The sequence below is a fragment of the Melospiza georgiana genome, chromosome Z (assembly GCF_028018845.1).
Source record: "Melospiza georgiana isolate bMelGeo1 chromosome Z, bMelGeo1.pri, whole genome shotgun sequence".
Classification (NCBI taxonomy): Eukaryota; Metazoa; Chordata; class Aves; order Passeriformes; family Passerellidae; genus Melospiza; species Melospiza georgiana.
In genome coordinates, this window is record NC_080465.1 from 67795406 (window position 1) to 68054810 (window position 259405).

The 259405-nt window shown below is 37.0% G+C and overlaps 1 protein-coding gene across 8 annotated transcripts; it reads left to right on the plus strand.

Moving 5' to 3' along the window:
* Positions 1–102038: 102038 nt before the first annotated feature.
* On the plus strand, positions 102039–223077 carry MEF2C (myocyte enhancer factor 2C). 8 transcript variants are annotated; one of them, XM_058044598.1, is made up of 13 exons: positions 102039–102587; positions 113934–114146; positions 145906–146103; positions 158406–158609; positions 186329–186388; positions 186534–186671; positions 192864–193050; positions 194206–194253; positions 208042–208214; positions 209417–209440; positions 210357–210486; positions 211412–211547; positions 218361–223077. In XM_058044598.1, the coding sequence occupies exons 3-13, from the start codon at positions 146050–146052 to the stop codon at positions 218680–218682; spliced, it is 1476 nt and encodes a 491-aa protein (XP_057900581.1). In that variant the 5' UTR covers positions 102039–102587; positions 113934–114146; positions 145906–146049; the 3' UTR covers positions 218683–223077. The 8 variants fall into 8 exon arrangements, with proteins under 8 accessions (XP_057900581.1, XP_057900579.1, XP_057900583.1 ...); XM_058044596.1 differs by lacking the exon at positions 186329–186388 and having other exon boundaries at positions 102041–102587; XM_058044600.1 differs by lacking the exon at positions 186329–186388 and having other exon boundaries at positions 102042–102587; positions 218457–223077.
* Positions 223078–259405: the final 36328 nt, after the last annotated feature.

Consider the following 259405-nt stretch of genomic DNA (forward strand, 5'->3'; position numbering starts at 1 on the left):
TGATGGTGTTAGCTTGACTGCCAAAGGAAATGAAGTTTTTTTAATGACCCGCTATTCCATACAGGTGCAATGGAAAAAAAGTGCATTTTCAAAACTCACACCTAATTGGATGAGTAAGTAGTCCAGAAATTACTTTGAGGAATGTGTGTCTACTGTGAATATGCTGAGACAGCTATGGGTTGGTTCTCAGTCAAGACCAGCCCTGCAGCAAAGCTGGTACTTCTTGTTGAATACATGGGCCTATATTTTATGGAGAAAGAATATGACGTAGTACAGCCAATCATTCCACACCTGCCCTTCCAGGCATGCCAGGACATCCTACTGCCTACAGCCACCTACAGACTATCCACATGAACTCCCTGCATCTTAATTCTCCATCCATAAAATGCAAGAACAGCATGGTACCGTTCTTGGGAGGCTTGTGAGATTAGTGACTTTGAATCTTATAAGCACCCTTATAATGTGTTTAACAGAACTGCATTACTAAGATAGATTTGAGGCTTCTTCATGAAGGTTCTGAAGAAGAGAGCACAGCATCCCAGTCTGTCTTAATGCACTAGGGGAATGGAAAGGGTCTTGTCCTAATGTTTGTTCCCAGTTAAAAATCTGTTCTTGTGGTATATATCAGCACAGTATGTGCCATTGACAAATAGTTTTTCTTGGCAGTGGACCAAAATGTTCAAGGCAGTTTTCAGGTCTCTCCAAATGATACAAGTATTTCAACAGGTCAGAGAGACATGCTGTTAGGAGGGCGTGCATGACAGGACATCTTCATAATTCATCTGCAAATTATTTTCTTTCATCTGATCCCTGTTCTGCTTAAGGGGGGAGAAAAGAATTTTATTAGACGGAACATTGCTCGAGACTGAGCAAAGGATTGTATTAGATAAAAATTCTCTCATGCCCATTCTTTTTGGTCCTTACTCACTTTTTCCAAAGCATATTAGCAACTACACTGATATATTATGTTCTTGTGACTCTTTTTGTACTTAACAGTGTGCTAAACTAAATCAAAGGCTATCAGATTTCTACTTTTTCACAATAACAAGTTACACTTGTCTTCTTATCTCATGCTTTCTGAAATCTAGATCAATTGACCTAATCTTTTTCTAAGCATAGAAGCCATTCTGTTCTCCTTTTCAGTTTGATTTTATTGAGCTATTATTATTGTTTGTTTGTATTACAGTAGCCATCAAGACCTTCTCAAAATCAAGGCCCACCATAATATGTACTGAACAGAGCAGACTGTCAAACACACCTTTTCCCTAAACATTTATATAATTGTAACCAGCAGAAATGTTATAACATAATCCTTACTTTAGAAATAGAATAGTAAAGTTTAGGTCTTTAGTGATATTTAAGTATTTAATTCTCTTTGCACAAGGAAGCCATATTAATGCTGGAGTCCTCTGGCTTTCCTTTGTTTGCTACAGGCTGTGAATAAGTGGCACAAAGACAACCCAAAGCAGTTTCTGAGTATCACTTGGAAGTATTTCAGATGTAATGATTAATTTATATAATGTAGCCTGGTAATTTCTGCTTTAATGCAATCCTATGCTCTGTTTTGAACAATACTCAGTGAAAAGATTTTTTTTTTGTCTGTTCTATCTGAAAAAAGCTGAATTTCAGCAGTTTTAAAATACCTTCAAGAAGCTGGGCTGCAATGTTACAGTATTTTACAGAAAGTCTTCAACTACACTAGATGTGAACCTAGATCATCACTCCTAGTGACAGGATTTTTCTGATATATTTCCTCTTTTTGTAAACAGTACGTAATTCTTTGTAAAATATCAAATCTTGTCTATCATGGATGACAAAAACTTTCCACTCAAGCCTTCAGTGTCTCCCTTCATCTTAGAGGTATGTTATTTTACTGTTGTTTTTTCTTCAGAATCCCAGCTGCTGTTGGGCATTTGTGCCTTTCAGCTGTTGTGGAGGTGGAAGGCAAACAAGTCTTCAAGAGCCAAGGTTTAGGGGCATGGGGTGCAAGAGCAGGAGCACAAGGTTGTGAAATAACAATGTCAGACATGTGGGAGTCATAAAGCACACAAACTACCTTTCCTCTTGGGAAAGCTATAGTGACATGGGAATAGATATCAGTGGTAAGTGGTGTGCTGAACTGGGTGGTCAGCTGCTATTGCTAAAGAGCAAGTGTTGTATGAGGAGTTAAAGTAGCTTAAAGCTACTTTAAGTTTGCACATAAGAATTCTTTATTTCCTATGGTACTGTTGTTGATTGATTACTGTTCCCACAGAATGTGATTTGGATGGACAGCAACACGTTTCTCAAATCTCAAAAATCAAGATCACATGATAAATTTTCCTGCAACTCTGTCTGACAGGAACTTCACATTCAGTGAGACCTCTCTGAGATTTCATTGACAGCTACTTCAACTCACAAGGCAAGGGGAAAGTGATGAAAGCAAGCTAATGTGGAAACTTGATAGAGACATTGTAGAACTGTAGTGTTCACTTGCCATCCCTAACATTTCCCACTCTGGAGATGAAAGAAGCTTATGTGAATGTCTGTCAGACAGAAGAAGCTGATATGGTGTACACCATAACTCTGCCTTGCAAAGCATAGCCATGCAGAAGGTATGTGACAAAACAGATGTAAATTTTTGAAGAGAAGTAAGCAGATGAGAGTAAGATGTATCCAGGGTCTGTTCCTTCTAGCTAGACCTTGGAAACCTGAGTTAGGGAACAACTCAGTTCCCTAACCAACTCAGTTGGTGGGTGCCTTTACATCACCCACCAACCTGTTGTGCCTCAGTGCAAGAGTTGAAGAGTAGCATAGAACATCCTATTTACCATATAGCTCCTTGACCCCATCTGAAATCAAGTCAGGATGATTGCTAGGGCATCCATGTGTGCAGGCTTTGCTGGATGTTCCTGCATGTTTTAGAACAATCCATGAGCAGGGCACTCAACCCTCAGGCTTACTTAAAATGAATGATTACTTATTTTCTGTTTCGTTTTGTGGCAAAACCCACATTATTTAGTTCACTAAACAAATATACATCAAATTTTTACGCTGTCAAAATAAAGTACATTAGTATAAGCAAGCTGGCCCTTTATTGTGGAACTACTGGAAGTGATTCCTTTACCATCATCAGGTTGCCCTTTACCATCATCAGGAACATTTGCATAAAAAACTTGGTTTATAGGATAGGACAAGACAAAGAGATAAATCAAACAGATACATCCAAAATTAAGATTAATTACCAATGCCCTCTAGTTCAGATGTGAGCTTATGGTCTTGGAGGTTGGTCTTCAGTTCCTTCAAACTCCCTAGAGGCCCCAACACAGTCACAATTGTTTATATAATTTTACACATTTAAGTAAATAACAATAGCACCCTCCCTCCTCGTTTCTCTTCTTTGTTATTTCAACTGTGAACTCTTTGTACCCAAGCCTCTCATTTCATGCTAGTACAGCAGAACTCTCGTGTTCACTGATGTCTCTTTGAACTAAATTCTGGCTTTACCAGATTTAATATGAACCTCAGCTCACACATAAACTCCTGTGATTTTTTCTGTGCTTCCCAAACATATTGAACACCACTTCTAACCTTTTTGAAAACAGTGAGTTTTGTACTATTACTCAGTTTTCTGAGGGCCATAAAAGAACCAAATCTAGTATGAAATGCCAGCAGATCTAAGTAAATGAGATCATTTAACTTCCAGGTTATTTTTTTTTTCATCACTTTAGCTTATATCTAAGAAAGAAATAATAAGAGATGGACTACAGCAAGTTAAGTGCTGAAATATAGTGATAAAAAGCCTACTGACAATAAAATTGAAAAAAGACTGTTTCTAAGACAGGATGTCTAGTTGTAAATAATTTCAGATATTCAAACTCTACTTTTCCCAATCCCTGACCCATTTTCTAAAAGTTTAAAAGAAGTTGCCAAAGGAAACTTTTCATGGAATTTGACATTTTGTGTCCATTTGTGTCCAAAGGAAAAATGTTTGTTATCTACTTGAACTTTTTCCTGCTGCATCAGTCTGATGAGAAAAACTTGAAGACAAAAAGAATAGGGGGTTAAAAACAACACAAGAGATTGATTAACACTCTGGTGTTCTACCAAGTGTCAATAACAAAATGCTACTGAGCTCCTGCATTGTTTCCTTCTAAATTTCCAGTCTCACACCTGTCACTTCTCAAGATAACTATCCATCACAGAGTCAAAGTAGCAAAAAAGTATGTGGTCCCGTGATAAGAAATAGTGACACAATTTGTCTTCTTCTCCTCCCACCGACTGCAACTAATGGGCTAGCAGCAGGTTACAATAGCACAAGATGGATTTAAATGACTATCAGTATCACTATCCAGAAAGTGAGCACAGCTGCAGAAAAGCCTAAAGAAACATTTCAGTTCAAATCAAAGTCTGAAGAAATGTGCAGAATGAAAACCTAATCACTCTGCTTTGAAAGGATTTAATGGTAGTCTCAAAAGTTGGTTATTGCACATATTGGAGGTTTATTTATTATGCACTTTAACCTATTAACGGTAAATTATTTCAGAAGCCAGGGCACAGCTCCTGCACAGCAACTAATATTACAGTGGAAGAAAGCCCAGAGGGTAGAGAGTATTAAAGACTACAAGATCCTGTCTGGAAGCACAAGGCACTCCCCAAATGACTCCATGGCACATATAGAAATGTGGAGTTTATAACATGAAAATATGAAATCAAATGTACAAATAATGAAGCAAGGGACCTGGAACAAATTCAGCTCTGGTTCAAATAAATTAATTGGGGATCATTTTATGGAAGATTAGAGCATGTATTTTCACAACAATAAGTTATTGAAATTTGTTCAAGCCCTCCTATTTGTCAAACACTCTCCGCTAAAAATCTGTGCAGATAGACCTATGCTCATAATGTGGTGTTTCAGTTAGAGAGGCCAAGGAAATTATATTAAAATTGATTGAAACATAAAACACATATAGTGATTCAAAAGGAAGAGGAGTGTTGTGATAGTTACCCTCAAGCCAGAAATTATAGATGTAGTAAATTCAGTCTTGTGGTTATTCCAAAAAGAAATCCTAGCAGTATAACATAAATACAGTTCTAATTTAGTCAAATGACCTTAATTTGCCATCATAGTGAGACCATGAGAAGAATCTTAAAACTCAACCTATCTTCAAGCATGTTTTTTTAAATTCACTCCAGAACCTTAAGAAGGAGCAAGAAGAATTTTTCTGGTCTTCAGGTTCTGCGGTGAAACAAGTTGCCTCAGCTACTTTAGGACCAAAGCATCCATGACTTCATCCAGGCAAGGACATCCCCCTCTGCACATGTGTAAGGAAGGTGGAATGCGGTTAATTTTGAGGAAATAAACATGACCCCTGCTAATATGTGAACTTGATGCTGCTGCTGGATGATCTCCTGAGACTGTTTTTAGTTGCCAGAGTTCTGTTCCACTCTCTTTTCAGCCTGACTTCCATTTGGGACAAGGGCTATATTGAACAGAAGCCAGCAATGTTTGGATTTCATGATACTGACATCCATGTAGGAAAGTAGGAGGCTTAAAAAAAAAAATCCTCAGCATGGCTTCACACCTGAAAATTATTGTCCTTCATTTGCTAGTCACTCCCTCACTCTAATATCTTTGGTTCTCAAACTAGCAAAAACTGCAAATGAAAAGGGTGTCCTTAGAGAAAACAATGTAGTGCATTTCCCAGAATTATTCTGCTCATGGAGCATGGTCCAAAGCAGAATATTACCAGGCTGCAGAGGTATTAGACAAGCAGATGAGGTTCAGCTTGTAACCTGTGGTGAGAAAAACACATAGGTCAGTCTGCCTGTTTTAACAGTAAGTAGTGCAGTACACCAGCAATTTTGTGATGCATTATTCAGTGAAGAAAATGGGATGAGCTTGAAGAGTGAAGATAAAGGACTGAATTTAACAGCCCAAAGTGCAACAGCATGAACTTGGAGGCTAAAAGAGGAATTTCTGCTGTCAGCTGGAATTTTTCTGTTGGAAGTAATGGAAAGGAGAAAGACTGCTTAAAAAACAAAACAAAACAAAAACAAAAACAAAACAAAAAAACTGGTAAGTGAGTTATTCCTGTAAAAAATCAAAACTATGTTCTCCAGCATTGAAGCACCCATGAAAGTACATTTGAAATAGCCTTCATGCTGTGACCAGCCAGACCAGCCAGCTGCAATGTTCACCAGGGCTGGCACAGGGACAGAGGCAGCCTGCTAGGGCCGACTGAAACCAGGGGCCTGGCTCCTGACAGGGATTGAAAAGGCTCTGGCTTCTTTTAGTTTGCAAAACTTGAGTAGGGGTGTAACTGCACTCTATAAATACTTAAGCAGTAATGAACAACTGCTAGAGAAGGACATTGTTGGCACAAGAGCAAATGTATATAAACTGCAATGAGTAAGTATGCGCTTGTAATCAGAGGAGTATTCTCAACCATTGGGAGATTCTGCAAACCCTTTCAGTAGGAGTGGAGGAGTCTGAAAATTCAACTATTTTCCAGACAGACATTCTTACCCATCTCCTAAGGTGGCTGCATGACCTAACCATATATATTGGTCCAGGGAGTACTTTTCCAGCAATCAATCCAGTAACTCAGTGAACTGGGGATTGAGCCCTCAGCCCTCCCATCGTCACAAACCTGAGGTTCAGGAGGCATAGGCCAAAGCATATACTGGGACAAAATATATACACAGACACGAATCAGGTTGCATCCAGTTATGTTCTCTGAGCAGACAAGGCTGAAACTGTCCCCTAGGAACCATACAAGTTCCAAGAAATTTATGAGAAGATTACAAGTTTACAAGATCTGCTAAGGGAAGTAAAGGCAACATATTGGTTTTCTTCCTCAAGCAAACTCCTTCCCATTTTCCAGTTTTATTTGCCTCTTTTAAGTGTATTAAATTTCCGGATAGTTTGGAATTGCAGTCAAAGTCTAAACTCAATTCAACTTTAATTGAGTTAAAAACCAACAGGGAAATGATAACTTCTTTTTATTTTCTGAGTCCCACTTAATACAGTACTCCCTTCAATTACTTAAGGGTGCTTTATTTAAAATTTCCTTGATGATTGCATGCCAAAGTGATCCTATTATTCAAACCTTTGTCCTCTTTTCTACACCTACTCAAGGTAGGACAAAAACGTGACCCTGAAAAAATACGGGAGGAAAAATGTGCCTAGTTTAATTAATTTATTAAAAGTCTCTAGCATTGAAATAAAATCAGCTATCACTGTGGGACCTTTGAAAACTATAAAATTCTGCCTCATCTGGGTAAAGTAATAATATGAGCAGATCGTGTAAAAGCAACTGACTATTGCTGGGACAAACAACAGAAACAAAAGCTATGCTCTAGCTCTCAAATCAGTATTAATGCTTTGAGTAAGACATGCAGATATCTTTCTGATAAATGGTAGAACCATATGAAACATGCATCACATAGTTTTTTTGATGTTATCATACCAATTTGACTACCTAATTTTATTTAAGTTATTTCTACTACTCCTGATCACAGAGCAAATCAGGCAGACAGCATTTTTTTGATGACATGAAGTCATAAACACTTTCTTCCTCTTTTTAAATATCTGTTTTAATTCCCCAGAGCAAGCAATAATTATTAATTAATACTGAAATAATCCCATTTTAAAGCTTGCTTACTTAACTTTGCATAGCTAAAAAAAAGGTATTTTACATGAGCGGCGAAGGGAAACATGGTGTGTTGATATATTTCTATCTTGACTTACACCTTTTGAGAGATCTAGGGTACAAGACCTCAAAACTATATTTTCAGCTCTGTTTGAGCTATTTCATTGGAGTTTGTTACGAGAGTAAAGACATCAAGTTGGTTTCCAAGGCATAAATCTCTGTCAGAGATGAGTATTCCTGTTTTCTACTATGTCCTGGTATCTCAGCTGAGACAGAAGAAAAGACATAAAATATATGAGGCCCAAGCAGAATACATAGTATGAATATTTAAGGATAACCTACATAAATCAATTATATCTTTGCTACTTGTAACTAATAAGGCTATCTGTCAAACATTCGTTCTGAAATGCCTTCATACTGTACCCACTACCACTTTCTTTCCCTTCCTTTCAGCCATTTACCCCTGTAGGGATAGCCAGGCATACAGTACAGCATGACCACTACAGACACGAGCTACATTTTGAACTTAATTTGATCAACTATGTGTTTCATAGACAGGATTATAAAATTTATTAGAAAATTTAAATTGCAGTCTAAGGATCCCTTTTGTGTTCCACTTTTCTGTAAAGATGTTAAAAAAAAAAAAGTTAGAGGGATTTTTAAAGTATTTTTACCAGTAAACCACTGCAGCGTTAACATTGCCAGTGTTATAGCAATGGTAACCCCAGTAAAGCATCCTCTCTATCTCCTTTCTCTCTTTAAATTTTATTTAAAGCCTTGCAAAATACTTGCATCCACATGACCCACCCTTGCCGACTGAACAGAAGATTAATGATGTCATACTGTTCTTGAGAACAGAAATATGTCTACCATCCTGGTGAATAATCTCTCCTTTTGCACATTAGAAGTAAGATGGGAACTGCACTGGAGAGAAAGGACAGCATGCCATACAGAACAGGCACGCAAGCAGCAGTTCCCCCGCTGCTAATTATGACGGGCCTGTTCCACAATGTTAATCAGAGCTTCCACTCTTATGCCTCTCTGGTCCCCCTTATCAGCTTGGAGGATGCTAAACAAATACCTTATATAATGCAAGAAGGGATAGACCGTCATGAAACAGCACCAAAAGGACAAGGATTTAAAAAAAACATTTGGTGCATGCAGGATTATCATGGAGCAAAATCTTAGATTTGGTCTCAGTGTGATTTATTTTTACTCTGGAAGTCATTTTTTCTGATCTCTTCATAAAAATTCCCTGCAATAACCTACCTGAAAAGTGTGGTTTGAATTTATTTCCTTTGTTTTCAATCCCTTGTAGCCTTTGTTACTGCATGGGTATGTGTGGGCCTTAGGCTTTACTTGTCAGGAAAGAAGAATATCCTTGTATATTTCCCATGTTGTTGTCCATTTTCCTTGTTACTAGTCTCTGCTTTTTGCTTGTGGATGGTTTCATTACAAAACAACAACAACAACAACAACCACCCAAAAAACCCAAACCACCACCACAACAACTTCTTTTCTGTCCTTTTTTTGTTTTGAGCCTGGTTCCATTCTTTTCCTCTCTCTTTCTCTTTCTCACATACTTCCTTTGACCTTTTCCTCTCATTCTCTCTCTTTTCTTTGTCTACATTGGCAAGAGGCCTTAGCTTATACTCTTTTATGAACCTTCTGCTTCTTCTCATTTAAACTCTCTGGACCTGCTTTGCAGCTGTGGTATTCTTCCTACACCCGTTCACACATGTGCAACACAGGTGTAAAATACTACCATTTTAATTTATATTGCTTGTAAATGTCAGCAAAGGAGAAAGCAGAACGTGTCCTTCACAGAGGGAATTAGCGTCTACTAAAGTCTTTTCAGGAGTGTCAGATACATATGAGCAAAGTCTGTGTTAGTCACCAATTACCCCTATTCCATGTCTGAATTCTCACAAACCCTTATGCTATTGCTTAACCTTCCAGCTCTTCGTTGTTCTCAACAGCTCCTTGAATCCAGATTTTCTTTAAAAGAAAGGATGTTTCACTTTGATTTTAGGGATTTTTTTTTTTTTTGAGCTGCCAAACTCTTGGACAACTGAGTGAAAGATACCCACATAGACTCAGGTATCTGCATGTCAATTTTACCCTCTCAAACCACAAGTAGCAAAGAGTGACTGCAAATAGAAAGAGAAACCTTACACATATATAGTCCTTTAATGAACAAAGTTACATTGCATTTTGCTTATTATAGAGCTTTTCTGAATTTATCAAAACACCGGATGACCTTACAGGGTCAGGGGTTTTGGTGACATTCTGACTTGGGTCAGATGTACTCTAAAATACCTCCCTCCTTTTTAACTTCCAAAACCATTTTAAAAATAAATAACTATAGCAGGAAGAAAAAGCTGAAAAGTTAAGTGACAGCATCACATTGTTTTGAGTGCTAGTACCAGCCTCGCTCTTCCATTTCCACTCCAGCTCAAGGTGTGTTTCAAGAACAGTGGGAAGGCAAGCTCTTTAGGTGGGTTCAAGTACGTGGCACCCCACTCTCTGCTCTGGTTCTGTGTACAAAATATCTCAGAAAATAAACCCAAGACACATGAGAAACCTTTCCTAACATGTTTTTAGCCCTTTTTGCCACGATTTCATTGTCAGGCTCTATCATCCCTTTATATATTTAGCTGTTACACGTTACACCGCAGGCTGCTTGCAAAGCTGCTCATTTCCATGTGTGTCCCTGTGATAAATTTTATCAGTGCTCAGCTAGAGGGTTTTCAACCAGGCAGCTGCACTGTGGCTTTTTATCTGCTATGGCACGCTCCAACCAAGATGATTTTTTTTTTTTCAAATTAACTTTATTTAAATTATTGCATTTATGTCTCTAGATGTGGACTCAGCAGTCTGTGGTCCCAGAGGAAGCTTAGGTGGAAACAGGGAGCCTAGACATGAAATAAAAATCGTACTAGGATAGAAGAAACAACAACTCATAATTAAAAACTATTAGCAGCTCTCTGCTTCTAAACACCAAAAATGTAATATCTGCTTTCTCACTTGTCTCTCCAGTTGCATTCATATACACAGCCGTCTGAAGTGGCAATGGCATTGTTTTCTCTACATTTTAATTTACTCATTTTAAGTTAAAACTGTTGTCAGTAGCACCTTCATTTAATAGAACTGCCAACAAATACTGAGGAATTTCAAAACGGAAGACATTTTTTGGCTGTAACCAATGGTAGCTTAATACCTATCTATTTTTCTGTACTATATGTACCTTTTATATATATCTTTATTTGAATTTTATTTTAATACTCCTTCAGAAGTTTTCCCATCTATGGCATGTGTCAGAATATATATTTAGTATTTCTTCAATTTTCTTTAATCATTCTGTTTTACAGTTCAGAAATTAAAACATCTTCCTGAAATACTCACTGAGGTTTGTCTGCCAGTACAGGTATTTTAAACAGGATGGATAAATAATAACATATTATATTTTTATTTGTTTTCAATGTCCATAAGAAAATTGTAAAGATCACCTGAAGGATTAATTTCACTTTTTAAAATTACTTTAGTTTTTTCTACATGGAAATAATTCAGTCAATTTTTTTCAAGTTTCTTTTCTTAAAATTTATCATCCAAGAAAGTATATGGCAAGTAAGATTTTGCCAGGTATTCATGTGTCCTCTGGATTTTAAGGCAATGTTTCCATAATAAACTCATTACAAAGGAAGCAACTGCTTAAATAATACCAATTTATTTTTAAATTGGCATTATCCAAATGAATGAATTGATAATGTTGAGATTCCATCAAGTTTATGAGGGGGTGTTGGGATTTTTTTGGATTTTGGCTTTTATTGTTGTGGTTCTTTTGATTTGCTCAATTAGATTTTTAAATTGGATTAATCCACTGCCAAATTTTTCACCAAAGAGCTGCTATAGCTCTGAGGTAGTATTATATATGAATATATAATCTTCAGGTACCAATATGCATGTGTGTGTATGCATAAATATATTTAACGCCATAAATATTCTTTTAAAACACCTCAATATTTAACCGAACCTGGATATGTCTTAACCCAGTCTACCTTCCATGTTTACCTAAGTAATTTGAAATTTCTTTTGGGCAAACACTGTAGGTATTACACCCTTCCATGAAAGTTTTTGTAAGTTTAATTTTAGAAGAAAAAAAAAATTTTGGCTTCTTATGCTATTAATTTTTTTTTAATAAATAACATTATCCTCCTTGTCCTTCAAGGGAGACTGGATAAATAAATGAAAAAATATTCCCACTGTCCAGATAGTTTTGGGCCTGCATTCAGGAAGGGATTTCACCTTTTAAAAATAGGAATTACCCTGCACTCAGAGAAAGGCTTGTATTTAGGTTCCCTGCTAAAGCAGGAGATGCAGTAATCACTATTGGTAGTGGTCAGGAAATAACCTACAACCTATACTAATAACAGTGAAAGAAAATTAAATATTAGGAATCTCAATGTAAAATAAAAAAATATATAGATTTTAAAAATTTCAGTGCACTTGTTTAGGGATAGATTCTTAAGAAGCAGAGTCTTAACTGATTCAATTGATTTTTAATACATGGTGTCCTTGCATCATCTTCACTTTCCTATCCAGTGAAAGTAAGGCCATGCCCCATGGTAATGACCAAAACCTAAACAAAAACAAAGTATCTCTAAACTAGTACCAGACTGAACAAATAAAATGTGGAGACTTGTTGTTCAAAAAATGTTTCAGCAGGAATTGTGGGTAAATGTGAATTTATATAGTAATGAACTAATGGTACAAAAGCAGGACTTTCAACAATTCAGTCTCCAAACAATAGCAATTTTTGTGGGCTTAATCCTCAGAGCTGATGGGCACTTCAAACAATTTTCTTTCAACTTCTAGGGGAGAAGAAAATAGTCAGCACTTCACAGGACTGAGCCACAGGTTTAGGGCGAATACCAAAGAGACAGCCAGGAGATCTAGACAGAAATGATACCTGCACTTTGTTAGCCACAGCAAGACCTTGGATATTGGACCTTGAGTGCTAAACTTACTGTGAACTCAGAGAACTTTAAATATTCATGGCAGTCATCCTGGAAACCTTCCCTGAGTCCATTTTCAGTTGCCACCAAGGTAGACTATGCAAGTCCTTTAATATACTCTGAATAATGATTAGGAAACATGAACCAAATCTGAAACCTTTACTTATTCTCTTCATCAATAAAATGATCAACATGCCTCAATGAAAAAACAGGGCAATGCACATCTCACAACACCTTTCTTTGTTTTTACTCTTTGGCAATGTATTTTTTAATAAGCTTATCAACCTTTGTAAATTGTAGTAGGAAAGGAATAAATATTTGTAAATAAGAGAAAACAAAATTTCTATAGATATTATTTGTAAAGTCTTCAAAGTAGGTACTAAAGGCAGTACTTCTAAATTTTTTTTGTGTTCAGCATCTAAAAAAGTGTAGTATCTATGAGCTGGAAAGCAGCATTTCATCAATTTGGGTCCCTATCACCTAATTCAGCCCTCAGCTATATTGGCTTTCCTCTGGAAATCAATAAGCACTCCACAGCTGCCAAAATCAGAGCATAATATCCTAGTAATGTAAATATAATCTGGCATTGACTCAGTGATCATTATGGGTTCCTTCCAACTTGAGATGTTCTATGATTCCATGTCCTCTTTGGATAATGCAATGACGATACTGATAGGAATGCTGCTGCTGATGCTACTCCTTAATCTTGCTGTGGTTGATGAAAGGCAGCAAGATTTTGCCTCCTGGTCAACAATTAAATATGTAAAAGATGAAAACCACATACATTTCCGGGCAGAATTCTTCAGTTCTGGATAGGATAGGAGGATAATATGAATATAAGAAAGTTATGAATTGCAATAAGAAATGACAGGCACATATAAGTCCTAGTTTCAGAAATATTTTGAGATTTTGTCCACTGATATTAGTAAAGCATTTGTGTGATCCTTGAGTATCAGAGACAAAAGAATTCAAAATATTGGAGTTGAATGTCAGATATGACTGTAATGCAAAACAAAAAACCACAGAGGATTTGCTCTATATTTGTCCCTCAATGAGCTTTTATCTATTTTGGAATGTTTATATTATTCTTATTAATATACATGTGGGAGATTTCTCCTAGAGTGATTATTTGGAAACCATCTACAGCCTGTGATTTCTAATGCTGAAAAAAGCATCAGAGAACAAAATTTCAATACATTGAATTCATGGCTTTTGATAAAATTTTTCTAGCTATGCAGGACAAGGTCTTCAAGTACATACTGTATCTTAGTTGTACTCTCTTAAAAAAATAGCAGTATAATATAAACAAATGCAGCTGTGTTTGGAGCCCCTTCTGAGCTGCATACGAAGTCTATAAAGCAACCATCTTTCACTTCCTGAAAATTACAATGCTAATTAAAAACTACGTGGTTGATTCCTGGTTGCATTACTAAATAAGGAGGACTATTCCACTGAAATGGTTTTCTGAGAGATAGCATATATGATTTTTGCTCAACAAGATCTTGATAGAAGACTCTGAAGTTACTGTCTGTCTTTCCAATTCTTTGTTGTTACTTCCAAGGTTTTCTTTCCAGTTCAGGACCTTGCAACTTCTAAAACTTTTCAGCAATGTTTTAAAGATAAACAGATTGGTTCCAGATTGTCTGCCAGTCATGCTATATCCTGTGTTGAAAGTGATGATATATGGATGAGAAGATATGCAGGTAAAACCAAAAGCACATATGGTCAACATATATTGTATTCATAGGAAATAAGAATTCAAAAATCAGTAAAACACACTTGTCTTTTGAATCTATTGGCTTAAAATACACACTCTCCCTCACTGAAAAATCTAACATAATCCTTTATACCTGTATTTTTCTCACTGCAAATAATGAAAGATAGAAATAATTTTAAGAAATAACAGAACATGAGAACTGGTGCTGGGGGGTATGACTATGAAAAGTATTTATTAGGCGTCTCATCCCTCCATTCTAACCAGATAGATCCAGCCCTCAGAAAGTTACCTACACTCGTCAGCACTGACTAGATGCGATGTGAGATCTCACACTTTTGCCAAGCCACATGAACTTGTGATGAGAGATGGCTTAAGAGTACCATCATGTTTCCATTCCATCATACATACCCATTCAGTTCACAGTGTATCCAGCTCCATCATGTAAACCTTACAATTGGTTTTCATAAACTATTGTAAATTTTTATATAACTGCTGGTATACTTGTCAAAAGTCCTACCAATTTTTTTAATAGCATTTTATTCAAAGCAGCAATATTTGGAAGGATGATTTTCTAATACATCCTCTGATTTTGATCACTCTGACTAACACACTAAGTGACAACATTCCATTTATTCTTCTTTTACCAATACACGGAAATGAAGGAGCATGGAGATTAAGAAACCTAGCTTTTGCACAAAAAGTAAAGATGAAGCGTATATCTATCTTGATTAAACAACTAAGACACCTTCTGCCTGATAATTTGGACCACAATCACACTTTCTGAACTAAATATCATCTACTCTGACCATATGAGTTAATCTTTGAGAGGCTAAACCACAGAAGTGTAAACTATCATCAAGCTGATGCTTAAAGTAACAAATATTATGACTGTAATGTATGTAATAATTGGTATTTGTGAGAGATGAATAAAACTTTGTTTCTCAGCTAAGAATTCACAAGGTCCACCCTAAAAAATGTGCATAACATTAGACTGCTTCATCATGTGGAAAAGGTTCACTCACATTTTTAAAAACAAATTATGACATCATTCACCTACAGTAAGATAAAGCTGATCTGTATGACAAACAGCTGCTTTTTGTCTTAAATCATCTCTGGCCTTTTTAAATGCATTCCTCTTGTTTGATGGCTGGTCTCTCTTCAGATCCACAGCTGTAATATTTCAATTAATGAAATTAACTTCTTCAGTGCAGCAGAGGACGTTGAAATTAATTCTCCTTGCTTTAATGTCCATGAAAGGAGTTTGTGTCAAATACAAGATGTACACTACCATGTCCACAGCACTTGTCCAGACAATGGGGTGGGCACTCAGACTGCGCTGGGTCTTTCAAGTCCTCACAGATCATGTCTCAGTCCACAAAAATTTAAACAGTCCCAAAGCAGAAAGCCTCTTCAGCACCATAGCTACGTAGGTACGTATCTTCAAACAAGCCAATCATAAAATATAGGAGATACAGTTCAGCTACCAGAGACCAAATTGGATTCTCCAAAATAGTGGAGGAAGGGGATTTTCAGTGAATCTTGGGATCTGGTTGCAACTTACAAAAGAGCTCAATTTTCCCACTTTAGGATTGAAGGACTGGATGAGGAATTAAGCTCTGAAAAAGAAAGTGAATACTTACTGTGACAGTTGACAGAGAGCTAGTAGTTAAGTGGACTTTACAATGATAACATTTTTCCTGAATTTGTATTAAACACGCTAAGAAATCTAGTGATAATTTCCTTCTTTTAATTTTTGCACAAAGCTAATATACCTCTCTGTACAAAAATTCTTGACTGCAAGGCTTTCACCAGCAAAAGTTTTTAATGCCACAGTTCAAAACAGTCAATGTCTCTCTGTACAAAGAATGAAGGCAAACAGCAAAACCACATGGACAGCTTTTTGAGCTAAATCTTACCTTTTCACTGAACTTATATCTGTCTGTAGTAAAGGTAGTCAGACAGATAATCCATTTCCTAAAGATCGCTGGTTCAAAGAGATTCAAAATTCATTTGAGATTTTTAGGCCCCTGCTCTGATCACAGCTTTTAATTGCTACCAGTTAATCAATTGTATTTTGCCAGTCAGTCCCATTTCAACCTGAGGAACATTGTTTTGGGGTGGTTTTGTTTGATGTTTTGGTTTGGCTTTCCTCTTTGTGTTTCCGATGGAGCTAAAATTAACAAAGTCAAACTTTGTTTAACTGTTTCTGTTTGCAAAGAGAAGATATCTCAGTGCACCAAATACTCAGTATTTTTATATCAGAATCTGATATGACATATCATTGACACTGTGGGACTAGCATTAAAATATTGGATGGGCTTTTTTATATATAGACATGTTTTTATTTTTTTATTGGGTTTTTAACATATTTTTGTAAATATATTAGAATAACAATGAAATAGTTGTTGAAGATCTTTAGTATTTAGGCTATCAGAGACTTTTCATAGCATTAATAAAAGTAGACAAAGATTTAGGCCTTCACCCTATGAATTCCAGGATTCATACTACTAGATTACATTGTTTGTATGTCATTGGAATCTTCTTCTTCACTTTCCAAGGGTCAAAACCAAACACAGGTTTGGTTCTCAAATACCATCTATTTGAACTCTGAGCTGTGTAACCCAAGCAAAAATCTGAAATATAAGGCAATATCTATTTTTACTTCTCTCATAATTGTCAATCATTCATTTCACCAGAAATATTCAAATATAGAAATATTTTCTCTAGTACCCACCACTTTTTTTTCCAGCAAGACAAATTTGTCTCTCTGTGTAACATTAATGAGAAATGCAATCTTGGTGTGTTATGTCGAGTCCCTACCTCATTGTTATTCTCTTTTATGTTGCCATCCAGATACATTCTGGTATTCAACTAAGTCACTGACAGGGCAATTAAAACACTTTCAGATTGAGTGAAATATACCCTGCTTAGGTGAAAATCTGAAAACGTGCTCTTTGGTTCTGTACCTCTACCTGATGTTTGCTGTCTGCAAGCATACTTATGAAGCAGAGATGAATTTTCTACACTTACTAATCAGCTGGAGGGCTCCAGTTTTCAGGTGCCCAACTTGAGGCAAAGGTGAGCAATTCCTTGCCTAAGAGAACAAATATCTTGAGCTCAGCTCCCAAAATTATAAGATGTGTAATGTCATTTTAGTTTTTTGCGACTACTGAGCCCTTGGTTGAATCTGGTGTGGAATTTGGGAGCTTCTTCTACAGAAAGAAAAAGTGATAAAGAGAGAAACATTTCTCTCTTTTTAGGAAACAAATCCATTCCCTTTCATGTCACTGCTTTGCCTCCCTGTTTCTCTAACATGCTCAGGACATTCTTCCACAATCTTCATATCCCTCCTCTAATACAGGATGCCAAAAGACATTTCCTCTCCACTCAGGCTGTGAAGAGAGGTAAGGTTCTTCAACTGCAACTTTAACAGAACTCTTCTGCACCTTCCTGAACCCTTACCACCTGCTGTGGCTTTGAGTGTCTTCAATGCCCCACACAGAAGCAGCAGTGAAAGGAAGGCATACAGGACTGGGGGACGGGGAGGGGAAGGCGCGATTCTCTTGGGTTTTTCTGGTTGGTTGGTTTTTCTGGGTTTTGTTGGGTTTGGGGGTTTATTTAGGTATCTAAGTTTTTTAAAAAATTATTTTGAAAATTAGATGTTCATTCAAAACTAAAAGAAAATGTGATTTTTGGGCTGATCTATTTTAGTTCATTATTTAATTACATTTAAAATTGTTTTTTAACAATGACTACTATAGTGCCATTACTTTATAGAAAGAATAATGACAAATGTTTTGTGAAAGCATAAAAATTTCAAACAAGGCAAATATTGTATTAATCCAGCTACTCATTTCAAAAGGTATGAAATAATGTAAGAGTTTGGGGGATGGGAACCCTCAGGCTTTTTTTCTACAGGATGATTCCTACTGTCTGCAAGTCTAACCTCAGAGACTGGATATTTCCCCCACTCTTTTTCCTGACAAGGTTAAGCTCTAATGAAATGGTTCTAGTGTATCTCAACAGGGAAGATTCAGTTTGTCACAGAGCTGATTTGAAGCATAGGTACTGCAACATTCAAATCAGCCCAAACTCAATATCCACTTACTGCCAAAGTGGCTGCTTCTGTGCTCTAAACTCAGGAAGCATTTTTAACTTAGAAGTTTAACTTAGAAGTTTAACTTAGAAAACAAAGCATTTTTAATAAAGTTACATAAAAATTGACTCTATAAGAAGGAAGGAAATTAAGTAGAGAGTGATGGGTGTATCTCAGATGTGCCAGGCTGCTAACTCCAGTGGACCACTAGTATTCCAGACAAGGGACTTCATGTATCATGTATACTCATTTACACTCTCCACTAAAATGGATAATGTGATTTTCCTGAAATTTAAACTGTTTAACAAACAAAAGACCCAATGTTCCTTGAAAGTTACATCTTACTGGTTGTTCTTTGTCATTGGAAACAATTCTGAGTGATAGATGGCTTGATAATTTTTGGCTCCTGCTGTCACAGTTGATAGCTAATGGATTATGCTCATGGGAAGATCACTTTTTGCAAATGTTAAATGTTTTGACCATGATTTTTTCAGCTAGAAAAAAATCTCTTGCCTGCTCGGAACTTTAAATACTACTGGAAAATAAAATACAGAGTGAAGGCTTTGGACCAATTTTCCTTTGTTAACTGATATGAAATTTAGTACAAGAGAACATCAGAAAATATTTAAATACATATTTTAAAAATAACAAACATTCACATCTTGAATGTGAAAAATGGAGATGAGTCCCTTGGAAGCTATTCACTGAGTTCAAAACTTTATATTCTTTCTTGAAATGTGGTTACTGGACTTTGAGAAGTCACAAGGGGTCTTTCTGCAAATAAGATACCTTTCCATTAACAATTTATTGGATCAAGCCCTTTACACCACAAACAAGAATCTATTTGCTGTATCTGCTGGAATCCAAAAGAATAATGGAGGTGATGCCTTTGAAACTGAAATGCACTTATTAACGCCATCTCACAAAGTCCCTGAGAATTCTCAGTGAGAAATGACAGTGTATGGCTCAGCTGCACATACTTCACTGCTGTCAAATTGTTCAGTATAAATATATCAGGTTAAATGGGCACCCAGCTAAGTGAATTCTTTTATTTTATTGGACTTCCACTGTCTGTTATTTCTGAGGCTTTTTGCATCATGATCCAAAGCTTATTAAATTCAGCAGAAATGCACCCCTTTATTTTCACCCAGCCCCAGAAGCCAGTGAAAATGAAGGGGACCAAGCACTGTACGGGTTCTGATCCAAATATTAGTACAATAAATTATACCAACTGATGTTTTCAATAACCCACCTAATTTGTCAAGAAGATTGATTACTATTTGCTTTTAAGAGATAAATCTCCTCTGCAAATGGTCAGCAGTTTTTTGATTAATCCTTTTCTGAGAAGAAAAACAAAAATAGCTATCCATTTTCACAATTGCAATTAGTCAAGATTCTGGGGACCTGGAGATTTTCCTAGCTTGGAAAAGAATCACTGTGATTCTTGGCAAGCAGCTCACACTCTGGCTTCCTCCTGGATTAATAGAAGCGAAACAAGACACTTTCCTCAAAAGTAAAGACAGAATCTAAAAGTAAAGACAGAATTTCTCCACGATAAGATAGAATCTATCCCAAAAGCTCCCACTGCACCTGGAATAGTATAATACCACCATTAGCAGGCCATGTAATATCCTTTTGGTGATTTTTATTATTTCTGCAGTCTCTATGCTGAAAATCAAGGAAAGTAGACCATTTCCCCCACTAGTGTCAGAGAAATAATAAATAACATGATTTATCTGTCAAATTTGAAACTAACAAAAACAAACTAACTCTGGCAAATATCATTATAGTGGTTTCTAGAGTTTATTGAACCATTCTGGATCTGAGTATTTCAATCCTCATAATTATGTCATAGCAGAGTTAACATTCAGAACTTGACTATTTCCTTATGTCTCCTATTGTATGATATTATTACATTATTTGGTAACTAAGAAGAAAATGTTTAATGTGACGGAAAAATATTAATTCATCAATCTTTGACATGACAGTGAAAAGGAGAAAATAAAAAATCAGAAATTGAAAACAGAAATGCAGAGAGTCAGTAAGAACATCAAGCTGGAGAAAAGGAGGAGGATAACATTAGCATGACACCAGATCCTTCTCCCTGTTACACCTAAGCAGCATTGCAGGCTGAAACAGCATGGGTGTTACTGAGATCAAAGAATGCTTCCATCTACACTTGTTTATACCAACTCTCAAAGGTCTATTTCCACATCAGCTATAACCATCATCCTCTCCATATACAATTTCTGCTTTTTATTCTCTGTAACTGTAGAGAAGGAAGTTTGGAAAAGTAAGCAGTGTGGCATGATTTTTTAGGAGCATACAGCCAGTCCACCATCTTTTACTAGATCGATTTTGGCCTGATTCTCCTGTATGACGTCTTGCAACTTTCTCTCTGCCTCACAAGTTTCCCTGCCACTATCATCTATGCTTCCAGATAAAGGAAGAGATGCGAGGCACATGCTGAGCTGTGCACTGGCAGTCAGACCACTGCACGACTGGCAAAACATGGATGGCACTCTCCCTACTAAAGTGATACATGATGTTTCATTTGCCAGCTGGCTAATAGTAGCCAAATGTTTGTTGCAAAGAGTGAGTGAGAGAGAAAAATAGCCATATCCTTTGGCACACAGAATAATAATAATCCTCCTCCAGAACAGGCTGGCAGCGCTCGAGCCAGAGCCATTTTTCTGACTCTGAGACACTATTAGATTCTCCACCCTTCTCTTCTAAATTTTGCAGCAGATTGTTTGGGCTGGGGAGAGATGAAGACAAGAGGTCCCATCTGGTACCAGTTCCTTATTTCTTTGTAGCTCTACAATAGCTCCAGGTCTTTTCACAGTTCATTCAGGAGAAAAGGGTGAGTGTTGGGGGAGGGGAAGTGATGCTCCCAGGGATTCTATAGGCTAGCCTAGCCATATTTTTATTTTCCACTGTATTTCCTTTTTTTCCCTTCTCCTCCACATTGACCAGAGTTAACAGTTAATCTACTCTCCTAGATTTGCAGCTCTATAGTGCAGATCTGCCAATAGTTTCCACACTTGCTGAGATTATTTTATGGACAACACATTATACAGGGCTAGGCAGAGTTAGTGTGAAAAAATAACTCTTACATTGCTTTTTTTTCCCCTCACCCCCCCACCATGACTATGTGCCTTGGTTTTTTTTTCATAAGAGCTAGAACAAAACTTTTCATTCTTCTCTATTTCTAAGCATGCCTTTCCAAAAATTTGACTTCACAGAGGACCAACTGCATGTCTCCAGCACCTTAATTCCAGACACAGATTTGGCCAAATGACAGTCATGCTTTTTGGATGAGAGCAGTTTTTGTTCTGTAGGTCTGTGTTTCAATACCATGTTTTACCCGACTGGCAGAGATGATGAAGTAGACTTGTAAGATTCCCAAATAAATACTCATAGGCTTCATAGGCTTCTTCATCTCTCTGTCTGTCTGTTCTCTCTGAATGTCTGTTCAAGCACTGACATTCACTGGGTGAATCCAGAGCCTCAGATACACTGAATCCTGTCACTGCAATTTGACAAGAAATGTCAGTAGAGTTTCCTGAGGAATGCTCCAGTTCAAACAGTGAGATGTGGGCTTGCAGACTCTGCTGGGAAGTCAAAAGCCAAACACTACTATCTCAGATTCCTCTCAGCTTTCACAAACAAATTTGCAGACGCTACTAGATATAAATACATTTCTAGGCTCAATGATCTTTTTTCCATTCTTTTTCCCATTTCAGTGAGCTGGGAGTGTCTTGCTCCGAGAAAGATGCTAGTCACAAACAGGGAAATGGCAGAATGGAATGGCAGATTATTTCTTGGGCTAAAGATGTTGAATTTCACAGGTAGTCCCCTTCTCCAGACTGAAGAGCAAGAAGGAACAGCGCCTGGACTGCTCCTCAGGCTGTTTCTTGTTAAAAATGCTTTGTGTGGGGGAGGGAAATGGTCAGAACCTATTTAATGCAGCAGTGTTTAATTACAGTAAGGCATAGCTTCGGTCTGATTTCTTTGTCAGTTAATATTGTGCACTAATTATTCATGGAGGTCTCGAGATTAATCCTTAGATACATTTAATTAGATATATCTAATACTTAGATATATTTAAATTAAAAGATGAAAGGTTGACAGCATATTTTATGACAAGAAAATCTAAAAATTTAGACTTCTCTCATAACCATATTGTTGAAAACCAGAACTTTAATTGTTTATGAGCATTATAACAAATATTTTAGAAGATCAATCCATTGCTATAGGAAGGAAGGAAATAGAAACAAAATAAACACAATTATGTTACAATTCAAGGAACTAATCTGAAAGATTCTGAGAAAAACTACATGTCCTAAGGATTTATTGAATTAGACAGGACTTGAAGTTGTTTACCACACTAAAAGATCGGAGTCCAAAAACATACTAAACCAATTTTTTTTTTTTAACCTGAGTTAGCAAAAGCTTCCATTGGACCCACAGAAATTTCCCCTTAACCCCACGTTCAGCTGTATGAACTGCCTGAAAGAGGAAGAGCAATGGCAACTCAAAATTAAAATGTTCAAGTCCATGCTTTATAGCCAGCATTTTTTGCCATAAAAGGCCTGAAGAAAAATATAAAATTATCTTTATTATAGTGTTAGTTGGCAGCATGCAAGTCATTAAACCTTATCAAAACCTTGGAGGGCAGTGGGAGAAACAATAAATCCATTGATTAAATTTAGGATGCATATAACCTGATTCACAGATAGATTTTCCCTGTTGAGTCACTGGACATACGTGCTGATATTTAGTTCCGAACTTAAATGTCAATTAAACAATCACTGACCATCCAGTGTTCTATTTTGATTATTAAATTGAAATACATTGTGCATACTAAGAAACTAGGAACATAAATACCATGCAGATGGTAAGAGAAAGTGGAGGTAAGTGAATCAATCTGCATTTGTCTCCCAAGCCAGTTCCTCTCTGATTTGTAGGCACTTTTCCAATATCCCTAGTATTCCATAGAATAGATCCACAGAATATTCGATAGAATATTTCTGAAGTGAGAAGGCCAGTTATTGATTATTGAGTCTGCTGTAATGCTGTAATCCACTGAGACAACACTGTGCTGGGAAGTAATAAGAGCTGGAGGGCACCAGGCTTTTGCAGGGAACAGAGGAAAAAGACAACTTCTGCTGCTATCTGATTTAAACTGACCACTTAAAACAAGGTTTTGAATGTGGTTTTTTGGGAGGAAGTGTGAAAGAGCTCTGGAGAGAGCAAGGAAGGTGAAAAGAAGTATGCATAACTCTACTGCTCAAAGACACTGAATGTCTTGTACCTGTATGATAAATATAAATAGTTTTAAATAATTGCACAATATCTGAAGAATTCTTTTCTATAAATGTCTACCAGATCAGACAAAACTACACTTAGATATTTCACTGCAAATAAAACTTTATAGCAAGAAGCTTGTTGGAGAAAATACTTATTTTGATCTACCTGAAATCATACATCCCACCTTATTGTCCCCTAAAACTGAGGAGCAAAAATTATTCTTTCTTTTGCAAAAATATATTTTTTATTGAAAGAGGTAGGTTTGTAGAAATTGACATAAAATACTTATATCAAAACAAATAGTTCAAATTGAGTGCTTTGATGTAGCTGTTGGAAATTTTCAAAACCTTTTCAGATCAAAATAAACATTTGTTCTGCTACAGACATTTGTTACCACAGAGCTGATCTTTTAAATAATATTTCATATCTACAGCCTTTTTTTTGCCTTTTCCCACTGCTATCTCTCACTCTGGACCATACATGTTCAATGCCTTGAAACACCCAGAAATGTGCTAAAGTAGGCTAAACAGGAGGGGTGTGAGGCAGGAATACAATTGTCTAAACTGCTCCTAATTGTTCAGCAGATAGAGGAAGGATGTATTTCAGTGTACACAAACACATTTTAACTCTAGCACGTCTGGTCTCTTCTTGCCTTCAGCCTCTGTCAGGAATATTTGCTCACTGAATCCTATAGGAAAAGTCATATGAGTTTGATTTAACTTCCAGCTCTGACAACTGGGATTCCCTGCAGTCACAACTCCTGCTACTCAAGTCCAGCATTCTATCTGCCCTAAGGAAAAATTCACATCTTGCAGGAGTACGAAAAGTGCTGACGGATTAAATTCAAACCTTAAACGGTAGCCAGAGAGTCAGTTAGCAATTCAAAGTGGGTGATAATGTATTTTATAAAAGTCCAGTTCAGTAATCCTGTTATTTCACATGTATGACTGAAGGTAGAAATGAAAAACACATCTCCAGCAATGGAGGTCAAACACCTCCAAATCTGAATTATCTTTTATAGAAAATGTCTTATTTTGATCCTTGTTTAGAATGGCAATTAATACCATTGTGCTGATGAAACACCATGTAGACATATTGGACTAAGCTAGTACTTAGGTTGTCACTCTCTGTAGTGATGAATTGACAATTGAAAGTTAATGAAAATTTCGCATTGGCATTTTACTTTAGGTGGAATCTATTTCATCTCTGGGAACGATCCATGAAGAAGTTTACAGAGAGATAACATCAGCCTTTCCAATAATTTCTCTCTCTTTCTCTGAAATACTTGAGATTTTGCTCCGGTACAGTGGTCACCAGGAGCTCCCTAAGCAGCAGTTAGCTCATATGCTTAATATTTTCCCACCTTTTTTCTTCTTTCTTTTTGTACAGCATACCTTTGAATCCTTTTCAAACAATCAGGCAACCACAGGCATCTTTTCTAGACCCTACAAGGTGAGGGTGTTCTGTTGGGTTTTTTAAGTTGTAAGAGGAGCGTTCTCAGAATTTAGCTGGATCTCTAACCAGGCACATCTATTACTGTGTGTTTTAAACCCTGATTTGTATAATGCATAGGTTTTTAGATCTTTCCAGACTTCTGTGGTGTAACATCGGTCCTTGAGTGACTCTACAGTAGGTCTGGTGCAGCTGTTAGGATCACTAGGATTTCAAATATATTTCCAAATTTAGGCAAGAAAAAGATTTAAAGAGAAAAAACCCTCTTGGCCTAATTAAGAAGAGTGAACTAGATTTAACAATGAACAATTTATTGGCAGTTAATAGAGCTCATACATGATAGCCAGGAGCTAGATAATTTATCATTAAAAAGAATCTCCATTACATATAAAATCCCTTCTCTCTTGATACAGTTAGCAACTGCACTTCACAATTACCATTTTTATAAGCCTGACTCACTGGCAAATGAAGCTGTATTTCAGCTGTATTTGCTACCAAGTAGCAGGAAAACTTGTAGGTGCTGTGAATATTTGAGCATGCAGAATTCAAGTTCTTTGTCATGAAGTTTATATTCTCTTCAGTCAGTGACCCTTTGCAGTTGTGATCTTAATTTTCAAAGCTTCATAGTCCAGCCTCTAGTAACTGGAAAACTGCATAAAATTTTTCTGGTTAATGCAGTCAATAAAGTACATGGCAAAAAGTACTTTGTAAATAATACATCCCAAGAGCACTCTGCTCTTGCACAAGAGGCAAACTGCTGCTCTCATGAGCATAGTGGTCACCTCCACCAAGCCAGTGGGAATGGTGTTTGTGTCATCCAGGATGGGTTATGACAAGAATTAATTCATCTTCCTGTTTTGCCTTTGGGATTCAGAAGTGGAGGAATTTGTGCTCCACACATTGGTGGTAAAGACGTGCAGATGTATCGATCTTGCTGAGTGTGAGTCTGCCTGTGGGCAACCATGCAGAACCAGACTTTTGTTTTGGCAAACAGAAGATCTGAATTTTACAGTACATTTTACAGCATTTTTTCTTCAGGCACTGTTCCTCTGAAGGTAAGGGAGAAAATAATTCCACTCTGCAATAAGGTAACCTATGCACAGCAGTGCTGAAAACAGCAGTTTTGTCCTATTTGAACTTTTGGAGGCAATGAAGAGAATAGTACAGTAATCCATCAGCCTGATGAGTAGAGACATTCTTCTCCACTCACAGGGAACAGGAAAAGATGGAATACCTCGAAGAAAACTGCAATTCCTGATAAAGATATCAACTCCTTGTGGACATTGCAGCAGCACATGAAGAGATCAAAGTTCTCTTCAGTTGGAAAGCCCTGATGCTCAAGACACGCAAGACCTGGTCTTTGGCTGCTTCTCTGATTCTCTTTCTCTACGTCCAAGAAGATCTTTGAGGTCTGCAAATGCAAATGTGTAATGCCACTGCTCAACATTACTACTCAATGGTGAGAGGGATACGAAATCTAACAGTATGAAGTCTAGGCTCAGACCTAGCAGGGGGATAGATTGAGTAATTTTTGAAGAGAAGGGCTCAAAATTGCAGAAAGATTTTCATTTAAAAGCTCACCTGATAGTTGGCTTCTTGCTTGCTCAAAGACTGCAGTCTAGCAAATTCAGCAAGGATATTCTGACCCCGTTGTCGAACAATGAGAATATTTGCATCAGAAAGACGAACAGAAAGACCAACAGAAAGTGGGAGGAAAGTCCCCTGCATGCAGAAACTGCCAGATAAAGACAGTTTTTTCATACTGTCTAATGGAAAGAGTGAAACACACTTGCCAAGTACAGGTTTATGGTCTCAAACAGAAAGTCATTGATGCCATGAGGTCTGTCTTTGTGAAGATCTTCAGATTTGAGTAATCTGCCCTGACACCAGTTTTTTACACAGTGCAAGATGAAGACAAGACAGGCAGAAGCTCCTTTCACCACCTGAGAGCACTGGACACCTCATGAACTATCCCATTCTTCATAACTTGTATGAACTCACATAAGAATTTCTACAAAGAAACTGTTAAACTCATAGTCTTCTTCGTGGAGACATATCTTTGACCTACAATCATGTGACAGCTCTTTGAGTGTGGTGAGAGATACCTGTCATATCTGCAGTACAAAAAAACAGAGTTCTGGGAGAAGAGTTTCTGTAGTCAGGCTCCTAAGCATCTGAAATGTCACCTTTCTATCATCTGTTTGGCATTTATAAGGAGGTTTGCAAGACTAAATTGTGTTTTAAACGTATTTTCCATCATTATACTTAATTGATGGTAAAAAATGTTCTTCAGATTAAAAAAAAATTACAATTTTTCTTCATGTGAGTCTTATCTTTTAAAAATTAGTATCTGCCAAGAGGCTGCAAAGATTGTTTTCGAACAGTAAAAATTCTAACTATTTCTGTTAAACAGTACTGACTGAATACATATTTTAAAGTTCTAACATAATCAGAGATAATTAATGTAGTCAAGGCAATAATGAACAGCTGCATCAATCTGCACAGAGACGACTGGTGCAAAAATGAGGTGAACATGGGTCAGCCACTAAAACAGTCACTGGAAGCAACAGCCCATAAAAATTCAGATCTTGAGTGACTATCTGAATCTAGATTCTCAAACAGACTGCATCTTTCCCTTTCATCTAAATTTAAAGACCTCATTCTTTTAATATATAATTTTCTAATTTATAAAAATGTAGAGCAATATGGAATGCAATCTATCATTCATACTCCTGAATGGGAACCCAAAAATAGCAATGCTGTTCTGCAACTTTGTCAAGAACTGCTGTTGACATCATGATCGTCCTGCCTTAGTGGTGAACTTTTTGCCTCATCAGCAAATAAAATAAACTTTTACTTCACAAACGCTTTACATTTAATTGTGGTTTTCAGCCATTTGCAGGAAGGTAGGGAGAAAATATGATTTGTAAACTTATCACAAGCCTGTGATCATTCTTTCCTTTGATCCAGTTCAACATGGCCTTCATGACAAAAGAACAAGAAAAAAATCACAACATTTATGATGAAAGAAACAGAAAAAAAAAATTAGACGCCAAAAATTTCAGGATTCTCTGTCAAAAATGAGAGGCAGAGTTTAGAAAAAAAATATTTCAGCATCTTCTCGACCTAGAGTGAGGTACTGTTTTTGAGGAGCCCAACATGTTTGTTGGGTACTGTTATTGAGGAGCTGTTTTTGAGAAGCCCAACACGTTTTGTTCTATCATCCTTAAATTGGGATATATGTCACTGTGAATCCAAAAGGTCTAAGGAAAATTAATACATGTTAAAATATTTAACATTCAAGGAAATTGTTCATGAGGGTAGCCAACAAATAAAAATTTCACTTAAAAAAAAGAGAAAACCTCATTTTTGTTTCCACTTACTTCTTGAGTTTTTCCCTAGTTCTGTATCAGTCAGAAATTAATTATTTACCCAGTTCCATAGATAACCATTCAGCACAGATGCTTTATTCCTTATAAGTTTTGCAGCACAAGGAGAAAGATGCCAGAATGAAACCCTGCATTAATACAACTTACATGAAGGGTAGGGAAAGGTATGTCCCTATCATCTGTGAGACAAGAACGCGATCTGGCCAGCACCAAATATATAAAACAACCCAGGGCATTTCCTGATCTCAAATGTCCATGAGGGGTATAATGTATAGACATCTTGAACAAGGGTGGATTTGCAACAATATTCATGAGAACTTAGTTCAAGCAAGAGGTATCAGCCATACAGAGTGAATGCATGGACCAAGTCTCAAAATGAAACAGTATTTTTCAATCATTCTCTGCTTTAACATGTTCTGTGAGTCAAAGATAATAAAGATTTTCCACTGGGATGTTTGGAATCAGGCCCTGAATGTGAGCCGAGAAATTAAACTCCAATCAGTTCAAGAAAAAGCAGTCTGTGTGAATAGTACTGCCACTCCCATATTTAGAAGCACTTTAATCCTTTCACAGCTTGTTTGGACTCATGCCATTTCATTTCACTTAAGAAAATTTACCACTGGATAGGTGTTACTGAAATAGACAGTAGCTGGTTTTGTTTTCCTGCATATTACTATTGATCCTTTCCATTCACAATTTTCAAACACTTTTAGATGAGTAAATAACTTTTGACAGTTTAAATTTTCCTTGTATTTCCTCTACTCTACTGAAGTTTGGCAGATTATTTCTTCATAAGATCAGTGTATTGCCCTAACAGATTTCCAGCTCTTTATATTAAGTAAGTGAATGCCAAAACATAAGTGTTCACAGGACTGTTTTGTTTATGTTCTCTGTTCTGGAGGTAGATGGAATGAATATGTGATACAAAGTTGCAGTCAAACCCTATCAAAGTAAGCAAATGTATCTGCTTTACATTAATGGCTTGATGATGTAACTGCAAAGTATTTGTCCTTATTTTCAGACAATGATTATGGAAAAGACTACTTGTCTTCTTGGAAAAGGAGAAAATACAGGTGTTCTAATTAAAAGAAAAAAAAAATTAGCTAACTAGAGCTTTAAGTACCACGCCCACGTACGTAGAAGGAGTTAGCAGAAATTTTCCATTAAATGTATTGATTTCCTTACACAATTTTTCAGTTTTCAGAGCCTTCATCAGAAGCTAAGTTATCTAAACATATCTGAAATCAAGACAAGAGCAAAGAAATAAACAGTTGTATTATAGCAGGATCACTAGTAAATTAAAAAGAAAAAGAAAATATATTTTGCCAGATTTTTACATGAAGTTGTTTATCTACTACCATTTTCTGAAGGAAAAAAAATAACCCCCTGACCAACTGTAACTTCTGTAATATCTTCACAGTAAGGAGTCCTTATAAAATCGTGAATACATCTAATGATTTGGAGACAAGTGTGTATATTCTGTCTATTTTTAAAACTAACCTGAAAACTTTTTGACACCAAGCAAAACAACTGATTCTGGGGTCGTTATGAATTGTCAGCCACAGTTTATTCTCCAGCTCTATCATTAGGCCTGTGGCACATATATGACTTTCTGACCGTGGAGGAAAAATGTTTTCCATCCCTCTACAATGGCAGAGAAAACTACAGTGCAAGATTTGAAAAGCTATGAAGTGTGTAATGGTGCATGGGGTTTGACTATTTGCCCTGAGAAGACAGGGAAACACGGAGACACTGAAGCTGTCATATCTGACTGAGCATCTGGTCTGTTTCCTTCATTCTCTTTGTGAGAGTCTGGAAATCCAACATGCTGAGGCAATAAAACCATTCATTCTAGCTTCTAGCTTCCGTATAGGAAAGCTGAAACCTTTCAGCATGAATGAGAGTAATGAACAGATCAAAGGGTGATTTGTTAGGAACGGGATGAAAATACAAGACATATATCACACACATGAAGTCTCTGTGTAAACTTTCACTGTACTTCACTGTCATGGACTGATCTGCTGCACAACATGGATTCCCAGGAAAGCTTTTGAAGTGAATCATTTCTCTCAGGCTTGTACACAGTGGCCATCTGCCAAAAAAAAAAAAAAAAAAAAAAAGAAGAAAGGAATTATAGTCATTTATGCACATGCATGAAGAATATGCAAAGCTCAAACTTGGCAATCACCCACTGCTGATTTCGCCCAAATTTTAGACACTAAATGTGCAGAGAGTTGTGCATTCCCTGTACTGCAAATTATTGTTTACAGCTAATGCCTTTTGGACAGTGTCTTGCACAGTAAACAGCCAAGATGAAACAGATATCTGCCTGAGTAGTGTCACAATAAAGAGGCAAGTGAGAAGCTCTGGCTTTCAGACAGAAATTGGGGCATTTACTAAGAATGATGCATTCTGCCACTAAGTTTTATTCCCTAATTTTTCAGCAGCAACTCCTGGTCAGTGATATGAAAGACTGATTGTAAAAGAATTACTACATCTTACTACCCAGCTAAAAAGAGGTAAGTCAGCAAAGCAAGCCCAGTGCAGAAAATTAATGTGAATATTGCAAAGGACATGTGCCAAAACTTAGTCTGCTTTTGAAAGAAGAGCTCAAATAAGTGGCGCTTGAAATTTTCAAGAGATCATTTCTTGTGCAGGCCACCAGTAATCACTTTTCTTATGGAAGCTGTTTTATTCTGACATAGTATTTAAGTGTCAGAACCAGGCATTAAGCCACTGACAGTAAAGACGCCAGTGCGTCTCTATGGATAGAACTAGGAGATCATGACTCCTGACTCCATCAGTCACTCAGGGGATCCCTAAGCAACATTGGTTAATATTCTTGGTGAGAAACCTATTATTTTCACAAGCAGAAATGGCCCAAGTACCATGAACATGCAATTCCAGACTGTCCTTCTTTAAGTATTTGAAAAACCCAGGGAAAACAAAGTAATTGATTCTTTGTTTATTGGTATATTTTTTATAGCCTGCTTGTCACCCTATGCCTGAGCTGGCAAAACTGATGCATTTGGAATCTCTTTTCATTAGTGATGAGCTTTTGGGTTCATTTGATCCTTTTTGGGAGCATCACTGAGCTGCATTACAACTTCATTCAGGTCTCCCCTCCAGTCTGCTGCAGCAGCTGCAATAATCTAGTTTCTCATATTTTCCTTGGATGGAAAGCCTTGGATGGACACTTTCAGTTTCTTTTGTAGATCCTGGGGCTCTTTCACCTAATGTCCATTTAAATGGTTAATAACAATATCATATTTTGGTTTGGATGTTGTAGATGTTCAACATTTCAATATCCATGGCTGGATGAGGTCATATGAATTCTTCATATAGCTGGGTAAACCATCCAATGGAGATCAAAACACAGTTTTAACTCTTCAGTCCAGTCTGGTAATGTTGCAGCTTTATTCTTCTTTCCTGAGTTACTACACATTGTGTATTTGAAAAATGGAAAAAATATGCAGCTAATTCCTGAACTAGCCAATCTCTCCATTTTCTGCCTGATCCTCTAATGCCTTGCTCTTTTAGACTCTTTATTGATAGTCAATAAAAACATGTGAAATAATCTTAGCTCTGACACTACCATCCACATCTGCTTCCACTAGAACAAAAACTTCTCTAGGAATCAATCAGCACACACAGAGGGAGTAATTAAACCACTCTGTCATTTCCTTTGAAACTGTCACACTGCATTTCTTATCTTGAATTCATTCAACCCTAGTGATGGGGCAGTAATTTTAGCAGAGTTGGACTGAAGCAATAACACAGGGAGCATGAAGAGATCACCCTATACATTGATTGCTGGATTGAAAACTGAAGATCAGGGACACCAGTCAAGAAATTCTTGTGAGGGTATAAGAAATATTGGAGTGCCTGAAGGATATTATAAATTAGTCTTGTGTGTTATGGAAAGAAGTTGAAATCATAAAGAATAATGAAATCAAATAACATGGGGCTCATATGTTTTATATCAACATTAGAACTCCAGATTACAAGAGAGGCCACCCTGGCTCTGAGCAGAGGCATATCTATCTTTTACCTGCTCTCCAGTAGTGATAGAAAATCAGTGTCTGTAGACAGGTTACAGAAAGGAGCATGTGGCCAAGGCTTCCTCAAATATTCCTGCAGCTGCTGGTGATTCAAAGATAGCTTGCTTGTAATTAGTAGTCTGGATCCTAAAGCCCTTACAGTACATGAACATAATAGAAATGTTCTGAAATTATGGCTTGAGACTAAAAATCCACAAACTTCCTGCAACAATTCATATTTGATTTTATTATTTATCTAGAAAATGCACATAGAACCACATGCTACTTCTGCATTTGAGCTTTTGAGGGATATCTCCATTCTGACTGCGCTCTGTAAGTTCACCTCTACTGTAGTCTCACATCAGCATAAACAAAATGAGTTTTTTAAGAAATTAAATGTTACAGAGCCAGAAGCAGTCACTTCTATTTTATTTTTTTATTTATTCCCCTTTCAGGAGGATTCTTCATAACCATACTGTGCAATAAAAAACACTGAGAATATCTCTTTTACCGTCTTCCTCCTTGTGAGAGACTGGAATGTTAATATCCAATGACTCAAAACAGTAGGCATTTTCAAAAGCAGTGGGAATTTTGCTGACTATGTACAAAATAACCATGCAGGTGCAAAGGGAATTCACACCCACCCACCACAAGGCTACAAGCTAAGTTTGAGCCAGGTAAGGGGAGGGACCAATATGTAGATCCTAAGAGATGGGATAATGCTTTTCATCATGCCAGTCCTCCCTTCCACAGGCTCAGGTGGGAAAACTTCCTCTGGAGAACATATTGGGACATTCTAGGTAGGCTTGAGGGTGTTCATCCCTCCAGATGGAGAAAAATTGGCTCAACTATACTGACATGAGAGGCAGTTCTTGTTAGAATGGATTATGAACCATTAAAGACCCCAGAACGTGCCATTATCTACAGTGTTAAATCAGACATTGTAAAACTCCCTGTCCCAGGGAATGTACCTGGGCATTCCCACAAAGCCTGAGCATATATTAATCCATTAAAGTTTGTGTTTCATGTGTTCCTCTATCCCAGACAGATCATGACCGTGACCATCACTTCGACCAACATCTTGTCACTGCATCCACAGGTGGTAATATCTTTCTACTCTTACCTTTTCTATTTTTTCTTTCTTTTCTGCTTATACATTTTCTTAAGTGTTAATTTTGTGCTTTCTACCTGAATGTTCTAAAGTAAAAGTGCAAGTAAAATTTTGTTACTGAATCTCCTGAGAATTTAGTTGTTTCTTTCAAGTACTGCCCAGAGTGAAACAACCAACTTTCCCCTACACTCACTGAGAAGATATGGACATAACCAATTTCTGTAACATCAGAACAAATTTGTGGCTGCTTTTTTTCTGTTTCTTGTTAATTCAGATTCCTCTTTGGGGACAACCTGCTTCTATTAATTGCTGTGCTTAGATGATGTATTTTACAGTTTTAATCATGAGCCTTTTATAGGGATCTCGTATACAACACCAAAGAGTTTTCTTATAGCATCAGAAGGCTATGAATTGAAATACCGCCCAAAAACTGTTCTCACCTGCTTTGAATGCTCTGAGGACACCATAAAGAGTAATCAGTAAATTTATTTAACCACGTGCATAAACTGAAAATACCAGCTACCAAGGATTCAGAAATTTGTTTCTGTGAATTTTTCTGTGATAGCCAAAACCTATGAAATCACATTTAAAGATGCAACCTAAGATATAGAATTCCTATAGGATTAACAAACCTGAAAATTTCTATTTTTGAATGCTTAAACAAGTTCCTTTATAATTTTTACCTCAGTTCCCTGCTATACAAAATGAACTTGTATTTTTTTGTGTATACTGAAAGCACTAGACCAGAATTGTTTGAAGTTCTGAGTATCACTCCAGTAAAGTTGGTGACTGATTCCAGTGTGAACGTACTGCTGAGGATACTTGTGTATTCAGCTTTGGAAAATAGAAACTAGTTTTGAAATCCTTATAAGGAGAAAATAAATAATCTCTGCAATTGTGCAGCCATCTCACATTAGAGTTGGTTGCTACAGACATAGTACAGAATCCCACTGCAAAGAGCCATTTGCCAAGAAACTTACTGTACATTGGTAAATACATTAATACCATATCTAAGGTATTTTACATCCCTGTCCATGGATAACTATGGAGTCCAACTGGCTATCACCACTTTGCAACAGCCCAAATGTATCTGGCTAGATGTGACAAAGAGAGACTCAGTAATGTCTTTAAAACAAATAAGCTTACTACAATATAAGCTGATTAATAATTACAATTTAAAGTAAAGGGAAAATTGCCAAGGGTTCTGTTCTTTTAATGAGAATGTTGTGGAATATTGAAATACTTTTGGTGTGTTCTTCTAATTCTGGTAGAAAAAATACAGCTCCTTGGCTGAATTCTGAGATGGAGTAGAGATCCATTCTGAATTAGGTGAAGGGTCTAGGAGAGGTGAAAAGTCTGTGAGGCCAAAGCTGAAGGAAAAACTCGCATGCCGAGACAGCAAGGAGACAGAGAAAGAAAAACAGAAAAGACCACGAGGTCAATCTGCCCCCGACCTAGGAATTTCCTTTGATAAAGAAGAACTGGTGATAAATGTCACGCGGAATGAATATGTATGAACCTATTGTGAAACTGTATGCATATGCACTTGGAAGGGGGATAAAAGGAGACCTGAGGTCTTCAGGGGTACACATGCCTTTTGAGGAGGATTTCCTCTGCATGCGTCGTAATAAAAGCATACGGGGCTTTACAACTTTTATAAAGTTGTGAGGTTTCTTCTTTTCTCCACAAAACAATTCCAAATACATGTAAGTTAGAAAACTGTTGACATTATGTGTAACTAGATTTGATTTCAGCACAGGATAAAAAGAATTCAAGTACTTATTTTTAGTTTTGCCATATTAATAAAGTAACAACACTTTTCAACATGGACTGCAAATACCTGTGTTGTTGAGGACTCCTGTATCAGGATCTAAGCTGCATAAAGAGGACATCGTTTTATGAAATTACAGTTTTAGATGTATTTAATACAGTTTCAAAAGGCCAAACACTGACTGAGCTATTAGCTTTCTAAAGCAGAGTTCAATCTTCAGAAGAATGATAATTCCCAATATTCATTCTGTTAAAAATAAATTAAATAAATATGTATGGAAAGACAGTAATGGCTCCCAACGATTATGGTGATGACTTTGTTCTAGTTAAGAATTTAAGCACTACTGGCAGACATGGTAATGTTTACAAAGGAGGATCAAACCAAAGGCTACTTCAGAGGTACTACAAGGTGCAAAACAAAGGATGGGAAATTCTAAGTTTAAATCCAGCTGCTGGAGAAGCTTATTTTCCTTCTTTACATCCTCCTTCTGGTATCATAAGGCTGGACAGCTGGAAAGGGCTCCAGACTCTGAAACATCAAACTCCTGGGACAACTGAACAATATTACATGTTGTTTGCCCCTCGCTGAGGGCTGTGGTATGTGGGCAGGACTGTGGGGGAAGCAGGGTTAAAGTTAAGAAAGAATGAAAAATTTCCTTAACTCTCTAGGGCTCAATGTGGATGAGCCACAAGGCATAGTCAGTTCCTAGAGATGTTGCTGAAAGCCAAAAGTTCTCATCACCTCCCAGGAAAGCTTAACACCACAGATTCCATCTTTTCAAGCCAGTTGTAGGTTGTTTCACTCTGCATCGATTTAAAGTATAAATATTTATGAGCTCCTACTCCTAATTACATAAGTAAATAAATGTCCTGGGGAATACAAGGCTTCCTTATTTTTACTTTTTTTTTCTTTTTTCTTCTTTTTTTTTTTTGAACTTTTATATATCTATTATCTGACTTTAAATGCATATAGTCATAATAAGAGCAAAGGATGAAGTATTGACCCATTGCCACTCAAACAAAAGCTATATCTTCTTTCCCAGGATACAAACATTTACCTCACCTATTCTATAACACATCTCTCTGTTTTACCAAATCATTTAAAAATAATTCCTTTCGAACAAAATCAATTTCTAATCTCTGATGTTACCCACTATCTGGCTCCAGGTCTAAGAGGCCTTGGGATGCCAACATTGTAAGACTCTCCTCTGGTTTCAATTCAGACAGTAGCAGCTTTTTAAAAGTATCTTGCTCCTAAAAACTAATATATGTGTATGGCCCTGATCGATAGAGTACCTATTTTACTTCCAAGTTTCTGAAGCCACAGAGAGTCCTTCTATTGGTGATTTTGTTATTGGAGGGGGAAAAACACCTGAGCAAGTAAAACACCAACATGTACACATTTCTTTCAGTGGGAAAATGTGTGATTTTTCATTTATAAGAATTACATGGGAAGTGAAGACCCAAATACTGCAGTTTTATCTACCTCTGTCAGGTGCCATTCAGACATAAAGTCTGAGTACTACAGCTTCACATGCTTACGAGCAAAGAACTTATGGACACAATCTATTGTTTCCTTTGCTTCAGAAATACTTGAATAAGAGTACTTCTGGTTCTCAGATAGTTGGAAGGAACACTGCACACAAGTCCCCTGGGGATCTGACGCACATTTGTTTCACTGTTGATAACATGCTCCCCATAACTTTAGATGCTCCACACTAAAAGGAAGAACTTGGTCTGCATCTTCATGGAACACATAAATCCTGTGTCTCCACAAAATCTCATCAGTGGAGATGATTACCATACAGGGAGGAGGTAACAGCACGAGAAGCAAACACACCCTGGAGAAAGACTCCAGACGGTCCCCTTATAGAACTCATAGAACCCCACTCATAGAACTCCTGTGAGACACAGTTTATACATCTGCAAAGGCAGAAAGAAAAAATATCCAGTCTCAATATTTTTTGTCCACTAATAACACTGAAATTTTAATTCCAAAATTTTTGAGGTGTTTATCCACTGCAGAGGGAAAATAAAAACCAGAAAGGGAAAACCATCACAGCCTCCTCCTTGCTGCCAGCCATCCTTGGCTGGAGTCCTGGTGCTTTACTGGGAGCTGGTGCATGATGCTCTTTGCAGAGCACAGCAGCCACTGCTATGTACAGCAACAGCTGTGCTGTAACATCCACCTGTCATTGTAGTAACACTTCATTAAAAGAATACAGAAAATGCTCAAAATATTTCCATGCCTCACAGCCTATATCTGGTGAACTGATTATAAAATTAAATTATCTGTTTTCTCCAGGTTTTCTGGATTAAATCTATGTAATAAAGTGTGCACAAACTACTTAAGTGACATTCAAATTCTAAATTTGACTCCTGAAATGTAATTAAGTGTCATAGTTATGTACAGTGATAATCCTGCATGTTACAATCTGCATTTTAACAGATAGGAAATAAAAAGAAAAATGTGGTTTGTGTCTTCATTTTTTTTTACGATATATACAGCATCAGATTACACATCAGGCAGTGATGTGAGGGCATGAAATACTTATTGCAGCATCACTCCATGGTGGAAAGGATTTCTCCTAATACGGTGCTACTTGATTCACCACAAGTTGAAACTATATGATTAAACATCAATTCACTGATGTTTCATCCTGACTTAAGTCCTATCCTTGATTCATGGAACTTTCTGTGCACAGGGCCTCAATTTGACATTAAAAAACTGTTTCTAAGAGCTACTTAAAAAGTTATCTTTCAACAGCCTAAATGAACTCCTTCGCTTGAAAAATAGTTTAGAACAACTTTTGATAAACTTTGATTTGCTATTTCAGCTAAGTAACACACAAAACCAAAGAGCATCCTCAACTCGTTTTCAAGGGCTAAAGAAAATGATTGTGATAGGGACAGATATCCTAAAATAAATCAATCAGAAGTGACTGCAATGTGACATTCAGCTTGTCAAGCAAACTGAGGCTGATCTTTTTAATTCAAATCAGAAAATCTTTTTTTGTTATTGCTCAGATCTTTACATAAGAGATGTAGCGTTTTCTAAGGCAATAAAGATGTACATACCTAAAGGTTGAAAAAACTAAAGTCCCCTGTTTTTAGTGGCTGAGTTACAAAATTATCTTGTGAGACTCCCGTCACTCCATCACTGTCAGTTGTGATGGTTAATAGTAATGTAATCCCTGTGCAAATTCAGCCTGGTGGTCTGCATCCAGCAGTGCAAGGTAGATTGCTACTGAGTGCGGAGTCCTCTTCCTTATGCACTGGATCTGGAAAACCACAGCAATTTCATTCTGGAGAATCACTGCAATTTCTCTGTCTCCAAAGAAAATTGTTTAATTGTCCACATTTTAGTCAGTTATATAAAGCTGACTTACATAATTTGTGCCAGTTATACAGATTAAAACAGAAGGCCTAAGAACTTTATTCTTCTCCCCAAATGTGATACAAGATTTGAGGAGGAAAACAGCAAAAAAGAAATTTTGCAGCTGATTCCCTGGAACCCAATTTGCTCTAGCCACGCAGCTCATCTGCCCATCTAGTCTCAAGATAAATAGAAGAAACTGAATCTGATCACATCCCAGCACTGTGTGATAGAAACGAAGGGAAATGGGTGAAGATATCCCCACACAGTTATGGTGCTCCTCAGGGCAAAGGGACCTCCTAAACATGCATCTTGGCTTGGAGCAGTCTGGGTTTTTGGGGGTGGTGGGGGAGGGCCACAGAGGTAGCTTCTGTGAGAAGCTGCTACAAGCAATACAGCCAATCGCTGATGGCTCTGAAGATGGGCATGCTGCTTGCCCTATTAGAGAGGTTGGTAATGCCTCTGTGATGACATATTTAAAAAGAAAATCAAAGCAGCACATGGGCAGGGTTTTTTCCAAGGGATGGCAAGGCACTGCCTCTGGGGCCATCCCAGCACAGCCTGTGGCAGGCCTTGCCTGCCTGGCCACATCTAGGCAGCTGCACCATGGGCAGAAGGGCAGGGGCAGCAGCGGCTTCCCCTTCCCACCGCCCGGCATTGAGAGAGGTGTTACACAGAGTCAGCGCCGCAGCCGCCACCATGGCCCACATGGTGGTGGCAGGAGCTGCCTGGCTAGCAGCAAAAACATGGCAAACAACTCACAGAACTTGGACAAGATCAACCTCAAGACACTGTGGCGTCTTGAAATAATCTCTGAATTAGTGGAACTTGTTGTCAATCATACCTACAGGTTTTTCTTCTAGTTAAAGACAAGGGAGTGAGGACATGTGAGGGAGAACAACATGGTGACACCAAGGTCAGTGGAGGAGGGAGAGGAAGTGCTCCAAGCATCAGAGCCAAGATTTCTCTGCAGGCTGTAGTGAGGGTTGTAGTGAAACAAACTGTTCCCTTGTAACCCGTGAAGTCCAAAGGGGATGCAGAAATGCACTCACAGCACACAGGAAAACTGCTCAGGCTGGAGTGGGTAGATACCAAAGAAAGCTGTAATCCAGTGGGAGACCCAAATCAAGGGAGAGAGAGCGCCTGCTTCTAGAAATAGAGAAAAGGCCCTTACTTCCACACTAAAGCAGCCTATCCTTAAAAGACTGCACTCCGTGGATGAGCAAGCCATGCCACAACAGTTTTGGGAAGACTATTTGGCCACGGGAGGGGCCCCATGGCATAGCAGAGGAAAGACTCCTCTCCCTGAGTGAACAGAAAAAGATCCTGAGTGACAAACTTAACAAAACCCCCACACCCTGCCTCCCTGCACTGTCAGTGCAAAGGAGGGAGGAGCTGAGGGGGAAAAAGGTGTTTTAAAGGCTTACTGTACTTCTCATTATCCTCCTCTGACTCTGTTAATAATAAAGTTAACTTTTGCCTTTAAATTTGGACCTGTTTTGCACTTAGAGTGCTTTTCTCCCAGTCCTTATCTCAACTCATGAGCCCTTCATCAATTTTTTTCCCTCTCCTCTGCCCAGCTATAGCAGAAGAGGGTGAGCAAAAGACTTTTGGGGTTCAAAGACTTGACACCTGGCATTTGGCCAGTGTCAAACAACAATAACTTGGAACTGTATCCCTCCACAGGATGGCCTGTTTCTCCAACCCCATGAGGAGTGCAGGGTACATTACTGACATTTTTAATTTTAAAAAAAACTGTCACTATAGGAGATCTTTCCACAGTACTGAGAGTGCCTTAGTTTTAAGTACCATACGCCCTATGGCTGGGGCACACTGGGACTGATTCCAGTCTCCTACAAAGAAATCAAAAGCCATCAAGGTGTCACAAGGTTAAATGAGGGCAGGATGAATCCAATACCCTACATTTTATTTATGGTGTATCTGTGTTGCATACAAATTGGCACAAGTATGAGGAAATATGAGCATCTCAGCATCCTTCAGTGCCAAATGCAGACAAGATGCAACATAGTCATTTTCTCAATTCAACATAACATACAATATGCCACTCTCCATCAAGCTACAGCAACTGAAATGTGCTTCAGGCCAATGGAAAATATCCCTAAAAATAGCTAAGCTGCTTCTGGGCAAAAGGAGACGTATTCAAAATTTCCTTGAAAATGTTCCCACCTGGACTTGCTGGAAATGCAACATGATTGCTCAGTGACAGGAAGCTCACTGGTGAGTTGTCCCCTCAGTATTACCCTGCTTTTCCAAAAGCGCTACAAACATGTAGCAGTCCCTTAAAGTACTGTACATGAAAGCTACTCTCTAAACTGCTCCATCATGAAGCATTGTGAAGCATTTAAAGGCTCCATTGTGAAGCACTTAGTCACTTTCTGCCGCTCAAGTAACTTCAGATTGTAATGTATTATAGTAGTGCTATTCTCATAGATATAATTTTACAAATACAACACAAATGATTGTCACATGAGAATCTTCTAAATCATATCAAGGAAAATAAATGTGCACTGCAGAGGGACTTGCTTATTTTTCTAAGACATTTTACAGAATATTACTATTAAAATACTACTTCTGTCTTTCAGATTCGCCCACAGTAAGGTTTAAGAGCATTAGATGTGTTACAAATACAAATTATTTTGGTAGCATGATTATTTATCAATGCCTATTTGCAAATTTTCTCTGCCTCTATTCAGCCCTGACATACAGCCTGTATAAATTACAGAATTTTCATAATCGAAAGCAGAGGGAGAGGTGATTCTTCCCCTTTGCACACATGCCACTGGCACACAGGTCACAAGTTACTAATAACAAAGCATGTTCTGCCAGGTCTTGGCTTCCCAGAAGCTCATGGAGGTCCTGAAGCGGCTAATCCAGGAGCTGTCTAGTTTTCCTGATGCATCTGCATAGAAGCATAGCATTGCTCATGTCAAGCCTCCCTGGAAACCATGTTATCTGGTATGGGATAGTCTTATCCCACATCCTTCCTTCCTTTTTTTGCAAATATCCTTGCTGTCATTCTCCACAGGTCTGTTCTCCCCATTACATGGTCAACCACCTTCACCACAGAGTAAGAGATATGCTCAGGACTTCCCCCCGAAACCAACAGCAGGAGAAAAACTACAATCTAGATTGCCAATATTTTAAACAGTCACCTTTATCTATTGAGCCATTCTTGTCCTCATCCTCCTTGGTGACACTAACCCACCATCCTTTCCTTCAATACAGAGCCATCCTGTCAGGAAAGCTTCTGCAGGCTTTTCGGTAGGTCCCCGGGTGGGGCAAGGTCTCCTTGCAAAGATCATTTCATGAGCAGGACACATAGGCATAGCCAGGATGGATGAGAGGAACTACAAATTGCTGCAAAACTCCTCTATTTTCAGTCATAGTCTCTTTGAGGTTCAGGTAGCTTCACTGCAGATTGTAAAAAACTTACAGAAGATTAAGGATAAAAATTTCCATTTTTATAGTATTTTTAGCTTAGATTTCATTTTCCAGGCTGCAGTTGTCTTGAACTGGAGCCACAATGCTTGTGACGCTCCAAACACAAAAAGGAATTTTAAAAAGTGACAATTCTTAAAATGTGTTTCTTGTTGTATAACAAATTCCCAGTATTGTAGATTCAACTAGAGGGAACAGGAACCCTAATGTGGGGATTAGATAGAATTTCACTTTGCGCTGTGGCAAAAAGATAGTGCCTGCTGTGTCAGGCACTTACTATTCAGTAAGTAGAAAAGATATTTTTCAGGAGCATAACACATAGCTTAGCTAATTGGAAAATACAGTCATATGTGAATCAAAGATATTCCTGCACAATTAGTGAAAGCTAACAACAAGAAAGTGTGAGGTACTCACACCCCTCATTTGCTCTGCAGCATTTAAGGCAGAACTAATGCCACAAGTCCTTATAATTTTATCAGCACTTTTATATTTGGTGTTCCTCCAGATAACTCATCAAAAAGAACCTGCCTGAACACTTCAGACACACTCAATTCAGTATCTTCATCATTAGCATTTTTTTTCTTTTGTGCTAGTTCCTTAAAACTATACCTTGATCAAGTTCCTATGGCTGTCTTCTAGCCAAAATTCTGTTAACAAGAAATCAGATCAACAGCTGGAAATCACACTTTTTCTTATCATAAACCCAGTAATTTTCATTTAACAGACAGAAGCATAGGTAGGTAGAAAACCTGAAATCAAAGGGAAAGGAACCAGATATATTCAGTTGAGGCTTTTTGGATTTTTTACTGGAATTCACTTTTAATCACATCAAGAAATCAGGCAGTAGCTTAAAAACTAAAAGAGGTGTTGAAACCAAACCTTGCCATAAAGACCTTCAAGCTTTTCCATGTTTGTTTACACATGGATGAATTAATCTGCCCATGTGACTCTCAGCAGCTGCCCTTTAATTGCCTGTTTAAGTCCTCAGAGCCTAAATTATCTTTGGAGACTAAACTGATTGAATCAAACTTATGATAAAATTTTTATTAAATTGTCATGTACATTGTCTGTTGCCTCAGACTGCAAATGCCTTGGAGCTGTGTTTTTTTCTCATTAACCATTATTTTGAATCAAACAATCTCTACCTTGGATGTGCATTCAAAACAAGCATAATGTATGTCACTTATTGCCAAAAAGTACCTAAATCCTCTGTCTTATATCAGCAATACAACAAGAACCATAAACAGTCATTCAACTGCTGGAAGCAAGCCTAAAAAAGTGATGTTTTGAATACTTACACTGGCAGCTGTATGGGCAGGGAGTGAATCAGCAGAAGCCCACCTGAAGAAATTCACATAAAAAGACCAAACAGTTATGAACTTTTTTTTTCCCCCTTTAAGTGTAGGAAAAATCAGGCTGATATGAAATGAGGTGGAAGTCCAATTCCCATTTCCCCATGTTTATACAAACAACAAAAGTTTAATTTACCACTTTTTTTTTTGGTTTTTTAATGGATCTTTCATTAGGTGGCACATATGTGCATATTCTTTAGGACACTCACTTTTGCCTCCCTCTTTAAAGTAATCCCTGTGGAGGAAATTCTTTGGGCAGAAATGTATGCTTCTTGGTGAACGTCAGAGGACAGTATGAGGAACATTGGAGTAGGTCTGACCTGTGGTTAGGCTCTTGATGGACTGTCTGGGATGAAACTGGCCATCCATCTAGTTCTGGATCCAGGCAACTTACTGCCACTGCAAGTTTTAAAGTTTGTTTGATTTCCACTGACCTCCTATTGCAATAATCTCTGAAGTTAAAAGGTGGCCCCACTTCACATATGTAGTATCCAGGGATAGAAGACCAAAGGGAAAGGAATAGGGATAGGCAAAGGGAAAGGGAAAGTTTGAGTAAGGGAAGGGAAGTTCCAGGAAGAGAAGTTCCAGGAAGGCAAGGTAATGTGAGGGTTTTAACATTTGAAGTGTCAGCATAAATTGGCCTTCCAGAAAATAAAAGGACTTATGCAGAGAAGCCTCACTAGGGCAGAGAAAACACAAAGCCTCCAAGATAGGCAGTCACAGTGATACTGGTTTTCCAAGGAGCCGCATTTAAATGTTTGGTTTTTGCAAAGTCATTTAAGTATTTCTTCCACATGGAGAGTGGAGGTGTGTTTTCCTGCAGGTAGGATGGGTGGTTGCAGTTTTTCATAAAATAAAGATTCTTCAGTTGCTTTATTCAGTGGGACTGCTGAAAAGCTATATTCTTTAAGTGAAGCCTATAAATATATATAATAAGTAGAACCTATTTAATATATAATTTCAATAATAATAATAATAGTAATAGTAATAATATGAAGTAATTTATTACAGCACATAACATTGATAGTAGGTAAGACCTAGCTGTTATTTGATGGAAATATTTTGGCATATATTTTCAGGCTTGTTACTATTCCTTTTGGAAGTCCATCAATTGCCTAATTTTCTAAAAATAAAAATAGGAAAAAACCCAAAGACTAGATATTAAAGCTGTTGGGTTTTTTTAATAACATAGAACTTAACTGCAGATCTTAGAAATTACTGATTACCTCACATGTAGCTGAATATATTCAAAAGGTGGATGTGTAGGTTCAATATTTTTCAACAACAGTAAGAAGTCAGTCTGTGTTTGCTGTATTATATCATCCAGTTTTTCTTACCTCTAATGTCATTCTTTCTCCAGAAAACTGAGAAACTTTCTTTTTTTTCCAACAATGCCTGGATGCTGGGGTTTCTGGATGTCTGACAGTTACAACAGAGCTGAAGTGCCGAGGCACACAGTGATGTGGAGGGAATGCAGTCCTCCAGAAGCCGGTTTACTACACTTTCACAGAGACATGATGGAATTAAATTGGTGCTGCACATTCATAGGATGACACAGACTATGCTATCTCTACAGGAATATTCGAGTACTTTGATTTAGAAGTGACCTTTAAGAGTTTAATAGGAAAGTTTCCAAAATGTTCTTTCAAAATAAGTGTAAGGATGTACAAACTTTGAACAAGAGTAAGATTTTTGTACTTTATGTGCATTCAAAAGTACTGGAAAACATTTGTTTCATTGTATTTTATATTACTACATATTATTTTGCTTAAAGGAAAGCATTAACCTAGAACTTGCTGACACCATCTTATGATTTTGTCTTGGCTTACAAGACAGACGTCTGCTAAGGAAGGTAGGAACCTCTCTTGGAATGCAAACCTCCTCTCTCAGAATTATTTTAATTTTGAAATTAAGGGGCTCTCGGGCAAAGATACAGGCATAGCAATAACAGTTCTTTGCTAGTACGTATAACAAGGCAAACAAAACACCAACAGCTCCGGCACCAACACCGAACAGAGCCAGAGCCCAGCGGCTGCGCCTTCCCCCCTGGTGCAGTTCCGGTCACAGCCGGCAGGGGCGCTGGTGGCTGCTGGTGCGAGCTCAGCGAGCACGCTGTAATGGCGGCTTGGCCCGGGCAGGAAGGGATGGAAGAGAGGATTTGCTTCCCAAAACCCTGGGGCAGTCGTTCCTGGTGCCCCATCAAGGATTCTTGCAAGCAGCAAGCCGGAATGACAGGAATGAGCAGAAATCCCAGGGTGTGGACAAGATGTATCAGAAACTCTGCGGCAATAGCTGGAATCCTGGCAGGGCAGGGGGATGTAGGGCCTAGCAGCAGAAGAAAGGTTCCCTGCTGGCTTATGGTGGTGGCAGCAAGTTCCTTTTCCCCCAAGCCAGAAGTCTGACCATTCTCCTCCAAAGCCCAGCAGAGAGACCGCAACTCCCTAGCACTCAACTTTTTACCTGCCTCTATTCTCACACTATCTCTGTGTCATCCCCCCTGCTCCAGAGAAACTTGCAAAAAACCCAGAGGAGTTCTTTTCCATTGAACCCACTCCTTTTCATTTTCGCCACCCTCATCCTGAAGTCAGGTAACCAGAGAGGTTTGTCACAGCCATGCTTACCGCGACAGCACCACTTTGAGTAAATGGGTCTCACCGCCTTCTCAATTTGCTTTGATGTTGCATCTTCTATGTACCTATCAGACATTGTTTGGTTTTGTTCCACTGCAAAGTATGCTAAGAGCTTTAGGATGTGGAGAATAGCAGGGCTGACTGATTTTGACAGTTATTGAGCCTGGTTTTACCCCTAGTCTTGTGTAGTCTTGTTCTTGGTACCTCTAATGTATATACAGCCCATTGCTGGATCCTGAGTGAGTCCTGTTCTTTATTGATAAAACCCATTTTCAACAGTTTTCCAATTTTTGAAGATTGAGCACAGAAGTATCACCATTCCTAAAAAAAGTGTATTCAAAATAGGTACTGAAATATACTGAAATATTCAAAATAAGTACTGAAATATTTACCCCATTGAGAAAAAAAGACTCTTTAGAGTATCTTGTGGAAATTATAAGACACAGCTTTTGAAAAATCATTGCTCTTCACACAGTTATTTCTCACTAGCCATTTCCAGGCCTCAGCTGCTGCTCTGGGAAGTCCATGGTTTCTGTGTGGTACTTTCCCACCTCTCCTGCAGTATCTGGACATTTGTCAAAAAGGCATCTGTCCACAGTTACAGATCTTCCTCATGGCATGGGCCACGTCACCAGGAAAATGGGAAGGTTCAGGATGACAAACTGAGAATAGTCTTTCACTGTCAAATCCATGGGATCAAGGGAAAAACAAACCCTATCTGTTTTGGCAAATGGTGAAGGAAAGAGGAAAAGCGCAGGCTATTAGGTTAATGTAGGCAGACAGGACTGACCTCTGCTATCTAGATTAGTTTCTTTTGCTGCAGTATTTTGCACATTGAAATTACTTTTGTCAGGGAACCTCCAAGCACTTTGGAGACCATGTAATTAAGAGCTGTGAAACTTTGTGAGATAAAATTGTAGTTGTCCCACTGTAGGGTGACTCTCACAGAGTTACTGAGTTGCTTAGGTAAGTACCTAAAAAGTTACAGAGGTGTATTGACTCAGTACACCAGATGTAAGGGTAACAGTAGCATGGACAGCATAGGGACATGGTGGCGGCGCTGCTGGCACTCCATCCAAGTGCCATGAATGCATGGGTCAGAACTGAGAAGGATATTCACTATTGGTAAAGCAGTCTGGAGGATGTTGATCTCTATCCAGGAGTGGAAAGTGAGGAACTTCGGACACTAGTTTTCAAACAACTGACAGATTTTTGCAGTGCTGCGTTACTCTTAAAATATTGCACTGAAAAATTGGAACAATTAATACATGAGCTACAACTGCTTCAGCAAACCCATGCATGTGATCACTGTTGCCCAGCATTAATCAAGAGAAGTGAATTCAGCTTCCACAATACAAGCAGTTTCTGACCTCAGCTTTCAGGAATTCATAATTCCTCTCACTGTCATTTCTTTCCTCTTCCATGCTCTTTCACAAAAGGTGAACCTGCAAAGAAAGAAACCAGAGTCATTAACTGTTGGAAAGTTTAACTGCAATATTCTGTAGGTCTCTAGGCTTAATATAATGCAGAGCCAGCTTGCTGAAGCCTTAAGGCAACACAGAATTGCATGAACGAGATAAAAGAGGAGAAGCGCTCTTCCCCAGGTGGGAGCAAGTATCCTGTTCATTGGCTTGAGTCAGGATACACCTAGAGATGGAGACCACCCAAGCAGGAAAGAGGCCCAGCCAAGCCTGTGGTAGGGTTTTATGCCCCAGGTGATGGGGGCGGGGAAAGAGGACCGCAGCCAATGGGATAACATTGGGGCGGGGCGAGGGGAGGGAGCACCCCTGGGACAGACTACCAGGGATACAGAGACCAGGGGGGTGAGGGAGAAACCATGTGAGGGGGAATATACCATCCATGTGACCCAATGATACAGTAACATTTTTTTCCCAACACCCAGTGCAACCAACTAAATAACTATCTAGTGCAATATAATATTTAATGTCCTACAAAATCTGCATTGGAAGTGATAATGAAATTTCCGCTGCTGAAAGGAGACTTTGCTAACTAATGCGTGTAGTAAGAAGAGGGCCTGTATAACCCACAAAAATAAAAGCTGTGTTCATTTTTAATATATCTCATTCATAATTCCTCATGCTTAAATTGGCAAAACACCAAATTAAAATTTAAGATGTTCCTTTTAATTTTCATTAATTAGAGTAAATATGTGGTTAAACATTTCGACTAGACTCTATTAAATACAGTATATTTGACAAAATTTCTTTTAGAACCAAACTGAGTAACATTTCTAATGCTCTTTGGACATGAAATTAATTAATCCTAAAAATCCATGTTCTGATCTGCAAAAGAAGCTTGACATTGAATTACTTGGGTTTCCATGACTGAAACTGTTGTTACTTGTTGAGGTTTTTTGTTGTCCCTGTTGGGGGTTGGGTTTTCTTTCCTTTTCTTTCCTTGTAACTTGTGAATATTTTTTTCCCTCCATTGAATTGCTAAGAAGCACTGATGAATTACTAAGAAGCACTGATGGCTGGGTGTTTGATAGAGTGGGGAGGGGGAACTACTCTGGTTTTTAGGAGTTTCTCTCAGAGGGACAGTAATACTACGAGAATAGAAACAGATAAAAGGATGGGGGCTGGGGTAGTTGCGGATCTCTTGTTCTCTCTGGGCTTTGGAGGAGGACAGTCGTATCCATAGCCTGGGGAAAGGAATTCACTGCCACCACCATAACCCAGCTGGGAGCTGCCTTTCTTCTGCTGCTGGGCCCCGCATCCCCTGTCCTGCTGGGGCATCCTGCAGTTCCAACTACTGTCACGGAGTTTCTTATACATTTTGTCCACCACTCTGGGATTTCTGCTCATTGTTGCTGTCCTTGCTGCTTCCGAGAGTCTTGCTGGGGCACCGGGACCAACTGCCCCAGGGGGTTTGGGAAGCACAGCCTCTCTTCCATCCCTTCCCATCTCAGACAAAGCCGCCATTACCGTGTGCTCCCCAAGCCCGCGCAGGAGCGCCCCCTGCAGCCCCGTGGGGATCACCGCACCTGCCCTGCCCACCGGGAGCCACCAGCGCCCCTGCCGGCTGTGACCGGAACTGCACCAGAGGGGAAAGTGCCGGCAGCCAAGAAGGACGCCGTCACTGGGTTTCTGGTTCTGTTTGTTGTTAGTGACGTAGTCATTGTTGTTTTGTTTGCCTTCTTATACACACTAGAAAAGAACTGTTATTCCTATTCTCATATCTTTTTGCCCGAGAGCCCCTTAATTTCAAAATTATAATAATTCGTACGGAGGGGGCTCACATTCTCCCTTCCAAGGGAGGCTCCTGCCTTCCTTAGCAGACACCTATATTTCAAACCCAGACAGTCCCCTGAGTGATAAGTAATGATGAGCAGGAACATCTTAAGTGAGGAAGGCTGATAAGATAAGTGTCCTTGGCTCTCTGTTCCATGCTCACTCAACAATTGATCAGGCTGGGAATCACGAAGATCCAATATTCATGAAGTAGCCCCTGTTTAAAAGCAAGCAACACAAGTTCTTGCAGGTACAAACTCTTACATGCTTTTTTAAATCTTACAGGTCCTTTAATTGAAAACTATTTTCAGGTCATAAACAGAGCACCCAGCGTTGCTCCCATTCAATCAGAGATTAATAGATGAATTCAGAAGAAACCATAGTTAGCCCAGACAGACTCACTATACAAATATATAAGTATTTCCACAGAGGTCTTCAACATAACACTGAGAAGTTGTGTCCTAACTTACCTACTGTCAAAACACAGCAAATTCTCTGTTTTGGCCCAAAACTTCTTCTTCTGTGACAAAAACATTTAACTGAAAATATTTGCCTCATTTTACTGAAGAAATACCCTGAAAGATATTGTTGTTGCTTCCATTCTCATTTTAAAAATTAGGAAGTGTCTTCTAAACCAGTAGCAATTTGAGAAGGCAATTTTGATTTTGACACGAATTCCAAAATGTCTAATGAAATCAAATTTTGCTATTTTGTTATGGGAACACAAAAGTAAATCACAATCATTATAATAAGAGTGAAAAGTAAAAGAAGATAAAAGAGGGGGAAAATTAAAGAAAAGACATCTTCACTCAGAGGAGTACAACTTTCCAAAAAACATCATTAAAAGCAAGGAGTGACAGGTACAGGGGAGAAATGGAAATTAGGGAAGAGAGAGACAGAAAACATAGACAAAATGGCAGAGGTATTCCATAGAGTCTGGTTCTGGTGAAGAGACATTGTGGAAATGAGATAGCTAAAACATGCAGAAAAGAGGGCACTTATTAGTCAAGTTGATAAAGTAACTTGTAAAGGAAAAGAAACTGGCAACTGAGGAAAAAAGCTAATGGATAAACTTAAATAGTTTTGTGAAATCAAAGAAAATGAGGCACACACACAATACTACAAGGAGAAAGCCAAACCACAGACCTTTGCAAAGGATTCAAACCCTGGAAGATTTTACTCATCAAAAAATGTGAGGAGTCTTTTTATTTTTGTTTTTTTTTTTTTAATTCTGAGGGAAGATATAAACCATGCATGATATAAGGAAGAGAGGGAAATATATTACAACATCCAAATTCTCCAGGGGTAGAAAGGTGCTATAAAAAAAAATGTCATGTCTGAAAGGTTTTTTTTCCCAGTATATCCAGGGATGCTGGAAGTACTTGGTAAAACTAAAAATACAAAGCTTCTCTAGGAGGTTGATCAGCTGAAAAGGTGTGATCATAATGGGTCTGATTGAAATATGCTTATGAAGCCTGAACAGCTGTGACAGACTCAGAACCGCTTAAATCTACGAGGATATTCTCAATAAAGATTTTGAATCAGGAAATTGTAATATGATTCCAAAAAGAGCTGTAAGGTTGATAATACACATCTTGCTTTTTAACAGTCTTAAGTTAACTTTGCAAATGTCAACATTTTATAGACCCTCACAAACAAAGGTAAAGAATGGATATATCCTCTTGGGGATACACATGGTTGCTAGTTGCTTGTCAGGATCTAAGTGGGCAGTGTTTGCTGATGTTCTAGCTCTAACAAAATATTGGAGAAATTATTTATTTCTATTATTAAAATTGAAGAAACAAATGAACAGACTCAAAACAAACAAAACCAAACCAGAAAAAGCAACAGCAAAACAAAAGCTGTCCACCATGGTCTGTACCAGTGCTCAAGTACAAACACTTTATTTGATCCAAGCTCTGAGCACACACACGGGATGACAATTTCATCTGGCTGTGCAAAATTGAGGCCAAGTGGCAAATAGAGTCAAGATCTTCTTCCACATCCAGTCCTCTTGATAGTGAGGCCCTAGAAAATGTTAAAGATAGAACTCTGAAAATGTTAGGCTTTGTGTTTTCTCAGATCACTGCACCTGCGTAAGTATGATAAATGATATAATTGTTAGATGTGATGATTGTTTAGTAATTAAATATAATTATTATATAATCATAAGAAGAATCATGAGAAACTACGTTAGAAATTTAAGGGAGGCTATGTTTAGCTGAAAACTATGTATACAATAGAACAATATAAGTTTAATAATCAACATGAAAGTTATATAATGATAGAATATGAAAACATGATCGTCTTGGATGTATGGTCGGAATCAGATTTGGGTGGAAAAACTACCCTGATTCCCAGAGTTCTTAATAAAAAGCACCGCATATAATCGCTTATGTGATTATGTGTTTTTGAACGCTAACACTGTGAGATTTTATTTGGCAATGTTTTCCCTTGCCTGCACTTTCCTTCAAGTCCTCAAAGTACAAGAGGAAGTAGCAGCGATTGAACAAATAAATCTCACATAGTTCAAGCAAAATGCTGGCAGGGCATGGGAGCTGCTTGTTGCTTCTTGTCACAGCTTGGAGTTCTGCTCATGTTTTCAAGGCACTCTCATCCATTTCTGCTCTCATCATTCACTTTGTAAGTGCTGACTGATCTATGACTGGACACAAAACCTTTGAAACTGGCATGAAGCTTTTTTGCTCATGCCTTAAGTACCCAAATTTGTGAAGCCACTCAATCTATTTTGTGTCCTACTCTCTTGTCCTATATGACATGGATGAACTTTACCTTCACATCACAATATACAACACTGTCTCAGTGCACCAAGGTATTTTCTACATAGTGCTCTAATCCAGCTCCTCTTTTCCAGTTACCTATCAAACTATATCATTTTTGTGTTACCAGATCTTCAAAAAAGTGATGCCAAAGTATGTGGAAACACAGGTTAGGAAAGCATTTCCTTTAGGCAGAGTCTCCAAAAACAATAAAATCCAATCCAACAATTTTCAAATTCATTTTGAAAGCAAATTGCCACAAATAAATAGCAGCATTTTAATTAAATACTTCTCTATATATTTTAAAGAGATGGAAGGCCTAAGGAGATTGACCATGACAGAACCCCAACAGCTGAGAGGAGAGCATTCCTGGAAATGTGACACTTAACCTTTGTGTACTCTTCCTTGTATAGTGTAAGTGTTGGTCTTCTAATAAGGACAAGATCAAATGGAAGTAAGCCCTGAACAGGAACAATGTCACATCTTACACTGTTCTTGTAGCTATTGTACATTTGTTACTTCCTGTTAAAGCAAAGAAGGAAGCAGAATTTTACAAAATTAGAAAAGCAAAACCTTAACACACTGCTGGATTTCCCAAAGATTCAGACACAAATATCCACATGAAAATTTTGGCTACTTTAGTTTTATTATTATTCCTGTTCCAAAGATTTAAGTTAAATATGAACTATAATTGTATGGGCATTTGAACAAAGAGTGGCTCTGAAAATTGGCTTCATGTGTCAGAGCAGTACAGTATGGATATATACTCAGATGTAGAAGAGGGAAGCAGAGAATAGTCTTTCCCAGACGAGTGAAACCTGCTTCCAAGAGAAATTTAAATTTGTTCAAAGTGAAGCACTGCCAACATATGTTGGCATATCAGGAATCAAGGGCTGGGAACTGCCTCCCCTGCTGTAGCTTGGGGCAGGGGGAGAGGGCATAGGCTTATGAGGCATGCAGTTGTGCACACAGGGACAGATATCCAAGAGATGAAAGAGAGCTTGATCTTCTTCCATGCCCTAAGCAATGGTTAAAGATTTCCATTCATCCTAGGTCTAAGTCTCACCCTAAGGCTAACCTTGGCTATGTCAGTGGCTTTGTATACATGCCAGAACTCCTGAAATCTCTGTAATTTTAAGAGAGATGTTTAAGATTATTCATGCAAGTTGGGAATGGGTGACTTCCTTCATTTATCAGACCAGAACTTATTTCCGTTGAAGTAGTATTTCTCCCTTTTTAACCCAGATAGTAAATAAATTAACCACTAAATAATAAACTAAGTAGCTTTAGACTATATTAATACCAACTTTTTTCTTTTCTTCGCAATGGCAATTTGTAGGCTCAAAAAGGAAACAGTGAAGGATTACATTGCACAGCATGTGTTTCTATGGAATTCTTAAGGGAAAAAAGAGCCACATCACCTGTCAGGAGGTTTGCTGGGGGCCAGGAGACATATGCAGTACCCAAGTCACTCTAACTGGGTAAACTCAGGACTGCAAGAAGTTTGAATAATTTATATTAGCAGGCCATGTTTTTTCATGGACAAAACAATGGTGATCAGTAAAAAGGTTCATAGTAATTCTTACTGTTCTGTTGCAATAGATTTGCTATGGAAACTTCCCATAGCACTCAGGGAAATCTCTTCAGTTTTGCTGCTTCAGGTATCCAGGATCAGCAATATTTTAACCATAGGAAGGTCTGAAGGTTGTGTTTGTCCTGTCAAGCTCCTGCTATGTGCTATTGATCATTACCTCTTTCCAGTACAATGGAAATGAGAGTTAAATCTCTCTCCTTTTCTTTTAATACATGTGAAAAGGAAAATTATGGAAGTGTTTGTCTTTTCTAAATTACTTTACTGCTTCTCTGTACCTACCATGCAGCCACCAATCAGGCTCATACACCCCTGGCAGTGCTATAGACAGGAAGGAACCTCTGAGGTACAAAACCACACCAAACTTCTTAAATACTTACTCAGAGACAAATTGTCAACAATTGACACATCATGAAAGAGGAACACCATCACACGTGTTGACAAAACAATGAGGAAACATGCCTATCCTCTTTACAGCTTGTCCTCAGAACTGCTCAAAGACTACTTTCTCCCAGCATGATGAAATGTGGATGAAACACTAGTGTAAATAGACTGTACATCAGAGTTAAACTATTCACACCTTATGGGAAAGCTAAGTGGGGACATAAGGCTAATCATTGTGGTACAGTATAACTCAGATCATGGAGGAACCTAACAAAAGAAGTAGAAATACAGCATCTGAAGCTTCATCTGCAGCCCATGACAGGCATCAAGTTTGTCTTCTGGACATATGTGTTCAGGGAGGTTTTTTCTTGCATGCTGTGTTTAGTACTGTCACATCTCAACACCTTTATTTAGAAGCCATTTTGACCAGCCTTTTTCTGTGGAGAGACACATGCTTTTCAGCCACACTGCCTCACCACATAACACTTGCTGTCTCCTGCCTCTCCCAAAAGGGCATGGTGATCCTACATAACCACTTGTTGGTTGGTGCACTCTTTTGTGTGCCAAGCCCACAAAGACCAGCAAGAAGCAACAAATCACATGCTTTCCACTTCTCTTGGAGGTAAGATCTGGCTCACAACTGACTTCAGAGTAGACAACCCACCAAAAATCCTGCCTGCAACCAGTCCACAATGGTGTGAAGGGTCCTAAAATAATGTCATGGCTCTGGGCCACACCAACCAGCAGTGTTCCGCTTCAGAAGAGCTCTCCTAAACATAAATATGAAAAGCAATATTATAGGTGCTTCAGCCTCAGGTGAAACATGCTGCCCTCACTCAGTCCTGATCTGCCTGTACCTCTGCGTGGGGTCTCCAAAAGCTTTTTGTGATGAGTCATAACCCACTGTTGGCTCATTTTCACATCATGATGGAGTAGCATTCAGCTTTCTACTCTATAGTCTGGGAATATCAATATAACCAAGGCTGTGCACTCTTTTCACGTGTTTTAAAATTGTGGAATAAGTTGTTAAAGTGTCCCTTTTCTTTGGTGCTAATGCTTCTAACTAAGAAAATAGCTGGATTTTTTTTTCCTCCTTCTTGTATGGTTGCCACTCCCTCAGACTCAAATGACTCAAACATATTCTGCCTGCTGGACAACAGTGATTTTCAGATGAAAGTGCTAACATTGTCCTGCCCTGGGTAAGAATTTGCTGCCCAGAAAATACTAACCCCCTGTGTATAACTCTTGAAAAATGCACAGGGTACTTATTTGTATGTGCTGAATATGTGAAAAATATTGCTTAACCCTCTCTCTGATCACATGAGAGCCTCACTTGTGTCAGGGTCTAATAATAGAATTAGCAGCAAAGAATTGTTATTCTGAATGGTTCCAAATCTCGCTATTATTTCGTTTTTGTCATTTCCATGAATTTGCTTGACAGTAGTTACTGCAGTGTATCACAGTAAAGTTGTGAATGTTCATTCATTCCTTATCAATAAAACTTGAATGTTTTGAGATGTTCAGATGAGAAGGACAGCAAAAGGATGTCCTGAAATGTCGTATTTAATGGAATGGATTGGAACATATTAATGTTGTATAATTTAGACGTCATTCTGGTCTTGAATTGCTGGTATAACTGTTAGGCATCGTGAATTTTGGTTAATTATGACATTATCTCACCACATACAACTTATATCTTCAAGCACAGTAGAAAAATATTAGATACTAATAACCCTTTCCATTTAGGAGATTATATGAGACTAAGCTATCAGAAGGTTTAAAATTCAGGTAATCTCTGATCCAACCAAGGCAAAATACCTTTAAAATAAAATTTTGTATGACATCTGTAATTCCCCTTTAAGGTCTTTTGGTAGCTTCTATCTTTTACATAAGGCCATTTTAAATCTCATGAATAACTTTAAAGATATGCTTATCTCTCAGATTAACTCTCCACCCCTTGGTGGGGATAGAGCAACCTTCCTTTTCTAAATATTTTCCTTTTTTGCTTCCTTTTTGCCTCCCAAAAGCACCTTTCTGCTGCTCCTTGCTACCTCTCCTGTACTGCTTGTGCCCTGACCTCACATACATTCTTGTTTCTTTATGCCAGAACTACATAAATTTAAAAAAAGATACTATCTGTTTTGGCAAACAGTATAGTGTTTCAGTTGGTGACATTTAGGCTTGCAAACAATGTTTGGACAAGGGTGAGTGGGTTTGTGTTGTGTGATGCCTCAGAGCCAGCCCTTGTAGATTCCCAGCTATCCCACCAAGCCATGGCCCAGGCCCAGAGCAAACACATTGATATCATACATGGGATGATAGATCCATGGTTACTTTCCCTATGACCTTGATTAAAAAGACCTTGATTATTTTCCCAATGAAAGTAATTGCACTTTCTGGAACAACTGCCCTGGGATTTCAATGAACTAGCCCCACACAGCTAGGAAGCCACACCCTGCATGCTTCCCGGCTCAGTGGTGTTCCATCCCAGCAGAGTTTCTCATGGCTCCAGTTACCACATCTTGAACCTCAGTATTAACTAGAGTTCATCAAGCAGACCACATCTTGTTCTCCCTTCAAGCAAACTGCTGTTAAAAGTGAAACAAAACAATTTGGAGGGAGTGAGATAAGTGACAACCATTCTTTCCCCATTTTTGTCGACCTGGCATCAGAAGAGCTGACCACCACTCACATTGTGTCCAGGATATGGGATATGCACACAGGCTGAGACATCTTACTGAGCATTCCCCAGACAATCTCGAAGTAGACAGGCCTTTTCTGGCCATTCTTCTGGACTAAATGCACATGGTAGGGTGGAAGAACACATCCTAAAAGACACAATAGATGGTGAATCCATGTTTTAACTTTATATAACATTGATTTATTTTTATAATTTTTTTTCTTCTAGCACAACTGCACTGAGATGTAGCAATGCTCAGCACCAGAAATGCTGTTCAGTGACCTGTTTCCTGAAGGAAAAGTGCACATGAGAGTTCAGGTTATTTCATCTACCATTGGTGTTTCCTGTACTCTTAAATGACAGCTGCAGCTGATGACAAAGTGTGACACTTCTGTTGGTCCCCCTTCAGGACCATCAAGGTGGCCGGTGACTTGTGATAGAATTCTTAACCATATAATTAGGGCAACCTAACCCTGTTTAAAGATTGCAGTATATTAAATAAAAATGCTTGGGTGGATTTTGCTGGTGTTGGAGCAGTCAGCTGCAGGGTGAGGTGACATGAACCATGTAAAACAAAATTCTTCCTCAGGAAACCGCTGAACTGGGGCTATAGCTGGACTTGTGTTTAGAGTGGTTTTTTTATCATCATAAACTTTGGGCTTATTTTGGTGGGGGGAAATAAATTACATTCAGATTCAGCCCTCATCAGAGACTTGATGTAGGCTGGACACATATACTCAAAGAACAAGTGATAGGCAAAGATGCCTTCAATATCTTAATATCATCAATTACTTTGAACTTCTCACATTCTGCTTTGCAAATAGTCCTAGCTTAAATACTCACATAATTCAGAGTGAATAATTTCAGACACATTTTTACAAAAACTTTCAAGATATTAACATTTGCAAGACAAAAATATTTGCTCAGAGCACAGCAAAGTAGAAAATAGGTTAAAAAGACTGTACAAGGAATAAATATCTCTTTATTTATTAATCACATACTTTCTGGGGAGTTTTTGATCTTTGAGTTTGTTGTAATATTATCGGAATTGATTTCTAGTCTCTCTGATCCCAGAGGAAATGTTTTCAGTGAAGCTCTCAGAGGATTAAGTGTAATGAAAAATCAGCTTCAGGAGTTCTTACTATGGTGCTCTTAAGTATAGACCTTCTAAAAAATTAACAGATCAGAGAATTCCAATGCACTATATTCAAAAGCATTAATTTTCTAGCTTTTGACACAAAATATTTTTACAATTGAAAGTCTACATAGAAATTGTTTAATTTTTCTTCTACCATGGTGTATTCTAATTCTCTTATCTGGCTTTATTAGCTTTTAAATAAACACCAAATTTAGGGGAAAAATCTTACAATATTCTCAAAAAATAAAATTCAGAGTAAGAGTTAGTTTCTCTGGGATTTTTTTCGGCTTGATTTTGGTGGCTTTTGTTTGAGGAATTTTTCTGTCATTCTGAGAACCAAATCACTTAGGCTGTACTAGAAAATATTTCTTTGTAAACAGCTCTGCTTGAATATTTGCCTTTAGTTTACCCTCTAGAAAGACCTTTTAACTGCACTATTTTCTGACTCTTTTGGGAAAAGCCCAGGTCTCTTTTTGGATGCCAGCATCCTAAATTGTGTACTGTATCACACAGTAGAATGCAAGCAAACTTCTTCCTATTATTTTTGAGCATAAGCCATCTCTGGCCCATTTCTGCAGCCCACTAAAAGTCCTCTATAGTCACCACTGAAACCATTATGAGGAATGTGGGTTTGTTACAGGCACAACTGTTATTTCACATATGCACTTTAACACCACCAGAAGAAGAGTGGATGGAAAATAGATTAAAATAACACCAATACACACATTCACCTTCACAGAAATCCCTGTACTGTTGTTATGAATCAGTTTATAGTAACACTGTTGCTCAAATAATTCCTAAGGAAAAAAAAAGGGAAAAAATGTGGGGGGAAGGTAAAAGAGGTAAAAGAAAAAGAAAAGGGAAGGTAAAAAGGTAAAGTCACCTTTTCACCCTGCTTATAACAAATTGCCTGCCAGCTCACAATTAATTTCCTGCAAACCTGCGTGGTGGTGCCCTCCCCACTTCATGGCCGCAAGGGCTGCGTGATTTGTTACCATAATGGCTTTCTTGTACCACTTCTAAATGAGGTAAAGTGCTTGACAATGCCACTGTTTTAGTGCTGACCACCTGCACTTGTCTGTGACCACTTGAAACTCTACTCACAGCTCTGGCAATAAGATTTCACCCTAGTGATGTTTCATAAATGTACAGCTTCACAGGCAGCAAAAGGAAATTGACATTAATACAGGTACTCTTAATAATTAAACTGGAAAGGTAATTTGAAGGAGAAGAACTTACCATCCAAATGATACTCTCTGTGTCTTTCCATCTTTGCAATATATCTGACAATAATTTTACATTCAGCAAAAAGAGGAGATCTCAAATAAAGGGTTTGCACTTCTGCAAAGGTTTAGTATTTTCAAAGTTACTTGAAAGCAAAAATCAGCTGCATGGTTTTGTAGCATCCAAGTGGGGCAAGCACTAGCAAGACAGGAATGTACTATAAAAATCTCCTAAAAGGTATTTAATTGGTGTTTTGGATAATATTACTTTCCTCCTCTGCAGAGACATGGAAAACAGGCAATGGAACAGGTCCTATATAGAGGATTATCAATTGAATATATTACCACCATAAATATTTTAATCTTGTTTTGAGCTATTGATTATTTCATGCTGTTTTCCATCAATAACTTTTCAGTAAGAGAACTGTACTGCCATTTATAATTATGTAATTATACTCTTCATGAAAGAAAATTCACCTATTGTCCCTCCCACCTACCCTGAAAGAGAGGCAGTTTTTGGGGTGCAAACAGAACAGATGACAGAGGCCCTGCTTCAGTCATCTGCATGCTCCCAGTCTGAATAAAACTATTGTGTTACAGCAGTTTTTGCATGATCCAGAAGCACTGGCGCCGTCTATGTGATCACCCGGCTCTAGAGCCTATGCTATAAAGATCATATTGCATTTTCCAAGCTCACTTTTCCTCCTCTTTAGCCTAAAATATTTGACCTTTTGAAAAGACAGCTTTAACAAGATGTGGGGTTTTGTGTCCATTTTCCTGCTTTGCATGAAGAAAAGACATCAAGGACAGTTATTTGAATATGGAGAACATAGTGGGGTGAACAATGAGGTTTTAAGGTTAGCACTCATGTATATGTATGTGTATGTATATATATATACATATATATATATACACACACACACATATATATGTATGTATATATATGTATATATATGTATATACATATCTATATACATATATATATATGTATGTTGGCATGTATTGTACTATCACTTTTTATTATCCTATTTTAAAATGGATTTCTTTCTCTAAATACCTTTTCTGGTATCAATGAAGAAAGAAAAGAGGTTGGCTTTCTCCTTCCACCTTTTTGTCAAGTTTTAACCTGGTCTTGCATTAAAACTAATCAAATTTACGCAGAAATGATTGTAGTAAATATCATTAAGAGTATAAACATTTAAAAGGGTAGAACCCAAGAAGCTACAGCACAGGAGATGCAGAACCAAGAGCGCTTGATCAATCTACTGCTGATTAACTGAAGTTCTGAGTAAAGAGTGGTTATGTCATTTCACCCATATTTCTGTTATTTCACAAGTCTGTTGTAAAAATTTAGTTTTGTAGTCTTAAGAGAAAGAGAGGGTTATGAGTTTGCCCAGCAATTTAACATTTTTTGTAACTTTCCAGAAGACTGAATAAACCAAATCCTTAACAAATACTTTTCCTTCATTATTTTTCCATTGTTTAATTAGTGCAGGGAGTGCTGACATGCATACACCAGTGGCATTCTAAGCCAAAATTTTGAAATACTTCTTCTGAAAGGGGAGAAAGACAACAAACAATACATTGGTTAATACAAAAACACAAACCAATTTTTTTAGACCAAGTTTTGCCTTAATGAAATGTAGCTTTTGTTCCTGTAGACATAAATAAATCTGCACTTCATACATGTTGCTGGTCATCCTGCTAGCCATAGAAAATGGTCATTGAGAACAAGTGCTGTCTATATGAAGATTTTTTATTTATTGACAAAATAATGCTTCCTTCTGCCCTACAACAAGCCTGAAAGCTTTTTCTAGAAAGTGGAAGATGTTTTTCTCCTCCTAGTTTTGAAGATTTTTTAAAAGCCACTTTTGAAGCACATGTTTTCAGTGACTGAGCATAAGTCTTCTTTTCTTTTATTTTGTCCATCTCATTTTGTTCTTTTTATTTTCCTCAGAGTTTAAAGCAAGACCTGAGCTTACCCATGGACCACAGAGTATTCCATCAGGTCTTCCTCTGCCACAGGACTACAGTGGTCCAAGATTCCAAGCCTATCTTCCCTGATCAGCCTCGTGGGTTTTTGCAGGAAGACTTCAGATAATTTTTATGGGTTTTGATCAAGCATAACTGCATAAACACAGACATATACTCAGCCTCACAGTCTTGGCTCCTTCATCAGTAATGCGTATATGCATCATATTCAGGGAGAGAATAGACTCCTAAGTATGTAAGTTCATTGACTGCTTCCTCCTTGCTGAAATATTACAATTTTAGAACCTTGGTTTTAAACATGCACTATAAATCTGACAACAAGTGTTACTGAGGTTCCAACTCTAAATAAATAGTTTAAAATAAAAGTTGTATAAATACCCATCTGTGCCAACAGTACAGTTTGAAGGAACCATGGAAAGCACAAAGTAAATTAAATGGGACTCACTTTCATGAGGTGGATGGCTACCTGAACCAGTTATTATAGAGAAGATTTTGTTGTGTGGTCTGACAGCACGTACCCATGTGGGTAAGCAAGAGCTGGTTGAAAAAACAAACCCCACCCATACCTAGCAGCAGCCATGACAAAAGCACAGTTCCTGTGAGGCATAAATTTAATTTGCTGAAAATTAAGTACAGGCACTGTTGAGCACATTAGACAGCAACAGACAAGAGAAGAAAGTGGAATTTGGTGGAAGGTCCAAGTTCTACACATGCTGTGAATAAACCAGACTATTTTTTTAAATAAAGGAGTATTGTTTTGAATGTGCTGGGTAACTAAGTAAAGCCAGCAGAATTTTTTTGCCAAATATAGTCTCTGGCTCACTGCTAAAAATCCTAGATTTAAATTAGGAGTTGAAGTCATTGAAAAAAAGTTTACATTCTTGCAGCCTTCTGCAGCACAGCCAACCAAATGTTTGGCTTAATATTCATGTCTTTCATGAACCTTTCTTAAATATCTAAGACAGAAAATACCATTTCTGTTCTTTAGCAATTTGATGCTTAAAACTTTGGGTTCCTTCCCTTCTTTTCCCCCTTCTTTTTTTTTTTAACTTGTTCAGAAAAGACCCAGTAGGGTCACTGCTGTGGTATTAGGCTATGTGAAGCATATGGTAACTTAAAGAAGTCATGCTTTCAGTTCCTGGTACCAGCTCCAACTGTAGGTCACAATTACTAGCAGTATGTCTTTTCTTGTTTGGTTTTTTTTTTTTGTCATATGCCAAGCCAGTGTAAAGGAAGAAAAGGAGGTTTTGTTTATCACAGTAGCTTGAAACAGTATTGACAAAGGCCTAGAAAACTAGCAGATCATAGGAGACCTAACTGTTAAAAGCAGTCTAAACTGCTACATTTCTTTAGGGCGATGTTGTCCAAATGATACACAGTAAAATTATTAAAATGGATAGAACAACAGCTGAAAGTTTGAATTGTCTTCCATTCCTTGTATGTATTTGATAGTCATTGCTTTTAGCCATTCCAGCAGGCCAGCATGGGGTTTTTTGGATCCTGAATCTGGGTGTGAATGGACCAGCCCCTTCATGTCTTGGCAGCAGTGAAGGACCAAGATGGAGGGATGCCTCATGCCTTGTGCCTTCTGGAGACATAAAGGAGTGTTTGGCTCCATGAGGTTTGCTCAGACAAACCTGTAAGAGCTGGAGTACCACACTTCTTCCTTTTTCCCACTACAGGCTGAGGGTATTACCCAGGAAAACAAACTCTGAAGTTAGCTTTTGGGTATCTCTCTATCTAAACAAACAAAAATCAATTTATCTGTAAATTATTTAATCTACTTTTTCCACTCACTATTTCACATCTGTAATACCTGTTTTTCCACAAGCATTTCCTCCAGAAACAAGGAGAGATGGAACATTCAGGGACAACTCTACAAGGATCACCAGTGCAAAACCAAAACCATGCTGGTGTCCAACTGCTGAATTTAGCCCCCTCTTAACTGTCAGAAGCATGACTACCACATGGAGGAAGAGATTAGCTGAAAGCAAATAACTTTTCTCCTTTTGAGACATTTTGGATGCTGTGTTAAGTCAACATGAAAATAAACATGTTGGTCCTTGCTAATATAATTGAGTAAAAAGTGTACCTCAGCTGGTGTCTTGCGTTGCTTCCTTCATAACCATACTAGAACTGTTTGATGTTCAGGTGATGGGTAGCTCTCAGTATGTAGTGGCAGGCAAGAAAGGGAATAGAGAAGGTGGGTGTACATGAAAAATATTTATCATAAAAATATTTATGAAAAATCCCTGTTGACGTGATCCAGTTTGGTAGGGAACACAGGGATTGTCTCAGAGGATTCACATTGCAGCAGGCAGACTTGTTTTCTAAAACAGGCAGGCACAATCAGAGCAGAATCTTTTGTCAGCTTTTTCTAGTGTGGCCATACCTCTTAAGGATGAGCCGAGCCCATCTGATCCCCCGTCACCTTCTCTTGTTTGCTGCAACAGAAAATAACTCTTCTCATGCCTATCAACTAATTTCTCTGTGGTTGAGATGCCCAAGTATGATGAACACTTACAGTGAACATTATCATGTTAATAACACAAGAACAATTGCAAATTTTTCACTGACATATTTGGTAGGAGGTGCCTTATCCAGATTTGCATTGTAAGGAGGGAAATCTTGCCTACTTCCATAGGCAAACCTACTACCTGAAAAATGTAAAGTTGGGATATCAATTTATTTACATGAATTTCCAAAAAGTATACAATTGACTTAACTTTGTTTCTTCTCCCATTTACTTGCATTTTCAATATGCATGAAGTACAAAAACATGTCTGAAAATACTGTTTAAAAGCCCACTTTATAAGCTATGTCTTCTAAAATACCTTCTACCCCAGGCTTGGCATGCATATTGTTAATTCTCCCTTAACTCATGTAGTTGATTGCCAGATTTGAAGTCTTGAATTTCCATGGCATTGAAGATGTTCCTTATATGACAGTTTAGGTAGTTTTAATGAAATTACTTCAAGATATGAAGACAAGCATTAGCATAAAACATTTCAAAAATTACATTTTTTAGAGACACCACAAAAGACTTCCTACATCTGCTGAATGGTTTAATTTTATTCTGCTGTAGTGAATACCTCTTTTTCTGGACCCTTTATTTCATCTGTAGAAGGTAAGATCATTTGCACCCTCAATATCTTTCTCTCTTCAATGTTCAAATGATACAAGAGTAGCTAATTAAGATTTTGACTGAGAATCACAAGCAGAATAAAAAAAATTCCATTCAGTTATATGCAGTACTAATCAAAGAAAAAAAGAACTCAATGTAGTGAATTATTTTAACTAAGTTAATATGATAAATTTAACATAATCAGTGTTGACAGCACTTGTACTTTTATGACCATTCACTGGATATTAGGAAGATTACATAAAAGGAAACCTCAGAGAATTAGATCCAGCATCTTTAAGACTCAGCTCCATATAAATATTTTTTCCTATTTAAAAAATCATGACTACTGACAAGTGAAAAAAACAGAAGACAAATTACAAAAATAATGAATGCATGGAATGAAACACTGACATTTCTGGCTTTGTCTAACACATCATAATGTTTCTTCCACTATCTCTCTTTTTATTTTGGGCATTCCTTTTTCTTTATTCTGAAGCCAACTTCACATTTGAAGATCTACTCTGGTATTTCTGAAAAACTAGGGGTTGCAGTGCTTCTAATTTAATAACTTTTCACTGGTTTCCAGCTTCCTCTTATAATTTTGTTCAAATTTTTCCCCTATTATCCTTCTCTCCCCCTCTGAATGCCCAAGAGAAAAGCATCAATGTTAAATATGTTAAAAGCTCAAGTCTCCTCAAATTACAAGGTAAGACCTAATGCCGCCTGTGCCACCCACAGCCACTGTCATTCATGTCAAACTTTCACTAACAACAGCTGATCTCTGACAGGCAATGGAAAATTCAAAGAATTCAGAAAAAAAAACCCAAATCAGAAAAAAAACCCACCCCTAAAAACTAAAAAACCCAAATCTGCTGCTATAAAGTTGAAATTGATAGTGACATGGATGACTCACACTGATTTAATAAATTGCCCAAGTTTTTCAGTATGGACAACTTTACAGCCACTGCTATCCCATAACAACTATGATCCTGCTGCTCTGCACTTTAAGAAAAGCAGGACTTCAGAAAGAAGCATGGTGGAAATTTCCAGAATATAGATCATTTGTTTGGATAAAGATAGGCTTTTTATACTTAATTGCTAGGCCTGGGAAGCTTAGTCGTCCTGCCCGCTGTTTCTGCCTGAGTACACTCAAACGGATTAATGCAGGTGGGATTCCCCATGAATAGGAGTATTTCCTTTCCCTACCACCACTTACTTCTTTCTTCTTGCTGTACAACTATTGAAATTGAAAAAAGAAATTTCCATCCACTTTATTGCTAACACTTCTGGTCTTCTTTGTTCTGGGCGAGGAATGGTTTTCTTGTCTTTTGAAGAAGCCAGGACCAAGAATCAGCAAAATCAACATATTTCATATCAGTTTAGAAATTAGCTCTATTAAATATTATGGTGCTTTTCAAGTGTTGTCTGAAGAAAATAATTTCTGTGGCATAAGCAGGGCTTGTCTTAAAGGTTCTGCAGAGATAAAAGACTTTCATCCATCAGCAATTATGTATGACAGGAAACAAACTCCTGAAGTCCTTGGCATATATGCATGTAAAGGACTATTCCAAACTGTATTAAAATTAATCATGTATTTTCAAATATGTTTGAGGTATTTCATGAAGGCAGTAGGTAACAGAGCATCAAGGTTCCAACCTATAACAGCTCTGGATTATCTAAAAATAGACTGTCAGTTTCTATTTTTAGCAGCAGTGATATAAATGCAAAGAAACCTCAACAATTTCAGAGTAGCCGCCTTGTATTTACATTTGAATTAAAGTTGTCAAATCAGCCTCTCTTTTATTGCTGCACACCCCTAGATGAAAATCTCTGATTCTGTACAAATCTGTACTAATTCATTAATTCTTTGCATCAGCCATCTCAGTGAGAGTTAATATTTTCAGGTAAAAAAAGGCTGTGAGTGTTCTTCACTGCCAGTCTGTTATAATAGTGTCTTGTGGATTGAGACAGTTGAAACACCAATTGCTCAGAATGCTCCTTAAGCCACAATGTTTGGGTTACCTCAGAATATTTTTTTGTGAATTAGAAACTGACTTATTCCTTATGTAGTTTTCAATAAAGATTCCTTTGCAATGCCAAGGTGCAGTAAAATCCAATGTAATGTAAATCACTCTCTATTTTTTCCCTTTGCTTTTTGTACAGATCTGTAAGTGCAATGAAAAAAAAATTATTTCCAATGGCACCAGTGAATTGGTGTCAGAGATGGAGTTTTGGTGTCAAAGATGGAGTTTAAAAGTCATATCATCTTGCTAATAGCTAAAAAAGATACTTCCTAAACTGAATTTTGGCTACACTACTTTGAATGTTTGAACATTTATTATTTTATTAAGGAGAACATTTGAACTGCTGAAAGTGGGGATAATATAATATTATCCTCCTGGCACATTTAATAATATGTACTAATGCATTCTGTATTTCCAGTGCAACCCCTCTTCCTTGTCTAGCATATTGCTCCAAATTGATGTATTTTTCTGAGCAGCAAACCTAAGCACTAATGTGGTTAAGAGAAATCGGAGCAAATGACCACTTGCTCTGGAAAGCAGCACACTGTGAGATTGAAGTCCTTCTTGTTCAGATGGTGGCTTGGCTCTCAGCAACAGGTCATAGCACAGAAACAAGAGCTGCATGAAATGTCATGTAGGGCCAAATAACTCACCCAAACTTCAAATATGTTGATGTTTAAATAACATAAGATACCTGTATACACTTTCTCTCCAAATGGAAAGACAAAAACTCTCCACATTTTATCCAATTACATCATAGTTTGTGTAATAACACAAAAAGATGTTCTATTGAATTTTTTTTATTGAGGATGTTATTTATAACATCCATATAAAAGGATGTTATATTTATATTTTTTTATTTATATATTTGAATCAAAACTTGTCTTTTCTAGACTTCCCATGTATCTTTCTTTCCTTTTTAGAAAGCAAAAGTATGACAGTTAATTCAATACTCTTATAAAAAGAGTGATTTTCTTGCAATATGTGGACTCCCAAGACAGATTTCTGCACAGCTGGTTTACCTGTAAATGCAGCCAACCATCTTAAATATTCCAGCATCTGTTCCCCAAAATTCCTGTCAGAAACCTTGTCAATGGCTTCAAACCCAAGTCTTGGGTGATTTGGAAAGCATCCTTTCTAGTTCCATGGTCTGTGCTCGGCATGTCAGTAGGTCCATTTTACTTTACATAGGTACTTCTACCTTCTCCACTCTCACACAAATCTGACCTTTTATCGTTAGCAACCAATTGGCATTTTCAAAGGCACCCATCTCCACCCACTCACAAAGTAGTCCAGGATAGCAGGGTACCTATTACACAAGCCAAACCAGTCAATCTCTTCAAGGATGGGAAATTCTGAGCTGGCTTGGACTAGTAGCAAGAAATTACTCAGAAGTATCTTAATGTACACATTTTAAATACATTGAATTTCTCACTTCTTAGAGTTGCAAAGGTTACACACCCTGGGATGTAACTAAATAAGAATATTGATGTCCACAATTATAAATTACAATTTTAAATTTTTTTATTTAAAGGCATAAATGTGGTAACCTTAAAACAACCAACAATAGAGTGCATGGCTTGATTTCAAATTTCTATATTTACCCAAGCAGAAGGAACAAGGAATCTTCCCATTCTTTTTGAGCCAGGTGAAGAATTTCCAATCTTATTTCTACAATAAAATCAAAAAACCCATAAAATTACTTTTCATGCTGGGGATTGCACAAACAAACTAAATGGCAAGGGTCAGCGGGTCAGCTCTGAACGTGCTTCTTTTCCTCAGTAATATAATGAAAGAGAGCAGTACTCCTTATCTACTGGAATTACTTTTGCTGCCATGTGTGTTTGAAGAACTGGACGATTAGGTTTTAGTTCTTGGTTTTTCAAATTGTGCTTGATTCATTGAGGGAAAAAAAAGGCTGTAACTAAGTAAACTAAGTACTTTCAAATTGTTGATGCAACCCTAGTTTTCTATCAGAAAAAAAAATCTTAATATCATAAATGAAAATATATATCATTGCCACATAATAAATATAAGTTTTGCCATTGCTACAAAATCCATTTTACTTATAGAGCACAACCTATTACAGTTCAAGATACACTATCTAGGTTTAACAGAGCTAAATTTTATTCTCATTAACAAAATGTATTAGGCTACACATTAATAAAAAATACCTTACTGTGGACCAGAAAATCTTCCATTAAAATTAAAGGGTATTTGTGCTGGAGAGACATAAATTATGTATTTTATACAGGATTCTTTCAAACCTCAGCCTGGTGAAATGCATAGATGTACTTCCATTGGCTTTAGTGAGTTTTACATCAGGAGCTAAGGCACTGCAAACATTGCATTCTCCTAATAAGAATTACAGGGAAAGAAAAAAACAGGATTATTAAAAAGAAGATTTTCTGAAAGGGTTTTAACCTATATCAGAAATTAGTTAATAGAAATTAGTTCAGCATAATGTGTAATTCTTTGTCTTACTCTAATCAATTGCTAACCTGATTCTCCATAATTTTGTCAGTTGCCTGCAGATTTGAAATCTTAAGTGAGGACACAAGGTCTTGAATTGCCAACAAAGACAAATTTGTAGTATGCCATTTTTAACAAAGGAAAAAGTCATTATCAAACCTTTCAGACAATGGAAATAAAAGATCATTTCTATTTCAATTACTATTTCTGTTCTTTGTAAAGCATTTCTTTGATAACAGATAAGTTTCCCTACCAAAACTGGGTGCACTGGCACCCACTCCTCCATATCAAGCTCTACATAGAGACAATGATGATGGAACACAACAGCAGCATTCAGGAAAAGGCACATGTGCCCATGTGCAAAATTAATACAACAGTGTAAAAGAGCAAATAAAGCTTGGAGCCTTAGAAAATTTCAGTTCCAACTTGCCACACTTGGGGGAAAAGGAAAAAAGAGTAAAAAATATTTAATAATACCCCTTTCTGAGGTTTGAGGCAGATTATTAAAGTTTATGCTTCCACCTATAATCCTTCTAGTACTTATTCCCCACTCAACTACTAACACATAAAACAGCCTGTTTTGTTGCTGTTACTTCAGGGGTACGTAGGACACTTTGCTGCTACAGAACAATTTACATAGACCAAGGAAGTACATATGAGCAAAACAAGGGCTTTTTGTTATTGACCCTGTCAGTTTTGTTGCATGCAAAGGGGGCCCAGTATCAGATGTAGGAAAGAAATATTCAGCAGAGACCGAGACATTCAGTACTTCCTTTTCCTTAATCTTTCATCACCTGGAAGTCAGCTAAATTGCATCTCTGGTCCTAAAATGGTCTGAATTCTGCCTTCAATACAGTTCCTTGAAACCATGCACTGGAGCCAAGACAGTGTCTTTGAAACTACACCATCATTATTAGCACCATTCCTGGGCCTGAGATGTTTTTTCTAAAAAAAATACATCAATGCATAAATGATAGATTATCCAAAAAACGGGCCAAGGTGTTGGGGTGGTGGATGAGATTCTGAGGTGCACAGCACTCTTTTCACCACCACTAGGACCCTGGCGCAGATTATCATATATGCACATTTATTTCTCAAATTCATACCCACTCACCTGATGGACTTGGATATCCCGATATCCCAACCTGGAGTTGCCATGGCTTCACCTGCACGATGGGTCACAAATCCAATAGCAAGACATGCTCTGCAGCTCTGACCCAAACACCCTCTTCTAAACATTCCAGCAGGGCTGGAAGCACCCAATACTCCCCAAACAAATGTTATCGCACACAGTCCATAGTACAGTTATGTTTTCACCACTTCCCAGGACAAATTGTAGATTTAAGCAAAGCTTCAGCTCTAGTGCTCTCTCTGATCACAACTGGGGCATATCAGTTTTTCAGGGTACCATCAAGATTTTTAGAGGTCCTGGAACCAGCAAAGCATACCTGTTGTATTAGGCTGTATAACAGATCTGGAATGGCTTTATAAATCAGCATACAGAAATTAAAATACTTGGGGAATAAATCTTCCAGAGACATTGTTGTGAATAAGTTCTCATTTTAAGTATTTGAGGCAGTTGAATTAATTGTACAACTATCTAAAGAAAGACAGATAAAACAAAAAAACCACACAAACACAAACCTCTCATGTTTTTTCTGCAGAACTTGTATTTTATATTTTCACTTAGTCACACTACAGATCTTGAGGTGGAAGGCAGATTTATGGACTCAGACACTATTTTCCAAAGTACATGATTTTTCAGCCATGGATTACAACTGTGTTATCTCAAGATTTAAATGAAACAAGAAAGCCAAAGAAATTATTGAAACTTTGCATAAAACCAGATACTTCCAACCTTCTAAAAAATTTGTGAAATTTGTGAAAATGAAACTTATGTACATATAACTTCCTCTTAAAGCCACAAAGGAATTTTTTTAGCAGTGCCTTTGCTGGTTTTACTACCAGCACAGAACCACAAATTCCAAGTGTTCCGGAAAGAGCATTTTCTTATAGGCTACCAAAGAATCTACCCTTAAGACTGAAAACTTACTGCATTTTCCTGACCACATTGGGGAAGTCCAAGGATCTCAAAATCCATACAAGAGTAAACTAGCATCTGACATGTCTGTAAGGCCTTGATTAAGTGGTCACATAGTTAATTTATTTTTTCACACTTTATCTGAATCTGTTTTGTCAGTGTCTTGAATCTTCCCTGAATATGTGCAAAACTTTTTTCCATTGTGCAAATAAATCTTCATATTCTCCTTTTTTCCACACTGGCAAACCCAGTAAAAATCTGCTAAGTCTGAAAAGGTCCATCTTTCCCAACAATTTTTTAATAAATCATTATTAGGTCTATACTATTCAGAGATATCTTTTCTCCTGGCCCACAGAAGGTGCATATTCTGGCCTTGTTTTTCTTGGGTAAATACCACTCAGCAAAAAAAAATATTTTCTGGGAATAGGTTTACAAATTTATATTCAATAAACCATCATCTGATAAAAGTTCAGGAGTTAGTTGTTCTGGTTGTTCTATATGTGTTTTTGTTAAGATGCTCACGCTGCAGAAATTTGGGTTGTGTTCAACCCTGCATTATTTGTGCCTGTGCAGAGTTGAAGAAGGGGCACACAGCTAAGTTCCATTATTTAGTGTGTGTGAAGGAAATGCTAAAATGTAGCTCAAAATCCGTAATACATTTTTAATATTTATGATTAAGCATTGAAGTATGAGCAGCACTGATGAAAAAGGAACTTGAATGACGAGATTAGATTCCAAACTTTCCTGGCGAGAGGAATCCCATTAACTAGGCTCAAAAATGCCAGTAGTGGTTTAGTTCCTTTTCCACCATTCCTACGGTTTCAGCCAAAGACAATGAACTGTAGAGGTGGAACATCTAAGCAAGCCTTTTGAAGGATATCTAGTGACTTCCCTGACTTGGTATGTAATGCAGGGTTCATATAACATATGTTAAAAAAATTTGTCCCAAAGTTTGGGGAACTAGGTTTAGCCAATACACAGAAAGCAGAAAATCAAAGAGAAATTTCCCTTATCAGTTGTGGTAAGAAATTTTTTGAATGTTTTGCCTTTCACTTCAGGTATGGCCAGAAAATAAATATTTCCTTTTCTTCTTGGCACATGGTTTCTTCATTATCAAGTATTATCAATGTTATGTCTTCTAACCAGTCAGCCTTGAGTATTCAGAAAATTAGAGCTCATGATAATACTGAAAATGAAGAGAAAAATAAAAATGCAGACTGACTGTGGTTGAGCAGAGGTCTGGAGGGGATCTATGTCTGGGCAGGCCTGCTTACAGAATCAGGGCCTTATTTATCAACTTGTATGTTTGTATTTACAGTTGTTGTGTGTCAATCTTCAGCCCTCATCTTCCCAGTGGTATGTAGGCACAGTTTTTTGAGAGAGAACAAAACAAGGTTGTGAGCCAAACTTATTCCTTTTGCTGGAAAGGGAACAGTTATCTGTGATGGGTTCATGTCCTGTCCCTTGAAGCTGTTTTTTTTTTTCCTCTTTGTCTTGTTAGGAAAAGAAAGCAAAAAAAAATATTTGTCTAAAATTTCAGTTCTTTAAAATATGTAGTTGAGAATTGAAGGGAAACAAAATGTTTAAAGGTTATTTTAATTACATTTACTTAGACTTCCCACAAACAAAATTATGTTAAATTTTCAAATTATTCAGTGTTACTTTGGCTTTAGGTTTTTAGATGCCTGAAAAGAAAACTAAAAGATAAGAAAGGCAGTAATTTTGAAGTAAAAGTTTGACCCTTGAAGGCATTTATTTTTAGTATGCAATGTAAAAGATGCTAAAAGAAGGAGGGAAAACAATTAACCTAAATCAGAAATGAAAAAGTGTTGTTTTAGGAAAGCTAACAAGCTCTTTGGGTTAGGTTTATTGCTCATCTTTTACTTTTTTTGAGTTGCATTATTGCTTTTTTACATGAATCATTGTGTGATATCATTTGCAGTCTGAGCAACAAAAACAGCAATTGCTGCTAGAGTTAGTGAGCTTTCATAGTCACTTCACATCTTGCGAACACCCCAACTGTAACAATGAAAGCACACATGCATTAAAGACAAGAAGATAACATAAAATGAAATAATTACTTTACAATCCATTTTCACAGCCATCTGGCTTTCTACTCAAATTTGTCCCACCAGGCCAAAAATTACCTGGATATTCTTTTGGTAGTCACTTGAGAAATATTTGGAATGCAAGAGATGATTTTGGAGACAGAAGACATGCAAAGTCCTTAGTCCTTGGAAACTATGCGTCAGCCCCCATGTCTCCAATGGAAAAAAATGTCTGCAGAGAAATTTGACCAACACCAAGCAACTGTTCTGAAGAATGTGGCTTTAGCTTTTCAAAGTGCAGTCAGCCTGGTAATGACTGCAGCTGTAGTGAAGGGACACAAAAAGCAGAGAGCAGATGGGGTACAGGGAGAAGCTCTTCCATTTCATCAATTCTGCATGAAAGATTTCCTTTAGTAATAAGTCCAGATTGAAAATTCTTCACTCTAATTGACCTTACATAATAACTGCTGAGAGAGATTTACTAGTTGATAATTACAGCCCTTCATTTCTGAGATTTAGGTTTTCAACTACATAGCCTGAGAATGAAACATGAGTTAAACTGCTGCTGTCTGAGCTGAGAGTATTGGGTTACAAATATTTATCCAAAATAGTAGGAGAAAAGAAGCGTATTGTCAACCTACATTTCATAGGGTGTGTAAAAATTCATCTTCCTGCAATGTGGCATTTACTGCATCACATCCTTTTAACCTAACAATGCAAAATGCTAAACTAATATTGGTTTCTATTAAGAGGAAAGCCATTCTTGTTACAATTGGTGTTATTTTATTTGAAACATGATATTTGTAGGAGGCACAGGTGATGCTGCCCATGATTTACCATAACAAGTTTTTTTTATAACGATGTTTACATTATAGCATCAAGTCTCAAAATACAGGGAAATGTTAGAATTAAGATGAGGAGTGCCTCTTTAAATTATCTGCTTCCTTCCTCAATGGAGGACAATACCTCAAGGTACTTGACTTTAAATACCTCGTCATAGACTTTTGTTTTTATCAGAGTTCATCCTCATTCTATATAGAGAGTACACTAGTTTCTGGGCTTGAGTTGGGCTTATTTTTTGAAGAAGAATTTTGTCCAAGGCTTTTTTTTTTCAGAATTTTGTTGGAAAACAGTGTATGTGTCACTGGGTTGCAAGAAGTGGAAAGCTAGTTTTGTAATTAGACACTATCAAATGCTATCCAATGCTGCCCTTCAGTACCACACACTTTCACTGGACAAGCTTGTCAGGAAAAAAAAGTATTTATAGATAGCATCACAGCTTTTTCCCATATTACCTCCCTGAGCCATAGACTTATCCAAATAGTCCATGTTGTGCAGAGCATCACACTGAGTATCTGGGAAAACTTGAACTGGTTACCCTGAGTCAACCTGAAATTGATGCCTTTCTCTCCCTCAGGGTATTGTCAGAAATCCAGATTTTTTAAAGGGTTTTGAATAGATACAAAGTGGAATATGATTATATTTGGACTAAGAAAGTCTACATAAATTTATATGAGAAAATCACACTGGGTTTGTTATAAGATTATTTTGTTGAAGTTGACTTCTTCCCACTATTTCTACACCTAAGCACTGCAACAAATCTTCTACATCCCATGGCGTTGACATCTTACATAAAGAATTCAGGATCAATAGATGGAATATATGACCATGTTAAATCAGGCCCATTTCCCTTGACAAAAGTTAAAGAAATGAGTTTGTCATGCTTTTCATCTAGTTAAGAGTGAAAAAAAATGTGGAAAAGGTGACTGATATTCTAGATAGATAAATCAGCTGACAGAAATTAAGATACTGGCATTGATTTTCATGTATAAATAAGAAATATTCTTAGAATAGAATATAATATAGATTATTTAAATTCAACTTAAGGTGGACATAAGTTGCAGTGAATGTGACACTAGGGGAAAAATGGCATTTCACTACTGTAACAATTAACAGATGCATATCATGAACAGAAGTACATCATTCTTTTGATTGCTGTCTAGACAAATATCTTTTTACAAAAATACTTTAGTAATATCCTCAGAAGTGCATCATCTAAACCAAGGTACATGAATTTGAGTTACAAATACAAGCTGTTCTTATCTAGAACTTAAGGTCAGTAGCAGATGTTACACATTCCTATAGATGCATGCCCAAAGACAAGGATTTTTTTTTATTTTAATGGCAGAAATCTGCCAGCTATTCTTATTTGTCTGCAACAGCTGAGCAATCTTTCAGTGCCATGAGGAGATTGAAAACTTGGCTCATATCTAGCATGGACAAGCTTGCCTTAATCACATTGCTCTTTTAAATGTACACAAGGACATCAACATTGACAGTGCTACAGTAAAGCAGTCATTTGCTGAAAACAACTGTCAACATTGTCAAGTTTTTTGGAACCTTTTACAATATGATTTCTGTGACAAAGCTTATATAATTCTTACAATTGCAGCAACAATTATCAGCTGCAGCAACAAATTTATATCAAAGAGATACATAGAGAAACATACTGGAGCTGGATTTTCCACCTGGCATTCTAAAGCAAATGGATTAAAAGACAATAGAAGATAAATTACCTGCAACATCCAGAGATTTCCATTCCCATTTAAATAAATTTCAAAATTTTTCATAAAAAGTTGCAAAAACAAAGTAAAATATTTTGTCTTTGGTTCACAAGTCAGATTTATTCTAAATTCTTCACATCTTTTTATTTCTATACTAATCTTCCCATTGAACTTGCAAAGATATGCTTGAAAAAACTAAAACATTGATTACATTATTCCTGGTGCTAACTGATACCTGGAATTTTAAAAATCTCAACATTGTAAGACTCAGAATAGGCACAGAATAGGTAAATGCTATAGTAAAATGTTGCAGAGGATGGGGTGGTGCCAAATCTGTACCTATATTAGCTATTGGGAATTCTGGCTCTTCCAGCACCTCTCAAGACCAGACTCTCAGTATCTGCCACTCTATAAGTTACTGGACCGTTAACACAAGTCTGCAAAAGGGTCTTAGGATTCTTCACACTACAACATTTTCAGCTTATTGTATTCTGCTTTCATGCTTTTCTAGGAGCAAGCATTACTTAAATAAATAATAAATATAATGTTAACGGTATTAAATAACAATAGCAGTATTTTGTTAATTACAATAATATTTATATGAAAGTATATGAAGTTATTTCTAGCCAAATTTTGTCCCAAGTGATCTTTTTGATTACCCAAAGTGCTAATTCCTCCAGTCTGGCTTAGAGAAGTTTCAGTCATTCATTCTTCCTAGTGACCCCTACAATACCCTGTAAAGAAGAACAGGATCCTATTTCACATCTGAGATAGGCTATGAGGACAGTTCTGTGTTTGCTCCTGCAGTTCTATTCAGAATGAGCACTAATGTTGTGGAATCAATAAGCCCATGAACTATCCTGTTCATGTCAAACTGTCCCTCTTGAATGCTAATGAGGGCTCTGGACGATGCTGTCAACAGCAAAATTTCCCTGTGTCTTCTTAATCACAATTTCTAAAGTCTTTTACATGTATATTAGCTGCCGACACTCTTAGCTCTTCCAGTTCACTTTTCTAATAGATCCTTGCAATGCCTGGGAGATATCTCAGCCCAAATGTTACAAGTACTGGTGTTTATCTTGAATTAAAGAGAAAGAGGGGAGGAGAGGACAGATTGTGGACACAGTATGCATCAGACCCAGAGAGTTTCATAACTCCCAAGAGAACCTAGTGCACACTGTCAAAGTGAGAGGTGACTTGTAGCAGACTCCATAGAGCTTGGGAAAGCTCCATGGAGGATTGAGACTTAACAGTAGGAACTGCTGAGTCATGATGAGACAGCAAAATAAGCTCCTGTCTCCGACCCCCCGCCCCAAAGCTTATCTCTGTAACCCCATAAGTGGCTTTTCCCTGACCCTTACTATTTGACAAGCTTGGACCCCCTATATCCTCTAAAAAGGGGCTGTTTCAGCCCATTCGACAGAAGAAGAACTGTCACTGGGAACCTTCACAGTCTCCCCAATAAACCATTGCTGTGGAACCACCAGGACCTCCTTCTCCTCTCTCTCCATCTGCTTCTGCCTCAGCTAACAGCTGCACTAGTGAGCAAACAAGAGCTGAAATCCTAAGAGAGCTTGCAATCACTAAAGAGCTGACAATCACTGGACTCACTATGGGTAGGCCTGCGGTGGCCGCGAGCTGACTGGGTATTCGGGCACTCTGTCTCCCAGAGGGACTGGGCTCCCGGATCATCCTGCATCACTCGATAATAAGGCCAAGACTGAGGCTTTATTGGTGACTCACAGTTAATTTGGTTGATGGCCTGAGGCTGCAAATAATAGTCTTGCCCACACCCAGGTTATTCAGCTGTATAATAAGGATGAATGCCTTATTAAGGCTTCTGCAGGGACTCAAAATTATTGATATGGTTTTGTCATGAACAGGAACTGCTAAGTGATGCGGAATTGTATATGTACTGCTCTGAGCTTAGGATGTATTTCTAACTTTTCCTAAAGTTTAGGAACACTAGAGTAGTTAATCTTCATGTGATGACAAAAGGAAGCAGGAAAATAAAGTGACACCCTTGAATGGACTGTGAGGAAATAAAATACACAACATGTGATAATGCCATGACTCTGTTACCATGCATTTCTGGGCTGAAAAGATATGGTTTGATGGGTAATTTGTCATGCTGTGCAATAGAGAACTGTAAAGAGTCTTCAGACAGAAGGAAATTACACAAATAGTAGAGAGGAAAGGTATAATTGAAGATAGCAAAAATCTGAAAGAAAGACATTTAAAATTACTGTACTGACCTGCTAAATGCAGTTGGGCGTGGAATTCTGACCTCACAAGATGAGGCATTAAATGATGGCCAACTGTGACACTACAGCAGGATAATGTCAATCTTAAGGAGATCTTATAAGGTTAAAAAAAATTGTTAGATCAAATAAACTAAATCCTTGTTTTACACTTGCATGCACAGCCTGAACAAATAGTGAACCTAAAACAAGGAAAACATTCTCTACGGTCATGCTCGTAGCTGGTATCCACACCCATGGAACCAAGACCTCCCCATCTTCTCATGATCTGTACAAGGATTCATTCTAGATTTGGGTCTGTAGACAGCCCTAGTGATGTGAGTATTTGCTGCTACTTCAGATGATTTGTTCATTTGTCTCTGAAGACAGAAACTATACCCAGTGGTTTCAGGTCTCTGCAGAAGCTAGGTAAGGACCACCAGAAGTCTTTTTCCACTCAATGGGTCCACTGTTCCTCAAATTCTTGGTTCTTTAACAAAAGCTGTTGAGAATCTTCGAAAATCAGAGAATCAAACAATCAAATAATCAAAGAATGGACCTGTAAGGATCATTGAGGCAAAATCCTGGCCCTGCACAGGACACTGAAAGAACCACATCATGGGTCTGAGAGCATTATCCAAGCACTTCTTGAACTCAGGCTTGGTGCTGTCACTTCTCTGGGGACCCTGTTCCAAATCTGGTTGAAAAAAGTTTCTCTGATGTCCAGCCTAAACCTCCCCCAACTCAGCTTCATGTCATTTACTCAAATCCTTTCACTGGCCACAACAGTGAAGGTATCTGTACCTCCTCTCCTTCTTTCCCTCATGAGGAATTTACAGACTACTGTATCATTCCAAGGAGCAGGAAAAAGGTGTAAAGAGAGAAAGAACAACCTGTATTTTCCTCCTTTTGTACTACAAACTGTGACTAAACAGGTAGGGAGCAAACAGCAGCCAGGACATCAATCTATCAATCCATACACAATGCAAAATATACACACCTTAGTAATGCTCAGAGGTCTTTTCTTTTCCAGGTTGAACAGACCAAGTGACTTCAGCCACTCCTTATATGGCTTCCTCTCCAGACACTTCATTCGTCCTTGCGGGCCTCCTTTGTACACTCTCCAATGGCTTTAAATCTTTCTTGTATTTTGGCACCCAAAACTGCACGCAGAATTAGAGGTGAGACCACACCAGTGCAAAATAAAACAGGGCAAGCATGTCCTTTGACCAGCAGGCAATGCTGTGGCTGATGCACGCCATTAAGAAGTGTTTGAGTCTCTCCCTCGGACATGCAATCTTGTGCTATAGAGACAAAATCAGATACCTTCCCATATCAGATCCCTTCATCCTTCTTTCTCTTCTGCTCCTCATACAGTCCCAGCACATCAGTGAAAGACTCTAAAGGAAGTAGAAGGACAGTTTGCTTTTCCTTTTGATTTATTACATATTACCTACTCTTCTCAGAGACAAGTTCTGATTTAAACCCCTCAGAAACACTAGGCTACCAAAGATTGATATGATGTCTGTTACTGACTGCTATGTGTCTCCATGAATGTGAAATGTTCATAGTACTTGCCAGCTTCTTACCTTCACTGATGCCCCTTTGTGCTTCATGAAGAATACCACTAGCACACTAAAAGCTCTGTCTGCTCTTCAAGAGGTGTTTGAATTCTGTTTCATATCTGCATGCTCTTTTGTTCAAGACAAATCACAGAATATATCTCTTTCTCATCACAGGTCTACCTGAAACACCAGAGAATCATCCTGAAAATAAGATTCACAAGATTCCCTCATTGTGGGTACAGCAACAAGAAAACATCACAGGAAAAAAGTTGCTGAGTTAAGAGTTTCCCACCTTCCTGAAGCACCCTCTCTGCACTAAGCCTCAACTACAGAGAGCCAGAGCAAATGCAGAATGAGGCACTATCCCATTGCAGATATGATAAAAAAATTTACTACAATACAAACACTTTGAGCATAAAAATAATCTAAGTGGTGAAATTGCAGGTAGTCTGCTGTCAAGTTAAATAAAAATAAAGCAATCTAGATACTCCAATAGAAATTGTTGTTCCATGATCAAGCCTATTTGAAAGGCTATTTGCCAGTGCATTTAAGTACTAAATGAAGATAATTCTTCAGTGAAATAAATGTTTGTTTATCACACATCTTTTGATAATAGTCAGGGGCTTGTGTGACTCTGTGGCAATTGAATTTGCCAGAGAACCCAGCCACTGCTGCAGACTGCAGATTATAATTTTTAAAATTAAAATAGGGCTTGGTAGAAAATGAAAACTTCCGGATGTTAATTGAAAAAAAGTCTACACTTTATTCATGTCTGTTGGTGAGAAGGCTGTCAGCCAAGATGCATTGTATCCAGGTCATGAAAGACTTGGATCTCCTTGACAACAGGATTATGCCATGTTTGGGAAGATCACCTGCAGGTACCAAAGTCTCCTATGTAAAGAGTCATTTCTTTGATGCTTTGTCCTTGGATGTGGCACCCTCTTTCTGACATTGATGACATCAAAAACACACTCAGCGAGTTTTTCTTCCTTTTTGTCATTCAGCTGTCGCTTCTCTTAAGTTACAACCAAAAGAAACTTCCCCTGGAATCAACAGTTTTGCTTGGACTTATGTGCTGAGAGGCGCTGAAGTGGCTGATGCAGACAATAATTTTTGTGTGTCCCAGTTCTTCACTAAGCTAATATCCTCATTTTGTTGAAAAAAACTACTTGTAGTTCAATGGAACTGTGCAGCAGCTGTCTCACCAACACACATTGTATTTTCTCCCAAATTATCAGCCTTAATTGATCGGACCTAAGTTTTAAGTGCAATAGTCTCTCAATGGATTATTAGGCTTTGCTCTGGCTAGTTGTTTCCTGAATAAACAGACTCCTACTTTTTTACCAGTGCCATTTTGCACTGTTCTCTGACGGGGTTAATGAGCCATAGCATAGCTTCATCTCAGCCCTGTCCCTGGTCCACTTCTTCCTGGTCCTGACAGTGTCATCAGCATGATCCCTGCACCTTACTGATTACTTCACCCTGTGCTGACTCCTTGAACTACTTACAGTCTTCATCTGAACTGTATGATATTCCCTTAAAATCTAGCTCATCTACAACAGAGCAGCTCATCAGAAAGTTGGAAGCATTCATTAATAACCAAGCAACCTTTACCAAAAATAAAGTCACTGAATGACCAAGTAAAATGATCATAGCAAATGCTTGTTTCCATTTTATGCATCTTATCTAATGTATTTCAACTGCAGTTAATACTGCCATAATCACTCCAGCTTCTTGGCAGCTGATGAGATATACATGTTTGAGACAGTGATATCAATTAACTATGCTATCCATGTTATTTAATGCCATAACAGCAATTACTATGACTTCACAACTTATCATTAATGCATTTGATCAGGGTTTTTCCAAAGTAACATTTATTTAACACTTATTTAGATGCTAATCAAAATTCCTAAAACTGATTTTGGATATTGTTCAAATCAGTGCTCTTAAGAGACATCAGCTTTGTTTCAGTCTCAATGAATAGGGTACATTAATGACAAGAAACACTTGAGGATTAGAATTATATTTTTGTATATACAGGTGGCTATTGCAAAACTCAATTCTTCAGAATATCTGAATGCTACTAGACATTTTTCTGCCTACTGCTTATGGAGCACTGGACAATATTTGCTGTCATATTTAGAACTGAGAAGGTGGGACAAAGTCAAGGTGAGATTAGTTCTTTGTATCATTCCAAGGAGCAGGAAAAAGGTGTAAAGAGAGAAAGAACAACCTGTATTTTCCTCCTTTTGTACTACAAACTGTGACTAAACAGGTAGGGAGCAAACAGCAGCCAGGACATCAATCTATCAATCCATACACAATGCAAAATATACACACCTTAGTAATGCTCAGATTCTGTGATAATTTTGAGTGCTTAAAATACCTCAAATATCAGAATTAGCTGCCATGCAGCTCTAAGCAAGTTGGGTCGATGCATAGAGGCATGGCAACATCTTTTAATCCCTCTTTGGTGCCAGTTTTCTGACTGAAGTCTCAGACAAGCATACACAACCTGGTATTCTCTCAGCAAATTTCTTCTTGGTAGACATGCTATTTGAGTAGGCTGCAGGTATATCACCAAGACTATCCCTGAACTTCTTCCACTATTCCAAAAATCTGTAGGTGTTAGCAATCTCCAGTGAAAAAATTCTACATGTTCCCTTAACAGTTATAATCCAGAATACCCCTCCTTCTGCTCATTTCAAATTACTCCTAAATCATCGTAGAAAATCCAGCACAAGGCATATAGCCCAAAATGGGAACTTTAAATTTGAATGGTTGAAATTTGACAAGTCATAAACTAAGAAAATCTCAATGCAATTGTGTATGAACTACAACAAATGGTAGCTTTCAAATCAACTGTTCATATAGAATGAAAGCACTAAAAAAGGAGGCCCATTTACTCATTTATTAGTAAGCATCTTTTGTAGTCATTGGGACAAATGCAAAACAAATCTCTTTTCTATTTAACAGAATGTATTTATAAAATTTGAGCTCTTATGTGTTTGGGAGACAACAGCAAAATATGAAAAATGACTTGTGGGAAGAGGAGCTGAGTCATTTTTACATGAAACTGGGAATGCTTAGTGAAACCCCTTATTTCACTGATCCTTTCCAATATTTATTATAAATATTCCTTTTCAAATAATTAATTTGACAATACACCATATTGCTGATTTGCACTAAATTTTTTTCATTCTAAAAGCTCATAATATTTTGAGGGTTTCGGTTTGCCTTTAGATAGTATCTGTAAATGACTCCCTATCATATTTTCATTTCAATTCTCAGGCAACTATACTAGCAATTACTATGTAAAAAAATTATACAGCATAGCAGATGTTGTAACAAACTGCACTTTGGCAGAAAAGGTCATTTTTATTACTTTAAAGTAACTTATAACTAGTGTCGATTGTTCTGCAGTAAACATTCCTGGGGAAGTTCTCATGTCTTTTCTATGTTGACAGAATCCTGGAGCACATTTAAAATAATGGCCTATACATAACTGAGTTCTTCCAGATTGCAGCTGCTTTCACTCCAGTGGTATAGATGCATTCACTTCTATCTCAAAATTGGTTTTCATTTTTATTATTTTGACTGTGAGAGAATCTAATAAGACAGGTTGCTGTGAGTTAGGTATTTGTAGTTCCTAGCATGAGCCTTATTATCAGCCTGCCACCTAATAGGTGTGCACCTGTGTGTATCTTCTATGTGAACTTCATGTAACTGAGGCAGTGCTACAACCTTCACAGAGCTACTCAAAGGCTGCTCTGCATGAGATGCCAAACTTGGGCCCTGCAGTGTCATCTCCTCCTTCACTGCCCCTATGCCCTGCATATTGAATTACACAAACACACTGGCTACCCAGTATTCCTGCATGTGTCAGAAAGTACTTCTTCTGACTACACTAATAATTTCTCCCCATAGTCTTTTTGCATTTTTTAAACAACATCCACAAATAGGAGATGTGCAAGTATTTGATGTGCTTGTACAATTGTGTATACAGTTGTCTCAGTGTTTCAGCAGAATCAGTAACTCAGTGCAAGGTCAGATTCTTCTCTCATTCACTTGTTTATTCTTCCCCTAGAGAGTTTTTAATTTTCTTTTTTGAAGAGTTGTTTTCACTTTAGGGCATAAAACTGGAAAAGCAGAGAAGTACGTTCCAAAGTTTTCTTTTTCTCCCACCCTAACAGACATGGTTTTTCCAAGGCTGGGCCAAATGATGCTTAAGGTCCCTTCCAATTTGATATTCTGTGATTCTAGGATTATCTTTTTTTCCTGCCTTCAGCTACATTTATGTCAAATCTGACTGGTTCTGCTGCACATCATGCATCTGCCTCTGCCTACAAACAGCCACAAACAGAATTATTACTACTTAAACACTGTCTCTTCCCTCTGTCTCCTTCTGTACCTCACTGCATTTACTCCATTCTCTTTCATAAAGACCTACCTATTACACCTCCCAACACCTTGGGACCTACCTTATAGACCTACCTATTTCCAACATTTTACTGTGCAACTTCTTTCCTAAATAAAGTTCTTAATTTCTGTGAAATGGTGTTCACCACCATTGCTAACAACCACTTAAATTGTCAGATACCTCATTTTATCTATCTTAACCCTGCCCTACATCCTTTTCTCAAAATTGTTCAGAATGCTGCAGGTAAACTCACTCTTTTCCTCGACTTTCTATTTACCTTTCAATACTTTTTCTTTAGGGAAAAATCTCAGCTCCTACTCTGTAACAGGAAAACCTATGTAACATTGCTCTCTCTCTCTCACTTGCCAGAAGTATATTTACATCCTTTGTCCTTTCAGAGTTTGCACAGTGATAGAGGGGACACCATAAGCAAATTTGCCCATGTATACTTACCGCTGCATTGCACCTGTTTGGGTAAATTTGTGAACAGGGAATTTCACACTCCATCACCTTGCTACTGTAACGTGGTAATTCCCTCCTGGAAAATCTCTGTCCTACCAGTAGAAGTAGACTCCCACACCTTTTCTAGCCCAAATTTGAACCAATTTTCTTGTGCACAAGTTCCTCAAACTTTTTCAGTGAGTCAGATTTCTTTCTCAGTGCTTTCCATTTGGGTACGCTTCAGGCATGGAAGGATGAGAATTTATGGCCTGTTTTTGCTCTGATAGCTCAAAAATAAGACGAGGTTATTTTACTCCTTGGAGAATTCCTTGTCTGCGTTTTGTCCTGCTGATGGTCCATAAGAGTCTTCACATAACTCAACTCACTCTTCTTTATACAAAAATACAACCTGCTCCTTTGTCATATTCTTAACATTTTCCGTGGATTTTTCCCTATTTATTTGTATTTTATCTATAAATTCAAAAGCCATTCAATGAGTCTTTATTTTTCTGAAGTATGCCTAAGTTGATGGTGCTAGAAAAGTGATCTGTGGAAAACTAAAGTAGTAATAATAAGTTAGGCATATGATGATCTAGAGTTGTATAATATGCCCATTATCATACGATCTGTGCAGTTTTGTCATAGCTTTTTAGCACCTGAAAAACTGAATATAGGCCAAATGTTGAATCTCTATTTTGCGTGATGGAGAAGGGAGACAGATTTTATCTGCAATATGCTCAGGCTGACTTTCTAGCATTTTGGAAGTGATTCTTTAACAAATGCTAGGAGGAAAAAAAAAAAAAAGACATCTTGGATTAAAACCTAAAAATCATAAAGCTGAGAACATATTACTTAGATGAAGATTTATGTGCCCAAGAGATACCACTACCAATTTTCCTCATTCCTTTTTCTCCCCAAGGTCTGTGGTTAGGAAGAACTGGATTTTTACCAGTCTAGATTCAACAGGGCCAGTCTTGGTTTCATCATTTCAAAAGGCGCAAAGTCAAGACCAGCTTTCACTGTATTTTGCAATGCACCTGAGAAATCCTTCAAGAGTGTAGCTGAATTTTTTTTTCAGGATCATGAGCAAGGTCAGAGTTTCCTCATCAACCTCAGGCTGAACACATAGAGGGCTGAGTTGAGATTAGGTTCTCTTTCTACTTTCCCATTTAGTACCCCAGCAACCTTGACCTTGTAGCAAGGTCAGGGACACGATGAAAGGGAAATGGAAAAATTGAAATGTGCACTGCTTCCTTCTCTGGAGGCTGAAAGTTTCACCTCTCTGATATGCTTAGTTGGCTCACAGTAAAAGTTCCAGAGAGCAATCACAATCCTAGGTCTCATGTGGCAATCCGCAGAGCAAGCAGGCCAGCCCACAGGCGGAGTACTCACGGAGGCTTTCACTGGGGGTCAGGCAGCTCCAACTTGCCTACACTATGATCACACTTTTTAAATAAAATGATTACACATTTGTAAACAGATATCCATAAATAAAAGTATAAACCTGATAGGAGAATCTGGCATGGAAAAAGGTAACAGTTTTTATCACATATCAAAGTTTTACAGAATTTCTACACAGATACTGTTCCAGTCTAATCAGTGGAAAAATCATTTGTGCCATCTGCACTCATCAGGGATTGTGCTTTGGACACACTGTGGCAAATAAAAACAATAATAGTGGTAAATTAAAATAATATGCAGGGATATATACTTAGCAAACCAAGGCTCTAAAACAGTCGCATTTCGGGGAGAAGTACTGGATCTTTACAGACAGAAATGTGCTTTTGTCATAGCCATTGTGATTAACAAGGTATTTCATTATTTCAGCCTGGCTCAATTGAAGAAAATGGTTTTATAAACAAAATTAGGGCAGGATTTTTTAAAAAAATACATAGAAGATGTTAACTAATGGATAGCAGTAACTAATTTTCATATATTTTAAATCACAGTACATTAAAAATGTGCATCAGTTGTACCAATTAATAGGTAGAATTACAAGACAGTTTTGAATTTGAGCCAAGATAATATTGAAATAACTACATTTGATCTGTAAAGGATCTTCTTCAGAATGATAGCTTTGAAAATAAATGTAGCTCATGCCAATGTTTCTTTTTCTACATGGAAATATCAATAAAATCCCTAATTTCTGTTAGCTCTATGCTTTCATATTTTAACTAAGTAGTGTGGCAGACACATCTTGAAAGAAAAATTATTATTTTGCTTTGCAGTCATTTCTGGGTAAAAACCCAGAATAAGCTCCCTAATTTTCATCCTTTTTTTCAGTTTCAAGACAATTAAGCCCTCAACTTCTATGACCTACAACAGAGCCACATGAGTGGGTATGGTGGTTAAAAAGAGAAAATAGTCTGATTTCTTATAAGTTTCTTCCTATTCCTTTTTCCAGAAATATAGAAAACCAGACTAGACTAATGCAATAAGAACATTGATTAAGTCAGATGGTGATGTGAACTATGATCATTGTTTTTCAAACAGTAAAGTGTAACAAAAAGTTTCAGAATTTCAATTCATCAGGACTTCTGGAACATTAATTTTAATCTAAGAATAGAGTGGATAGGAGACTTGAAATGAAGCACTTAATTTTATCAAACATCATGAAAGTACAAGATCTTTATTATGACAGATATGAGCCCCAAGAACGAAGCTTCCACATAGAAAGTAATAAAAACACTTAATTATTTGGTACTCAGCTCTTGAACCCTGAATAACTGAAGTACATATTGAGAGAGCGGTACTTAAAATGTTTCCATGGATACAAGATGATCCAAATAAGGTCCATGTTCCTATCTGAAAGGGTGCCCTGCAGAGACATAAAGCTTGGTGAGTGGTTGTTTATACAAGTAAGTAAACAGGAACCTTGTTTATCTTATGAAGAGCTCCTGATCTGCAATTTTTTTGCCTCATTTGTTAGAAAGATTTTGCTCCTTCTAAATAGCATATTAGGGCAAAGTAGACAGTATTGAATTTTTTTTTAAAGCCACTTGAGTTTATGGCCTAGTTTTCAACTGGAAAATGGAGTAACTAGGTATGTTGCTACCAATCCTGGCACCTATGTTGGTGACTGTTTTTTTAACTCTGTGAGAAGACACACAGGTGTAAATTACACCTTTCTCTTTCAATTACCAGAAGCCATCTCCAGGAAGAAAAAAGAGAAAAAGAAAAGCAAAGGGCAGATATAAATACCCGTATTATAAATAAATCATAAATATCCAATAAGCCTAAGCATACCAAGTTTTGATAATTTCCCACAAAAGACCCTGCATTTACTTTAGGTCCCATTTTAAAAGGGTCTGGTTCCTTGACTATGACAGCATAAGTGCTACAAAACCTAGCAAATCACAAACATGTGGTTTTGAAATTCAGACTCTCAGTTCTGCATGCTTTTTAATTTTGGGAATGAGATTAATACCTTCTATGGGATATGTTTAAGTTTTCTAATACTTTTTTGTATAAAAATCACAATGACTTATGGAAGAGAAAGATAATAAACTTTAACAGCTAGCACAATTTAACAACCTGGATTTAAAGTTCTGTGTGCTGTGTTCCTATTTTAAAAAAGTTTTCTTCCAGCTACAATTAAGAGAACACAGCCTCATCTTGTTCATAGATTCTTCTTGGAATAATGTAATTTTAACATCTATTTAAAGGACAAAATTTGTTTGCCATACATGAGCCTCTTGGCCTTCCTTCCTCTTGAAGGAGCAATTCCTGGATACTGGATAAGACTACCGAGTAAATATTTTCCATTTGAACTTGCAGAGTACTTTTGAAGGGGGATGGCAATGCTCTGTTCATTTGCCAGCATTGACAAAGGTCTGCTTGTCAGTGATACCTTTTACAGCTAAATTTACTCAGGAGTGACAGAAGCAGGTGCACCTTAGCCTGCCAGACACTTGTGCACACACATCACACAGCCTACAGGTCAACATCCAAAAGAGAAAAAGCCTGGGTCTGCAGAGCAGAGGGTGAGTGAGACAAACACAACCCAAACTGGGGGGCTTCTCTTTAAAGCCAGCTGGTCTGGCTTTATTCTACGGGGATTTTTTTACCTGATTTTTTTGATCAACGAAGCCCTCAGCAGGTGCTGACGGGTACAACTTCCTGGAGAAGCAGAAGAAGGGCACTGGTGAGTTTTAATAGAAAAAAATATTAAAAAACTATTCTCATGTCTTTGGAATGTTCTGCTTACCACAGCATTGGGTGTTTCAGCCCCAAGCTCATGGTTACTCTCACAAAGCTTTCTTCAAGAGAAAACAGATAAGCTTTGTAGCGTGCTTTGCATTTAACTTGATACAGTGCTTGATTTTATCTTCTGTTGCCAAGAAAAGCTTCTTTAAACTGACTGGATAATTATAGTCACTTTCTTTCCACTGTTTCTATGATTCTGAATGGAAAGAAAATAAAGGATTACAGGCAGGAACAGCAGAAGCTACACACTGCTCGCTGAGGGTGTGTTCTGTGCTCTCCATCTGCATCCTTTAAAATAAATAAGTTATCCTGGTAATTTCCAAAGAAACCAAAAGGATTTGTTGTCTGTAGACTGCTCAGTATTTGGAACTTCAGCAGTCATTCTAAGTCTTAGAAATTCCTCCTGAATATCAACTAAGTTTCCTTTGTAATAAATGAGTGAAATTAACACTGTTTAAAGCATTTTACAGGACAATCAAAGGTTTCTCATGCAAACTGGTTGCCTTATACTAAACTGAAATGTAAATTGCAAGCTATAGGCTCCATGAGAGAAGTGCTTGACATAGTGCTTTTTAAAGATTTCATGAATTTACACATTCCCTTGTTTTAAAACCACAAATGATGCCTGTGTGTATATTCCTTAATTTGCATAACAACTGGAAAATTAGATGATGGGGGAATTTTCTTTTTTTTCCTAGAACAATAAGATTTAAATTAATGTAAAAATGCAGAAAAATATGACCACATATTAAAATAAATATTTTTGAGAGGAGAAAAGCATTTTTTATTATTATTTCTATTTCATGAACTCATTCTTTCTACAGTTTCACAGAAATCATTACAAATTGTTGTGTTAAATTGAAAACATTTATTTAAGTGAGTAAACAGACAGAAAACTTAACCATATGAATCGTTTTCAGTAAACAGATTCCATAGTTAGAAGTCACTGCACAGCACAGAAGACGCTAATGGGGGAGAAAAAGGAATCATACGTCAATATACTGCTAGACTATTTCTGTAGTAGAGCTTCCCCACATATCAAAATAAATGATATGTCAGCAATGAGTAGTCTAAGATTAGGCTGAACAATAATACCTGAATAACAATGCCCTTTTAAACATCCCTGATCATTGGTTTTGTTTTTGCTAGGTTGCTTGGTGTGGGACCTGTAGAGCTGACAGGGAGGTCCTACCTCAGCAGAGGTAGATCAGGCATATTTGTCATCCTTTTCTTTCATTTTCAGAGACAAGAAAATGGAGATGACATTATTTCTGGTTTTGGAATATGCTATATGAAAATAATCACATTTTTGTTTGCTCAAAAGATATCCTACTGTATGGGATCATATAAGGCCAATAGGATAAAACATTACTGAACAAAGCATAAAGCAAACTTCTAAATATTTAAGATATTTTCTGATCAAGTATGAAATGTAGAACAAACTAAAACCCCCAAAACTAGAGTTGCCTTTAAAATGAGCAATGCCTGTAAAACTCTGCTGTTTCATGGATAACGTGTAATGTATGGAAACCAAATCCCCTAAACAGTCATTAAAACCAAGCACCGTTAAATGCAAAGTCAGTAAATACTAATAGCAATTCCTGGAGCTAGCTAGACATCGTTCACGCCACACAAAACAAGAAAAAACATACAGCCTGCAGTTTAGAGCCTTTAGTTATGTACACTTTCAGTTCATCAGCATTTTGCTTTATTGATTTTAAAGGCTTGGAAACAGTAATCAGTGTGACAAACTCCTGGATAATTTCATGAAATTCCAGTGAAGTTACTTCTATATTTCACTGTACTGAGAGAAAAAGTATTTTGCGCAATGAAAGTTTAGTATAAGATGTTTTCCTTTTCTAGAAAAACATTGTTTAATGTTTCAAAATATAGAGATTACTCACCAGATAATGTAGACCATTAAATTTAAATGAGTAACCTTAATTAATCTTCCTGGTTTCTTATTTTTTCATCAACAGATTTCAGCACATTAAGTGAAATTCTGAAATATTTCTGTTATTAATTAAATATTGAGAGATTAAGAAAAAGGAAAACCTAACTCAATGCACTGAAACTTTATAACTATTTCAGTTAGCAAGAGAATCACCCCTAAAATGCCTGGTACATTCTTTTATTTTTGTACCAACTATTCCCTATTAAGTAAGAGCTCTGTGGTTAATTTTGTAAATTATGGCAATTTATTCTACAACTTTTTTTTCTTTTTTTTTTTTAACCTACAGTGTAGCTCAGTTTTCAACCTTATATTTGTCTTTTCCAGTAAATCCAAGTTTTAGTGAAAGGAGGATATCTATATTCGCTTTTCCATAATGTATGTAAATAAAAAATGGGATTTAACCACAAAGCTTTGGTAAAAATCTCAATTTAGGAGATTCACAATTTGGATTCTGTTATTCAAAAGTTAATTCAAATTTTTTCATATAGTGTTACATCATATTTTAGAAGCATCTCATAACTTTCTGCTTTCACTTACACTGGTAAAAACTGGACACTTTCCACTGAAGGTAGTGAAGTTGCATATAAAAGTTAGATAGGATGAGATGCATGATAAAAAAATCAGTGAGGGAATAGAATGAATAGCTGTAATTACAGCTTCATACAGGAGTACTTTAAACATGAAAAATTTCCATTTTATGCTTCTATTTTAAAGCGTATGTGCATTTTTATTTATACACATACACACACACACACACCTGTGCATATAAAGTCTGTGCATGTACAAATATATATATGAATGTGTATATATATACACTTTAAATATATCATTTTTTTCCTTTGGTACAGTAGGCAAAACCTTATTCTAAAAAAGGTATATAACTTTCTTCTTGGACTTTCTGAACAAAAACATTAATTCATGTTTTTGTTTAGAATTTAATTGGTAATTGTTCTGACACAGTCGCCATGGATATCAAAGGATCAGACTACCATTAGGAGTAGTGGAGAACTCTCCTCTTTGCCAGTCTGCTGGCAATGTAGAGAGCCACTTGGGGCCTTGCCGGAGGGCTCCATCCCGCTGAGCTGTCCTGGTGGCTGCAAATGGATGTCTGTGCAGCTGCTCCCCACCCCTGCACCCCACTGTGGCTGATTCCCAGGTGAAGAAGCACCCACTCTCAATGACTGCTTGGAGCTCCACCCTCCTAACCCATTTCAAAAATGCTGTTGCACTCTAGATTCACCATTAACTAGGTAACACGGGCAGGTCTCAAAGTACACCCCTTGTCACAGTGTACAGGTACACAAACTGCTTGTCAATGCGAGCTGTCCTTTTCAATTAAAGTGGTGACCATTTATTGCATAGTCAGATATGGGTTTGTTCCTTTGAAAGCAACTAAGCATTATGAGACAAGCTCTGAAAGCACCACTTAAGAAATCTTCCAGAAAGACAAAAGCACAGTGCTTTCTATGCATAACTTTAAAGGCACTGGATTCTAAATCAAGTTCAATAAATACAGCTTGCAAAGAATAAACATCTAAATTTAAGCTAACATACACAAGTTTACTGGAAGATGTAAAATAACTGCACAGGCAAAAAGAATAAAAATAAATTAATAAAATTACAGAATGAATGAAACATCAATTACAGCTTTGTTCATAAATATAGCTATATAGCATTACTAGTTCTACATACACACTTAAAAATTGTACTTATGGCAGATGAAGTGCAATCCAATGTTAATGTAGCTGATGCACTGTATCCTGAAACATCTGTCCGGGCAAAAAAGTTAAAACCTGAATAGTATTATACCCATGCGCTAAGACTTTATCCTGCAAATCAAACGTTTCTCTTTATGGGCTGCTACATTTTATCTTCTGGTTTGACTCTTTTCAAACAAAATACTCTCCCCCAGTAATTTTAATATCTCTCTACTTTCTATTGTTATTATAAAAATAACAATACAGAAGTACACAAAATGGATGCTTCCTATAGTTTTTGCTGTAGATACCTGCAGCATTCATTCCTTTCCTTTGCTTCCTAAAGTCCTATATGACTGTATGCAAATTGCCCTTTCTCTAGTATCAATCCATCTCCTCTATTTAAAATTATTGTAGAAAGAATGCTTGGTAATAACAACTTATTTTTGTGTGCAGTAATTCTAAAAGAGTATATTAACACACTTTAAAAAATAGAAGAGACTGTGAAACAATCTACTTGTATATCAAGAGATTGTTCCTACCCTTGCAAAAAAAAAAAAAATCTGCCCTTTTAATTATGTGTCCTTGCACTAACTCAATGCATTCGCCATTTAATACTACACCTCAGTCTCACTGAAATGAGATTTAGGCTTGCATTCTTCCACAGAAATACAAGAGAACTGGCTTGCACTCAGGGTAAAGAAGAACTTGGTTTCTTTGTTCCTGGGAAAAAGCACTCTTTCAATAGCATCCCAACTACTAGGTTTAATCTGCAAAAAGGATGTGGGAACTCCTCTCTGAATCTCAATTTAATCCAAAAAATCTTAACCCGTTTATCCCCACTGGCAACAGTCCTCTTGAGTTATTTCTGCCCATATTCCTATTGTCTTATCTTCCCCTACATGATTATGACTACAGAAAGATTCTTCAGTCTCACTCAGGAGCTAGAAAATTTTCTAAACCCCTTCCAAACATGTACCTATTCCCCGGCGCTTGTCCCTTTAGCTGATCAACAGCAAAAATACCAATTCAGTCACGTCCAGAAGTAAAGAGGTTTTATAGCACAGAACTTCCAAGTGCTGTAGATTTAAAATGTAAAGACAAATACAAGAGTCACCATAACATATTTATTTGTTTCTGAGAGCCTAAAACTAAAAAGGCTAACAATATATTAGGTCAATTCAAGAAGCTTCAAAATATATTTGAATGAAGTTAATTGAATTTTTTAACAAGAAAAGAAAACCCTGAAGTTGTCTCTATATGGTTTTTAGTTGCCTGACAAAAATAATTTCCCGTTGAAGGAACGTCAATTCAGTAATCAGATTTCTTCTCCTTTAGCTATGTTAGGGTAGCTACCTGTAAAATCATTGCTGAAATCAAAACTTGCTGCTCTGATTGGTGCAAATTTGCAACAACATAACAGACCAGAAATGGGAACTTAAATCTGTGCATCATACAGCAGTGTACAAAGAAGACCAAACTAGATCATATGGCAGTAACAACAATTTCAGATTAAATACATCCAAACCAAAGTACAAATCCAAACATGACCAGAGGCTTAGTTTCCTTTTAACATCAATATTATGTTTTTAAAGTACTTTCATGGGAAGAGTTAAAGCCCCACAGCAGGATGCTCATGGAAGGTTTAAATAGATTAACATAAGTGCCATAATCATGTCTAAACGCTGACCCAACTATTGTGCAATTACATTTATGATCACAGAAATTAAGAGTTCTTCACTTATCAAAAAGAGCTTTCAAACTTTCAAAAGGTCTCTCTAAATCATCTAATGAAATATTTGTATTAATTATTGTTTTTACAACAGAGATTTAGTATAACAGCAGCACTTAGAAGACATATTTTTAGATCAACACTTGTGTTTGGAGCTGTTCAAACACAAAACAAAACAATGAATTTAGAAGAGTTTGAAAACGCCTAAAACCAGTGCATTTTGTCAAAATGTCCAGAGAATAACCCATTGTTTCTTGGTATATGTATACAAGCATATCCGTATAAAAAAGTTTCAGACTAATGCCTTCATACCCTCATCCCAGATACTAATCTATCACTTTTGAATTCTATATTCAATTTATGGTGTGAATATCTCCCTTAGAACAAGCTGGATCATTAATCATTAACATTTGTGCATCATTTACTCCAATTTTAGTTCCAGAAAGTGGTATGAAAGCAGAAATAGAGGCAAATTGTCAGAAAACAGCAAAAAGCTAGTTGCTTATCTAAAAATATAGCTCCAAGTCTAATCTGGAAAACTCCTGAGAATTATTTTTTAGGGGAAAAACCCCAAATTTTGAACACTCTAAGAGACGCCTTTCATGTGTGACATTGGAATACACATGTAAAGCCAGAATGGGAAACCATATTGGCTTTCAGCAACAGGAGATGAAGTTGACCAACATTTTTTCCCCCCTTAGAACATATTTGAGTCTGAATTTTGCTTGAATTGTGGCTAGGCGTCCATCCAAAACAAACCTCCACTTTGCTTGGCCCTCAAAATTACCATGAATTTCATTGTCTACACAGATGCAGATGCTGATCTAATTTGTAGCAGCTGCAGAATACTTAATTAAGCCTTTTCTGCCATTTATGGCTGTCTGCTTCTGTATCACATCATCACTCAGTGCAAGACAGACAAAAGCTTGAGTGTCACATAATTAGCAAGGGGGTGCAATCATATTTTTTTGTTTTAGGTTGTGCATTTTTTGTCAAAATATCTGAAAATATCACAATACCTTAGGCAAATCCATTTCTGGAAATGAGAAGGAACGCACAGCCTAAAAAATATTTTCCTAGTTCCCTACCAGCTTTTCCCAAAATGAAAATGAATCACAGAGAGATTCTCCTTATTCAGGAAAGGCAATCACATGGACAAATAAATGTGGTAGAAGGAATAAAAAGGGTGCCCCTTACTTAAATGCAAATTCTGAAACAATTTATGGAAGCTTTTCCTCTTAGAGATAAGTAAAAGGAACTGCACTAGCAGGAACTTTAGAAATACTCAGCTAATGATACAGAGGTTTAAGACTTCTAAAGCTGCATAAATTAACAAGAAATACAAAGTTATCTTCCTCTGTATCAATTCTAGAAGCTGTGAGAGATAGTCCTTTTATATTAGCAATCGAGTTGAATAGTGAAGATACTGTATTTCTTGGATGAAGGCTGTTTAACAATCTAGATAGACTTTAATCATAGATGTATTAGACCACACAGTAAATTACACTTCCACCAAATGCTTTGCTTTTGAAAAAAAATTCTGATGTTTCTGCATATGAAGATGCAGAATTATAGACATGAACATCAGTTCATGAAAACAACAGCATTTCCAAAATTATTCTTCAAATACATTCCTGTACTTAAACCCTGTCAAGATGAGGAATTGATTTGAAATTTCCACTCTAAGCTCATATTTGATCTATTTTTGTATTTTTGCATAAGGGGGAAAAAAGCCCATTTAGCTTGAAATTTTACCTAATTAACTTTATGTCAGAAGAGACTGGGGAAGCAATGTAGAATTGAAACTAGTTACTGAGATTTAAGTTTGTCCGAGACTGAAGTTTTGCTTGCCAATTTCTTACTAGCACTGAAAATCTTCAAAACCCTAGATGCATTTCTTTCAGGCAAGTCTAGACACACATTTTTGGAGTCCTTAAACTTCAACAAGAGGTTAGTAGGTTAAATTCTTCCTATATTTACACTTAAGTAAGATCATGGACTACCAGCGTTATACCCCTAAAATGCATATGTGTATATATAAACTCTACACATTTGCTGGAACATTGGCGTACCATGCTAAGTACATTTGAATTACTTACAGAGGGATAGTGGCTGATACAGGAACTGGACTTAGAGCAAACCCAAAGATTAATTTTGAGACAGACATTGGATCTGGGTGACCAGTGACGTAGAACTGGGCTTCCATTTTAGTATCTCATCTCAGCCTGTCAGAGTACACCACTTCAACAGACTTCAAAGGACTTTGGACACACCATATAAGCCTCACAGCATCCATGTTCCACACTAAGCAGGAGATATGGGACTTCTATAGCTATTAACTTCCTTCAGATACCATTTCAGTCTAATTTTGAAGAATAATTTTTAAAAAATTTTAAAAAAATACAGACCTTAAGAATTACTTATTTCTAAAATGCATGTGTGGCAAGAGTAGACACAGATTTAACTCTAATATTAGCCTGTGTTGTCATTAACAAAGTGATAAATGCTATTTTTAAATACTATTTTTATACTCTTTAGGACAAATTTAGTAATGTCTAATCTTTGAAAGAAAATGTATTTGTCTATAAAAAAGTTATCTCCAATCTCTAGTCGGAAAACCATTTTTTAAAAATCACAATTCAAAAATGTCTTGGATAAAAAAATATCTTTGGGCAGCTGTTTATGAGGTATTTAAAGGACAATAGCAATTGGCAAACTACAGTTTCAGAAACTGCCTTTAGTAACAATGAAACATTGCAGATTACTAGAACAGGATCAATTTAGCAAAACAAACAAACCCCCTTTTCACTGTTGATTTAACGCATTTGGCAGCCTTTTTCCCCTCTAAAATCAATCTCGTCCCTGCAAAGGCCCTTAAAAATATTAGCAGGGGAGCATAAAAAAACCTCTTAAAAAAAATAAAAAGTCGGTGTCGGGAGGAGAGGGGGAGTGGTGAATTGAAACAACATCTTTCCAAAAGGCTGGGAAATAACATAAATGCCCTGTACTAGTCGAACTCCAAGCCTCATCTCACTCACCCCACGGCTTCAATAACCACCCAGCTGGACACAGATCCGCCTGCGTCCCAGGCCTGTCATGTGCCGCTGCAGCTTCCCGAGCCGGGCCCTACATGTTTGGCCACTCCAACCCCCTCCGAGGCCCCGGAACCCTGCCGCGACCAGCCACCCCGTGCCCTCCCGCGGCGGGCGGGCAGCGCCCCTGCTCCAGCCTGGCCCGGAGCTGACGGGACTGGCAACCCGGGTTCCGCTGGCCCTGCAGAGCCTGCCGCAGTGGCGACACCCACTTGTTCCAAAGGTCGGAGCCGTGGGCAAAGGCTCTGAACAGGCTCCGGAGGGGCCCGATGAGGGCAGTTCTGCCGGGGCACGCGGGGCAGGGCTCTTCTTCCAGCCTCCTCAGAGCCGGCCTTTGGTCAGGACTTCCCAACCCTCTGCTATTCCCGGCCCGTTCCACATAGCCATAGCTGCAGTAGAACAGCCGCGGCTCCCGCCGCCCGCCCTCGCCGGGACCACCCGCTCCGGCGTCAGGCCGCGTTCGGCCGGCCTTACACCGCCTCCGCACCTCCCCGGCGGCTTCCTGTCAGAACGGGGCCGAGGGAAGGGCGGCGGCCGCGGCACCGGCAGCGCCGGCGCGACTCGGGGGCCCCGGGCACTCGCTGCCCCGCCCGGCGCCGCCAGATGCGCGGAGCAGGAAGAGATGGGGCTAGAGACCAGTGTCCTACCTACTCCTGCTGTGTTTCCCGATCACGTCACCTGGAGAAACAGCCCAGCACGTAGAAATTATGAGTCAATAAATAAATGATGAGAAGCCCGGGTAATGATGTGTGCAGATGCGAGGGTTTGGGGCAGAGGCCAGAAAGGTTGCCCCTCAAAACCAAGTTGTTCCGGTTGGGACCCCCTCTCCACATGTGCAGAGAAAAATGAATATTTGGGGTAAAAAAAAAGTTCTGTGGGTGCTACCTGGTTGCCTTCCTCGAAGGAGACCCAAGGAGATGCATGTCAGGAGTCGGCACCATACATACCTGTGCAGATAGATACCTGGCCCTTTGTAGAAGGAAAAAAATTAATATGCCAAATTTTACCACTTTATAATTCACTCTGGCCTTTTAAACAGGCATTTATTAAACAATGAGATGGCTGTGTTTTCCAAAATGCATGTCAAAGTATAAATACCAACTGGAGGATAAGTACAGCCTGCGATCAATAGTTTTGTAATTTTACTGATAGTATAGCATCCCTAAGGTAGGATTTAGATGGAGTTTATAACAGCTTGTGAAAACATCAAGCTACTTACAAGTAAGATAGGCCTAAGTGCACATCAGTAAATATTCATATTCTTTTTATAGAAATTACTTCATTAATCTCCTAAAATATATTGAAGGTTTGAATTTTAATAATATGCTACTTTTGTGCTTTTAAACATCCAAGGTGCCGAACACGAATTGTAAACTGTGAAGTAACTACCATGGGAAAGATTAAGTAAAGCATTGGAGGCGGATGATTTTGACAATAAAGAGGGTGTATGTGGTGAGTGTTTAATATTTTTTATATTTAATACCACCAAGTACTATTTATTATTTTTAGATTTTTGTTCAAAGCAAAACCTGGAGAGCAAAGCTCTACTGTGTTATATACATACAGGTACACCTGTGACAAAGGCTTTCTGTAATCGTTGCATGATGTGTGTGGTGATAACACTATTTTTGTAATGGCATGCCATTTTATTTTAAGTAAATAAATAAAATTTATACCTTGCAGATATTTTTTTTCAATCAAAAAATTTTGCAAGGAATCATGTACATGTCATCTCATTGCAGAGGTTTAAAAAGCAATTAATTTGTGCTCCTGGAATACAACCCTGCTATCTTTGAAATTATCTGAATTTGTATATTTTTGTTCATTATAAAAGCATATGGTTTGAGGGAATATTCTGAATGAATGAAGAACAAATACAGTACAGTTGAATAATCTTGTGGGGTAGATTAATCTATAGCCTTGATTTCTCTCAGGGTGGGTTGCTGTGGCAACCGCCCCAGCTCACTTTAAAATAATTTCATAAAGCTCTCTTCAAGAGCTGCACCCAGCGTGGGCCAAGTTTAAAAGCAGCCAGACATGGGAAGAAGGGTTATACTGTGTTGCTCTTATAAATAAGGAGGTGGTGGAAGAAAGCAAGGTGTAGAGTGGAATGGGTTTTAGCAGGAATTTAAACAGAAAATAGAAACCAAGCTAGCCCGGAGTTAAGACACAAAGGAGTTGGGTAATTTCATAGTAACCTCACTGCTTTTCACTTTAAATACCATTAAAGAATGGCTATCTCATTTCTCCTACCAGAAAAATATGTTCTGGATCCACAAAAGAACAAAAATATACTTTGATAATCATCTTCAGAGGAAATGTTACCTTGAAGTAATCACACTTGTAAAGAGATACTTGGATGCACTCTAATAAACCTTTGGAGATCTGATTTTATATTTATTACATTATGACTGATGTCTCATGGTTTAAGACACTGCATGCCTCAGGTGGTAGATTGGGGGAAAAAATTGTCAGCAGATCTATATACGGACTGTGGACAGCAGAAAAGCTGTCCACAGAAATTTCTTGTGCCAGAAATTTGAAAAGGGTGCATTTGTGGAGATTCAGTACACGTACAGACATCAGCACAAAGGGTTTTTTACGGTTTGAAACTATTTCAGGTTTTTAAATTAAATCCAAAGAGAGGGAAACAAAAACACCCAAACACGTCAAATTATGCTGCATAAGTTCATGCCTTGTCTAAACCTGAAACAAGTGACAAATCCTGATCCCTCCCCTTATATCTGTTTGTCCATCTGGCATCTGAATCTTGTTTTAAAAATCAAGATGTCCTTTACAGGGATTTGATTAATTGTGCTTGTGACTAAAACTTGGCATGGCTTTAAGGTGCTCCAGTATGTGAAGGTCACCACTATAAAAGGATTAGACCACAAGTGCCCACATGGAGGTGTAGTTGAAGTTCTAAACTGCTATATCCTTTTATTTTCTGAAATATTTTCTTAATATTTCAGAAAATAAAACTGTAATAACTACTTTCAAAATATGACAGTGCTCACATTCTGTCTTGCCAGTTGAAGGGCTGTGTTACCAACTACCAGACACCAGAAAACTTACACATCCTGCATAAAATAAAGCAGATGCCAGTCATTTTCAGTTAGAGCACAAACATGTCAAGTCTTGACATAATTTTCTAATTTTTGCCACTAAGAATATACAAATATTACCGGATAGTTGGGTGCCACACTGGGAGACCAAAATTGTCTATGAAAGAGGCATAGCAAGGGTACAACCTGTGTAACCTGTTCTGTATTTCACTCCTGCTGTGCTTCACAGCAGACCTGAAGCTGAGAAAGTATTTATTTCCCAGTGTTTTCCAGGCTGTGCTGACACTGTGGTGCATATATGCCTCTTACCACCGTGTACAGTGTGCTTCACATGTATCTGCCTGGTAGCTCTGAGCACATCAGCATCACTGTCATTATTGGTGTGGGTACATTTGTAGCATGTCACTGCACGGAGCGTGGTGCACTCTCACCCAGACAGACCATGACATGGATGAGACCCTCAGTATTCTCCAAGGGTTTGCATTGTGAGCAATTGCAGAGTGCTTGTTAGAACTACTTGAGCTTTGTTTTGCTCTGACTTCGCTTTGAGCATCCATGTTTTAAAGAGTGCATTTGAACTGAAAAGGTATTTATTCACTGTCAAATACTTTGGAAGTAGGTCAGTGGCCCAATGAGATGTTTCTAGGGGAAAAGACTGTGAGACCAAGGACTTGTATTAAAATAACCCAAATATATATTTATCTCTGTGTTTGAATAAGTCATTTGGTTTTATCACGTGTGCTGTTCCAGCATCTATCATACAAATAATAACCCTTTACAAACTCCCCTGCTTCTCCCAAAGGACCATAAAAGTTGGCTATCGGCACAAAAATTTTAAAAGTATATGCAAGATCCAATTTTACTCAAATCACTGCATGTGCTTAATCTGGATTCAAACTAACAGTGCAGTCCTTTCAGTTCAGTTTTAGTAGCGACTGAACCTATTAAAATTAAAATACAGCCCTGTCCACACACAGCGTGCTCTCAAGGCTCTGGGGTGAGACTGGCCCGAGACCGTCTCCGGCAGTTTCCCGCGGCCGGGCCGTGCTGGAGGAGGCGAGCGGGCCGGGATGTGGCCGCTGTGATCGCGGGGAAAGCGCCGCTGAGCCGGCGCTGCGCCGGAGCCGCTCCCCGTGCCGCGGGACGCGGAGCCGGAGGACTTGGTGAAGTTGGGCTGCTCCGCAGGCGCCGCTCTCGGGAGGGGGAGCCCAGCCAAGGGGCCGGGCAGGAGGTCTCGGGGGCGGGGGCAAGTGCCGGAGCGCCGCAGCCCTACCGCGCTCCGGAGGCGGCGCCGGGGTAGGCGCCCTCTGGGTCGCGCTGCAGGCCGCGGGCCGGCTGCCCCCTCTCGGCGCCCTTCCCGACCGAGGTGAAGGCGCTCCGAAGGTACCGCCTCGGGGGTGACGGGGATGCGACACCGGGGGCGTTCCGAACCCTGGGCTCCGCAGGTCCCCGGGCGCGGTGAGCTTGGTTACTCCCCACAGCCGGGACCTGACCGGCCGCGCTGACCGGCCCCAGATGCGCTGCCGCGGGCGATGCGCGCCTCCCAGGTTCGCAGCCCTCCTGCCTTCCCTCCGCACGCTGTGCTACCCCGCCAGGAGGGGGGAAAACACTCAGCGGCTCGCCGCCTTGTCTTCGCTTTGTGTAATAAAGGATGTCATTAGGTTTGCGTGTGGCATATGCCATTACCCCCACCGTAAAACTAAAATTAGCAAAATGTCAGGAATGGAAAGATTGATTCACCCAAGATGCAATTATCATTTTAAAAGTGCTTGATTGAGGTGCTGATGCTCAGTGATTTATTCTGCATACCATATACATAATTAAAGTAGTGTAGTGGAGCAATTTATCAATCTAGTTTAGACTAGAGGGGCAAGGAACTGCTGCCGCTGCTGCTGCTGCTCTATGTTTGTTTTATTAAAACGCTTTCGAGATCTGATCCCGCCCCCTTTTTGTGAGACTGAAACTGATTATTTCTTGAGTTTGGGAGGAGAGAGTCATTCGTTTGGGATTGTGGGAGAGGTAGAGAAATAGAGACACGATAAAAAGAAGAAAAAGGAGGAAGAGAAGTAGAAAAGGACACCTCATCAGGAGTACGGTTTGAATCCCTTTCTCGCCTCCCCCTTCCCCTCCGCGATGTTACAGAGGCTGTGAGCTATTCGCCTTTTCCCATTCGCCTGCTGCCACTTCCTTCCTGGACGATCTCAGGACGAGTCCGGTTACTTTTAATCCGACCAGCAGCTCAGGCACTTTCTCCTCCTCCACGCAGCACACACGCGCACACACGCGCACCACACACACGCACACGCACACGCACACACCCCAGGCATCTTCTGGCTGCTTATTGGATTGACTTTGAAGGTTGTGTGTGTGATTCAAGGCGGCTGCATGTTGAACCAGGTGGTGAATATTTAAGACTGGAAGAAGTAAAGGGATTTTTTCTTTTTCCTGTGAAAGGAAAATATCTGAAGGACTAGTCTGATCAGCCAAACAGCTAACTGTTTACAATGTAAGTACATGTGAAATTCAGCGTCAGAATAAAATGTGGTGGGCATGGTACAAAAGCCCTAGGTACATTTCCTATCGCGTTTGAATAATGTATCAGTCATTTTATGTAAACTGGGATTGAGGTTGCTTGCAGACTTTTAGTGTGTGACTGTGCAGTTGCTTAAAAGTGGCTTGCTAAAAACGAGTTAAATCTCTAGTAAATTATGGCGAACTTGTCTCTATCAGTGTCATAAGTGTTTAAACTTCGATGAAGTTAGTTTACATAATTTTTGTTCTTGATATTATGAAGAATTGGAAGCTTATTTGATTTAGATGGCTCTTAGTTGATTTAAAAGCTATGACCTTGTAGTGCTTGCACTCTGATTTATCAGACTAGGGAAACAATCTAGTTTCAGTGAAATGCTCTTAAACTTAGTTGTATCACAGGCTCTTCAGTCTTGAGTTTAAGTAGTGCATGCTTGCAAGTGTTCAACTTTGTACATCTTTAATCTGAATTACTTATGTTTGAGATGGAAAGACCCCTTGCATTTATGTGGGAACTTAAGTGATGGTCTGCAAGCCGATTTTGGAACAGTATGCTTTGGTCTTTACACAGTACTTTGAGTAATCTTTAAATTTTTTACACAAAGGAGCTAATCAGAATTACAGAACTAGCTGACATAATTGCAGTACAATCACTTACAGGCTAAGATAAAGTTTAATGTAAATGAGAGACTTGTAAGATTATTGTTGCATTATATAATTAGAATACTTATTATTTCCCATAAAACTTAGCGTGACCTCTTGTCAGCCTGAAAAACAAAACAAGTTCAAAAAACAAGTTAATAATGCCATTTCCATACTACTACTACTAACAACAATAATAATAATAAGAAAGCAATGCAGCATGGCGCAAAACAAAATTCAATGAATCATTGTGGGTATCTAAGCATTGTCTTTTATAGAAAAGTTCTATTTTCTTTATTGTGTGTAATGATTATTATTACCAAATAACTACATACTTAAATAAATACTGTAATAGACAATTTAAGACTAAAGGTTTAAGAGAATTAAACAGAGAAAGGCACTTTACCAGTACTTTGCTGATGATCAGAAAATAATAGCTTTGACACAAAATTTTCCTTGCACATATCTGACAATCACCTTAATGGCATATGTCCTAGTTTCATATCTTTACTTTAAAATAACTATAAGATGAATGACAAACTATTTTAGGAGCAACTTCTCATTTGGAAGACTAGATATATTTTATTGTCACTTTCCTGCTATTGTGTTTGAAGAGTAAAGACGTTTATATGATATAGAGTATGATAACTAATCCCTAGATGCTTGGCAGGGCAAGGAAATAGTACCACCTGTGAACCACTACTCCAACACATACTAATTTTCAGTGCAAACAATAAGTCATATGGTTTCTCTGGGCATTTGTTATATTGTGAACTGTATATATTACAGGATTTCAAGTAACTTACTTTAAGTCCAAAACCCACAAAACTTTCTTACTTTATTAGTTTTCCTAAAATATCCATTATATTATTCCTTCTGTGTTAATGAGTACATAATTCATAATGAGTCTATGCTGAAATACCTGCCCATAAGTCTGTCCTTTTGGAAGTAATAGAAAAATTTCTTGAAAAACAACTTAAGACAGTGGCCCTTAATCCCAGGTGTCTATGTTCCTGGTTGCACATGTACTTTTAGTTTAAAAACTCACTGTTCATGTATGTTTATACTAATATGCTCTACATAGTATGAGAAGGTAGCTCTGTGACCTGAACGTGGGAAGGCTCTTTCATGCGAGGAGTTCTTACACAACTAGTCCCACTGTCCATGCTGAGACTACTTGTAAGAAAACGAGCAAGTCACAGGGATAACAATTTACAGGATCAGGACCCAAAGAGACTAAACCTCTTGCCTGTCCTAAAGCTTTCATAGGATAGAGATGTAAAGAATGTCACTTTCAATGTCTTATAAAAGAATGCAGGGATCAGATACTGTCTGCATCCTCTTAAGATTATTTGACCAAGAAAAAAGGAAATGTAAGTTTAGGAGCCTTATTAAAATTGGTACTAAATGGTGAATAGTGTGGGAGATTAAGTCTTTTACAGTTATGTTCCCGAATTTCTAGTTTTAGACCATAATAAGAAAATTAATTAAAATAATTTCTTACTGTGAATTTTCTTCCAATATGGGATCCACATTTTTTTCTTTTTTTAGACATTTCATCTACCTGCAACATGTATATTTAAAACCAGACATACCTTTCTTAAATGGTTCTTTTTTAAAAAATGCCTATAATGTTAAAGAAAAAAAGAAATGAAATTCCTGAACCTTTTCACAAAAGTTTGCTTAAGAAATATTTTGGTAACTCATTATTCAGTAGATAAAAGTAATCATATAGAAACTTAGGAACTGAGCAGGAGTTGTAAATAGAATATTTTGCCAACTTAATTTCTTTTGGTTTTACTTTTCTCTAGAACAGATTAATTTATTGTTCATCAGGATAGTTTAGTTCATTTTCAGAGACAGCTGAAGTTATTTCTACATTCCTTTAAGGAAGAAGTCATTAATTGTTACTAGGCTCTTGAAAGAAAAAAGACTTGGTGTTTGATACATTAAGGTCCATTTTTATCTGTTTGATATAATTATTCAAAATTGTGTGATAATTTTTCCAAAAATCAAGTAAAGTGTATTGGTATTTTTTCAAAAAAACTGATGATGGAGATGAATCTATATAAACTGTTATGTAATTTCCAAGAATTTATAGTCCTTGCTTCAGCATCCTGAATCATGGCCAAAACACTTACATTTTTTATGCATTTTATGTTTTTTAATTTTGCTATTTGATATCAGCAGAGAGATTTTGCTATATCCTCATTTATGCTCTGTAATGATTTCAGTACAAAATATTTTTAAAATAATACATTTAATTCTGAAAGCTAGAAAATTTTGAGCTTAACAAACAGAGTTAGAATTCTGATATTTGAAAAGGATGAAAATAGAATTTTGGATCCTGCTTTAGAAGCAAGATGGATTCAGAAGAACTTTGGTCAGCAAACACTGATGGTGCAAGTGAAAAATTGAAAAACTGAATTTTTAAACTATTTTTAGAAGTAATTACTTGAGTCCTCTGACCAGCTTTAAGGTCATTTTCTTAGAACTGATGATCAGTGATACATATGGACAGGTGATTAAAAGCTAGTGTCTTCAGCCCTCCACTTTATTGTCACTGTCTCATTGACTGCATGCAGGAGAGGTTGTCTGTTCACTGAGATCTGTCATCTTTAGGAAATCAGACCAGCTTATAGGGGCGATTCACAAAACCAACAGTGACAACAAAGTCTTATGTGCCTTACAAAAGAAGGATTAGGCAGTTCACATGTCATTTTGATTGGACACCAATAAAAGCTGATTGCTGTGGCATATCAAGACACACTTCACTTTTAAGTGATTATTGTATGAGACAACTAGAACTCTGTTGCTTAGTAATTTTTAAATGTAATTCAAATAATGGAAAACTCAATTTTGACCATTACTGGACATGTATGACTTTATAGTGAAAGTACAGCCACTTGTAGCATTGTTACACAAATTTTATAAAAACTTCCTAATACACCACTTTGGAGAAAAACAAATAAAATGTGGTAGATTCTTGGTTCTTGGATTTTTTAAAAAATATATTTGTCTAGATATTTTTCTGTAATCACAATTTAAAGTTACTAAAAGTGACTAGGCTCTAAAAAGTGTCTAGAACTATACTAAATTCACTGCACTTAACCATATTAAGAGCTTATGAGCAGAGGAGTGTGCCTAAAATGTGTCAGGGCTTCACAGATTTAGCAGAAGTTATAATATTGAACAACAACTAAAGAATCTTATTTTATTCTCTTATTATTTAAAATATAATGGGTTTAAAAACTGTTATTTGTGTTGCATGTGTGTAGTCTGATTTGAAAATAGCCAAGAAATTAAGTGCTGCCCCTGTATTATTAAATATGTCATTTATCAGTGAGAGTAGAGTTTTTTCCTATTTGCATAATTTAGTTAAAATGTACAGCCTTAACATTTAGAAGTATGGAAATGGAAAGCTGATAAATTCTATGATAATTTCATATAATATTTCAAAAGAACTCTTTTTTTACCCAACTGATGCCTCCTAGTGTTTCACATAATAAAACACTAATGAGTCAACCATAAATGTAAACATTATTCTTTCATTTTCTTCATCTTATGTGGTACATAAAATTAATATTTATGTTTTTAATTTTGTATGCATTATTTTAATCAGACAAGAAACTCATAAATTCAGATGTCTCATTTTAATGGATACTGAAGGTGCATTTCTATTTTCTTTCACTATAGCTTCGCCTAGCTGTGTTTTGAAAAGTTTAAGTTATATAGTTTAAGTAACATAGGGTACGTTTTCATTTTCGCCTTTTGTTTCCTATGTGCATTAAATGAATTTCTCAACAATGCATTATTAGGCTCAAAAATTCCTTAAAAAGGAATTTTAAACATTTGCTAGCATGATGCTTTGAAAAGTAAGCCCTCAAAGTAGGCAATAAATGCAGTTATAGAAATGTTTGAAATGTCCTAAGGGACCTCACAGCCAAATAATATTAAAAAACACTGGTCTGCAACATGCTCACTCACTACAGTCCTCAAAGAATACTTACCGTATTTTGTAGCCATTCCTGATTATTTTACTGTTGTATGATCAAGAAAACTCTGTGAAGACAGTTTTCAAATTCACAAAATGTGCATCTTACTCTTTTAGTTGTGTGTGTGGATGATCAGTACTTCTGAAATATAGTTCATTTGCATAAAATATTGAGATGGAGTTTGAAGTGGTAAAGAGAGTGTCCTTTTCTTACAAGTGCAGTCTGGTCCTATAACTTCTGAATGCCTCAAAAAACCACATTCAGCTCTATCAGACGACAGTAGAATTTTTTACCTTTTATTTTATGGAAAAGTTTAATTTTCAAAAAGTTATCTAGCATCAATTCAAAGACCTAGGGGCCTCAGCTGTATATTGGATCTGTCAGGTATACTCTTATAATAATAAAGAAGCAGTCAAGACTGAGAATACTCTTACACAATCAATGCCACAGTTTTATGTAAAGTATGAGATCAATTTAGTGAAAACTGAATTGGAAATAAAGCCTATTATGCTAAGACTTTCAAGAAAAGCAGTGAAATTCCTTGGTACTTATTCTGTTCAAGAAATTTAAAGATATATAGTCGGTTTACAATTAAAAATCAAAGTTTAAGAGTTAATAGGAGTAGCAAAAATTTGTGTCTTCTCAATGCACATATGATAAATTAAGGGACCTACTTACAGAAAAATTCTGACTGAATGCAGAGAGTTAAATCTATATATGCAAATCTTGGTCTTGCAAATTAGTATCTGAATTTAGAAGATTTTAAAAGTGCATATTTTAGGATTGTGTTTTGCTATCAACCCTTTTAACATAGCATTTTTCTCCCAGTAGTTTTAAAGTGCAAGATCAGTAATTTATTTAACCCAAGAAATATGACGTAGAAGCCTGTCCTTTAAACTTCCTTACATCTTGAAGGTGTTTCAAAGTATGTAAATGACACCTGTTATTCTGTGAGGAAAGCTACCATGCTTAGAATTTTCTGATATATTACATTGCAACTTGCATTGTGAAGAGAAAATAAACGTGGAAGAAAAATAGGGGGAAGTGTAGCAAAAAAGAATCCGTGTCATTTCCAGTGTAGGACTGATACTCTGAAATACTCCCAAACAGAACCCCACCCAGCTTTTTTTTCCCTTTCTTTTTTTTTTTTTTTTTTTTTTGTTTGTTTGTTTGTTTAAACAACTACATTTAGATTGCTGAGATCTAAATTACAGCCTACATTTGTGTTATCGGACTTAGAACAATTTCTGGACAAATTGTCTGAGAGTTATTTTAGTCCTATGTGGAATACACTGGCACGATATGGATTCAGTAATCACACCAGTGAGCTCAGATAGACTGTGCCCCATTTGTAATCCCCTGGACAGGTGTTTTAGCAGTCACCTGCTGCAGCAGGGTTGATGTACTTATTTCTGCCTCCTGGCACCTTCCCCAATATTGGAAGCCTGCAAGAGCTCGAGTGGAGAGAGCTTCAGTGATCTTGGCCAGTACAGCTGGTCCTGGAAGTCAGTCAGTATCTGCTTCCTTCATTTAAGCTAACCATAAGGCAGCCCACAGATTAAGGACGGAATTGAACAGATGGCATACAGCTCCTCTGCCTTCTTTTCCCAGGTTATAAAGCTGATATGAAACTTAGATCCAAATCTATCAAGTCTTATCTTACTCTTAGTTCTTCAACTGTATAATTGATTAAATTAAGTTTATAATAAAAATTATCAACCAAATACCAGTGCAGGAATTCACCTTAAATATTACTATCTCATATTTTTCATGCTGTAATCTCAAGGTCTAAGTGAACTGAATTAGAAACAACATTATTTATGTTTGCTTTTATAGATATAGGGTGCATGCCACTTGTGGAAACCGCGCTCAGTTAAATTTCACTATTTACTTTTAAGTTGTCAATCAATAGCTGTTAGGAAAGTATGTACAGAGGGCAAAGAGGGAGGCTTGTGAAATTGTTTATAGACCACATCAGAACAAGTTGACACATTACAGAACACCATCCACGTGGAACATTAATTTTAGTAAGATAAAAATCAAGTCACAGATTAGCATGTGCTATTTGTGTGATTTTGAATAAAATTCTTCCTCATAGTGAAAAAAAATTCAATATGACATTATATTTGAAATAATAGTCCATTTTAAACAAGATTGTTAAGATATTGTTGGGTTATCAGAGAAATTACAATGTTTCAGAAATATTTGCCCTGTACGAAGTTTGACTGCAGCACTTTTCATTTAAAAATTCAATATGGACTTCTCAATGAACACTGTTTTAAGTAATTTCATCAGAGTTGGGTGGAAAAGATGTCCCCAAAATGAGGGCTAGGACGGGAGGGCATTGTAGACAAACAATAGGACACTGAGGTCCTGTGACCATCCTGTAATGCTGGCCCATGTGTCTCCTTCAGCCTGGCATTTCAGCCTCTGAATTTTACTACCAAGAACTCGCTTTTGATGGCCATATCCCATGAGAATGCCTAAGTTACTACTATAAAAATGTTAATATTCTGGGGATATTCTGTGGAACCAGCAGGAGACAGTATGTTCTCTAGATTTAGCCTCAGGACTGCTATATGTCTGTCCATCAGAGTCCTGAATGTGTTTCTGCTTATGATAAGTGGCAAAACAGCAATAGAGGAGGAAGGCTTTTGGGGCGTTAGAAGAACATAGGTGTGGTCTATTTGTTAAGATGGGATACAATGAAGGAGAGTTAGTCACGTTGGTCAAACTTAAAACTTTATTCTTGCAGAATTTTTTCATTACAAGTTCCTGTTGAAGTGTATATAATTAATCTTGCTGTGAGTAATCTTTAATTGTTGCAGACACAGGGCAGTGGTCTTACTCATTGTTGATTGAAATATGTTGTAAGGCTGTAAGGAAAGATCTTTGGAACAGTATTTGACGACACAAATTTGATTTGATTTTGCCAACAGAATCTTGGAGAAATCGTCAGTTTTCCTGTCATCTTGTTTATGTTTATGAGATGGACATATCATATGATATGCAGAGGAATGAGAAAAAAATCCATGTTACGACCCCAGTGCAATCTATGAAATTTGTGAATTTGCATACTTACTAATCTTCTTCATGACATATTTTTTATTTCAGAATACTGAGCCAGAAAATACATTCATGCAGTGGCATGCAAAAATTATAACTTTATCCAAAACACATGTAGACAAATTTTAGAAATTATAAATATGACCATAAATGTTGGTAAGAGTGTATACTGGTATGGTCATTTAAAACTAAAACAAATGTCATTCATGTTCTTGAGTATACACATTTAAAAAACTATAAGCCAGGCTAGTACTCTTTGTTATATGATGTGTAGTTAACAATTGGAAATAATATAAATTTATGTTCAAAATGTATATCAAATGGAAAATAAGTGGAAAATTTTTTTTCCACTTTACTCTTAAAACATGATGAAATGATTGCCAAGCTACCTAATTGAAGCAAACTTCCTATAATTATAGTTGTATCCTTGGTAGGTAGAAATCTGCATATCTTCACAGGGGAAACAGGATCTGATGTTTCTATTTTATGGCAGTTGATGCTGCCATAAAAAAGATTATGCATAGGACAGAAAGAGAAGAATGATCTTCTACATTTCCTGTAATATTGGCATACAAGTTGGACTAATATTTTTTTAGGTTTTCCAAAAATTGTTATTGACCAAGCTAAATGAAAATCTATTTTCAATGTTCCAGTGCTTAAATCCTCATTGAGAACCTTGCATTTAGTTCAGTTATGCTTCCAGTAGATAGTGTCACAGGCTTAGTATTACACTGAGTGGTGACATGCAAAATAGTGATATAGAATGCATCCTTACTGCATGCTATCTTTTCTGGAATTTCATATTTTTAAAAATTGCTTGAGAGGTGATACAGTGGTGATAGGCATAATGCAAATCATTATGACTGATAAAAAGCAGGCAATAGAAAAATTACTATTTTGGCATAATATTTTTAATGTTATTAGGATTATTTCCCTATATTTCTAATCATGTAGTAATACACATATCTGAGGGTGCAAGAATTTCTCAATGGAGGCAGGGTGTGTTTTTATTTCATCAATATATAACAGCAAGAAGCAATATACCGTGCAACAGAGGTGTGACAAAAATAGAGAGACATTCTGCTCTGTTTTTAGGAGCAGTATTTGTCACCTATCTGGACAAATTATGATTTTCTTGAGCTGCTTTCTGTTACAAGTCTCTAAAAGTCACCACTGTAGAACAGTAGCCCTCTGTTCTACCACATTTTTATGTATATGATTACAAGCAAACCCCTCATGAGACCACCACTTCATTGACTGCTCCAAGAGGACACTTCTACAGATTTCTGATAAAAAGTAATTTTGAGAATAGTCAGGAAGAAAGTATTTGTTCACCCCTTTTACTGGTTTCCAGATGTAATCAGAAAGAAGTTGTTATTCCACTAATGGATCAGAAGATTGCTCTATGAATTAAATACCATTCTAAAAATACAACTCCCATGTTTGATAAATATAAATTAAAAATACAATGTGGATATATTATAAAGGTCTCTTTAAAATTGCAAGGAATCTAAAGATGTATAGTTTTGTGGGATTCTGATGATGATATGTGAAAGAAAGAATCATCAGCATTCTATTTTCATATGTTGGTCTACATCCTACTCTTATATGCAGACTAGTTAAATAAATACCCACTCTTATGTCTGTTCACAAAGACCACTTTCTATTACCATGATCTAAACTAGATACCTAAATCTAAAATGTAGGCTTTCTTTTGAAAAGGTGAGCATATGGCACATTCCATTTCAAAGTGTGCTCCAAAATTTGAACAAGTTTCTTAAATGCAATAATTGTCAGCACCAAATGTAACCCATCAGTTTCAATTTCCAAGGAGGCTAGGGAGGAGGATCTTTCAATATGAATTCCAAAACCTTAAAATATTGGGAGTATTTTAAAAATGTATGTTTATCCGTAATGTACAATTCAGTAATCATCATCTCCGAAGAGATACATGAACTTTATTTAAGGCAACAGATGCAAGGTAAAAAAAATTGCAAGTGAAGGGCAAAAGCTGAAAAACAGTATAAAAGGGACTAAGGGACTCAGAACCACCAAGTGTAAATTTTCAATGGAACTGCAAATTTCTTTTTTTTTTTTTTTTGTGCAAGTCTGTTATGAAATGCCTGAGTGGAGTGAAATTATCACTTTTACTAAAACCTTAAATTTGTGTTGGAATGTGTTCAGAAAATTAGAAAGGACTTAGGGCAACATCTAAAAGTGGAATTTAGGTTTTACTTTGCTGTGTCCTGTTGTCTACTGGAATCCACATCCCAAATTAATTCTGTAAGTTCTTTATGAGTATTGGTTTAATTTTTATGTCAGAAATTCAAGAGTTGAGAAACCTGACTGGAAAGACTTCCTACTCCTAACATAGAGCAGTTAATAGTAAATTCTCTTTTCCATTGATTATAGAATATTGTGGGAGAAAGCTAGTCTCAGTTTCCAAATTTGAGGCCGTTACATTTTTCTATAGGTAATGAAATAGCCATCAAAGGAAGAACTGTAATTGGGTTATGTTTTGCTGGAATGCCATAGTTCCTTACCTATTGAGATAGTCTCTCAATCTTTTTTACCTCTCTTACTAAAAAATGCAAGCCTTTCTATGATTCTAGTCTGTAATATAGCTTTCTGTTTAAACTTATAGCTAGTTTAAACAACCAATTCAATGCCATCTTTGCTATTGCATTGTCTAAAAAGTTTGATTTTACTTTATAAAATACAATGTATAAGAAAATAATTCTTTTGATTTTACCTTTATAATAGCAAGTGCATTCATCTAAATACATAAAATTAGATAATAAATACTTCTGTGACAGTCTTTCATAATTTTTAGTGACCTCATCCTTTCATTTGAGTTAGCTTTTGAACAGATACCATGTCTAATGAAGCTCTGAAATCTCTGATAAGCGCTAGAAACACAAAGAGATATTTGACTGTGAGGACAGTGAGCACACTGTGAGGAGTAATCAATTGATTCTGCGTTGGCTGAGACAGGAATTACAGGTCGAGGGTGTGCTAAATCTCTCAGTCTACCTCAGAGTGTTTCATAAACCTATAAGAGAAAAATTACTTCCAAAATAACCATTTTTTTGCATGTTCTCTCTCGTCTTCACACCCAGAGTTTGGGTGGTCTTTTAGGAAAGACCTTGTGGCCTAGCATGCATGACTCTTCAGCCAGTTTCTTGTATAATTAATGTGCCTGTTGAATATGTGGGTGTGAGTCAAAAACTGATTTCTTGACCACATTATTAGGCTTGAATTAATGAAGAAGAGTTAAGTCCAGTTTAAAAGTTGTGGATAGTCCATCTTGACTAGTATTTTTGCAGCAGCTTGAAGCTGCTCCTAAGTTATAAAAACATGCTGCTTTTTCCTTTTCTTTTACTATAATTTGGAAGTTCTGATCTCTTCTCATGAAGAGAACTTACATCAAAATATAATAAGGCATTTATTTAAGAGTATTTAAGACATAAGTAAATATATGACACTATGTCCTTTGTTCATGTATTTTAGCATAACTTTACTAACTTAATGACCTACTAAAAACTGATTTATATACAGGATTCATACTGTTAATTAACATCCACTTCTTTTTCTCAGTTCTGCTCTGACTCTTTTTCCAGACTCATTAGAAACAAAGGTACCATTTGAATAGAGCATTTCAAAAGAAGATCCTCTTATCTTCTCTTCTGGACCACCCTGGGAAGAATGTATAAAGATGTACCACTTCTTTGATCAAGAGCATTATAAGCAGACTTAAGCAGTTTTCTAAGTCCCTCTTGGGTGTACGTGTGTGCTTGCCATTCACACATCCCGAAATGAGATGGAATGTGAAGGTACATTTTATGCTTTTCTAGAGCTGTTCTCAGATTAGGAGAGTATACCTCAGCTTCTGTCTGCTAGATGTTAATTGTATTGTGTAACAATCTGTATGGGTTTCACAAAGCAAAATCATTCCGTTTTTCTAATGTGATTTTGAAGTACTTTCAGAATACCACATAATCACTGTAGATGGAGTGTATACAGGCTGAGACTGCTGGCCTCATAAGACTTCCAGGTGCTCCAGATTACTTAAGGTGCTCAGACCATTAGGCGGTGTATGAATCTCCACTCAGCTGGCAGTCCCATTTTATTCCTGATGTATAAGACAAAAGTGTGTAAAACATCATGACAAAATTCCGAATAGTTTGTATGTTCTTTTTGCTGGAATGCTAATTCTCAAAAAAGAGATGGGGGGGGGGGGGGGGGGAGAGGGAGGGAGGGAGGGAGGGAGGAGCAAGCTTATTTGGTCTGTCTTCAAGTATTTAGTTTATCTTCAATTAACCAAAAGGGGAACAATTTAAATTACTTTACAGCTGAAAAAAAAGATTTTACAGACTCATCAGAATTTCTGAATTCTTTCCTGAGTATAAGCATGCAGTTCTGGTGCCATGATGAGTCAATAGCTGGAGAGTACTTTTTACTGTTTATTGAAGATCAGGTTCTCCTTTTATGTGAGAATACATAGTTACAATTATTTGTGGTGGCAGTTTTTTATTGACCTGTAACTCACCGATTCTTTTTAAAGCCATCTTGGGTTCACAATCCACATATGCAAGTGAAACTTGAGAAGATGCAAGCAGCAATAGCAAAGCTGACTCAATCACGATTTATGCTAATTCAACACGTGAGAGGACCATATCCTCTAATGCTAGAGTATTAGCAGGTTATTTGTTTTGTAGTGGTTTTAGGTATAATGCTACTTTGGTCTGAGAGCATAGCTAAGCAGAGGAAGGATATTCTAGTGTCTGTGATGGCAGCTTTTATTTGGGAAGTGCGGAATCAACTGTTCCAGAGCCTCTTTTAGATCACTGAAGATTTCACTTTGCTCATGCATCAATTCCCTGTCTGTAGAATTAGATGGTATTTCCCTGAGGCAGATTCTGTGTGACCCAAGCACTGTGGTAACAGTGTCCATATGAGTACCATGGGGAATAAGCAAGGCAACGTAGACTGTAAATATGTGGTGGCTTTTAGAGACTTACAGTCTAAAGCAAAGGAACAGATTCTTAGAACTTCACTTTTGCTAGAAATTCATTTTAATTAAAGTTTAGAACTTTCTGCTTCTTTCTGTCCATTTTTCTTCTACTTCTTTAGTAGTTGTGCCAAGGTATCCATGTGTGTTTCTTCCACTGTCATCTGGCTCATTCCCAGCAGATGCACACAATCTGTTTTGCTGTCATTGACAGGGTTCAGTTATGAAAAAAATGTGGCAGAACATGCTGCTGTAGTCACTTATACAGGATTCGCTTTTCTAAGTAACTGAGAAGAAGTTAATTATTTTTATTTTTTTTTACATATTGTTCAGTCTTGGGGTTTTATCCAGGCAACTTTGCATTGGGTTAAACAGGGTCTTGTTGTCATCTTAGCTTTCTTTTTTAATTCCTACTTTGTAAAGTTAAATTTGCCAATTATATGTGTTATAGAAATCGCCACAGAATGTTGACAGGCCTCAGTTACAAGTGACAACAGTAATTCTGGCCATTTGGGAACAAATGTAGTATTTCCAACTATTTTAGACAATATTATAGTGGTTTTTTTATATTTTATAATATAAATACAATTTTTCCCATTTATAAATAATCCTGATCATCCAAACACATTAAGTATCCTGAATGTACATTAATTATACAAAAGGATTTTGTATACGGGGATAATGTGTTCCTTCTCATGCGAAGTTATAGTCAGTAAGAGGCTGAACAGAAATAAATAAAAAATGATTTTTTTTTACTTTATTGCCTACAGAATAAAAGCTATAAATCTTAATCATTTATTGTGATATTTTGGTAACATATCTTAACATAGATTAGGGCCTGTACAGGATGCTGTGCAAATACACATTAATGAACGGCTCTACCCTTGGCCTTGACAGCATGAACAAACAGGATAATAAAAAAGAAGGTAGATGGAAATAAATGAAGATTTTTTTTTTTTACTATTATGAATGTCTTGCCTTTCTTCCCAGTGTTCAAAAGGAAGACTTGGTGTAAGTAATTAAACTTTATGGAAGGTATCTAACAAGAAAAACACTGTTTATTAGGTGATAGGGTGTTCTCACTGTCTTTGCCAAAGAAAAAACTAATCACCAGCTAAAATTTTGTGTTCCTTCTTTGCTGCTTTCTACCTCTATCTCAATGAAGGCAGAGATGACAGCAGCAATTTCCACACTGAGTTTTTAAGTTTACAGTATGAGCCATCAAAAAAAACACTAATATTAAATATGTATAGGCATTCTACATGTTTATTAAAAAATAGAATTTGGTTTACAAGCTGATATTGCCTATAATACTTTTATTTTGACCTAAATTTTCCTTTTGAATTGTACTTTGTTCATACGGGCTGATAGCTCTGACTTCTTTATTTTTTTTTATTCTACAGCTAAAAGAAAAAAATCTTCCACACCTAGAATCTCTATTAATTACCCAAGCTGAAAACTAGTTTAGTGAGCCTAGTTTTGGTTTGCTTTGAAATATCTGCATATATACATTAACATAAATTAAATATATTTAAATAAATTTGGTCTATATTTTTAGATAAAAAAATAGACCAGGATATTTTTAGGATTTTTTAAAAAGACTATTTCATTTTGGGAAATGCCTTTATATACTTACAACTCTGAATTCATATTGTTGTCCCTCACTTAGTTGCAGATTTTGTATCATTGATAGATTATTATGTTAAAAAGGCTATCTGTAAATACGCTACAGTGGTAGACTGAGATTAACTAGGCGTGTGGTTTTTCTGTAAATTTGTTTCTAATGATCATGTACATATATTTATACATATGTACATGCGCATATATAAATATGTATATGTATATGTGTGTGTGTGTGTATGTGCTTTTTATACAAATATGTATGGTTTTCAAACTATGATTGCATGCTGCTGAGTATGCCTTAAATTGTAAATAAAACTGTCAAAATGTCTCTTCAATTAGACCTCCAAAAATAATCAGTCCATAAACATGTGGTGTTCTTTCTCCATATATATACAGTTATTATATAAAATAAAAAAATCTTTCATCTAAACTAAAATCTTCTGTATTATGCTTTAAAAATACAGTAATTTTAGTGTGGTCTTCATATATACTTTTATATATGTTGGCATATTTTGGTCTCGAAAAAATAAATGTAAGAATACCAATGTTTTTCATATTATGTTTTTCATCATAATATTTTTAATTTGTATGTTTTTTAAGGAGAGTATTCTTGTATTTTGGAGCTATTTTCAAGCTACACCTTGAAAGTTTCTGGAAATAATTTCAACTTTTTAATTTGTCCTAAAATTAATTTAGGATGGGATTTGTTAATGTGAGCATTTCTAGGAGACAAATAGCATCAGTGTATCACATATAATGTAAAAAGCAGACAGAGGAAATAGGGTCCTCAGATGATTACTTTTACTACATCTACGTCTTGATTGCTAGGCTCAGTTTAACTCCAGAAATATTTTTACGACTTAGCTATTACCCTTTTAAAACTAAGATTGCAGCACACCTATTAGTTGTTTGGGTAGTGAGAAGAGAAAAGGATAATTTAATACATTTCTAGAAGAGTAGAATTTATATCCTAATCCTTGATGAATTAATACTTCTCGAAAGTGTCAGGAAAGATGGTAAAGACCAAATGAAAGACTTCAGAATGTAACATTTTCTCATTGTGCCACCTGTCAACCTTGATTTTTTAAAATTCAATCATATTGATTATGGTTCCTTTATTGAAAACAAAAACAAAATCAAAAACCAAACAAAAAAATCAAAACCCAAAACAAAAAAACTCTCTCCCCCGCCCCCAAAATAATCATAATTTTAAAAGTCTATAAAATTCATTGCAGCTTAGTACAACAATATACTGCATTTAGATCTAAATGCTAAACACACGAATCTCAACACCATTTGCCTCGTATTTTATAATCCTACATGGAATCTTATGTGGTCAAAAAGATGACATTTATACACATCCAAACTGGACAAATTAGATTATAAAGTCCAAAGCTGAAGACTTACTATACAGAACTTTATTCTGAATGCTAAGCAGTTTCAGATTCTGTTTCAAACATCAGTGCTGATCTCACTGTAAATAGCTAATAAGCAAGAAGATATGAAATAAAGAAGGTGTTTCAAGTTTTTTGTTTTCATTTTACATAGCTGATAACTTTCCATGAAAAAAAAAAGAAACAAAGAAACAAATAAATAAAATCATAAGAGAACTGGTCAAATGATTATCAGAAAAGCAATAGACTGAGAGCTTTTTTTTTTCCCAGGTGCTGCAGCTTTTAATTTACATGAAGTTTTGTATTCCATTTATTGTCATCACTGCTGTATAGGGACTAGTATTTTCAGTGTCCCAGTAATGTTTCAGGAATAAACATTGATACTTAAGTGATAGTATGCAGATATCTGTGTACCTTCTAATAAGCCAATATATAAAACAGGTCAGTAAATCCTGTATATACTTCCATCTTATACTTCAACAGTAATATAAACAACTTGAAGACATCATTAAAGGTATCAGTTGTGTGCATGATTATACACTGGAAAATTAAGATATAATTAATATTATAGGACTACGTTTTCTTGCTGCTATGGAAGTAGAACAGTTGGGTCTTTTTCCTGTGAAAATATTTTCCAGTGCCTTGCCAGTAGCATGTTTCCAATGGGAGAATCACCCTCTCTAGCTGGCTGAAGCAGATTTTTTCCCTGTGTAAGGCTAGATGTGGATTTTTCATGAGCAGAAACAACCTAATTTTGTGATGTGAGCTGTCCTCAAAAATGTATTATTCATAAAGCATGGTTCTTCAACAGTAATGACAGCTTGAGCTAGTACTGCCCCTGGTGAAAGCACTGTTTGTATGGGGAATTTTTTCTTTATAAAAATACACAATTGTTTATTTAATCTGTTTGCCTGCAGATGCAGGACAAACACATTGCTCAAGAAAAATTTATATTCATACACAATTTAAGAGAGAAGGGGACTGTCTGGATGGAGACAGAGCTGACCACTAACTCTAACACAGGGCAGAGAATTGCTGTAGTGTACAGTCATGCTACACCTGCCTAAATCTCAGAAGTTGTGTGCATCTATGCAGTGCAAGAGATACCTTACAAATGATTAATATTCAACACAAAAATATGTATGTACAAATTTTAATTATTTGGCCAATTATATTATGGCCTCTGTTTCTCTAACAGTTTGTCATTGACAAAAATATAGACAGTGCTTTAATTATAAGAATATTGTTTTGAAGAAAAATACTGTAATTTTGAGGGTTCTGCATTATTCAGAAAATTTAAGCATGTTCACAGTGTTAATATGACTGATGATAAAGAGCTCTTTCATGGTAACACTTCTAAATGATCTTATATTGAGCTTAATTGACAAAGCTATTAATACCATTCTAATTTTTTTTAGTTGCCAGTGTCATTAAGCTTGCAAATACACTGTCTCCATAACTTTTTAAGTTTTTTATTTCTGTTATCTAAAAAATGTAAAAATAAGAACAGACAGATAGCTTTGTTGTTTTGAATGTCTTATAATTCCACTTTAGTTTGTTTAAAAACTTGAGTGCGAAAATATCAAACATAAGTAGGTGAAAACATAACACATATCTTTCTGATTGTGTAGATTCTATTGTGTAGAATATATACATTTGACATTATAGAATGAAACCTCTCTCTTCGGTATGTTGTTAGAAAAATTCCAGGCAAGAAAGCTCTTACTCAAATGCTCAGTGTGCATCCCAGTTAAAGTCAGGCCTTTATCAGACCCATTGGGCAATTCAAGCACTGAAAGATCCTGACAAATTTTTGAATGAGAAGAGCCAGGGCACTTCTGGAGCTGAGAAAAGAAATAATTAATTTTAAGAAGGTAAAGCAGATGTTTAAGGAACGTGTAAACTCTGATCAACAGGATCATTTTCAAATCTTCGATACTTCCTTAATTTTTATCATGTTTGTCTATATGGGGCATGCAAGGCAGAGAATTTTTCTTCTCTTTTGCAGAGAGTACACTTCCCATAAGCGGAAACTGGGTTATGGACAGAAATAATCTATATTTTAAAATAATAAGGAAATAAAAGAAGACAAAGCATCAAGTTTATATCATAAAAAAGATTTTGTCCACTACAGGTTTCAGTCAGAACTTCTGTACACAGTAGCTTCTCAGAAAACTAGGCAACTGTGGCTATTTCAGCATTATATTAAGCTAATATTTTCTTTCCCTGAATATCCACTGTTATGTAATAACACTGAAAAATTGTCAACTTGTTTGTACAAACTTGTCCGAGAGACCTCTTCCTTTAAGCAATAAGGCCTGGTGGCTGTGGACGATCTTTTTCTGAATGACTAAAATTAATCTGGTTTTGGTTTCATTGCCTATCTTGCTTAATAAAAAAATATATAAGCAGATTTGTAGTTTCTATTCGGAATTGAAGTGTGAGAAGATATTCTATGAAAGCCGCAATGAAACTTGTGTTACTATCTCCTTAAGCTCCTTTTTCCATTTACTGAAGTCTTGCTAGCAAAAGAGAAATTCTTTTCCATATCAGAATATTCACCAAACATGCTCTATTTTCTGGCATCTTTAAGTGTGAAATTCTCACACAGCATGTTACAGAAAACTTTAGATTCTAAAACAGACCAAGAAGCTTCTTCCTGTCTCCATGAAGCCATAGGTGTTATGAAAGCTTGTACATTCACAAAGCTGATCTAAATGAGGTTTCAGGGACACAGTAATATGAATATATTGTGTGGCTGTTTTAAGATAAAGGACCAAATTTTAGTAGAAGACCTGAATTGTTTTCCCATCTGTTTCTGTAGACCTGTTGCATAACTCCAAAAATTCCATTTGAAAATTTCTACTTTTGTTGTAAAATTTCACCAGTGTCTATAGGTGATAAGTGAAAAAGAGGAAAAGAAAATATTATTATATATATTATTTTATAATCCGTGTATTTTTTTCAGCAGCTTCAAAAGAAATAACACTTGTCATTTGGTAGCTGCAGCTATTAGTCTGTTGAGACATAAGAGGAGATGGGCAGATATTGAATTATTCATGAAGGCTATTGCTATAGTTGATGGAAGTTCATCAGCTAATTCCCCCACTCCATTATGGACTTTCTTTCAAATTCAGTCAGGAGTACAAATACAGGAGTACAAGCCATTACTTTTAATAATCATGCTACCAGAAGTTTCATAAATTATATCACATAAGCTTTCTCTTTTAAGCAAGTTACTGACTGTTCATTAGAGGCTGATAGGTGCTTAATTTTAAATACTTTTAATAATTCATGAATAGTGTGAACAATATGTTATTCTTTCAAAATGTAACTTTTACCAAAAAGTTTTTAAAATGTATGTAATAATTTTTACCTTAATTCAACTTGATGACCCAAAGTCTGACATTTTAATTTATATGCATATTTAAGTATTTTGTGATTTATGAACACAAGGAGGTTTTGGGTGCTGTAACTTACAACATGTTCTTCAGTTTATAGGCCAATTCAACATGTGTAAATGCAAGAAAATCTCAGTTTGCCCAAGCACAAGGAAATCAAATGCTAATTCTCCTGCTTACATGAGGGAGTTAAAGCAGATGATCTCCAGAGGTCCTTTCCAAACTTAAGTATTCTGGGATTCTGGAAGAAGCCAACAGTTTTGTGGTGCAGGCTGTCAGAGTAATGATAAAATGCTGACATTTAAGGTTAGTTTGGCAGACACCAAAATCATGTCATGAAGTGAGTGCTCACAGGTATTGCAGGAATGTTAAATATCAAAGATTTTATCCCAGTTTCAGTGATAAGGAGCTGGGTGACTCTCACACAAAAGATTCCACAAATGTAGCTCTCCTTTTCACATAGGCCAGGTGAAAGGGGCATATTGTCAGCTATCTCTGCTTTGGCCACAGCAAAAGCACAAATCTTACCAGCATGTATTTGTTTTCTTTAGATTTCCTTCTCTTCTTACACATCACTGCAGTCTGATTTGGGGATTTGAGAGCAGTAAGAAATTGTAGTAAAAATTTATTCTCCAGTTCAGCCCCCTCTTCTTTATGGAGATTTCTGTAGTGAATGAGATTGAAAAATGTCTGTTCTGTGGTGTGCTTGATGCAGACAGTGCTCTTATTTATCCTGTGATGACCTAACAGCAGCAGCAGCAGCACATGCCCTTTTGATGGAGAGGATTATTGTAATTCCCTCCTAGAAAGGCTTCTAGCAGCTCAGCTCTGTCACTTGCAGCCTGTTCAGAATTCAGTGACACACTCCCATCCTGTCTTGAGCAAGTACAATCATTTGCCTTGTACATTCACTCATTTACTTTGTCTGCTGTGAAGTAGCTGTTTGATTTGAAAGTATGCTGCCTTAGTTTTGAAATCCGTAATGATTCAGATTGGGCTATTTTCGAAAAGTCCTCCGCAAATATCATATTGACAGATATAACCACCCCCACAGCATATTTTAGGAATCTCAGCATCACATCTTAGGTTGCCAAGTTATGTCCTTTGCCAGGATAGGCCTTCAGGTAAGGAACTTCACCAGGAAATCTGTCTTGAACCGTACATACTTATCAGAAAACACTGAAATTAAATATATAATCTTGGTTGCTTTTTAAAATCACTTTCCTATTGTTCAGTGTAATTTCTATTAGGACTGTATTTATTCCAGTTCCTCTCAGCAGTACTTGGAGTTGTTCTGTCAAATTTTCTTTTTCCCTTATTTCTCTTCAAATTTTATTTTTCCCTAAGCGTACTACTGATGTAGTTATGGATAGTGACTTCTTAATGGCATGTGATGTTTCATGTCAAAAGCATGACCTTTTCTGTGTCAACATAAATAGTATGTCAACATAATTGCTTACTAAATAATACACAGGCTGTTTTTACATTTAATGTAATTCTAAAACTTGTATTTGAATCTTTATTCCTCTTCTTTACAAGGAATTATCCCTTTCTTCTTCCTATTATGCATTGTAAGTCGTTAGGGTTCAGCTGTACTATGCTGTAGATGGAAAGGAATTCTCTTTGTCTGCTTGTCTTGCTGTGCATCTTGTTATTTCTATTCTTATTGTTGCAATTACGGTGGCATGTTTACAGCTATATTAGTATGGTGCCTAATTTTCTTCATTGATGATAAAGTAATAAGGCTGTCTTTGAAGAAGCTTAGACTCGATGCCTAATGTTAATGGTTTCAGTGTGGTCAAATGGATTCTGCATTTGTGGGCATCCATGAAGTACTTTGAATAAGAAATAATCTATTTTCTTCTGTTCCATGTCTGAAATTTCAGTCTAATAATTTATAACCTGAAGTGAGTTATGAAAGTTGTTGGGACACTTATTACCAAGTTGCTGTAAATACTATTCCGTGCACTGATAATACCCCCTTTCACCTGAATACAGAACTGTATTTAGATGCACAAAACTTGAATGCAGGTTAACTGCATGAGGGATTTGGTTTTTCATCTTGCACATACTCATTGATTTCAAATTCTCATTGGCTTACTTGACTTATTTGGGTACAGTAACAACATCTGTGATTTTATTCATATTAACCATTACATAATATGTAATTAATCTTAGGTACAAGAAGAGTTCTGCAGTCCTCAGCAAACAATTTAAGTGCTTCGAATTAGGCATATACATTCATGTTTGTAGGCTTGAGGCTACAAGTCATGGTACTGCAAAGACTTAAGTATTTGTTGAAGTTTACTATTTTTTGATGTTGTACCAATGTCACAATTACTTTCATCAAGTAAAATGCTGCCCCATTAAGACTTTGCTTAATAGTCTGGTGTGATGGTGCTTTTTAAAATTATTTTAAATCCTTTGAATTTTACACTATCTCATGGGTGCAAGTTACTTAAATAATCTGATTTAAATGAGCACAATTCAGAATGTTTCCTAGACTGTATTATTAGAAAATGAAAGCTAATCTGAAGTGGGAAAAAATAATTGTTGGTGGGTGGTTTCTTCTTCTTACACCAAATTTTACAAATCAGTTAATTTCAGAAAAAAAAACCAAACTGAAGTTGAGGAAGTTGACGTGTACCTGAAGTTCACTTCATTACATTTAGATTTTCCTAAATTTTACTTCTGTGCAAACTCCTTACTCTGTAAGATTAGCAAATTGACGACTTTTTCAACTGTTTGTTTTTTTTTTTGTTTTTGTTTTTGTTTTTTTTTTTTGTCTTGTCATTTTTAGTAATCTTCCAATGGATTACGGTCAATGTCAATGCCAAGGAACCTTTTAGCCCAAATAATTCTTGAAACAATCTAAAAGTATTACATACTATTAAGCTGGGAATTTACAAATGCTCATTATTAGATAGTCTTCAGCGTAACTTACTCTTAATCATTAAGCCTTGAACCACAGTCTCAGCAGAATGTGGTGTTTTTAATAGCACTGGTTCCTGTGAGAAAATTTTATTGTGGCATCATGGAATAATATGCATTCTTTTGCTTATGATTTATTTTCCGTAGATACAAAATGGTAAAAGAGGTGTGTTAATATATTTTAATTCAAAGTACTTAGCTCTTAGTACTTAGCATTTAGCTCTGTTACAGTTCAGAGATTGAATAACCAGTATTAAAATACTACTTGTTTTTAGTCATGCTATACTGGATGCTCACAGTGACAATATTGATCAATTACTGGTAAAGATATACAGCACATTTTACAGATCATTGCTAAATATTATATTCCTCTGTTTCAGTGTTTTCCAAAACACTGCTGAAAATCAGAAGTGTAAAACTACTACATGCAATAATAGATAATGTGTTTCAATGCTGGTTGCAACTTTGTTCTAGAAGAAGACTCACACTGAGGTCACTAAATAGTATCCTTAAAGAATAACAATATTTTATATTATTGTCATATTATTGCTATATTATTATTTATATTATTTTCCCTCTTGTTTTGATACTTAGGTAACTTTTCTGGGATTTATGTCCTACATGTGTATGAATTTATAGAACAAAGAAAGTGTGTCAGAATGCAAAATTTATCACAGACTTGAGGGAAACTGTTACTCAATTACTTGGTTTTCAGCATGCAGTTAGAAACTGGCCATAAGGCAGTACAGAAAGGAGAAAAAGACAGCTTATCTTGCTTGTCTAGGATTTACCAATCTGTGGCTGATAACCCAGGCTGATCCTGATCTTGACAGCATTGCACAAACAGTCTTTATGAGAGGATGAATTTTAAGAATTTCTCTAATATATTAGACACAAAAAAAGCCATTCCTTTAACAAACAAATACGTATTTTCTTTTTTCTTCATACCTTGAATAAATGTATTTGGACTAGCATCTGTCCAGGACTTTAAATTCTGTTTCTTGTTCAATCTCAGTCCTCATTGTAGTATGCTGGGACTTGATGAAGTGCATAAGGGAAGGTTACTTCTGTAATCCTTTTTTGTCATTAGTATTGACATGTTCAGATTGTGTTGCTTAGGGATCTAAATAATACTAATATTGCATTAGTATTAACAACATGGCATCAGGGGCATATTTTTAGTCTATTTAAGATGAAGTAAAATGATGAAGTTTTCCCCTTTATCAAAGGAAAGGCACTGCTACAACCAGAGAAGGTAGGATAAAATGAGGAGTGCCATGAGCATTGACATGATTTCAGATACTAAGATGTACTCAGATACACCAGAAAAGTCAGATGACTGAACAGATCAGAGCTGTTCAATTTCTTTAAGTTCTATGGTTTTTATTCTAATGGAAGCTTCATTTCTTCAGGACATTGCATGTAATGTTAATTTAAACTCCAGTTTAACTTAAAATATATGCAAAATTGGAACATTATTACACATTTTCAAAGTGTTTTCCCTTTCTCTTTCATTTTATGTAGCTAATGTATTTATCTTATAAGGACCTCAAAAGGGAACTAAGATACACCTGTATGGAGGCAAAAAATCAGAACAGAGACTTCAAGCTGTAGTATGATCAAGATTTCAACCTGCTTCATAATATCAGATCAAATCACTGATAAGCAGCAAGAGATTAAAAATGAACTCCAGTTGTAGATTATATTTTCTCAAGAGCTGTACTAATCTTTAAAAATCTTAGACTTTCTGAAGACAACAAGAGCAAAATGTTATACTACAGTATTATCAGATTTTCAGAGAGACTACACAGTCACTCCTAAAATACAAACTAAGAATTTTTTCATTATTTCCTAGCTGACAGAAGAGAAAAATTATGTAGAACAAATTATTGATCATTATTCCACGAACAAGAATAAAAAGTCACTGCATACTCGAACAGGTGCACAGCACTGTTGAGATGAGCCATTATTTCTATGCAATGCACATATTTACCCTTCACACATCTTGCTTTCATAATGTGCATGACATATACTCCTCCTATACAGCTACAAATCCCACAGCTTTAACACTGGGTCTACTTTCTGCAGTAAAATGTAAAAAGTCTAGCAGTAGTCAAAACCAATTTGACATTTTATATTAATATTCATTGTGAACTTAACAAAGGATTCAAATTTATAATTGTTATAAAAAATCAATCTCACAATAGATATTGACTAAAATATTTGTAATTTCTTACTAATGATCTTAATGTACAGAGTTTGTTGTACATATTTTTCACAACTTACTTTTCTTTCAGTGAGACCAGGCTCAAAATATAGCGTTTCCATGTAATTTTAGGTCTTACTGTAATCCAAAATGATTTTGACCCTGTCAAGTATAAAGTTTCACACATTTCTTTTGAAAGACAGCCAAAATCTGGGGAGAAAACTACATAAAAATATAAGCAAATATACTACTACATTCTCATACAGATTTGACAGCAAACCAGGATCCAAAAAGTAATGATTATTTTATATGAGTGAATTCTTCCACCTGTAGCTTGGAAAACGGAAGACTAATTTGTTTAATTACAGGCTATATATTTCAGGCATAAGAAGTATCAACCATTAAAAATCTACTCAAAATCAGTGTTGGTATTTGACAAAACTGTACGGAGACTCAGCCTTGGAAAGACAATTTAAGTTTATTCAGAAAATGCTCAAGAATGAAGTATTGTCATTTCTTTAGGTTTAATCCATTGTTTTCTTTCATGGCATTGTTATAGTCATCCATAAGTTGGTATTTCCAAAAATTCCATACTGTAATCAGTTTTATCAGAATGTAGATATTAATTTAATTGTCAGGGAGAGGTGGACTCCAAAAGTTTATGTCTTCATTAATCTTCATTAATTTGAAAGTAAGTTATTATAAGCATCTTTTTTCTCTGTTACTTTTCTGGAAAAGTAGAAGAGAAACACTTTGCTCACTCCAGATAAGTTGAAATTCCTATAAATATAAAAGCTGTCTAATTACATATGAAATGGGCCTCTACACAACTTACTTGAAACAAAATATGAGCAAGGAGCACCATTGGTTCACCTGATTCTGAAAGCAGAGCCATGGTGAAGTGTTATTACTTCAAACAGGACAAAATATTATGAAATCTATCTAAACCAAAAAGCAAAGAGTTTCTTCTTCAGCTGCATTACAATTTGTACAGCAGAACAATAATCCAGGAAGGAATTTGGCCAAGATGTTAGGCATTTGAAAATAATTATGGAATTTATTTGGTATCTTTAACATTCCCAGCGATCAGGATCTTGATTGTAATTCATTAGTAACACATTCTTTTCTGTTAACAAAGCGTCTTAAAACATCATCTGTTGAAATGTCTTTATTACCAGTACAGGTGTGGAGTCTTATGACTGGAGGCGCATTATTTAACCTCTTATTCTTTGTACTGTCGGAGTTTATAGAAAGATACTGTCCCTGTCCTCAAGAATTTGCAATACATAAATCTGACCCTGACTGATCCTGATTAGTTTGTGAGAATCAACAGGATCACAGCACATGCTGGTTTGACTTTAGCAACTTGAGGAAGTGTCTTTTTCATTCGTGGGGTGACCATACACCATACAGTTTAAGAGCATTTCACACCTCTTTGATTGAGGTTGACAAGTCTTACAAAGATGAACAACTAATGCCACCATTTTACATAGCAGCAGAGCATGACTCTAGCTTAAGGTTTAGGAAGCAAGCAATTACTACTCTCTATGCATATCTGTCTTGATGCAGAATATGCTCTCTCTGTGGCAGATGCAAAGCCTGCTTAATTTTGAACGTATCCTTACATTCTGTTCCAGGTAGCATCAGACTCTATTCATGCTGGTCTTCTACTTTATTATCAGATAAGCCAGGCTGAGCCGTGTTAGCTGTGGTTTTAAAACTTTGTGTTTTAAATCTGTCTAAAACCAGCCTGCCATGGACATGACACTGTAGATCATGATCAGTGCATTTTTGACTGATGAAGAGAAATGGGTGATGCAGTGGTTTAACCAAATTTAAAAAGGAATGCACTTTGTCGTTTCCATGCTTTTCTAGCAGACAAGGTGTTGTAGAGTAAGAATGATAACTACCAGTCTGTTCACATCTGAATTCATACCATGAATTCTTGCATATGTCTTGTCAGCGGTTATTTCTACAGAATAATGCAACAGTAGGATTTCCAGAAACAAACTCATGTAGATTGGCTACACTCTCTATTTATCCCTGCAAGAGGTTTCAGCAGGAGCTACGGACTTACTAACACATGGTTCTCATCTGAGGAAACTGCTCTGTGAACTGGAATAAATTATCTGGGAATCTAACATCAAAGGACAACAGACAAACAAAAAAATGTGAAAGTAAAGACTTCAACCTGAAGAAACAGCCCCAAAACCACACTAAACTTATAATCCAGCAAAAGATTTGCTTCCATCTATTGCAGCCAAGGCAAAAAAGACAACTGAGCTACAAGATCTTCTAACATGGGAAATAAATCAGCTAGTTCTTGTCCCAGGGTGCTAGTGTTGAAAAGTAAATCCATGAGCTGGTATGGGAAAATGTTGGATGATTAAAATTACATGACAGTATCCAAAGTATCCCAGTAACTTCATTCCAAAATTCTCAATAATTTAGGAATTTTAACAGCAAAAGCTGTAATTGTTAAAGTTCCTAATTTATTCGTGAACACATTGAAAGTATTTTATAGTTGTTGCATACAAAATTGCAGAATGGAGCCATTTAATTTCTCAGTGTTCATCTCTAAGTAACAGGAGTAGAACTTTTGTATTAATGTGGCACATGGAGAGTAAGAGGATGATGATGATGAATATTCCTATTTGAATGTTTTGTGCTTAATTTTTGTGGTGCTTCATTACTGTATAACACTGCTGTAATCTGTGAGGATTTAGACCCTTTCACATCATGGCAACTCATCTCTCCTCTCCAGAGCCAACCAGTTGACTTACTGGAGAGACTGGGAAGAACAAGCATATTTTTCTTTCATTTATATGGGATAATGCCATAGAGATGTGTGGGTTACATTTAGAGTCTGCAGCTTTGACATCAAAGTGATCTTGGGCATTTAATACAGTATTTATCAACTTTTTTCCAAAGTCCTAGCTTGTAAAAATCAAAAGAAAGATTCCAACAGAATTACATATGCACAGAAGCAATCAGGAAGTGAGATATTATTTTCATGAACTCTGTTTGCAAACATTCTGATTTTGAAATAATTTTAAAAACATCTTAAATTAGGTTATGGCATGCTGTTGACATTTCCATTTAGAAGAAGCTCTTACTGACTCAGATAGTTTTCACTTTGCAGCACAACATGGGTAGATAGCAGGAAGAATGTACTTTCAGTATTCCATCATGCATAATTTGTTATATCTGATGTATAAAAGAGAATGCTGGAGATTTCTTACCTGGAGATATTGTGATAAATAAACCACAATTTGATAAATTTTCTTGGAAAATATGCTGATAATAGCAGTGCACTGATATTTATTGGTCATTTATGTATGACCTAGTTGTGAAATTATATTAGTATTACCTACAAAGAGAGGAAATTAAAGTTTACAACCGAGGATATCCCTCTGACACAATATTTCCATACAATTAAGAACTTATTTCAATTACTCTATTCTTACCATTAGCAGAATATTTTAAAGCAGATTTATAATCAGGAATACATACTAACCTTGAGTCTTATCCAAAATGTGGTTTTATTCTAAAAAAGTATACGAAAAAATATACAGTTTTCATCTGATTCTTGTTTATTGCATCATTTTTAAAGTACTGTTTTGCACTTTGAATACTATTACTCACCTCAAACTGTCTCTAGAGCCAAAACTGAATTTTTTGTTACAAACATAACAATTTAATAGATATTGAATGCATTTTGTCCAGTCTTTTATTTTTCTGTTCATTGCAAAATTAAAATTAATCTATTTTGCTTGAGGCTGCATAGTTTACTGTCATTAATTTGGTACAGTAAAAGTCATGAATTTTCAGTAGTAGAGAAGCCTTGGGATATTCAGCTGAGATCTTAATCAAAAATGTTACTGATTGCTTGGGAATCAATGAACACACATCCCCATGAACATACTGAGGAGGAAAAAACCAGCATAACCCTAATACTGTTCACAATGTGTTGTTAAAAGGAGCAGTGATTCATAATGATCATCTTTTTATCATAATGTAACATAGTGAGGAATGACAATATTATCCATTTGGGGTCTACATAAATGGCTCAGAAATATCAATGCTTTTGATCTTTTTGAAGTAGTCGTGCTCACATGAGTAGCTTTTAGCACTTGGGTTTTCTTTTTGACCTCTCAGCATTTTAAGTTTTAGCATATCCAAAAGTCTTAGCCAATTCAGCGGTTGTGAATCCTTAGCTTTGCAGTCACCAGACACTTCAGTGTCAACATAACAACTATATAACAAATTCTGGTTTTAGAGAGTTAACTGATTTCAGAATGTCATCTGCTGATGACAGAAACTCCAGCCTGTAATATTAGTGGAAACAGCATTTCTGAGTCCTTGAAAGACTTTAATAAAGGTGAGAAAAGGACCTTAAAAAACATGTCATTTCACTTCACTTTTACTATTGCCATTATATTGTTCTTCATTAGCACCAATTAAAATTTGTCCAATTTTGACCATGTATAACTGAATAGGAGTTAAGCGTTTTTAAAAATACATTGACTAATGTCCAGTCAGATATTAGTCCAGACTACTGAGTTTCAAATCCTTGGGTTTTGGGGATCTCTTTTAAGCAGAAAGGAGGAAGTACTACACCTTTTACAACACCATGTCAAGACAAACACACTCTCATATATGCACAGACATACAAAACTACAATTCAAGTCACTTCAGAGTTTACCGGTTGCCACATGGGATCCTAAATAATAACAGGAAGAAAAATTAATAATGCTTTGTGAAAAACCAGCAGCTTATTTATGCGGTTTCAAGAATTATATATATGTTTCAAGAATTAAAATAGTGGTGTGAAAAATATGAGGAGTAAAGATAGTTGTTCTGATTAGGCGTCGCAGTCAGTATTCTGTCTTAATAAAGCAATGGGTTAGCATATATGCGAACATATATGCTTTTCATTCATTTATGTGCATAAAGTACTTTAAATCCTTCTCTTTTTAAAAATTACGGTTGCAGGCAGCATTCAGATTTCATTTTCAGCAGTGTAAATATGAAATAACAGGACTAGCTGGAGTGCAGTTGCACTCAGGGCTATGCATTTGAATAGCCAGAATCACAGTGCTGGCCCTGGAGCCAGCATATCTTAAAAATGCATTTTTGATAGCAATAAAGAGATGCTGTGTTTCCAGAGGATTGTGTTGACAGCAAAGTATATCAATGAAGGCCACCTCTCTCAGAGTGAAGGTCTGCATTTTAAAACAGCACCGAAACAAAATAGTTATTGTGTTTTGACGAGGGTCTTGACCATTTATACCATAACAGCCAGAACTGCAAAAAGTGCTGGATCTCTCAGAACTCCTAACTCCACACCAGAGGACACAGTGTTACTAGGGGCTTCTTCTTTGCAGCTTTTTTAAAATACAGTCTCCATTGTCAGTGTAAACATTCAGAAACCCAAGCTAATACTTCTTTTTAAAATGCAGACTTGATTTATGACAGCTGCATTGGATCGTTAATCATATATTATCTTTATGAGAGCTTTTTTCTGACATATGTTAATTGGCTGTTTTCTGTGACAAATTATGAGCTCTTACTTTGATGAGGTTCAATTGCAATCATGTTTTAGTTGAGTATGTAGAGTTTCCAGCCCCCACTGGCTCCTTAAACCACTACAAACATCTGTACATCACTGCAGTGCTGAGTAATGGCAGGATTTGGGTTGATCTGATCTCTGTACTGAGTTTTTTTTCCACAGGATATTTTCAGCTCTTTGCACTAAATCTGTCACAGGATTTGCTGGTTTTAGCAAAAGAGCTAAAATTAATATCTTGTATGGGATTATTAGAATACAATGAGAAGTAATTAAGAATATACTGTATTTAGAGATTTCAATGCCTTATTAGAAATCCTCTCTCAGCTTTATTGCATGGAAATTTAGTGGTGTCATATAGCATTTCTAGAAGCAAAAATGCTGCCTGCTTTTTGGAGGCAATGTTTTTTAATTCTTAAATGTCATAACTGCAAGTAAAAAATATATATATATATATATTTTACTTGAGAAATGGTTGGCCCCACTTTAACTTTTTAAATTTTTACCAAAACCAAAAAAGTGTATTTCCCAGTTCAACAGGAGATGTGTCTAATGGTGTTTTACATAAACTTATACATTTTGCTGTTAGTGAAGAAAATTTTGTACTGCAAGTTAGTGTCTTTCTAACTTTTTTATATCAAAGAAATCATGCTTACATATGTTCAGTACATAAATTAAGGAAAATCAGGAAAAAAAATACCACAATGGAAGTTGCCGCATTTATTATTTGGTACCTAATCTTTTGATGACACTTGGACACCTTATTGTATTTTATAAGGTAATTCATTGCAAATGCTGAGACATAAAATGTGTGCTATATTTGTTCAAAGATGTACTTAGGGTGAATGTGCAGAAATATGCAATCTTATGTATTTTAATAGTGAGAGAACAGCCTGGTCATAAACCTATGTCAAACAGTATCAATTACATTGCAATTAATTTAGCAGAACACTACACAGCTCAGCTTTGACCTAAACCAAATGGCATTAGATCAACCTGTCCCATTTGTTCTTCAGAGAAATGATGGAGGTTAAATTTCGAAGCAGGTGTTAGAGTTTAGAACAAGAACCAGATGTGTATGGAAGCTACTTCAATCTCATGATGGATGTTTTAATTCAGCTATTTCCCTGGAGTACCACACAATCAATGAGTTCCAAATCCTGCGGCTACCTGCCTTTATGTAAAATCATGGGAATATTTCTTCACAGATTATCACTGCACATGTGTGGAAAAACTAGATCAGAAATTAGAGATAAAAAAGGTTAACCTCAGAATTTCCATGAACATCATATTTGCTTGAATTTCTGCAGTGGAGAGGTGACAATCAAGTGGAAATGCTTACAAAATAGATGTATTCCTGTAAGGAGAATTGTAAGTGTAGAACTCAGACCATGGATATTTAATAGGTTTCTCTAGTCACCGCTTGTTGTCAGCAGTATTTTACAAGTGAGGATATGTAGGTCATATGCAGCACAGTGAAGATCATTAAAGATAGGCAGAATTAATTAGAGAGAGGTTTCAAAATTATGATTTTGAATGTGTTGTCCCTACTTCAGAATGTTGGTGAAAGTAAAGTGATGTATTTTATCTTGAAATAATCTACAAATGACATTCAGTTGTGCTTACTAACATGAGCTTAGTTGGCTTTAAGGAAATAAAACAAGGTAAAGGGAGATATACATGTGAAAGACAGAGATTGGCACTTTATTGGATTTTGAGGCCTGTGAGCCATGTGTCTTAATTGGGGCCAGTTGGGATCATTTAATAATTGCTGTCAGAAGATCAAATTTAATTCTCTTTATAAAAAGACCACAGTGGGATAGAGTAAAACAAATTGCCATCTGAGATTTCAAATGAACTAAGCTTTAATTAGGCTGATTAGGATGCTGTAAGAGAGAGAAGGAAACAGGAAACTGATCTATCTGCTGTATACCATGGTGGACCTTATATGACAGTACTCTCAAATATCTTTATTTCAAGAAGATACAGATTAGCATAAAGGTTGATAGAGCTTCAACCACATATATATGCATATATAATGTGTTAGGTATGCAAGGTAACTGTAACTTTCTGAAATTAGTGATTTTAAATATAGGCATCAATATATTTATGATCATAATTTTGGCCTTCAACATTACTTTAATATATTTTTAAATATTATTTATTTCTTTCTGTACTCATTGATTATGCCAGATGAGAAGCATAGCCCTTAGAATGTCTCTATTGCATAATAAATATTCACTGTCCTTTGTTCTCAAAACATTTGCATGAGTAAATCCACATGTTCCTTATCCCCAGATTTCCAACAGAGAAACTGACTAAAAATGAAAGTGACATGAAATATTTTTGACAGAAAAGGGAGCAGATCTGACACATGTTTACATCCCAGCACTGAATCCAATTCTTTGAATTAAGCTGACTGCTACTTTTGCCACAGCTGCCTGTTTCTAAGGATAGATTTTATCAGAAACCATCTTACATATCAATAGAGCTCAAAAAGTGCCATTTCTGAGAAAACATAATGTACATTCATAGCCACAGTAAGACTTAGCTAATGTATCTTTGTATTGATTGTGTTTTTGCTTTTCCAGCATGCTTTTAGGATGATTGTAAGATGAGCCATGCTGCCGGAGATCCTATTAGACAAACAAAATACTCACTGAAGGTAGAATGGAGACTGTCAAGCAAATTCCACTGTATTTTCCTTCTGCAAATTAAGAATATTTTATGTCTGTTTTCTGGTATTTGTCAAGGACGTTGACTTTTTGCATTGGCTATTGCCAAATGCAGTGCATTGTATACAAACAAGAAATAAATAAATCCAGATGCATGTGCTAGTGAAGAGGTTACAGCTGAGGTTCTGTATGCAGGATATGATGCTCACTTGTGGCTTTAGTAGTTACAGAGAGTAGCAGGTGTACTCTGTGGTAAACAACAACCCTTTTGGTGAAAATTTTTTCTTTTACAAGTCTTGAGGTGAGACCTGTTATACTCCAATTGTGGGGAAAATTAGAAGATCAAATCCTCATGTGGAAAGTATGAATTAGCTACCTAGCACAGTTTTCAAACACTAAATATAAACTATGATGTGGTTGAGAAGCACACTTTATTAGATGAGGCTATTTATGTCTTTGCAAGTAATGCAGATACAAAGTTGAAGCTCTTTTATCTCTTTATCATATCGCAGCATAACTCCTCAGTGTGTTGTATATCCTAGGTTTCTCTCTTTCTCTATTTTCATGTGAATTCTGTTAACAGAAATATATATAATGTTTGTCTGGTTTTAACCATTAAGGACAAAATAAAATTTGTAGAATATCCCACTAAGCTAGAACAATAGACAATTTCTTCCTCAATAAATTTTTAGGCCAGTTATTTCAGACAATTTTTTTCCCATGAGGCATTTTTTTTACCTTTTTTACACAGAAAATTCCATGCTATCTTTCCTTTCTTATAAACAGTTTCATCTGTTCATGCAGTTTCCTAGTTCGAAACCAGCAGGAATCCAGTTTGTATCTTCTAGCATAGAGAGATCCTTCTCGTCAAGATGCATCGTGGAGATAGAAAGCAAATAGCTTCAGCCAGTGATGTATGATGGGCTAATGATAACAGATATGGCCACATACTGGCCACACATTATTTCCCTGTAGTCAGAATCTTCCATTTCTTCAACAGATGCTTTATCCTGGACATACAGAATTGCAGACATGAGGCACAAGGCAATATATGTGCAAGGTTAATTTCCTATCAAATGGCTTGTAAATTCTTTGTAATTTTAAGTGCTTCATTGCTATACTGCCACTGTACTTGTCTTCCCCTCTTTCAAAGCAAACGCATTCTGAATTCATGTGTTTTGTGTAATTTGTCTGTATTTTGTTTGTTTAACAGCAGCAACCTGTCCTAGTTTATGAGCTTTGCCATTTCAGATATTCATATTTCAGAGATAGTTCCTCACTTCTCTGCAGTGAAATGTAGGTGTGAGGTTTCTTTTTTTATTATTAGCCTTATTATATACCTGACATAAATTTGATTTCCTTTTGTCCTTGGGGAAAAAAAAGCATCTTCGTGGGATTGGAAGAATTTTGAATTGTCATGGTCATTGGGAAGATTGATATATTTCCCTTGCTTTTTTCCCCCACATCTTCTTCCTTCCCCTCATTTTAAGCCTGCAGTTCTGTGTCTCTGGGCAAGCAGCTGCATTCAGGGAGTCTCATAGTTTTTATATTCATATCTATCAAATTACCATTCATACAAAAAGAAGGAACTGTTACCAGCTTAGCAAGTCTCCACAATGGTGTGCAGTCTACATTTTCAGAAGAACTATATTTAATTCTTGACATTTCTAAAAAGGTCAGGAATTAAAGCAAAAACAAAAAAAGTGTTTCTAGAACTGAGTTTACACAAAAGAAAATCAGAACATGTCTGTGTCTAATCATTTCTCTTTAAGAAAGAAATTACCAAATGAAGGGTATACTGATCTGAAGTTGCATTAAAAATCTAATAAAGGTAATTAAACATGAGTTATACATTTTTGTTTATATTATAAAAAAACCAACTTTTTGTTTCTATGGTAGTATAGTTTTAGTTGAAACGGTCTAACACCACAGACGAATTATTTCTAGACAGAAATAATATATCTCATTTTTCAGCTTCTATAGTGGAAATAAAGGATCATTTTGGGGTACACTGAGGAGTCAAAAAATCATACAACATGAAGGTAATTGATTTTTTCCAAAATTTCTAGTCTACATGAGGTGCTAAATCTGCTTACAGCATTTATCTGACTTCTTTTTTCAGTAGTAGCAGTGGATCTGTTATCATGTTAGTATGAGCTAAGAGGAGCAGAAATAGAAAATAGTAATAGAAATCAGTAATATTCTCTAAATTTAAAGTCGTGTCTGTCTGAGACTCCTTCCATATCTGGAGAGTCAGTGATGAACTTGGGTGGCTGGTTGCATCATACAAGATCTAATAGTGAAAAATAAATTTTAAAATATCTAAAGTATTATAATCAAAATTTTCAAGGCTGAGTAGGTGTTATCATACAGCAAAATCCTATCGAATAGCTTGAGAGTCTGGCATACAGAGATTTCATGGGACACCAAAGGTTTGTACAGATTTTGTGGAATTTCAGTGGCTCGGGACATGTGAATACCTTTTATGTTTAATTGCTTCATTTCTCTGGTAGGAAGCTGAACCATGTTAAAGGATATGCTTAAGAGTCATTGCTCATTTTTGGCTTGAGTAGCTATCCAAATTCAAGGTATTATAAAGGTTGTTGCCATTAGGGCAGGGAAACTGATAAGGGACTCACATATTTCCTTGATATTTTTATGCCCCCCCCAACATATTTATACAGTTTTCCCATCAAGATATTTCCCATCATAGATCTGAAACAGTTTTACTTTCATTCAAGCTTTACCTAAGGAATTTTTCTAACTTGCTTTAATTATGTTGGAAAGCATTCCTTTCATTAACTCCTTAACAATGTTTCCACAGAGTCTGTTCTCTGTTAACAGTTTTTCTTGTAATTAGGAACTTATTCTCATCTCAGGGCTTTTTCTCTTGGTTTCTGTATTCATGTTCCCAGTTTTATGTCATTTTCATCCACAGATTTTTCCCCTATGCTACCTCTTTAGATGATCCTTCCTAATTCTCAGCTTAGTCTTTGAACCAGTTACAGTCCTCAGTCATTCATTTCCTTGGTAATTTAAAGACACTTTGGGTTCTTATTACAATTTGTTCCATTTATCTATGCCACAAAAATACTGTTTCTAAAAGATTTTTCTTTTCTCTAAAAACTTCCTGAAATGATTCATTTGCAAGTGTGTAAGACATTCCTTTTCAAAATACGATTATGAGGTTTCTGCAATCCAAGCCTTTGTTCCTCTTCACACAGATGAAATGGTTGTGCAAAACAAACCTGGAATAGCAGAACTCAGTTATGTTGTTAAACTATAGATGCACATGATTACAGTGAGAAAAAGGAGTATTCTTCTGGAGGATTTCAGAGAATTCTTTGAGTGAGAAGAGGATTCTGGGTCAGGGTGTATAAGATTTCTCTGGAGCTTGTTGGATGAAGACAAAGGAGACAGAGCTTGTGTAGATCTTGACAATTCCATCCATTTTATCCAAAATTTAATTGTCATCTCCATACATTTCACCTATTGCTTCTAGACTCATCATTGACTGTAGGTTAGACAAACGCTGTCTAAGTGCATGTACCAAGCTTCGCAGTATTCAGCAAATTATAAGCGGAAAGTAATAAAATTCTGTTATGAAATAATCCTTTTTAGAATTAATCCATAGTTTCTTCAATAGAGGAAATCTCAGATTGCCCATCACTGATGCTGGCATCACTAAGCACCTGTACCCAAGTTCAGACTATGGTTTGATATTGTATATTTTTTTCCAATAATACCAAGGTATTATTGGAATAATCCCTGATTTTTAAAAGCTAATTTGGAGATCTAAATTCCACAGACTCCCTCACATGCAAACATTACTAACAAATCTGTACATCTAGATCTAACCACAGTCAGAGATTGCTTTCAGGTGATGCAATAACTTAACACTAGAGATGTTACATTTTCCTGTAATAAGCCAACACTCTCCAAAGTCCTTTGTGTTTAAGACTGCTCCCAAACTGTAGCACTGGTATTTTACCTTGTGTATAATATGTCTTTCAATGCAAGCAGACCCAAACCAGAGTAGCTCCATGACCTTTTCAACTCACAAGGTGCTAAATCTTACCCTGCTTTCTCTTCTTTAGCGCAGTAAATGACAGACTGAATTTGTAAAACACCTTTCATTACATTCTTTGTGCATCTAGTAACTATTATGCAATGCAATCAAATTATTAGCTCAAAACTGTCAAGACTCCTAGTTGAATTTCTAGTGGTCCAATTTCCCCACTCCATTTTCAGTCAGGTTCCCATTCCTAGCCACAGTCTCCATTTCAGACCAACTAGGTAATTCAGATTTCAATCCTTTATTTTTTCCCCCTTTTACTGCTAGTGTGTCCAATTGAATAAACTGTTATGCTTGACACCTTATGGATCTTATTCCCTATATGTTGGCCAGACTGCCATTATATCTGTCTAGGAGATAAAGGTACATCAGGGACTTACCATAAACATATAAACCTTTTCTTCAGACTATTTACTTTAAGATTTTTTCGTTTGGGTGATGGGTACACCTGGAAATAGCACCAAATAATTAGTGTAGTTTTAAAATTGACTCTTCACAGGTATATATTTTATACTAACATTTCACTTAATTGTTTTCCTTAAAATCTAAGTAGTGTCTGCTATATTTGCCTTAGAAATCCAATACTCCTCTTCATTTTAGCCATCTTCAGAAATGTTGTAAAATAGCCGGGTCTTCCTTTCTTCCTCAAACATAGCAGGCACGTATCTACTGGAGTCCAGGCAGCTAGTTTTCATCTGGTGGTTGCCTCTTGTGGTCCACTGCTGCAAGGAATGGCTCATCCTCTGCAGCAAATTTCACGATCACATGGAAGTATTTTGATCTTTTGTCATGGTTCTTTATCAGCATGACCAGGTTTGGTGCAGCATGCATGCAACATTCATAAAATCTTCTACCTCTGCATTGGATGGATGTCTGTCAGCACATATTGTGAAAGACAAGGTGAAGTCACTCTTTTTCTTTCATACAGGCATAGATTGGCTTAAATAGAGAGGCAGCTACAGACAAAATATTCTGTGTCTGGATATCTCAGTCTCTTGACAAGCAGGGTGTGTGCTACAGTGAAATACACTAGTTGTTAGGAAGTTGTTAGGAATCTTCTCTGCTATTTTGGCAGTGATGTTTAGTTTGCCCCAAAAAACTTTTCAGGGGAACTTTGCAAAACAAGAAACTCTTCCACCCGTGATGCACAAGTTCTGGCTCTGTGAGATGACTTGGTACTGTATTTGAGTTATAAGCTACATAGGCCACAATTGTGTGAAGCATTCTTACAGTGTGTCTTCAGAAGTGCTTAATTCCAAATTTTAAAAAATAAATCACATTGCAAAATATTCTCATGGCTGTTCCAAGGCATAGAAAATTTGGAAGTTATTGGCTTAATCAGAAAATACTGATTAAGCCAGTAACTTACCTGCAAGGAAGGAAATTTCTGCAATTCAATGCTATATTGTCATTATACTAGGAGTATGTTGAAATATAAGCAAGCAAATAAAGTACAGCTCTAGAAGTTCAGATTTAAAATATACACATTTTACTATCCTCTATGCAAAAGCAAACAAATAAATGGACCATCAGTAGAAGTAATCTTATGAGTCCAGCAGATGATTTCAAAAGCAGTAGAAAAAATATTGAAATATGAATTCAAACCAAATAATTTAAGTTTTTTCTTAAAATTCTAAATAGCAATTTACATATTGGGAATGGTTTTATCATTTGCAACTTTATGAACATTTTGCTTATTGTATAAGTCAGAAGTCAGGTTAAATAACTGATAATATAATAAGCCTTGGTAGTTACAGATTAGAAATATTTTCTTTATTTATAAAGATTTTTTGGTTTGGTGTACCATCTCTCTAGTAGTCTCTAGTACTTCATCTATTATAATTTTTCTGTTATGACTTGAATGTTTGTTTTATATTTCCTGAGAGTTAAATTTAGTCGATTAAAATTAACTCCCTTTCAACCTTTTTGTATGGCAGCCTGGCCTTAAGATCAAAACACCAAAGTGTAGGTTATGTTTAATTTCTAGATCAGAATGTTGTGGACAGATGTTTGAAAGCTTTAGATGACTCCAGTTCATTTTTACATGGCTTTCTGCCTGGAGAAACATACTGTAGATCGTACTGTTGCTGCTTTACTGATATATTGCCATGGTGATGACATACGTAATTTTATCACAACCTTCTGTCAATGGCCCAAACTCTGTCCTTTGTTATGATCATGCAAGCAAACCACCATATAAATGTGAAAAACCACTTCTATCTTTAATGTCAGCTGATATCAGTCAGATAACATGATAGATAATTATTTTCACACTTCTCTGCATTTCTTTAAACATACCCAACTCAAAGTGACAGTGAATGATGTCTTCAATTGCTGCAGTATGCCCAGCTGTTTCTGCATTGTGTAGCTGTCTTTGTAGGTGTGTAGAACATGGGATTTTACAGAAACCATTTGAATGACCGTTTTATCTTAGTATGTGTCCCTCATTGTCAATGTTCATGGTTACATTTTGCAGTTAAGTTTTCATCCGAAAAGTAGATGATGTGTTCCTACTCACTATATTCAAATTTTTAGACACAGATTCAAGCGTGTTTGAGAAAACAGGTTTGCATAAAAAGATTTCATAGACCTTTTAAGTTACTTTTCTATATCAAGATAAGAATGGTAAGGGAAAGGGAACAGCACTTTTTTCTTTAATTCCTTATACAGTATAATAAATAAAAAATTATTTTGTTCTTCAGTTTTAACCTGATTATTCAACTCAGAATGTAGGCTGCTTAATGGAACAAGGACATCATTATGACAAGTTAGTTACTTTTGTAAAGCAACCATGAAAATGTTATAAACTCTAGCACATTTTAACTTGCTTTTTCTCTGGCTGCCTTCTTTCTTTTGTTTATAAATAAAATCTTTTTACTGTCTTGTTTTGATACTGCTTATTTCTCCTGGTGTAACTGCTCAAAGAATTCTCTGTCTCGGGTGTTGCAGCAGAGCAAATTCAGACTGTTTTGCTCGGAGAAGGAAGTGGACAGTTTTGGTTCCCATTTTGTGCTTCTGGAACAGTTTAGGGAAGGAAGCACCTTTACACCTTTTATTGTTCGTGGTTGCTGACATAATATCCTTCCCTGACTGCTCTGTGCGTGCTTCCTGCCATTCTGTCAGGATTCTTCTGTGTTGCAGAGAAGGGATAGCGGGCGTGCATGTGTGTCTATGTGTGTGCATATGTCTGTGTGTCAGTGTTCAAAAGAGAGACAGTACTGGTCAAGCAATTTGCTACATTTTTCCTTTTCCCTTCTTGAGGGTCAGATCAATCTTCTGTCAGCTACCACTGCCTTTTGCCAAATCATATAATGAATAGAAGACCGCCAAAAATAAAGTTCCTCTTTTTTAAAGCAGTCTAGTTTGTTTTAGGTTTGATTTTTTTTTCTTTAACTACTCAGCTTTGCAAAAAAATGCAGAAAATTACAACAAAAAAACATTTAACTCCATGTTTCTTTAAATGTAATTTGTTTGCACATGATTATATTATTAAGCTGGAAGTTTTATGTGGAGCTATTTCAACAAAGCTCCTTTTTAATTTCATTTGGATAGTTGAGGCCTGCGATACTATTTCATTTTTGTAGTATATTCAACTTTTCTAGTCAATGCGCTTTATTAGTGTTAGTAAAATAACAATTTACCAGTTAACAGGGACTTTAAATACTTACTTATTACTGTAATAATCAACTTTAAATGCTTAATTCTGCAATCCTTGGTTCTGCAAGAACTTTCAAAAAGTATTGAGAGCACTGATGAAGTCCTAAGCAGCCATGGGGATTTGTTGTTCTCCAGAGTTCTTTACATTCTGTTTGAATTAGAAATTACAAGCTTTGCAGGTTATAGCCCTTGCATGAGATGTCTTGATTTGCTTATCTGAATGTCATTAATTGGGAATCAGTCCTATGATCTTTTTTATGTTAATACTAATGAAATATATAGAACTGTGAGTTAACACATAGTAAGAATAGCACTTGAAAGACAATGTGTTGATAGGTGTGTGTGGTGGGGGGGGCAGTTCTAACAGGAAATTAATTTAATAGAAAAATTGAAAAGCTTTTCTTTAAAATTGGACTAGCAATTGGACAAAGCAAAAGGCAAACTAGGACATATAGGAAGAAAGATTTTTTTTTAATCCAAGAAAACCTAACTCACTGCCTGTTGAAGCAAAATTATGTTTCCTTGCAAATTATATGTTTCATACAGATGACCTAATTATAGGTTTTATACAAAATTCTGCTTATCAAGTCTTGCACCAATTACTTGAAAATAAATTTGTGTAGATCACAGGAATTTTAAGGTTCTGAGTTTAAACTGTCTGTAAAAGCTGTTGTTGTTTGAAGACTGGTCTTAATGTAGAACTGATAAGTGTGTGGGAGGGACTCAACATACTGCTCTTCTGCTGTGATTTTTATCCTTCCTGACAGAGTTTTCTCCATATTAAGTGACTTTTTTCCAAACGCACTAAGCATCTTGATCTGCAGAGCAGCTCATCTTCACTAACCAGCCACAACTGCTCTAATCTGCCCAGCCTGACCTTCCACACTGCAGTGAATAGCTGAGGCAGACAGTGCTGTAAACCAACAGCGCCACTGGCCTCAGCTGAATGAAAGAAAAGGAAGTTATTCCATGTGCCCCTGCTGTGGATTAGAGTATGGGTTTGCTTCTGCAGAGAAAGACAGTTAGACTCTTTGAGTCCCGCATGTGCATGGGAAACACCATTCTAATTTGTGCTTTGGGTTGGAGGTAAGACTATAGGAAAAACAGGAAAGAAACCCAAACCAAGGAAATGTAAAACTGTTTCTAAAAATAGATGGGGTTTGTTTGTCAACACTGAAAATCAGATAAGACTGCCTAGCTTTGTTTGGAAAAGAAGCTTTTAAAAATACATTTACAAAATAAGTTTATTTTAAATTTTTTGCCTTCTTTTTTGTTGTTGCTGCAAATATGATCAACAACCTTTGTATCTATTTAAGCAGTGAGTAGCTATTGTTTTCAAATATAAATATAAATATAAAATAAATATTAATATATAATATATAATAATATAAAATATTAAAAGCGGCTAAGAATTTTTGCAGTCTATATTTTCTTATAGTTGCAACATGAATTATTCCACGTTCTGTGTTCTGCATTATGGTAATAATATACAAATATGCCCAGAAAATAATATCAAAAAGACATTAATATATAGAAATATAATAAGTACTGTATTTGAAGATTTGTTTTGCCCAACAGATTCATTACACCATAGTGGCTAGCTAGAAAACTCAGACTAACTGCTTATTTGTTAATTTATTTTCTTAAGAGTTCTAAAACACTTGAACAACCTAAAGTTTAATGTATGCTATGTAAGAAAATCAAAAGAGAATTGAAGATCAAAAGGAGTGTGATCTAACTTTTCTAGCTCAGTAGCTTTGAATCAGAGCCAAATAATGAATTAAATGACCAGGATATCAGCTTAGTGTTATGCATTATTTTGTGACAATTTATCAAGTTAGCTGAGATACTATAAGTTTAGAATAAATGATGAAATGCCAGGTTCTGTTTTAAAATTACAATTATTTAAATTCCAAGACAATATTTTTACTGGACTTCAAAAGAACATTTAAATTCATATTGTTCAGATTTCTTTTTCCTGTTCTGTGTTTCAAAAACCTTTGTGCTGTTTGCTTAAAACATATAAAAATATACTAATATGGTAAACTAAGATTATAAAGCAGAAAAAGTTGTGTTTTTTACCTTACACAAGACAAAATAATTTTTTTATTTTTAACTATTTCCATGGACTCTTTTATTATTAAAATAAAAGTATTTTATTTTTAAAATATTTTGGATATTACATAAATTAATTATGTGGTCTATAACATTTTGTGAAATATGTTTCCTGCATTGTGTATTTTTATATACTGTACATTTCTCTCCTTAGGTCTGTGACAGAGCCAGTATTGTAAAACTCATGCATTACTACAACAGTGAAAATATTTTTCAAAACATTCTTTATCTGCCTCTATTGTTCTGTTTTTATAAGAAAACATGTGTTTGCAGATTAGAAGTCCTTTGCAGAACATTTTAGAATTTACACTGAAATGACAGAAAAGAGCACTAGTATTTTTTTTCACTTATTATAATATATGAAATTATATTCAGTAATCTTCAGTAATATTTTCACTAATTTATATTCTTAAAGAATAAAGCTAGGAACTTTGGATTCAAGGTAGCTGGCAACTCTTATATATCAAGTAACACTTAAATAAATGTCCATTTTATTTGCATAATGAGGGAAATTATCACCTCTGCTGTCAAAGTACAAAATTGTTTTCCCTTCAGAAATAAATTAGCTGCCCTGTTTAGCATACATAGATACAGAATAGTTTATTAACTCTCTGATTTAGGTAATTTTTCATATTAGAGCTGTGAGTGATATTTAAAATTAGAGACATTAATTCCATTAAAATTTTCACTACTTGTACTTCAATATTTTTCTTTATTTCTTGATATATTTGTATTTGGTGTTTTCTTTCATAGAAATAAGCCTTTGAATATTGTTTTTTTTCTTCTGTGCATTACTTGTTTTATAGGGGCAGTAAATTTTAGTTCAAATTTACTTGTACACTAAATTATAATGAGGATGTTTGGCCAGCTCTATGTAATAAATTTCTTCTGGTTATCAATTTCAGGGTAACATTTGATTTCCTTTCTGTGTTTAGCAGGAACAGATGCAGAGGACTGTGAACTGAGTGGTGCAAGTGCTGAAGAAGGAGGTTTGTTTTGAGGAAACAGGAAAGAGGAATAAAAGAGAAGGGAAAAATACGTAATTTTAAGGAAGAAGGAGAGAAAAAAAAACGGGGACTATGGGGAGAAAAAAGATTCAGATTACAAGGATTATGGATGAACGTAACAGACAGGTGAGTTGAAAAAATACATGACTTAAGCATCATATTATATTTATAGGGTAACTTATTATTAAAGGCGATTAAAAAGTTGATCAGTCTGTGTACGTATGCATATACCAACATATACATATACACAATGTATGTTAGACTATCAAACAAAAATACTTTTGTAAGCAGCCGGAAACCTCACACACAGTGTTTTCAAGTTCAGTAACATGCACAGTTAGGAAGTTATTGCTTGAGGACTTTATTCTATAAAGACTGCTGTGTGTGCTCTACTTGCTTTGAGTTCAGTCTGGAATATACATGGTTAAGCGCACCTGTGAGTTGCTACAGGACACAGGCTTTTAGTACTATATTTTCTGAACTCTGTTCAATATGAGTGATTATAATATGAGCACTTTCATTTAAGTTCAGACATCCCAGTTCTTGAAGGTGAAGGTGCTCCTTCACATTTGCAGCGTCTTTATTTTTACTTCCTTCATATAAAAAAGATACTACTTCATAAAAAAGTTTCCTCTTTTCCTGTCTGAATTTTAAGAAGAATTTGCGTAGCCTAACACATTCTAAAACCCACATACAATATTACTAGCATGTTGTAGTCATAAAACCAAGTGACCAGGACTATTTAGCTAAGGCTAAATAGATCCAATAGGACAGATTAACTAATTTTTAACTCTGCTTTAAATAAAATGGTTAGTGAGCTATCACATAGTATCAACACTATCTCTGCTAGTTGAAATATGATCATTTAGGAATTAGGAAATTTTCTTCCCTGTGGTCACAAATATAAAATTCAGTAACTGATATTTTCAAATAATATTGGTGAAAATTTCTGCTGTTTACATTTGATATAAATGAATGGATGTGGATGTTATGTTGAATCTGGAGATCCACAACTGTGATAATCTCTCCAAATAATTAATTAATACTCTATTTAATGTTCTTCCTATCCCTGGCTGCAATTTTGGAATAATCTTCAGTAGCTGATTTTTAGGAACTTGATACTGAGTTACTATTAATATAGTAGTACTACTAATTTGATCTATAAATTTCTTCATATCTTTAGGGATTTTTTTAAGAATCTGTTAGTCATGGAGGATTTTATAAAGCCTTAAAAAACTCAGTCTAAGCATAACAACAAATAATAGTCCTTAAAAGAATGTTTAAAAATTGTAGTGTTAGTAGTAACTTGTGATCTCTATGGCAGAAAATCACGTGTAACAGCAAAATGTTCCTTATGATGGATGCATTTAGTGTTTTCCCTAAAAGTTGCGTGTTTTGGTAAGACAGGCTAAAAAGCGATAATTCTAGCAATGTATAAATGTAATCCTATTTATTTTAATTGTCTTATAGCATGGAGTTAAAATGGGATGTTAACTATTGAATTGAATTTATTATAAATATTAAGTCAGTAGTTGTTTGAAACTTGCCTATGCTATAATGACTTCTTTTTGAAGGGAACCTGAATTATTTTGTAGATGATACCACAAAATTTTGCTATTCACAACATTAGTTCATACAACAGTTTCAATCTCAACTTGCTTGCTCAAATATAGTATTTACAGAGATTTTAGCCCCACTTCTGTAAAAAAAAAAACCACTTTTAAAAGGTTAAATATACTTTTTAAAAAAGGAGACAGCTAGTCTTGAAATTATTCACAGTAGAGCTTCAAGAATTACAGAATCAGTTTTGGAACTAATAATTAGAATAAAACTGTAACACTAGAATACTAACAACTGTAATGTTAGTGCAGGAAGCGTTTGTTTCACCAGCATTTCTTAGACTCATAGAATCACAGAATGGTTTGGATTGGAAGAAACCTATTTCCAACTCCACTGCCATAAGCAGAGACTCCTTCCAAAAGATCAGGTTGCTCAAAGCCTGACCTCATACACTTCCAAGGAACAGGGCAGCCATAGTTTCTGTTGTCAGCCTGTATGTGTGCTTCACCACCCCCACAGTGAAAAATTTTTTCCTAATGTGTAATCTAAACCATCTAGACCTACTCTCTGTCGGCTTGAATACATTCCCCCCTGTCCTGTCACTCCACGCCCTTGTGAAAAGTCCCTCTCCCTCTTTCTTGTAGACTCCCTTCAGGTACGGGAAGGCTGTAGTTTAGTTCCAGTCTTCTCTTTCCTGTCTGAACAATCCCAATTCAATATTTGCTAATGTGTCTTAGCCACTGTGAGGCTGGAGGTAGATTTACATTATTTTACTTTCCATATTGTAAAATTGTCTTGATTCTGCTTCTTATTTCTACTAATATATTAATAATTTTTTAAAAATTTCTACTGACTTTATCTTGCATTTAGTGCCCTGATTTAAAGCTCAATGAACCAAATGAAAAGATTTTCATCATTTCATTGGACTATGGTATTAGGCTTTTTAATTTTAATAATATATATGTGATTAAATACAACTGGATTTTTAATAATAGCTGATTGTTTTAACCATTTATATGAGATGTACTCTTTCACAAACCTCACTGGTTCTTAAAATATTGCTGCTTTAGCATAGCAATATTAATGTATTGCTGCTTTAGCATCACAGCATCAGTTTGTTTCCTAACTTGCACATTTCCAGTAATCTTAAAATATGAACTTGGTTCTATTCCTATTTTGTCTTCTTATTTGATTGCATAAATATATTTTAAAAAAAAAGATTAAAATGTTGCACCAGACAAAAATGGTTAAAATTTATGGATTAGTGAAGCTAAGATACCAGCTCAAGCACAGTTCCACAAAGCCTATTTGTAGCTTCATTTACAGATGGAGATATTTTCTTTCTCCCTCACCAAAAAGCATTTGCAAGAACGGCATCAAGTGGCTTGGCTAGAAGCTGCCTAATTGTTTGTTGCTTACATTCAAACACAGCATGGTTTCACAATACAAGGTATGTTATATATGGTATACCTGGATGGTGCATCCTCAGCTGTTCTCAAGCACATAAATCCTCTGCAGTACGGCACATGCTGGTAAAAATACGTGGAGCATGTATCAAATGAGGAGCTATAGCAGTAGTTTTATTATTCTGTCTCCTCTCCTAGTGCAAAGGTGAATCTATTTGGAAATTAGAATATTTGTAAAATGGTTCAAGTTGATACAAGGTCCAGGGAGCAAAATTCTTGTCCTTGATTTTCCACTCAGTTTCCCAGCCTCTTTTATGTCAGCCATTGAATGATGTACTTTTTCTCTGTGTGAAAAAGCAGTTTTCTTCCACACTACTATCTGCTATAGTAGAAGACTCCCCTACTCTTCAAAGTGCTTGTATGAGTGGATTGGGAAGGACAAAAATAGAGTTAATCTCCCTTCAAGAGAATTTCTTCTGAGCAAATCTATTTGGTTGGATTTTGTGCACTTTATTGACTGTACTGGTAATAAAAGTAATTTCAAACTACCCAGAGTCATATTTGTGGCTGCAAATATCACAGACATGCACAATTTTAGGATACAAAACTATTCCGGAAACTATTTTAAGCTTTGACTTTTTGGGATAAATTAAAGGGAAAGTGCTTCAATTAAGTCATCAGAGGCCCAGTCCTTTTACCCTGGCCTGCTTAAGAGTTCTCATGTTATTGAATGACTAGTGAGTGCAGAATCCAGGATTTTAACTGGCAGAAACCATTAATTTAATGATGTTTCTTGTGGGCTGCAAGTTGGCTATATTTTTCTAGTCCTCATTGATACTTTATGGCAACAAAGATGGCACGAATGTTTGATGCTATAAATGATCATGGACTTTCTTTGGTTGGGAAGGTTCCAGACCTGAAAAATTCCCTTTCACTGTTTTTTGACACATGTAGAAGGAAAATGAATAATTGCCAGGTCTAGATTAAATATTTATTTCTTTTGTGGGATTTGGTTACTACCATAGCATTAAATGAAAATTGAGACTCTCAAGTGAATCCTGTTATAATTAGTCAATGTGACCAAATATTTTCTTTTTATTCCAGTGATAATTCATGGATAATATGGTCTTTATAAATTTATATCAGGAATGAATCCCTGGTAATATTGTTCAGGCTCAACAAGGTTGTGGGTTGTGCTAGCTTTGTCAACAGACCAATCAAATAGACTGTGACTGCTTACACAGTAGTTCCACCATCGACAGAATCAATAGCATTTCGGCAAATAGCCAAAAATGTTAGCTTTGACATCTGATGCCAGAAGTTCCTGACTGCTACAAGTTCTTTCTGCAGAAATTTCAATTCAGCAGATTGGAGAAGAATTCTGGTAACACTTCTGGGATGGTTAAAAACAGAAAAAGAGGGAGATCACTTGGGAAAATGTGTGAACCTTATTTTCCTGTTTTCTTAATTGAAAGAAAGTATTTATCTACCTTTGCTATGGTCAAGATATGAAGGAAAAATTGTATTCCTCTGTCACAGAAAAGTCCTTGTGTTTTTTCTGGGTTTTGTATAAATGTGAAATATTTTGTTAGTTTATAATGATAGCCTTTTGCGGTCTGCTTCAGATGAGGACCATCTGAAATTTTTTGCAGCCATCCAGATAGAGCTGTCCAGGCCTAAAATACATAGGTCTAATGACATAACTGATATTGTCTTACTGTTATACAAGGTCTCTCACAAAATATTTCATTAAATCTATGGTCTGTAAGCTAAATCCAGAGGTATATTGACCCAGGAGTGGGGGTGTATTGACCCAGTGATTTTCTGGTGTCAGATCTGGAACACAGTCTTGCATTTAATCCCCATTTTTTGTCTAATTAATATTAGGACCTATGAAGCCTTACATGGTAATTTTTTGTGTCTTTGATTTTCTTGCTCATTAGTTTTGCAATTTTTCCTGCTTCTGAATAGCGACAATTACAACTGAGGTTTTCATATTTAATGATTCTGCTCAGCATTAATTTCTTTCTATTTGCAATGAGCAGCTGGGGCCTTAACTTTTGTTAAATACTATAGTAAGTCTAGAATTCAATATTAAGGTGTTTGACATTGAGATAACCTTTTTAAAGCTTCATGTCTGTGTAAATCTGTAGCATATAACAATAACATATACTTCTGTTTAAATTTTTCATGCCAAGACTTTTTACCATTCTCTAATTTCAGAATATCTGTAAAGCTATAAACTGAGCATTATTGAGCTATCAGCTCAATAGAGAGCAAATCAAATCAGGTATTAAAGGAAAGTTTTGGGGCACGGGAAGAATATCCTGGAAGGAAGTGATCATATGCAGGAAGACATAGATTTGTTCTACTGCCTTTGATACCTAATGCTGCTAGTTTCAAAAATAATTTCAACCTCATGTATCTATTTTTGTCTGTGTTTCAGCTCTATTTAAAAAGAAAGGTTTAGAGACTGTTGTCTGAATCAGAAGTTTCCCTGTTGAAAGAGCTAAGAACCTTGAATATTAATGCAAACATGAGCACAAGATAAAAAACATTTTCTCCACCTATTTACTTATATTTTTATTATTCCTTCATGGAGCATCTTCATTTTTTCCTAGACATAACATTTCACAAGCTGTCTCCAGGGAAATTTTTTCACATGAAAACATAACTGCTTGACAATGCATCTAAGCATAATTTTTTGTTCAATTAATCTTTGTCTTAAAAATCACACATTTTATCTTTTACATATTTTTATTAATTGCTTATATTAAATTTAACACAGATATATACTTGAAATATAGCATTAAAACTAGACAGTGACCCTGGTTTTTCAGAGGTAAAGTCACGTTTCTGCAAGAAAAGAGTTGCACTCCCAAGTTTTCAAGACTCCTAATTTGTGGTGATATGTGCAACTCAGGCAACATTTTTTATGTTATTCCAGACTACCTGAGAAGTAAAATTTTAACAGAGCTACTGAAATGAACCATGGATTTCTAGAATGCAATATTTTGAGGTTAAATGTACTTGTATTACAAATTGATGGTCTGAGCATAATTTGGAGTGAATCATCCTAAGGTAAATATTTAGGTCAAATTACTTTTAATTTGAAGTGTGAGCAAGAAGCCTAAGTAAAGAGAGTGCAGTACATCTGCCAACACAGCAGAGCGGAAAAATAGTGCAGACACAGGCAGAGTCTTGCTGTCTTGCAAGGAATGGTTTAGAAAGCCCTGGGGGAGAAAGAGCTAGAGGTGGGAAGCAGAACTGAAGCCATTGTGGAGAGGAAGAAGTTACACTCTTCCTGTTATGACAGGAAATGCAGACAAATGTGCTTCCTGACCATTTGCTCACCAGGGAATGAAATACTCTTTGACCTTTACCTTATGAACATTTTAGCAGCACAGAACTCATAAACATGTTTTTTACTATAAACATATGTTTGTATCTGCCATAACTGGTGATACCATACAAAAAAAAAAAGTCAGCTTTTGTGTATATTGTGTCAGCTACTGTGTATTTCAGATTGTTTTTTTGCCTAATATTTGTACATATCTGTAGGTCTGTCTATAAAGGACATAATCATATCTCTGTATTTAACAAAAGGAGGTGAAGCATCAAAGATTAGCCTTTATTTTTCTTTCATTCCTGTTTGATCTTAGATCTCAATTTATAAATTAAAATAAGAAGCATATTGATACTGGCTGACCTCCTGATTTTTGAGGTTGCTGTATCATCTTTAATTAAGATATCTTTCAATTTTATCCCTCCTTTCTTTGTTTACACAGAAAAAATTTACAAGATTGACCCTCATGACTTGGGTTTGGGCAGACTGAATAGTATCACTGCTTTAAGTATGTGATCTGGTATTTATGCACAAAGATTCTAAAAATGTGGTGTAACATACAAAGCCTTCTTTTTTTATATGGGTTAATCATGAACATTTTATTTGTTATGGCTATAATTTTAGAGCATCCTCTTGGAATTCCTCTTTATCTGGACTATTCATCAAGTCATAGCATAATATGCTTGGGGCTTTCTGGGACAATAGCCCATTTACCAGCATAAATCAAGGCTGTCTCATCCCTGTAAGTTTTGCTGGAGGGTTGTAAGAATACGGAAGCAGTCTGCTGAAAGTCTTTTATTTAATGTGGTATGCCCAACTATTGCATAAAGGAAGGTTTGTGTAGATCAAATTCTGCACTAGTGCTGTTCACCACTCCCATTAGAGAGTTATTTTAAATATTGTTTCAGCCAGACCTCTTCATATGACAAGCGGTTCTGAAAAAGAATCAGAGGAAAATAAGAGGAAAAATGGAAGAGAGGATATGACCACAGTTTTTGCCTCTCCAGTAGTTATTTGATGTTTCAACAGGATAGGCTTGTGTGCTTGGCAGTGACATTTTAGTGAAGAGCCCCTCTAATTACATATGGCCAACTTGGCCTTATGTTTGAAGTTGGATAGACTGCTCACGTAGTATCTCCTATTTATCACATACATCATATCTACTGTGCTTGCTCTAGTCCCTGTGTCAGAAATTTAGACATTCCGGATGAAATAAGGACAAACAACTGACATTTATTTTTGACAACATGGTGCCATTGTCAGATACTTCTTGCATCAGTGATCCCTCTTCTTCACCTGTTTAATGGCTGGAAATATACTCTCTCATTTTCCTATGTCAGCAGCTATATATCTGTATAGTCAGATTAGGAAGAAGTAAGAAGAGCACTGATATTCTGACACTGGCTGGACTGAATCACTTGAAGCATCATGGTACCACTACTTTGGAAACATAGTGTTAGCACATATATTGTGATTGCTAGTGACACATATGGAGTGATGTTATGGGTCAGCCTGTCATAGTTTGTGAAATTTCAGAAAAAATTATTCAAAGAATCCAAATTAAAACTAAAACTAAACTGAACTAAACTAATTCCAAACCAGCTCCCATCAAAAGAAAGGCACGATCATCACGTGGCAAAAAACATAGATCATGTATTCTTAAGGTTGTGTTCATTAAATGAGAATATTTATGGATGCTTCTGTTTCTTCACTGGTATATTAAAATGTATAAGAATTATAAAATTGTTGTTAGAAATTTACTTAAAGACTATTTCCAGTGGCTAGCATCCCAATTTACAAACCCACATAGCTAAATTAAAATTTAGGCGGTTGAAAGAATTTGTAATTGTAACCAAGTGACAGTATCTTCTAATTTATATAGTTTAAGTAAGTTTAATTTAATAATGATTAAACAAGAAAGTCTTCTCTGCACCAAATGGCCCTCTAAATTGGGCATATCATTGTGTGGCATGCACACTCGAATTCAGACTCTCTGCAGCTTCACTTGCAGATATAGACTAAGCTATTTACAAGCTGTTTTCAGGGAACTGAAGAGTCAGAGTTGTAGTTGAAAATCACCCTTTTAACAATTCTCTTTATGCAATACCTTTCTTTTAGCACATATCGCCGTTAGTTAGAACTTCAACCAAAATATATTAAAAGCTCACCTTGATTTATATCAAGGAAATTGAAAGTTTACTTCACTGTAAGTATTTTATAATCAAGTAATGTCTTGATTACCCCACACCATACAAAATCATAAGCATTAATGCTTATTCATACACAAAAATGCTTCAGACTTTAGTAACCTATCTTCTTGATACCACCATTCTTATTAAGAGAACATTTAAAATAAATAAATAAAAATTAAATAAGTAGAATAACTATAGTTTTAAGACAAACATAAAAGACTAGTGGGTTTTCAGTTAATACAAAGGAATAGAATTTGGTTATTTTTGGTAGGATGCAGAAATAATTTTGGTGATCTCCACACCCTGCTCTTTTTGAAATATATATAAAACAATGCATTCAAGCATCTCATACAAGTATTTAGAAACTGTATCATTGTCAAAACCCTCATGTTTTATATGCTTAAAAAGGTTTTAAAGACCATTGAATATTTGCCTCCTATCTGTTCCACTTCCATTCCACTTTAATTTTTCATTATTTTCACCCTATCATTATAAAATATTCTGTCCCAAAAGGATCTCCTAAACTACTTATCATTCTCCTAAAAAGAAGTAGGTTTCTTACCTGAAAAACCTGCAAATTAGCAGTGATTTAGATAGTGGGGATAATGAGGCATATGTTCACTAATATTGTCAGGAAATAACATGTAGTGATTTGATTCTTGATGCTGAAAAAATTAAATGTTATAGAGATATTGAAGAGTATACACTTTTTGGAGGCATCTTTTTTGAAATATGTTGATGAATTTTCTCACTATGTGTTTTCCTTCAGTGTCAATAGCATTGTTTATGTCAAATGACAAAGTGACATTGTCAGTTGTTACATGACACTACCAAGACTTTGAACACAAATTATAAGACTATGTCAACACATGTATTTTTTTGTGATGCAGCTACAGTTTGTGTTCATGACAATACGACTGTCTTGTTAATTATCAGCCCTAAGTCAAATCAAGTATAATCAGAGATTTTTCAGTGAAGATTCCACACTCCCTTCCAACTAGACAAATGAGAAGTATTAAATATGCTATTTTTACCTCACAACAAAACCTTTTCTTTACTAGAATGTTGTCGGCTACCTTAGAGAATATTTATTAGGTGGTGTTTAATTTTTTGGTGTGGACAAGAATGGTTCACATAGCAAATGATGAACAAATCAAACAAATAAAGTTAAATAATAAAAATTCAGTTTATTTATATTGCTCACAAAAGTATTTTACCATATGGCATATTCATATTTGTTATGTAGCCACACAGAAGAATGCATGCAAAAAGCTAATTTTGTTTTTTAAATGGCTTTAAGAGTATTAGTAATTTTTTGTGAAGTCACTGACATGACATTTCACTATAGATTTGAAAAGTTCTCTATTATAAACTTTTATAAAAGCATAATAAATTTACATCTATGTATATGAATTATGTAAAGATAAACCACTGTGAATTACATATTCAAAAATTAAAATTTCAAATCGCAAGTAGTGAAACAGTAGTAGACACAATTGCCTTTAATTAATTAATTATCAGTTACAGAAGGCTTTATCTGATCAATGTAGAAAATATTAGGAAGATAATAGAGGAAGATCAAGAAATTAAAACCATATTCAAATTCATTTTATCTTTAAAGAAAGATAAAATGAAGATCTAGATTATTCATTGTTCTGGTTTGTGGGTTTTTTTCACTGTCCATAAAATATAACTCTGACCAGTATCACTTTGGTGATAAGTATCATGAATTAAGTATCTCCTGTGCAGCACAGGCAGATGGTTTTTCTAAATATTAAGGCATTTTACCTAACAGTGAACACAAACACTGGCTTTAGGGATATTTTTGTACTGGGGTGGACTTGAATTAAAAGCTTGCTAAATGCAAAGACACTCCACCTACAGCACTGTGGTCAAAAAGTTGACTCAAAAGCATGTTAGACACAAAAAAATATGTTGAATTAGTTGATTTTATTTTCTGTATCACTAATTATTTCTAAAACAAGCTTTTATATATATACATAAATATATATGTTTCTACCTTTCAAGCATTTCATTGCATTTTGGTGTAATCAGAGAAACCATTAAAGGAGTATTTTGAAGACAACATCATCATCATCACTATCATCATCATCATCATCATCATCATCATTATTATTATTATTAATTAGAATTTGAGTGAAGTTTTGTTATCTATCTCATTATTCATTCCAAATATCAAAAGCCATGATAAACAAATGCAGAAAGAATTATAAGTTATGCATACTTGAGACTAGTGCTCTAGAAAGTGGTTTTCTTTTAAAGCTTGAATAATAACAATCCATCTTTTTTGTGTTTAATAACAATCCATCTTTTCTTAACAGTATGTTGACAGAAGTTAAAATTATTGAAATTAAATAAAAGGAATAACATTTGGAGTGCATTTGGGAGAATAAGTATGGACACAAAGCCTCGTCTTTCTGAGAGAATCTAACAAATAGGGATTAGCAATACTTAAAAAGTTACATTTTCCTTGGCCTGATATGTTGGGATTTTACGGTAGTCTGAGGCTGCGCTTAGCATTAACTTGTGACAAGTGTGTCAAGAAGTGTGACAAGTTAAAACACTACCCATCTCAGAGAGACAAATCTTCTTGCCACAGCATCAATGTGCAGAGGTGCCACTGTTTATGGGTGTATAAGGGATGGTAGCAACAAATGTAGAATCAGGCGGACCAATAAACTTGGTTGTGTGCCTGTTCTTGACATACCAAGTACCTTGACCATGAGTTAAATTCAGTTGATTATAGGCTTAGCAAAACCATTTTTGTCCTAAAAATTTCTGACAATGAAAGATATGTAACAGAAATTGCACAGAGGAAGGAACAGAGGAGAAAAATTCAACCATACAATTAGCTTAAACAGCTCGTAGTAGTTTCGTATTTCAAGTCACATGTCTAACTGGAACTTGTAACCTAGTGCAGAAAAGGAGATAAAAAATTGTTTGATGTGCAGGTCTTTCATAGTCAAAACAATCCCTGTGGAAAATTAAGGTTTTGAAGAGAGTAATTATAATTTTCATACTGCCTGGATTTTGCGTTATGTAGGGGCATTTGCTGGCCTACTGAGAACTTGCAAACAAATCCCTATTTCTTTCCTATATAGTATGACCCTTTGTACTAAAAATTCCAGTTCATATTCCTAAGCATATGGCTTGAAATGAAATAAAATATCTTATGTGTGTGTTCAGAAAACACTTTGTTTCAAAGGCTGCTGACCAGATATTTTCTTCTTTCATGCTTTATAATTCTCTTTTCTCATGAGCGCCATTTTTCACACTAGATATTTCTTCACAAGTATCATGAGTGTGTTTTTTATATATATACATATCTATATATGTACATGTATATATATGAGCAACGTATCTCTTTTGGAATATGTATATGTACATGAGCATGTATATGTATATGTACATAAGCAGTGTATCTCTTTTGGAATACTTAAATAATTATGAAATAATTTCTTTGCTTCAAAGCTAGCAGGTGTTGAAATCAAAGTCAATTGGAAAAATCAGAATTGACTGCACTTGTTCAAGGTATTTACAGCTGCTCATCTAAGGTGCATTTTGGAAATATTGATGAGAAAGATGTATGCATCTAAAGGATATCTGAATTTAAAAGTTAAAGTTGCAGTATCAACACTTCATAGCACCAGTAAATGAAAATAGTCCTTACCTGTATCTCAGATTTAGTGCAATGATAATTAGGTATTTCTCCCTTGTGTAATACATGCAACACACACACATACATATTCTATTTTGGAACTCTTTTATGTTCATTGATTTGTTTTCTGAGCATGTTCAATTCAAAGACAAAGCACTCAGACATTATAGCTCCAAAAAAAAGGAGAAAGACTACAGAGAGCAACTTGTGGTTTTCTCATGGACGTTTTTTGCTTTTCTTTCCAGGTGACTTTTACAAAGAGGAAATTTGGGTTAATGAAGAAGGCTTATGAGCTTAGTGTTCTGTGTGACTGCGAGATTGCTCTAATAATCTTCAACAGCACCAACAAACTGTTCCAGTATGCCAGCACTGATATGGACAAAGTGTTGCTGAAATATACGGAGTATAATGAGCCACATGAGAGCCGAACAAATTCAGATATTGTTGAGGTAAGAGTTTGTGTTTTGCTCTGAGATGGAGGTGCTCCAAGTAGGTTGTGTCTTCAAGTGACATAGCAGCAGGAGAACAGAGCAAGACAGTGGTGTATATGCTTGAGCACTGGAGGTGACAAAGACAAAGCTGCAGGAAATCCACATCTTTTGCGAGCCTTTTATCCTTCTGAGTCTTGCAGAAACTTCTGCAAAGGGATTTCTGGCTCCCTGTTTTCCAGGTTTCTGTGCTGCTTTGTCACTTTGTTGCACTAATCCTCTCCATGCCTTGACAACTACCTACCAGCTGAATCTCTTGCTTGTCTCCTAGTCTCTTCCAGGGACAGACTCTCCAGAAGACTTTGCATACTTTGTCTCCACAATCAAAAAGTTATAATATTGTCTGTCCAGGAGGAATTAAGAATACATTGTAAAAGATGTGGAAGAAGATTTAGAGGCATTTGTTGGTGGAATATGACTGCTTTTCTTAGCTTTTTGATTGTTTACCGAGGGTGTCTAATAAAATACAAAAGAAAAGTTAATTTACAGTCTGCACAGTAAAAATATATCAGCTACTCACACAGAATATTGTTACCATCATACAATAGTGACAGTATCAATGCAATAGTGTCAGAATGTTAGAAACTCTGTTTAATTTTTTTACAATTATAAGGAACAATTTTTATTTACAGTTACTGAAATTATTAATTTAAATTTAAAATTTTAAAATTTAAGTTTCTAATATTCATAGAAAAGTCAGTGTATGTTGCAATCACATTTGGATTCAAGCTATGCAAAATACATAAAGCCTTCAATGATTTGTTATTATAAAAAAAGCACTCGTATCTTAGACAGACATCTAAAAAATGGGTTATATGGCCTATACAACTTCTGTTTTTAAAGCACATGACTGATCTAATGTTATCAATTAAAAACATAATAGAAGAATGATGACCTGTCCTAAGGGTCAGTGAAAATTCAATCCTGAATATGTTGATGTATATGCTTAGTTTACTCCAGATCTTTATAAAGTAAGTTTCAGATTTTTGAATGATCTGGATTTTGTCTGAAATACAACTTTCATACTTTTGGAATCTTCACCAGGGTTAGTCATGTGTTTGAGACTAGAATGTAAGTTAGTGAGTTATTTATACATAAAATATTTAAAAGGATAAAAGGTTCTGCATAATTAAGATTATTAAACTTGTTACAGAGTCACAGTCACACCACCTTAGATGGGCATAGACTACACACAGGAATATATGTCCCTTCTCTGTCTCTCCTTATGTCAGTATCTAGGAAGTTACTGTTTTGCTTCACTCCTTATCTCCCTCACATTCTGCCCCCCATTAGAAGAGGTTCTGACAGCAGAAAAACATTATATGAGTTAAGACTAGGAAGAAAGTGCATAATTTCTTCTTCCTCTCCATAATTTCTTTCCCTCTCTTACTTCAGATCCTTTGTATATACATGAAGCCTTTCTTGCCCTCCAGATTTCGGAAGTCCAAAAGAATTCAAATTCTATGCCCAAAATTAAGTCCTCTCCTCTTTTAGTGGCAAAAGGCCAGGAAATTCTTAGCAGAAGAGTTTCCTGTGATATCTTTTCTTCTTCCTACAGGCTTTTGTGTGGAAATAGGTAGAAATTCACTTAGGGATTTATTGCTTGCTTTACAATGAATGAATACTTTTATCACAAGGACTATGGTTATCCAAGGATCATGAATGAAAACTTAAAATTTCAAATAATGTTGAAATTTTCAGAAAGATAATGCACTGCGCCAGCAAAATCCCTTTCTGCATAAACAGCAGGCCAATTTGGATAGGTTCATCAGCAGTTTTGCATGCAGACGTGTAATTTTCTGGCTATACCCAAAGTTTGGTGGGCAAGCCTTTTCACTTTTCTAAAAGGAACAACATAAAAATGGACAATTGAAATAAATGTTACTTAAACTGAACAATAGACATGAAATGCCAGATGAAGTGAATGCTCTATCAGCTCTGAATTTGACTTTCTGCTACATTTTTCCAGTTCTGCCTATAACATAAAATACCAGTACTGATATGGTGTTATATCAGTACTAGTAGAGTTTGAGAATCCCAGGAGTCCTTCTGCAACATGTAGGTTTTGAACAGGAATTCCATATTGTCATGCCTTAAATGGATAATGAACAGCACACTTACAAGTACAGTAGAGGATAGAGCTTTGATATATGGCTTGACTCATAGTGTAGTTTGGGTTTATTTTCAGGTACAGGATATAAATCTGCCACACAATTAAGAATTTTAATTGATCAGTTAAACTGATCAATTACACATTGCACATATTTTCATGTTAGGGGTCCATCTTCTTTTCCATTTCAGACAGCTAGATTTCACAGGTAAAAGTTTTTAGCCTTGTCTTCTAGAGCAATCAACAGCAGCCAAGAAGAAGACAACACTATTAAATCTGAGCATTTTCAACTAAATGTCTATTCAATAACTGTATTTCAGCAGAAGACAAGGGCATTGCTGTTCTTATAGATTTCTGCACAGCATTCAAGAGAGAAATCTTTTTTAGGCAGACCAATGAAAATTTGATATACAACTGTCAACCATATAAAGGTCTTCAATTTGGTATCCAATTTCTGTTCACATTCAGCATAATATTGACTATTTAGTCACTTTTAAGTGGTGGTAGAACTGTTTTATCGTCATTAAAATGAGGTGTAAGTTCTGTTTACTATCTACATTCGAAGGAAATTAAAAGAGCAGCTCTCTAATATGTAGTTCATTACTTTTAACTAAAACCACTGCTATTCAAATACAAAAATGATATAATTTTTCATGCAGATCTAGCTAAAGCTGTTAATTTTATTAAGCAAATGTTTTCAATATAATGACTGAGATTAATTACATTTATCATTTATGAAAAAGTAAGTCTTCGGGCCATAACTTATTACTTAAAGTAACATCTACAGAAGAAAACATGATCATATATCTAACAAACATTGCACTGTTTTTTAACAGAAAATTGGTTCCACCCAACTTAGAGATAGATGATATCAATAAATCTGTCTTGATAAAAAAATGGAATGCTAGTAGTTAGAGAATTGTAAAGGCCAGTTACTTCTGTTGTTTGAAGTTTTCTGGTTTAATGATTTAAAATAGCTCTTATTTTCTTTACAAACGTAGAAATTTTATTTACATGCAATAAATATAACTGAGATGATGTCTCCAGTTGTTTCATCAAAATGAAGTTGATTAACATGCTATTTAATATATCTGAGTTTTTCAGGTCACAAAAATTGTCTACCAGGTGAATGTGTTTCAGTAAAGATCCAGTAAATATACCTACACCATACAAGGGCAAATAAAGGTCAATATGTACTCATGAAGGAGAAAATATATGCATTTTACACTCACATTTATTCCTTTCAAGCAACAGTGACAATTATTGTGCTTGGAGATATGCATTAATTCTGGGAAACAAACAAACAAAACAAAAAAAGGCAACAAAACAAAATCAACTAAACAAAAAAGGTACATTCTGAAACTTCTATTTAGCATTAACTGGATTCTTAAATTTGAAGCCAATCTGTCCTCACCCACCAAACTGTTCATACTACAGTAATTCATTCAATTTTCCTTCAGTTAAAAAGTGAGATTATTTGCTGGATTTAGTAATTATTTTGAGGAATAGCAGAAAGTCTGGTGAGTTCATTCAATGCAGAGGAGAAATAAAACATTTCATCTTTATGCCAACCTCCTAGTGTGTATGTAAATTCCAACAATAATATATCCAGCATAATTGTATATGCCTATGCAATAACTTACTTTTGGCAATAAGGAAATAGGAAAGAAAAAAATGACAGCATTTTACAACAGTCAAGTGCATGCATTATGTATGCTTTGGATTTATTAGAAATTAGGCCAGATCCTTTCCTTGTTTCTATAAAACAGAAGTAGGTGTACTTATTTTATTTACTTATTTCAGTGATATCCCACTGCCACACTGCTGTGATTAACAAGAATCCAGTTCTGTAACACTGTAAGCTCAGTACATGGGAGCTCAGGAAAGACCTCAGCCTTAGATGGAAGGGGAGAGATTTCAGAGTAGGAATATGGGGAAATGTTTTGCTTCAAATATAATTAAATTCTAACTATGCTATAGAAATCTGTTGTGATTCTTTGTCTAAGCCATCAAGCCATTGCTGATTTAAGGTGGAACTTCTTGCCTATTTTCTATCTCATTGTCCCTTTTTCCTTCTCATTTCTTTCATGTCAAAGCATCAGCTACTGTTTTAGCTTTAGAAGACTTCTAGTGAGTTTTCATTGACTCTTGATTTTGCTTCAGTTTCTAGTATACTAAGTTTAATACAATGAGCCTTGCTCTGTGTGCACATAAAACATTCCTCCACAAATTATTCACTACTTTATCTTTTAGCTCTTTTTAAACCCCCAATCCATTAATTTATTTGACCCTGCTGCTTTTATTGTCTACCTTTCTCCACCTGACTTCTCTTCATCTGCTGATTCAGTGGTCACTACCTTTAGTTCAAGTTCCCTTGCTAAATCAGCTCTTTGAAATTCACCCCTATCTTCTATTTTCAGGCACACATGCATCCATCTCATCAGTTCCCCTTTACCATACCACTGATCAGTAGTAGAGGAAAAAGCAAACCACAGACTTCATTCATCTTTGATTTTGCTGAGGTTCTATGTCATGAATGCTAATCATCCACCAAATATCTTCATTTTGCAAATTAAATTAAAACCTCCATTACCTTACAAAAAATTCTTCTACCAGCTCAGTGTTTTCTGAAATATCTCTTATTACCTATTTTTCGATCTTTCTATTTCTGGTACATGTCTTCAATTTCTCCTTTATTTCTCTCTCTCTCTCTCTTTCTCTCTTTCTCTCTCTTTCTCTCTAATTTTCTTTTAATCAAGTGTTAGAAGGATTTCATGGTCCTCAACATGGATTTTTACATATAGGAAGATATCAGCTCCTGCAATATACTGGCATGTCTTTCTGCTTCAATAAAACCTTAACTTTATCTGGCTTTTCATCTAGACATTGTCTTACTCTGTTAGGGACTGATTTTCCTTTATACTTAGTGGTCCTCCATCCTCTTTTGCCTCCTCTTTCTCATGGAAATTAGGTAAGTTTGCAAAACTTGGATTGGGTGAACTCTTGCTTTTAGTGATAGTGAAAACTTCATCAAGAATTAATCTGAAGTATTCTAAGGAGTAAATTATTTTAGGGATATTGTGATGGGGTTGCAGGTTTCCCAGGGAAAAACAAAACAAAAGAAACAAAGATAAGTAGTTCTAATTTGCAATAATATGTCAAATTTTTAATTTATACATTTTAGATTCTTTTCCATGGATTATGAGCATCTAGAATTGTCCTTTTAACTTGTTTTGCACAGATGTTCATTCTCTAGCAACTATTGGTGAATTGACCTTTCACAGAGTATTTTCCCCTTTCCAGGGGACTTCTGTGTTTGGCGAGGGAGAGCAGTCTTAACATAGCAGAAGAAATGTGTGCCATTTGCAGTTGCATTTTCACCTAAGAGGAAGAAGTGAGGTTCTGAACATGTGAAATTCTCCCTGCAGATTGCTCATCCTTTGTGTTTTACAACACACAGAGATCTTCAAAGACCTTAACATTAAAATAGCAAGGAACATAGTAATACCAAGACCTACAGGGTGGTGGAATTCAAAATTTTTTTATTGTGTGCTTTTTTGCTGGTTATAAAAACCATTGTTATTCCGGGAAAAAAAAATGTCTAGTGAAAACATCCAATTATTGATGGCAATTCAGTCTTTCACAGATTTGTAGGAAAACTACTTTGAACTGAAAATCCAGTTGTTTTTAGTATGGCCAGCCACAATGTGTTAATTGGCTACTTTTAAATATCTCCTTGAGGGACATGAGTTAAAACTTAGTAAAGCTTCAGTTCAGAAGGCTGGAGTTGGTGAGAATGGCAGTCAGGTGGGCATGGACAGTATTGGTGCCAGAGAGGAATGCCACAGTCCTGTTTTGCTTATGGTCTTACTGCACCATATCTCATCAGTCCTTACAGATGTGCTTGGATTCTATGGCACATTAAGTTTAGTCACTTGATGTGAAAGTTCTGAATGAGATAAAGAGAAAAGAAATTTTCTTCTGTCAATTATTTCTAAAGGTCACAGAGCTAATGACTAACTAGGAGGTTAATTATATTGTAAAAGCCTCTTCATATCAATTAAGACTCTTATCTGTATAACCATAGTAAATAAACCCATACAACTCTCTAAATGTTCTCTTTTTAGGAAAAGTAAGGCAATTGTTGTAGCTTGTTTAATGTAATAAATGTATTTTCTTCTCTTGTCATCTTAACACAATATTGCATATAAACAAGCTGTGAAATTGACATCAAGTCAGCTCTTGAACTGCTGAAATCGGGGGATTTCTTTCAGCTACTGTGGGCTGAAGACCTGGGACAGTATGGAAAGTAAGCCTGTATGTAAGAAAGGTTATTCAGGCTGATCTAATGACAGTGCAGTGTATTGGATACTGCCCTGGACTAGGACTCATGAGACTTCGGTTTTATTAATAGCTTTGTCAAATATTGTTTTGTGACCTTGGATAAGTCATGTTACCTCTAAATGCTTTGGTTTTACTATCTTTTAAATGGGGATAGCATTATTGATTTCCTTTATAAATTGGTTGAAGACCTGTTGCGAAAAAAACAGCTAGTGGTACCAGTCTCACAGGACCAGACATTTGAAAAGAGTCAACTGGCCAAAAATTTCATTTGGATGACTATTTGGGCTTTTTAAATGCCTTTGTCTTTTTTCATTTTTAGAAAATACAAACCCAACATTATTGCCAATATCATGTATGACAGAACCAAAGGACTGAATGCAATATCTTCAGCATTTTTCCTTTGGTCTTTGTTTGCCAATTAATTTGAAATTGAACACAATTTGAAAAATGTGTTTGTAAATTAATGCCCTCATGTGAGTTTTTTCTGTGTTTTTTCTAAGTGTGACTGGTTAAAAAAATCTCAGAGGTAAAAATATCTTGGTTTCAAAAGTTTTACAAGTCTGTGCATTTTATTAATCTTGATTTCATTTTTTAAAGTAATTGCTTTAGAAATACATCTTTTCTAAACAAAAGCTGACATTCTTGTCTAATTTTATTATTCCATGAATTTGGGGTTCATGTAAATAGTAGCACAGAAAAACTTCAAAGCTGGAAAACTGTGTATGACAATTCTATTCCATCCAAAGTAGTCCCTCAGTGGAACTGCTGTTCCAGTCAGTGAGAGTGTCCAAAGTAGTCCTTCTACTGCACTCATTAAGTAGCATTTTATTCCCTTCCTCCCACTTATCCTCCTGAGATTTTTGACTCTTCATATCCCAGGCTATTTTCAAGCTCTCCTTGATAATTCTGCATCTCCTTGTTACTCTGCATTTAATAAGTCAGAGATTTTAGTTGCTATGCAATGTAGAAAAAGAGAAGTAGAGGATTTCTTATATTTCAAATTATTCGGTACATGAAAAAATGCAGCAACGGGGAAGTTGCACAATTAATTTTCTCATTTTGCTTTGTCTCAAAAAAACCAGAAAACTTTTCATTATAATTTATTTCAGCAAGGATTTGGTTAACATGAAACATAGCTTGTGAGCCTAATGTATCTCAAATGAAAGAAAGGCACTCACCTAAGAGCTACTGTTCCATATGTGGAACAAGAGAGAAGGAACAGAAAAAGATAAAATGGATCCAAGTTTAATAATTCTGAAGCACATGATACGTGAGAAGCTTCTTTTGAATGTATTTAGGAGGTGATCTGGATGTCCTGTTTTAACCTTCTTGAGGATCATGTAATTTTATTTTTTATTGTTTTGTAATAGTTTTTAAAACATTTTAATAACTTAGTAAATTTTTTGGATGAATTGTTGCAAAATTCTGAAATTATGAAAGTGAAAAATATGTGCAGAATATAAACATGTTTCCCATTTTTCATTCTTCCTTTTTTTTGCCAAACTGGAATTCTAAAGCTGTATTTCTTAGAGCAAGGTCTACTTCACAGAGCACCCTTTCTTTCTTCAAAATGTTATATATCTGGCTAAGGAACTGGAAGTATCTTACATGTCTGTGTAACATTCTCAGACCTTAATAGCTCCAAAGTTTTATCCCAATCTAGTCACTGGGAAACATTCTTTGCTTTTGTAATCACTGTTTCACATAGTTGTTGTATTTTGGTCTGTTTGCCAGAGGTTAGGTTTATTTTTAAATCCCTGCACTCTGAATTTTCTTTATTTTTCCAAGATTGGAAGCAGCTGCAATGCCCGAAGTTACAGGTTGAAGGGCTTGCTTCACAATCTGTGATGAGAAACCTCATTCCCTCCTCCTTGTGTTTTTCTTTTTTTTTATTTTTTCCTAACAATGTGTCTTAACTGCTATTTGTCTAAAAATAGAACTGTCTCACTAAAAATAGCTTGCCAGTCAGTCTTGCCAAGGAAAATGGAGAGGAATAGGCGTGGAATAGAAGGGTGAGTAATCCAGCTCTATTCACTCACTGATCCCTTTGAGAACGCAGGCGATGATAAAGTGCCCTCAAAAAACCACAGGCCTGACTTGCTCCCTTCAGACTCCTAGGTGCCAATAAATATTTTAGCCCAACGATACACTTTATTTTCCTCATGGATCATAAACATTTTCTAAAATACAAGGCTGTATTTCACAGAAACTAACTTAGTTAGTTAAAAGTCAAAAGCGGCTGACTTTCCTAAGGCCCATTTTATTTTACATTCCACATGTTTTTTAATTTATTTTAAGACAAGCTATGACTGAAGTGTTCTATCAAGAATTACCATGAAATGTCACATATCTAGCGTGAATGAATGAAACAAATAGTTGCTTTTCAATGATTTCATGTGCCCTCAAAATGCAATATGCCCTTTCTTTCTTATCAGTAAGAAAGAAAAATTTATTACTCTGATTCAGAGCAGTAAAAATGAATTGGTAGACATTATTTATTTCACTGAAAAATTAAATCTTAGTTGCAGAGCATTTCTGCAGATATATACATTTTTTAATCTGTGAGTGTTCTGAAACTCAAGTTTCACCAAAAGACTGTGGGAGATTGAAATAGAAAAGGGCAGGATCTAATTTACTCAAAAATAAACCTGATGAGAAGCCTGCAAAGCAGAAATTTTTCACTTGAAAAGCTGTCAAATTAGAGAAAGTCAATCTTCTTCTGTATTGCAGTTTTTCATATCCATTGCAGTATTGCAGTGTGAGATATCAGTAGTACTGTGGAGCAGAAGAAACACCAGGAGGGGCATGTTATTTAAACCAGGAATGTGTGTTGTTGTTCTGTACAGAATCTTTTGCATTTTGTTTTTAATTGTTTTTTTTAACCTGAGTAACCTGGTCAAACACAGCAACAGGGTGTGGAAATGTCAGTGCAGTTCACAGGGTTATTTGAGCCTGAGTATTGTTTTGTTCAGTTCCTGTAATGCTGCTTGTGATAAGATTCTGGAGACAAAGGACAATGATTGATGGAAAGGGACTTAAATCACTCGAAAAAGAATCAAGGCCCTTGTATTTGGGTACATCAACTCTACTGGTCTCCCTCCCCTTGTAGAGCATTTTATCTTCTTGCATGTTGGCCCCCTCTGCTCTTTGTAATGGAGGCAGGCCACAAGTGATTCCTTTCTGCAGTACACAGGATGTAATTGTGTCTGCATGGTGTATTAGTAACTACCAAGGCTGAATTCTACTATTGTATCTTCAGTTCAAGCACAGAAAAATAGGACACAGTACCCTGCATTACCATTTTCAACCTAGATAGTGAGCTACTTACAGCTGTGTTCCAGACACAAAAGCTTTTGTGACCAGCCCATTTTTAATTTTCGTCATTAAAATATCCCTGTTTTGTAAGACAGATACAAAATGTGGTTGTTTACCCAGATTTGTATGCAGCAGTAATAATGACAAATGTAAAAATACTACATATTCTCTTATCTCACATCTTTAATACAAATTACTGACCTTGCCCTCTTCTCCACCCAAGACTTTTTGTTGCATTGGGTTCCTATAAGCTCTTGACTGTTCTTTGTTAAATCAGTATTGAAATTATGCAACACTGAGTTTCTAGCAAAATCAGTTACGTGATGCACGATTCTTATATGCTTACACATTCACATGGGTTTTATTGATATGCAAATGTTTCCCGATGTGGAGTCTAAGCTATCCTCCATCAGGTTCAAAGAGCCTTATGGTAGCAAAAGTCAAAAAATTCTCTTATGCAAAGCCCACTATTCGGGTTTTATTAGGTCCCTGATTAAAGCCTAGAGATGTCAATATGAGTGTTCTGACAAAATTCGCATCTGCCTTGTTACTGTTTCTAACACAGACAAAACCTTCTACGGATCCTGTCTCTTTTTGTAGTAAGCGATACCAGAATAGGTCTTATTTTTTAAAATAAATAAGACTTATTTATGGAAGTCACCTTTCAGACACTGAAACTTCTCACAGAAAGAAAATTGAATGCTCCTGCAAGTCTCTGCAGAATCAGGGCTCTTTTTCTGAGGCAGTCCCAGTGTCAGTAAGGGTGACAGAGCTGGACCGCCAGTAGTTCATACTATGAGTAGCGCTTATAGCTATACTCAGAAGTAAAACTCCCTGCCACAGAGTCGTGAATTCCCTGAGAAACAACAGCACTCTGTAAGAGGAATTTCATCACCAAAGAGGATAGGGATGAAAAGCCAGTCTAATCCTGACTTTTTGCCTACTTTACTCTCCTGCTAGGGAGCCAATATCTTAAATTTTCTGCTCAGGCTGGAGGACCTTACCCATGTGATTTGCATGAAGCAAAATACCTGCATACCTCTCCTTCCCTAGACTGCACACAGATAGCACTATCTTTATGAAATTGCTTTCCACAGTTTTCATAGGTCTGGTGAAAGTTCTGTTAAACTTCAAAATATACTAACTTTTCTTCCTTGTTACAGTAAGAAACTATAAATTATTTATCTGTGTAGTATAACATTTGTGTCCATCCTTGTACTTGATATTGATTAGACCCTGTTTGCTCTGAATTCAGAGAGGCCTCTATGTGTCTTTTTATATAAGACAAATAAAATTATTTTTAGTTACCAAATTTGAAGGGTTATAAAACCTCCAATAGACATGTGCTCTGTTGTTCTACATTTTTAATAATCACAAGTCTATAGTCAGCTCTGAATCAATGTCCATAGTCCAGAGCTGTTAAATGTTGTTAAATCTTAAATAGCCATTTTTCATTCCATTAGAAAAGTTCCATTAAAACATTCAGTCAACATTTTCTTTATACAGCAACCTCTAAATCCAAAACTTTAGGTGGTTCCATTTTCCTTTCTTAGTTTTGCCATGGATATTTCTATATATGGTTGCCATTAATGAGGAAGTAAAAGCTATTAAAAGAAGTTGCATGATGTATGTTCTAAACAATTATTTGTGTGATAGACAGAAACATAAAAAGTAAAAATTTGTGATACATTGGATATGCTTGGATTAAAAAAATCCAAGCATAATTTATTTATATCATCCTGTGTGATCTATAGACAATTATAGTGTAGAATTATGTAAATTATCATGTGCTTTACTTTGGGTTGTTCAAGTAAGATTTTTTTTAATCAAGTGTTATTGTACACACGCTCTTCAAAGAAAACAAACTATAGAAGTGTCAACAAAAGTAGTTTAAACAATACAGCTGCTAGAGATTGGTTCAAAAGAGATCAAGGTCTTGGCAAAGAAGCAGTACCAAATGGAATGTCTCATTTAAATATTTAGCTTCCTACAATATGGCTGTAACATGAAAAGCGAAAAAACATAAGAATTTTCCTTTCATTTTTATAATCCAAAGATTCATTATTACATGCTTCTAACGTGTTTAAACATATGTCAGTAAAATGGAAACTTTATGGATTTCTTCCAGCAGGTACCAGTGCCTTAGCATCCGAGCTACATTTTGGTAAACTGTCTGAAAAGAAGCTTGCTACCCTAGATGTAAATTTCACATGTATTGTTTAACTCACAAATAAAAGCTCATAATTATGTTCAGTACTTTCCATCTTATATCTAAAAATGTTTTGCAGAAGTATCTAAATTTGCCTTACAATATGGCAATGGTCATTTGTCCAAAAACCTCATCTGGAGGCACATGAATATTGTGGACAATCTGTTATTTGACCTTGAACATTACTAAGGACCTGTGCTTAATAAGGATTGACCCAATGGGTCAAAGTTGACAGTCTTCCCCAGTCCCAGTTTAAGACCCAAATAATTTCAACGGGTTTTCCTCAAACAAAAATGCTATTACAAGTCAAAGAACTCTGTCTGCTTTCAAGTTCTGTTTCCCTGGCTGAACAAATTGTGCATTTTTTAATGCACGAATGCAAAATATTACAGTGAATTATATATATGTTTAACTATCTAGAACTGTCTAGCGCATAGGAAGCCGAGTAAATCTATTCCTTCTAGCAATAGTCTTGATCCTATTCAGATCAAGGAAGAAATAGAACCTATGTTTCCAGTTATCGCGTTTCTAACCACTAGCTGTTATATAGAAAAAATCAGGAAGAGAAGAGTTTTCTTAAGAGTGTCTTCTTCAAGTATTTGAAAAGTTGCCTGTAGGAGGGGACAGTGTGCTTAAGTCAATACGTGAATATCCAGGAATGTGGGTGAAGGGATCTCTGTAGCCCTGGATAAGCATCTGATGCTTCTGATGAAATATAGGATTTTTGAAAACCCATTTGCTTGCTCTGGGTCATTCACAATTCTGTCGCATACTGCTAGGTTTGGATCCTGTTCTGTAGCACCAAAATCTTCCCTTGCCTCAGATCCTAATACACTGTGAATTCCCAATGACGATCAGGTGCTTAAATAGAAGGTACTGCCCAACTGAGTTTTTATGTCCCTAAACTGGATATATTCCATAGCCCTTTCCTGTCACAAGGCCCTTCTTTCCAACAAGGCAATTGCAGCAGGGTGTGGACTGCTCTTTGTGGTTTTAGTATAAGCTTGCAGCAAGAAAGAACATTGCTCATTGACAATTTTCCTACCCTAACACTTTAAAAATTGCTTCTGTTCCAAGGGGGCTTAGAAAGAAGGACTGTCATTTCACTATCCTGGAGACATTTTAATTTATAGGTTTCAAGTTGGGGGCAGGAAGAGGAGGGGGTTCTTATTAGCTGGATACACTAGAAGAACTCTTGGAGAGTTAGGTCCCCTTTAGATATGTAAATATAAAGTGACAATTGTGAAATTACCTTTTTCAATAATGTGCATTTTATCTTGTAGAACTAAAGCCACCTGATAGTAATACTCATGAGAGATTCACAGCTGTATCCTGAATGAGGGAGATGTTTCTGGGCTTGGACTTGAGATGACATATTGGATCCCAAGGGTTATAGAAAATTCTCTTGTTTGTTCTACACATTAACTTCTTCATTCCTTTTCCATTAATGAATATGAGAAATTCACCTACTCCTGTACAGTCTTTTTCCTGCAAGAAATGTTCTTAATTCCACTTCCTTCTTCGTGAAGGGTAATGGCATAAAATGCCTGACTAAACTGAAAAGTTCTGAAGTCTGCCTCCAACTGATCTCTATGACCAAATGAGTGGCAGAAATAAAAGAAGTACTCATCAATTCCTGCCACTGCTGTTTTATTTGGGGTCTTGTGATCTACCATACCCAGGGAGAATGACAGTCTTGCTGGCTTTGGGATCAATGTAAGTAAGCATTCCTGCAGTTTACTTCAAAGTTTCACAATGTTGAGAAATCTAGACAAACCTCAGGACTGCAAATCTCTCTATAGATTCTAGGACCAAAATTTTGCACTTCTGAACTGGAGAAATTCTAGTATACTCATGGCTCATATATGGCCCTTGGCCTCTTCATGGAAAGGGTTTTCTAGCATTATTGAATTGAAATTTTAGTTATTTAGGACACTGACGGTCCTTTTCACTAGTGTAAGTTCCTATGTGAAAGCCTGAGCCCACTAAAATCAGTCAGAATCTCCTTGCCAGATCTTTAATTTTAATATACCAAAAGGCAGAGCCATATTTATTTTGAGGTAATCCCAGTCAATCTTGTACAGTTAGCTTCTGATTAAATATTTTGCATTCAGAATAAATGTTAGAGAATAAATGTTAGAGAACCTTAAGTATTCCTTTCTCATTCTATGTAATACTCTTTACTCTAGGCTGCTTATTGCACTGTAAATGCTCTCCAGAGCTTAGAAAAGAGCTCTGCCTTCTGTGACAGCAGGCAGATTGCTGCATACAGCTTAGAGGATAGACAGGATGATGAAATAAGTAAATGAGCTCAATTTTCTTGCTGCAGAAATATCACTGTTTTTCCATCCCACATCATAATGGTTTCAAGTTTGGTCTGTAGTTGGTCCAAGCTTCTAGCACAAGAAGACTGGGAATAGTGCTTTTGCACTGTGGATTTCAACTCGTTGTTGGGAAAGGACCCTGTATGGTTCTTCCTTATACACAGGCTGAGTATGCTAGGAAAAAATTATTACACTAGCAGCTTCTGAATATCTCTGATTTAAAATTCAGAGTAATCTGAATATTTCTGATTTCTCGGCCAGAAATCAATGTTTACCTTTTGCTCAGGAGCACAGTCCCCAAACCGCTATGTATATCCGTGGTGCAAAACTTTTCACATTGGTCGATTCATTAAAACAGAAGCAGTCCTCCAGACAGCTCTGGATTTGGGGTTTTTAATTAAAAAACTCCCCTTCTTATCTGTGACATGACTCTGTGAAGATCTGAGGAAACACCTGTGTTATCTAGAGATGTGAGTATCTCCAAGACATTTATTGTCTTTCCTGCATTGGAAGTTGCACATTCACAGCAGAGTCTGAGGAAGGGAATGTATGCCCACCCCTTGACTGCTCCAGCTCCACAATTCTGGCATGGGGTGAGAAGCTTCTGATGGCAGGGCAGAGCAGTGATTTCTGCTGCAGGAGCAAGAGATCAAAACTGATCAAGAGCCCACACTACAGTTTTCATCAAGTGAAACAGTATCTATTCTACCCATATCCACAGTGTCCTTCATGCCTGTTTCTGAAGTCTTAGAAAAATTAGGCAGGCCAAAACCTTGTTCTATTTGTTCATCTGTGCTATGGAATTAGGGCACCTAAAAGGACACCAATTTGTATCCCACAGATCTCTCTCTGTAATTACCATATGATTAAAGATTTTAAGATCTAAGATGGTAAGACTTTGCCAGACCAATATACCAATACATCTTACAAACCTATAATTCTGTCCCAAAAAGAAATCCAGTTTTTCAGCAAAAACCCCCTAACATTTAAAATGTTTTCGCTGCTTCCAGAAGAAGACAAATTTCACAAACAAAACATTTAGATTCTGAGATAAGAATTTTTTTCCTTTTCCTTTCCGAACCTTTCCTTTCCAAACCTTTCCTTTCTGAACCTTCTCTTCCTGGAACCTTCCTTTCCTGGAACCTTCCTGGGCCCTTCTCTTCCCTTCCTGGAACCTTCCTTTCCCTTTCCCTTTCCCATTCCCTTTCCCATTACCTTTCCCTTTCCCAAACTGTCCTTTCCTGAACTTCTCTAAACTGTCCTTTACTTTCCTGCACTTTCCTTTCCTGAACTTTCCTTTCCTGAACTGTCCTTTCTTTTCCTGAACTGTTCTTTCCTGAACTGTTCTTTTCTGAACTTTCCTGCACTTTCTTTTCCTGAACTTGCCTTTTCTCAGCCATGATTTTTCTAATACCCCTGTAAACCATGTCCTGGCCATTTCTGACTAGATCTTGAGTCTGCCTCTGACATACCTGTTTCTCAAGCAGTGTTAAGAACTAGAAGCAACTCTGTTTCTAATGCTTCCTTCTTTCCCAAGCACAGCACTGAAACTGACCATCATGTTGTTAATTTAGCAGCTTCAGAAGGGAGCATGTAAAACCTCGTTTTGCAGGTGTATGTGAAGGTCGGTCTGTTTCTCTATACCAAATTCATACTTCTAACTATGTTACCACTTGCTTGGGTTTTTCTTCTTATAGCACCCCAATTAAGGGGGTGGTCATTCAACTTTTTAAGAGGGAAAACTGTAAAAAGTTAATTAAAAAAGCCTCTGCAGGAAGTCAGTAAGAGAAGCAGGAGTTGAACTGCATCTACTTGGGCTTTGCAGCTTTACCCTTGGATAATCTCATGTACAGGGGATTCTGCCTCCATGATGACACAGTTTGCCATAATAGACATTTAGAATTTCCTTTAATGAAAGTTATCGAAAAGCTTTTCAGAATCTGACAGTTTTGGAGAATCTCATGTAAAAGGGGCTTCTACCTCCATGATAGCACAGTTTGCCATAATAGAAATTTAGAATTTCCTTGACAGAAAATTATCAAAAAGCTTTTCAGAATCTGAACATTTTTTACCATTTCTGATTCTCTCCTTTTGAGAGAAGTGCTTACTCATCTCAAGGGAAGAGCAGACAGATAAGAGCAGTATGACTTTTAAAGTTATGCTTGAGGGAAACAATTGTTTGGAAGGACCAAGTTTTGAAGACAGTAATCCAGTTCTGGAGTTTCATTGAGCATCTCCGTACTCCTGACTGCACTTTTTCACTCCTTTAGTATTTAGTTGATTTATTTAGAAATTTCAGTTTGCAAACTTTCTGTCCACATCTTGCCACTCCTGTAGTATTTTCCATGGGAAAACAAAATCCAGGTCTTTGTTTGCAGCAGATTGACACTTTGGTAAACTGACAAATACATAGTCTAGAGATTTTAGCAACTGTTTAAAAATAGATACAATTTACACTGATGTTTCTGGTAAATAACAGAACTTACATACATGGGAAAAAAAGCCATCTTAAATATGAAATTCTGCATCATTTGAGTTATCTGTTTCCATAGTTAAAATCATGGGCCAGTTTGGATTGTCAAATACTGTATCTTGCTTTCTCTGCACTTACTTTCATCTCTCCTTGGTGACAGCTCTCCATGTGGCAGAGAAACAGGAGGCTAGAGTTTCAGGGATCTAGCCTCTATTGTAATTCACCATTTTTGAAAAATATATTGCTTTGGGCATTTTTACCAACGGATAAACAATTGTAGTACTATGAAAAAAAAAGTAAATGTTCTGTTTCCTATAGAAGGAACATTTGCTTGTTGTCATACTGGTACTTTTTTCTTTTGTAATACCCTATCATTTGATATGTTCAGTTTCTGAGAGGAATAACAAACCTGTTCAGAACATTGATTCATTCAAGATTTTTATGAGAGACCTCCAAAGAAGGCCAAGGTGCTGAAGGAGGGGATGTTCTTTTCTCACTGGGTGGCATTTTCACTGCTGAGTCAGTAGTAGAGAGTTCAGTGCTGCTGGAAGTGCTCTCTTTCAGGTGAAATAGAAAAGCAAAATTTTGCGGTCATCAGAGGTTCCCTGGCCCCATGATTGAGGGCAAAGGTGTTTGCCTCATAGTCTAGGAAAAATTGCATCCAAACTAACTTATATAATATGCTACACTGTTATTTGTCTGAGGAACCCATCATTTCTGCTCCAGAAAACTTCAGTGACTAGCAAAGCTACACAGGTTGGCAATGTATTTTTCCCAGGAAGGTTGCATTTTAAGAATGCATGAAGCAGCTCTTAAAGCTGTAGTTTCAGAATCTCATGGATCTTTTAAAACATAAATAGTGCTCAAACTATATGCGAAGAATAATTCCTATCAGCTGTCGCTGTTTCTTGTAAGAGGTATGACAAAAGAATCTGTAAAGCTATGTGTTCTTCTGTATGTCACATTTCTCAAGGTCTGTATTTCACTTTTAAAGTATTTTGAATATGGCATTCAGTATAAAAGGTTCCCAGTTATATAATGGAAAAACACCAGCTACCTTAAAATAGTTTGTTTTTTTTTCCTGCAGTTATTTATATTAAGCCCTGCATATTTCAAATATTCTATATTTCAAGAACTAACAACAATGATGTAACAGACTTGGTAACACTACTGTACATCTAGAATATCTTGACTGGTATCTTTACAGCTGTTCAAAATCCACCTACAAATTTACACTAGTGTAAGTGAGATCTGACTTCAGCCTTGTATTTGTGTGTTTGACTAAATTAGACACAAATGAAAATGTTGAAGATGGTGCTCCATATAGAAAAGGCTGGAGCCAGAGGAGCATTATAGACAGATGAACATAAAAAGAATGAGTGAAATAACAACCTGTGGATGATTACAGTGTTTATTTTTAAGGGGCCTCATATTCCCTAAAGAAAATTATTATTGTTCTGGACTACTGTAAAGTTTATTTTTTCAACCATACACTTTATGCGTCTAACAGCAAAAGTTAGACACATACGAATCAAATATATTATCTGTCACCAATATCTTTCTCTTCAAGGATGCTCAATAAAGCTTAGGGAAAACCTGGGCATTTAAAAATTTCATATATTTCTATGGGTTTGAAAAATCAGGGACGCATATAGTGGACTGATATTTTGCTGTGATCAAGGGGGAAATGTAAGTCAGAAATGCAACTATTCTGGCTTTAGGTTATCTTTGCACCCCTTGGCTTCCAGGTCTGGCTGTGGAATGGTGGTGTTCCTGCCGGTGAATTAGTCGAAGTAGCCAAAATATAGAAGCTTTGTCTTCACAAACTTAGTTGTTCTGCAGTCTGTCTCAAAAAATAGTGGGAGTCTGTTTTCTGTTAAAAGATAGGGGATGAAAAATGGGATATTTGCTACTAGGCTGTGGTAGTAGCACAGCCTTCATCCTGCAAAAAGCACACATCCATAGAAGGACAGCAAGTAGAAAGAATGGTGGGAAATACAGGAGAATAACCTCATGATTTTTACCTTTATCTACATCTTCCATGTTTCCATAACTCAATAGTAGTGCCTGGGCCTTTGAGCCCTCAGTAAGGAGTTAGAATCATTGGGGTACTCAAAAGGCAGAAATAACTATTCCATCACTAAAACAAAAGTATCCTGAGAATATCTCTGTTCTAAGTTAGATGATCTGCTAATTTTATGCATAACACACTAAAAGCTAGTCTCTGGACTGTTTTAGGTGTTTAAATACAACAGGGTGTTTTAATACCACAGAACAGAATTTGAGTTTCTTTTCAAATACAGTTTGAAAAAATATCTACACAAAAGTTCCAACTGTATTTGAATACAGTATTTGCTTGTAAATGTGTGTTTTACAGTAATTTTTTATTAACATTTATGAGGAATTCTGTTCATTCAAAGCCAGTATTTTTTCTTTTTAAACCTTAAATACTTGTAGAGAGGATTTCATCAGAATCTGTAATCACAACTAGGTCAGCCTACCTTTATGTTACAATCTTAACATCTCCAATTAATCTCACATGTGAATTCATTATTTAGAAAATGCTAGTCTTGTCTGAAGAAACATCTCTTTTTTAAACTCCCCTAATGCAGCACACCAACAATATTAAGGTAGTATTATACTGCATCATAGCAAATGGAAGGTGGTCATGCAAGTGTGGACTTTTTAAAAATCCATCTAGATTTGAATAAAAGGTGATGAGATGTGATTTAGTAGAGGGTATGTATGCATATACGTATATATATATATGAATAGATAAAGATATACATACATGAATTTATATGTATATATCTGCAAGGTGCTGTGTAGCTCTCGTAGCTGTGATCACATGAGAACTGAGATTTGCGACAGTAGCATGAGGGAAGAAAAGACAAAAAAACCAAGCAGCCAGGAGCAGTGTAGCCAGTCAGCACCGTGGCCCTGTGAACAGCCATCTATGGCCATGGGGCAGCAGGTGCTGGCACTGACAGGTGCAGATGGCCGGGATGCGTGACATTGCTGGGGACCCGCTCCCTGCTGGCTGCAGCCACATCATGCCAGCCAGCACCATCAGTCACTTGATGCTCCTCTCCCCCCATAGATTCCTGGGTGGCTGGGATCAGCAGGTGCTGCTGCCTTCTCCTCTTTCAGAGCCCAGGGAATGTGATCCCCTGCATTTAGGGTTGGTGTAGGAATCTTATGTCAGCTGCCCAGGGGGATATGTGGGTTTTCAGACCTTTTGAAACACGATGATGGATGGGAATAAGCCCAAAGGATGAGAAAATATCCTTAATTAGAACATCAGGAACTATTCAGATCTAAATTCTTCATTTAAAAACAGTATACAAGTGATGGACAGAAGTGTTTTGCATGTCCCAAGAAATAATTATGAATATAGGGAGGTATAAGTTTACACAGAATCACAGAATAAGCTGAAATGGAAAGGATTCACAAGGGTCATCAAGTCCAGCTGCTGGCTCTTGCACATCACAGACCAAGAATCACACGTGATTCTTGAAGAATCACATGTGCCCAAGAATATTGTTCAAACACTTCTTGAATTCTGACAGCATTCACTTCTTGAATTCACAGCTTGGCACTGTGACTACTTGTCTGAGGAGTCTCTTCCCATGCCCAGACACCCTCTGTGTGAAGAATCTTTACCTAATATCTAAACTAAGCCTCTCATGACACCACTTCAGGCCAGTTACTTGAGTCCTGCCACTGGGCACCACAGAGATCAGTGACTGTCCCTCCTCTTCCCCTCATGAGGAAGTTGTAGACTGCAACTTCTCACCTTAGTCTCCTCTTCACCAGCTGAACAGACCAAGTTCTTCAGCATGTATTTGCAGAAATTTTAATATAAAGCTTTAATGCTGTAGTCCTTGTGATTGTTTCTATCAGAGAAAATCACAAAAATATATGTGGTTTAGTTTAGCTGCTGTGAGATCTCTGAATCTGATGCATGCTCTTAATACTTAAAAAGCCAAAGTTGTCCACTGTAATTTAAGTCAATACTTAACAGAAACGCCCCTGCAAGTTGGCAAGATTGAGCATTAAAGAAAGAGATTTTGCATTCTCTCTTTTAGAAAGCATGCAAACATCTGGACTCTTCCCATCTCCAGCCTCATCATCTCTCCAGAAGGGAGATTTAGGCACAGCAGTGTGCTACAAGGTGCGTTCTCTGAGATAGATGAAAGGCATGCAAAGAGGCAGCAGGAGATGTGGTGGTGCTGACCAGTCTGCTCCAGGCTGCAAGATCGGCAGAGACAAGTCCTGGGGGCTCTGGGGCTGCGCCAGGTGTACTGCCTTCCAAAGCTCCCCCATACCCAAGTTAGGTAGCAGAGTTCTAGGTAAAAATGAAGCAAAAATCCCACTATCCTAGTGCCCTTAAAAAAAAAAAACAAACAGATTTTGTTTGCAAAATATGGCAGAATATTGCAGAGACGCCTTAGCACACAACAAGTGTGTGAGTGAAAGAGGGTAGACTGAACTCTATAATCAGGTAGAGATCTCATGCCCTGATGAGTTTGCAGTACACATGTACTGTGTACTGTCAAATCCACTGTTCAATCATTTGTAAGCAGAGAGAAGCAGGTGTTACTGGCAAGCCAAACTCTGTTGTTTGGTTTCTCAGGAAGTGTGATTAGTGAAGGTATTTGAAGGTTATGAGAATAATCACTTGGCATGTGTAAATGAAAGGCAAATCCAAGCAGAGGTTTTGATGTAATGTTGTGAAAAGAACATTTATGTGTATTTTTTTGAAGAAGACATACGTATGGTGCCAGACAATGGAATTTTTTAATTTGAAACTTCAGTAAAGCAGTATCAAAAATATTAGCATGGGGTTATAAAAGTTCAGCATTATATAAGCTCTGTAGCTTTTTTCAAAAGGCATACAAACCACAAAAGCATTTTATGATCTTTGAAAAAGAGGGAAGAAATGTTCAATTTTTCTGTATTACTGCTATACATTTTTGTATGCATGGAGTTTGTTAGATAACATAATTGTAATAATGTTTTTTGTTATTCTCCTAAATATACAGTTAAAGTACTTTAGTGCCAGCATACTGGTTTATGTCCATTATTAAATGTAAAAATTTAAGAACTTTGTGTTAATGAAACATAAAATTTGAGACATTAGTTACATGTAAGTTAGGAAATTCAGATGGGTAGTTCCCATAGCAACCAATCTCTTCCTCTGAGTTTTTCATTTCAGTAGAATCTTTCATTACTTGATTGCACCATAAATTGTATCATGCAATGTCATCCTAAAATTTCATCATAAGAGAGAAGAAGAGAGGGAGAGGGGAAGGGAGAGGGAGAGGGAGAGGGAGAGGGAGAGGGAGAGGGAGAGGGAGAGGGGGAGGGAGAGGGAGAGGGGGAGGGAGAGGGAGAGGGGGAGGGAGAGGGAGAGGGAGAGGGAGAGGGAGAGGGAGAGGGAGAGGGAGAGGGAGAGGGAGAGGGAGAGGGAGAGGGAGAGGGAGAGGTATTCTTCATACAACACTCACTAACTTAAATTTTTCTGTTGCACAGAGAACAAACTGGTGCTTAAATGAATCACACCCATGTCCAGATATTCTCTGCTCTTTTGAGGGACCTCCATAAATTTGGTAGGGTTCTTTGGAATCATGGAATGACTATAAATGATAAAGCAGTTGAACATGTAGTCTATCATTCCTTTGAAATTGGCTATTGTCTGCCTTACCATGTAAGTATGTAGGTCCAGCAAAAAGAAAGGAGAAAAATACATTTATGGTGGCTAAAAGATTTACTCCATCCAGATACAGAAAAGAAAGTGCTAGTGAAAATGGAGGGCTTTTTCTGACAGTGAAATACAATTTACTACATTCCAACTCTTAATTGACACTAGTGGATCTTTCAGTGAAAGATCATTGTGGTAGTTTCTAGACAACATAAAAGATATGGGAATTTTTAGAAATAGACATTTAATTCTGAATTTTTCCATACTGTAAAATTTGATTACAGAAGAAGACCCAGTGAAATCATCCTTTTCATCACACAAATGAAGATAGTGATTAACCTAACCTTGTTAGGTCCTTGTTGCAGAGGATATCAAAAAGGAACATATTGGGCTGATTTGAATCTTTTGGGAACCTCATCAGCTGACCTGGTCTTTAATTTGGCACCTATACTGTGAGCATTTCCAAGCCCTGGAGTGCTATGAGAAGCAGTTCCATGTCATTGCAACAGGCCAGGACTGGTAATAAGTTATATAGATTCTATGTATTTATAGAAGGTTGATTATTATTTATTAAGAAACTTATTGTTTTTTCAGATAGTTATGATATAGTTGGACTTAAAAGGTCCTCTAATTTAAATACTATTAGTATTAGTTAACTAAGAACCTATTCTTTGGTAAACAAATTTCTACAATATATTTTACATGTTTACATTTATAGGTGTAGTAAGTTAAGATAACTTAACTTCTGCTCTTCTCACAGACTTTTCCCAAAACAGTACCAGGGAAAGTTGTGTTTGTCTCTGTGGTCAGAGAGCTGCTGCTACAGTTCCATAGCAGATAAACCAATTAAAAGGAAAGATGAACAAACTAAATTACAAGATGGAAAAAAATAAAATCATTTCTAACCCTCTCCACTCATTCTGTTAAAGAGATGCTAAAAAAGACCAAAAAGAAATCTGGAGGATAAAACTGCTGAAACAGAGACTAGATTAGGAAAATTAAAAACTTTTGCTCCTCAAAAGTCTTCAAAATTACAATGATTTTCATTGTCTTGCTAAAATCAGACCTGAATATTACTGCCATATTTTCTTTTGAGCTTCCATAATGATGATACGTTTTGCATGAAATAAAATCAAACAGTTGTTTATACTCTGTTTTGCAGCAGTCAGCAGGTCACATATTAGCGCTTCTCCTCCGAGATTCACAGAGCAGGATTTAGGCTAATTGCTGGCACAGCACGTTTCAGCCAAAGGTTGTTTTCCTTTGACCATTTTGTTTTTCACATGCCTTGGCCAATTTCAGGTTATTGGAGTCCAATATAATTACTTGATTAATTGCTTGGAAGAAGTGGAGCTTCGGTAGTTGAAAAATAGCTTATTTTCTTTAAAAAATAACTGAAATTTGCCTTAGGGTTCTCTAGAATGCAATGCACTATATGTTTGTGTTATTTTATCCTTTTATAAATTCCCAGAATAGTCATGAAATCTTTGGAAGGTAGCTGATCTCCAGGAGGATGTGATAGGTCTGTTCTAGGTTTTGTAAGAGTCTATGACAAGTCAATGATAAGAAAAATCATTTCAAAATGACTGTAAGACTGTCAAAGACTCCAGAACCAGCTTCTTCTTTCAAGAGGTGACACTAAATAGAGGAGAGGAAGAAATATTTACACAAAGTCCAGAGAGCTTGTAAAAAAGGGTTAATCAGTTTGACACTTTTACCTGTACTGTACAGACTTGTGTTGAAGCACACCAATAATGGAAAAAATGAAGGGAAAAAAAAAGAGAAGTTTAATGTGGTAGTTAATGACATGGAGGAAAGTAAATTAATGAACAAAGTAATAAGATAGGGAAAACTAGCCTGCATATTGAGGAGGCAGAGATAATCCTGATATGCTCAGAGTCATTATTTCTGTCCTTGGTACAACTCATTACCTTAGCGCAGAGTTTAAGCACGAGACTTCCAGCCTGTTGTCCTCTCCAGAGGAAGACTTTGATGTGAGCCTGTGTGTTCCTGACTCTGTGTAATCTACCAATCTGTTCTTCTGTCTTTTCCCTTACAAGTTCATTTTTTTTTCATTGCCAAGCAAATCTAGTACAAAGGGAGGAATCTCCAAGACAGTGAAATTCCAACAAGTTTCAGGAAAATGGTATGTTCTTGTGCAGGAAAAGAGAACCAGAAATTACTCCCAGAAAGACTCCCAGCTGAAGGCAGCATTTCAACCTGAGTTGTGACAAACAGAAGCAGCAAAGGGTCAGCAGAAGGATGGGTACTGAGAAGAGATATCCCCAGAGACCCTTCCACAGGAGATCTTTTCTGCATATTGCACTTTACCCCAAAATCAAATTCACAGGGAACTAGGCATTAGTTCCAGCACTCACAAAGCTAGAAGCCGTGCCTCTTAGTGGAAATAATATGTGGAAATTCCTGTTGCCTAGCCTTAACCCGACTCATTTAAATACTTCCTTGTTTTTGTTTGGGATTTCTGTGGTGTTTTCTAGATGGGGGTTAAGGGTTTGTGTCTGTATTTGTTTGATTTGATTTTAATTTTTTTGAGGTGTGATGGGCAGAGAGCAAGTGGTCTGCATTACTGAGCTTGATTTGCATCATCAGCCAAGGTACCAGCCAAAAGCACAAGACTGATTTTTTTTGCAAGGGAAAGGTTTGCCTCTTCTCTTTAGGGCTAAAGTTAATTTTGGGTAGAATATTGACGCAATTTATTACTTTTCATCTTGGCTTTTCTAGTGAAAATAGAGATTGCTTTTTCTCTGCCTAGTGTGGCAAGCATCCTGCTTTCTAAAGGTATGAAAATAATGTAAAAATAAATATCTATAAAAATACTTCTACAATGGGAAGGAATCCAGTCTGTTTGGAGACTGTTGCAAGACCCATGTTGGCTCCCGTTGCCTTTCCTCTTCTGAGCGTCTGAAAGGTGCAGTGCATCCTTGAACCTCTACAAACCACCGTAGCAACTGAGTGCTAATCATTTGCAGAACTTTAAGGCATTATAAGTATGCTGGGGGCAAGATGCATCTGCTTCTCACAGACACAGTCTTGTGAATTCAGCAGGATTGTGAATGATGGGAGGGGGAAAGATTCAAAAGGCTACAAAGCATTCCTCTGGTTCTTCTCTTTTCATATTTCTTTTTGTCTGTTATCTCAAAGCCTGAAGTTGAGGAAGTAATTTAGTCCAGCTCACATCCACATCTGTCCTCAGAGACTCCGTAGGAATCAGCAGGACTCCATCAGTGTATCATATGAGCTCTGGAAATGGTCCCAAGTATGCTGATCTTGGTTTCATGTCTGGACAGCTTGATCTAAGTTTGAAACAGAATGTTTTATGTATTCAGAGGACAACTGTTTAATGCTTATGTGAAGAGAAGAATGTTAGTTGAGATTGCAATGAGACATTTTGCTTATACTATATCTTGTTGTGTCTATTAAATCTATTAAACAGCAGCAGTTGCAAAACCCTCTTGCTAATTGGGTTGTTTCAAGCTGCTAGCAGTACATATCATGTAGTATTATGTCTGTTCTGCTAACTGAACATTTAACATTTAAAAGATAAAGGAGCAAGGGGAGTGGAAAAAGGTGTAGGGAATTATTCAGCTTGTTTTAGCATCTCAAGTTTTTATTCAAATAGATTATAATTTTATTGGTGTTAAGGAAGTAGCTCATGGATTTGACTTGAAATCTTTATAGATATGAAGTTTGAAAAGAAAGATCTACATTGGGCCAGCCTTTCATAAATGCCCAAATCTGTTTCAGAGGTCTGCAATGGGAGACTAGAAGGCTCAGATCTCATAGAACAGATCACCATCACTTTGCTTAGTCAATGAAAATGGAAGGTTCAGGGGTTTTTCATTAGTATGAGAACACTGACATGGCATGACATTATAATATTTAAGGGTAGTAACAGTAGTAAGCTGATCTTCATCATAAAAAATTAATTATGCAATGTGTACAATTCCTGAAGGAACAAAAAGCTGATACAGAACCATTCTGAGAAGGCAAAAAGATTCCAGGATATCCCACACTGACAGACTGTGCACATTAGCCACTTACTAACAGACAAAATATGTGATATTTTCATTGTAATTGAGATTGCTTTGCCAGGTTTCAACACAGAATGGACTACAAGCTAACTTTAAAAGTTTCTAGACAGCCAAGTAGACTTTTAAGAGTTTTTGAGTGACTCATTCTTGGAGCTAAATATGAGAAATTGTAAATATATTTGCTTTATGTACTACTGCTTGTACTTGAGGAGTCCAGACTTTCTTCTCATATTCTTTTACCTTAATATAGCCTATGGCTGTTCTCTGGGGCTCTGTAAAGGTAGATCAGCTAAAGCCTTTTTGAAGCCAGACAACTGTTCTGAATTGCAAGCTACTGATTCAGTCCTGGTTTTAAGATTTTTCAACTCTCCTGCCTTAGTGATGATAAACTTGGTTGTGTGTATTTGAGTAGCTAAACCTGAAATTCTTTCATTTTGACTTTTCACTAAGCATCTGTTTTAGCAGTGCTTTTTCCTGTGCATTAAGCTCTAGCCCTGTGCATTTTTAGCACTTTAAGTGTAGTCAATAAAAAGTAAACATCACTAGAAGCTCTTAATTGTTATTTCATAACCCTGTCATCAACTCTGTCCTCCCTCTTGTCCTATCGCAAGCATAGACTTAGGAACAACATTGCTAAAGTCCTTGAATTCTGTTTGGGTAATTATTCTTCCTCTGTGAAGAAATGGATTCCTAAATTTGTTGCAGGTTCATTTCTTTTTCCATTTGCTTCTCCTGCATCTTCCCTAAAAGAAAATAAGAACATCAGTGTATTCCATAGTAAACTATAGATAAATATATTAAGTTTGGTTTATGTTAAAATAAATTGCATTCTGTGTTTAGTTTAAACCCTTAATGCTGTGGGATATGGGAATCATGAGGCGGGGGACATACTAGCATAGGCACTAACTTTTTGTTAATTACCAGATTAATTCTTTATTGATTTGTACCAGCTTCAGAAGAATGAGGTCTTGTATGGTCCTCACTCATTACTGGAAACCACACATCAGTGTGGTGGGTCATTAGTCACTTTCTTTCCTTAAAGCATAATTTAACATTTTTCTATGATGAGCAGTTTGTGTTTCTTTAACACTGCTGAGTCTTTCTTGCAGCCCATGTCAAGGATTGAACTTCCCAAATTATGTATTTCAGACATTAAGAAAGAAAGGACTTAATGGCTGTGACAGTCCAGACCCTGATGCAGATGATTCAGTAGGTCACAGCCCTGAGTCCGAGGACAAGTACAGAAAACTTAATGAAGATATTGATCTAATGATCAGCAGGCAAAGATTATGTGTAAGTACTCTGAGCTACTTTTCATTTTTTTTACTTTCTGATATTTCTCTGAATCTGGCAGGCATTGCACAAGAAAGAAAACAAAGCTTGTGAAAGCCCTGATCCTGACTCCTCTTATGCTCTCACCCCACGCACTGAAGAAAAATACAAAAAAATTAATGAAGAATTTGATAATATGATCAAGAGCCATAAAATACCTGTAAGTACCAAAGGTTAGATGGCTGTCTGCTGATAACTGATGCAGTAACAAATCATAACCCTTTCAGTTCTGGCTTCTTAAGGAAATAAATTCAGCTAGAAAGAGGCTTTAATAGCCAAATATATAACTAAGCACTGTGGTGAGAAAATTTGCCACAGCATATTTTTCTTTCAAGTCTAACTCTGATGCACAGATGAAGCCTATTATGGGTGAAACCTACAGAAGGAAGTGAAATATATACATATGAACTATATTCACTTAATTTACAGAAGTGTTTTACTACACCACTTGCCAAAATTATACTTAAAAAATAACAGTGGAAATTTTTCTCTGTGGACAGGCTAACAAATTGACAGAATACTTTCTGTGGCAATATAGGAAAAACAATGTAAAACTGAAATTTCTTTATATATAGTAATTAGTGTGTTTAGTATGTGTAACTTCAATTCTTCATTGTTTCTGCTAAATTCAGTTGCAGCACTGAAGGGTTACAGCTTCTTGCTCGCTGCAGAGAAACAGAGTGCATGAGAGCCTCATGGCAGGTCTCAGACATGTTTGTGAGTTGGAGTGATTTTATAGCTTTATCAGAGAATTTGCTTTGACCTCATCAACATTATTTTAATGCTTTAGCATGAGCTAAATTTTTTTTAACCGAGTCAAAATTTCTAACAATCAGTCATATGCCTTGCCAGATATTGAAGAGAAATAACTCTGCATGTCCTATTTGTTTTGCACGAGACATACAAAGGATGAATTATTTGTCATTATGTTTAATATTACATTTTTTAAATGACAAATATGGATGTTTGGAGGTTATATTTGATTGGTATTCCAAATGTCTGTGGAAAGCAAAGTAGGAAACCAAATATTTGCATAGACCCAAAGAAGCATTTGAATTTGCATAGGTAACTTCTTATTTCTAAAAGACAAAAAAAAGAGGTAATTTGTATGTGTTCATTTGTCATTCCCATACAAAGGTAGCATGGTTATCTACCAAAAATTTTGTCTGGATACCCAGAATGCACAGTGTCTTCTGTACTGTTAGTCAGTTGCACATACAAAATCTGACAACTAAGATGAGGATACTTCTTAAGGAGGCTCAGATTCTGTCTCAAGCACTCTTAAGTTTTCTTTCTATTAAGTCTCAGCAGAAGGATTTTTCACTCATGGTAATTAAAATTTGAAGAAGTTCTTACATCAGGCAAAAATATTTTGGAAAAATATAAGGACACTAAATAATACTTTCCCAGAGACTAGAAAAGCACCAAATTTGATAAAGGTATATATAAAATGACAGATTAAGGGTACCCAACATGTATATAGAATCTCAGGGAGGAATACAGAACTATCCCATTTTTTTTACCTCCCTTTTTATTTGCTTCTTTTGGAAAGCTGTTTTTCTCAGAACAGAAAAGCTCTAAAGCTGTCACTATTAATTTGGTTTCTCAGGATACAACTCAGCTTGACAAATGATGACTGCAGTATTTAGGTAGACTGTTATAAGCCAAACTGCTTAACCCTTTTTCACATCAAAATCTCACCAATTGTCATTCTTTCATGCTGTTTCTCTTTCAAGGATGACTTGGCTTTTTCAAATCAAACTGACAGAATTTTCATCAAGCTACTTTTCTGCCTTAAAAATATATTTGGAATGATCCTTCAGAACATCTATTAATCTCATGCTACTTGTTTCTTTTCTTTCCTAACAAAACAGGTCATATAACAGGTTATAATAATCTCAAATCTTAAGACATTAAAAAAACCTAGGAAAAAAACTTCATTCCCATAGTAGTGAGTTCTATCTCTTTCTTTACCTCCATAAGCATTTGGAAAATTGTCTTTTCTGTAAAGTGAGGAAATGTATAAGATTTGCAAACCAGACAGTTAATCTGAGCATGGTATATCAGTTTTGTTTTCCAAAAATTAATGGAATTTCACTCCAGTTGTTTTCATTTAATAAAACTTTTTGACGTCAAATATAGTCCTACTTCAGGAATTAATTGGTGATTCCCACCTTTCAGGAGGTGATGAGGTGCAGTGTATTAATCTTTTTGTGCAATTACTTCAGAGACACTTCAGAAATATAGAACAGCAAAATGTTAGCATTTTTTCATGTAAGACAGAGTAGTCATCCTCTGACTACACCACAAGCTGAGCTCAGGGCCTCTGTCCTCCATCCAAGCTGCTTACCACAATAGGAAGAAACAGTACATATTCTCTGGTAATGCAACAGAAACTCCTTCTCTTGGCACATGCCAAGATGCAATGGGCAAGATCGAGATCACAACTTATACTTAATATAAATTTGTAACTATCTGGTTTTATATATAAATATTATGTATTGTATAAAGTAATATCCTTAACTGGACATATCAGAATAACTAAGACAGGGAAGATATATTCATTTACTTGTGATTATCAAAGGTAGCCAAGAAAATTGGGGAGAAGAAAGCAAAATTAATAATAAAGTCACTGAGTCAAGTCTCTAAATCACTACATACAGAATATATAAAACTATGCATTGCCTCTGCCTGGTTTTGTAACATAAAAAAGTTGCTGCCAAATAAAAACAACATTGGCTTTTGCTCCTAACAATAATGTTTCATCAGATAATTTTCTGGGGATAAGTATTCATATTGTTCTAAACCATCTGATAAAAATTAGACACATATTTGTAAATTTCATAAGAATGATGAAAACAGAAGAGACAGAAATAGCCCACTAAAAGGAAGCTGTGAGCATCTCTGTCTCTAAATAAATGAAGGCCTCATTGAACATGGGGAGATAAAACCAATACTTAACACAGAATGTTTGGCCTATTAAGTTCCAAGGAGGTTAAGTGTCCAACACTTTGTTTGGCAACATGCATCATAGCATGTGGAGTGAGCATCCAACACTGTGTGCTGTACACTGGCAGTATCGTCTCTGGTGAGCCATCTGCCCTCTTTGGCAGTGGTGTCCAAAGGAGAAAAGACAAAGGAAGGGGGAAAAATAGGCAAACTTTATATACATGACAGTGTTGACTTTGTCTATATTAGAATTAGCAAAAAAAGCAGAAAACGTACTAAAGCGGCATGAAGTGTGCTTATCTCTGAGGTGAATTTTTTGAACAGTCCCCATCGGGCTTTCGGTACCTTTTGATGCTAAATGACATTCTCCCAGACAATTTCTTCATTTCATTTGGTTGTTAGTCCAGGCCAGGAACAATTCTCAGTTGTCGGTTTACACGTAGTCATAAATTTTTTGAAGTTGAGAAAGCTTAATGGTATGGACATGAATTGTTCTGTGGCCTCAGATGGCCTCAGTTCCTCCCTAGCTCCTATTAATAGATATATATTACACAAGTTCATCAGAAACTTTAAGGTCCATCAGGCTGAAATGGAATCAATATTAACCATGGGGAATCTGCAGGACATTGCAGTTCTTTGTGAGGAATTTGTAACACTAATAAAGTTAGACAGAGATCTAGAGAACTGTACCTAGAGATGTAGTATTTAATACTGATCTTTAGCCAGTCAAACTTTTCTAACTTTTGAGTGTGGTGAAGAAATAAAAACTACTGTATTTCAGATATAGTATATTGTGCTGAAAAACAGAGAGTAAACTAACTTTGCCCTTATAAAATTGCCTACGAAGTGCTTTGTAACCAGATGTAAGTTGATCCTAATAGTTGGTAAAATGACAAAAATTAGACTATTCATAAGGAAATTGAATAATTCAACTACTTTAAAAAATACTTTTCAAATGACAAAATGAAAGCTAAGTAACAGTTTCACTTGACTAGGGAGACTGACACCTGAAGAGCTGCCAAGATTGGAGCTCTTTTGTAGAAAAAGAAGAATCTTGAACAGTTTGGTTTGTACATGGAAGGAAGAACATAGTGGTTAAAAGAAACAAGCTTTTAGAATTCTGGAAAGACCTTCTGTTTTGCATTTGTACACTTGTTTAAGTTTAGATAACAGAAATTCAGATTAGGAAAAGATATTAGGAAAATAGAGGCAGTAATAGTCTCCACCCAGACTCAGAAGCAGACTTCATAGGTCGTGTGACAAAGGGTGACAAAAACTTTATGCAGTGTTCTCTTGACAATGACAGTCAATGCAACATGGACTGGTACTCAAGCAGGCAGGTCCACGGGCTCAAAGCCACCAGGTAGAGAGAACTCCATCGCAGCCATGTATCTTGCAATAATCAGAAACTTCATGTTGGCTTATTCATGTCTCACATCAGGCTGTAATTGGGACTTAAACATGGAGAGCTCAAACACTGACTTTGAATTCTACAAACAGTCATGTGATTCTGACTAACATGGGATTTAGGAATGTTTTGGGTCCTTCTGTGGCCAATAAAAAGAATTACTTGCTTCAAAACATACCTTCAAGCTGATCAAATGTTTCAGATTATGCTATGTGACTCCATTTCCAAGGAGCTTAGACCTGAGTCATAAGGGTGCAGACTACATGTAGATTCTTAAATCTGTAGATTAGATGTGGAACATGTGGATTCCCAAAACACCTCACCTTCCTTTCCTACCTCTACTTAAATCAATCAGCTGTATGAAAAATACAGCCATGGGAGTGCATTTCAGCTTCTCAGCAAAAGGAAGGAAATTCCCATGTCTCCCCAGGATGGGGAGCAATGGCAGCAGGTCCATCTGCTCAACTACTGTTGCTATGGTCATCTCTCAAAAAAAGGAGAGGGTATCAGAGCTAAATTAACACTTCAAAATAGTTCAAAGGCATTTGTATAGAGTATCCTTAACATGATACCCTGAAAATCTTGCTCTTTGTGCTTAGGCAAAATAATTCCTCTATATTTAGAGTAACATTTTCTCTGTCCCTAGAGAGGACCAAGAAAGAAAAAAAAAAAAAAAAAACCAGCCTTAAGAGATAACTGTAACTTGATGGATAGTGCTGTAATACAGAGGGCATAGAGACATGGGTGGCACAAGGTCAGGGTGCCTCAGTTGACTGACAAGCAGTTGATACGTCCAGCTCTCCTCCTAGGTCCTTGAAGATATACCAGTACTATCGGCTGCCAACAATAAAATTAAAACCTTTAGTTTCCTCCCTTGGAATATGTCTACTTCAAAAAAAAATTTATGTGTTTAAGCTCTTTTTTGAAGCTTATAAGATTGTAAATGTTAGAAAACTTGCAAATTGAGGGGTACTTGGCCCGTATTCACATATTGAATATTTAAAATGCTGTCAGGTAATTCTGAAAAAGTTTTTCTGTTCAAAAAGGCAAGAAAATAATTTTTAAAGCAAATAAATTAAATGCAGATTTCTAATGTAGTTGTAACTTTTATAGAAATTCAAGCAACTGCTACCCAAGGAACCCCAACCAACAAACTCACAACCAGCCAAGGAAACCTGAATTGAGCTTCCTAGAAGCATAATGAGATATGCATCTCCTCACAACCTCTGTTGTACCACACCTCTGTTAATGTGGTACATTATTTGCCTTTTTGTTTTTTAAAGCATTCTTGCAAAGGGAAGTAGCTCAGGAGAAGGTCTTGCCTTTAGGTAGGAAGATAGGATAATGAAAAGGCATCACTAAACACCACCGCCACCCCCCAAAAAATAGCCGTCAAAGACTAGTGTGTACCTAAATTTCTTGTAATTGTTAGCTGTCCCTGAGGAGAACTTAATTTTTTTAAGCCCTTCCAAGCTAAGAGAGAAACTCATTTTAAAAATTATTTACTGTATTGGTAATGTATTGGTACTGTATTGGTACTGTATTTACTGTATTGGTACTGTATTTTTTCCATGTAATGAAGTTACCATTGTCATGTAACTTTGATCTTGCAGTAATCTATGACACTAGATTAAGGTGGCAAGTGAGCAATTAGGACTTCAAAGAATGAAAGAAATAGAAAATTATGCTGCATGAGACAGAGGTTTGTTTTAAACAACAAAAAAAGTAGAAAAAATGAAAAATTCTTTCCACCTCTTATGAAATAAATGTGCAAACTGCATTAAAGGAAGATGGAATCATTATTTGAAAAATCATATTTAAAAGACTTGGTAATTGTTTTGATACTCTTCTCTTGAGTCTTAGAGGAAGGGGGTAAGCACAAATATTTTAATCACCAAGTACAAAATATTTGAACTAAATATAGAGTAACTGCACTTAAAGGCTGTTTCAGTTTTGTACTATTCTCTTATTTGTTTTCCATTTTTGTTTGTACAGGCTGTTCCACCACCAAACTTTGAGATGCCAGTTTCTATCCCAGTGTCCAACCACAACAGTTTGGTATACAGTAACCCAGTCAGCTCACTGGGAAACCCCAACCTGTTACCACTGGCTCATCCTTCTTTGCAAAGGAATAGCATGTCTCCTGGTGTGACACATCGGCCTCCAAGTGCAGGTAACACAGGTAGGCTCTGTTCAATCCCATTCCTTCAAATGCTCTGCTCTCAGCTCCTTGGGTTACTTTAAATCGTACCCCAAGAAAAAAGAACTCTCTTTTTAACAGTCATAAGAGCTTGTCCAAAATTGCTGTGTCGAAAAATCAAGAGAAAAAAAAAAACAACAACAACAAAATAGCTCAAAAAAAACATTAAAAAACCAAAAATAACCCACAAAAAAAAAAAAAAAAAAAAAAAAAAAAAAAAAAAAAAACAAAAACCAAAGGAAATCAGTGAAGTCAATAAAGTCAATAAAGGACAGAAGGGCAGACAGCATGCTTTTTCCTAAAAAGACAGCTTATCTATGTAATTCATGCAAGAGCTCATTACAACATAAAGCAGGGAAGAAAATGTAGCCAATGCAAAAAAAATTGAAGTAAATCAGTACATTCATTACTTAAATAATCAGTCTACATGCTAAATGAACAATTTATTTTTATTGATTCATTCATAAGCTCCTTGATGGGTTAATGTTAGTTGAGCTCTGTACTTCAGTGCTTTACATAGCAAGGGGTTGTACTTTGTTCTGGCGATGATGAGAGCTCATCTCTGATGAGGGTAAGTGGGGATTAGGTTGTTTCAATCTGTCTGCCTCCGGCAACATCAAGATCTTTAAGTATACCAGGTTCAAAGAACCATTTGAGGTCTCCAAGTGCTAAGAGAAGTTTTAAAAATCGTTAGTGTGAATGTCTGTGAAAGGCTGAGGAAATTAAAATCTATATGTATTTATTTATTCTAAGTTACATTCTTCTCCAGGAATCCTCAGCCTCTTCCTCCCAGTCCTTTCCTTTTCTGACTAGCATTCTACTAAAGATAGTTTTCAAATGAAGGAGTACTATACATATCTTCTAAACATAATTTTTGACATGCTGTGGAAGCATGAAACTAAAATAAGGAAATTATGGGTACTCTGTATTTTGTTTGTCCTTGAAAGGCAAGTGTCTTATACAGGTAACATTAAACACCATGATTTCATAATTATGGGTCTGATTCAACTGCGTCTTGAAGTCAGAGGAAAGAAATGATGGGTACTACAACAGGGTGATTGAAGGTAGAGAAAGTATTTTGAATGTTTGAGTGTTGTAATTTATTGTGCTCATTTACATTTCATTTCAAACCCCTAGGTGGCCTGATGGGTGGGGACCTTGCAACCGGTGCAGGCACCAGTGCAGGTAAAGAGAGGAGAATTTATATTTGTTTTTCCAAGTGAATAAAGCTCAAACTTTAAAACTCAGTAGCTGAGTACTAAAATAGCTCCCTTTTGGAGAGGGGATAGTAAAAATCCATTAGCAATTTTTAATTCACTCTGCTGGGTTGTGGAGCATTCACTGATATTTGTGCTTTTCTTATTAGTAGAAAGAGACTTGTTTTCCAGCAGCATCAAAAGTCTGGCAACTCAATAAATTCCACAGGAACAAATGTCTGATTTCCTTCACCTTAGCCTTTCCATAAAAACTGTTGGGTACGTTGCTTTGCCTTGTTCGAAAAAAACTCCTGGTGGAGTCAGTGTGAGAAACTTTGATCCTTTTTGCATCCTGGGAAAGTCTGCCATCACTTGAGTGGAATTGGGGCTTCATTTTATTAATTAAGCTTGAATAAAGATTTTAATTGTGAGTTGCTCATTGTACTTCAACGTACTGTGTGTAAACCCTGCTCTTAGGACCATTGCTGGTCAGCAAAAATTTCAAACCCCTGCTCTTAAGACCATTGCTAGTCAGCAAAATCTGTTAGCATTTACTTAAATAATTAGTAATGAACATCAGCTTTGCCATATGTATCTGCTTAACTGCTTAACTGATTTGATACACAACAGGTAAAGTATTTTCAAAATACCCAGGCAGAGAAAAAGATAAGCCATTTAGTCCTGCTCCCTTAGAACTACCAAGAACTGTACTTGCTGAGATCTGTGGTATCAAGGCAATGTTGTCAGAGTAGTCCCCTTTGCTCAGTAAACTCAGTGATTTGTTAGCAATATCAGCAATGTTGCATTATGACAAATACAGATTACAAAAGACAATGGCAAAGTTACTTTTGCCGTTTGAGAACATGTATGTTCATTGAAAACAAATGAGTGGTAAAGCATGACATTTTGCTGGGGTAACTGCTCTCAGGGAGAATTGTATGGAGAAATCGTTGGAAGATCCATTTTGTGCACCATAAATCAAAGCTGATATAAATAGCAATTCCAATATTTTCTGTTAAAATCACTTATAAAGAAATTTTTTATATAATGTTTTAGGATTTTTCTCCCTAGTCCTTTCTCAGCCTGAATTAGGGATCTCCACTCCCCTTTTATTTTCACACATAGATGAGTCACAGATATTTGTGTGATGCATTAACAGTACAATTAGAATTGCACAGCCCTGTACCAGAAAGGCAGTTTCTGGTACATATACTAAAGCTTTAGGGAGTCCTTTTGTACTAATTTTAGAGTAGGGAAGGCAGACCATTGAAACCTCACTATAAGTCTCCTTTGTTCTCAAAAAAAAAAAAAATTGTGACAGAAAATTATAGTTTTGTTCATTGTTCCCTGTTAACCTCTGAAACAGAGCTAAAGAAATATTCATTCTGCAGTGTTAACATTTCATCTTACTTTTAAGCTTGATCAGAACTTCAGGAAGAGCAGCAACGGGATGGACATAGGAATTATCTTCCTATTAAGGGGCTCCCTCTCCTGGCTCAATTAGAAATATCATCACCTCGTTACTAGTCTCCCGTTCCTTTAAATAGATGCTGAAAAGCAGTTAGTAGAGAAGGCAGTGTGTTATTTTAAAAGAGGGGCATACTAAAATAAAAATTCATCTGCATGTGCCTTTCTGTTAATAATCCTTGGTCTTAATAAAATCTGTGTATCACTACACCAGCTGAAAATTTATATTCTTTCTAAATATGTGGGGTTTTGGAAATATATTAAAAACATATTTAAGCATAGGAAGACAATGGTTTGATCAAATAAAAAATTAAGGACTTAATCAAAAATTAAGGACTTGCATTAAGCCCTCAAGCAATACAATTTTAGAGTAAGCAATTTATTTGAGGGGCATATATATAAGGAACATTGCTAAGACTACATCATAAATATTTAATTACAGGAATAGTCTTTGTTCTTTATTGGAAAATAAAAGTTTTAAATGTCATTAAAGAAATGTTTTCTAAATCTCTTTAAAGTAGAACAATAGGAAGAATTAGATAAAGGGCTGTAGGAGGATGGAACGGTCACTATAAGGTTCAATCCTCTGTCTTAGTTGTATCATTCCACAATGGCACTATTTTGGACAGTCATCTTTCTTTAAGGTGAAGAATTAACATCAAAAGTTCTCTTTTTTCATCATTTTTCACAAGAAACAAAAACCTGTGTGTTTTCTTCCATCTGGCATCTCAGAAGCTGGTGGCATAGTCATGTTTGGTTTCGTATTTCTGGCCAAATTAGAACCTTCTGAATTTGTGTTTTTCCATAATGTGAAAAAATAGCATATATTCAAAATAATATACTCCAAGGAAAAGAGTCTAAATAGTTTCATTTCTGCCACTATAAAATGAAACTACTTTTTGTTACTAGCACCAGACCTCAGTTTGTGCACTACTTCAATAAATTGCACCAAAATAAATTTCATTATTACTGCAATACCAGAAATGGAAAATAATTATTTAAGACAGTGTTTAAAGAAGTTTTTTTTCATTGGTTTGGATTATTTCAAGTAGTAACCCTGGAATCATCCACAATTTACCTTGGGAGTTAACCTAAGACATAAATAGAACTTAATAAGCTGACTACTTCTTTATTATATTACACAACTAATTACCATGTATAGTATTTTTAAGGTAAACCAAGATTGTCTCAGATTTGTAAGAGTAAATTTGTTCTCAGCTAAACACTGATTGAGTAGTTTTATCACATGATAGTAGCAACTGCCAACAAAACTGATCTTCACATTCCATATCATTGCTAAATTACAAATACAGCAATGTCTTTGGCACTGTTCTCTCAAAACAGAGGCTTTTGATTGAAAGACAGAACAAGAACTTTTTGAACCCTAATAGACATACTCTAAATCCATTTTCATTTACTGCATAACTAATATGAAGGCTAAATGATGTGTCTACCTGTTTACATAATAGACTATGTGAAGTTCTTTTAATTTTAACAGACTGTAGTCTTTAACAAAATCTCTTAAAGGCAACGTGAACACAAATAAGTGCCTGTGAAGTTTTAGTACTGTCAAATATCTGAACTCAATTTTTTCTTCAGTGGCTTATTGTTTATGCTGAAAGTTTGATAGAAAACTAATTTTTTTTCTATAGTTTTAAAGTTTTAAAATAGAACAGTATTGGAGGATGTCTTTCTTTGCATCTCTAGTTTGAACTTTTGATTTTCGAAGTGAGTTCTCCTTTTAGACTGGGTTCTATTTTTCCTTTGGTATGGCTTTCAGAGAAAGATATTTTGTATTTCGTAATAAAGTTTTCCTTTTAATGGAATGAGCCAATTTAAATCAACGGCATTTCTATAGACTTAAAACAACTGTAAATAATAAAATCAAAGGAAAATTCCCATCTCAATTTTTAAATCCATGACAGGTATAATAAAATATATACCTACTTCAGCTGTTTATTTCTGTATATCTGTAATGTTTGTTTCTCTATTCAATTTCTGCACTGCCCCCAACTTGACATTAATATTAAACTAAAGGAGAAAGTTATTCAAAAGTTTTTGGGGTTCTGCAAATGCTGTCAGGGTACTTGCTGTCTTTCAATCTAACATCTTCAAACTACCTTTAAATCTGTTATTAAAAAGTGCTAGAAACTGAATAGATCAGCATTGCATTTTGAAAATTTTATCCCATGTTTTTTAATAACCAAATCCTATGTTTATCTATGAATTTGCAGCAAGTAATTTCCTTCTGGAAATTAGCCACAGGTCAACAATTGCCTTCTCATCTTCTGAAGGCTGAGTTCCTGAAGTGCCAGCCAGTATCATAATTTTCTAGTGCTTTCATTCTCCTTTTCCTTTCCTTGGTGGTGTACTGACTGTGGGTGAATATATTATATATTCTGCTAGTATTTCAAGCCACATGGGAATATGTGTAATAGTAGAAATTTTTAAGTTATATCCCCTCAGGGTAGAGGCAATCTGGACGGTATATCCTCAAAGAGTGGTTTAGTAAAACGATGTGCACTCTGCCCAATTCAGCTGATCAGCAGTACCAAAAATAAGCAATGATTTCAAAGATATCTAGCTGCATTAAAGACTTTTGGAACTATAAATATAAGTAAACAAACAAATTTCATTTTCTTAAAGAAATTGAAATGTTACATAAATATTCTTCACTCTACCCTGAAATCATGCTTGGTATAGTCAAGAGAATGTGATTCTTAGACTTCAAGTGTGAAATATGTAAATAAATGAGCTTGGAGAAATATTTCTCAAACCACAGTTTATGGGCAACTTATTAGTAAGACAGTAACTGGCTTTGCCACAGAGAGCGTGATAAATTGTTGTCTGTCCCTTATTACTTGATGAGTGCAATAATCCACAGACTTCTGGCCCAAAGACTAGGCAAAAATGTGGTACAGAAGTAAAAAACAGTTCCTGTCCAAGGAATCTCATAGCACAAAAGAAAGGACACACAGTCATTCATAACAAACTTTGTGATGCAATAGAGCCAAATCCAAACAATTAGAATTCAAAAATTTGCAGGTTGACTTAAAACCATGGAATGGGATAAGAAACTAAAAATGTGATTGCTCTGGTTTTCCTTCTACTTGTGTTACACCTTTAAGTGTTCCTCATCCAAGGTTTTTTCCACATAAGAATATATATCTATATACCTAGACATGAATACATGGTTGGATGGATGGATGGATGGATGGATGGAGAGAGAGAGAGATAGATAGATAGATAGATAGATAGATAGATAGATAGATAGATAGATAGATAGATAGACAGACAGACAGACAGACAGACAGACAGATAGATAGATAGATAGATAGATAGATAGATAGATAGATAGATAATTTTTTTTCCTTCATTGTTTTAAGGGAAGTACCTACAGGTAGGAGATTTTGTCAAAGCTAGCAGAACACTAAAACTTGTTTGACAAGGTCTAATATATAGTATGAAAGAAATAGTCTATCTACTGAATTTCATATCTATGTAGGCAGTCAACACATGCCTTTCCAACTCCAATTCCAAGTAACAGCACATGAAAGTCATTATCACTGAAACTTTGAGAATAAGCCTGAAAGGCTGGATGCTGCTCTTCATATGAAAAATTCCTAAAATCTTGCAGTGGGTGTCATATACAAAGGTTGTCTGTCTTCAGCTAACTCATGTTAGCTGAGTTAGCTTACCAAAGAGGAGATCAATGCAAGCCTACTCTCAGTAGACTTCAATGAAAATCTGTAAAAATTTGGCCTTTATTAAGCTTCTACCTGATGTGTAAGTGTTGAATTAGTAATACATTTAGGTAGTCTCTGTCTCTAATAACAATGTCTCAATATTTGTTTTTATAAAAAGACAGCTTGAAAGGTTTGAAAAGGAAAGAGCCCTAAGTTCACATGTAATGAACAGTTAAATGAGTCATACAAACTTGTTCTTTGTAAATGAGATCTTAAACACAGGCATAGTTGACTTCTTTATTACAAGAAGCTTCAAATGTTCCTCAAGACTAATTTGTGTTCTTTAGATAAAATCCCTTTCCAATTGAAGTCTAGGGGAATTTTATGCTTTTTTAAAATGCGACAGGGATTTCACTGTTTTTTCTGTCTGCATTCTTACTCACTAAGATACAACTTCTGTTGCACACTGCAGTACATATTCTTGTTCAAATTCATAAAATAGAAGAAGGCATTGTAAATTAGAAAATGTCTGTATTTCATGCCTGTCCTGAGTCCTGAAAGCTGATGCCTCTTGGATCTGAACTGGAGCAAGGACTTTGCTATGACAAAGAAAACAAGAAATGCTTTTTACCTCCTGAAGTTGTGACTGCAGCCCCACACAGAAGTTCCTGTCAATATTAAGTTAACATGACCCCTGCCCTTTAACTTGTGATCCACCAATTAAGATACTGAATCCAATGATTCCCTTTGTCTTCCAAACCTCTTACAATTTCATTTTTCCTGCACTAACAGTTGGAGCAATCTCACAGTAATAGCTAAAGGAGACAGGGATGGGTTAGGTAACTTGTCAGATAAGGCATCCTGTTTATAATTGGAATTATACTTGTCTTGAAATATTTTTCACTGTAAATCAGTTTCCTCAAATGATAATTGATTTCAAACAGCCCAGAAAGGAAATAATTTGTCATCAACAAATAATTTGTCAAAAGCAGATGATTGACAAAGGGGGCATGGCTTCAAACTGAAACAGGGCGGATTTAGATTAGGTATTCACTAGGAATTTTTGACTGAGGATTGTAAGGCTCTGGCACAGGCTGGCCAGAGAGGCTGTGAGTGCCCCATTTCTGGACATGCTCAAGGCCACCCTGGATGGAGTTTTGAATAACTTCTAGCAAAATGTGTCCCTGCCCTTATCAGTGGGTTTGGGGTTGGACTTGATGATCTTACAGATCTCTTCCAGCCTAGAATTTCTGTGATTCTGTGATTCTGTGATTTAAATGTTTTTTCTAACCCAAGCCATTCTGTGATTCCGTGTCATGATTTCTCAAAAGTCTCTTTCTGGCAGTCAGAAGAGATAAGTTCTCTCTTCTTCCCAGGAATGTATTTTTCTCCTATATATCTTCAGAAAGTAATATATTTTTCAGCAATATAGTTTTCTCTTTGACATAAGTCACATTTTGGTGTTGCTTTCTTTTTCTCAATTTTCACAATGTTGAAACAACACATACTAAAAAAAAAAAAAAACCTCTCATTTTTTGCATAAACAGGACTAGAATGGACTACAGGGACGAAAGAGACTAGAATTTCAACTACTGTACTTATAAGATCATGGTTAAGTCCTGAAAACATATTTAGGGTAGATGGTTATCTCAGATCTCAGGGGAAGGCCACATATGAGCTGTTCACATGCTAGGAGATCAGGGCTATGCCAGTAAGTCGGAGATCTAAGCAAAATATTTTGGAAAAGCTGTAATGGAAGCTAAGTTTCAGACAACCACCTCATCACTAATAGGAGAGGCACTGACGTCTCCTATTAGACTACACATTAGTGTGGAAGACTAGTGCATTCCTAGTGCAGAACATGGACTTAACATTTGCAAATGTCAAGTGAGAGTGAGGAGGAAGCACTGTGCAAGGTCAGGGACATTGCACTGTGCTATGTCCTCATGGCAGTGCATACAAGACCAGTGCTAGGGGCAGGACACCTGTTTTACCATGGTAAGACACATGGTAAGAGCCATGATCTCTGATCACTGGGGTTTGGACCTTACAAAACTGTGACAGAAAGAATATATTCCTGTTGCTCATAGAACAGTGCCCATGTGTTTAAACTACAGACATGTAATATTTATAAAACACAAAACTGAAGACCACTGTATAAATAAGTGATTTTTCTCAATAGGTTCAACTTAGTCACTGTTTTGATTAGCTGAAGCTTCAATCAAAACAAGATAATGTGGAATATAAAGGTTCTGAAAAGAGCATAACTATTGATAAAGGTGTTAGAACAAAATAGTGGAAAGGGAAATAAATTAATCAATACAATCATAAGTAAAGATATCAGAAACACAGTGTTTCTGCATGAAAGTTTTGTGATCTGAGATTCCTGATATGAGATGCCATTAAATAATTATGAAAGCGGATAATAAGATTCTATGATTGGACATTAGATTATAAGCATCCTGGCAAAAATAATTGTAGTGCAAGACTGAAAAATCACAAACAGGACCTTAACTTGGATCATCTATTGCTCTGTTTCTTCACTGAGGAGAAGGAGAAGGAGGCGAGGCAAGGCGAGGCGAGGAGAGGAAAGGAAAGGAGAGGAAAGGAAAGGAAAGGAAAGGAGAGGAAAGGAAAGGAAAGGAAAGGAGAGGAGAAAGGAAAGGAGAGGAGAAAGGAAAGGAGAGGAGAAAGGAAAGGAGAGGAGAAAGGAAAGGAGAGGAGAAAGGAAAGGAGAGGAGAAAGGAAAGGAGAGGAGAAAGGAAAGGAGAGGAGAAAGGAAAGGAAAGGAGAAAGGAAAGGAAAGGAGAAAGGAAAGGAAAGGAGAAAGGAAAGGAAAGGAAAGGAGAAAGGAAGGAATAAGGATGATCATCCTTGAAGAAGAAAGCACATTCCCCCTTCTCTAAGTGTATAACTTACCACAGACTCTCATTGTGAATGACAAACACCCCTCTTTCCAAGGATTGCAAGGAGGGAGTCCATGTGATGAAATATCTGCCTGCAACTTGGGAGGACTAATTGCAATTAAAAATTGTTTTGAAGGGTTTCTCAGAGTTGCTTGTGTGGGTAGCCACAGGCTAATTCAAAAAGTCAGGTGCCAGCTTTACTTTTTTTTTTTTTTTTAAGGTGTGAACTCCTAAAGTGGGAGAATACTTACTGGAAGTACTAATTTAGAAACATTTAAGTACAGCTCTTATTATAGCAATAAAACATATCCACAGTGTTAGCTTGCCATGCACTTGACTCAGCAGTGAAGTGTTTGCATGAGGTGTGATGCACAGGTCAGTTTTTTGTTCTCATGGTCTTTCCTACACGCAGGACAACTGCAGTGCCATCAGAGCCTTTTTCATCTTTTTTAACTTAAAGAGCAAGTTCCCACTGACAGTTATAGAACCTGCATGGCAAGAATGGGTGAGTTAAAGAGAGATGGCTCAGACCTCTGTTCATGTAGAAAACTCTACCGTATATTTATATTATTTCTAAGTGGTTAGTTTTAAAAGTAACAAAGAGTCATTGAGATAGTTTTCTTCTTATTCTCCTCCCATTCTTCCAAAAGTCTGTGTGTTCTCTGAACTGTCATCCTGTTTCAGCCCTCCCAAAAAAAAAGCTAATATTTTCACAGGATGTTTGAGAATTCTTCCACATGAAGTTATTCGGTTTTTAATACCACATCTGTATGAGTTGACTCCCCACAATTCAGTTGAGAAGGTCCATTAGTCGAATGTAGTGGGAATGGGCAGCTATTTAAAAGTGAAGGTTTCCTTTTTTTCTGGATGAGAGTAGCAGCAGATTGGTTTTCTTCTCCCATTTGCAGTTAGTAACAGTTGTCTGCTGTGAAATGTGATGAGCATGTATGTATATGAGTAAGAATTTTCTTTTTAAAATTATTTTTAGGTGAGCAACAGTACAACTTCCTAGCATTAGTTCTTTGTTGTTGGTATCTTTTTATTTTGGGTAATAAACCATAGCCTGTTTCAGTGTTTATGGAAAAAAAAATAAAGTAAGAGAGAAAAGGAAATTTTTCATTACCTTTTAATTACTATTAAGAACAATTACCACTCCTTCAGAAAATAGGATAATAAGCTGAGAAAACAGTGAAAAACTAGATACAAATTTGGCAAAATTTTTATTGATTCTTTCATACATATGCATCTATTTTGAAGTAGAGATAATTTGCAGAATACTTTGCTCTCATGTTTATATATATAATTCTGTATTTAAAATTATTTTTGAGATGCTTGGTGATCAGTCAAAATGTCATATATGTGAAATATGCATTTAGTATAACCAAATAGGAAGTAGGAATCATCCATGAAATCAAATGTATATATGCATCTTGGAAGAAATAAGAAAGTTTTCACAAGTAAAATCATACACTTATTGGAAACTTGAAATGAGCATTAGTATTTATTAAAAATCTTTCAAGAATTTGAAAGTTCATTTTGTGTTAAAATTAATCTCAGTTTCCTAAGGATCTTGTAAATTCTCAGCCAATATCAGTGAAAAACACTAGAATAAACAAATGAGAGATCAAATAAAGGACACACAATTTGTGTATCTTGTTCTTTCTTCCAATTTAGTTCTTCATAGGCTACCATAGAGGATTTTTCATTCAGTATATCTCTATATCTTTGAAATCACAAAAAAAGGGGGAAAAAAAGGAACAAGTAGGAACATGACAGTTTCATATGTTCAAGAAAGTCCTAAAATTTTCAAATTTTTCAAGACTTCAAGACTTTGAATTATTAAAACTATGTTCAAGAATGTTGAGAGATAAGGAAAAGAGTTACTCTCTTGTCATTTGTGTTGCCTTAACATGTGGAAAGTTTCGTGGCTAATTGCTCAGTATAGATTTATTGTCCTAACTCTCAGAATATTAAGAATTGCAGCCACTTTGCAACCCCTGTAAACATCAATGACCATCAACTTTAAATGTATTAGTGTTACTAATAGGGGATGAAAGGAAAGAAGTAAACTTTGCTCTCTATTCTGTCCTGATTAAGCTTGTGCCCTTCTGGTATCCTTAAAATTTTAAAATTTTAAATTAAAATGCTTAAGACAGTATTACAGGAATTTGTAGCTCAGTTAAAAATGTAGTTTTTTTCATTATTAAATGGATTTTCTTAATAATTATTCTTGATTGAGTATCTATCAGTGCACAAAAATAACTTTTCTGAGTTTTTTGAAAAGTGAAATTAAAGAGGTTAATCATGTAGTTTGTACTTGGACGGAATTCATTCTACAGTCAATGGCACTTGTGCCTAAATGCAAAATATGAGAGTATGTCCAAGAGGAGTGTTCTGTGCTCAAAAAGCATTTGTGTTTACATTCTACCAATAGTCCAAATACAAAGTCTGGCACTGAATTTCATGGCATGTGCTGCTCCACTAGCTTGTCTAGAAATAAGCTCTTTTCTGCATAAAATATTTTTACTCTTACAAGTCAGTGTAACAAACAATACAAGGAAAAATATTTTTTTCTGAAAATTTGTCGATTTAAAAATGCCATAAATTTACAAATTCTGACATACACCCTTTAAAATTTGTGCATCCACTGTTTCTATTTTCATTGTTTTCATTATGCCTTATAGAATGCATTTGTAATGTTTAAAATGTTCTATTTCATTAAAAAAATGGCTTTTAATCAAATAAAAATGTAAAGCCAACTTGCTTTAAAATCCATTCTTACGATCTATAATCAGGAAATCCATTCGTATATGACATATAATTTTTGTGCTTTCAGGTGGATAGCAGAATGAAATATTCTGCCTATGGTCACATCTAAATTGATAATTGCCCAGGCAGAGTGCAATTTTAAAGTATAGCAATGAAAGAAGATTTAATTTGTACATTAGAAGTCTTACGCTTTTTTTTTGGCTCTGAATGTAAATGAGGCCATTCTCTTTGGTGGATTTATCTGAAGGTGGCAGAGCTGCCTTAGAGCAGGCCACAGCCCTCTTGAATTAACCAGGTACTGTTTAAAGGACTGGTTTACATGCAGACTCTTCTTATCTTTTTATCACATGCATGCATTCATCACTGATTTCCAAATGATGGGTTTCTGTATTATTGGTTTAAGATCCACAGTCTGACATTCCTGAATCCTCACTAAACCAAAAGCATAAGTTTGGTGACTGGAAAGAGAAACTGTTATTATATGGCTTCAAAATGCTAAAAGGCATAATATGCCATGGACAGCAGAAATCTGCTGGTAAAGAAATTGTTGCAGTAGCTCTTTAAAAGAATTTGATGTTTTTAAAATATAAATGTAATAACTGTTCAAACTATTTCACGTCAGTAAAGGTCAGATGAATGTTTCTGAAGAATAAAGCTTTATAGAGAAGCTTTCCCCTAAGCACTTTCTTAATTGTATATAATATTAAGTAAATCTTATGTAGAAAATGGGAGTTCTTTCTTGTAAGGAGATTTATTCTCTAAAAATCACAACTAGAAATATGTAGAGTACAGTGGAATCCATTTTGCTATATATTATAGGTCTTATATTGTAGAATTGAAGAAACCTCAGTGCTGCTTCAAACAGTTCCATTGCCACTCTCTGAGCAAATCCTTGTCATATGACAGATTTCACTGACAGTTTTACATCCTGCTGGTAAAATACCTCCTGACACCAGAGAAACCCTACTACTGCTTCAGTTTCTTCTGTTGTCTCAATTTTCAGTATTCAGTTTGTAAAAGATTAACTTCTTTAAAATGCAGTGCGGTTTCTGGTAGAAAATATTGTTGTATATTCAAAATATACACAAAATATTCTAATTTCACCACCTGTAACAACACATATCATCAATGAGAGCATAATAGATAGCTCATTTATGTTGAGGACAATTGTTCATTTTCAGAAAAAAAATCTACTGGTACAAAATGAAAAGCCTTTGAAAGCACTCAGCTGAATTTGCTTGGAAAATCTAAAATACATTTCAGAACTCATTTTGTTTCCTTACTGGATGATACTATTAAAGAAATAAACAACAAGATTAACTATGAAAAATATTTTAGTCCCAAATCTCCAAAAGCATTTCAATACAGAATATTAGTAGTGATCTGAGTGCTGTTAAATTTTCAAAATATTGCAGAGGCTTAGAGATCATGATAATAGAAATTATGAGAAAAAACAAACCACATCAGACTAGCTACTGAAGGTACCTGACAAGTACAGAATTCAAGCAGTTTTTGATAATTTTCTTTTGCCATAATACTAGTGTTCACAGTTCATAGTCTTCCAAAACTTGAAGTGGTGTTTTTATATTTAATAGGCTTTCACAAATTTTATTTCCATTGATTTTTTTGATTTGGTAAGTACAAGTGGCTGATGTGCTTGAGGATTAAAAATCTTGAAAATCTTGAAAATCTTAGTCAAGCTCAGACACACATCATTATCCCAAACAGAGGAGCAAATTGCTGACATGTACTGTCATTTTTATGCCCACCTTATAGACATTATCAAATTTAGTTCCATAATCTATTTTTGTTCTTTAGAGCTGTAAACACCATTTCACACTGGGGAGGATGGGGTGAGATACTGTGGTCTTCACTGACTTTGGGAAAACAAAGGAAATTTGGAGTTCCAGTGTTTCTGACCCAGAGGGCTCTGCCTCACTGACTGACTAGTTTATCTTCTCACACAAATTCTAGGCTGTGTGTTGCAGCTCATGAACAAAAGCTGTGCTCAGAAAAGAAAGTCTTCCATAGCATTTGTTTCTTTGGTATTTACCTGAGGTAAAAGTTTTCTCTTTCCATACTAATTTTCATGCTATTCCCTCTCTATGTCTGTGCAGTTTCTGTACCTCTCCTGAGATTGTGTAGACAGAATTTCAAGGTTACCCTAAAAAGTCACCTTTTCCCTAGATTTTATGTGGGTAAGAGGTGAAATCAGCGAATGAAATAATGGAATTAACAGGTCATTAACTTTATGGACCCATAGTTGTCAATGCAATGAGTTGAGTTTCTAAAAAAGATAATGAGTTTCTAAAAAAGATAAAGGAAACATTTGCTTGTCAGAATTGTTCCTGGGCCCTGCATAAGAGAGAACATGATGAAAGATATGGTGGTGGTTTCCAATAATCTTATGATGTTGCTTCCATTGATTTTAGTGCTTACAGAACTAGGTCCAAGAAGTGTAGTGAATAAGAGCCAATAGAGCTTATGAATCCTTCTGTGGAAGTTATAGCCTTGCTATACGCATCCTTTGTTTAAAAGCAAAAAAAAATCATGACCTGCAAAGGGCTGAATCACAAAAGGCACAGTCTTCTGTAGATGTCAAGAAAATATGAAATAGCTTTGACAGTTTTTATGCCCTTAAATTATCTGACTTTCCTGACTCTTGTCAGATGTTGGCTGCTACAATGGCACAGTATATTGTGCTATATACCACAGTGCTGTAAACAAAATTGTATCATCAAGTTAATTTCGGACATCACAGAGATTGTCAACTGCCGTTGGACCAGTTGTTCCAAATATAGCACATGTTGTATTTTCCTATTAAGATTCATGACACAGATATCTACCCTGAGTTTTTGATTTCACAGTTTTAGAAGGGCTTAAAAGATACAGTCTACTTCATTAGACTTGTCTCACTCTTTTTTTTCCCTCTTGTTTTTATCTTAACAGGAAATGGATATGGAAACCCCCGCAACTCACCAGGTCTGCTGGTCTCACCTGGCAACTTGAACAAGAATATGCAAGCAAAATCTCCACCTCCAATGAATTTGGGAATGAACAACCGTAAACCAGACCTCCGTGTGCTTATTCCACCAGGCAGCAAAAGTAACATGCCATCAGTGGTAATGCATTTTCAAAGCTCTTCTTTTTATCTACTTCAGATAAGAGTTATCTAGGAATGTCAAGGCTGGCTCAGGAAACTAAATTCTTGATTGTTTGGTTTTTCTAACTAGGGCTTGACACCAAGCTGAGGAGGTAGGCTGAGCCGCTTTGATTGTTTTTGGTTGTTTTTTTGAAGTCTTATTTACTTCCTACTTTTTGTCTGTTGAGTTGCAAAATAGGAACTGTGTCCTAACTGTGCACAGCCTCACCTTCTGCAGTCTCTCTCCCAGTACTTTCCTGAGGCTGTTATAAAGGCTAAATTAAACCCTGAGCATCTCTAACTATTACATTTTTCTTAAATATTTAGCCACACAGACTCTTAGCAGATGGCATATTAACAGTAATAAATTAATTTGAGCTCTATCGCTGTGAGATCCAAATTTTGTAATGATAAGAGGTAGTAAATAGACAGAGGAAGAGAAAAAGGAATTTGAAATTTCTGTTTCTCCTGCCAGGACTAGTAAAATTTAGGCAACATACTATGCTAGAAGGCTGAATTGGGAACGTATTGTGTTCGTGTCTTGCACTTACTTTTCAGAAGTTTGTTAGTGTTTCCAAGTAAAGCTGTTTTGAGTGATTTAACATTAAAAGTGAACTTAATTTAAAAATATAGTCATTTAAGTGATGCACTTTTCTATTTTATAAAAAACATTATTAAAACAACTTCCAAGTTTGCTTCTTCAGCTTGATGCAAAATAAATTAATCATCAAACTAAAACTGTCCATAAATGTGATGCTGTCTCCTAAGTCATAAAGTGACAAATAGTCCTACAGGGCAATACTCAAAGATGATCATGGCAGTGACAAGCTGTCTGCATCAAATTATTTATTCCAAGCCCCTAAAAAATTATATTTTCCAAGGGACTCTGTGAGGGGTTAGGTACAGCATGACAATCTGCAAACAATGGGACTGTGGAAGACAAATGAATTCTTGAAGAAAGTCTTGTGCTGAAAACTGGATAGGTTGTTTGTACAATTGAGTCAAACAGTCCATTAGAAGGAGGAGAAAAAAGAGATCTATGAGGCGTATTTTTTCCAGGATACCCTCAGAAGGTGTTTATTTGCTGCCCCTATGATATGAAAATATTTTCTAAGCTAAAACCTGCCTCCTGGTAAATATTTATATTTACTAATTTTTAACACTCCTTTCCTATGCAATCAGTCTGAGGATGTTGATCTGCTTCTGGTAAGTGGTAATGATGTTCATCTTAATAACAAAGAAAATAAAACCAGTTATTCTTATTACGTAGGTAAAGTTTTGGTTGAAATAAAATCGAAAATAACTATGTTGTGAACAAAAAGGTCATGGCAATTTTTTAAATATAGTGATAGAAGACCAGATGCACTTGTTGCACATACTCAAACTAAGCATGCTAGAATTAAGCTTTTTTTTTGGTGATGCATGTAGAGCATGTAAACTTATGTTGTTCAAGATGGCATAGACTTATGGCAGCCACCTTTTTTGGTGGCTCTCTAGTCCTTTTTTCCTGCCATTCACATAATTAGAGTTCTCTAGTTTAATTCTTACAGTGCAACACCTAGTGCCCTGGAGTTAAAGATAAGTGTGTAACTGCTGTGCTATCTAACAGCCTTGAAGAGTTTTTTTACTGCACAATAATGTAGTCACAGCTCCATCCCCTGGTAAGAGATCGGAGTTCAGCACTCTGGGGCTGCACCTCACTTTCAAAACCCAGCAGAACTGGGTTTGGGGGTTTTCCATTTTTTGGGGGCTTTTTAGGTTTCATTGTTTTTTGTGGTAGGGTGTTTTTCTCTATGAGCAAAAAGGAAAACAATGGGAATCAAGCTCATGTATTTCATTAGTTTTACACATGATCTGTTCTTCTACCCACAACAAAAGCAATCTTACTAGTTCAGTTACCTAGGAGATACTGATGTAATGGGTTACTATGGTGACAACTGGTCTCTTGAAAGCTTGTAAATTATAGGGTTGGCAGAGTTCATCAAAGCTACATGTTAAATGATTAATTTCTAGGAATTTGTAACAGCCTGTATTTCTCATGCACAAAACATTTCCAGAAAGCAAATACACTCAACTGACTTTAAACTGGTCAATAATATGTTTATTTTACTTACTTTAAAAGAATCAAAGGATAAATAACTCCCAGTCTGCTCAGTCATTGGCTACACCAGTGGTTTCCGTAGCAACTCCTACTCTACCAGGGCAAGGGATGGGAGGATACCCATCAGCCATCTCAACAACATATGGCACTGGTGAGTATTGGTGAAAGATGCAAAGGATGGGGAAGGGAGCAAAGTGCTGATAAGTGTCTATCTCAGTATTAACGAATTAGCTAATGTATTTTGGGAGAAACTGAAAAATTCATAACTGTTATGCCTTTACGCTACATTTGCTTATTCTCTACCTGTCACTAACTTCAGATGTATCTGTTTCAAAGTTAGCTGATTTGCTTGAAGTAAAACTGATTTGGTAGCTTTATTTCATTGGCTTTAATTAAAATTTAAAAGAAAAAGCCCCCCCACAAAAAAACACAATAAATAACCCCAGCAACCTTAAAGCAGTTAACAGTTTAGTCTTCCTTGGATATAATTTCATGCAGTTGAGTGCATCATGCTAAAGCCATGAGGTAGTGGAAATAAGCAGCTTCACTATCTCCAACCAGAGTTCAGTAACTCTGTTGGCTCTCACAGCTTCCTGCCTGGGAGGGTGCAGAAGTCAAGCCTCAAGGCGTCTCTACAATTCCTGTTGTGTATTGCTGCTGTTCAGAGTGCACACAGTGACATAGATCCAGCACATGTTTAGAACACACATATTGTTCAGAAGCAGACTGCCTGCAGACTTCTGCAAGGAAGACTGTAACCAAAATGTTGTATTTTTCAAGTCTTTTTGACAGTCCTTTTGTAGTTATGGTGAATTTACAGGTTAAGAATGCTTTAGATCTGCCAGACCCAGTAAAACACTGCTAGATTACAGAATAATTATTAGTGCGTTATTTGCTCCCAAGTTAATGAGTTGAGGGAAGAGGAAGATTTACTTTTTCTCCTGCAACTTAATGTGATTGGTGTAATTAAAATTAAATGGCTTACAAAGTGACAAGAAAATTACTAGGCTAGTTGTTGTTTAATTGCTTCCTCTTTAATTCTCTCTTAATTATTGTCTTTCTGTTTTCAAATCTAGAATATTCTCTGAGTAGTGCAGATATATCATCTCTCTCTGGTTTTAATACAGCCAGTGCTCTTCATCTCGGTTCTGTGACTGGCTGGCAACAGCAACACCTACATAACATGCCACCATCTGCCCTCAGTCAATTGGGGTAAGCAGTGCTTTCTTTATTTTACTGTCCTACAGTGACTTCAGTCTCCCCAGTAATTCCAAATGTGAAATATGTCAAGGTAACATACCAGAACATATCTACTGTGTATAAAAACTAGATTTTGCAAAACTGGAACAATGTAATTCATGGAAAGTTTGCTAGGGAGTTGCAATGAAATATTTTGTGTTTGTGGCATGTTCTCAGTAGTGTAGTGTTTATGTTTTAGTTTTTATTTATTTAAATAGATTTTATTTTACTATTAAAATCAAACACCTATATTGTACTGATGCTATACTTTTTATTTATGCTTTTAATTTCCAGTTAATGTTGCACATTTACAGTAAGAAAATTTTTTAGATATTTTAATGAAGTAAGATTACATAATTAATTGACCTGAGATTAAGCCTAAACGTTATATAATAATCACATACTCCCTTCTGCTCAGCTCTGAAATTCAAGTTTCATTTATTTGGAGATGATTTTTATGAGAAAATAGCATGATTAAGCCAAAGAAATGTAAGCCTACACAACTCACTGTGATGTGCCTGTGCTAAGAAGTACATGTATTCCTGCCCTCTAGTGGCTAATTTTACAATATTTATTCAAGTTTCAGAGAAACATAGTGCTCAATCACCTCAGGATCTTTAGAAGTGTGAAAATTCACACAGGGAAATCACCTGAACAAGTAACCTCTTGGGCTCATTTAAGTGAACAGGTGTATGATTTTCAAATATTTTGATATCTACAATTTCTATTGAGTAAGACCATAGGCATGCACTGGTGTGGCACAATAGCCTAGACATGTTGGAATTTTAAAAGGTTTATAAAAATAAATTTATTTATAAAAATAAAAGCTGAAAACAGCAGGAGTGTATTCATGAGGAAAAAAATGAATCCATATATATTTGAAAGGAAAACCTTTTTTGTGAAAGAGGTCTTCCACATATACACTTTCTTTCTTTGAAAGAAATTGTTGCCATAGTGTGGAACAATTTAATACTCTAAATGCACCTTAAACTTCAAAATTCTCCTTCTACATTATCCGAACATTTTTTGTAACTTATTTTAATGTCTTTACCATGTTGATAATTTGGGTTTTTAAGGGGAGCTATACAAATGTTTCAAAGGAACTAATTTTTTAAACCTCATTTCTGCATAAACAAGTATATATAGATGCAAATGTCATAAAAACATACAACTGAAATACTTGTGCTAGAAAAAAAGTCTTAATATCTATCTCTTATACTTTCCTTTATGAGTTTGCACTACTTCTGGGTCAGCATTCAGACTTCCTGTACAACTAAAATAATGAATTCTCAAATAAATTGAAAGCTCACGTTAGGTATCACTGTAAAAACAATTGGTACTATACCAAGGAATGTAATAATGCTATTTGGTTAGAAAAACAAAAAGGTATAAATTAACTCCTAAACTACATGCCTTTTCAGATTTGTCACGCATTGTGATCTGTGTCTGATTCATATCAATATCAAAGTGTAATGTCTGTGGCTGTGGAATACATTCTGAGTTGCTACTCTTATTACTCTTTCAGTGATTTGTAAGTGAATTCAGCTATGAAAGCTGCTTCAGAGATGGTTCTTGAGAAGTCTTCTATCACTGCAGAAAATTATATTCACTGAGTTCTACAGGAAAGAGCATCTGTTTTAACTTTTGAATTACTTGAAAAACTTGAAATTCTGTAGAACATATCCAGTGTATATCAACCTGATTTAGAATTTGCAAAAAGATTTTTAAAATGAAACAAAATTACAGTCATCTTCACATACTTGAGAAAACACATCCAGAAATGTTTCAACAACATAAATCTCAGTGCTTAGTGGGATCATATACTGAAAAGGTCTGGCAGTGAGATGCTTGTTGCCAACAGTAGGCTATAAAGACCTGTGAGAAAACAGTTAATGGAAGACATACTCCAGGTCTCCTTCAGGTTTTGTTTTTCAACAAAGTCTAAAGGTGAAAATCAGCTCTGCTTGGCAAGATGTAATGACAAGAATGTGATTAATAGTAGAATTAAGACAGGATTAGATGCATTATCTTGCTCCAGATAAGTCCTCAGCAATTTGAGTAGCACTGTCAGAACCATCTTGAAGGTAATCGGAGATCTCTGCAACCAAGCTCTTAGTTCTTGAAGTTGACTGTGCAATTAGGAGCCGCACTAGTGCCGATGGACTCAAGGGCAAGTACACGAGGACATGGGAGTAGTTCACTTTCCCTGTCTGTGCTGCTTTTGGCCTTCTGCCAAGCCTGGTGAACAGCACAACAATGTAGAGCCTGTTTAGACATGTAGAAGCTGTTTAGATATGACTGAGACATTGAAAGAAACCAAACTTTTTAACTTTTTAGTTAAAAAAAAAGAATAGTATTTTCATGGTCTTTTAATGCATCTACATCTGGAAAAAATCCATACAAAAATTCTGCTGAAAATCAGTCCTTCCAAAGCTTTGTGATTTGGCCTGAACAGTACCAAAAAGACTACTAGAAGTTAACTGCTGATAACCAAAACTAAAGTCCTTTCCAAACATCATAATAAATTATCAAAATACTTTATGCACAAATCCATAGTGTGGAATATGTTCTCTTGCATCCACATTTCCTAGCCTAAGAGACAATCTTTTCATCTAAAAGTAACATCCACAGGTGAAGTTTTTACTTTCCTAAAATATGAATGCAGGGAGAGAAACAACATTTAATCTGAAGGTGCTTCAGTATAGATAATTATTTATATAAGAGAAGTTTCTACAAACTTCTACCCACATGAATAAAAAGTTGTCCCAATTCATGGATAATGCTGACTTGTTCTGTGACCCTTATATAGAAAGATTATTACTTAGCTACAATTATTTTTTATTAGATGACAACTATAGCTATACATATTCTCCATTAAACTATTTTTCCTGAAAAATTTGGAAACGGGTACATCATGTTTAATGAATTTGTATCAGTTCTGCCAATTTCCTTGTTTTGAATTAAAACCTTCTGTATTTCAGATTGAGCCTATTTTTCTTACGCCACTATTACAAGATGTTTTAATAACTCAGCTTCCTGCTATTTTTTTAAATCCTGTTTAAAAAGTGTAACTTATCATGTGAGAACTATACAAAATGTCTTGACACAGAAATTCGTATTCTGCTTTTACAGTGATCAGAAAAGTATAAAAAAAGACCTAAATCCCTCTTAGCTTTTACCTAAAAAAAAAAAAAAATAGAGCAGAGGGAAGAAGTTGAATTGTTACTAAGTCAAAAATATCTTCTCCTAGATGCAAATTAGCACATAACCATGAATTTTCAATGGTTCTTTACATGATTTTATTGGGAGAAATTATATAAAGTGAGGCAGTAAGCTGATTTAGGAAAGTGGGTGTAAAAGAAAAGGTGCATGAGGGTCCCTTCCTTCAATAGACCACTTTCTCCCTCTACAAAAATCTACACGGTCAGTATTCATGTCCTCACTCATCACTTACTCAGACCTGCACTTCTACCTGTGCATGCTGAGCTTCAATACCATTTGGAGAATCAGACAGAAGGAGCTGCACACAGAGGTGTCATCATCCCTAGCTCATGACAATGTCTTGCTCCCCCACTTCTCATACAGCAGAACTGTGTAGATGTTCTGTGTTGAAACCAGATAGGAAGCAGCATTTCTCCATGTGGCCATCATAATCTGAATAAAAACCAAATTTTAACTACACTGGCCTCAGGAGGGACTGGTGTGCCAAGTTAAGATACTAATTTTCTTCACTGTCTCCATAAAATGAAATGTTTTCATACAATATGTGGAAAAAGGTGATAATGTCTGCATAAGTGGACTGCCCAACACTTATTCAGTGCATGTAGTTGTACACAAACCTTTGAATAATTTTCTTTAGTTTCTCAGTAGGGTTTCTATATCCAAAACCTGTTTGTTTACCAGGGAATTTAGTGAAGGTTTGAAATTATTACAATAGGACATGCTTGGGCCCAATTCAGATAATTTTATGAAGCAACAGTGTAAAATATACATTGATACATTCAAGTGAAAACAGCTGTTTCTACACGCACATATACTTATACACAAAATTAAATCATTTTGCAGCAGACAGAATTCTCATTTCTTACTGTGCACCTTCCATTCTAAATAGTAGTCAATCCTTTGTTTAGAATATAAAGATTGCACCTAAATACCTATTATTTCACCATTCACAGGTATGTAACAGTACATTTCCCAAGCAGATGAGCTGCTCATAAAAATGTTTCAGAAAATGTTAATGAAGAATTACAAATTATAATCAAATAAAAATATATTAAATTTCAGAAATACTTTCAGCAGAAAAAGGCTATATTTATAAAGAAAAAGAGATGTATCAAAATAAGTGCAACAATATATTTATATTGTTTTAATATTGTTTTAAAATTCAGAAATTCAGTCTTGACCTAACAAAATGATTTCTTATCCTTTTATAAATGTACCAAAAAAACAAAAAAAGATGGTTCAAAATTCAAATAAACCTGAAGGATTTATAAAACTGCCATTAATTTTTATGCTAGGTTATTATGTAATACTGCTGCTGAATCGCAAGGAATCTGTAGAAAAGTCTGTAGAGATGCATTCTCATACTCACTTTTGAAGCATTATTAAAAAGGCAACATTCCAGTACAGCAATACCAGCTCTGTATTATGGAAATTCAGTTTATCCCTGTAGATTTGTTCCTTTGGATGCTGCCACACAATAGAATGCCAGTATGTTCCATGTGAACAAATTTGACTGAATATGGTTATTTTTGTCTATTTTTATCTTTTTTAATTATCCCAAGCTTTGCAAAGGGGATGTCATTTGCTCAAATCAAACACTTCTAAAATCAATTCTCTAGGCTCCACCATCATTTATTATAGAACTTTCAGGTTTAGGTATAAGCTTGGCATGTAAAATCATATGTAATCTTATCATACTAAACTGACAAACTTTCACTCTGTTTACTCAGATGAAGTCCTAGAACCGCCTAAGCAACACAAAAATAAAGTTACTGGAAATGAAAAGCAAAAAAAAAGAAAAAAGGACAGAAATGTATATTTGATTCTCTTTCGACTGTTTTTGACACATTTTCAGGAGGAGTGGAATATTGGAATATTTCACTATGTTGGACTGGCAAAGTCTTATATTTACAGTTTCTTATATGTGTTAATTTAATATTTATAGAAGCAATGCAAGGAAAATATCCTCTTTGAAAAAAAGGAAAGGCTTACATTTTTTTATTGTGAAGGCTATTACTTATGAACTCTGTAACTTAGGAAAGGGCTCATTGCAGATTTGACAAATTTGTCAGGAAGGAAGGATTGATGAAAAAATTGGAGGTAGAACATGCTGTTTTGTTTTCTAACAAGATCCATTCATTTTTAAACACTGCAGCAATTCCTGCTAAAATCAGAGTATATTATTAAATATTGAAGCCATACAGTTTTATTTTAAATCTGTCAGAAGAAAAAAAAATCATCAAAGTAGTAGTAAATGTTGTTTAAATATTATTCAGCTCTCAGCCGATGACACCCTAGGGAGAGTATTTCAGTAAAGTTAAAAGTCTACACTAAACTTACCTGTGTCTTTTATATTCTTGGAAATTCCTTCCAAATCCCAATATTACACTTTTTTGCCTTAAAATGCCTGCATATCCCTTTAGGTTTAAAATCTTGTGAAGTCAAGTGTTATCCTTACTGCCTTCCTACCCTGTATAAATAAATACTCATTAATAGAAACCTTGAAATTCTGTTTCTTGGATAAGACACTAACTTCAGCCTAGCAAATGGTCCCTGAAGTGGAACGTAATGGGAACTGCGTGTTGGAAATTCTGTTTTAATAATGAAAAGTCAGGTTTTTCCAGGAGGTGGTGCTTCTGTACAAAATGTTGTGCAGATGAAAGTAATCTCATTTCTCCCGTAAAGTGTGTTCTCAGTATTCACTCTTCTCCCTGCCTGTGTCATCTTTTCTCTGCCACTACCTGCCAAAAAAATGCACAAAAAAGGAAGAAAAAAAAAAAGAGAAAAACTTAGAATACTTACACAGCTTACCTTTGAATAAGTTTCAGAATAGCAGTCTGTCTGCTAGTAGCATCCTTCAAGCTTGGCTTTCCTCTGGGCAAACAGTGTAGTCCTGTGTCATCTTCTACTATTCCTCAGGTTCGCTTTTGTAGTTTATCCAAATGCATTCTGGATTGAATTACGGATTTATGGATTTAAACCCTAAAATCATATCTAAATCCTTGCCTGCCTATGCTATTTTGTTGATGTCAATGTTAGGACTACTAATTTCAACTTTATTCTGAAAAGCATAAAAATTACCAGACCAGATTTTTTTGTTTCTGTTTTGTATCTGAAGTCACATGTCAAAACAAACCACAATAAAAATAGTTGCGTGCATTCAAATTAATTGGATTAAACCCAGCAGAAAGTCCATGCTTTCCATCTCAGCCCATTCATACACACACACATTTGTTATACAGAAACCTGAAGGTGGTTCCAACAATGAAAAGGCTCACCTTCCTAAATTTTGATGACACTTGATCTTAATAAATGGAGAAATGGGAGATTGAGAGCAAGACCTCTCTCCAAACTGAGGGCTTGTCCCCCTAAAGCTGACCACATCTGTTGTGGTGCTGTCATCTCCTGGAACTCATGAATTCTGCTCAGACAACAGTTCCCCATGATCTCTGCATGTGCTGATCCTGTGCGAGCCTTTACAGTGGTGTTTCATGTGAGTGTTTGTGCATATCTGGGGGCTCCATGCCTCCTCCATCTGTAACTGAGTTTCCTTTCCTCCTACAGAGCTTGCACTAGCACTCATTTATCTCAGAGTACAAATCTCTCCCTGCCTTCTACTCAAAGCCTCAACATCAAGTCAGAACCTGTTTCTCCTCCTAGAGATCGTACCACCACACCATCGAGATACCAACAGCACACGCGCCATGAGGCGGGGAGATCTCCTGTTGACAGTTTGAGCAGCTGTAGCAGTTCCTACGATGGAAGTGACCGAGAAGATCACCGGAATGAATTCCACTCCCCCATTGGACTCACCAGACCTTCGCCGGACGAAAGGGAAAGCCCCTCTGTCAAGCGCATGCGGCTCTCTGAAGGATGGGCAACATGATAACATTATGATCTATTAGTTGGGATTTTTTTTTTTTCTTGCAGTGTGTGTGTGCTATACCTTAATGGGGGGGGGGGAGGGGAAGGGTCGATATGCATTATATGTGCCGTGTGTGGAAAAAAAGTCAGGTACTCTGTTTTGTAAAAGTACTTTTAACTTGCCTCAGTGATGCAGTATAAGGATAAACAGAAATGCTGAGATAAGCTTAGCACTTGAGTTGTACAACAGAACACTTGTACAAAATAGATTTTAAGGCTAACTTCTTTTCACTGTTGTGCTCCCTTGCAAAATGTATGTTACAATAGATAGTGTCATGTTGCAGGTTCAACGTTATTTACATGTAAATAGACAAAATGAAAACATTTGCCAGAAATGGCAGATCTTTACTGAGAGAGAAAGCAGCTGTTATGCAACATATAGAAAATGTACAGATGTTTTGACAGATCCAGCAGTTGGGTGGCCGTGAATTGATGCTAGAAAGAGACTGAGTCACCTAACATACTGAAAATGCTCACAAACATGCAGGCATTTTGTTAGAGTATGGCACTCAGTTTAAAAGGATCAAACCATTTCAAGAGGACCATACTTATAGAAATGTTGAGTTCGAGGGCTGACATATTTAATTTCAAAAATTCTGGGTCTGCATCACTTATTAAATAAAAGTATAAAAATATGTACATTACATTTTGCTTATTTTCATATTAAAAAGACAGAGTTTGCAAAGCATTTGTGGCTTTTGTAGTTCCCTTAAGCCAAAATTTGTTCTTTTTTCCTTGATAGCTTTGCTAATCTTTTAAGCAGTCCTGAAGAAACAAACAAAAAGGACTTTCTGTATAGAAAGCACTACCCTAAGCCTTGAGGAACTCCATGCTTTGCTAATTAAGATAACTGTTTTCTCTTTGCAGAAGTTTTGGTTTTGAAATGTGTATTTCTAATTATATAAAATATTAAGAATCTTTTAAAAAAATCTGTGAAATTAACATGCTTGTGTATAGCTTTCTAATATATATAATAATTATGGTAATAGATTTTGTTCTCTTGATAGTGGGGAATTATATTTGTGCAGTTGCACATTTAACTATTTTCTTTCAGTTTTCTTTCAGTGGGTATACATTCTACAGATCAAAGTCAGCTGCTGAAAGACTGATCTGTAAACAATTAGACTTTACCCATAGTGTAACAACTTAAATCATTTTAATACAGCATTTTACAATCAGTTGGGTGAACTGCCATCCATTGTATATACTGATTAGTTCTTTCATGCTGTTTTTGTGCATTGTAACAAGTTAAGGGCCCTTCTATTATGTAACGTACTGCGTATCTTGTAGCTTTCCATGGGTTAAATGACAAAGTGGCGTAACTTGGCCCTTTCTCATTAATGAAGTTGGTATTCTGCCCATCTGAATTGGATGTGCAGCTCTAACGGCTGTAAGCTACGTGAGTGCAGGTAAATATGTGCTGAAGCAGCAGGGGGAGGAAAAGGGAGGGATCAGCACTAAAGTGCCTGTTGTATAGATTCCTCCCCTCTCTCATAGACATAAAACTCTTCAAGAGATTATCAGTTAAAGTGTGATTCAAAGTCAGTTGATTTTACACAGGCAATATTGGCCAACTGGTCCTTGGTTCTCATGGACCTCTGCAGTCACATCATCTCACAGTGGACATGTTGTTGAGCAACACTCCCTGTGTGTTTTCTTTCACCAGAGCAGGACTTGCTTCAGCACACAGCATCCACATTTTCTCCAGCTTCATATTGTTCCTTTGACTAAGATAGCTTGACCAGAGGGAATGTGTCATTTTCTTTAAGTCCCTCTTTGTCCCTCTTGTCTATTAGAAAAAATGGTATATTCAAGTGTTTCAGTTTAACCATTCTGTTGGAGGGGAAAAGTGTTTAAGCAAAATGTTAGTGCCATAGTAAAAGAGAAATATTTCTCCTTTTTTCAAGGGTCATTCTAGGTCTCAATGACATACATTGACATTATGGTGAAAAATACAGCTGCAACAGAAAAACGTCAACACAAAGTACTTTGAAGTGAAATACACACTCTTTTTCCACCTATACATGCAGTTGCTGTGCACTGCTCAACGATGGAGTGTACCTCTCCGTAGTAGAGAATGATGATCAAACTACAGTGTGCATTAGGACATAGGCTCTTCACTTACCATGACTTTACAGAAGCCTGCCTTACAGGCACTTTCAGCCGTGCAGGGGCTAGTACATAATCTGGAAACTCTTTAAGCAGAATGCTGTGCTACTAATGCATCCATTTTACCTCATGTAGCAAACTGCAGGGTAAACAAAGATACGCATGTTTTAAAAATCCCAAAAAATAAATTTAAAAACTCAAAACAAAACAAAAGGTAAAATGGGGCCCATAATTAATTTTAAAACACAAAAGCCACTTTCTTCACCCTCAGATTAACCTTTACTCATATTCTCTTTTGAGAATTTTAAATGTTAGTGTGTCAAAAATATGCAAATGTATCACAAATATACCTTGTCATTTCAAGAAAAAATACAATTTCATTGGTATAGTAGTAGAAATTTCTCAGTGGGGAAGGGGATTTGGTCTATTGATATATTAAGAATAGCCATATTAATAGTTTACCTTGCGATTTGCCTCAGCAACACATGAAAAAATGAAAGATATCATTTAATGAAGATGCAGTGTATAATATTACTGCAAGTAACTAAGCAGAAAGTAGCATGAAAAGTATTGCCTGGGCAATTTATATTAACTCTGACAGTGATTTTTTTGTATAAACACAAGTAGAACTGAATCACATGAAAATAAATGCCAGTCAGCCCTCTTGTTCCTGCTGCAGAAGGCAACTAACTTATACTGGCAAAATTGTGGGGGATAATGCATATTTGCAAACTGATCTAATGATAAGAAGCACAACTTTGATTGTGAAGTCACTTTCTGTAAACTATAACTGTCTACCTTTCTTGTTCCTTTATCTGTATCTTACCATTTATTGTGTTTGCAAAAGGTAATTTGGGTTTATTGTGTGATTCCTTTGTATTTAAGGAGCTTGGGGCAGAGCCCTGAAAGAGTATTAACATTTACTTTACCTTAACCCATGCTATATGATGTTTTAGGCAACATTCTTAATTGTAAGTTCAAACACCTGAAGTGGCATTCTAGGCACCTGCAAGTATTGTTATAGCTAAGCTAATCTCTATTAAAAGATGTTGTCAGTTAGTGTTTAATTGCTGGTGACAATTATATTATATACTTTATCTGCACAACATATATATTGTATGCATTGAGCCATTCACAGTAAAGCTTTGTTCATTTCAGTGTCTCTCAGAAATTGTGTTTTATAACAAAATGGCTTATATTTTTCCCAGAAGAGGAATTTAGCAATTTTTAATGACTAGTGTAAAAATTAGCTGTTGTCCGCAGATCTTTTTCAGGTAAAGTTAGTATAAGAATAGAACTCATAGGCTGTTTTCAAGGACATCAATCCTTTTGTATTGTATTTGCAATCCTATATGCCCACTTTTATCTGTAGTCTAACAGCTGTTTGTTTTCCTTCTTCCTTCACCTTGAAGGTAAATGCTTTGTAATTTTTTTAAAAGCCACTTGAAACCTCAATAAAGGCTGTTGCCTAAACATGGCATACTTCATCTGTTCCTGTTTGTGCCATCTGCTGTGATGTCGTCAGTTATATGGCATTCATTTCCTGCCACTACAGGTCTCTTGAAGGACTGATGGAACACTGGTGTCTGTTAGAACGCTTCAGACTGTAGATGTAATAAAAGGCTTTTGTTAATATATTTTAACCAAAGATGTGGAGCAATCCAAGCTTTGAGCCACAGACTTTCTGCATCAAAAGTATCCATTTGATTATTTTCATAGTCACATGTTGCATTTCTACCTTCCCTTCTCATACCTCAGACTGATCCATACCTCTATTTGATTAAAAAAAAAAGGTCATTTAAGAAAGTAATTTTTTAAAAAATTAAAAATTAAAAATGCAGTACTAAAGTCTTTTATGTATTTAATATCAGACCTGGGTTACCGCAGGCATTACACTTGGATTGCTTCAGATGGTTTGTTGTATCTTTTTTTTCTTTTTTTCTTCTCTTTCATGGGGATTTGCTTCCATAAAATAATGGTGATAACAAAATAGCTTGTAAATGGGAGCGTACAAGCATTTGCAACGAATTTTAAAGTAGAGGCTCACAGCGGCATAAGCTGGACTTTGTCGCCACTAGATGACAAGATGTTATAACTAAGTTAAACTACATCTGTGTATCTCAAGGGACTTAATTCAGCTGTCTGTAGTGAACAAAAATGGGAAAATTTCAAAAGATTCTCCTGCTGGAAATAAGGTATAATTTGTATTTTGCAGACAAATCAGTAAAGTTACTGGCTTTCTTAGTGATATGGTGTCCGTTGTGCATTTTTTTATTAATTTAAATAATGTTCACTTTTCACTGTTTCACAATGTAACACATGAAAGAATCAGAGCTTTAACTACCAGCAGCTGTCTCAAGGTCCCTTACTGAATATTTGTGCTTGCTTTACTAAGCAATATTTTCTGGCACATATCACCCCATCAAGTCAGGGAAACACCATTGCTGCTCTAGAGTCAGTGTCATTTGGAGTGAGGCCATCTGAATCTGTCCTTAGCAGAGGAACTAGGTGAAATAATGCCTGGCATTCAGGTGCTTAAACTGACAGGGAATCTAAACTCCCATATCAACATGTCCTGTGAATTTTACCTGTGGGGACAATCATGCAAAAACCCTCCAAAAATGCATGTTCTGTGTCAAAATCATATATCATTTGATCTACACTCTGTCAATACTCTCTAACAAAACTGCACAAGGACTGTGTCAGAATGAATCTATTCACTTTTCTGTCATTTTTTTCTCAGAATATTTGTTTGCTTGATTTTTTGTTTGGGTTTTTTTTTTGTTTGTTTGTTTATTGGGAGTTACAGGGGGTTTTCCAACTAATATTTATAGTTTCAGAGTTTGAGAATGAAAGAATCACTTTATTTCAAAAAGATGTGTTTTTACACCAGAAGCAGACAAGCTACTAAGAAGTTAAGGTGCTTGCTGAATGTTACAATTTCAAAAATAACTTTACAAAACCTAGTTTCTAAATAGGTTTATGAAAGAAAAGAACTGTGCTGTGCTGTTCCTTTTCATGACAATTTCTTTTAAGAGAAATATTCTTAGTATTGCAGTGTTGGACACAGCCTTGCAATGAGATGCTAAAACTAAGATTAAGTGTCATTGATTTTACTACAGAATGTATTTTGTACAACTAAATAGCTTTTTTTCATCATTGGCCAGTATGAACAAAGTATTTCTGAAAATGCAGTTGTCTTAGAAGATTTATCTGGGAGTCATCATCTATGTAATTAATACTGATAATGCTATGCCTGCACTGGAAAAAGAAATTACTTAGAAAATAGAGTCTGTTATATACTTTGTTCTGTTATTTGCTTCTCTGGAAAAAATAAGCATAAACATCCTGATTACTTTGTTTTAAATTCTATGAACTCTATTTATAAACAATTTTTTTAAAATTATGTTGAAATGGGAGTGGGGGGGTTAACAATTTTTTTAATAACCTTTTTCACTTTAGATTCACATATGTCATCCTAAAAAGCAATTGTGACGTGTAACGTCTGAAATAATAACTAAGTCACATATACCTTTCTATCCAGAGTGTTTGCTTTCCCTGAAAATTGCTTTCTTCTTTTCTTTAGCAAAAATCTAAAAACATCATTGTAGAACTGGGAAACTATGCTGAGACATATGTGGCTCATTCATACCTTACCCTTTCTCAAACACAAAGTCTCTATTTCCAGAGATAATATACTGGGAGTGAGAGAATCCAAGGAAGGGCAAGAAGGAATGATTTTAAAACAATCAGATCATTAAGTCCACAAGCAGCAAAAAAAAAAAAAATTGTTCCTCTGTATTGACAGATATAGCCTATTCCCCTTTAATTCACTGGAAATTCACCAATGCAGCAAGGTAACCTGCTCAATCTAAACTGATATATGGAACTCCAGTTTGCTGGAGTCCCTGATTCTGGGACACTTAAAGTGCTTAGTCATAGGGCTACCTTTTCGGTATTCGTGTATTGTGCTTAATGTTTTAGACTAAATATTCAGAGTACCTGCAATAGGTAAATCTATACTGCATTCTCTGCAGTCCATCTAGACACATCTGAGGTAACTTTTTTGAGCAGATATTTTGGTTATCAGTAGACTTTCTACTGCTGGTATTTCTTCCTCCTCTTCCAGCTGATATTGTAGAACACTTTGGTTCTATTCTGGATCCCCTTGATTGCTAAAGACACTTGAAGGCTAACATGACAATACTTGTGTGAATGCTGAATTTCAACTGAGTTCATTACTTCTGAAAGGTGCAAAGTGTGCTGTTCTAATTGTCCTTTCTATCCTCTTCTTTGTGTTTCTGTTTGTGGTTTGTTTATAGTCTGCCCAAAGTTTTCAGTTTCAAGTATCTGTCTGTATTTATCTGGATGATGATCCATAAGTTCTTTTAGGTTACAAAATGTTGCCTCCTTCTGGGAGCAGGGGTTGATCACCATTAGCTGTGGAGGTTTTACTTCTCTGACCAAAGACATAAAATAATGTAATAGAAGACTTCACTGTGCAGGAAAACTTAGAAGTGATAAAACTTAAATGTAGTGTGCTTGCATGATAAACATAATTGGCATAAAATATAATTTTGTTTTTACAGCACATTGCATAGCTAATCCTTTTCTGCAGAGTTGCTAAGGATCGGGTTTTCAATCTCACAGTGAAAATGCAGCATCCTGTGAGGCCCAAGTCACTTTTTTGCAATGCTTTACACTATGGTAGCATTTTTTTGAGAAGTGAAAGTTAGAAAATATCATTATGACATCCTTTACAGCTGCATTTTTACAGGGGGAATACTTCTTCTAATACAAATTACTCTGTCTGTTCTGAATACAGAACAAGATGGGCAGGAGACAAATTTTCTTGATAGGAGAAACTACAAAACATTAATTTTCTACTTGGAAAATATATGAAGGAGAGAGTATATCCTTATGTGTGAATAATACGGACATAGTAGATCTGCAGGAAAATACTATGTGCTCTCAGAAACGCCGGAAGCGCAGGATATATACAAAGAAATCATCAGCATGTTCACAAGGGCGTATGATGAGCGTATTATATACAGTTAAGTAGTGGGATTTTTGGCCATAAAGAACTGTGGAAGCAAACATCCTGGGTAAGTTCATAATGGTTTAAATAAGTTATAATGGCATAGTTGCATTTTTCTTGTTAAGTATGATGACACACTTACAGTGTCCAGCTAGAGTAAAGGAAGATTTTCAATAGCTTATTTTTGGAAAATGTGAAGCATTCTAGGGAACAATTCATGTATGCTTTTAATCTTGTATGCACTTCCCCCTGAAAATCCCCTACAGGCTACTGTCATGGAAAAGATAATGAGCTAAGTGGACTTTTGTTCTGATATGGCAGTTCTTGTATCTAGACATCACATAATGTAACCATCCTAATTTTCCTTGCAAACCCTTTTTTTCAGATTAAGCATATTGATTTTACAGTGCAAATTAAACATTCAGTACACGTAATTAGTCAAGAGCTAAATCTGTCACTTAGCATGGTGTTGCTTTTGGAAGAACTCTGGGGAATAAAGGAGAATTTATGACCTTTGGAAGAAGGGGCAGGCTACGCAAGAAGAATACAAGGTGTCATTAGGTCATGCAGAGAGAAAATTAGAAAGGAAAAAGTTCAATTAGAATTCAATCTGGGCAATCACTGGTGTGCACTGGTGTGCAAGAAGTTTAAAAAATATTTCTATAATACAACAACTAAAGGAGAGACAAAGAAAATCTCCATGCTTTATTGAACATGGAGGAGGACCATGTCAGCAAGGACAAGATAAAGGCTGATGTTCTTAATGCCTTCTTTGCCTCCAACTCTACCAGTAAGACAGCTATTCTTAGTGAAACCAGGCCCCTGACAGGGGTAGAATATAAGGGAGCAGAATAGTCTCCCTGTAATCCAAGAGAAAGTGACTTGCTGAGCAATTTAGACATTCATAAGTCTATGGGACCAGACAGGTTTCACCCAAGGGTACAGAGGGAGCTGGTAGAAAAGCCTTGCCAAGACACGTCCATCATTTATCATCTGTCCTGGTTAACTGGGGATGTCACAGATGACTGAAGGTTGGCCAGTGTGACGTACATCTCCTGGAAGGGCTGGAAAGATTTGAGGAGCTACCGGCCTGTTAGCCTGACCTCTGTGCAGGGTCACAGAGCAGACCACCTGAGTGCAATCACTCAGCACCTGCAGGATCAGGGGATCAGCAGCAGGGGTTTAGGAAAGGCAGGTCCTGCCTGACCAACCTGATCTCCTTTTTTTTACCTGGTCTCTGACCTGGTGGATAAAGGGAAAGCTATGGATGTTGTCTACATGGACACAGTAAAGTCTTTGAACCCTCTGTGATTGCAATCTTGAAAAAGCTGGCAGCCCACGGCTTGGACAGGTGAACTCTTTGCTGGGTTAAGAACTGGCTGGAGGATTGGGCCCAAAGAGTGGCAGTGAATGGTGCTGTATCCAGCTGGCTGTTGGTCACCAGTGGTGTTCCCCAGGTCTTAGCACTGGCATCAGTCCTGTTCAATATTATCGGACAAGAGGACTGAGTCCACCCTAAGAAAGTACAACACTAAATTGTCTGACAGTGTTGACCTGCTGGAGGCTATGAAAGCTCTGCAGATGCATCTGGACAGCCTGGACTGATGGACTGAGGCCAATGATATGAGATTCAACAAGGCTAAATGACAAACCTTGCACTTTGGCTACAATAACGCCATGCAGTGCAACATGCTGGAGAAAGAGTCACTGGGAAGCTACCTTGGAAAAGGAGCTGGGGGTGCTGGTCAAGAGTGGACAAAATGTGCTGCACCCAGGAGGCAAGAAGGCCAAAGGCGTCCTGGCTGGTATCCGCAACAGTGTGGCCAGCAGTACAGTGACTGTCCCCCTTTACTCAGCAGAGCATGCTGAGGCCACCCCTTGACTGCTGTGTCCAGTTCTGGACCCTTCACTTCAATAAAGTCATGTGATGCTGGAGTGAATGCAGAGAAGAGTAATGAAGCTGGAGAAGGTCTAAAGTGTAAGTCATATGAGGAGTAGCTGAGGGAGCTGAGGTTGTTCAGCCTGGAGAAAAAGAGACTTGGAAGTGACCAAATCACTCTCTACAACTCCCTGAAAGGAGCTTGTATCTAGGTGTGGGTTGGTCTCTTCTCCCAGGCAACCAGCGACAGGACAATAGGAAATGGCCTCAAACTGTGTCAGGGGAGATTTGGGTTGGACATCAGGAGGAATTTCTTAATGAAAACTGTAATTAAACATTGGAACAGTCTGCCCAGGAAGGTGGTGGAGTCACAATATCTAAAAGTGTTCAAGAAATGACTGAGCTTACTGCTATGGTTTAGTTGACAAGGTGGCAATCAGATAAAGGTTGGATTCAATAATCTTGGAGGTCTTTTCAAACTTACATGAATCTGTGATTCTGCTTTTCCAGTTTTGTGCAGTACACCCAGCTAAGTTAAGTGTAAAGATACAGCTGTTTATTTATTCCTCAACAGCCAGGGAAAAATTAATATTTGCATAAATTACAGATGCGAGGGTACACTTAAGGGTGCATGATTGATGGAATTAATGTGCACATGCAGGAATGAGAAAATATGTCTGTGTAAGAATAGACATGGGAAGTGAAAACAAAGTGATGGTAAAAGTACAAACATTGGTCTGTGATTTCACATTCCTACTGTTCAATCAGAACTTTCCTGAAAAGATTTGTTGTTGTCTGCAAAGTGCCAGCTAATGAAACAAGACTGCTCCCACCATGAAAAAAACTGCTCTCATATGTAAATATGCCAATATTAGTCATCAAACTTTAATTAATAAAACACATATACACGGTTGATAAATAATGAAATCTTTGTTCACTGTCAGAGTACCCAGTTACACAAAATTTCACAAAATGGCATTAAAGGAAATATACTCTGTGTGCTCATGTCAAACCTTAAGATTACTTTGGAAAATAGCCAATCAGACCAGCATGCAAATGGATATTCTGGATTAGCCATCCTGTGCAGACTTTCTTTATAGTATCCAGACTGACCAGTCTTAGCAAGGATATGCTGTAGCCTAATTGTAGAGCCTAATGCTCAGAATTGTAGCATTCAGTGAGCAACTCCTGAGCAAAATTCCACAGCTATATTACACAGATCAAAAATCAAAGGCTGCTGATGACATTTTCTCCTGCCTCTAATATCTCTGCATATAGACTGGGATATTTTCAGAGTTTCCTAAAATGTTTTTATATCTCTGAGACAGCGAACTAGTCAAGTTTAGTAATAGTCTAACTATGAAATCATTTGGTGAGGTCAATATAGCAACTCATGAGATATTATCATGACAGACACAGCCCAAATATAACAATCATTTTTTAAAATCTGTCCTGTATTACATTAACATGCAGAGGCAGAGGCTGAGACAAACACAGCCTTCTGCAATGACTTCTTCTCTATGTATAGCCCTTGAATATTAATTGAACAATTCAGTTTATCAAATTGTTCAGTTGTTGCAGAAAAATAGACTTCGTCCCAAGGTAGAAGACAGATAGAAGGAGAGAGCTGGACAAATGACAAGCACACAAGAAAATAGCTTGCAAAAATCATTTCAGTGTCCTCTTTTTGAAATCTGTTTGGAATTTCAGCTGTCCTAAATTTGAATGGTCAAGAAGAAAAGTTACTTTAAAATAGTGGTAAAATTAATCCTGATTGAATTTTTCCTGTTGTTGTAGGTGTCCCTCACAAGTGTAAATATCAATTGGTTGGGAGTTTGCAGAACTGCCGATCAACCTGCAGATAAACCAATGGCAGTTACCAGAGCAATGACTTCTAACCCTTTTAAAAGGTTAAAGTGCCTTGAACAGATGAAAAACAGTGGCATAAGGTTTTCAGGTTTTAAGAACAAAATGACTGATCAGCAAACTTATGAATGTAGCGAATTGCACACCCTACCTCCTGAAAACACTGGTAATTTCTCCAATCAAGTGTCTGGGGCTGATTCACTCTATATCTTCAGGAAAAAATGTGGATATACTTCAAGTGTAATATGATTTGGTACAATTTGCAGGCCTATCTTCTTTCAACATGCAACAGATACCTACCAATCACCTTCTGATATTTTCATTAGAAATTTCTTTCTACTGCTGGCCTTTCTGAGTCTCACATCTATTAAATACCAGATGCACAATGCAATTAAATTCCCGAATCAATGTATTAAACATCTAATATTTCCTCTGTTTAATTCTTTTTATTTTAAGATTTTTTTTCAGGACGCTGAAAAATAGACATAACCCATCTTGTGTCAGTATGCCTCAGAGAAAACAAAATTATTTCTGATTGTTAAATGTGTGAGACAGACAGTAGCTTTTGAAACAACTGAGCTGTTGTTTTAGGGAAAAGAAGTTACAGGAAAGCCATAGAAAAACAGGTGCTCCAGTAAGTGGTATGGTCAGTGAAGGCAATGCCATAACAAACATTCAGCTGTCCCTCTCTCCGCTTTTCTAATGGGAGAAAAGAAAAAAAAATCTCTTCCTTCTATCCCCATTTTGCTGTACTGTAGATATGCCTGGGCAGGAATCATTTAGGCTGGAAAAGCCCTCTAAGGTCATAAAATCCAACCCTTACCCCAATATTGTCAAGTCCATGTCCCTAGGTGCCACATGCACACATATTTTAAAACCTTCCAGGAGTGGTGACTCCACTGCTGCCCTGGGCAACAGTTAGAGACTGAAATAGTTCATTTCTCAAACACTGATAATAAAGTTTTGCTCATTATAACAAAACCTGTATAAAGGAGTACAACCAAAGGAGTCTCCCTGAAGATACCTGACTGGGACTTTTTGTAATGTCAGCTTGCAGGGGGAAAGTGGGTTGGAGATACAGATATCACTCACCTCAATGTCCATGAGCAACAGAGAGAACTTATTCTCAACTTATTCTCCTTCCTTTTAAAGAGCATTTGAAAAACCCAGTATGGATATTTTCATTTGTCTGATCTCTATGCCCCTTCAGGTTCTGTCCAGTGAAATGCCTGCAGCCTTAGGAGAGATGTGTGAAGCCCCTGTCAGTCAACCCAGGGGCTGGTTAATTCACACAGTACAAGCCAGCTTGTACTGTGATATGTGGCAACAATTTTACAATTTTGGACTGAAATCTGCTGAGATTAGATAAAGGGAAAACCCATTTTTCAATCACTTGAAAAGTGTAGGACATTCACATGAGGGGCAGCTGAGGGGATGCCTTAATCCATCAAAAGTCCCCCGAAGTGCCCCCCAGAGTCATTCCAGAGGCCTTGTACCATAGGACTGCATGTGATGCACAAATGTGGAGACTGTTGAAAGAGACAATGGCAAACTCCCCCTCACCCTGCAAGGAGGTTCCTGGATTTTGCTACTTGGCCAGAGTTACCATCCGATCCTGTGCTTTTCAGGAGGAATCTTCACCACCAAGGACAGGACCAATGGAACACTGTTGGCATCTACACAGTGGTGATATTTTCCTTATTTTGTCTCTGTCAACCCCTTTCTGTCCTATTTTCTATTTCTCTCTCTCTCTCCCTGCCCCCCCCCCCCCCCATATTTACTATCAAATAAAACCCATACTATTGACACTGGCATATGGTCTTGTTTGCACCTTAATTCAGGCAAGGGCATTCTTAAGAACCTTAGTAACCAGATCTTGACAGCAGCCTCTTCCAGGTCTTGACAATCCTTTTGGTGAGAAAAATTTTCCTAATATCCAATCAAAACCTCGTCTGGCAAAACTTGAGGCCATTTCCACTTTTCTGATAGGAACTGGTTTTCTGGGAGAAGAGACCAAAACCTACCTGCTCCTTTAAAGCATCTGTAGACAGTGACAAAGTTACATCTGAGCCTCCTTTTCTCCAGGCTAAGTCCTCTGCAGCTCCCTCAGCTGCTTCTCATCAGGCTTGTGCTCCAGACCCTTCCTTAATTTCATGGACCTTCTCTGGTCTCACTACAGCACCTCAATGTTTTTTTGGCTCATGAGATGTCCAAAAGTGAATGCAGCAAAATGTGGCCTTACCAGTGCCCAGTACAAGGGAACAATCTCTGTTCTGGTTTTGCTGGCCACGCTCTTGTGGACCCAAGCCAGGATCCCATTGGCTTTCTTGGACACCTAGGCCCATGCTGGCTCATGTTCAGCCACTGTCAACCAGCACCTCCAGGTCCTTTCCCACCAGGAAAAGAGAAATCTCACCAGTTTCACCCAAGTGAAAGCTTTCCAGTCACACTTTCCCCAGCCTATAGCACTGCAGGGAGTTATTGTGACCTGGCACTGAGCCTTGACTCTGAAACACATGGTTTTTATACTGGACCTCAGGAGTTCCTTACTGCCTTCTAACATGTTTTAAGATGGAGGACAGAAAAGATACAAGATTTAATGTAATAGGATTTTTGTCTGAATTTTTCAGAATATTTCCTCATGCAAAGGGATATCCCAAATTTCTTGTCATTTGTCTCTTTTTTTTTTTCATATACCAGATATACAAGATGCCAGTTTGCTCCTTTCTAATTTTTCCTGGTAATATTTCTATATAACTTATCACAGTTTAGAGAAAAATGCTATTATCAAGAGAATTAGCCACATGTTTCTATAGAGACATGTAATTTTAAATTGAAAATTTTAGCAGAGAATTCATGGTCAGTCTACATGTTGCTGTTTGGTTATTGTAATATATGGTAGGGATAATTCATGCTATTAATGTATGGTATAAAATATTGTGAAATCCAAAATCTATGTCTCTGACCATCCAGGCTGGGAGCAGCTGTCTATTCAGATTCAACAAGTTCCCGGACACAAGATAATGATAGATGCTTTAACGTAAGAATAGAAGCTTCCAGGATGATATCACCAGTATCTCGAGTCCCACCCAAGAGCAATTATCGCCTTGCGATTCCATCAATCAAGATAGTCAGCGGCACCAAACTTATACATCCAAATACATGGCTTCCTCGGAGCCTATTGACACTGACACCTGGACGCAGCTTTTGTCCAGCTCTGCCCATGGAAAGAAACAGCGATGCATGTGAAGAGTTACAAAGGAAATTTGGTGATCTTTGCCTCAGGGAGAATAAACTGTATAAAACCTCGCCACAAGAAGCAACATTCGTGAACGGGGGAGACTCTGACACGCTAGGGGTCAGGTCCAGGTTCACCCAGCGCCAAACCCAGGCTCGACACTCTCTCTTTGGCTGTGGAGGTCTCGGAGACTGAAATTCAGTCGCAGAGACAAATTAATAAATCTTTGTTAAATTTTTTATAAATTTGGCTCACAATTTGATCATTTATAACAGTTATGTTGTTTGGATATGCTATTTGAATATGTTGTTGTTTACCCCCAGGTTGAATAACATCTGAATAAAGATATTGAAGGAAGAAACATGGAAATTATAATCAACTGCTTACAATTCCAAGGCTTCTCAAGGGGTTTTTTTCTAAATTATGAAGAAACTTTCCTTAGATAATTACTTTGACTGGGTTCTTCCTCTGCTACTGAATCACATACCCCAGAGGTTATACACCTTATGCAGCGCTGAGATATTATCTGCTTGCAGGTTACTGTATGCTTTGTTTGAAGGACTGTGAAAAACCAACAGTTTGCTTTACCATATTTCTTACTATTTTAGTGTGGTGGTTTTGCATGGGAGGCATTCACAGAAGTGATGCAAAGCTGCCAGCCAGTGGAAAGCTGCACAGGCCTCTATGAAAAACGCATGTTAAGACAAAAGAAACCAGGAAACTTCCTCGTTCTTTTCCGGTCAGCAAAGAGATAACAGGGACCCAGACAGGCGGCCCCTGCCGCGGGCTCAGGCTCCCCTTCCCGGGGCGCCCCCTCTCGCCATCGGCTGATGGGCGGGGAGAGGGGAGGCCGCAGCGCTGAGGTGGGGCCTGGCTGGCTCAGCCAAGATCCTACCGCTGCTGAGATTTTTCCACATCGGCCGCCCCAGCCCCAGCTCCGGCACCAAGCCACTGAGCCTGGCCGGAGTCAGGGGATGCCCTGGGCGAGATACTGACTCTGTCAGTGCTTCAGTCCTCCCACGAGGGAGAGAAAAGAACAAAATGCAGGCAATGTAAAGGAGCAGCATGAAGACACCAAGGTCAGTGATGAAAAAGTCAAGTCCCAGATGGGAGGGATGAGGAGATGCCTTTAGTTTTAGGGTGAAATCCTCTTATGAAGATACAGAGAAGGACTTTTTTTTCCCCTAGAATGCATAAAGGTATGGGAAGATGAAAGTGTTAAAATTGTAGATTTCGCGTCCATACTACAGTAAGCAGATGTTAAAGTAGCTGTCGTCCTATGAGAAGTTTGAACAGAGAAGTAGAAAAGAGTGATGAAGATTCTGTGCCCCCAGGAAGAAGATGATTTCAGAAATAAATAATGATAACTTTTGCCTTTGAACAACTCATCTTTACCCCATAAGCTGACATAGCCCATAAACACAGCTGGGGGAAAAGCTTGTGGAAAATGGGAGGGGTTTCACGATTGCGGATTTCCCCAGGCAGCTGCTATTTGTGGAGAGAGCCACGAGAGAACTGTTTTCTTGTAGAAAAGTCTCCATAACATTAACAAGAAGGACTTCTCTCCCTAAGTGAACTGAAGAAAGACTATTTTGGAGGTGGTAAACTGACTAAAATTTTAAATTTTGTTTATTTACATTGTCAGTGAGAAAGAAAAGGTTGCAGGGGGAGACCTGTCCTGATTCTTACTACTCTTTCCTTAGTTACTGTTGATAAATTTTTCTTTATACCTTTTTAAAGTTTCGAGCCTAAAGTTTTTAAAGTTTTTGCCTTTCTCCTAATCTTATGTCACAGCAGAAATTCTAGTGAATGCACTAGTAATTAGCCAGCACTGAAACCACCACTCATTAGTGCATTAGCTCCGAAATCTCAAATTAGCAAGTAAAAACCACTACAGTCAAAGTCCTCTGGAAAAACAGAGCTGCTCCTGGGAGAAAAGGAGCCGAGTTTCTGGAGTCTAAGCAGGGGTGGGGTACTGATCATGTATCCGCAAGAAGTCACCCACTCAGAAAGCACTGAAAAGAAAGAGGGAAGGAAAATTTCCTAAGAGGCTGAGGGGAAGGGGAATTGTGTGAAGATTGTACAGTGTGCAATACAACCAATTGCTACTGGAATGGAGCACAAGACCAGTAATGAAGATCACAATATTAGAAAGTACAGAGGGAAGAGGGAGTTCACCTGTTCTCATTTAGTATCTCTTCCTGATGTCCTGTGTTTTAAAATTGTTTTGTGTTTAGAAATTAACTTTTTAAGAAAATCTTGCTTGAGTGATATCCCTAATAAGAATGTTCACGCTAAGACAAATTCAAACAGTGCTACCTTAAAGCTCAGCTAAGCCAAGGCTCTCCTCATACGCCTGTTTGAGGATATCAAGACTTAGCTTCTGGCTTACTGTGGCTATAACTTACTATGAAAAAATACGTATTCTATGATTGGCTTTTTGCAAATATTAAAATTAATATTATATGTGTTGTGTTAGAAAATTATGCTATATGAATTATCTTAAGTAGTGTGCTAAATATAGTTTCAGGTTATAACAAAATGTTAAAATAGAAACAGACATGTAGTATCTCTCTGTAAGATACGTTTTTAAAGAAAGGACTCGCAGTGAGATAGTAGCCACAGGACACCGAAACCTTTCAGAGAAAAAGAATTTATTGCTTTCTTATCAGAAGAAACAAACTTCCTCCCACCTTGCTCAGGCTTGAAGGCACTGTTAGGATTATGAGGAAGAAGCTGTCAATGACCAGACAGAATCCTGTGTTTGAATGGCATTTATGGATCATGTATGAAGTGTATTAATATGCAACAGGTTATTGTTTTTAAGGGCTAATCCTTTGTTAACAGGTGTCCATTTACGGGCTCATGATGCTCAGAAAAAGGTACCCAGACATCCGTAACTCTTTTGTTTCTATTGTGTCATATTGTCCCAATTCAAATTGTCCAAATTATTATTACTCTAATTATATTACTATTTTTATAACCATTTTATTACTATTAAACTTCTAAAATTTTGAAAACAAGTGACTGGCATTTTTCATACTTACTAACTGAAACATTACTTTCCCCTAATCAGAAGCTGGAAGAAAGAACACAATAAAATGTATTTACTCTATGAAGAGGCAGTTTACATCATATTTGTTCTGTTTGCCAAACATAGAAAGATAAGGCTATATAAAAGATAGTTTATTATTTTAAGACTTAATCTAGAGGTAATTAGTTAACATACTTTAATCTAAGGGTAATTTTTCTATAGGCAATATAGCCCTTCAGATTATTTTCATCCAATACGGTCTCCTATTCTGAAAGTTTTTATAGCTGTGAGAGTCTTAGCTGCCCACTTGCCCTTATTTCTTCTAACAAAGGCAAACAGACCATCTGCTATTTCTGAGAAACCCGTATAGCCATGCTGGTAGGTAGAGTGAGGTTATGTAGCTGATCTTGGGTAGTTCTTCAGCTAATGTTAACATCAGTCTTCCTTTAGATATTCTCATCAATAGCTGTGGAAGAGACAGGCATCATCGAGACTTTTTCTCTTCCCACTTTCTGAGTGGCAACAAATTTCTCCAACCTACTGGATTATAAATTGATATACTAGATTATAGTTTTGCTAGCAAGAAGAAGTATTTGTCTCTCCTATACAGTTTCTCTATCCTGTTTTTTGGAGTCACGGGATATTAGGCTTCAAGAATACCCTTCCTTTCCAACTCCAAGGCATTTGGATTTCCTCTAATCTTCCTCTTTGACAGTCAGTGATCCCAGACTGTTCTGCTTTTTATTTTTTTTTTTTTTTGTTCACTTAAAGAATATCATTTAAAAGCCTCTTCTTCTTATTGGATTACATCCATTTACTTTAAAGGAACCTCATACTTCATCACTGCCACCCTGGAGTTCCTGATCTTTGGAGAACCGTGATCTCCATCAGTAAGTGGTGCCACTCCTTTGCTCACCAAACAGGGTTTAGTCAATAAATGCAAATAGTCAGCCAGAGGTGGACACACAGCCCTTGCACAGAAGCACCTTGACTCAGCTTCAGTCTTGGGTGACTTAATTTCCCTGAAGTAAATGCTGTTTTATACCAGAGTACCATTTCAGCAGGACTGAGTTTAATTTACAATACAAAACTCTTTTCTGTGGCTACAATATATAGAAAAATCTCATGCTGTCCTCACATTGCCCAAAGAAGAAAAAGCAACTTGCTTTACACTGTCAGGTACTCAGGTGATAGAGGCACAGGTAGCATTCTGATAATTCCAAAGTAACTCTTTATGAATACTAGGAGACTAAAATTATAGTTTTAATTGTAAAGTTAGTGAATAGACAAACAAGACAGAAATAGTTTTTAAAATCTTTGTCAAAAGACTGTGAGTCTTCAAAGTCATGCCAGGCCACAGTTCACAGGTGTCATGCAGAAGTGAGCGTTGCACTGATACACCTAATCTCGTCTCTGTTGTGTAACATGTCTGATTTGGGCCTGTGCCTCTTCTGAGCATGTTGCAAAATATATCTATTAATTAACATAAATATATCTATTAATTAACATTTCTTTGGAGAGCAATGGGAAGACCCTTTCTGAAGTGAAGTAGGACAGCAACAAATGTTTTGTAACTGAGAGTAAGATATTTTCAGATCAGAGGATTTGATATAATTTTTGGCTGTATGTTAGATACCTAGAAACTTTTCTAGGCAATCTTTCCACCTTAATTCCCATTTAAATTTAAAGGAATACAAATTCTACAAATTTTTACAGGCAAGCAGTTCTTTTTGCATCTCAGTTTTCTTCTCAAAGATACTTCTAATCAATTCAAGACCTTTTCAACGGCAAATGTGTAAGTAAACAAGGACAAATGGGGGCATACAGACTATCTTCTTGGTGAGGGAGGAGGACAGGCTTGCATGGCTTGCATGCTGAAATAGAAAAACCTGTCTGTTGGTGGAATTTGTTCCATCTCTGGGAGGAAGCATAGAAATTGATGACCTGACAGCACTTGTGTAACTAACAATCCAGCTGTGTAGACAAAGAAAGGTGAAATAAAAGCCTAATCAAAGCATTTCATCAAGACACAGCACAGCTGTGTGCACAGCTTTATAACCAGTTTGATTGAACTGACTGGGCAGTGCAGATGAACCCCATGGAAGGTGTTGGAAGGGCTCCATTTGTCTTCAGTGGGCTTTGGAGTAGGACCTTTATGTTCAAAGGCGCTTCCTTAAGGTGTATCAATGACATCAGGAGTTGCCTATCCACTGCTGGGGGCAGAAAAAAATGTGCTTTGCCTAGCAGCACCCAAGCATCTCCCTTATGCATCTGCCAGTTTTGTTTCACAGACCCTGTTATTCCAAACTGTGCCCTGAATGCAGGATCTGTCCTTTTGTCTGTTAATCCATGCTCCTGCTACATGGGTTTCACAAAATAAAAAATGGCAAAGCAGTTAAAGAGTGAATTTTGAATCCTCCTCCTCCTGGAGGGAACTTAAGCTTGCATCCCTCCTTAGTGCTCCCATTCCAAGCTCCTGGTTGAACAGCAGGAGCTCCTTCTACAGGATCAGGTACTTAACAAAGTTGGGAAGACAGGGACAAGTCTTATGACACAAATCCATTGCTTGTGTGATCAATTAAGCGCTCTCCCCTCTGTGTGTGGTTGTGTTAGTAACTGTACTAACATGTGGCAGCATCTAATACACACATGTGGCAGCATCTCCTATTGGATAGAGTAGCTATAGAAACTCTTAGTGTTGCTTTGCTGGTCTCTGCTCACCAGGCTTTGGTAAAAATGCAGCTCACATTATCTTCCTTCTGCATCTTGGAAACAGACATTTGACTTTGTCATACAAATGATTCTTTGTGACCTCAAATATCTGAATGCAGAGATGGAAAGTTTTGTTTTGATATTTTTTATGAGTTTACATTATCTTCTCTCTTCAAAGAAGTCTGTGGTGTATTTCAAGAAACTCTGAAGATCACTGATATTTATATGTGGGTTTGCCATTAAACACTACATGGTCAATATTTTCCATAATTTACTAAGACTAAGTAAGGCAAATTAAGTGTGTAGTTTTGCTTAAGTACATAATTGTGTTATAGTTAAGTGTATCATTTATGATACACAATAATGGAACTTAAATATAAACCTGTAGAAGATTTTACGAGCCTAATAAAAAACCCATCTTTTGTGAAAAATTGGTAGCAGGTGAAAGTTTATCATCACTGTCTGTTTTTTTACCTCCTCAGTGTTTATGAGGGCATGTGTTTAAGATAAGTCACCAGACAATCCATACCAAAAAAAGCTGGCTACAGGGAAAAAATGTGTTCAGAGATGTTCAGGATGTTCACCTGATTGTATTACTTTGAGTCATGAAATAGAATAATCAGCTAACAACCTGAATTACCATCTCTGTAAGCCAAACCTGAGAGCATATTGCTGCCTGTATTTCCTCAGGGCAAAGCTAAGATACAGCACAGAACTATTTTGAAGGCACTGCAGTGGCTTTTTCCTCTGTCCTTTGATATTCAGGGAGAGGTGACATAACCTGAAAAGTTTCTATACAAAAGAAATAGAGGTGACACTAAAAAATATGCCCAAGTTGGGAAGGCCATGTCATCAGAGAGATGTCAGTAAAAACAAAGAAAAGAAAGTGAAAGTCTAAAAGAAGATGACAAGACTCTCCTTTTCAAATATGTCCAATTTCAGAAAGCAGTAGCTTATATTGACAAGAAATCTTGAGAGAGGAGGTCTAGTGGAAATCCAAAGAGGTAATTCCTTTTTACTACCACCATCTTTTAACATCTTCGGGTAGAGTAGGATAGAAGCTGGTGTTCCCAGCTCACTTATTTACCATGTGGCTTATCAAGTGTAGCCATGGATAGTACTTCCACCAGGTCCTGCTGGTGGCATTGGAGGGGTCATCAGGCCACCCAAGGTACTGTTGAGGTCTCAGTCTCAAACTGTAGACTGTCTGTAACTGGAAACACTGTGAATGTATCCACATGTTCATTTTCTTTGCTGTATAAAGGTGCACATGGCTTGGAAGCTGGAATTTTTGCTTCTTCAGGAACAGAGTTTTACTTCTTGGTTTTTCATGCAGAGAAGTTGGATTCTTACTGTGCTACCAGCTTTTGTCCCCCTTTGTCTCCTTTTGCCTGCAGTAGAAAACCACTTCTCCCAAACAACAGATACACATGAAACTGAATCTTCACAGCCTAGCTGTCTGACACCTGTCTGAGAAATTGATGTTTTGGAGCTGGCATCAAACAATCAAGTATGCCACTTACCATGACACCTATTCCAGAGCAAAGTTGTCCTTCAGTTACACTGTCTTGCTTTGTTTCTGTGCAGACACTGCATCTGAAATGCCACCTGCTCCTGGTCCATCCTCTTCCTGGAGGCTGCTTCCTGGGATACTTGGGACAGCACCTTTCAGATATTCTGCCCCACTTCCTGCCTGCATAAGCACTTTGAGGTGCCTCCAGCTGCCAAGCAGCAATGTACACACATCAGCACTGAGTCACTTCTGCCTTACTATCAACACCAGGAAACAGTTCTCTTTCTGGACATGCTGTACTGCTGTAACAGAAAATACTCCTTCTGAAAATAGTCCTTAAATGTTCTCAGAGTGAACTTTGTCTCACTCCAATGATTATTGAGTACCTACAGGGAATAGCCTCCTAATTTTTTTAAAGAAAGATGGTTTAAGTGATCCACTTCAGATTAGAAAAACAGACCTAATCTGAGATCATATAAACTGACTTTTTGGGTCTCATGGGAAGTAAGTTTTCACATAACACTGCACTGCCCTCACTCGTATGCTAAAATACACCTTTGAGGCAGAATGACAAGGTTTAAGCACTTCAGTTCTTTTGTGACATCCTCTATCCATTAAAGGTTTGTGCTTACTATTGACAAATACAAATACTTCCCTCAGGGAGGACCCCTTCAGTGGTCTGCAGCTGGTACTACGTAACAAAAGCTACTTTTGTTACGCAGACAAGATTTGTTCTTGTTCTTGTTGTTGTTGTTGTTGTCAATGCTTTTTAATATACACTTACATTAAAACCTGTATCTGTCTTAGGTTTTTGTTTTCCCTGGCATTCAAATAGCTTTTAGATGTGATCCACAATTTTTCTGCTTTTGTTTTTAAAACTGGATCTGAGAATGTGTGAACACGAGGGAACATCTTCATGAGGGAATGTGCTCATTGTTGAAGATTGTGATGCAAGTTGTTTTCCATTACCATCTGTATGGCAGATTACCTTTGTCAAGTGAGCAGTTTGCCTTATCTCTCTGAGTGACCACATTCACTCCTCCCTCGGGAGGGGGCATCTGCTGATAACAGGCTATTGAATGTCACTGCATGACTGATAAGAACTAGAACATCCCATTGTGAGATGCTCCGCCCAGAGGGAGGAGCCAAGCATTTCTACCCAGATATAGTCTGGAGGTTCTGAAACACCAGCACAGCTTCTCCACTGGATTTCCCAGAGGAACAGAGGCTGCCTCTTCTTCCACTGGATCTTCGGAGGAAGAATCCACCCTTCCCTACAGGACCCCCTGCTCCAACAGAACCACACCTGACACTTCAGGAGGACTGCAGTGGCATTTCCAATTGGACTTCTACCAGCGCCCTGACCAACAGAGTGTCAGGTTGAGTTCTGACTCTGTCAGTGTTGCTCTAGTGTACTGCATTGTTTCTTTTATCCTTTTTTTTTTTCCTATTAAAGAACTGTTATTTCCTGCTCCAATATTTTTTGCCTGAGAGCCCCTTAATTTAAAATTTTTAGCAATTCAGAGGGGAGAGGAGGGTTTACATTCTCCATTTCAGGGGAGGCTCCTGCCTTCCTTAGCAGACTCCTGTCTTTCCAAACCAAGACACTCATGTAACGTACTGTTCCTGAGTTGTGAAAAAAAGGAAAATAATCTTTCTGCACATCGCCTTTTGAGAACAAGGGGGTTAGGTTTGTTTTTTTTTTCTGATAGCCTCAAGATGAGAAATACTGTAGATCCTCAACAAAATTATTTCTTTTCAAAAGAAGCTCCACTCTGCTGGTGGCTGCAGTCATTGACCCATGATGCATGACTTTGCATTTGACTTGCATGTGCTAGAAAAGCTTTGACTGACACAAGTCACAGCTAGACTACACTCTGTGACTTCCATGTAACTAATGTTATTTCTCTCTTGTCTCTGCAGTTGCCAGTTGTAGGGTGTTTTGTTTGGTTTCAGATAGTTAATAAAATATTGGAAAAAAATCTCAATTCAGAGCCATCAATTGAGCAATAAGACTCCTGTCAGGAAAACAGCTAAATTTTCCTCTGACACCAGCTTTTGAGGTCTACTGGTTGACCAGTTCCTATGTCATTACAGCATGTGGTGTATTGATAACCTGATAATCTTCAGTCAGACTGTCAGGCATTGCTAAATCAAACTGCCCTGTGCAGAACTACAGCTCTTATCAGTAACTCTTATCAGTCAATCCTGATATTTTACAAAAAAAAATCCATATTTTTTATTAAACTAATTTTCCGTAAAACTGTTACTTGGCACCCCTTGTGCTGCCAATCCTGAAGTTTCTTCTTAAGTAATCATACACCAGTTCTTCATTGTGCTGTGTCAGATTGCTCATTAATTATTTCATTTTGCCAGTGTAACTTGATGTAATAAAAAAACTTAGGACTATGCACTGAAACAGAAACTTTATCATGAGTGATTCAAGACTGTTCTTGGTACTTTTGTTCAGTAGAAAAAGGGTTGTTACTGGCAGTAATATATGCCTTTTAAGAAATGTAAATTGTCACTTACAAACACTCAAGCCCTTGCTGACAAATGGTCCTGACTAGCGTCAATAATGCATGTAATATAATTTTAAAAATTATCATGGGAAAAGCACTGAGTTTTTCCACTCTCCTTCTATTTGCAGCCAGTGTCATCCTTGTTCTGAGACTGAAAAGACCCAAAAGTCTATATGCAAATTCAAATAGTTTTTAAAAAAAACAGCATCAATTTTTGGTCATATAGAATATAACACTCTCCTAGAAAATTATTCATTACAAAATGAATCATGAGTGAGATTTCTTGGTGTATCTTTATTGACACAGTAGACAATAAATATGGTCCCAAAAGCAGAGCAGACAAGATGAATGTAGGCTTAATTAGTTTGATTGGGTGAAAGTGAAGAGGGGAACAATGGAGCCGTTCACCAAAAAAACCCAGTACTTCCTGTAAGAGGACAGAAGCATGATCAAAGGACAGGTGCTTGTCATCTGTTTGAGACACAAAACAGCCACTGCCTTCCAGACAAGCTGTGGGCAACAGGAAAGAAATCCAATGCTGAATGTTAAACATGATATATTTACCAAGCAGTAGAAAATGTGAGAATCAGTGTTTGGACAATTCAGCAGGGATGGTTGCTGCTGTTGCTATGGTATGGGTACAGTATGGTGGGAAGTACTGAGAGCCTGCTTTTGTCACCAGCACAATAAACTGAGGGAAGAAAAGTTTTATAGGGGAAATTTCAACAGTTTGTCTTGATCTGAAAACCCAATCAGCAGTACCATCTGAAAAGAATGGAAAATGCAAATGCACATTGGTGGGAAACAAGGGTTGTCATACACTGCATCCCTATTTTAGCAACACAGTGGAGGGGGTTTGCAAACAAACCAAGATCTCACATGAGGTTGCTTGTCACAAACAGAGCAGGAATGATATTAGAGAAAATGTGTGATACATCTTCACTGAGTCATTTATTTCTGTTGCTGAAGGGAATCAATGTCTCTACAGCTCAATCTGTAGAGTCTCTGAACCACCCCTCCTTGTAAGTACCATCATTGCCAGAATCCCCAAAAATGTCAGGGACAAACCAGGCTCTGCCATTCTGTCCCTCCAAATCACACACGCAAGCACATCATGTAATGATGCTAAATTTCAAGAGTGAAGAGAGATCGCTGCCCTGTTGTCAAGAATAAAAAACTGTGGCCAAGAATGAAACACTGCAAAGTAGAAACTAAGGACTGCTCAAGAGGAATTCCTAAACAACTCAGTCCTTCACGCTAGTCTCATTTTAAAACAGTGAGGTCAGGCAATAAGGACAATATGTGTAGCAGGAAATGTGTATGGTTGTGAAAAGATGGCTATTTGTACAAAGGGTAAGTTTTCTTCATTTTTCCATTTACTAAATAGGTAACGAAACTACTTGTTTAACTCAGCACTGTCTTCCAGTAGTGCTGTCTGTACTGCAATACTTTAATTATTTCTTCAGGGGAAATTGCTAATGATATCATAACTATTTGACTATCAGGTCTTTCCCATTTGAGAGCACAGAATGCAAGCAGACTTCTGTTTTTGTCACTGTTGTTTCTTCCAGTTTTAAAAGGTGATTTGTTTTTAGGGGCAAGTAAGGAAGACAAGTAGCCACTTTTAGGAAATTAGAAGGATTTTCTGTTGTCAGAAATTGATTTTAAAATAAAACAAAAGCTATATTAGATGCTTGGTTTTGTAAATTTCTTCTGGAAAATGATAGATATTACTTTTCCCAATGTAGCCAAAAAAAAAATTTATTGAAATACTCAGTTATACTACAAAGAGGGAATACTTGCTGCTTTCTGGCCTACCCAATATTTGTCAATATGAACTGTATCAAGCATCAGGGAGTAGAAAAAATAACATAATTTTACATGTGTTTGAAATAGTTCCTTCTTCCACCTAAGCTAATTCCATCAACAAAAGTATTCATCTCTTCACTTCTTAAATAAGGTTCTGAAATAATGACTGTCTGACAGATTCTCACTTTTTCTCATTGAGACCAACACAGACATAAACTATTGCTTTCATCCACTTCACATAATCACAAAATATATAACCTGAATTTTTAAGTGTGTGCTTAATTTTTTTAATCTCAACATTTATTTCTATAGCTCTGGACACAAGAGAAAAAAGTGCATGTTACTTCTATATATTTCAATCTTGTTCTTTTTAAAGTGTCCAATAGAGAACAGATTTTGAATTCCATTTTATTAATTGCCTCTTTTCTGTTTGTAAAATATATATGATAGGCATTTGGATAGAGTTGAAGAGAAGGATTTGAGCCATTGTATTAAACAACTGTCAAACATAAAGTTACAGATGAGGGCTGTTGTATGCATCTCTGTGAACAAATAAAAGCTTGGTCCAGAAAATGAGCTTGATCACAACCATCCTTAGGCAAGAGAAAGATTATTTTATTTGCAACTAATTAGAGCTTTGTTTTCCATTGCACTTGCCTTTTAAATGTTGGTTGCCGAACACCAGATAAAATGTTTTCATGTTTATAGGTTCATCTAAAAATTAATTCAAAACAAAACAAAGCCCCATAATATTTAAGGAAGAAAACCTATTTATTTCACATGTTTGAGAAGAGTAATCACAAGCAGAGCAAAAGGGTTGTGTAAGAATCAGGGTCTGCCAGCAAAAATAAGACCCTAGTTCTTCATCACAGTGAAAAGAGTTTTGAGATGGGTCAGTTGATACCTTAAATAGCAATTTTCTGCCAATCTCCCAAAGTTTTTTTTTTAATCTCAGCAGCAGCAGAACTCTGTCACTGCGAGGGTTCTGTTAGGCACAAGAAAGCTAATGTTCATTATTAAACATGCATTTCCCTTCAAGGGTTAATTCTGCTCGTGCTTTCTGATGCAAGTGAGAATTGGTGATCAGTGACTACAGGGATGACTGATAGGAACTTTCCTCTCAGGTTGTGCTTCCCAAAGGAAGCTTTCCCTTATACAGATATTCAAACCTTCACCTCTGTCTCTGGATAGCAGTGGAACCTCCGTGGGGTTGTGCAGGTCGGGGTAGGGAGGACCCGACTGACAGAACCACTACAGATCCCTAACAGAGGACAAAATAAAATTATTGAAATAAAATTTTAATACATAAATATATAAATAAAACAATAAAAAACCCAAACAAATAAACATAATGAAAACCCCACTAAACATATATATTACAAAAAATAAAAAGGAAAACAAATAAACAAACTAAAAACCACAACTCCTCTTTTCCATGCTGCAGGTGTTTTCAGGTCTCATCTTTTTGTGTCATGTCTATTTCAGCAGTCCTCCTGTCTCCACACCTATTCTCAGTACAATCCCCTTCCTTGGTCTCATTCCACTGCATTTTCTTCATATTTTCTCCCCCCTTCGCTTGCATTTTCCCCTTAGCCTTTCCAAATTTTCACCTTTTTGCTCTATTTTTTCCTTTGGGCCTTGGCTGATCCAGAGTCACCCTCCACAGACACACCGCCACATTTCCCAATGAGTTTCCAAAGTTTCGAGTGTCTCTTAAAAAGAAGAAAGTCTCCTTTATTTTCAGACTTTACTCCGATTTTGATTATTTTTTTCTTGCAAAGCACAGACATGGGCGGTGGCGAGGCTGAACTTGCCGTCTCTCTCTCTCACGCGTCACTGCAGCGGGCGGCCTTACCGTTCCTAACACTATTTTTTCCTGCTTATCCGGATGTTTCTTTCCACTCCCCGAGACAGCGGGGACGGCGGTGCGGGGTCCCCGGGCACGCGCCGGGGTGCGGGGTGCGCGCTCGCCGGGCGAGGCGCTCCCGCGCGGCGCCGCCAGGGGGCAGCAGCACCGCAGGGCAGCCGCCGTTCCCGGGGGATGGCCGGGCCCGGCCCCGCCGCGCGCCCACCGGCGGCCGGGGGGCACCTCACCGAGCGGAAAGGGAAAGGGTCTGCTGCCGCCGCTCCCCCCCTGCCCGTGTCACCTTCTGTCCTTCCGCTCCGGGAGAGTGCGCCGCTCTACCTCTGCAGGTTGGTTTCTTCGACCTTTCTTTTAGTAACAATGCAAATGATGATTATTAATAATCATATTAATAATGGTAATAACACCAGATATACTGTGGTATACCATTTGGAGGTTGGTTGTTTGGGGAGAGGTTATCGTATCTCCCCCCCCGCCTCCCCCCCCCCCACACCAGACGGCTAAGGTGCAGGCAGCACCTCAGGACAGCTTGAAAATCAGGCAGAAACAATTACTTCGTGATGAAAGCACGATATTAACCCATCCGGAGGGGGTGGGGGCGGAGAAATATGTTTTTTGTAGTGGTTTTCCCTAATGTTTCAATTTTTACTTGGTGAAGTTCGCTGGCAGTGGCAGGGTGGACATGGGGTCCCAGTGACAGCTAGGAAGCAGGTGGGGTCTCCATCATCCTGCACGAGAGTCTGCTCTGGATGGTGCTGCATCCTGGCAAACCACAGCAAAGAGAGTTTTCCCTGCTCTGAGAGGTGTGTCTCTGCGTTCTGCGCTCCTTCCCTGCTTTGGACAATCCGTCCCTGAGGTAAAGGTTGATTTTCTGGAAGTAGGAGCAAAGAAGCAACGTACAGCTTGTGTCTGGAGGGAAGCTGTCCTCTCAGGACGAGAATATTTCCTCATCCACCAGGGACTGTGCCTGGAAACTCTTCCTCAAAGCCACTTCACGTCTGGTGACCAAAGTCCTTCCTTCTCACTGGCATCTACCCTGAACACACAGAGGCTTGCGTGCTGCAGGTTACGGGGGTGTCTGCCGACACATAGGGACACCTAATCCATGTGGTGGGGTGTGACACCTGCATGAGGGTGTCAAGTTTGCTCCTACACACAGTTGAATCCCAACTCCTGGTGGATCCCAGATCACAGGTCCACGATCACTGTGGGTTGAACTACTTAAGATAATTTTCAATCCCTTGGTCTTAGGTAGTTGGTCATTTAGGCATTAAAAAAAAAAAAAAAAAAAAAAAAAGGAGGGGGGGGGAAGAAAATTCATCCAATTCATCCTGTTGTTTCTCCAGTTCTTGGGGAAAAACAGCCCCTTTTATCATGTCTGGAAAACATACATGCACGGGAAGGGAAGGGAAGGGAAGGGAAGGGAAGGGAAGGGAAGGGAAGGGAAGGGAAGGGAAGGGAAGGGAAGGGAAGGGAAGGGAAGGGAAGGGAAGGGAAGGGAAGGGAAGGGAAGGGAAGGGAAGGGAAGGGAAGGGAAGGGAAGGGAAGGGAAGGGAAGGGAAGGGAAGGGAAGGGAAGGGAAGGGAAGGGAAGGGAAGGGAAGGGAAGGGAAGGGAAGGGAAGGGAAGGGAAGGGAAGGGAAGGGAAGGGAAGGGAAGGGAAGGGAAGGGAAGGGAAGGGAAGGGAAGGGAAGGGAAGGGAAGGGAAGGGAAAGAAAGGAAAGGAAAGGAAAGGAAAGGAAAGGAAAGGAAAGGAAAGGAAAGGAAAGGAAAGGAAAGGAAAGGAAAGGAAAGGAAAGGAAAGGAAAGGAAAGGAAAGGAAAGGAAAGGAAAGGAAAGGAGAAAAAAGAAAAAAGAAAAAAGAAAAAAGAAAAAAAAAGAAAAGAAAAGAAAAGAAAAGAAAAGAAAAGAAAAGAAAAGAAAAGAAAAGAAAAGAAAAGAAAAGAAAAGAAAAGAAAAGAAAAGAAAAGAAAAGAAAAAAAAAGAAAAGAAAAGAAAAGAAAAGAAAAGAAAAGAAAAGAAAAGAAAAGAAAAGAAAAGAAAAGAAAAGAAAAGAAAAGAAAAGAAAAGAAAAGAAAAGAAAAGAAAAGAAAAGAAAAAAGAAAGAGTAACTGAGGCAATTCACATAGCTTTCCGTTTTCCTCTAATGGGAGTAATGATTCCAGCTGAAATGAGTCAGTGGAGCTCAGGGGAAAATTGCCTTATTCTTCACATAGCTGTTTGGGATGAGCCTATTCGTACCTTCCCAGCAGGGAGACTCCCACCCCATTTTTGAGGTTGGGCAGGTTCACTTCTCCTTCCCCACCCACACAGAAACCAGGAAGCTTTCACTGTGTCCCTCCCAACGGGGGCATCCCGCGTCCCAGTGCACACGCCGGACTTCTCGCTCGTGGAATCACAGAATCTTAGAATCAGGATCATTGGATGGGCACTGCAGTGGGAGCAGGATCTTACCCTGTTTTGAACACTTCAAGTAAAACATGCCAAGCCAAAGCATGTTCAGAACTTCTCAATTTATTAATGAAGCACATTTTTATAAAAACATTCTGCTCAGAGTTTGAAAAAAAAAAAAAGGATGCTATTTCCAAAGAACACAGAAAACTTTCTATCCTCATTTTGAAACCTTGTTCCATTCTCCACCAGAAAAAGTGTCCCCTCCCCATAACAGAAGTCTTGACTGAGTAGCAGTTGCAGGACTGGAGTCTATTTTGAGCTGTTCAAATAACTAAAGAAAAATATTGCATTTAATACTTACGATGCATTTGAAGCAACTATGTCTGGGGCAGAGGAGCACGAGTGTGTCCTGTTTAAAGTCGAAGTCTCTTCAGGAAGTGCTACAGACTGAGCATCCTGATTCTGGCTCTCGTTGCCCGCCCGGACAGTTTTCAGAATGTCCTGTTCTTATGGTTAGAAATCCAGGTGTGTTATTCTCAATGGTTAGAAATCCAGGTGTGTTATTCTCAATGAGAATTTTGAGGAGAGAAAACCTTTAGAAGAAAGACAGAAATAGAACTAAGCATTTCCCTTGACCAGAATCATTAAGAAGGATTTTAAGTGCTTCATCTCCTATTGTATGGTTTCAGACTCTTAACAAGACTTTTTAATCTGATAATTATGTTCCATATAGCTGCATGGCTGGAACACTAATAAATTTGGAAATAAACTAGTTTAACTTCAGCAGATTTCCTGCCCCTTTAAAATCTCTTGAAAAAGCTGAAAACCTTGCCTTTACCTGCCATATATTTACAGATGAGTTAACAAGAGATAAATTTGAGAGCTACGTTTTAAAACAAGCAGCCACACACTCTTATAACTTAAACAACTGGGCCAAATTCTTACTCATTAAAAATCTGGTGCACCTATTTCAATGAGTTTAGAACCAATTTGACGATTTCCTATCTAACAATCTGCTTTTTATCCCTCCTGAATTCTTAAAAGTTTAATAGCAGCTCATGCCTGGGGCTGACCTGCCCGGAAAGAACTTAGGTGATTTCTGAAGTCAAAAGCAATTTTCATTAATCCCTACCCCACCAAAAAAAAAAAAAAAAAAAAAAAAACCAAAAAAAAAAACCCAAAACCCACAACGCTAACCTAACCCAAATAACCTGGGCTTGAGTGTTTCCAAACACATGGAGAGAGACAAAAAAAATGGTCCATACGAGAAAGTGAGTACATGTAATTAACAGCAATAACGATAAACTGGGTAAGGGAAAAAAAAACCCCAAAACCTCCAACCACACAAATTCAGGAGTTTCCCTCTTTTTCATCAGCTTCGGGTAGTGGAACATTAAAACAAGGATAATGCCAACTCTTCTTATTTTGAAATTAAGTCAGCTCTAATATGTTTTAGGTTTTGTTTTGAAAAAAAGAAAATGTTTCTGCTTTTGTTGGAATGAATAGCGTCATTCAAGAATTTTATTGAGGTACTTTAAGTAATAGGAATTCTAACGTGATCTGGCTTAGCAATTTTTGTTATAATAATGACTTTATATAAAACCATAATCGGTAGAAACTAAAGACAATTTGCGAATATTTTATATGATACTTAAAATACTTTTTTTCTGTTTATGCTATATTTGTTTTCATATTCGTAGAATCTGAGTTTTAATATATTGTAATTCTTGTTAGTTTAATTTGGTATCATTAACACAACTTCTCATTACATTATTTGGGTTTTGAGGTATAGTTTATATAAGGTACAAATATAAACATGTTGACAAATATCACTGTTGGCCTATTTTTACTCTGTGTAACAAAACTTGCAAAACTGCACAGAAGCTGCAGTCTGGCTGATGCATTCTGCTCCAAATAGCTGTATGGCAAATAATATGTCTCATCATTGGCATTACAAAGGGGAGAAGGCTTGGAATGATGCCATCCTGGCATGGAAATCGCGCACAAATCGTGATGGATGTCTCAGTCACAACCGTAGGGAGGTACCCCCGGTTGTGACTGAGATGCCAACAATTGTCGGTAAAGCTTTGGGAGAATATGGCCAGATAAAGGCCCGGCCAAGGAATTGCAAGGGCTATCGGTATATCTGCAGCAGTGAAAGTTTCGAGGGGGTCGGGATGCAGATACTCCGCCCCCAGACCCTCCGACCCCGCTGTGGCAGAGAGGGGCAGCTGCCCTCATTGGCTCCCTGTGCCCGAGTGCCGGGCACCGCCGGCTCTGCAGCAATGTTCTTCAGGGGCCGCTGCCCTCCTGGGCCGCCAGCCGAGCCCACCTTCCCAAGAGGACTCTTCCCCATGGCCTCTGTCTCCTCTAGCCCCGCCGCCCGCCTCCGCTTGCAGAGGCCTCTTAAATTTACCATCAGCCTCAGCAGGAATAGTACTGTTAGTAGCGACAGGAGGGGGCGGCGCGGGGGGCGATGCGTGGCACCGGGAGGGCCATACCCGCCCCAGCTGCCCACGTACCCGAGCCCCGGCAGCCTCGGCGTGGGCCGCGAGCAGCCCCCGACACACCTCTCCCTCTCTTGTCCCAGTCTCGAGTATTCCTGAGGCCCACGGGCTAAGCTCTGACTCCTCACCATGCCTGGAGAGAATTCGCAAGGAAAGCCCCCTAGAAAGACGTTTCTCTGCTGCTGATGGCTGTCTGTTTTGGGGGGGAACGGGGGAGGTAAGTGAGTGGGAAATACCGGGGCAAAGGGGAGGAGTGAGGCACGCCGCAGTCCGGTGTGGGCCAGCCTTCGTGGCCGCCCTCCTCTCTCCAAAAACAACCTGCTCCTCCTTCTTCATGTGGCTTCTTCTTTTCTTCCCGCCCGTCCGAGAGGGCCTGGTCTGAAGAAGCCTCTCCTGACGTCTCTGCGAATGATGGTGCTCGGCGGGCGGCTGCGGAACGGAGACCGCGCGGTCAGTACCGGAATGGGGAGCCCCCGGTGAGGGATGTGGGGGGAGCTCGGAGCGGTCCGGCCGTGCTGTGTCACCACGAGGCGGGAAAAGTGTGTCCGGGGTTGAGGGCAAGGCGGGGAAACCCTCCTGTTCCCCGTCCCCTCTCACATCTTCATGTCTCTGCCTTCCGAAATAACGCGCGGCGGGCAAAAGCTGGGCCGAACGGAAAGAGAGGGGCGATCCAGGAAGGCATCCCTTCGGGACGGAGGGATTCCCCGCGCCGCAGCCCTTTTTTCCTTAACATCCTCCTGCCCCCTAATTTCTTGCCGTCAGTGACAAATCTTATTCACGTGAGGGGAAGCTATTGGATTTCAAACCTGATCAGCTGATGTGGGCCCATGGGCCCACAGGCCTCGTTAAACACGCGCGGCAGTCCGTGGCATATCTGCACCCTGAGTATCGCCCCGCACAGGCGTGGGGAGTTAGAGAGCAGAGACAGGCCGTCTCTGCTCTCCCGAGTGTCTCTCGGGATTAAATCAAAATCAGTGGTGTTGGAACGAGGTAGTGGGCTCATTCCAGTGATTTTTCGGGGTGTGCCGGTCTGTACCGGAAAAGGATGGGGCACAGCCTGCGCCAGGGGACAAGGTACAGGTTTGTGCACAGGTCTGTCTTCTCCCCCTCAGCGTCCTCGTGGGGGTTAAAAAGGGGATCTGATGTCCATAAGGGTCAGAGGGAGGTGTGGTGACAGCCCTGCATCCCGCTTTAAAACTGTTCTCCCGCCAGACCTCCACAGGTCCCACAACGTGGCAACGGAACAGCAGTCTGGCATCACCCTAGCTCTGTTTCTCGATTCCCCTGTTGCTACTGAAAAGATGGAGAAGAAAACGGGAGAGGAAGTGGGCTATGATGGCAAGGGGCTCTGCGTCTCTGTCCTGGTCAATGTCCCGGGTGTGGGACGGGCTGCCCGAAAAGGTCTCCTCTCGATGCTCGATTCGGGTGATGCGCTGGGAGAGCTCCGAAACGTTTTGTCAACAGGCGTATAAGCATCCAAACTGTGATGTTTTCATGAGGATGCTGGCGTCCCGGCTAGGGGGACTGGTGCTCCGGCAGCGTTGGAATCGGTGCCAGGCAGCACTGTCCGTCTGTTCGTCCATTCGGCTGCAAGGCGCGGCGCAGCGTGGGGACGCGGTGACGCCGGTAAGGACGAATTTTGCAGAGGGCAAAAATGAGTGAGAACCGTCGTTTTGGGGTCAAAACAATCATCGCAATTTGACGTGTTATCAGAATAGAGGCACAACACCCTTCTCAGAAGGACAAACGGGTAAAGGCCACCTCCACTCTTCCCTAGAACCTCTGCAGCCCGTCGCTTTTGTCGTTGCTTTTAATCTTTATTTTCCCACCGCCCGGAGTGAAGGAGGCGCTCAGATAATCTACTCGGTCCTTTGGCTGAGATGCCTATGCTAAGAAAAATAACTCGAAATTGTTATCCTATTGACGGGAGGAGAAATTTACACTCGGGTTTTACTATGTGGTAGATGTAGCCGAATTTTGTGTATTTCCTTCCGTGTGCGTTGCTTGTACCCATAGGCACATGCAGCACGGCAGCTAACACACGTGAAGGGAAGACATGTGTCGCGTGATTTTGCAACAGCATTTAGCAGCGACGCTGCTTTTAAATTTAAATATTTTATGGACTTAAGCCTAAAGCCCCCACTGGAAAAAAAAAAAAAAAGAAAATTAAAAAAAAAATAAAGAAAAAACCACCCCAAACAGCTAAAAAGAAGCACCAACACACACACAACACATCATGTTCTTATAATTTTTCTGAAATAATTTCCTGGAGGTGCAGAAGAAACGTTCTATGAGAGACAGACAGGTTACTCTTCTGTTTGTTCACAGCCTGTTGAGATATGAGAATACCACAAATTCCTAAGAGGAGATGTAAAAGAGTCAATCATAGAAACACATCGTCTTGGAGAAAGTTCCACTAATGAACTACCAAAATCGAAAAGAAACCGAAAAAAAAAAAAAAAAAAAAAAAAAAAAAAGAAGAAGACGCGGTTAATCCAATCTACCACGACCTCTAACTTGCCGGGACTACATCTTTTCCCTGACAGCCTGCTGCGTTTAGAGCTCTTCCCCGCCATTCCCTCGCTGAAGAATTGCATTTCTGTAACATCAAACCTTTCGTTTTCATTACTTTTATTAAAAACAAGGGAGAATCGAGGGAAGATAAAAGCCTACTACGATAAGCTAACAAGAGCTTCCGAGAAAGAGGTCTTTCCACGCAACACCGGTACAAATTCAATAAAGAGCGGAGAGCCATTCTGCAGGGACGAACACTAAAATATTGTTGTTCCCTGAGATATTGCAGCTCCCGCCCCCTGCGTTTCATAAGCCCAACTTCAAACGGGCCCCCACAGACGGACACGGTATTTTGATTGCCGCAAACAACATGCGAAGCGCGGTGTAGGGAGGGGAAGGAGGCGATGATTACCACACCCCACCCCCTTTGGGGACGAGGAGTAGAGACGGGGCGGAGGGCCGAAAATGCCTGTCACCCGAGGGATGCTCTATCTGCGGAGCATGCTTCTTCCCGCTAGGTACATCTCAATAGTTCGGATTTTTTACTACCATTTTAACTTTTTTTAACTACTATTTTTAACATTTTTCTGGAGCACAGTCCATACACGGCGGCCAGGGGTATCAGTGGGACAGCACTGGAAGGGCACGTCCTGTACAGTATCAGTGGGGTATCAGTAGGACAGCGGGCTATCAGACAGACAGACGGACGGCATGACCCGCTCTCGGCGTGGGCGCTGCGCACGGACGGGCACCGCGAGGGGGCGCTGCTCCCCCGCCGCCGGGGGGATGCGGGCGCGGGGCAGAGCGGGCCCCGGCGGGACCGGCCCCACGGAGGAGCCCCGCCTCCGTCCCGCCTTTTCTCCCCGGGACCGGCCCCACGGAGGAGCCCCGCCTCCGTCCCGCCTTTTCTGCCCGCTCAGAAGTGGAGTCCGGCCTGCCCAGGCATTGTACAGTACGCGGGGAGGGAGAGGTAAATATGAACTTCGTACCTGCAGACTGAATTTAAAATCAAATCAAAATATAACAAGGTCTGAAACAGGAAAAAAAAAAAAAAAAGGCAACCCATAAAAACAGCAAAAAAATAAAAATCTAATTCACTCCCCTGATAGGGACCACATTCATGGGAAACAGAGAGATAGCAGTGCGTTCCAAACCTTGTCTTTTCGGTCAGTTATTTTACACCTAGATATAAACTGAATACTCAAATAAAAGAACAGAAGCGACATCGAGGAAATTTGGTTTATTCCTCTTCAGCCCTTGTCTCAAGCCAGAATCATGCCTTGCATAGAGTCGGCTTCTCTGGCCAGTCATCCCGGGCTGGAGCTGAAGCTGGCATTCTGCATGCTCGCCAAAACCCACCTAACAAAGCGTTTGGTATACTTCAACCTCTGAAGACCTTAACATTCAGCGATCACATGAATTCTGGATAAAAGAAACACAACTTCCATCCCCTCTTCTTCTTTTGATTTCTGCCTTTGTATCTCTAATAAGGAGACATGTTCTGAACCACAAAAAAATGGTCATTGGCTTTTTATTATTATTTCTAGAGGAGGTACACAGTGAGGGTGTATACTCACTGGAAGCTTGTGTGTAAAAAATAGATTTTCGTGTTTGTGTGTATGCACAGATAAAACTCTAAATTCTGGAGTTTTTTCTCTTACAGGAAAAAAAATTGTCATGCCAAATTTTAATTATTTCACCAAATATTATCTGTTTGACGTTCTGCATTTTTTCATTTCAATATTTCAGTCCTGCAGGGGAAATAAAAAAGCAAGAACAAAACGAAAAGTAGAGAGAAAATAAAGAGAAAATGAAAAAATACTTTTGCTATACCCTCACTTTTCTAAAAATAAAGTTTATGTGTAGAACAATATGCAGCTCGGATTATTTACATATAGTATAAGACAAGGATGAAGAGAAATGGGAGAAAATTTAAGTGTATAATGCTAGATACTTGGTTTAGAGAAGGATAGGTATTAAAAGCATTGGTGGGGAGGAAAAAAAGGGATGATGGGGGAAATGAATGAGAATATGGAGAAAAGGATTTATTTCAGGCATTTATTATTTACAACCCAGCAATCTGTCTCACGCAGCGGCCACCCCAAATCAGAGCATTATTAGCTCTGTTATATATTCATTTGTTTATCTATCCTTGGACAGGAATCCAAGAAATCGCCAACTTCGGTGGCATTCTAGTCACCTTGGAAGATCCGTGCAGATGCGCAGTGGAACATAGGCGCCGCTGGTTTTAGCGGTAATTCCGATATTAGGCCGGTATTGGGCAATGTGTGTGCGGGGCGGCTGAGGAGGGGCAGGGGCTATATTGATTGTTCGTACTCCACACGCCGTGTTTAAGTGTCAAGCGTCGGGATCTGGGGGGACACGTAGCTCCCCCCATTGTGCCCGTGGCCCCGGCAGAGGCGCAGGCAGGGCCTGGAAGGGGCGCGCTGCCCCCCCTCCAGCTCTGGGGCTGGTACGAAAGACACCGCTGTGATTCGCGGGGCCGCCGTGCACAAAAGCGGCGCAAGGAGGGCAGGGGGCGAGGGAAGCTGCGAGGGGACCCCCGGCATCCTGGCGGGGCTGATCCGGGGGCGGGGGCTGCCCCCGTGCCGTCAGGGCTGCGGGGTGAGCCGCCACGGGGCGCGGGGCACGGTGCGGGATGCGCTGCAGGGACGGAGAGACAGACAGACCCGCGCTCGCTTTTGCTGCCTCCCCGCACACGCTAATGCGGCTCCTCAAGGGAGCGACAGCTGCACCTGCGCTCACGTGTGCTCATTAAAGAAAGAGATGGGAATCCCATCCGTCCGCGGACCGGGAATCCCCGGCACCCGCTATTCGTAAAAATGTGTAGAAATGGTGCTTTCTTAATGGATTGCTGCTATATGTGGTAAGCTAATCTGATGGATGACCGTGTCGATTTCCATTTTGGGAGGGTATTATTTTTTCACACGTTTTACGTGTAGGCACATGACTGTTTTTTACTGGGTGACATGTGAGCGTAGGAGTAAAACTGGAGCGAGGAGTACCGCTGGGAATAACGTTAGAAAGGGCAAAGAATTAAAAGATATTTGTGATTAAATGGGCACAGAGTAAGAGACACTCCAATCTTTATTATAAAAAATACATGCGTAACAATCTTTGGGGAGGGATAACTTTTGCCTGATATGTCCATTCAGGTAAGTCATTCATAACCTACGCATGCACTTGAGCTTTCAAAAATGAAAAAAGTTCTATGAATGGGCTTTATATTTTTTTTAAGTTGAATGACGTTGTTCGTTTAAAAACAACATTCCTGGACTATAAAAACAGAGCAATCTTCTGGTTTTACTGTTTAAACTACTCTTCTTTCTTTTCATTACACATTAAGGTAAACTGAAATGTGCTACCTGTGATTGTCATATAATTCAAGGCCTATGGATTTTCGCATAAAGCAGGTGTAAGGCTACAAGCAGTATTTTTTTTTTTAAATCTAAACGCTCTTTCTATGAAAAATTAGGTGCTGGATTCAAACATGCACATTTTAGAAACAGTATGTCACACATTTAATAATGCGGCACCTAAGAAAATAATTACAAAATGTCTTCCTCAGAGAAAGCTCTCTGTACCTGGCTCTGCATATTTTAAGGAAGAATTTTGAAATAAACTATTTCTGAAATAAAGGCAGATACAAGTGCACTTAGAGGCTGCAAAACAGCAATGAAATTTAAAAAATCCATTTAAATTGCCCCCATTACACCCCTTATCTATATTGCCTTATACCTTAAAATGGGACAGAAGAGGAGGGGTGTGTTGGTGATTTCTAAAACTTGCTTTTCTTAATAGGAAGTTACTTAGATAATCAACTTCCCGTCTCCAGCTAGCGTTGTGATAACTGACCAGGGTAGTAAGACCCTCGAGCCTTTTTAATGTCCAATAAACATCTGATGCACTTTGATTTGTAAAACTAGCATTGTTCATAATCAGTAATCTTATACAGAATAGAAGCATGGAGGAAACTGGATATAAAGGCACGCTGCAGTCTCACCAAAACACGGGGAAATAGGAGAGAATGGGGGAAAGGAGTAGTATATTTGAAGAAATAGAAAGGGAGGAGCAAAGGACAAGTGGTAGGCTGCAATTTTCAGTAAATTAAAAATAATGCAAATATACCTTACATAAGCATCAGTATTAAAAGTAACAAACGCTGGAGTAAACGGGAGCAGAAAAAGGAGAAGAGAACAGCAAAACAGTGGATTCCGGCTCACACACCGTGGCCGTCCGCTCCCATATGGGCTCTTCTACGCGCCGCTGCCCGGCCCCGATCGCTCGTTTCGGGGATGTTTGTTTTGTTGATAATGATGATGATATTTGGAAGAAAAGGGGAGGCCCCACTAATTCCCGCTAATTAGGATCTTTGCAAATAGGGACGATCGCTCCCAGGATCCGCGGTCTCTTCTCCGAACAGGGGAATTTGTATATCCTTTTCTTCTTTTTATTTTTTTTCTTGCCCTACTTTCGTTAATGTATGTAAGTGTAGACGGATGTGCAGAATGCCTTCAGCTGACGTCAGTAGACGCGACCTCTCCGCTAAGCCTTGAACGTGAAGAGGGCATGGGGGGACTCGGGGCGAGGGCGCAGCCGCGGAGATGCTCCCCGCTCTTCCGCGGGCGCGCAGGCTCCTGCCCGCGCTCTGCTCCGTGAAATAAGCTCTAGCAGCAGGAGCAGTGCTGCCCAGCCCAACGCTTGGCCCCAAAAGAAAGCCGACCTCGGCGCAGCGCTGCCGAGTCCGTCTAGCCTTTTCTATATTTTTTCTTTCAATTTATATATATCTATATATAGATACATATAGATATATAGATATATAGATATATTAGTAATTGTAGTAGTAGTAATAGTGGTATTTTGACTTCATTTGCTGCTTCTTTTCAGCAGGAAACGAGCGGAAATTAGACACTTCCAAGCAATTTTAAAAGATAAAAAGAAAATTCCTCCCTCCTTACCCAAAGCGTTGCATGACAGAGGAGCGTTGAGCCGGTGAGGGGGCAGCATTCATCCGGGCGCTGCTCCGTAGTGCATCGCAGGTTCTGGGCGCGGAGAGAGGGAAGGTAGGCTGGCGGCCGGAGGGATGGCGCGGCCCTCATCTCGGGTCGCAGCCGCTGCCGTCTGACCTGCAAGTGCAAGGCGCTCTCACGGCTTTGCAGCGATGCTGTCTCACTCCGCCGGGAGGAGACGCCGTGTATGCGGGGATTCGGTGAACTACAGATACCGTACTGGCCGGGCGTAGATTAGAGCATTCTGTCCTCCTCTTTCCCTTCGCCTTTTGGAGACTGCGGTGCGTCATGATGTTTGGGAGAACTTCCCGGGGAACTTCAGACGGCGAGGCGGCATAGTGAGATGTAGCCTGTGGCTTAGAAACGAGTGATGTTCTCTGTTAGGACCAAAGTTTCTCTCCTCTTCTGCTGACATTATTTACACTTTTTCTATGAGCTGTTCCAGAGCATCTCTGTGGACCTCAACACAGCCGTTCCTAGGGCTGCACACCGCGTACTCACGCACTGCATCTCCCTTCAAGTATCCTAACTAAACTTAAATGCCCTCTCCAAGAAGTGGAAACGTGAGTGTGTTTCTGACCGAGGGATCGCTGTCCGTTCTTACTTTTTTTTTTTTTTTTCGTGCAGTCGGGCACTCGTGCTGAATTCCCTCGGTTC

What these genes read in the sequence shown, in the direction of transcription:
- MEF2C (XM_058044598.1), top strand. Translation starts at nt 146,050, where the DNA reads ATGGGGAGAAAAAAGATTCAGATTACAAGGATTATGGATGAACGTAAC. An exon ending in TGGATGAACGTAACAGACAG is followed by an intron (nt 146,104 to 158,405) that starts GTGAGTTGAAAA and finishes TTTTCTTTCCAG; the next exon opens with GTGACTTTTACAAAGAGGAA. An exon ending in CTCAACAACATATGGCACTG is followed by an intron (nt 210,487 to 211,411) that starts GTGAGTATTGGT and finishes TTTCAAATCTAG; the next exon opens with AATATTCTCTGAGTAGTGCA.